Source organism: Balaenoptera physalus, assembly GCF_965194825.1.
Source record: "Balaenoptera physalus genome assembly, chromosome: 19".
Lineage (NCBI taxonomy): Eukaryota > Metazoa > Chordata > Mammalia > Artiodactyla > Balaenopteridae > Balaenoptera > Balaenoptera physalus.
In genome coordinates, this window is record NC_138900.1 from 9,168,953 (window position 1) to 9,375,958 (window position 207,006).

General features: G+C 52.0%; 12 protein-coding genes and 1 long non-coding RNA gene across 27 annotated transcripts in view; 7 read left to right on the forward strand and 6 right to left on the reverse strand.

Moving 5' to 3' along the window:
- SLC1A5 (solute carrier family 1 member 5) overlaps positions 1 to 8,949 on the forward strand; it is an 11,613-nt gene extending 2,664 nt beyond the window's left edge. Inside the window, exons 1-8 of one of the 2 annotated variants that reach the window (XM_082438254.1) lie at positions 747 to 866; positions 994 to 1,036; positions 1,479 to 1,526; positions 2,741 to 2,907; positions 4,765 to 4,998; positions 5,776 to 5,970; positions 6,117 to 6,251; positions 8,091 to 8,949. In XM_082438254.1, the coding sequence (XP_082294380.1) occupies positions 2,768 to 2,907; positions 4,765 to 4,998; positions 5,776 to 5,970; positions 6,117 to 6,251; positions 8,091 to 8,325 (939 nt within the window). In that variant the 5' untranslated portion in view covers positions 747 to 866; positions 994 to 1,036; positions 1,479 to 1,526; positions 2,741 to 2,767 and the 3' untranslated portion in view covers positions 8,326 to 8,949. Of the gene's footprint in view, positions 1 to 746; positions 867 to 993; positions 1,037 to 1,478; positions 1,527 to 2,740; positions 2,908 to 4,764; positions 4,999 to 5,775; positions 5,971 to 6,116; positions 6,252 to 8,090 lie in introns of those variants that run through there. The other variant, XM_082438253.1, reaches the window with a different exon arrangement.
- A 6,273-nt stretch (positions 8,950 to 15,222) lies between these two features.
- Positions 15,223 to 52,886, reverse strand: FKRP (fukutin related protein). 4 transcript variants are annotated; one of them, XM_082438255.1, is made up of 4 exons: positions 24,850 to 31,591; positions 24,053 to 24,111; positions 23,168 to 23,229; positions 18,350 to 19,040 (listed from the first exon to the last, which is right to left on the reverse strand). In XM_082438255.1, exons 1-4 carry the CDS (start codon positions 25,747 to 25,749, stop codon positions 18,487 to 18,489), a joined length of 1,575 nt encoding a protein of 524 aa, XP_082294381.1. In that variant the 5' UTR covers positions 25,750 to 31,591; the 3' UTR covers positions 18,350 to 18,486. The 4 variants fall into 4 exon arrangements, with proteins under 4 accessions (XP_082294384.1, XP_082294382.1, XP_082294383.1 ...); XM_082438258.1 differs by lacking the exons at positions 24,053 to 24,111; positions 24,850 to 31,591 and adding an exon at positions 52,876 to 52,886 and having other exon boundaries at positions 15,223 to 19,040; positions 23,168 to 23,224; XM_082438256.1 differs by lacking the exon at positions 24,053 to 24,111 and having other exon boundaries at positions 15,223 to 19,040; positions 24,850 to 24,878.
- STRN4 (striatin 4) lies at positions 24,434 to 49,979 on the forward strand. 2 transcript variants are annotated; one of them, XM_082438241.1, is made up of 18 exons: positions 24,434 to 24,771; positions 31,618 to 31,721; positions 32,218 to 32,291; positions 33,267 to 33,345; positions 35,240 to 35,437; positions 37,480 to 37,621; positions 40,922 to 41,081; positions 41,663 to 41,776; positions 42,129 to 42,223; positions 44,057 to 44,232; positions 44,337 to 44,384; positions 44,747 to 44,868; positions 46,073 to 46,243; positions 46,408 to 46,548; positions 47,002 to 47,100; positions 47,284 to 47,370; positions 48,706 to 48,941; positions 49,212 to 49,979. In XM_082438241.1, the coding sequence occupies exons 1-17, from the start codon at positions 24,490 to 24,492 to the stop codon at positions 48,873 to 48,875; spliced, it is 2,262 nt and encodes a 753-aa protein (XP_082294367.1). In that variant the 5' UTR covers positions 24,434 to 24,489; the 3' UTR covers positions 48,876 to 48,941; positions 49,212 to 49,979. The 2 variants fall into 2 exon arrangements, with proteins under 2 accessions (XP_082294367.1, XP_082294366.1); XM_082438240.1 differs by having other exon boundaries at positions 24,435 to 24,771; positions 42,108 to 42,223.
- PRKD2 (protein kinase D2) lies at positions 52,489 to 85,798 on the forward strand. 4 transcript variants are annotated; one of them, XM_082438238.1, is made up of 20 exons: positions 52,489 to 52,505; positions 52,696 to 53,067; positions 53,355 to 53,775; positions 55,976 to 56,114; positions 59,760 to 59,891; positions 62,964 to 63,118; positions 63,233 to 63,455; positions 64,604 to 64,681; positions 64,760 to 64,913; positions 67,474 to 67,591; positions 67,845 to 67,922; positions 69,348 to 69,606; positions 71,124 to 71,176; positions 71,328 to 71,400; positions 71,875 to 71,981; positions 72,881 to 73,042; positions 77,104 to 77,202; positions 81,659 to 81,926; positions 84,488 to 84,573; positions 84,908 to 85,798. In XM_082438238.1, the coding sequence occupies exons 3-20, from the start codon at positions 53,536 to 53,538 to the stop codon at positions 85,118 to 85,120; spliced, it is 2,637 nt and encodes an 878-aa protein (XP_082294364.1). In that variant the 5' UTR covers positions 52,489 to 52,505; positions 52,696 to 53,067; positions 53,355 to 53,535; the 3' UTR covers positions 85,121 to 85,798. The 4 variants fall into 4 exon arrangements, with proteins under 4 accessions (XP_082294364.1, XP_082294365.1, XP_082294362.1 ...); XM_082438239.1 differs by having other exon boundaries at positions 52,696 to 52,886; XM_082438236.1 differs by having other exon boundaries at positions 52,696 to 53,775.
- A 6,143-nt stretch (positions 85,799 to 91,941) lies between these two features.
- Positions 91,942 to 101,268, forward strand: DACT3 (dishevelled binding antagonist of beta catenin 3). Its single transcript, XM_082438247.1, has 4 exons — positions 91,942 to 92,268; positions 97,639 to 97,735; positions 97,903 to 98,055; positions 99,022 to 101,268. The coding sequence occupies exons 1-4, from the start codon at positions 92,020 to 92,022 to the stop codon at positions 100,407 to 100,409; spliced, it is 1,887 nt and encodes a 628-aa protein (XP_082294373.1). The 5' UTR covers positions 91,942 to 92,019; the 3' UTR covers positions 100,410 to 101,268.
- A 6,855-nt stretch (positions 101,269 to 108,123) lies between these two features.
- On the forward strand, positions 108,124 to 112,449 carry GNG8 (G protein subunit gamma 8). 5 transcript variants are annotated; one of them, XM_082438275.1, is made up of 3 exons: positions 108,124 to 108,155; positions 111,860 to 111,945; positions 112,260 to 112,449. In XM_082438275.1, the coding sequence occupies exons 1-3, from the start codon at positions 108,143 to 108,145 to the stop codon at positions 112,386 to 112,388; spliced, it is 228 nt and encodes a 75-aa protein (XP_082294401.1). In that variant the 5' UTR covers positions 108,124 to 108,142; the 3' UTR covers positions 112,389 to 112,449. The 5 variants fall into 5 exon arrangements, with proteins under 5 accessions (XP_082294401.1, XP_082294403.1, XP_082294405.1 ...); XM_082438277.1 differs by lacking the exon at positions 108,124 to 108,155 and adding an exon at positions 108,454 to 111,230; XM_082438279.1 differs by lacking the exon at positions 108,124 to 108,155 and adding an exon at positions 108,454 to 109,135.
- A 3,263-nt stretch (positions 112,450 to 115,712) lies between these two features.
- Positions 115,713 to 129,208, forward strand: PTGIR (prostaglandin I2 receptor). 3 transcript variants are annotated; one of them, XM_082438251.1, is made up of 3 exons: positions 115,713 to 116,219; positions 119,262 to 120,149; positions 122,132 to 129,208. In XM_082438251.1, exons 1-3 carry the CDS (start codon positions 115,779 to 115,781, stop codon positions 122,162 to 122,164), a joined length of 1,362 nt encoding a protein of 453 aa, XP_082294377.1. In that variant the 5' UTR covers positions 115,713 to 115,778; the 3' UTR covers positions 122,165 to 129,208. The 3 variants fall into 3 exon arrangements, 2 of the variants coding, with proteins under 2 accessions (XP_082294377.1, XP_082294376.1); XM_082438250.1 differs by lacking the exon at positions 115,713 to 116,219 and adding an exon at positions 118,644 to 118,906 and having other exon boundaries at positions 121,193 to 129,208; XR_014256874.1 differs by lacking the exon at positions 115,713 to 116,219 and having other exon boundaries at positions 121,193 to 122,229; positions 122,367 to 129,208.
- Positions 129,209 to 130,005: 797 nt separating this feature from the next.
- Positions 130,006 to 137,779, reverse strand: CALM3 (calmodulin 3). Its single transcript, XM_082438273.1, has 6 exons — positions 137,558 to 137,779; positions 132,831 to 132,861; positions 130,978 to 131,121; positions 130,729 to 130,835; positions 130,311 to 130,446; positions 130,006 to 130,179 (listed from the first exon to the last, which is right to left on the reverse strand). Exons 1-6 carry the CDS (start codon positions 137,558 to 137,560, stop codon positions 130,151 to 130,153), a joined length of 450 nt encoding a protein of 149 aa, XP_082294399.1. The 5' UTR covers positions 137,561 to 137,779; the 3' UTR covers positions 130,006 to 130,150.
- A 22,468-nt stretch (positions 137,780 to 160,247) lies between these two features.
- Positions 160,248 to 162,555, reverse strand: LOC309647963 (paraneoplastic antigen-like protein 8B; the record flags this gene model as incomplete). Its single annotated transcript, XM_082435856.1, is given in 5 exon segments — positions 160,248 to 160,349; positions 160,462 to 160,574; positions 160,577 to 160,870; positions 160,909 to 161,132; positions 161,461 to 162,555. Coding segments are annotated over 5 exon segments (1,194 nt in total). The 5' UTR covers positions 161,922 to 162,555.
- A 4,087-nt stretch (positions 162,556 to 166,642) lies between these two features.
- LOC309648649 lies at positions 166,643 to 168,173 on the reverse strand. The gene is made up of 2 exons (XR_014256742.1): positions 168,050 to 168,173; positions 166,643 to 167,243 (listed from the first exon to the last, which is right to left on the reverse strand). It is a non-coding gene; the product is annotated as an uncharacterized lncRNA (long non-coding RNA).
- A 1,133-nt stretch (positions 168,174 to 169,306) lies between these two features.
- Positions 169,307 to 173,833, forward strand: LOC309648648 (paraneoplastic antigen-like protein 8B; the record flags this gene model as incomplete). Its single annotated transcript, XM_082437509.1, is given in 7 exon segments — positions 169,307 to 169,739; positions 169,742 to 169,834; positions 170,037 to 170,066; positions 170,069 to 170,097; positions 170,101 to 170,236; positions 170,239 to 170,549; positions 170,551 to 173,833. Coding segments are annotated over 7 exon segments (1,845 nt in total). The 3' UTR covers positions 171,364 to 173,833.
- A 91-nt stretch (positions 173,834 to 173,924) lies between these two features.
- On the reverse strand, positions 173,925 to 177,042 carry CCDC8 (coiled-coil domain containing 8). Its single transcript, XM_082437508.1, has one exon. The coding sequence runs from the start codon at positions 175,964 to 175,966 to the stop codon at positions 174,509 to 174,511; it is 1,458 nt and encodes a 485-aa protein (XP_082293634.1). The 5' UTR covers positions 175,967 to 177,042; the 3' UTR covers positions 173,925 to 174,508.
- Positions 177,043 to 185,738: 8,696 nt separating this feature from the next.
- On the reverse strand, positions 185,739 to 190,725 carry PNMA8C (PNMA family member 8C). The gene is given in 2 exon segments (XM_082438269.1): positions 185,739 to 189,649; positions 189,651 to 190,725. Coding segments are annotated over 2 exon segments (612 nt in total). The 5' UTR covers positions 189,696 to 190,725; the 3' UTR covers positions 185,739 to 189,082.
- Between the last annotated feature and the right edge of the window lie 16,281 nt (positions 190,726 to 207,006).

Consider the following 207,006-nt stretch of genomic DNA (forward strand, 5'->3'; position numbering starts at 1 on the left):
GGATCCGAGGTTGCCGAGCGGTTCGGACTGTGGCACCAGCTGGCCGGTTTCAAATCCCAGTTTTGCCACTTCCTAACGGCAAGTTTCTTCACCTGTCAGTGCCTCAGCTTCCTTTTCTGTGAAATGGGGATAATAGTGCACGGCCCTGAGGACTGTCAGGAGAATTAAATGAGTTGATTTATATAAAGCACTTAGTACAGCATAGCTAGTTTCTTCACCTGTCAGTGCCTCAGCTTCCTTTTCTGTGAAATGGGGATAATAGTGCACGGCCCTGAGGGCTGTCAGGAGAATTAAATGAGTTGATTTATATAAAGCACTTAGTACAGCGCCCGTAGTCACCTTGGCTGTTATTTTTGTCTTGCCCTGAGGCACACGGGGCCACTGTCCGACTCCCTCACATGCTCAGTGGCGTTTAATGCACGCTGCTGCACACTTAATCACACCCAGACACCCTCACACAAGAGTGACTGCATAAACACAAAGGCGCATTCACAACAACACAGTCAATCCTTGTCACTTTCTCACCACCTCTTCCCTAACACACCCAGATCTTCCCCACAGCCTGCAACCCACCAGCCAGCCCCCAGGGCCAGCCCTTTCCTCAGCCCTCCCAGGCCTCCAGGAGGAAGTGGCTGATGCAAGATGGCCAGAGTATTGAGGGTGCTGAGTGTGGGGTGGAGCCAGGCCCCGTAACCCTGTCCCAGCCTGCCTTGGGAAGCTGGCATTCCTCACCCTCAATCCACATTCCCTCGGGGCTAGGACACCAGCCTCCTGGGCCCCAGGATTCCAGCTGAGACTCTGCACACCCTGGAAAGATGTGCAGGCCCAGGTCCATCTCTGCCTGGCTGAACCTGGCTGAGGCACGGGTGAGGACCACATTTGGGTACAGATGGGGCCTCCAAGGTTCCCCTCACCCCAAGAGGCCAACCCAGCCCCCCTGACCTCCTCCTGTGGTATCTAATACTCCCCCCCCCCCCATGTTTATCTCTGCAGAAATATCTTCCCCTCCAACCTGGTGTCCGCAGCCTTCCGCTCAGTGAGTGCTCTGGGGTGTTCCTCAGGGTTGGGGGGTGGGCAGGGAGGGAGACAGCCAGATCCAGCCCCTTGGTGCCTGATTTTGGGTGGTGCCTGGAAAAACACATGTGCCCACATATTTACAGGCCATATTGCCGGACTCCTGGGTGATTTCTGAATGAAACCCATCCACGCCCCTCATGAGAATATGGGTTCTGAGCCTCCTCTGGGTTCTAATTCTAGCTGTGTGACCCTGAGCAAGTGCCTTTACCTCTCTGAGCCTCAGTTTCCACCTCTGGAAAATGGGGGTATGAATAGTCCTACTGCAGCAGGGTTGCTGGTGGGATGGAATGAGATCACGTTTAAGGGAAGCTTAGGGCGGGCTTTGAGTATTGTCAGTGCCAGGACGGGGTGGGGGAGCCTCGATGACAATTGATGCTGACTCTTTCCAACCCCACCTGCAGTACGCTACCTCCTATAAGGAGAGATTGTTCAACGGAACCCAGGTGAAGGTAAGAGCTGGGAAGGCGGTGGGGGGTCCTGCACCTTGGTTTTTCCATTTTGTTCTTACCCTGCTCTCGTCTGCCCTCTGGGTCTTCTTTTTTATTTATTATTTTTATTTTTGGCTGCGCTGGGTCTTCGTTGCTGTGTGCGGGCTTTCTCTAGTTGCGGTGAGTGGGGGCTACTCTTTGTTGCGGTGCGCGGGCTTCTCATTGCGGTGGCTTCTCTTCTTGCGGAGCACGGGCTCTAGGTGCGCGGACTTCAGTAGTTGTGGCACGCGGGATCAGAAGTTGTGGCTCGCGGGCTCTAGAGCACAGGCTCAGTAGTTGTGGCGCACGGGCTTAGTGGCTCTGCAGCACGTGGGATCTTCCCGGACCAGGGCTCGAACCCGTGTCCCCTGCATTGGCAGGCGATTCTGAACCACTGCACCACCAGGGAAGTCCCCTGGGTCTTCTAACATTTGGGCGCAATCTGTTTTAAACTCTCCGAAGCCCCTCCCCAATTTCTGTCTTTTCTGCCTTTCTGGAATCTCCATTTTGCCCTCTCTTCTCCCTCCCCACAGCCACACTCAGGTCCAGGCTCCTCTTTTCCCCTCCCTTCCCACCCCCTCCCGCCCACCTTCAGCCTGGCAGCTGGAGTATTCTTTCCAAAGCGCAAACCTGACCCAGCCTCTCTCCTGCCTAAAGCCCTGTCATATTCCCTAGTGCCCTCGGAAGAAAGCCTAGGCTCCTCGCCGTAGTCCCCGGGGCCCCTGTGAGGTCCTGCCCCTTCCCATCCGCCCACCCAGCCTCATCCTGTGACTCTGCCTGGCCCATTCTGCTCCAGCCACAGTGAATTCCTTTCTGTTCTTTGAATGCCTAAGTTAGAGTCATTTCAAGGTTGTTGCATATTGCTAACTCTCTCTAGAAGAGGTAACAATACCCCTCCCCTACCTTTACCTTGTTCACTCCAGGTCTTAGCCCCTTCCTCCAGGAAGCCCTCCCTGATTCCCCTCCTCCAAGCTTGGCAGCACAACCTTCCTTGGTTCCCATACTCCCCTGGGTTCCCCCGTCCCAGCCCTGTCCACTCTGGGTGGTCCCTGGACCCGGACTGTGAGCCTTGGGAGGATGGGGCCTGGGGAATGGTCTTGTCTCTGCTGGGTCCCAGCAGTGCGCAGGACAGGCCCTCAGTCACTGGGCAGGTTGACTGAATGGCCCCGCCCATCCCCATGTGTTCTTGCCCAAAGGTGCCTGTGGGGGGTGAGGTGGAGGGTATGAACATCCTGGGCCTGGTGGTGTTTGCCATCGTCTTTGGCGTGGCCCTGCGGAAGCTGGGGCCTGAGGGAGAGCTGCTCATCCGCTTCTTCAACTCCTTCAATGATGCCACCATGGTGCTGGTCTCCTGGATCATGTGGTAAGTGGTGGGAGAGGGGGCTGGTGCGGCGGGGTGGGGCAATCCTCTGTCTGCTCCTTCGAACCAGACGGCCTAGATTCAAATCCAGCATCGACTATTCCCTGGCTATGTGACTTCAGGCAAGTGACTTACTCTCTCTGTGCCTCAGTTTCCTCGTCTATAAGGTGAGGACAGTGCTGTATGCCGTGAGAGCTAAGACTGATCCTGGAACCTTCTTGATCCTATTGGAAGGTGATAAAAAGACCGCCGAGCTGTGGCCGCAGCCTGGCTAACGCATCTCAGTTTCCGAGATTTCAGTGTCATCAAATGTTTGCCTTTGGATCAATAATGGAAAATAGTGCCTGCTTTATAGGGTTATAATGAAGATGAAATGAGGGACTGAGGTGTAAGTAAAGCACTTAGAAAGTGTTTTAAACGTCTAGCACCTACTGAGCATTCAGTTAATGTCAGCTACGATTATCACCATTATGTATGAGCTTTTGTGAAATGGCCTCAGATAATGAGGGAAAAAAACACGTGCAGAGGCCTTCGGCTTCACCCTTGCCACCTCCCCTGTCTCATCTCCACATGGTGTCACACTGATTCTCAGGACCCATCCTGGGTCAGAAGGTCAGAAATCAGGAGGTGGGTTAGGGCTGCTGCATTTTTACCAAATCTCCCCCCACTGCAACCCTGATTCCACGGTAGCTGACATCTAAGAAGCTGCTGTGTGGAACTAATAGAAACACTTGGTGTGTGGGTAAGAGCAGGCTGTGCAGCTGGGCAGCCTGAGTTCCTATCCCGGCGCTACTACTTCCCAGCTGTGTGCCCTACGACAAGTTACTTATCCCGCCGTGCCTCAGTTTCCCCATCTGGAAAACGGCGTTGATAGTACCAGGCACGAGTGAGTTAATACATGTAAAGTTCTTGGGACAGTGCCTGACCTATAGCGTGCCTACAGTAAACAAGCTTAGCTAATATTTGTCAAGTACTTGTATAATTTCTGGGCACATCTCACTGGCTAGAACTTGGGCATTTGGCCAAACCTAGGTGCACACGTGGCTGGGAAATGGTGCTTTTCTTCTGTAACTAAAGAGGAGAAGGGGTTTGGAGACAAGTAACCATAGCGATCAGGCAATCAAGGAAGTGATGTTGGGAGCCCTCCTGGCTGGGAGACATATGCAACCCCTGGGATCTTCCCTCCAGGAGAGGGTGATAATAAATCCCAGTGGAAGTCTATAGACTTCACTTATTGTGTACAAAAAGCTTTCAGCTAATTTCAACTGGCATCTCATTTCATCCTCCCAAGATTCCTATGAGGTTGGTAGCATTATGGCCCCTGTTTTACAGACCTATTTGATTTTAATTCAATGATAGCGGCAAGAGACTCAAAATAGGAGCTCCCTTGTGGGGTTGTGGTGAAGATTCAGTCCCGTTCAAGGGCTCGGCACATCATAAATGCTTCATACCTGGGAGTTGTCATTAAGACATGAGCCACGGTTTTTATTTTTCATGGTGAGAGAGTGTATTGGTTTATGTCATATTAGCTGCTGTAACAAACAAACCCAGAAAATATAAATGATATGCATGGTGGGTGTTTCTTTCCTGGTCATGTGTTAAGTCCAAATCTGGTGGGTGACTCTACTCCAAGTGGTCGATGGAACCACCCAAACTTCTTTTATCTCCCAGTGGCACTATGTTCAAGAGGAGAGAATGGAGGATGGCAGGGGAGGTGCCCGAACATCAGCCCACGTTGCTGTGGGCGCTTCCTGACTTTGAGGGAGGCTGGGAAATGTGGTCAGGCCATGTGCCCAGCACAATGCCTGGCCCTGGGTGGGCACATGGTCAGAGGTGGCAATCTGTCTCCTGGGTAATTAGGTATGCCCCTGTGGGCATCTTGTTCCTGGTGGCCGGCAAGATCGTGGAGATGGAGGACGTGGGGATGCTCTTCGCCAGTCTCGGCAAATACATCCTGTGCTGCCTGCTTGGCCACGCCATCCATGGGCTCCTGGTGCTGCCCCTCATCTACTTCTTCTTCACCCGCAAGAACCCCTACCGGTTCCTGTGGGGCATCATGACGCCGCTGGCCACTGCCTTCGGGACCTCCTCCAGGTGTGACCTTGGGGCAGACCAGGGCAGGGTTTTTAAGCTTAAGGGGCCTGGAGCAGGCATCAGATGTCTAAAGACCCCTGAAATTTTGTCTAGGGACATGGGATCTGGGTACAGGGAACCCCCCCACCCCAATTAGGAAACTACTGCCTTGGAGATTTATTCCTCCCTTCCTGAGAACCCCTCCCCACCCCAAGGCCTGGCCTTGGGGGACTCTAGTGCTTTACCCTGGATCCAACCTCTAAAAGCTCCTTCCACCTCTCCTGAGTAGTTTGTCCATCTCTGCTGGCCCTGTCCCCTCAGGATCCAACCCTCCCTATAACAGCATCCCCAAGAGTATAGTAATTCTTAGTCGAGGTCTGTTATTGGTAGAGATGGGGAAGGGGTGTGAGTCAGTGAGCGCTCAGACATTCTAGAATTTAGTTATGAATTTTTATGTGTATTTTAAGGAGTAGCCCTTGGTAATCTCCCAGGGGTCCAAGACTCCCTATATTTTGGAATGCTTCCATTCTGTGGGATCCCTAGTGCCTTCTGGCTCTGAGAAGAGAAGGGCATGGCGAGCCGGGGAGGGCTAAGGGGTGTGGGTGGAGGCCCGGGGTCGTTGGAAGCAGAGGTCTAGGCTGGTGGGCAGAGCTTGCGCCTGAGATGAGGTGCTGTGTGGGCGGGGCCTGGTCCGGGGGATGGTCAGGGGAGGTAGGGGGTGTGGCTTGGGCGGTGGGCGGGGCCCGGTCGGGCTGGCCGGGTGAGCTCGCGCTAACTCAGATCTGCTGTCCCTCGCAGCTCCGCCACGCTGCCGCTGATGATGAAGTGCGTGGAGGAGAAGAACGGCGTGGCCAAGCACATCAGCCGCTTCATTCTGCCCATCGGTGCCACTGTCAACATGGACGGTGCTGCGCTCTTCCAGTGTGTGGCTGCAGTGTTTATTGCACAGCTCAATCAGCGATCCTTGGACTTCGTGAAGATTATCACTATCCTGTGAGTGCGGGGGTGCTGCGACTAGGACCCCCAAGGCACCTGACCCCTCCCTTGAGAATGGACACGAGCTGGGAGGAGCAGCCCCACCCCCACAGCTTCTCCCATTACCGAGCGGCCTCTCCCTGACCTCTCCTCTCCTCCCCCAGGGTCACCGCCACAGCATCCAGTGTGGGCGCCGCGGGCATCCCCGCTGGAGGTGTCCTCACTCTGGCCATCATCCTCGAGGCGGTCAGCCTGCCGGTTCACGACATCTCCTTGATCTTGGCTGTGGACTGGCTAGTGTGAGTGTGGTTCGGGGGTTCAGGGGGCTCAGGGGTACTCCTGAGAAAGGGGATGAGCAAGAGGGTCATTGAGAGCCTCTGAGCAGAAGAGAGGAAGGAAGGGGTTCTAGAAGAAAGGGGAGGGGACCTTACCTTGAGTATTCCAATCAGAGGGAAGAAAGGGATCTTTGGGGTTCCAAGAGGAACCCCAGAAAGGTAGCATGTCCCAGTGGTTAATAGAGCAGACTCTTAGACCAGGCTCCCAGAGCCACTGTTGCTAGCTATAATGACCTTGGGCAAGTACTTAATCTCCCTGTGTCTCAGTTTCTCCATCTGTAAAATGGAGAGAATAGTTTCTCCTGGAGGATTAGATGACTTAATACACGCAGCTTTCTTAGAACAGCTACTTAGAACAGTAAGTAGAAAATGCTACGTAATTGTTAGCTATCATGATTAAACTGTTAAGAGCGTAAAAGATTAGAAGACAGTCTGGCTTCAAAAGTTAAATAGTTACCATGTGTCTTAGCAATACCACTCCTAGGTTTAAACCCAAGAGAATTGAAAACATGTCCACAAAAACTTGTACATGAATGTTCACAGCAGCACTTTTTTTTTTTTAATTCAACACCTTTTTAAAAAAATTAATTAATTTACTTATTTGGCTGAGTCAGGTCTTAGTTGTGGCACGCGGGCTCTCTAATGGTGCATGGGTTCTAGAGCACAGGCTCAGTAGTTGCGGCACATGGGCTTAGTTGCCCCGAGGCATGTGGGATCTTAGTTCCCTGACCAGGCATCGAACCTGCATCCCCTGCATTGGAAGGCAGAGTCTTAACCACTGGACCACCAGGGAAATCCCCATAGCAGCACTATTCATAGTAGCGAACAGGTGGAAACAACCCAAATACCTATCAATTGATGAATGGATAAACAAAGTGTCATATGTCCACACAATGGAATATTATTCAGCAATAAAATGGAATGAAGCAGTGATACAAACATACACACTACAACATATGACCCTTGAAAATATTATGCTACGTGAAAGAAGCCAGACAAAAAGGACCACATTGTATATGATTCCATTTATATGAACTGTTCAGAATAGGCAAATCTATAGACAGAAAGTAGATTAGTGGTTGCCTAGGCCTGGGGGATGGGAGGAAATGGGGGATAACTGCTTAATGGGTACGAGGGTTCCTTTCTGGAGTGATGAAAATATTCTGGAATTAAATAGTGGTGATTGTTGCACAACTCTGAATAAACTAAAAAGCACTGGATTGTATTCTTTTAAAGGGTGAATTTTATGGTATGTGAATTGTATCTCAAGTTTTTTAAATGGCACACACACCCACACAAAAAGTATATAAAGAGGAAGGGAAAAGATCCTGAGGATTCTAGGGAGGAGAAGGGCCTGAGGGAGAACTTAGTATTTCAGAAGAAGAAAGAGGCATTGATGGGTCTTCTGGGGCCCCAAGGAAAGGGAGGCATGATTTTTTGAGGTTCCAGAAGGAACAAATCTTGTATTTGATTGGAAGAAGGATCTTTGGGAATCCAGGGAGGATGGAGGAGATCTTTGGGGTTCTAAGGCAGAGAAAGCCTGATGGGACACTTGGGATTCTAGGGGAAGGAAGGTGGGTAGGAGGCTTCTGGGGTTCTAGAGGAAGAGATCTTTAAGGTTCTAGAGGAAGGGATATTTGGGATCCTGGGAGGATGGAGGGATGAGCTGCTAAGAGGAGTAGAACAGGGTTCTGGGAAGGAGGGCATGATGGGGACTTGAAGGTAACCAGCAGGGAGAGGGGAGAGAGTTGGGCCCTGACGCTTCCCCTCCCACTCACTTCCCCCTCACTGTTCCCCCTTCAGGGACCGGTCCTGTACTGTCCTCAACGTGGAAGGTGACGCCTTTGGGGCAGGACTCCTCCAAAGTTACGTGGATCGCACAGAGTCCCACAGTTCAGTGCCCGAGCTGATCCAGGTGAAGAGTGAGGTGCCCTTGGCCGCGCAGCCGGTCCTCACCGAGGAAGGGAGCCCTCTCCTCAAACGCTGTCCAGGACCTGCTGGGGCCGCTGACACCTGTGAGAAGGAATCAGTCATGTAAATCCCAGTAGGGACCTTCCCTGCCCCAGTGCGGGGGATGCTTTGGACATTGGAATCATGCGGCATGGATAAACGGACACACAGGGCCTCTTGGAGAGTCCCGCCCACACGCTCGGGGAGCCACAGGCCTCAGCTTCCCTCCCAGCCATGAGATCTGGGAGGCCTCGCTGCTGGGGTATATGCGTTTGCTTGTGTGTGTGTGACTGTCTGTCCCCAAATCTCCCCAGTCCTCAACTCCTGTCCCCACCCAAGGCTAGGAAACAGCAAGATGGAGAAGTAGCGGCCTCCACACCCCATCCTGGGAGCCTGCATGGCCTCGCGTCTCAGGGCACAGGGCACCATGGGAAATTCTTCCCTCTTCGAACAGAAGGATGTTCTGACAGGTTGCTGGCTCCTTTGATGGTTATTTTGGTGGCTGTACCTCTAGCTGTGCGTGTGTGTGTGCGCGTGTGTGTGTGTGTGTTTTCTGTGACTCTCCACGGTACAATCCCACCCTGTCCCCAGGCCCTCTCTTCCCTTCACAGTAACAGAAACACTCCCGGGAACCCTGAGGGGAGACTGAGGACACACACTGCTGTTACTCCAGAGGATGTTTTTCAGCAATAAAATTGTCAAGTATATCTAATCAGATGTTTTCAAGAATTTGACTAAAAGTGCTAGCCACACAGAAAACAACAAACAACAACAACAAAATGATAAATTGGACTTAAGTGAAATAAAATATCTGTTCATCAAAAAACACGCAGCCAAAAAATAAAAAAATATATATACACACACAACACTGTTGGAAACCACAGTGAGATACCACTGCACACACTTATTGGCATGGCAACAAACAAAAGCAATACCAAGTGCTGATGAGAACGTGGAACTGGACAGAGCCCATGCATTGCTGGTGGGAATGCAAAATGGTCCAGTCACTTTGGAAAATCACTGGGCAGTTGCTTATAAAAACTGGGCACTTTAATATCAAAGTGTATTTTAAAATATCTACTTACCATGGGGCTCATGAGTCCCACTCCTGGGTATTGACCCAAGAGAAATGAAAGCTCCTATTCACATGAAAGCTGGTACACAAATGTTATAGCTGCTCTCTATAATTGCCAAAATTTAGAAACAAATCAATTGGATTAGCTGGTACAATCATCATTCGATGGAAGCCTGCTGGGCAAAAAAAGTATTGATATACTCAACACGATGCATCTCACAGATAACAGTTTGAGTGAAAGGAACCAGAAATAGTACATGCCTTATAATTCCCTTTATAAATGAAGGTCTAGAACAGGCTAAACTGGTCTATGGTGAGAGAAATCAGAACAATGGTGACCTACGAGGATCTAAATATAGATCAGGAGAGGGCACAAGGGAGCTTTCTATGACACAGCAAACGTCCTATATCTTGATATGACTGATGCTTACACAGATGTACACATTTGGAAAAATAAACTAACCAGTACACTTAAGATGTGTGCATTATGTACCCTAGGTATGTGAGCTTCCAGTTAAAAATTTTGTACCACCTGTGGTAAATTCATTTCTGACTATAACCACCTCCATAGGAATGCAGTTACCCCTTGATAACTCTCAGTATCCTAATAGTCCCAATAATGACTCGCTCTTTTTTTTTTTATTTAAACCCCCAATTTGCTGTTTGAATCAAAAACCTGTTCTGCAACTGTTTTCAGTTCTATTTGAGTCCCGGATGCGGAAGACACCAGTCAAGACTCACCTCTTCTAACAGGATCCTGTCTTGTGCATTGTTTTTTGTTTGTTTGTTTGTTTAAATAGAAATCCATTTTTAATTAATTTATTTATTTATTTTTGGCTGTGTTGGGTCTTCGTTGCTGCACGCGGGCTTTCTCTAGTTGTGTCGAGCGGGGGCTACTCTTCGTTGCGGTGCGCGGGCTTCTCACTGCAGTGGCTTCTCTTGTTGCGGAGCATGGGCTCTAGGCGCATCGGCTTCAGTAGTTGTGGCTCGCAGGCTCAGTAGTTGTGGCTTGTGGGCTCTAGAGCGCAGGCTCAGTCGTTGTGGCGCACGGGCTTAGTTGCTCCGCGCCATGTGGGATCTTCCCGGACCAGGGCTCGAACCCGTGTCCCCTGCATTGGCAGGCGGATTCTTAACCACTGCGCCACCAGGGAAGCCCTTGTGCATTGTTGAAGCATGTTACTCGTGACTGATATTCTCTCCCCCTTCCTAGGTCCCTATGTAGACTTCTGCCAGGTGCCTGGAGGCACCACCAATTATAGATGTTACAGCTTTAGCACCTTTTTTGGGTTTATTTAGTTACTTCTCCTGATCATTGCTGTGTGGCAGGGAAATATCATTCATATCTGATTCTGTGCAAAATTGTGTATTGCACACAAGCATAGCCACTAATGAGTTCATTAAGTGTTGAATAAATTAAGTAATTGTTTTCAATGATTTCTATTATGCCAGAAGCCTTAGTGGGTTGTTACAGAAGTGTTTAATAAGAGTGTTAAATGACATTTGGGGAAATCAGTTGGGGTTTTTGGATGGTGCTAGGAGTGCATTATTTTCCTCACTTGAAATAGCTGTTTACTGCCCAATTTTCTATTTCATGCTTTTGGGAGAATGGATGAGATTTAGATGTTGAGGGATGCCTGTTTAAAGAGATACACACCTACATATGTAATATTTTGCATGTACAATCTATGTAGAAAATATATGTACATACAACTGGGCCATGTTCCACCAAACAGTACTTACCCTTTTTTTTTTTTAAAATTATTTATTTATTTATTTTTGGCTGTGTTGGGTCTTCGTTTCTGTGTGAGGGCTTTCTCTAGTTGCGGCAAGCGGGGGCCACTCTTCATCGCAGTGCGCGGGCCTCTCATTATCGCGGCCTCTCTTGTTGCGGAGAACAGGCTCCAGACGCGCAGGCTCAGTAATTGTGGCTCACGGGCCTAGTTGCTCCGCGGCATGTGGGATCTTCCCAGACCAGGGCTCGAACCCGTGTCCCCTGCATTGGCAGGCAGATTCTCAACCACTGCGCCACCAGGGAAGCCCCTTACCCATTTTTAAATTTTCTTAAAAATTTTTTTAATTAAAAAAATTTTTTTTTATTTTGGCCACGCTGTGCAGCTTGCAGGATCTTAGTTCCTCGACCAGGGATTGAACCCGGGCCATGGCAGTGAAAGTGCAGAGTCCGAACCACTGGACCGCCAGGGAATTCCCACTTACCAAATTTTTTCTATTCCATTTTTTAAAATTGAAGTATAGTTGATTTACAATGCTGTGTTAATTTCTGATGTACAGCAGAGTGATTCAGTTACACACACACACACACACACACACACATATATATATATACATTCTTTTTCATATTCTTTTCTATTATGGTTTATCACAGGATATTGAACATAATTCCCCATGCTGTACAGTAGGACCTTGTTTATCCATTCTATACATACCAGTTTGCATCTGCTAATCCCAAACTCCCACCCATCTCTCCCACGCCCCCTGCCCCTTTGGTAACCACAAGTCCGTTCTCTATGTTTGTGAGTGTGTTTCGTAGATAGGTTCATTTGTGTCATATTTTAGAAAAATATGGAACGCTTCACGAATTTGTGTGTCATCCCTGTGCAGGGGCCAAGCTAATCTCTGTATCATTCCAACTTTAGTGTATGTGCTGCCAAAGCAAGCACTCTATTCCATTTTTTAAAACTGCTGAGCACATGCCATTAGTTTGCCTAAAATGCTGATCTAGGGGCTTCCCTGGTGGCACAGTGGTTGAGAGTCTGCCTGCCAGTGCAGGGGACACGGGTTCGAGCCCTGGTCTGGGAAGATCCCACATGCCGCGGACCAACTAGGCCCGTGAGCCACAATTGCTGAGCCTGCGCGTCTGGAGCCTGTGCTCCGCAACAAGAGAGGCCGCGACAGTGAGAGACCCGCACACCGCGATGAAGAGTGGCCCCCGCTTGCCGCAACCAGAGAAAGCCCTCGCACAGAAACGAAGACCCAACACAGCCATAAATAAAATAAATAAATAAATAAATATTAAAAAAAAAAAAAATATATATATATTAAAAAAAAATGCTGATCTAGGCCATATAGAAAGACTGGAACCATCTCAAGCCTCCTCGGTATTGACAGGGCCTCAAGTGACTCCCAGACCCTGTCCCCACTAGGATGTGCACTCCAGGAGGGAGCCACTTTTGTCCTGCTCACAGCTGTATGTCCAGAGCACAGCAGAGGTCCTGGCACATAGTAGGTCTTCAATATTTGCAGAAGGAATGAGTTGGGCTCCAGCTACAGAGCCTCGTCGCTATAAGAGGCTGTTACCCTGGTGCAGATTCCGCTTCTGCTACCTACCAGCTATGTGACTTTGGGCAAGCACTGCCAGGTGTCACCATCTGGTGACAATGGCTCTGTTACACCTCACCCAAAGGCCGCTGATGAAGGTTACATAAGAGCAGAAGAAAAAAGCCCTTGAGGGCCACTCTCTGGAGCCTAGCCTCCATCTCTCTCCCCCTTTCTCCCCTGCCCCACCCACTCCTATTATTGGGACACCCCTCTTGCTTTTTCCCAAGGAGCCTGGCATGGGAGGAAGGGCTCGGGCTGGCCTTGGATTGGGCTTGGGCCCGGGTTCAAGCTCAGAGTGACAGTCTGGCGGGCAGGCAGCGACATGACTCAGCTTTGTCTTCTAGTGACAGATCAATGTTTCTAGACCATTTGGCCCCTCTCCGCCATCTGCTTTTTGGGGGTCAACATTTTTGAGGTATAATTTACATACAATAAATTGTATCCATCAAAGCAGACAACGGGGATGGGTTTTGACAGATACATACACGCTTGAAAAACCACCACCACAATCAAAACACACAGCATTCCTACCCGCCCCCAAACTTCCTCGTGCTTCTTTGTTGTCTTTCCCTCTATCCCCTCCCAGGCCCAGGCCACCACTGATCTGCTTTTGGTCCCTAAGGATTCGTTTTGACGCTTCTAGAATTTCACATTAGTGGAATCATATGGTATATGGCTTTTTGCATTGGCTTCTTTGACTCAGCATAATGCTTTTGAGAGTTAGTCATATTTTTACATGTATCCGTAGTTCATTCCTACCCTCTGTGGCCCTCCCAGCCCGTCTTAATCACTGAGTATTCCATTGTCTGGATGTACAGTTTGTCTCATGTGTTCACGGACATTGGGCAGTTTCCAGTTTGAGTTAACGTGCATAAAGGCGCATTTGTAAACATGTCTTTGAGTGCCATTCACTTATCAGAGCAAATATTTTGTAATGTTCAGGGGCGATACACGGAAGATTTGTTACTTGGTAAATGCGTTGGCTCATTCCACAGTCCCTGGGACCCTCTTTCCTCCCACTGTGCCTAGTGTTAACCCCTGGGCTGCTGGGTCAGGGGGAGACCCAGGGGGTCCCCAGGGAGAGCCAGGAGAGTAATAGTAGGGGACTCTTGGCAGTGACCATTTACCAATGGATTAATAACCCATAATTTAATGCTTTTGTGTTTAAACCACAGGCATGGCCATACCAGTGCATGTGCTGGCTTGAATGTCAGCTCTGGGAAAGTCCTCTTGGCTCTCCTGAAATGAAGTTCACGGATGATATAACCCACGGGCACGTGATATTAAAAATGATTCCAATAAACACAAGGTCCTACTGTACAGCACAGAGCACTAGATTCAATATCCTATGATAAACCGTAATGGAAAAGAATATAAAAGAAAAGAGTGTGTGTGTATATATATATATATATATATATATATATATATATATAACTGAATCACTTTGCTGTACAGCAGTAATTAACACAACATTGTAAATCAACTATATTTCAATAAAAAATAAAAATAAATAAAAATAAAACAAAAGCAAATACTTCACACACACAAAAAAAATGATCCCACTGCCCGAACTGTAAGAAAAAGGAGAAATAAAAGGATAGGAATTTAAAATATGCATTTCAATATGCAAATGTGCGGGGCCACCTTCCTAGAACCCGAGGAGGGAGACAAACATTTACACCTGAAACATAGGCAGCTCCTAACATGGCTGTAAACATGCGGTGTAGGTGTTGAATTACCAAGAACCAGGTGGAACGTGGTTTTCTGATATTGTTGACAATCCTTGGCCAAGTTTCGAACAAAACACGATACAAGCTTCCCTCATCTTACATGGTAGTTACACGTCCTGGAAAAGTCAGAACCTATGAAAACCATTCAAAAAGGACTTCGTGTTTGCCTAAGGAGAGTTAGGTTCTAGGCTCAGATAATTCTTAACCAGGTTTTTCCAAGTAAGGCTAAAATTTCGATAGTTTGCACTAGTATGGATGGGCTGGTTGTTAAAATATTGAAATAATTCTGGCTGGTGAATAGTATAAGAGTAAGTGAGAAATCGTAAAATTCAATAATATGTATTGCAATAAATTAGTTCAAGTTAGTTGTTGTGATGGGTTTTCTGTCATCCCATTAGTTAGTTGGTAATAAAGATATTGAATAGACAAAACTATTAGACAATATATATATATATATTTTAAATTAATTAATTAATTAATTTATTTTTGCCTGTGTTGGGTCTTCGTTTCTGTGCGAGAGCTTTCTCCAGTTGCGGCAAGTGGGGACCACTCTTCATCGCGGTGCGCGGGCCTCTCACTATCGCGGCCTCTCTTGTTGTGGAGCACAGGCTCCAGACGCGCAGGCTCAGTAGTTGTGGCTCACGGGCCCAGCTGCTCCGCGGCATGTGGGATCTTCCTGGACCGCGGAACGAACCCGTGTCCCCTGCGTTGGCAGGCGGATTCCCAACCACTGCGCCACCAGGGAAGCCCCAAGACAGTATTTTAAGGGCTAGAAAAGTTTCAGATGTAATTGCTGTTAGTTCAGGAACAGCAAAGAGAGGAGAAAAACACCAAAACACTGCAGTTGCTGCTAAGAGAAATTCTTTATCTATTGAGATCTCAAGTCCTAATGATTCTCAATTTAATGGGAAGTTGCTAATAGCATTTGATGTGGTTCCCTTATCAAACCACAGCTAAGACAAGGTTATTTTAAATATCCATATGTACATATATAACATGTTATTTTATGTATATACAGCTGTGCCAATCAAGAAATCACACCAACAATTTCTAAATGAAACAAAACCATTACAACAATTTAAGAGTGATTTGAGCTTCAACTTATGTTCTTGGCAACAACTTAAAGAAATATGTATATATAGATAGCTAATATTGATTATTTTGAGAATTAAAAAAATATTTTAAGATGTGATGCAGATATTGATTTATGTATTTATATTACCACACCAGTTGCAAAATATTTTTAACATCACCGTCCTTCATGAATGCCCAATGGGACATTTTAAAATAGTATGTGACAAGGGACCCTGCTTCACTGGGTGGAGGTGCCCTGCATATATTATAAGACATCTCCATCCCTGGGCCGTGCCTTCCAAGAGCCAAGAGCACGGTCCGATCACAGCAATAATCCAAATCATCCCCATATGTTTCCAGAATGCTCCCTGGGAACCTAACAGACTGCGAGCCATTGGCAGGTTCAGTGGTTAAAAACAGAGGCTGCGTTATAAGTCAGGCTTCGGATGTCTGAGCCTCAGGAATCTGGGCCAAATTGGCATTTATCTTCTCTTGCTGATCTGTGAAGCCTCCTCCTCCAAGGGCTTCACGCTTCTGCAATATCACCAATCCCCGCCACCCACTCAGTGAAGCAGTGACTTGCCTAAGGTCACAAAGAAAGTAAGTAGCCAAGCCAGGAGCCACACCCAGCCCTGACTCCCGACCCCTTTACCACCCAAGTGCCTCACAGCACTCCTGTGGGGTGAGGGTCACCATTACCCCTGTTTCCCAGGTGCAAAGCCAAGGTGAAGAGAGGCAGAGTCACTGGTAGCCCAAATTCACAGTGGGATTTAGATTTGAAGCACTTGGATTTGAACCCAGGCCTCTCCTACTTCAGAGCCTGTGGTCTCAAAGCCAGGTGCGTACACCCAAGGGGTGTGCAGGACAAGTCACCGGGATGAGGCTGGTAAACAAAACCCTCTCTATTTATTTTTAATTTTAAAATAGAATAATTTAAGCCTTATTACTAATATACAGAATGCTAGTAGTACCTGAATATAATTTATAAATAAATATACCTATTGGAGGTACATGCTCAAACAGTATCTCCTCTTAGGTGCACGACCACAAGAGGAAGGCTGCTGTCGCTTTACCTGCTAAGCCGTGTGGCTTCCCAAAGCCCCCCTTGGGTACTATCACCAGAGAGGGGCATAGCAGGCAACGGCAACGCAGGCTACAGACTGACAGCCTGGGTTCAAGTCCCCTCTCTGACACTTCCCAAGCTGTCTGACTTTGGACAAGTGGCTTTACCATTCTGGCCTCAGTTTCCTCATTTGTGAAATAAAAATAACAGCAGCTCTCACCTCAGAGGGTCAAGGTGAGGGATAAGTCAGTTACTCCGTGTGAAATACTGAGAACGATGCCTGATACACAGTAAGTGCTCAGTAAATGTGAGCTACGATTATTGTTTACCCCACCTTGCGAGTGGCTAACAGGTGCAGAGAGCTAAAATAATGAGGTAACAGTTAAATGGAGAGGGGCCAGGATCCAGAACCCGGTTCTTAACCACAGCCGCACCTCAGAGTCTGTTTTCTTCTCTGCAAGATGGGGTTAAGAGCAGCATGCACCTCACAGCGCTCTCCCAGGAGGGAAGGAGGTCGTTTTCTGAAAGAAGGGGATTTAATTATCCTGTCCCACCAGGCACAGGAGGCTAGAGGGAAGACCAAAAGCTCAAGAGACGTGAAAGCCGTGGAACAGAGGTCCCAGGCTTACATTCGCCTTGGCCCCAAGGTAGGACAAGGGCGCCCTCTAGTGGCTGAAGCAACCCCAACGGCCAAGTGTCCTGGGGCTCTTTGTGTGCTAGACCCTGAGGGCACACACTGGAGGAAACCGAGGCGCAGAGAAATTGGGACACAGCAGTCTGGCCCCAGAAACTACACTCTTTCTCCCTCTCTTTCCAAAACTCTGCCCCAGCCCTGGAAATTTGGGGCAGGGCACACCTTTGATGTCCCGGGCTGTGCTGGGCCCAGCAGGGTGGCTTGGCATCCCTGGCCCGCCCACCAAATGCCAGCAGCACCAAGACAAAGGACAATGCCCTGTGCCCGAATGTGCTCCTGACTCCAAGATCAGATGCTGGAGCTTCAGCTGCTTCCTGCCAAACTCAAGAGTGCTGGGTTGGGGTATTCGGGGCTCTCGATGACCCCGGGGCCGAACTTGAGCTCCAGGAAGCGGCGGTAGTTGTTAGGTGCCTGCGCCACGAAGCCGGCAAAGGGCAGGGGTACGAGAGGCTGCAGGAAGTGTTCGGGGAACTCGACATCCTGCCGGTGGTCCAGCCACGTGTCCTTGGTCATGACCCCGTTTCGAGGGTAGAAGGGCCACAGGTCCACATGCAGGTGGTTGCTCTCGCTGTACTGCACGCGGAAGAAGTCGCCCTCCACCGCCTTCTCCCACACGAAGCCGCGCTCATCCACCACCGAGCCCGCCTCGGCGCCCCGCAGCTGCTCGCAGTTGCCCACGTCCTCCAGGTAGATGCCCAGGTCCACGTCGTAGTCCCACGGGATGATGTCCCCGTGGCGGGCCGCCCCCAGCAGCGAGCCACCCTCCAGCCAGTAGCGCACGCCGGCCGCCTCTAGCACGCCCACCACGTAGCGGGCCGTCTCGCGCAGCGCACGCAGGCAGCATGGGGGTGTCCAGCGCTCCTCATACAGGTAGGCCGGCGTGTCGCCCACCACTGTCCCGAAGCAGCGCGGGGTCTCCTTGTTGCATCCGAACCACTCGAGCCGCCCGCCCTCCCAGCTCACCAGGCGGATGCCCAGCGCCCGCAGCAGCGCCGCCTGCCGCGCCCGCCCCTCGCGCTCCGCCTTCCAGCGCGCGTGGGCCGTGGTCAGCGGGGGCTGGCGAGCCCTGGCGAAGGGCAGGTCCAGCAGCTGCACCGTCCAGCCACGGAGGGCGGTCTGCAGGAAGAGGCCGGTGCCCACAGGCCGGGCCAGGGGCGCCGAGAGGTTGAAGAGGTCGCGGGCCCGCAGGAGAACCACGGCGTCCCCGTCCAGGGCGTCGCAGCGGGGTACGGAGGGTGCCGGGCCGTAGCGCGCCGTCCACTCCCGCAGGCTGACGTTCAGGGCCAGGCACCGGGCAGGGTTGGCCGAAGCAACGGGAGCGGCCACCAGGCGTGCGCCTCCCGCTCGCAACACCTCGGCCATGCGCTCCAGCTGGCCCGGTGCCTCGGCCCTCGCCCCGTCGGGCACCAGGGCCACGTACTCGGTGGCCACGTAGGTCTCGGGGCGCGAGGCTGCAGCGGGCCGGTCCAGGGCGGGCTGGAGCAGCGCCAGGCGAACGCTGGGGATGCGGGGCAGGGCGAGAGGCGGGTAGGGGAGCGTGTCGGCTGCCACCACCACCGGCTGGGCTGGGTCCTGCTGCAGGAAGGAGTCCACCAGCTCTGGCACAGCGTTGTCAAAGGCCTCGAACTCCCGCACCAAGATGGTGACCCGGGGGCCGGAGGCAGATCCACGGCGGGAGCCCCTGGCCGGGGAGAACCTGGGCTGGTGCTGCAGCCACGAGACATAGAACAGGACCAAGAGGTTGAGGGTGATGGCGGCTGCCAGAGCAGCCTGGCAGCGGGTGAGCCGCATGGGGCTGAAGTCAGGCCCTTAGCTGGGCTTCCCGGGTATCCTGGGGAGCAGGGATGAAAGGGGAGACTGGAGCTGGTTGTCAGAAACCCCCCCACCCATCCTCAGCCTTGTCTTCCTCTCCCAGCCTTTTCCTTATTTGGCTTCACTTCCGACATTTCCTCCTCCAGGAAGCCCTCCCTGATCCCAGGCTGGGTCATGCAACCCCCTCTGGGCTCCTTCAGTCCCCTGGGTTTCCCGACTCTAGCCTACCACTCTAATTCATTAGTGAGTAGGGACCAGTCTGTGTGAGGGCAGGTTCTGAGCCTGTCTTGGTCACTGTTGGGTCCCCAAGGCTACTCTACTCAGCACAGAGCCAGGTACACATTAGACGCTCAGCAAGTTTTCATCCAATGAATCACCTTCCCTTCTTCCTCGTTCAGTCCCACCCTTTTATTCATTGTCAACTTCTCATTCAGATTCGAGTTCAGTTATAAATGCCCAGACCCCATTCATTGCCTGCTCTCACCCCTGATCTCTTCTTCCCTTCCCCTCCCCCCCATCACACCCTGGCCCCGGGGTCAGAGCCTTGGCCACCAAGCCCCTCCCCTGCTGCCTCCTCCTCACTTCCTCAAATCCTCTGCCATCTGGCCATCTCTTTCCTGATGGTCAGCCAGATGTTTTTGGTTTTGCAAGGAAAGCTAGAAATGTTTTCTTAAATCATAGAATTATTCCAGCTTGTAATGTTGGCCACTAATTAATTTTTTTTTAATGGAATGGGTCAAACTCATAGAAACAGGAAGTAGATGGTGGTTGCCAGGGGCTGTGAGGAGGCAGAAACGGGGAGTTGTTGTTTAATGGGTATAGAGTTTCAGTTTTGCAAGATGAAAAAGTTCTGGAGATTGTTTGTACAATAATATGAATATACTTAACACTACTGAACTATACACTTGAAAACTGTTAAGATGACAAATTTTGTTTTGTGTGTTTTATCACAATTAAAAAATCATTTTTTTTTTTTTTTTTTGAAGTAGAGTGGGCTGCATCCAAAGAGGCTGTGCTCCCTCCATAGGGTACCTCCACCTCTATTCACGGGCCACATTCCTAAGGAACCCCCAGGCGGCGCTGTCTCCATGTCCCCATCACAACTTGAAGATTTGGCTGGTCTCCAGCACAGAAGGAATAACTAACTCTCTCTTCTGAGCAGATACTAAAGTTTCCCCATGAAGGATCTTCATAGGTTCTGCCCCTCCCGGAGAAGGGGACGTCAGAGACCCCGCTAATCTGCCTACCTCCTAAATACTTCTGACCCCCTCCTCCCCATTCCCACAGCTCTCCCTTCAACCCCGGTTCACCCAGATCCCCACCCAGCCTCCCACGGTCTCCTAAGTCCCCTCCTCGTGGCAGCCAGAGGGGTCTGCATGAAGCACAAATCTGACCTCTCCCTTTCTTGCTCAGAATCTGCCATGGCTCCCTAGTGCCCTGGGGAGAAAGTCTAAGTTTCTTACAAAGTCCCATCAGGCCTCGTATGACCTGGCCCTTGCCTGCCACCATTCCAGCCCCATCTCCTGCCATGCATCCTCGAACTCTGTGCCTAAGCCGTCTTGGACTTTTCTTCAAACAGATCTTATTTCTAAACCTTTGTGTATCCTGTTCCTCCTGCCTAGAAGAGTCTCCTCTCGAACACCCCTTCTCCCCGTGCCTCTTTTCTCCTGGAGAACTCACTTATGCTCAGGCTTTAGCTCAGATGGCCCCTCCTCCAGGAAGCCCTCCCTGAACCACAGGCTGAGTCAGAAGTCCCCTCTGGGCTCCCGGAACCCCTGGGCTGCCTGTTCTAGTTTGGCACTGTCTGGGGATGGCTCTGTCTGCCCCACTAGACTGTGAGCCCCAGGAGGGTACAGCCAGGACTGTCTCAATCACCACTGTGTTCCTCCCACACGACTGGGCACTGAAAATGCACTTGGTGAAAAGATGGTGACTGGGGGCAGGGTTTTTGTGTGTCTGTAAAGCCCACTCAGGTCCCCAGGGCCAAATTCTGCACTGCGGCCATGCACCTGGGGCCCTGCCCTGGTCTCCCTGTCTCCTCTCTCTTTCTCCCTCCAGAAACGCCCTCTCATCCCTCTTCATCCATCCCAGGCCTGCTTGCCCTTCTCTGACCCAACTCAGATGGCACTTAAGAATCTGAGTTGCACTTTCAGAGCGACTTATTATTCTTCAGAACCTTGGAACTGCCTTCTGGACCTTCGATCAATCCCTCCTTCCTTCCATCCTTCCAGGTTGGGGAACTCCTACAACATACCACGCACTGTCCTAGGCCCCGGGGACACAGCCGTGGACACATAACACACAGAGACAGACAATACCACTGAGCTTGGGCAACTCACATTACTGTGGGGGGGAGGAACCGTTGGAACCACAGAATCTTCGGGGTCTTAAAAATCTTAGAATTTTAGCGCTCAGGTACACAGAAACAGAGAGGAGACCCTTAGATGGTTTCAGAATCTTCTAACAATTCTAAAGAGACCTTCCTCCTGCTTCGGCCTTGTTCCCTATGGTCTGTGCTCCACTCAGAGCCCAGAAGGATCCTGTTCGGTCTACAATTAGATTCTGTCCTGCGTCTGCTCAAGCCTTCTGTGGCTCGAGACTCGCTCAAAGGAAAAGCCAAAGTCTTCGCTGGGACCCACAAGGCTCCACGTGATCCCCCACCCTCTCCCACGTGCCCGCTCAGCTGCAGCCACGTGGGCCACCAAACACCATTCTCCAAATACACCCAGGAGAGCCCAGCTGTGGCCCTGGCTATTCCCTCCGCCTGGATGCTCTTCCCCAGGTAGCAGCTGCATGCCTTCTCCCCTGGCTTTCAGGTCTTTGCTCAAATGTCACCTGTCCAGTGATCCCTTCCTTTGGCCACCCTACTTAAAAATGCCTCTCCCTATCACCCACATACTTCCTATGTCCCATCCCTGGGCTATTTTCCTCCCCTAGTAGTTCTCATGTAGATTTTACTTATCTTGTCTCTTGTTTTGTCTGTTTTGTTCCCTGCTGTACACCCAGAACACGGCTCAGTACCTGGCACACAGCAGGTGCTCAATAAATTTGTGTGGAATGAATGACTGACTCCTGTTATTCAGACGGGGAACCTGCGGCACAGAGACAGGAAGGCCAGAGGGAGCAGAACCCAGGTCTCCGCCTCCGGAACCTGGTTCTCACCACGCGCTATCTGGCTGACTCTGGGCCAGGAGGTGCCCAAAAGGGCAGAGGACAGAAGCCAGTTTCTCAGAGACCAGAGGTATGACAGCCAAATGAGGAGGTGAGGGAACCAGAGTAGTGAGAGAGAGGAATCATCTAGTACCCTGACAAGGTCAGTCTTGGCTTCTCCAACTGTAAGGCCTCAAAACTCCTTCACTAGGGCAAAGTAGATGAAACGATGATTTTGAAGGATCACAATAATATCAACAATTCTAGTTGCTCTTGATGTGCCAGTCCCTGTTCTAAGCATTTTACCGATCTTAACTTGTTTAATCTTCACATTATGATCACACTGAAAGATGAGGAAACTGAGGCACAGACAGGTGAAGTCACTTGCCCAAGGTCACACAGCTGGGAAGTGGTGGACCTGGGATTTGACCGGGAAGCTGGCTCCAGTGTTGTGATTTTAGCCAATAAACTCTGCTGTCTCTTTTGGGTCCACAAAGACAGTCCAACTTTCCAGCCCATCTTCAGTGAGATAACCCCTTTCCCTTGCCCTCACTTGATAGGTGCTTTCAAAGCTGAATATGGCACATTAATTAATTAATTCAACTCATTAACTCATTTATTGAGTGCCCTCTGTGTTCTGAGGACACGGGGTGAACCAGGCAGTGGTTGGGCAGGCCCTCCAGAGGTAGGAAGACAGACAAAATCCCTGCAAACAACTTACAGATAGAGCAGGAAACCAGCAGGGAGCATGAGAGAGAAAAGGTGGTCAGGGGAGGAGAGGACAGTTAAGCTGAGACTTTGTCTCTCCATTGCCCACAAAACAAGGTAAGTGGATGCACATTCACTTCAGGCTAGACTTCACCTGGCCTGAGCCTCAGTTGCTGCATCTGTAGAATGGGAATGTGATGGATAGAGAAAATGCGTGATGTGTGGAAAAACCTTTGGGGACAAGGGCAGTTCCCACGTGAATGCAGGTGACACTGAGGGGCTTCTTACCTCCTAGGTTGCAGGCTGAGGGAGCTCCAGGGGGGCGGTTCCAGCCCAGCTCAGCTGTATTGCTGAGGGAAGGAGAAACCAGAAAACCCCAAATCAGCCAAATTCACACAATAGAGCACAATTTCATTTTACCTACAAAAGTGGCAACGAGAAGGTCAAGGAATCATTTCTCTTTAAATCTCATAAGCTCAGGGACCACCTGAAGCATCCGTGAAGGGAAGGAGTGAAGGGAAGGATGTCATAGCAACCTATAACCATCCCTTCTTTCATAAATGTGTCCAGAAAGGTAAGGCTAGAAGTGACAGAAGGTGTTACCATGACAACCCCTTTCTTAGACACACTCCATCCTGAGAGACAATCCTAAAATGTCCTGTACCTTGGTGGGCCTGGTTCCTAGGGTCACTGGAAGGGGGACTGCCCCCATTACCATAGTAACCAGAACTTGGCTTTGCTTGTTTCTTACCTCCCTGGGGATGGTCCAGGCCTTGTAACCATAGCAACTACTCCTCAGCAGAGCATCTCCTCTAAATAAAAACACCTGGTTGGTTTGGTCCACAGACCACCCCCCCCCCCACTGATGGGAAAGGGGGAGATAGATGGTTACCATGGTAATGCCAACTGGGTGGCTGGGCGGAGGGGTTGGGAAAGAGATGTTTCCCTCAGCAGTGTCCTTGTGGCTGGGGTCCTTTCTACCTGAGTGCTAGGTGAGGTTGCCATAGTAACCAATGAGGGTAGGGGTATAAGGACCACCAGGGACTTGGGTTACCTTAGCAACCTCTTCCTGGTGCAGGGCCAGGACAGGTTTGGAGCTCCATAACCACAAAGGTGGAGGGGAGAGGAGGCTAAGGGTGTTCCCGACTGGGAAGAGTTACCATGACAACCGACCTGGGCCAGGAATCAGGATGGGGCCATTGCTGAAACCACCGTTGGTGGTCGCTCTGTCTCTGAAAGAGTGACAGTGATTGTCGAGAACGGTGTTTGGGTCTGGAGAGGACTAGAGTCTTTCTTTGGGGTGAAGCGTGAGGAGAGGGGCAAAAAGCGGCCCCTCCTTAAGTCCCGCGCTTCCCTAAGGCAACCCTCGCGCCGGGCCTGGGTCGCGTTTGCCCTCCTTCGGGCGCGCGCCCCGCCCCGCCCCGCCCCGCCCCCTTCCCCCCCACCGCAACGCGCGCGCCTTCGGGGTCGACCCGGGTGGGCGAGGCGCGCGTCCGACTTCGTTCCCGTCACCGGTCCCCCCGGCCCCCACCAAGCGCGCGCGCGACTGTTGGCGCGGCCGCGCAGGCGCGCGAGGCACAGCGGGCGCGCGGGCCGGCCCCGGGGCCTCCATGATGGAGGAGCGAGCGGCCGCCGCGGTCGCCGCCGCCGCCTCCTCCTGCCGCCCGCTCGGCTCCGGCGCGGGTCCCGGCCCGACGGGGGCGGCCCCGGTTTCTGCCCCCGCCCCCGGGCCCGGCCCGGCTGCTAAGGGAGGCGGCGGTGGAGGGAGCCCCGGCCCCACGGCGGGACCGGAGCCCCTGAGCCTGCCCGGGATCCTACACTTTATCCAGCACGAGTGGGCGCGCTTCGAAGCGGAGAAGGCCCGCTGGGAGGCCGAGCGCGCCGAGTTGCAGGTGAGTACCGCCCCGGGACCCCCGACCCCCCTCCCGGCCCGGCCCGGCCCGGCCCGGCCCGGCCCGGCCCGGCCTCACCCGCCGCCGCCGCCGCCGCCGCCGCCGCCGCCGCCGCCGCCATCTTGGAGCAATGGCCGCCGGGACGGCCGGGGGGGCGGGAGGGGACCGCGACCGGCCCCGAGACGGAGTGAGGGGCCGTCCGAGGGGGGTCCTAAGGGCACCCGGGCGGCTGGAGGCGGGAGTGGGGCCCAGGGCCGGGAGGGCCCGACCGCGGCCGCCGAGAGAAGGGGCGCAGGGGAGCAGAACCGGCTGGAAGTGGGAGTGGGAGTGAACGGACCGGCAGAAGGGTTCCTGAGAGAGTGGCCTCGGGGCCCCGAGGGGACCCCAAGAGAACTCAGCAAAGGGTGATGAGAGGGGATGGAGGAGTCTTGTATGCGAGTGAGCAAAAAGCTCCAAGGGTGCCGAGGGACTCCCACTCCGTCCCCGACCAGGTGCGCGTTGGAGGTGGAGCCCGCTGGGCCCCGGGTGGGAGAGAGGGGCGTCGGGGGAACTTGGGATCCGTTGGGGGCGAGAGCGGGTTGGGGCGGGTAACCCGGGTGAGTCGGAAGAGGAAGTCAGGGAGCTCGGGACGGGTGTGTTTCGGAGCGTTTGGACAGCAGCGACTGAAAGACGCTGTGTTGAGGACTCGGGGGATGAGAGCAAGGTGTCGGGGGGTCCCCGATGAAGATGTGTGCCCTCCCCTCTGAGGAGGAAACTTTGGGGAGCCCTGGCAGGTGTGGCTTCGGAGGGCAGGGGAGGGGGTCCCTGGGTCGGAAGCACGGACGGGGCCAGGATGTGCCCCAAGAACCTGTGTTGGAAGAGCCTGAGAGCTGGAACTCTTTGGGGGTGTGGAGGAGTGGGGGACTCCCGCCCTGAGATGGGAAGTGTGTAGGAAGTCGGATGGAGAACCCCGAACTGGAGTGGGGGAGGGTCAAACATGTCCAGCTGTGGAGATGGGAGGCGGGATGGAGAATGTGAGGAGGAATCCGGGGAACCTGAGGGATGGCAGGGGGAGCATTTTGTAGAGCAGGAATGCAGCCACAGGAAGCATCGCAGAAGGATCCTGGGGGGAGGTGTTTGTGGAAGTTTCTGGGAAAGGACCCTATGGTTTGTGGAGTAGCTTGGGGGAGGGATGTGCCCTCGGATGGTGATTGGAAGAGGCTGAGGCTGGACTGGGTTTTGTGACCTTGAGAAGTGTGGGTCGATTGGCAGAGTGTCATGAGGAGCCTGGGTATCAGAGTTGTGAGGATTTGAAGGGTCCCTGGGCTGGGGCCTTATTAGCAGAAGTCAGTACCTGCTTCTAGCAGCTCGTCTTTCCCCTTCCGATTTGCTGTTTCCTATCTAGTTGAGGTGGGAACCCAAGTAAATACCGGATTAGAATTTTGTCCTTAGGGTGAATAAAGAGAGCATCCCACAATTCTCCCACCCCAGTAGGGATCTTAGCTGTGTGGTGGCTGAGGCTTGGGGTTTGGGTGGGAGAGAAATCCTTATGTAAGTACCCCTTGCTTTGGTGTCCCATCTCTACTTCCAGAACCCTTTCCCAGGGTACATCTTATTAGATCTTCTCAGTACCCCATTATGGAGGCAGGGCCAATGGCATTGCCCTCACTTAGCAATCATGATAGCAGCTGCTGTTTGTTGAGCACATATTATGTGCCAGGCACTGTGTTAGGCACTTCAGATACATGGTATCATTTAATCCTTGCAACATTCTGGGAGGGTAAGTGATATTATTCCCCCTCCACCACCACCCCCTTTTTATTTTAAATAATCAGAAGAGGAAATGGAGGCTTTGAGAAGGTCAGTGATTTATCTAGGGTCACAGCCTGTGGGTGGCAGGGGTGGTCTGTGGGCTTTCAAGCCCATGTATTATTACCTCTCTGACGCCCAGGACAGATGAGAAGCCTGTTCCAAGGAAACCCAGTGGCCTCCCCAGGATCATCCAGCGCTCGTAACAGACCAGTGTACCCTACAGCACTCACCACCCCGCTTCCTCATCTTCGAGACAAACAAGAGAAAAGATGTGTCTGTTCCCGCACTTAGTGGTCCTTCTTGGCGTTTGAGAGGAAGTTGTGGATAGCACCCAGTTAGGCTCTTCTTTGTCTAGGCTCCAGCATCTCTTACTTTGTACTTTTATTTTCTTTTGTTCCGTTACATTAGTAAAAATTCAAAGATCTCAGAAGCGTCTGCGTGTATAGATGTGTACACACACACACACGCTAGTGTAAAGGGAAAGTCCCCCCCCCAACTGCTATTGCTATGAAAGTAATTCACCTCTATGTGTGTAATATATGAGATCATACTACATGCATCATTCGGTGACTTTTTTTTTCCACATACTCATGTGTCTTTGTGTTCCTTTCATATCAGCAGAGAGAGATCTTATTATTTTTGAAAACTCCATTCCACTGGTGTCTGTACCGCAGCTCATTTAGTTTGAGCCCTCTTGCTGAACTTTTAGGTTGTTTCCCGTTTCTGCCCGTTGGAAGTGGCTGCAGTGAATGTCCCTGGGTTCCCCGTGAGTATACAGCAGAATAGATGGGTGGAATGGTAGAATAGATGTGTTTATAAAGGAGTGATTAGTTGTGCCAAGTCGCCCCACGTTTACACTCCCAGCAGCAGCACCCCTTTTTATACGCTTCTACTTGAGCCCTTATCACTTAGGGAGGTGTGACTTCTCCTGTGAGACCCTTTAAGGCCTGGACTGCGTCAGATTTTTCTGATAAACTCTGAATACCTTTTCTCCAAGTAGCTGCGTGCAGCTGCTCCTGGCACAGGACCCACGTGCAGTCAGCGTGTGGGGAGCGGCAGAAAAGGCAGCCTCTCGTGAGGTCCTGCCAGGAGGCGCCCGAAGATGGGAGCAGGGAGGTGGTATCAACGTGGTCTGATAATAAGCAGGACTTTGCCAGGTAGGGGGATTCTCAGAAGGAGGTGATGCGGTTTCTGCCCTTCAGAAACTTCCAGGCTAATAGAGAAGGCTGGTTTGTGCAGGAGGTTACAGAGAACTGTACACACTGACGCAGTTGAGTCTTTGCTTACGTGGCTTTGCCCACGGTCTCTGGTACTTCTGCAAAGGGGAGCGAGCTCTTTGAGGACAAGAGGGACCTTGGGGGCGGGGCCTGAACTGGACATTCATGTAGGAGCAGCTGGTGGAGAAGGTATGGAGCTGGCCCATCTCCACTGCCAGCCTCACAAGGGGCTCTGGGGGATCCGTGGGGACTCAACCCTGCCAGGAGCCCCCAGACCCTGGGGAGGACGAGTGGAGTGCAGGAGATGCAGGGCCAGATGGGACTGAGTGGGGACGGGGAGCGGGCTGGGACAGAAAGGTTGGGGTGCAGAGAGTCATCAGCGGCCCCCGGGAGGACGGAGATGCTCAGGCCCCTCCGGAAGCTTTTTCCATGCCGCCTGGGTGGAGCGGGAACAGCCGGAGGAGAGGCGGCGGCCCTGTCTCCGAGTGGCAGTGGGTGGACGTGGTGGGTAGAAAACTTCCAGATCCCAGCCTTACCTGCCAACAGATCAGGCAGCCTCGGCTGCTGGTGTTTGCGGGGTGGGAGGGACTGGCCACCAGCACTTCCCCTCTCTGTGGTATTCCGCCAACTCGGGACACTTCAGCCACATGTTTCTGGTTCTCTTTTTTCCCTTCTTTGCCAGAGGAACTGGGAAGAGGACCACAGAGCAAAGTGAGATTTTTTTTGCACCGCACGGCATGCAGAATCTTAGTTCCCCGATCGATCAGGGATCAAACCCGTGTCCCATGCAGTGGAAGCGCGGAGTCCTAACCACTGGACTGCCAGGGAAGTCCCCCAGAGTGTGAGATTCTTGCATCATCATTAGGAGAAGGGAAATCAGGGCTTGCTGTGGGGCAAGGGGGTGCGGGAGGCTGAGCAGGTGTGAGGTCTGAGCGTGATTGTGGACCCTGCTTTCTGCCCCTCGACTCCACTTTCTTCCCCCACAGGTGAGGGTCACCTCCTTAATACCTTAAATCCACTCATTGCCCCCCTGCCTGATCCTAGTCTGGGCCCCCGTCATTTCTCCCTGGGATTCCTGGGATTGCCTCCTTCTGTGATTGGTCTCTTGGCCTTTAGCTTTGCCCTCCCCTTGCCCCCTGCAGCTATCATTTCTCCACTTTATAGCTTGTGGAATTACCTTTGTAAGATGCAAATCTGATTATATCTCTTCTCTGCTTGAAAAACCCTTCCATAGCTTCCCCTGTGCTCTTAGGATGAATTTCAGACTTGCTCACATGGCCTGCGATCCTTTGTCGGGCCTGCAAGCTTCTCTGATTTTCCTCACTAACCCTTTTACACATTCGAATGCAGCCATACTGGCCTTTATAGAGTTCCTTAAGCCGACCCTGCCACCCTCCTCTCTGGCCTCGGCCAGCTGCACGCTCCAGCCCCTGGCCGACTGCTAATCAGCCTTCAGGTCTTAGCTGAACTGTCACTTCTTCACTCCAGAAGTGGGTTGGGTGTCCCTCCCCTAACCTCTGCTCCCTCCCTGGGATCCTAGTCATGTCCTGTAGTTGTGGCTGCTCTTGTCTGTCGCCTGAGCCAGACTGAGGGCTCTGCGGGGACAGGAGGCACTCGTCTTCTCCATTCCTTCGCCAGCACCTCACATAGAACCTGGCCCGTCACAGGCGGTCACCAGTGTCAGATACTGAACGCGTGTGGGCTCAGCAGGCCACGCAGGCACTGGGAAACAGAAGCTCGTGGACGGAAGCCCAGAAGGGTGAGGGCACAGGCAGGCCGTGACCCCGGACTTGTATTTGCTGATCGACCTTTTCTTCTCCACCACTCCCCCACCTTCTAACAACTCATGGACAGAGTAGACCTCAGGGTGACTGAGAAGGTACACAAAGGACAGAAATTCAAACTTCCGAGACGTTGATCATGTATGAGTCCGCCTGTCTGGCCTTAGGTGTGTATGTACGTATATGCTGATTAAAGTGTAGAAAGAAAAAAGTATTGGGGGGAGTCCCTTTCTCTCAATGGACAGATGAGGTTTCTTTTCCATAGCATACCTGTGACGTGTATTTATTCGTTGTTTTTCCCACATCATCCTCTAAAATATAAACCTCATGTTGTTCAGTGCTGTATCCTCTGTCCACAACTGTATCTGATACATAGTTGGGACTCAATAAATATTTGTGGAGTGAATAAATGAATGAATGATACTTTTGCCATACATTAGTATACATATATGCCTTTTTATTTTTTCAGAAGGAAGCCTACCATTGCAATTATGCCTGTGGGGTAAATTCCTTAGAAGTGGAACTGCTAGGGCAAAAGGAATGTGCATTTAACAAGTTTGTGGATATAGCCAGATTGCCCTCCCGGAAGGGTTTGTCAATTTATGGCGCCACCAGAGGTGTCTGAGTGTGCCTGTTTCCCTGGCCCCCGGCCCTAGCCAGTGCTTGGCAATACTTAGCACACATTTGGTTCTTTGCTAACCTGCGGGAGAGGCCTGGTCCCTGGAGCAGGACAGGGGTGATAGGCAGCCTGTGGGCACAGGGCTGTGCTGTGCTGCAAGTGCTGGGGGCAGATAGGTCAGGGCCCTTTGAGCCCCAAGGCAAGGAAGAGGCATATTCATGGGCGTCTGAGAGGCCGCCAACAACGGACAGTCCTTGAGCGCGAGGCTTTGGGAATGTTCACCGCCTGGAAAAGGTGTCTGGGGCGACTGGGGGCTTCTGGGGGAGTTGTTGAAGTTCCTCAGTAAGCATTTGATGTGTGAGGATTGGCTCCAGGAAGGCTCAGCTGCCTGTGGGGCAAGAGGCCTATAAGCCACAGACAGCTCTGCTCGATGGGCCTCAGGTCTCAGAGGGATCCTAGCTCTCTTAAAGAACTGGGCCCATTTCAAGATTCTAGAAGAACGGACAGGGAGAATAAAAATAATAAGAGGTAGGAGCTGGCATTTGTTAGCCTTTCTTCTGTGCCAGGCTTTGGACTGAGAAGAATTTAACACGTGAGGGGAAACGGAGGCTCAGAGAGGGCCAATGACCTGCCTAAGATCATGCAGCGAGTAAGTGGCAGAGCCAAGCCTGGAGCAGAGGAGCCTTGGGGAGAAGCCAGGGAGGAGCCCTGCGCTCAGGGCTTTGGCACTGGGCTTCCGGAGCCTGGTCAAGGGCCAAGATCCTGCCTCAAAGGCCGTTGGCCCAATGTCTCCAAAAGACTTGTTGACAGACCAGAGCAGACTGGGGCAGCCCATGCCAGCAGACAGTGTGAAGTGGTTGGCAGGGGCCCTGGGTCGTGGCTGTGGCACATCTCCCTCACCCTGGGCAGACTCCAGTGGAAAGGTTGGTCCCCACCGTGGGGGTCGGGTGGGGAAGCTTTTGCGCTGCAGCGGGAGCTGAGCCGAGCCGCCCACTCTTATCCCTAAACGCCAGAAGTAGCTTCCCACGCCTCCCAGAGACAGATGCTCTGGTAGGAGTAGTGGCACGCCACCTCCACCAGCAGCCTTAGGGACAGCACCTGCCTGGGGAGGGGAGGAGGCGCCCAGGGCTGTTAATACCTCCCTGGCCCACCTCCTCCCCAGAGGTGGGGACCAAGTTAGGCCCAGGCTGTCCCTATTTAATTTCAGGGGTTAAGGGCTTTTCTTCAGTTGTTTCATTGCGGGTGACATGGAGACAGATCCAGCCACCCTTTCACCGCTCCGTGGAACCCTGGCTCAGGGTCTTCACGCCTGAAGAAGTGGCTGCTGGGTGTCGCTGTGGGGGCAGGGCTGGAGCTGATTGTCCCTGAGTGAGTGAGGGACACATGTCAGTGAGCCTGAGCCCTGCTGTCTTCCTGTCTCCTTCTCTGCCCCCCGCAGGCTCAGGTGGCCTTCCTCCAGGGAGAAAGGAAGGGGCAAGAGAATCTCAAGACAGACCTGGTGCGGCGGATCAAGATGTTAGAATATGCACTGAAGCAGGAAAGGTGAGCCCTGCTGTCCCCCGTCCTGCCTTCAGGGATCAAGCCTTTGGGATCAAGCGTTCTCTTCCCCGTCACCCAGTCCTGCATGGTTCCAGGAGAGGGGGACAGAACAGGAAATAGTGGGTGGGACTCAGGGTAAACAGCTGATAACAGTATTCGTAATGGTGGTGGCGCACTGCGTGCCAAACGCCATGTATTCATTGTCTCATTTATCCCTTCCAGTGGCCTAATGGGTACAGGTGAGGCTTCCGGAGGGTGAGGACTTCTTCAGGGACTCTGGAGCTGGGATAGCAACCCAGTTTGCCTGACTCCAAAGAGTGGGCTCTTCACAGTGCCATCCGTGATGCCCCCTCCGCCTGGGCTGCTTCCTAATCGGGCAGCTCAGCTTCAGAGGGAGGAGAGCTGATTAGAGAGAACCTGGGATTTGGGATTCCTGAGGTGGGGGCTGGCCCCGTCTACTCTTCCGTGTCTCTCACTGGTTAATCGCTTGATCTTTTAGGGCCAAATATCATAAATTGAAATTCGGGACAGACCTGAACCAAGGGGAGAAGAAACCAGAACTGTCGGAACAAGGTACCCACCCCCGATCCTCCCCTCTTGCCCCCTCCCAACAAAGCCGAATGTGACAGAGGAAAGCTGAGATGGGCCACGTCTCTCTCACCGTGCTCCACAGAAAGCAGGCTTGGCCGGGGTGGGGAGCGGTTGGGTCTCACTCTCAGCGTCCCTCCCCCATAGGCTGCTCTGCCAGGGCCTGTGCTGGGCGCTCGGGGGAGTGGGGGCAGGGGGTGAAGAAGGCTGGGAGTGCTGCCTGCTGTCCCTGTGTGAGATAGACAGACACACAAGGCCCGACAGTCTGCGCTGTGGAAGGAGGCATCAGTTCATCATCAGGGAAGTAGGGAAGGCACTCCAGGTAGAGGGAAGAGTGTGCTGGGGCACGGAGACGTGAAGGAGCGTGGTGTGTTCACGGGGTCAGGGCCTTCGAGCCAGGCTGGCGGTGATCGTTCTTCATGTCAGACTCCTCCGGCCAGAGTGTGAGTTCCACCAGGGCAGGAGGTTTTGTCCACTGATGTAGTCCAGGCACCTAGCCAGGCACATAGTGGGTGCCCGATAAATATTCGATGAATAAAACAGATTGTCTCATTTAATCCTCACAACAATCCGAAGAGGTAGGTGCTGAGATTATTTACTTTGTTTCTCAGAAGAGGAAACTGAGACTCAGGTAAACTAACCTGCTCAAGGCCACACAGCCGGGAAGCGGCAGAGCCAGGCTGGGACGCGGTCGAGTCTGCCCGTTCGCTCAGAACTGAGCCCATTTCTCGTGTGGGAAAATAACATAAGTAGAGTCTGAGGGTAGTCTGGGAATGGTTGGGGAAGTGACCCAGAGACTAGAGAGGAGGAGCACAGGGGCAGAGGGAGGCTTCAGACGCTCTCAGGAAGGGGCTCCCCAGTGACCGGTTTGGGTGTGAGGGTGAGGACGGTGGAGGAGGTGATGGGTGCGTGGTGGTGCCCTGACCAAGACAGCCCGCCTCCCTTCTCTCCACCCTGCAGTCTCCAATGGCCCGCTGGAGTCGGTCACCCTGGAGAACAGCCCGCTGGTGTGGAAAGAGGGGCGGCAGCTTCTCCGACAGTGAGTGTGTGGAGGGCAGGGTGGGGGCTGGGGGGGAGGAGGCATGTTTGGCTTGAGAGATGAGCCCGAAGACTCCACAGTCCTTCCTATCCCCACTGGGGACCCTGAGCTATCAGGATCCCTGCTGGCCACAGCTGAGCCGGCCCGTCACCCTGTCGGGGAGAGCAAGGGGAGACTCCCTGCAGGAGGCAGGTGTGGGGGGATCCCCACTCTTGGAAAGTGACCCCAAGTGCCTCTGTGCCTTTTTTCCCCAGGGGTAATGTTAAATTGTTTTTTATTAAAGAGATGTGTGCGTTTTAGAAAACTTGGGAAACATAGGGAAACAGAAAGAAAAGAATAAAAATCACTCGTAATTCCACCACCCAAGGAATTTCATGCCCCTGTAAACATTTTGGCACATATGCTTTCTCTTCCATGGATATGTATTTGTGTGTGTGTGTGTGTGTGTGTGTGTGTTTTATAAAAGTCGGGGCTCCCCCTTCACAGTGTTTCATAATGCATTGCTTTTGCTAAGTGTTGTGAACATTTTCCCACATAAATTAGTTATGTTGCATCATTTCAAGACCTGTATAGTAATCTGTCACGTGGATAATCATAACTTCCTATGGCCAGTCTCTTCTTGTGTATTTCGTTGAAGGTGTTTTTTCAGTAGACAGTGTGACAAACACCAGGAAGTTATTTGTCCATATCCTTGATTTCCTTAAGCTGAATATCTGGGAGTGCAATTGCTAGCTTAAAGGGTGTGCAAACAGTGACAACAGAAAGATCATCACAGGCGACGCTTGCCAGGTACCTGTTATGAGCCTGACACTGTGCTAAACGCTTTGCACACAAGGATTCCTCACATAAACCCCCGTGTGGTGTAACTGCTAGCATTCCCCTCGTTTTCACAGATGAAAAAACCAAGGGGCAGAGAGGGTATCTGTTCATGGAAGGTCACAGCTAATCAGCGGAGGGTCTGAGGTGTGATCTCGGGCAGCCTGTCCCCAGAGCCCAACTCCTTCCACACCACACTTTCCTGCCCCTCCACTGGTGGGGAGGGGGAGCGTTGGACACACACAGGCACCTGAGGTGAGACAGCAGGCCAGACAGCAGGCCAAGGCAGGCGCTGTCTGATGTTCCCAAAGGGGCAGGGGCAGGCTCAACAGAAGAGGCTCTGGAGGCGCCTCCTGAGGACCAGCATGGGACTCTCTGTCTCCAGTCTTTTGAAACCATAGATACTGATAGTTGATTTTTTTTCCCGTTTTTCAGCTTTTAGACCAGTCCCAGCTGGCTTCAGTTTTTGTAATTGCAGAAGTAATAAATGCTCATTCGTAGAAGTGAGTAGAGTAAATGCCAGAAGTTCCTATTAATATCCCCAATCTCGCTCTCCAGAGGTCACTGCTCTTAAGTTTAGTGTGTTTCTCTCTAGGCCTAGCGAGGGGCGTGATACAAATGTGTGTTTGTGTGTGGTCTATACTTATATGCACGTTCTTTTTTTCCCACAAACACTTGAATTGTAAGGAACACCTAACTTAGAGTTTTTGTTCCACTGTTAATCATGGCCCTCTTCCCTTGGCACTCTGCTCCGTTTATCTTGTGCGTAGTGTCCCAGCAGTCATTTGCTTCCACAGTCCTCAGCAGCGAACGTGTAGTTTGGCCCCTGCGTTTTGGCTCACCTGTATGTGCAGTGTCTCCATGAGCATCTGTAACAGCACTGTGCCCGTGTAGAAAGGCTTCCACTGGAAATAGTCTCAAAGGGGAAACGGCGGGGTCAGGGGTATGCTTCTTTGAAATTTTGATGTATAGTCTGAAGTTGCTCCTCCAAAAAGCCTGGCCCAATTTGCATCGGCCCCCCGCAGTGTATGAAGAAGCCACAAGGTCCCTGACCTGCTCTGGTTCTGCCTCCCCGCAGGTACCTGGAAGAGGTGGGCTACACCGACACCATCCTGGACATGCGGTCCAAGCGCGTGCGCTCTTTACTGGGCCGCTCGTTGGAGCTCAACGGGGCCATGGAGCCCAGCGAAGGCGGCCCCAGGGCCACGCCGGGCGCCGGGGGACTCAGCGGCGGCGAGTCGCTGCTGGTGAAACAGATCGAGGAGCAGATCAAGAGGTGAGCCCTTGGGTCTGGCGGGCGCATCCCTATGTGCCTTCTCTGTCCTGAGGAAGTCAGCCGTGCTCTGGGGGCCGCTTCCTTCCTGGAGTGTATCGTGGGCTCCTCTGTCCCTTCCTTGTGGGGTGTCCAGGTTCTGTCTTGGGTTCCCCTGGGTTCCCCTTGGTTCCCCTCCCCTGGCGTTGCCTTGGTGCTGGCGTGCACCACAGCTCCCGCTGGCCCAGCCCCCCCTGAGGCTCAGGCATGTGTGCTCCCCAGGAAACACCGAGCCCCTGCTGAAAGCAGACCCCGGGCCACATGCCAGGACCAGGGGGTGAGGGGGGCACAGCATGTGGTCTCCGCCCCCAGGGAGCTCTCATTTGTTCATTCTCTCATCAGTAATTGTAATTTGTCAAAATAAATAACTTAATGGGTGGTGACGTGAGGTGTTATATAAAACGCAGTGAGAAAGAATGATGGGAGAAGTAGTACTGCTTCGGATGGGGTGACATTTGGGCAGAGAACTGCATGGAGTGGAGGCTAACCCACCCAAGCAGCTGGAAGGAGAATGTTCTAGGCGGAGGGAACAGCAAGTGTAGAGGTTCCGGGACGGGAAGGGCCTGGAACGTTCGGGAGCGGGCAGAGGGGCCGGTGTGGCTGCAGTGGCGTGAGCACATGGGGGCTGTGGTCTGCGGTGCGCTGAAATCTCAGGAGTCAGATCACACGGGCCCTCACGGGCCAAGAGAAGGAGCTTGGAGTCTGGGGTTGTGGGAAGCCAATGGTTTCGAGCAGGGGTGTGACATCATCTGATATACTTGGTCTGCTTGGAGAAGGAGAGGCTGACGGAGGGTCGGGGTGGGAGCCGGGAGGCCAGGTAGGAGACTGCTGCAGACGTCCAGGTAAGAAATGATGGACATTAGCAGTGGAGGGGTGAGAAGGGGGCCGCTTCTCGGTGGGATTTTAGGGTGAGCCGACACTATTTAAAGGACTGCCTGTGGGGGGAGAGGAAAAGAAAGTAGGGGTGACTGAAGGGTGTGGTTTGAGCAGCTGGGAGCAGCGCTGACCCAGATGCAGGAGACGAAGGGTTGGGGGGCTTCAAGGGGCCCGTTGAGGATGAGTGGAGTTTGCGGTGCCTGTCTGGCCCCCAGCGCGAGGGGTGGGGGCGCTTGACTCCTAAATGCACCTCCAGTTCACCAGCACACAGGCGGGTTGGGAAGCCACAGGATGCGGCAGTCGCTGAGGCAGAGGGTGTCGATGGTGCCGAGAGGAGGTCCGAGGACCGAGCCGTGGGGCGGTCCAGCAGAGGAGGCCAGGCCGAGGCAGCTGGCGAGCGGGAGGAGAGCCTGGGCGCAGCGTCCCGGCGGAGTGGCAGCCGTCCACCCGGGCAGTTGACAAGAACTCTCTGGGGCATCAGCCCAGTGGCAGAAAAGGAGGATGTTGGCATTTATCTGAACGTCAAGTTCTACCCTCCTTTCTGCCCTGGAGTCAGGTTTGGAAAATAACCTGCTTCGCTAAAACTTGTCATCCCGATGGAGCCGTTAAACAGCGGGCCCGGGTTGGACAGGGGAGCACCGTCTGTCAGTGGGGAGAGTGCAGGCGTGAGGGGCCCGAGTGGTCGTGGAGTGACCGTGGAGTGACCGGGTCCTCTTGCTGGGCTTGTCCCCACCGCTTGCCTGCTCTGTGCTCGCGGTTTGAGCGGGCCGTGGGAACGGGGGCTGCTGAGTCAGTGGCGCTTTGCTGTCCAGCTCTCCTTCTGGCTCAGCATGTGCCAGGGCCGTGCCGTCAGGGTTGGGGGCTAGTCTGGAACTCAGGGAGGGTCAGAGCTCAATGAGGGGTCGGGCCTGGACTGTGGTCCCAGTGAGGGTTCCAGCTGGGGTGTGTCAGGCAGAGGCTGGGCTTGAAGCCCTGCGTGTGGTCAGAGTCAAGGTTCCTCTGGGGTCAGGGTGGGCTCGGTGCTCCTGGGAGCCGGGTCCAGGCTCTGGCCCCCGAGCCTCGGCGCTCTCCCATCTGAGCTTTGTCGCCTGGCAGGACTAATGCCCCCTCTGCCCCCCTGTCGTGGGCAGGAATGCGGCCGGCAAAGACGGCAAAGAGCGCTTGGGTGGCTCGGTGCTGGAGCAGATTCCCTTCCTGCAGAACTGCGAGGACGAGGACAGCGACGAGGACGATGAGCTGGACAGCGTGCAGCCCAAGAAGCAGCGCGTGAAGGTGAGCGCGTGAGCTCGGGGGCGCCCTCCCCCTTGCTGCGAGCGGACCCCTGCTGTGTGCAGAGCCAGTGCCTCTGTGAGTGCTCTGGGGCTGCCTCTAAGGACTGGTCCGTGTCCTGACCATGTCCCTTCCCTGGGTCCCCGTCTCCTGTCCCGCCGTGCCATTGCCTCAGGTACCTTGGGAGGCGCCTAGGTCTTTTCTATCAGGGCCGGCCCCTTCTCCACCTGCACCCCCGTCGTTCTCTCCATCCTCCCTCCTTGGGCTCAGATGTTCCCGAGAGGCCTTTCCTGAATCTCCAGGTTAGGCCAGCTCTGAGACGCCCTCTCACAGTGTGCTCTCCTTCCGGCTGGCCTGACCACAGTTGGACTTAGAAATGTTTTGGTGTGACTCTGCCTCTGTCTCCTGCAGTAGATTGTGAGCTCCACGAGGCGGGGACTGGGCGAGTCTTTTACTGTTCCCTCCCCAGCACCCTGAGGGAATGTGGCCGGGCCCAGGGCTCAGCCTGGAGCCAGGTCGGGGGACTCCAGGTGGGACTTTGTAGGATGTGAGTGTCCAGTCTGCTGTTGGTGGCAGGACCCAGGCCCAGGGACACTGCCCGCAAGGTAGAGCCCACATCTCCTCAGCTTGGCCTGGAGATACGGCTCCCACCGCATTTCCCCCCACTCCTTAACTGCCAGAGCCCCGTGCTCCCGCCATCCTGATGGCACCGTCCTTACGCGAGGCCGGGTCTCATCTGTCCAGTAAACGACCATGTGGGCCTCCATGGGCCCAGCTCTGTGCTGGCAGTGAGGACATGGAGACACCGAGGTCCGGTCCGGTCCCGGCGTGGAGGAGCTTGGGGCCAGTGCGGGCTTCTAGGTAGTCAGAGGCAGAGTGACGTGCCACAGTGGATGCAGGGACACGTGCCCGGGAAGGGGAGCCTGTGGGAGACGGCCTCAGGGGCTTTCCTTGACCCGGCCTTCCCACCCGAACTCCAGCCCTCCCTCCTCAGACTCACCTCAGATACCCCCCTCCTCCAGGAAGCCTTGTCTGACTCGCCCTTGCTCCCCTTCCCCCCACAGGGTCAGGAGGCTCCTGTGGGGTCCTGACTGGGACCATTCTGGGTCCTCCCTGTCTGGTGTCAGGTCTGTCCTGGCCTCAGCTCTGTGTCCAGTGTCCCCGGCGTGGCTCGGCGCAGGGTCCCGCGCAGGTCAGGCGCACAGTGAACGCACTGAGGGGAATGGAATGCACAGAGCCGGCATACTAGCACTGGGGTTGCAGGAAAAGCAGGGTGTCACTGAGTCCGGGGTCTCTAAACTTCTTCCCTGGTCCAGAACGCCTGGTCCCTCCTGCCCCCTGTTGGGATTCTCACTCCTTTTGCAGGTCTCGCCTCAGCCTCCTCTGGGAAACCTTCCCACTCCTCTCCGCTCCTCCCATCAGAAATGATCGCGTACTCCCTTCGGCCTTTGCGTCAGTCACCGCATCTGTCCCACATGCCCTGTCAGGTGGCTCGTTATGTAGGGGTCCCATGCTTCCCCAAGCCCTCTGTCTCCACACGCAGACCTTCAGTGACCAGACCCTGATTCAGAAGACCTGCCCATGACTCCCAGAGTGGCCGTGGCCTGGCTCTGTGACTGTGGGCACGTGATTCTCTTTGTCTTGGCTTCAGTCTCAGGGGCTAATAGTCCCTGTCTCTGGGTTGTTGAGGAATTAATTAAAATGAGTTCATGTGTACAAAGCCCTTGGCTGCACGGTGGCTGCCAGGCCAGGTGCTCGGCGGCAGCAGTATTAGCAGTGCTTGGCAGGGGCCTGGCACGAACAGTCCCAGGCAGTGATGGCAGGACGTAACCGCATAGGGCCCCTCTCGTGGACTGGGCCCTGCCATTATCTCTCTGGGCAGGCTGTCTGAACCTTGACCCTGGGTCTTCTCCCAGGAAGGAAGAGGAAGGCACTCACGTCCCATCCCCCTTCTCCCACACAGGCCAGAGGCTGGCCCTCCACGGTGCCTGAGCCTGAGCATAGCTGCTCCACATTCCTGCCCTCCAGGCCCAGCTCGGGATGCTGAGCCTCCGGGAGGAGGGGCATCAGCCATGCCCTCGAGGAGTTCACAGTCTGACTGGGGCTGGGCCCAGGCACGGAACACTTAGGAGGGAGAAGCCTTCCTGGAAGAGGTGGTGTTTGGAACCAGTGGTCTCCGAAGCACTTAAAGCAGAACTCGGATTCAAAACTGTATTTGAAAATTCTGAAACTCCCTTAAGCCATTTAAGTGCAGCCTTTGAAGTGCCAAGTACACAGCTCCCGGATGGCACTTTATGTAAAACACAGTGATGCTTACGCCACAAGAGGGTAAAGAATCATACGCAAGATGTCACTTCATGAGGCTGCATCTCAAAGGTGTCCGTGTGGGGAAACACAGGTGTGATGCTGCTCCTAAATTCACAAGCCTGGGATTTGGTCCAAGCTTGTGAATTGAGGAAAACGGGATGATTTGGTCCTTGCTCCTGGTTAAGACCGACAGTGGGAAATAGCAAACTCAGTATTCACTCGCCCAGCATTCTGTTTCTCAAAATGGAGGAATTGGGGTGTTTTCTCTCATTCTAAAAGTAGCTCCTGCTTGTTATGTAAGAAAACAAAAATTCAGCTAGTGTAGAAAGTTATAAGGAAGACTTGGAGAACCTCAGGTAATCTCACACCCTAGAGCCGTCTTAGTGTATAAGGAACGGCTTGGACCTCTCAGTCTCAGTTTTCCTTATCTGTAATATGGGGATAATAATTACAATAATGGTAATTATTCATGGGGTTATGAAATCATATATGTGAAGCTTACTCAGTGCACTGAATAACCCAGAGAGGCTGGCACAGTAAGTGTTCACTATTATTACTGTTGTACCCATGGATCTGTTCTCACTTTGATTGAGCGCCTCCTTCCACTCACACCCGTAGACACACACATATCTTCCCTCGCCCCCGAAACAGGCTGTCATGTTATCCGACATTTTTTCATGAGAAGTACTGTGCTGGGGGGCGGGGCATGGGGGAGCAGGAACAGCCTGAGCGAAAGCCAGGAGGAGGGCCCTGTGCGGGGATCACTGCTGGAGGCAGCAGGAGCGCAAGGGGTCTCCAGAGCGAGGCTGGGGGAGCAGCTCCTCCAGTGAGGAGCAGCCCTGAACGCTCCCAGCAGGGGGAGCACGGCATCAAAGTGTGGGGCTGGGGCGGACCCTGCGGGCCGAGGCCAGGAGCCTTGGTTTCTCTGTTCCTGGAGACTGGGTGGGCTTGGGCCCATGCAAGAGCCGCTGACCGCTGGTTGTCTCCACGCCCCAGCTTCCATCCAAGGCCCTGGTTCCTGAAATGGAGGACGAAGACGAGGAGGACGACTCAGAGGACGCCATCAACGAATTTGATTTCCTGGGCTCGGGAGAGGACGGAGAGGGCTCTGCAGACCCCCGGCGGTGCGCCGGAGAGGGGACCCACCATGAACTGGGTGAGTTGGGGGTTTTCTGGCCCACCTTCCTCACTGCGGGCACACACAGCCGCCTGCAGCTGCTTCCTGCCCCAGGGTCTCCACCGGACGGATACACTTCCTGAGAGGAGGGTGGCCAAGGAGAGCGGGAGGCCTGCACCACGATGGCCAGGCCTTCACTCCTTCCCTGGAAAACCCCTGTGGGGACACAGGCAGGCCCGGCTCTTCCTGAGGCAGGGCCTCCAGCCCTCCGCTCGAGCAGCCAGTTGTTGGCGACCTCGGAGGGGGCGGGGTGGACAGGATGCGGAGCTGGAGTTGGGGAGGCAGGCGGGGCAGAGCCGCCGCGTCCTGTCCTGTGACTCCAAGCTGCGAGGCCCTCGGGGTCATGGAGGATGGCTGGGGACTGAGGCCCCAGCAAGGGCGGCCCGTGGAGGGTCCCATCTCAGTCTGTCTCCTCTGCCTGTCCGCCATCCGCACCCAGAGCCCAGGGCTTCCCGGCCTCCCCGCAGCTGCAGGAGAGCTCTCGGAGGTGGGGAAGGCATCGCCTGCACGTGGCTGAGTGAACCAGTCAGTGACTCCTGCCCGGTGCCTTGTCCCTGCAGAAAGCCGGCGGGTCAAACTCCAGGGAATTCTGGCCGACCTTCGGGATGTGGATGGGCTGCCACCCAAAGTGACCGGCCCACCTCCCGGCACACCCCAGCCCCGGCCGCACGAAGGTAAGAGGCCCCTCCACCCTGGCCCAGTCCTGAGGGGCCCGCGGCAGAGGGAGGCTGCAGAGCTAAGCCCAGGGCTTCTGTGTCCTCAGGGTCGAGGCCCAGCCTCTAGTCTGCAGCCTCCCTGTCCCAAAAGTTCGTCTGTCTGTCTCTGTCTCCCTCTCTTTTTGTCTGTCCTGCCCTGTCTGTCTGTCTCTTTCTTTCCAGCTGTGATTCTTGATCTTGTCCTCTCCCTGTCTCTCTTTCTCACTCCTTACCTCTCTCTCTGCCTCTCTCTGTCTTTCTCTCTTTCTCCCTGCCCCTCTCTGCGCCCTCCCTCCCCTCCCCCTACCAGGTTCCTTTGGCTTCTCCTCAGACGTTTTCATCATGGACACTATCGGGGGCGGGGAGGTGAGCCTGGGGGACTTGGCAGATCTCACCGTCACCAACGACAACGACCTCAGCTGTGATGTAAGTTCTCAGGGTGCCCACCCCCCACAGGCCCCCATCAGGCGTCGGCGCAGTGCCGGGACTGGCTGAGCTCTGACCGTGTGCCCGGCCTGTGCCCAGCCCCTCACACACGAGGACGATGTGAGATCATTCGCCAGCTCACTGTTTCACAGAGGGTGCCGACACAGACAGGCGGTGGGTCTTGACTGCGGTCACCGAGGTGCCTGGCCTAAAAGGCTCTGGCGCCTGTGTTTTAATCATGCTGCCAGGCTCCTTCTCCCGGCGATGCTCCCTCCCACCCTGGGCTTCCATGCACCTCAAGTCCGGGACCCACCGCAGGCAGGAGGCAAGGGTGAAGGGGGTGCTGAGTCAAAATACAGCATCAGAGGAAGGGGGCCTTGGGCTGGCGGCAGTTCGGGTAAGAAAGTCTGTGCAGGAGGTGAGAATTGAGCTGACTTTGGAAGGGAAGGTGACTTTAAGCCACAAAACAAAAAATCAGGCCGATCTGGTATGTTGGGCTGGAATGAAGGGAGACCTTAGGGCCAGTGTCCTGAGATCCGTGGCCGGACCTCTGGCTATCTGGGCATCTCTGAAACCGGCACGTGTGGGCATGTTCCTGTAGCAGGACATTTACCACAGCTTCTAGCAAGATTTCAAGTGATCCCAGCAAGGGTAGGACACTGCTGTGGGGTGTTGGGAAGCGAGACTGGAGCGGAGGGTTTGAGCAGGGAGCATGCTGCAGAGCTCTGCTCTCCCCGAGGTGAGACCCACCCCCACGGGGCAGCGTGCATGGGATGGGGTAGACCCTCCGGCCTAAACCTCTGTGGCAGAAGTGGTGACCTTGGGGGACAGAGCCCAGATGAAGGGGTTCATCAGGGGTATACCTCATCTTGGGGCAGAGCACTGAGGCTTGACTGACAGTCTGCTCGTCTCCTTTCCCGAGCGGCCCTCCCCAGGTACCCCACCTGGAGAGCGACACCATCGTCCACCAGGACCTGTGGAGTGTCTCTGGGACTCTCCCTCAGAGGCCTATTGATTCGGCTTCCCAGTCTCTCCCCACTGTGTGCTTGTCCCCATCTCCACTCCGCAGCGTCTGGTCTGCCTCACCTCTCCCTGGGAGACTTCCCTCAGGACCTCTTCACCTCTCTCTCTACAGGCACTCTTGTCTTCCCCAGTCAAGCCCCCCCACAGGGCGGCCAGAAGAAGCTGTGTCATTTCCTTGCTCTAAACCCTTCTGGGGCTCCCCTGTCGCTTGGGATGAGCTGCACATTCCTGAGCGTGGGCCACTATTGTGGCTCTGGCCAGCCCTCCTGGCCTCATCTCCTGCCGCTCTCTCCCTTGCTTTCTGCATCCCAGGCCTCCTCTCAGGCTCAGGATCCACCCTTGCTGCCTCTGCCTCAGGGACTTTGCACATGCAGTTTCCATCCTCTGTCCCCTCCCCTTATCTGGTTACATCCTGGTGGTTTGTCAGTTCCTCAGGAAAGCCTTGTTGACCCCCCACGGAGGAGGACAGGCCGCCCCACACCTCCTCTCAGTGCATTTGTAATTCGTGGCACTGCTCGCAGGTCATAATCCTCTGCGCTGTGGAGACGATCTGATTGTCTCCCCCAGGCTCCCTCTGCACGGTGAGATCCCCAGGGTTTGGGCTCACCTTTGCCTCCCCAGAAGCCAGCCCAGTCCCTGCACACTGCAGGCACTTGCTGAGTGAGGGAGGGGACACTGCGGACAAGGAGGAAGTGGGAGAGGGCCGGGCTGGAGGCCAGTCTGTGAGGTGCCCCGTGTGGGGCTGGGAGTTGGTGTCTGCAGGACAGCTGGGGTGCACGAGCAGACACTGAGGCAGCTCCCCCACCCCAGCTGTCTGACAGCAAGGATGCCTTTAAGAAGACCTGGAACCCCAAATTCACCCTCCGCTCCCACTACGACGGCATCCGCTCCCTGGCTTTCCATCACAGCCAGTCGGCTTTGCTCACTGCTTCCGAGGACGGCACGCTCAAGCTCTGGAACCTGCAGAAGGCGGTCACGGCCAAGAAGTGAGAGCAGCAGCCCCAGGGTGGGGGGTGGGGAGGGCATCTGGGCGCAGGGGACGGGGTGATGAGGGGCCCGCAGCGACATCCAGCTCCTCTGTCTCCCCCAGGAATGCTGCGCTAGACGTGGAACCTATCCATGCCTTCCGGGCTCACAGGTAGGGAAGTGCCCCCAAAGGCAGCCTGCCCCTTGGCCCACTCACTGCCATCCTGGGGGCTGAGGCAGGGTGGCAGGAGGGCTCTGAGTCCCTGTGACCCTCTCCACACACCCCACCTCGCTCCTGGCGCTCTGCAGACTTTCAGTGCCCCCGTAGCTGGTTCTCAGCGCAGCCTTCGGAGGAGGAAACAGACGCGGGGAGTGGGACAGGCACCTTGCCTGGATGGCACCACCAGAGGTCCAGACGCTGGATTCCTTTTTGCCAGCCTTGAAAAATGCTAGTGGAGCACTTCAGGGTCCCGTGGGGAAGGGGGAGCCTGGAGTTTTTCGTCTCCCCGCTTCACCCAACTTGGTATCCTCCAGGGGCCCCGTGTTGGCAGTAGCCATGGGCAGCCACAGTGAATACTGTTACAGCGGTGGGGCAGATGCCCGCATTCATAGCTGGAAGATTCCAGACCTCAACATGGACCCCTACGACGGTTACGGTGAGGACAGCTCCCTCCCCTGCCTTCCTTTCCCCCACCCACCTGCCACCGGGGCCTCTTGGTTCCCGCAGCCCCCAGGCTTCACACTGGGTACTGGGGGTGTGCGTGCCAAGGGCTCCCGGTCTGGTGAAGCATGGGCCAAGGCGATTCAGCACGTGCCCGAGGGTGGGACAAGGCGAGGCAGCAGGGGGGCGGTGGGGGAGCGTGTCGCAGAGGAGCTGATTGGGGTTGAGCTTTGGGGCCAGGGACCAGCCCGGGCGAAGGTGTGGTGGGCCTTGGCAGCTCTCCGCTCAGCTCTGCTCGCGTCTGCATGGTCAGGCGGAGGGAGCCGGCAGGGAGCAGGTAGAGCAGGTGAGACGGAGACTCTAGCTGGGCCAGGCTGTAGGGAGTTTGGCTGTATCCTTGGGCCACCTTTCAGATTAAGTGGAGAAGTGACCAGACTGTCACATCTGTTCATTGTCCGTGTGCCTGCCCTCTGACGCCTCTTCTGATAACGCTTTTGATCACACACATGGCTCCGTACTACAGGCTGTCATGGCAGAGTTTAGAGGTCTGTGTCTCCTCTCAGAGAATGTATACTGTTTTCTGAAGAATAGTCTCACCCTTTCAAAGGTCAAGGGTCAGTCCCAGGCAGTATCTGCTCTAGACCAAGCAAGTTGTCACACGTCGGGTGTCAGCAGGACCCAGCCAGAGCACCTGTGTGGACTCGAGTGACCAGGGAGGCAATGGTGGGAACGACCAGAGGGCTTTGGAGAGACCGGGCAAGGCCGTGCTCTTGGGCAGAAAAGACCACAGGGACCGAGGGTGGGGCTGACCCACAGGGGCCAGGCTGCAAAGGGTCCCAGGGCCACAGAGCCACCCTTGTCCCTCGTCCCCTTAACTAAGTCCTAAAAGGTATGTCTCGAGCAGCGGCTTTGTGCCAGGCACTATCCCGGGCCTCTGGGGACGGCAGGGAACAAGGAAATCCCTACCTTCTGGAGCTCCCACTCTGGGGCGCCTTCAGAGCCCTAAAACCTTCACAGAACAGCTAGTGGTCAGAGCGGGAGCAGCTCTGAGGGCGTGAGGATTCGGGTACGAAGCCAGGCGAAAGGGCAGCTGGAGCTCAGTGCCTGCGTCTCGGCAGAACTGGTGCTCCGGGGCTGTCCCGGCTGGGACCGGGGCTGGCGGCCCTGACGCAGCCCTTCTCTCCCTCCGGCGGGTCCAGACCCGAGCGTGTTGAGCCACGTCCTGGAGGGCCACGGGGACGCAGTGTGGGGCCTGGCCTTCAGTCCCACCTCCCAGCGCCTGGCCTCCTGCTCTGCTGACGGCACCGTCCGCATCTGGGACCCCAGCGGCAGCAGCCCAACCTGCCTCTGTACCTTCCCCACAGCCAGCGGTGAGTGGGGGGGACATGGGGGCGTGCAGGACCCTGACAGGTGGCACAGGAGCCGTACAGAGCCGGAGGCCCCCAGAGGAGGGGCGCCTCCCGTGCCCCCCACACCCCCCGCACCCAGGGAGGAGCGGGGCCGTTAGGCAGCCTTCTCTCCCCTCCGCCTTCAGATCACGGGACCCCCACCTCAGTGGCCTTCACCAGCACCGAGCCTGCCCACATCGTGGCCTCCTTCCGCTCTGGCGACACCGTCCTGTACGACCTGGAGGCTGGCAGTGCCCTCCTCACACTGGACTCCCGGGGGAACAGCGGTAAGGAAGGGCCCCAGGAATGCCTCCAGGGCCCCAGTTTCTCCTGTGGCTTTGGTGACCTGCTGCCCAGTCAGCGGAAGGTGGCTGCCCTGCCCCCTTGGGGGTTCTGAGAGGGACGGAGATCAGGTCCCGGTCACTGCCATTATGGACGGCACAGGGTGCTCGGGAGGGCTGACTGGAGAGACATGACGAGGGACTCGCGCGTGGGCCACTTGGCGGAGCAGAAGGACCGTCTTCGTGTTTGTCATCCCTCCCGCTCGCCCCGGGGCCACACAGCGTCCACTGCGCGGATGAAGCACTGGGCCCAGGAGGGAGCGGCCGGCGTGCCCAGCCCTGCTCGACGTCTAAGCAGAGGACGGGCATGGGGTGGTGGTTCTCCTCTTTTCTTTGTCCCGGTCTCCCTGATGCCCTCCCACCCGTGGCCTCTTCCCCTCTCCCTCCTTTTCCTGTCAGGCCCAACCCAGATCAACCAGGTGGTGAGTCATCCAAGCCGGCCCCTCACCATCACCGCCCACGACGACAGAGGCATCCGCTTCCTGGACAACCGGACAGGTGAGGCCCAGCCTTCCTGGCCGCCCCTTCACATGTGCTCACGGGGAGCAGGAGTCAACCGGGCTCAGATGGCAGACCTCCTGGTGTCCACGTTGAAGGCTCAGTGTCCCTTCTAGCCCCTTCACCTTCCCAGGCAAGGCACAGAGTGGAAAGTAACCTGCTGCCCACCCTCTCTCCCTTCAGGGAAATCCGTGCACTCCATGGTTGCCCACCTGGATGCGGTCACCTGCCTAGCCGTGGACCCCAATGGCGTATTCCTGATGTCAGGAAGTAAGTCAGGAGCCTCCTGGCTCCTAAGGAGTGAGGGCGTGTGCCTTTCCCGGCAGGCTGGGGAGAGGAAGAGGAAGAGGAAGAGAGCCAGGCTCTGGTCCCGAGGGAGTACTCCGGGGGCTCCCTGAGGGTGGGGAGCTGGTGGGAGTGCTGTCCGAGCAGCGGCCTGGAGCCCCTCCGTGGCTGGAATGGCAGTGGTCACGAGGGTGGGGACAGCAAAGCACTGTGCCCCGGAGCCCACTGTAGGCCCTCTCCCGCATCATCTCATTGGATTTGAGTGAGGTTGGTACTGTTATTCCACTGCATGGATGTGGTGACTGGGGCTAGAGAAGTCACTTCACTTGGTCACAGCCCACTGGGTTGCAGGAATTGAAGTTCAGGTTTATCTGACTCTCAGTCCCCACGAGAAATTTTAGCATTTGGTGCACCTGCTGTGTACAGTGGATAAAGGCACTGAGCCCCAGTGAGTGTGGGGCTGCACCTCAACGGGATGGGCTGGGACTTGGGCGGATGGAGAAGGGGCTGAAGCTCCCCAGGGGGGGAAGGGTGTGCGCTGGCGATCACGGAGGCCTGACCAGACTGAGCCTGCCCCCGGGTGTGAGCGAGCGAGTGCACACACAGGCGTGAGCAGTGGCAGTGGAGGGCGAGGGTGGCCCGGGACGGTGCTACAGCTGTCTCCAGGGAGGACGCCGGTTGAGGGAACAGTCAGTGAGACCAGGCCCAGGCAGAATTTCAGTACAGGGCCCAGGTCCCCCCACCGCAGCCCGCCGGATCCCGGTAACGCCTAAGTCCGGTCGTCTCCCCGCAGTGGCTCATGGCCCCAAGGCCTGGCGCAGTCTACTCCCCCCCACCCCCCGCCTGCCTGCTCAGGCTGTCAGTCTTTAGGACCTGCCCCTGGCTGTCCCCGCTGCCGGGAAGGTTCTTCCCCCCTGCCCTACCCCCTGGGCCACACGGTCCTCACACTGACTGACTTGTGCTCACAGCACTTGTGACCACCTGGCCTCGTTTATCCTGTTCTCTTGTTTACTGTCTCTCGCACACTGGGACGCAGCACCACAGGGGCGGGGAGATTTGCCTGTTTTGTTCACCACGCCCCCAAGTGCAGGACACAGTAGGTGCTCAGTGAACACTCGGTGCCTAGATGGCTGGATGATAGGCTGGTCAGAAGGGCAGTCCTTCACACTGGGCATCTGGAGGCAACTGGGCAGAGGAGCGAGCCCCACCCAACTCCCAGGCCTTCAGACGAGGCCAGGTTCGGGGGGCGGGTCTGGGCAAGGAGGCGGGGGGACCCGGAGCTGCTGGGTGACGGCCCCTCCTGCTCCCACATGTGCACAGGCCACGACTGCTCCCTGCGTCTGTGGAGCCTGGACAGTAAGACGTGCGTTCAGGAGATCACGGCCCACCGCAAGAAGCACGAGGAGGCCATCCATGCTGTCGCCTGCCACCCCAGCAAGGCCCTCATCGCCAGCGCGGGCGCCGATGCCCTGGCCAAGGTCTTCGTATGATGCCCACCTGGCCCCGCCCAGGCCGCCACGCTGGCTGGGGAGCGGGGCTGGGCAGGTGGGACTGAGGTGAGGTGCCAGATGGGAGGTAGGCTTGGCTTGGGAGGGCAGAAGCCCCCTGCATCCTCACTCCCAATGGGGCCCTCACAAACACCCCTTCGCCTGGCATTTCTAGAGGGTGCCAAGACCCGAAATCCTAGTAGGGATGCCCTGTGAGAATTGCCAAGGTAGCCCCTGGGCATTCAGAGGAGGGGCTGGGGCCTAGAAGGGCTGGAGCTGCCTGGCCTCTTGCACCCTGGAGGTCATGGTCCATTCTCCCCTCCCTTCTGTCCCCCATAGGTGACTCCCAGCCTTGGTCTGGAGGCCCCAAGGCCTGGCTTCTTCCTGCCTGCCTTGGAGCCTGGTGGTGCTAACTGGCCCTTTCCCCAGGAGGCCCTCCCCTCGGCCCGTCCTTCCCCGGGCATCCCGCCGGGGCGTGGCCTCCTTCAGGAATCGCCCTCCAGGATGGTCTCTGGGAATTTTCTCTTCACCCTGACACCCACTCCAGGTCTCTGAGCTGCCTTCTCAGGGGCCGTACAGCCAGGGCTGGGTGTCCTTAGGGATTAGCTTTTCCAAGACGCCAGAAGGTGCCAGGTTCTGTCTTTGAACCCCTGACTCCTCCTTTCCACCTCCCTGGACCCGGGTGGGAGCTGTGCCGGGAGGAGCCCCTGATGCCCTTGCTCTGGGTCTGCCGGGGCCCTGGAGCCAGCTGCAGGCTGGGCTGTCCTCCGGGGAGGTGCGGGCCTGGCCCACCCCGGGAGCGCGCCCAGTAAACCCCCTCCCCTCCAGTTCCCTCAGCACAGCTTTCCAGACACTACCCAACGCCGCCAGGGCCAGTAACTGCCTGGGGAGCTGGTGATGCCCTCGGGGCAGGTGCCCGTCCCTACCTCCCCCCAACACTCCTCCAAGGGCAGCCCCCCCAAACCCCCGTGGGGTCACCCATGGGGAGAGATGGCCTTCTCTTGCCCCTCTGTGGCGCATGGAGGGTGGAGTGGGGTCCCCCGGGTCCCCCATAACTCCCTGTATATCTGTATAAATAAATGGGATTTTAATGGAGCCCCACCCCCACCCATGTTGTTATCACTGTGTGATAGTCTGTCCGTCTCCTCTCCTGACCCTCCACTCTCTTCCTCTATTTATTTCACTCTCGTTTTTGGGTTCCACCCCGTGCCCTCGGGCCCCCTTCCAGGTTCCTGTTTATAAGCCCCATCCCCTCTGCCCTGGACTTGCCTGTGAACCTTGTCTCAATAAACCCTTTGGAGTAAGATGGGCGGCGGTGCTGACTATTGAGGGGACGGGGGGACTCTTGGGGAGGAGTAACTGGCTCTGCTAGGGGTGGGTGGAGCTTGGCAAGGGGATGTGATGGGTTGGGGTTTCGTGGTAGGGCGGGGGTGCAGAGAGGGGCCCAGATCTTGGGTGGGGTGTGGGTGGAGGGACGGAAGTGAGGGCAAGGACCGAATCTCCCTGTGCCCCTCCTTTCTGTCCCTAAGCGCTCCCTCCCCAGGGGCTACAGCCGAGCCCTGACTAGCAGATGAAGCGATGTGACGGTTCAGCTCCTCATTCCCCCCGCCCCCCGTGTGATGGTTGGTAGTGAGGCCAAAGTGCTAACCCAGAGTACTGAACGCCCCCCTTCTCTCCCTGCCCCATGCCTGGGCCTACATGGAGTGGGAAGGAAGGGAGACCCTGGGACGTGCCCGCGCAGAACGCCTCTGCCCTGCTGGGAGCTGCCAGAGGAGGAGACGCAAGTGCCTGACCCCTCGCTGCAGGCGCCCGGAGGAGTCCATTCCCTTCTCCCTTCTCTGCGGTGGCTGAATCACAGTAGTCGGATGTGCCCTCAGAGCTCTTCACGTGCCATTTCACTAGGTCCCCACAACCTCAAAAAGTGGGGAGCGGAGCATTATGCACGCGTTAACACAGGACGAGAGATGGAGGCAAGGGCTCGAGGAGCTTGCTCAGGGCCCAGCAGGATACAAATCAGAATTTGTATCCAGTCCCTTGTGACTCCCTCTGCTTGCTATGAGGCCTCTTTGCCTACCAGCCAGGGGTCCTTGGGCAAGTCCTGGCACCTCCCTGGGCCTCAGCCTCCCCTGTAAAGTGAGCCTGTCAGTAATGCCCACCTCCTGGCTTATCAAGGGCTGTTCCCCAGTGCCCGGAACAGGGCCTGGCTCCTGTCAGGGCCCCATGAACACTTGAGGAAGGATGAAGGCCTGAGAAGTGCACACTCATGTTAGGATTTCACTGTGGTGGTCGTCCGCCGGTCTGGACAAAGGGCACAGGTGGGCAGATGGCCACCAGGTGAGGCTGACAGGAGCCCAGCTATGGGTGCCATGCGGCCTCATTGCCCCCTCATCCCTCTGGGCTCTGTGCAGCTTCCCCAGGTGGTGGTTTAGGGTTTCGCTCCAGCCTCAGACTTCCTTCCCCAGCCCCAGCCAGCCCCCGGATGTGGTGACAGATTCGCTACTGTGCCAACCTCAGCTACCCCCAACAGCCCTTTACCAGGAATGGGGGCTCATCGTGAGTTCCTCATCCCCACCCAGCCCTGCTGGTCGGGAGCCTAGGCGGCGGTGGCCCATCTCTATTGGGATGCCTCTGGGGCTCAGCCAGGCCTTGGCCCCTCAGTGAAGCCAGTGGGTGGTAGCTACTCGCATGGCAATCTTGGACAAGTTACGTTGCCTCTCTGAGGGTTCAGCTTCCTGTACGTAAACTAAATGGTAGCCACTCAATATTAGCTGGGGAGAAGAAATCAAGTCGGAATTGGTCCTGGAAGAGGTGTTTTATGACAGGCCTGGCACATAGTAGGGCCTCAATCCACACTTGCTGAATGACTTAAGTGAACAAACCCACCCACAAACACCTGAGTGCCTGAGATGCCCACCCCTTTATCTCAGCGCATTATAGCCACAGTCACCATTACTGAGCTTCTGCTGTGTTGTAGGCACCCTTAAACCATCTCATTAATCCCCACGAAGACCCTCTGGGGTCAGTCCTATTATTGTCCCATCTAAGAGACAGAGAAACAGGCTCAGAGGGGGGAGGTCACCAACCTAAAGTCACACAGAGACAGGCACGTGCACACTTCCCCAGGAGAACTATGTGCTCTCCATCTATGAAGTGGTGTGGATGTGTGGTCCTCCCTGGTCGCTATGGTCCTTCCAGGCACCCCCAGGCTTTTCTTTGGCTCTTCACCCTCCTAAACACTGGGGTGGAGTGGGGAGCTGATGGAAGGAAACTACACCCCTTCTCCACCTGCCCTGTGCCTGACTCTCTCCGCGCACGGGTAACCCAGCCCTGGCCCCTGCAGTTTGCTCCTGGCACTTTGGCCAAGGTCGCTGGAGACAGACCTGAGGCAAGGACCTCTGCCCATCTGGAGGTCTCGGTCTTCCCACCTGTGTAATGGGCTCGGGAGTGGGGGGAGGGGGCGGGCGTGGTGACGCCCTGGGAAGAGGCAGGCCCGGCCCGGAGAGCGGGCCAGACCTGACACCGCCTCCCACCCTTTCCCCAGCGGTGGGCGCCGGATGCAGGCCAGGCAGAAGGGCCCCCTTCCTTAAAGGGCCAGACGCCTCCTCAGCCCCGGCCTCGCGACCTGTTGTGGGGGTGAGGGTGGCTTGCCCCTCCCTCTCCAGCTCAGGGAAAAGTCAGCTTTCCAGACTTGGGTGTGAGGTGGGAAGGAATCAGTCTCGCCTCCCTTCCCCTCATCTCCCACCCCCGGGTCCCCAGACCCGGGAGCGGGAGGTGCCACCCCCAACTCAGAGGCGCTAAGCCCGCCCTCCTCTTCCGCCCGCAGGCCCTCACCAGGCTCCGCCCTCTCGACGTCACCGAAGCCGGCGCCGATTGGCCGACTGAACTGTCACTCCGGACACTTCCTCTTGGGCCGCAGCCGCCGAATTAAACTTTGGAGTGGGAAAAAGAGCCATCGGCGCCCGGCGCCGGACGACCCTCCCTTCCCTCCCACCCCCCGCCACCCCACTGCCGCCGGTAACACCCCCTTCTCCGCGGCCCCCGACCGAATTTTTCTCCAACTTCCGAGACCCGTGAGATTCCCGCCTTAGCACCCCAGCCCTCGGAATCCCTCTGCCCATTCCCAGGCCCGCCGTCGGATCCCTGGGATCCATTCGATCCCCGACTCAGAGACTCCTGCTCTCCACCCCAAGATCTGGTGAATCCCTCGAGCTCCCTTCTTATATGGATCCTCTTCTTAGAGCCACTGGATTCTTGGCTCCACCTGCTCCCTTTCCAATCCCTTCTTTCTCCAGGGAGCCTTTGGATCCTGCGCTCTTCTGATCCCTGTGACCCCGGCCTACTAGATTTTCTTTTTTGATTTCTTGGAATCTCCCAATCTCTGGGCCCCCCAAACCATTAGATTTCTCCTTTCTGATCGTCTGTGATCCCTTAATCCCCGGGCGGGCGTCTGATCCACTAGATTCCTTTTCTCTAACTTCCCAGGGTCCCACCATCCTCGAGTTCCCTCAACCTGCCAGGATTTTCTTCTCGGATCCCCGGGATCCCCGCGCTCCTACCACCAGCTAACAAGATACCTCGGATCCAGGGACCTGAGCCTCCCTGCTCAGGCTCCTGCAGCCGGATCCCGGGTGGGCGCCGGGCGGCGGGTCCCGGGCCTCGCCCTATGGCCGCCGTCCCCTCCCATCCCGCCGGGCTCCCGGGCTCTCCCGGGCCGGGGTCTCCTCCGCCCTCTGGCAGCTTGGAACTGCAGGCGCCGCCACCGCTGCTGCCCCATGTCCCGGCGCCGGGCTCGGGGGTGTCCTTCCACATCCAGATCGGGCTGACCCGCGAGTTCGTGCTGTTGCCCACCGCCTCCGAGCTGGCCCACGTGAAGCAGCTGGCTTGCTCCATCGTTGACCAGAAGGTGAGGGCACAGGGTTCCCCCCATCTAGCTTGAGGAGAGGTCTGGAAGAGGGTGGAGGCGCTGGCAGAGGCGATCTCCAGCCCAGTATAAGGAAGAGGGAGAGAAGGGGGATAAGCCTTGGGCGACTGAGGGGTGGGGGTGGGGCATTGGCCCCCAGTTGCCCCCTCACCCTACTACTCCTTTGAGAGAGGCCTGGTCAGAGGCCCCAGAGGCCTCCCCAAATTGCATGTCCCTGCGTATTGTTGTTTGCTGCAGACAGCATGGAGGAAGGGAGGGACCGGTGAGGTGTAGGAGCCGAGAGGAAGGGGCAGGTGGGAGCAACAGATGTCAGGGGACCTCCCTGTCCAGGCCTATCCCCGGCCTCCCATTTGGTGGAAACAGTAGAAATTGAAGCCAGGCTGGCCATGGCGATCAAGTGACATGTGTGGGGGCGGGTGCGGGTGCCTGCAGTAGCTGCCAGGGGCAAGTGAGGTCTCAGAGTCCAATCTCTGCCCTCCCCCAGGCTTGAGTGTGTGTGGAGGGGCAGGTGCGCCTCTTCACAATCCCCAGAGGCTCTGAGGTCTGTGTCCCCTCTCCTGATCAGTGTCTCCCCCCCCGCCCCCAGTTCTGATGCTAGTCTGTTAAAATGAACCTTCCCCAATCCCACCCCACTCTTCACTTTGGACACCAGGGTCACTGGGGTTGGGGCCTGGGGGAGCATGGCAAGGGGAAATCAGGTGGGACGCAATGCTTGGATTCTAGAATGTTAAAAGTTAGAATAAAAAAAAAATTGGAATAGTGGGCTACTCTATTGTTGGAATTTTGGACTGTAAAAGTGTTAAAATGTTAGAATTCTAAATTGTTGGAATATGCAACTGCTAGGTAACTGAACTCCTCTGATATTAAAGTGTTCAAACGTTAGAACCCGAGGTTGTTGAAATACTAAAACATTAAAATGTTGGAATATTTGATTCCATCGTTGTTAGACTCCTAGAGCATAAAAATGTTAGAATTCTGGAATGCTGGGTCGTTGAAATCCCTTCATGCTAAGATATTCAAATATTAGAATCCTAGTTTGGCAGATTCCTAGAACTTTAAAATATTAGACTACTACTAATCTAGGTTATTAAAATCCTAAAACTTATCATGATAATTTGTTGGAATCTAGAATGTATGATCCTATAATGTGAGCATGCTGGAATCCCAAAATACCCAAATTGTAGAATCTTCTTAGATTCCTGGGAATGAATTCTTTGGGCTGCAGACAAAACGTTAGGAACTGGGCCAACTCCCCCATTTTACAGACAAGGAAACTGAAGCTTTGAGAAAGACCTCCAAGGCAGTCAGGACCCTGGCAGTCCTGGCCACCTGTGGACCCTCTCCCAGCAACAAGAACAGATAGAGCTTCCTTTGCCACCTACCCCAAACCCCAAAACTAGCAGGCCCAGCTCGCACTCTGCCTGCTCCTTGGGAAAACAGGCTGGGGAGAGGGCAGATTGTCCCCTGGGTGAAATTCTTTATCCGATGCTCAAGTCCTCAGCCTACCCCCTCAGGCCTCACCGCAGTTTTATTTTCTGCCCCCCCCAACCCAGTCCAGGTGTGGTAGGGCCCCTTTCCTTCCTTCCAGTGGCTCCACCTGGGCGGTTTCACTTTCTGTTCTACCAGGTTTCATTTCCTGCCCCGCCTCCCCAAGCTGGGGACCGGGACACCTGGGTCCTTGAGGCATTGGGTGGGGAACACCGTGCCAGTTTCCAGCTCCCTTGAGCCCTAGCCTTTCCGCACCCCCCTCCCCCCCCCCAGACTAGGAGTCCTAAATCCCCTCCTTCCAGATCGCCCAGCCCCAGTGCTGGGCCTGGAGCCAGGTAACAGGGACAACAATAGATCCAGGAAGGAAGCTGGGGGTGAGGGGGAGCGGGAGGTGGTGGGGAGATAAGGGAAGGGGTGCTCACGCAGCCCTACCCCCCTCCATCTCCAGAAGATTCTAGGTGCCCACGCTCCCAGAGCCACTCTCCCAAACTCTGGCCAGCGCTCTCTTCCAGCACACCTGGGGCCCTGGCACCCTGCCCAGCTCAGCTCAATCTGGGTTTGGGAGGGAGCGGGCAGGAAGCGAGGGGCTGCGGGGTCTCTGAGTTTCCGGGGGAAACAGCCGGCCCTGCCCTGGGAGGGTTCCAGACCGCTGCTTTGAGCTTTTCCGTCACCACCTCCCTCTCCCGCCCCTCAGTTCCCCGAGTGTGGCTTCTATGGCCTTTACGACAAGATCCTGCTCTTCAAACATGACCCTACGTCGGCCAACCTCCTGCAGTTGGTGCGCTCCGCCGGAGACATCCAGGAGGGCGACCTGGTGGAGGTGGTACTGTCGGGTGAGAGGCCGAGGCAGGCCTAGGGGCGCAGCCTCGAGCGGGGGCGGGGCATCGGGAGGAGGGGGAGGGGAGGTGGGCCCAGAAACTTAGTTCTTAAAGTTAGGGACCAGCGGTTCTAAGCCTTGGCTGCAAATTAGAATCACCGCGGGAGCTTTTTACAAACTACCGCTATGGAGTGGGTAGGTGTGGTGCCTGCACATTGTGGAATTCGCACAGCACTGAACATAAACCATCCACGGCAACGCGGATGAATCTCACACACCTAATGCTGAGGGACAGAAGCTAGACATCAGACTACATATTGTATCATTCCATTTACGAAGCACAAAGACAATTACGCTATTTTGTTAGAAGCCAAGAGAGTGGGTACCTTTTTGGCAGCTGGAGTTGGGTGGGGAGGCACAATGGTTTAAACTTCCATTTATCCATCAGGATGCTGGTGACATGGGCATGTACAGTTTGACAATTCATTGAGCTGTGCATTTCTGATATGTCCTTTCCTAGACCTACGTTACACTTTGATGTAAAGTTAAAAATGTTTTGCTGCCTGTGCCTCCTCCCAGTGAAATGCTAAATTAAATCAGACTCTGCGGCGTGAGATGAAACCCGGGTACCTGTATTTTCAGCCAAAATCTAGTCCACCCACTGGCCATTCCCATTTGAAGGATGGGCAAGCTCTCAGCACTTAGAGGACTCTTTAGCCCTTGGTTCCTTCAGGAGGGTGGGGTAGGGGGGTGGGAGGTACCTTACTCATGGCTGTATGTCCTCCCCTGCCCCCCACCCCCACCCGGAGTACTGCAATGCTCTGTAAAATTTGTTGGATGGATGGATGGATGACAATTAGAAGTTTGGATTAATGGGACTTCCCTGGTGGCGCAGTGGTTAAGAATCCTCCTGCCAATGCAGGGGACACCGGTTCGATCCCTGGTCTGGGAAGATCCCACATGCCGCAGTGTGTCACAACTGCTGAGCCTGCACTCTAGAGCCTGCGAGCCACAACTACTGAGCCCACGTGCCGCAACTACTGAAACCTGGGCGCCTAGAGCCCATGCTCCACAACAAGGAAGCCACCGCAATGAGAAGCCCGCGCACCGCAACAAAGAGTAGCCCCCTCTCGCCTCAACTAGAGGAAGCCCACGCGCAGCAACGAAGACCCAACGCAGCCAAAAAATAAATTAAAAATAAATAAATAAATAAAGAGCATAAATCATTAACAAAAGAAGAAGAAGTTTGGATTTACGTCCCTCGTATAGGCTTGCCACCCTTGGATTTTTATCTTCATCCTTGTCTCTCCCCAAACCCAAGTCTTGTTCGTGCAGCTGTCTCCCTGACGCTTTTACTCGGCAGCTCCAGGCCTCTCAGATACAGCCTGTCCAAGACAGAAATCTTGATTTCGCCCTTCTAAACCTGCTCTTCCCACAGTCTTCTCCAGCTTGGTGAAGGGTATCACCATTCACCCAGGTGCTCATGCCCCAAACTTTGGGCCATGCCTGGCTCCTCTTTTTCTCTCACCCCTTCACTTGGTCCATCCTCAAATCTACTGGTCTCACCCATCCTGAATCTATTTCTTTACTCCCTCCACTGATCCAAGCCACCATCACCTCCTGCCTAGACTATTGCAGTAGCACCTAAGTCAGCTCATGACACTCCACTGCTCAGAATCCTCCCCTGACTCTGCATTACCCTCGGAACAAAATGCAAACTCCTCAACGTGGCCTCAAGGCTGTCCGTGACCTGGGCCCTGCCAGTTCCCCAAATTCATCTCTTAACACTGTCCTTCTTACTTTCTTTGTTCCAACCATCTTGTCTGCCTTCTGTCCCTTAAAGAAATCAAGCTCCCTCCCACCTCAGGGCCTTTGCACTTGCTGTCCTTCTCCCCCACCCCCGACCCTGTCCTGTCTTCTCATAGCTAGCACCTTCTTGTTATTTGGATCTCAGCTTAAATGCCATTTCCTCCACTGTCAGAAATGTCCTTGTTTGTTTATTTGTTTTATGTATCTTTTCCTTCTCCTCAAAAGAATGTCAGATCTCTGAGAGTGGTGAAACTCTCTTGTTCAGAGCTTTATCCTGTGCGTGTAAACAGTGCTTGGCACATAGAACAGAGTCCCCTCTCCATTGCATAATACTAAGAAAAATAGCTTAATATTAGACAGAAATTGGGGGTGGGGGGGATGGGGGTGGGGAGAGGAACAAGATTTAGTCCAAAAATGAAACTTTAAAATAATAGCTGGGCTTCCCTGGTGGCGCAGTGGTTGAGAATCTGCCTGCCAATGCAGGGGACACGGGTTCGAGCCCTGGTCTGGGAAGATCCCACATGCCGCGGAGCAACTAGGCCCGTGAGCCACAATTACTGAGCCTGCGCTTCTGGAGCCTGTGCTCCGCAACAAGGGAGGCCACGATATTGAGAGGCCCGCGCACCGTGATGAAGAGTGGACCCCACTCGCCGCGACTAGAGAAAGCCCTCGCACAGAAACGAAGACCCAACACAGCCATAAATAAATAAATAAAAATTAAAAAAAAAATAGCTAACATTTATTGAGCATTTTCTCTGAGCCAGGTACTGTTTTAAGAGCTTTCTGGGAAGTCCCTGGCGGTTCAGTGGTTAAGACTCTGTGCTCTCACTAATGAGGGCCCGGTTTCGATCCCTGGTAGGGAAACTAAAATCCCATAAGCCGCGTGGCACGGCCAAAAAAAAAGCTTTCCATATATTCATTTAACCCATAAAAAAGAACCATAGGGACTTCCTTGATGGTGCAGTGGTTAAGAATCCGCCTGCCAATGCAGGGGACACGGGTTCGAGCCCTGGTCCGGGAAGATCCCACATGCTGCAGAGCAACTGAGCCCTCGAGCCACAACTATTGAGCCCGCGGGCCTAAAGCCGGTGCTCTGCAAAAAGAGAAGTCACCGCAATGAGAAGCCCGCGCACTGCAACGAAGAGTAGCCCCCGCTCGCCGCAACTAGAGAAAGCCCGTGCGCAGCAATGAAGACCCAACGCAGCCAAAAATTAAAATAAATTAATTAATTTTAAAAAATAGAAATAAAAAAGTGTAAGCGGAACATTCATTAAAATAAATTTTTAAAAAAAGAACTATAAGGCGATACTATTATGATACTGGGCATGTTCTTCCCTAGATACCTGCATGGTCCAGACCCTTACCTTTTTCAGGTCTTTTGTCTTTTTTTTTGTTTTTTTTTTTGGCAGGCGGATTCTTAACCACTGTGCCACCAGAGAAGCCCTATCTGTTTTTTTAATTAAGTTTTTTTAAATTGTGATGAAATATATGCAACATAAAATTACCATCTTAACCATATTCTAAGTCTAGTGTTCAGTAGTGTTAATTACATTCACAATGTTGTGTAACCAACCTCCAGAACTGTTTTCATCTTGCAAAACTGGAACTCTGTGCCCATTAAACAATTCCCCATTCCCCCTCCCCGGTCCCTGGCATAGGCACATAGGTGTTTTGGCCAATGGTGGAGCTGGGATTTGAACCCAGGTCGAATGAAATGTAGGATTCGAGTAAATGATTGAAGGAAAGATCAAACATTGCAGTTGAGAGGACTGTGTGAAACCTGGGAATGCGGAGGCTGAAATGGCCACCGCTGGTCCCGACTCAATCATCCGCCCCTCCCTGCTGCCTGCAGCTTCGGCCACCTTCGAGGACTTCCAGATCCGCCCGCACGCCCTCACGGTGCACTCCTACCGAGCGCCTGCCTTCTGCGACCACTGCGGAGAGATGCTCTTCGGCCTGGTGCGCCAGGGCCTCAAGTGTGATGGTGAGAGGCGGAGGGGCTGGAGGCGGGGCCAAGAGGTAGGGTGTGGACGTGAGGGCGGGGCCGGGATGGAGCTCAGGGCCAGGAGGTGGGGCCTAAGAGGTGGGGTTCGGAGGGAGAGGTGAGCGCCCAGAGGCAGGGCTTGGGGGAGGAACTGGAGGTGGGAACAGGAGGCGGGGCTTGGGTGGAGGGAGGGGTCTGGGTGGGGCTCCGTTTGGGGGTGTGGACTGGGAGGTAGAGCTCCGAGGGAGTGGTAAGGGGCAGAGCTTTGGGGGAGAACAGGGGTGATGGGGAAGAAGGCGGAGCCTATATCAGTCAGGGATCAACAGGAGAAACGGAGCCTGTAGGGAGGCATATATTAAGGGATTTTTGGAAGGAATTGGCTTACAGGTTTGTGGGCGCTGGCCACTCTGAAATCCACGGGGCGGGTCGTCAGGGAGGGCAGGCAGGAGATGAAGCTGCTCTCCAACTGGGAAATCTCAGCTCGGCTCTTTCAGCCTTTCAACTGATTGAAACAGGCCCACCCAGATTAACTAGGGCGATCTCCGTCACTTAAAGTCAACTGATTGTGGACTTGAGTCACATCTCCAGATACCTTCGCAGCACCACGCAGATTATCGTTTGAGTAACTGGGGATGTGACACATCAAGCTGACTCTCAGAGTCCACCTCTTGGCAACTTGGCACTTCCGTCTGCTAGGGCTGTCCTAACAAAAGATCACGGGCTGGGTGGTGTAAACAAGATCTGGGTTCTGACAAGATATGGTTCCTGGTGAGGGCTCTCTTCCTAGCTTGCAGATGGCCACCATCTCCTCCTGTGCTCACATAGCACGTGGAGAGAGAGCGATTTTTCATGTCTCTTCCGTTTATAAGGACCCCAATCCCACTGATCAGGGCCCCATCCTTATGGCCTCATTTAACCTTAATTACCTCCTTAAAGGCCCCATCTCCAAATACAGTCACATTGAGGATTAGGGCTTCAACATATGAATTTGGGGAGAACACAAACATTCAGTCCATAACAGGCACCCATACACGTCTCCCTAAATCACACTTAAAAAAAATAAAGGAACACAGTGTGTTCCTTTGAGACAAGATGTCTCAAGGTTAAGCCCAAGTGTCAGGATCCGCAGGTTCACTGTTCCCGTCTTTGGTGCTTCTGAGGGGGAATGCTGAGATCATGCCTCCCCTGCAGAGGAAGGCCGCACACCCGCCTTGGCTCAGATCTACACACAGCGGATGAAGACCATCCATTATATGATGACGACCTGCATCTCTATTGGTGCTCAGTGTGCCCCACTGTTAAAGGCGTATTCTCAGATGTTCCATTGCCTAAGGATCTCCAGCTCTGTGGCTGTCATTCTCCTATAGAAATCCGGAGTCCCTGATACCTTGTGTTCCAGATGACCCACAGCATCAACTAGCGTTGTTATCATGCAGCCCTAAATATACTTGTGGAGGACTTCCCTGGTGGTCCAGCGGTTAAGACTTTGTGCTTCCACTGCAGGGGGCGCGGGTTCGATCCCTAGTCAGGGAACTAAGATCCCCACATGCCGCACGGCACGGAAAAAAAAAAGTTAAATACACTTGGGGCATTATTTAAGGACTCTAGGGATAATAGCTGTATCAGGCCTGCAAAAAACCAGTTTACTGCATTCAAAGCTGCTATCAATATTGCCATCGTCCACATGCCATATCCAACTCTTGAAGTCTTGGTTTATGTAACCGTTGTCATGGAGCAACCCTGGTATCACCAAGTTCTAATGGCCATTCTCCGAATGGACTTCATCGGCCCAGCATCACAGATGATGGTCCAAGTTCATAGGGTTCCAAAAGAGGCCCAGATGCCTGTACTTTATGCCATTGACACCTTCCTACGGGAGTTTGGTTCTACCTTGATACTCATAACAGGACCCATAGATGAGATTCTGAAATTCTGTGAAGCATGTGAGTGATTAAAGGCCAAAACTGGGACATGGTTCTTGTGCGCAATTTGCCATCCTGAAACTCTCCTCGTAGCACCAACAGCAATCCCCAGGCTTGCCTCTGCAGCGTGACATTGTGCATTTGAGACAGTGCCTATGATGAGGAATTACTGCGCAGGAAAGTCTCTAACAGGCCGGCTGCCAGAAGACAGGCTTCATAAAATGTCCGAAGGAAGCTTCCAAAGGCTGGAGGAACATTCTTTACTCCAGAAAGAGATCCTGGAATCATTTGGAATCACCAGAGATGTATGGAGAAGCGTTCAGGAAGTCCAGTAGGAAATGACAAGCTGAGCCTGACTCTTTCATGGTCAAGGATTAAAAATAGAAAAGAAAAGAAAGAACAAAGTCACACTTCCACATGATATGATACAACCATCCCGAGTACAACTGAAAATGCTCTCTTTCCCCATAAGACGATGTCCTTGTGTGATATTCCCTCTTCTCCTTTGACATTCCGTAACAAACATCACGGTATAAAGTTAATTATTATTAATATCTTATGTTAGATGATAAGGGGGTAGAAGAGGGAAGAAAACAAAAATATTTGGTGTACGCACATATTCATAACAAAGTAAGGAATAAATACTATGACTGTCCTCACGGCTGCAACTGGTCACGTGGCTGTGGCTGCCTTCTCTTCCTTCTCCACTGCCTGGTCCATATTCCCTTTGCCCTCAGCCAGCACCTCACCTGCTCATGGTGTTTTGTCTGTTGGGGTGGCCCAAAACTTTATTCCTTTTTTTTTTTTTTTTTTTTTGGCTTCACCAAGTGGCTTGTGGGATCTCAGTTCCCCGACCAGAGATTGAACCCGCGCCCTAGGCAGTGAAAGCGCGGAGTCCTAACCACTGGACCGCCAGGGAGTTCCCCAAACCTTTATTCCTGAAGGCTCTCAGCCATTAGCAGTTCTGCCTGAATTGGGTTTTGTAGTTTTCCGCTGATGTTAATTACACTAGGAAGAGGCATCCTGAGGGACCTGCTGTGTTACAGATCTTCAGAAAAGGAGAAGGTGGCGGGGGTGGGGGTGGGGAGCTGAGCTTTAGTGCCCACGTCAGGTGGAGGCTATGTCTCTGACCGTCGAGCGCCCCACACAGGCTGCGGACTGAACTACCACAAACGCTGCGCCTTCAGCATCCCCAACAACTGCAGTGGGGCCCGCAAGCGACGCCTGTCGTCCACGTCTCTGGCCAGTGGCCATTCGGTGCGCCTCGGCACCTCTGAGTCCCTGCTCAGCGTGGCTGATGAGCTGGTGAGCGGCTGGGGGAGTGGGGAGGGGTGGGGAGGGGTGGAGGTTGGGGGTTGATGAGGCCCAGGCGCAGGGGCGACGTGCTGAGGTGTCCCTTTCCACCTTGCCATCTGACAGAGCCGTAGCACCACCGAGCTCATCCCTCGCCGCCCCCCGTCCTCGTCCTCCTCATCTTCTGCCTCATCCTACACCGGTCGCCCGATCGAGCTGGACAAGATGCTGCTGTCCAAGGTCAAGGTGCCACACACCTTCCTCATCCACAGCTACACGCGGCCCACCGTCTGCCAGGCTTGCAAGAAACTGCTCAAGGGCCTCTTTCGCCAGGGCCTGCAGTGCAAAGGTCAGCGGGGGCCCCCCACGTTGGGAGTTGGTGAGGGACAGAGTCAGAACACCCCCCATCACACAGACACACTCAGAGGCTGGGCTTGTGGCAGGAAACAAAAATCTCTGTTCTGATCCTTAGAAGCACAGGGCCTTGGAAAGGGAGTGCCCTGAATCCTGAAGTTCTAGAACCTTTGGAATTCTGGAATCCTAGAACCTCAGTCATTAGAAACTTGGAATCCTAGCACCTAAGAAATCTAGAATCATATGATGCTTAGCATGGAATTCTAAAACCGTAGAACTTGAGAATTCTTGAATCAGAGAACCTTAGAAACATAAGTTTCAAGAATTCTAGATCATAGGGTTCAGCAAAAAGAATCATAGAACTTTAAACTCATAAATATTAGAACTATCAAATTATAGATTCTCAGAATGTTAAAACTTTAAAACCATAAGAATTGAGAAGAAACTTGGACATCAAACTCTGCAGTCTTAGAAATCTAGAATCATAAGGACCTTAGCAAAATAAGTTTTCATACAATTCCAGGATCTTTGATGTATAGCAGCCCAGAACCTCAGTCTTCAAACTTCTCAACCAAGCACTGGTTCTCAACCAAGGACAGTTTTGCCCAAGGGGGGATGTTTGGCAATGTCTGGAAACATTTTTGTTTGTCATGTGGGGCTGGTGCTACTGGCATCAGGTGGGTAGAGATCAGGGATGTTGCTAAAAATCCTATGATGTTCAGAACAGTCCGCCACAACAAGGAATTTTCCAGCCCAAAATGTTCATAGTGCCAAAGGTTGAGAAACCCCGCCCTCAAAAGCCTGAAGTCTAGAATCATAGAATGTTACATGCGATTACACTCTATAATTGTAGAAATCTAGGGTGATGGATATTTACACTGTTAGAACTTTAGACCCTTAGAGTACTAGGGCTATCAAGCCACAGACACTTCATCTGGCCCTCCTCTACTTAATCAAGCCTCTCCATAGTTGGGGACTGTGGCTTAAAGGAGGGATGACCAGGGAAGGGTCATTTAGCTTTCCTGCCCCAAAAAGCAATAGCAAATTCTTTTGAGACTGGGGGCTAGGGGTCAAGGGTCAACCCTTAGAGGTGACCTCTCTTCCCCCTCCCACCCGTCTCCATGTTCCCTGTCCTCCTACCAGATTGCAAGTTCAACTGTCACAAACGCTGCGCCACCCGAGTCCCTAATGACTGTTTGGGGGAGGCACTCATCAACGGAGGTAAGAGGCTGGGGGCTGAGCGGGAAAGGGCAGCAGGACTGGGTTCCGGAGGCCCCTCTGATGCCCCTGTCCTCCCAGATGTGCCGATGGAGGAGGCCACTGATTTCAGCGAGGCTGACAAGAGCTCCCTCATGGATGAGTCAGATGACTCGGGTTTCGTCCCGGGCTCCCACTCAGAAAATGCTCTCCATGCCAGCGAGGAGGAGGAAGGCGAGGGAGGCAAGGCCCAGAGGTACCCAGGGCCCTCTCCAGCGAAGGCCCTTCTCCGTCCCTACAATGGGTTGACATCACCCCGTTCTTATAAATTTCCCAGGTTCCTGAGGCGAACTTTCTCAAGCATCCAAACTTTATTTTTTTTAACCTAACCTTTTTTCCTGATTTACATTTTTAACAAGTTTTAATGGAAGCCTATTTTAACTTACATTGTTTTTCTTTTATTGAAACTGGTAATACAGTCACTCAAAACGTATATAGTCAACCCCTCCCACTTCCCTGCCTCTCAGCTGCCCAGCCCCTCTCCCCAGAGGATGACAGTGGGATTAGGTTCTGGTGGGTCCTTCCAGAAACAGTCCATATGGCAAAGTGACAGTACAAAGAGTGAGAATATGGACTCTGGAACCAGACTGCTGTATGGCCTTAGGCAAGAGATTAACCTCTCTGGGCCTCAGTTTTCTCATCAGTAAAATGGGGATAAAGTAGTACCTACTGTATAGGGTTGTTGCGAGAATGAAATGAATTAATGTAAATAAAGTATGTAAAACAGTACCTGGTATACAGTAAGTGTTAGTTTAACTCTTATCCCAGAGCCCTAAATCTTAAAAAGGAAGGGAAAATACCCATTTTCTTTCAACCATTTTGGCCTTGGATTGATTTGTATGGCCTTAAACAAGTTCCTTCTCCTTTTGGTGCCTCAGTCTTCCCGTCTGTAAAATGGGGAAAGGAAAATATCCCCAACAAACTGACAGGGAGTGGCTTTCTTCTGGCATGGAAGCTCTGAAAAATAATAACTTTTACTTAATTACACATTTTAAATTAGAAATGGAATTTATCTTCAGCTTCACTAGAATGTGAGTTCAAGTGCTCGAGGGCAAGGATATTTATCCGCCTCCCAAGTGCCTAGGACAAGGCCTGGCTTCCTCCATGGATGACTGTTTATCGAGGTGGCAGGAAAGCAGCAGGGCTAAAAGCACAGGGCACTGGAGGCTGAGAGATGGATCCCAGCTCCATCACTTAAACTGCTGGTCCTTTCTCTGCCTGCCTCGGTTTCCTCCTGGGGACTGAGGACATGCCTTACAGAGTGTGCAAATTCTATTTGATCATGCAGGGAAAGTGCTTGCCAGGTTATAAGTGCTCAGAAAATGGAAAAGGAGTTCTCCCTAGTATTTGAATCTTGAATCTCTAAAGTGGGAAGGGTGAGAGATGATCCATTTGGAGGTATGAGAAGAAAATATTTGCATTTCCATTTCTCTATTTTTAATCTCATCCTTTGAACCTTTTCACTTTTTTTCATATGTTTTAGAAAAAAATTTTTTAATTGAAGTATGGTTGATTTACAGTGTTGTGTTAGTTTCAAGTGTACAGCAAAGTGATTCAGTATATATATATATAGAGAGAGAGAGAGAGAGGGAAGAATATATGTATTCTTTTTCAGATTCTTTTCCATTTTAGGTTATTATAAGATACTGATAACTGCTATCAAAAATAAAATTAGAAAGGAAATGAGAGGGGATAGAAAATGGGGACAGGCTATCTTACTTAGGGTCGTTAAAGGAGCCCTCTGTGAGGAAATATTGTAGCTTTAAAGAGATCTGAGGGAGGGGAGGGAAGGAGTGGTGTGGAAGATATCTGGGGGAAGAGGCTACCAAGCAAAGGGAACAGCAAGTGCAAAGGCCCTGAGGTAGAACCAAGAATGTTGCAGGAGTAGCGAGGAACCTGGGATGGCTGAAGCAGGGAGAGTGATGGGAAGAGGATGGGAAGTGAGGCCAGAGGTGGGACGGGTATTCAGGTCACAGTGGTCACCAAGAGTTTCTTACTAGTGCCACCCGGCCCTAGCCACCTGGAACCTCAGAATCCCTTTCTCCCAGGTCTTTCCTGGGAGTGTTTAGTAATAGGCTATCAGAGTTGGACCTTGAAGGACTTGGGAGGGGAGGGCTGTTGGGAGAGGCAGCCTATTTCACAGATGAGGAAACCGAGTCTCAGAGAGGCAAAGAGAAGTGGCCAAGGCCTCTCAAGTCCAGGTCTAGCGCAGGGATCAAGAGGTTGTTGGTTCTGAAGTTGGGCAAGTCAATTTCTCTCAGCCTTCATTTCCTCACTGTCATAATAGCACGTGCACAGATGAGAGAAATGAGGCACAAGAGAGGCTGAGTCACTTGCCCAATGTCACACAGCTGGCTCCACAATCAATGGGCTCAGTACTAATTAGCACTTATTGGAGGCCCACTGTGTGCCAAGTACTGTGCTAAGCTCCTAAGAAAGGCTTCACTTCTCACAGCAACCCCTTTGGGTGGAGAAACTGAGGCACGAAGTGGTTGGGTAATTTGCCAGGCAGCCTGGCTTCGGAACGCAGCCTCTTAATGTGGGCCTCTCAAGAGTCCCCTTCCTCATTATGGGAAATCTGGAAACCACAAAGGAAAAAAGTGTGGCCAAAATACCCCCTGGCTGCCCAGAGATGCACCCGCCCCGTCCCCCCCCCACCCCGCCCGCACCGGCCCCTACCACCACCCGCCGCGGCCCCAGGCACTACGGCTATTTTCTGCTTGTAACCTCTCACCCTTCCTCTCCCCCACCCTCAGCTCCCTGGGGTACATCCCCCTAATGAGGGTGGTGCAGTCAGTGCGACACACAACACGGAAATCCAGCACGACGCTTCGTGAGGGTTGGGTGGTTCATTACAGCAACAAGGACACGCTGGTGAGTGGGTGGGGCGGGGTCAGGTGGGTGGGGCTAGAGTTGGGAGGGCGGGGTTTGAGGGGGCGGAGCTGGTTGGGGTTTGGAGTGGGCGGGGTCATGCTGAAGGCTGAGGTAGAATTAGAGGGGTGGCTATAGGGATGAAGGGGGAGGGACAGGATTTAGGGGAGGGGCGGGGGTTGGCTGGGATTAGAGTCAGAGCCCTAGCAGCATAGGGGGCAGACAACCTCAGTCTCTCAAGCACCTCTCCCAACAGAGGAAGCGACACTATTGGCGCCTGGATTGCAAGTGCATCACGCTCTTCCAGAACAACACGACCAACAGATACTACAAGGTGGGCCTTCTGGCTCCCAGATCCCCCAGACCTCTCCTCTTTGTCCGCTATCTTCTCCCCTCCTCTCCCAGTTGCTTCAGGCAAACACCTGCGAATCACACTCTCTGCCCACCCCCTGCTTGCCCGCTTCCATCCTATCAGCAAGTGTCGCCCACCTGGACGCCCTTCCCCGTGTTTGATCTCAGCTCCATCACTTTCCAGCTAGGGGATCCAGGCAAGTTACCTCACCTCTCTGCACCCCACGTGTCTCACCTGTAAAAGGCCTCAAAGAATAGTCCTCGCCTCAGGGCTGATGCCAGAATTCAAAGAGATAACCTACGTGGAGCAATTAGTTTAGGGCCAGGCGTATGTTAAGCTCCGTTAAACTCCCAGTAACTATAAGTGTGTTATCATTATAACTTTATAATTAATTTATTGAATTCTTTCTTTGTATTCATTCATCACCGCCTCCCATGCCAGCGCTGCACTCCAGCCAGTCTCCTCCCCGGTCCTTCTTCTGCCCTTGTCCTCAGTCTTTTCCCACGCAGCAGCCAGAGGAGTCCATTAAAACCATCACAACCTTCCAATGGCTCCCACTGCCCTTGGAATAAAACCCAGACACCTCGCTGTTTACCTGCTCTGGAGCATCTTCCTTACCCTTCCCACGGCTGCTTCCTTCTCATCCTTCCCGTCTTCCTCAAGCCACGCTGTCTAAAATACCATCCCCACCACAACGTCTCTGTCTCCTGGTTTTATTGGCTACATAAGTCTGTCTCTCCTTCTCACTCTTTCCTTCTTTTCTTCCTCCCTTCCTTTGTCTTTCAACATTTTTCAAAGCACACTCTTTTTCCTCCCCATAGACCCTGCACCCTCTCTCCTCCCAGGGCCCCCTCTGCCTCCTTCCTGGTCTCCTATGTCAGTCCCCTCCTCTCCCATCCACCCTCCACACACAGCCAGAGAGAACTGCTCCCCGCCTTGCCCTAAACCCTTCTGTGGCTCCCCAAGGCCCTGGAGACAAAGCTCAGGCTCCTCCCTGTGGCCCATGAGGCCCTGCAGGCCTGGCCCTAGCCTGATTTCATTCATTTATTTATTTATTTATTTTAGTTTTATCCTTTATTAATTCATCAAACATGGCTTCCCTACTGTGTGCCAGGCACCATCCATGTAATGGGGATATGGCATGTTCCTTGAACACAAGCCTTTTCTACCTCAGGGCCTTTGCACATGCTCCACCCCCTCCCCCACCCCATTCCTCCACCAGCTGGCCTCTTCTTACCTTTCCGATCTCTGCTTCAATGTAACTTCCACCAGGAGGCCTTTCCTGACCACTCCATGCAAACCAGCCCCTTCTGCAATGACACTGGGTTCTGTGTGCTCATCTGAGTAAGTGGAGAGCCCCAGGGTCAGCCTGGAGCCCTCACGGATGCTGGTTCTGTGTCCGGCCAGGAAATTCCACTGTCTGAAATCCTCGCCGTGGAGCCTGCCCAGAACTTCAGCCTTGTGCCACCAGGCACCAACCCACACTGCTTCGAGATTGTCACTGCCAACACCACCTACTTTGTGGGCGAAACCCCTGGCGGGGCCCCAGGGGGGCCCAGCGGGCAGGGGGCCGAGACTGCCCGGGGCTGGGAAACAGCCATCCGCCAGGCCCTGATGCCTGTCATCCTCCAGGATGCACCCAGTGCCCCAGGCCATGCGCCCCACAGTAAGTCCCCCGCCCCGGGTCCCTGGGAGGATAGGTCTTGGAGGGCTTGGGTGGGATCCTGGAGAAGGGAAGAGCCAGGGAATGTCAGAGTGGAGAATGTGGCTTCCGGACTCAGCAGGCCTGGGTCTAAATCATTAAGCCCTAGACCTAACGTACAGTCTTGGGCATGTTACTTTTCCTTTCTGAGTCTTTTCCCAGGGGTGCCAACTCCTCCAAACTGTGAGTTCAGACTTTTTAATTCATGCTCCTTTGTGCCTGGCCTGTGCTGGATAATGCTGGGGGCACCGTTATGACCAAGACAGCCCAGGACCTGCCTTCCTGGAGCTCATAGTCCAGTAAGGAAGACAGACCTGTTCCCAGACAGTGATGACTCAGAGTGGGCAGGGCTGGGATAGGGGAGCCAGAGGGCTGTGGCAGCTCAGAGTGGGTGACTAACCCAGCCTGGGTGTCCCGGAGGGCTTCCTGAAGGAGGCAACATCTGAGCTAAGACCTGGAAGTTGAAGAGGGGTGAAATGAAGGGAAAGGAAGTGGGAGATCCTTTCATGCAGAGGCAAAGGATGATCAGGGAGTCCCAGGTTCCCGCCTTAGGGAGCTCATAGTCCGGGGCGAGTAACAGACATTCATCAGATCATCCTGGATGAAAGACAAGTGGGACGTAGAACATGTGTTAAAGGAACCTGCCATGGCCCCAGGAGTAACATTTGAGCTGAGACTGAGAGATGAGGAGAATTTAACTAAGTCCACAATGAGGGAAAGAGCATTCCTGGCAGAGGAAACAGCAAATGCAAAGGCCCAGAGATAGGAGAGAACTTGCTGTATCGGAGGCCCAACATGCCGGGAATACACACAACAGGAAGGGAGGGGATGAAGTCAAAGAGGCAGAGGGACCAAACTCTGCTTGTTAGGCCATTTAAGGGCCGTGGCCTTCCTCCTCGGGGCACTGGGGGGCCATGGCAGGGTTTTGAGCAGGGGAAGGACGGAGTCAGGTTTGTGCTTCAGCAAGATCCCTCTGGCTTCCTTATGGAGGGCGAATAGGAGAGGGCGGAACGGGGCAGGGAGAGCAGGGAGGAGGCTGAGGGGCGAGAGCCGGATGTTCCTCAGGGAGGGGACAGATGTTCAAATGGCAGAAGGATCAAGACTTTGGAAATGTCTGACCTTGGTTGGATTAGTAGTGGGGCAAATGCAGGGGAAGATGCCGGAGTCAGTTTGGAGTTTCCCACTGAGCCTCAGTTTCCTCCTCTGTAAAATGGGATCATCACTTGGTGCTGAGATCACAGAGTGAAATGCTCCGTGAACTCATTCATGGCATCGCTTTTTGAGCTCCTGTCTCATTTCCTCCTCTCACTGGCCCTAGGAGAGAGGTCTTTTTATTGTTTCCATTCTTCCAGAGGAGGAAACTGAGGTTCTCAGTGGACAAGTCAGTCAGTAGCCTGACTACTGGCTCCAGAGGGTAGAGTTATGGGTGAACGTGATCTTGAGCCTGGGGTCCCCTCACCTCCGCCTCCCCCTCTCCCCAGGACAAGCTTCTCTGAGCATCTCTGTGTCTAACAGCCAGATCCAAGAGAATGTGGTGAGACCCTGCCCACATCCCACAGCCCCAAGGATGTGTTCCTCCTCCCCCTCCCCCTCCCAAACAGCCTCCCAGTTCTCCCACCCTCCTAGTCTCCTTGACCTCCCCATCTCCATTTGCACCCCTCACCCTCCCTGTCCCCACCCTGCAGGACATTGCCACTGTCTACCAGATCTTCCCGGATGAGGTGCTGGGCTCGGGCCAGTTTGGAGTGGTCTATGGCGGTAAGGATGCTTCAAGAGCTGACCCAGAAAGGGGTCTTGAGCCCAGACCTTCCCTTTGATTGCCTGCATGCTCACCACTTTTTCTAGTTGATTAGAAAGCTAGATCCTGGGGGCAGATGGTTGCAGGCTCACCTTTTCTCACTGGGAAATGCCAATGACTTTCTCCCTTTATTAATAGGGAAGGTAAATTCTACGCTGATTGGCCACAGAGCTAGATGCTAGATTCTGATTGGTTATAAATCTAGTTTCCCATGTTATAGATTCCCCTCCTCGGAGCTCTGTCTTTACTTTCCACCTTTATTCCCAGGGCCCCCCACCCCTCGCATCTCTCCTGGGGACCCCTCAGAGCCCCCATGATGGCCTTTCATCCACCTCTGCCCAACTCCGGCTGTGTCTCTCTGGTGGGGGCTTCCTCTTGCCAGGACTGGAAGGTCCTGCTCCCCTCATCCCCCATATCCCCTACCCCCTGCCCAGGAAAGCACCGGAAGACAGGCCGGGACGTGGCAGTAAAGGTCATCGACAAACTGCGTTTCCCCACCAAGCAGGAGAGCCAACTCCGGAACGAAGTGGCCATTCTGCAGGTGACCCCTGAGATCTGTGGTCCAGCTCTGCCCCCCTCCCCACCGAGGAAGGGCCTTCCCTTCCCACTTCCTCCTTTGTCCCCTTCCCACTTCCTCCTTTGCCCCCTTCCCACTTCCTCCAGTCTGGGGATAGTCAGGGAAGGCTTCCTAGCGGAGGCACCATGCATGTTGAGACTGAAGGGGTAGAGAAGGTATTCTGAGCAGAGGGACCAACCCGCGCAAAGGTCCAGAGGTGAGAGGGAACACGAAGTCTTCTAGGAACTTGAAGGAGTTCAAGGTTACTAGATGGTTTATGTGAAGAAAGGTGGTGGGTGGTGAGGTTAGTGGGGAGGCTGAGGGTCACACCCTATGGGCTTTCTCCCGAGGGTGCTGGGGAGCCATGGAAGGATTTTGAGCAAGGAAGGGACAGGGGCAGATGTGCACTTTCGAAAGATCCCTCTGGCTGCTATTGGAGGGTAGGGGGAAAGGGTGTGGGGCTGGAACCTGGACCCCAGGGAGGAGGCTGGGTGGGGACCTGGGTGGGAGAGATGGGGTTCAGCTAGGCAAGGGTTGGGGAAGGGAAGGAGGGCAGGGATTTAAAAAATACAGATGTACAAAGCTCCTTCCCATTTCTCCACGCTCCCCTTCTCTTGTTCCCGCAACCCTGGACCTTCACCAGACTTTCATGATGTAAAGATCCTTCTGGACACTTGGTGGCGCTGGAGGGGTGGTTCTCTCTGGGGCTGTGGAAGCCCTTTCCCCTCCCCCAATGGCACCCCCAGGGAAGGAACAGCCGACCCTCCGGGGATATCTGTCTTGTTTGTCGTCTGCCTGCTCCTATGGCTTGCCCTCTGGGGTCCCAAGATTGAGGGTGAACTGGGTTCTGACCCCCGCCCCACCCCCCACCCCACCCACCCCAGAGTCTGCGGCACCCGGGGATTGTCAACCTGGAGTGTATGTTCGAGACCCCGGAGAAGGTATTTGTGGTGATGGAGAAGCTGCACGGGGACATGCTGGAGATGATCCTCTCCAGCGAGAAGGGCCGGCTGCCTGAGCGCCTCACCAAGTTCCTCATCACCCAGGTGCGCCTGCCCCGCCCACTGCCCCGCCCAACGCCAGCCTCCCCGCCCCGGCTCCCCACCTGCCCTGCAAGACGCACATGTGCCCTGTGCCCCCAAAGGGCAGGCAGACCTTGGGTGGGAGTCATAACAGCGAGTAATAGAAAATGTAATAATAGAGTAATAATAACAATCATAGAAAAAGTATTAGAGTGATCATTTTAAAATTATAATAGATTATAATAGAACAGTTAATAGAATAATAATAGAGTAATAACAATAGAAACATAATAGGATAATAAGTAGAAAATAATAGAGTGGTAATAATAATAACTATTATTATAGAAAAGTAATAAATGATTATTATTTTATATTTTTTATTACTTTATATAATGAGTCAGGTTCACTGGTCCTGACTTTATTCATGAAGAAAAAAGGAAGGGGAGAGAGGCCTTTCTCTGAGGAGCTCATTCATTCATTCATTTATTAAGTGGTTCAACAAACACTGCCTGAACCCCTGTGCCTGGCCATACTGGGCGGTGTGAGGACACAGTGGTGACCAAAATAGCCCCAGCCCTGGAGAGTAATCACCCAGAGTGGGCAGGGCTGGGACGGGGGATGCTGATAATGAGGGTGATAAATAATGTGGTCACTAAACTTTATTGAGCACTTAATCTGTGCCAGGCACTGTTTTAGTTCATTTAATCTTTGTAGCAACCTATGTGGTAGTGGTTATTATTACTCCCATTTTACTGAGGCTCAGAGACTTTATAAGTAACTTGCCCAGGGTCACACAGCTGGTGGGATTTAAACCTAGGAGCTGTGCTTTTCCTGAGTAAAGTCAAACTAATCTGTGTTATTTGTGTGTGTGCGCACGTGCACAAGTGCATGCATTTTAATTGATTTCACATATATAACGCTACGTTGTTCTGCTTCTTACTTTCTTCACTTTAACAGTGCTTCTGGAAGACTGTTCTGTTTCAGTGTGTAGTTAGCAGAACTGCCTCTTTTTCTTAATTGCGTCCCATGACGGATATTACCAAATTCCCCCGTTACTGAGCATGTAGTTGGTTTCACTATTCCACTACTGCAAACAACATCCTGTGAACATTTGTCTACAAACATCGACAGGTTCTGGTGGCAGAATTTCAATAGAATACGTTTTGAAGAGTAGACTCCCGAGCCCAGGGAAATGTGATTTAAATTTTTAAAAAAGATGTTGCCCTGTTATTCTCTAAAACCTCTTTCTTTTTTTTTTTTTTTAATAAATTTATTTATTTTTGGCTGCGTTGGGTCTTCATTGCTGCGTGCAGGCTTCTCATTGCGGTGGCTTCTCTTGCTGCAGAGCTCTGGCTCTAGGCGCACGGGCTTCAGTAGTTGTGGTGCATGGGCTTAGTTGCACTGTGGCATGTAGGATCTTCCCGGACCAGGGATCGAACCCATGTCCCCTGCATTGGCAGGCAGATTCTTAACCACTGTGCCACCAGCGAAGTCCTCTAAAACCTCCTTCAATCTTTGTTCTCACCAACAAAGTTTGAGGGTGTCTATTTTCTCACTCCTTACTAACTCTGGGTAGTATAATCACCAGGTTTTTTGTTTGTTTGTTTGTTTGCCATGCTGCATGGCTTGCAGGATCTTAGTTCCCCAACCAGGGATTGAACCCAGGCCACAGCAGTAAAAACACCGAGTCCTAACCACTGGACAGCCAGGGAATTCCCAATATAATCACCAGTCTTTTTTTTTTTTAATTTTATTTATTTGTTTTTGGCTGCATTGGGTCTTCATTGCCGCGGGTGGGCTTTCTCTAGTTGTGGCGAGTGGGGGCTACTCTTCCTGGCGGTACGTGGGCTTATCATTGCAGTGGCTTCTCTTGTTGCTTAGCACGGGCTCTAGGTACGCAGGTATCAGTTGCTGTGGCACGTGAGCTCAGTAGTTGTGGCGAGTGGGCTCTAGAGTGCAGGCCCAGTAGTTGTGGTGCACTGGCTTAGTTGCTCTGCGGCATGTGGGATCTTCCTGGACCAGGGCTTGAACCCATGTCCCCTGCATTGGCAGGCAGACTCATAACCACTGTGCCACCAGGGAAGCCCAATCACCAGTTTTAAAGGTGGAAAAATAATACTTCATGTGGCTTCATTTGCTGGTTTAAAAATTATGGGTGAAGTTGAGCGTATTTTCACATGTTTATTGACCTGTGCTTTATGCACTCTTTGCCCATTTTTCAATTGGATTATTCTTATTGAATTGTAAGAGCTCTTTGTATATGAAGGACCCTGGATCTTTGCTGCTTGTGTTGTACCCGTCTCTAATCCCAGTATTTCTTTTCCTCTTTATTTTGTTCATGGTGTTTACTTTCATTTTCTGGGTTTCACAGCCTTCCTAGAAAGATCTTCCCACCTGGCTGGTTCCACACCTGATTCTGGGACATGTTCTCTGTTGGTTGCAAAGTCCCCTGTGCTGGCTTCCTTTCCCCAGGCCCAGCACTCTTGCTCTCCCAAGCTGTGTGCCTTTGTCAGGCTGGCTTGCAGGGTGGGGATAGAAACCCACTGAGGCAGGCTCATCCAGACTTCAGGTGGGGAGAGGAAACTGCCTGCCTTCAGCAACTGAGGCAGTTTCTCTTTCTGGTCTTTCATCTCTTCCTCTCTTTTTGCCTGTGCTCTTCTCTCTCTTTCTCTTTCCCTTTGCAGATTTCTGCTTTTTGCCTCTTGCCTGCCCCACCCCAAGTCCTGTGCTAAGCCCTATACCTCATGAACTTATAGGCTTCACAACCACCTTTGAGGTAGGTATTACTATAATCCACATCTTACAGATGAGGAAACTGAGGTGGAGGGAGGTTCCTAGGTCTTGCCCAGGGTCACACAGCTACAAGGTCACATCGCTAGGTAGCAATCTGGCCAAGGTTTGAACCTGGGTCTGTCTAGCTTCCAATCTGCCCTTTTTGTTCACCACATTTACTAGGGGTTGGAAAAATCAAAAAACTGAAGATCTGTAGAAGAGGATGTCCATATACATCTTTGGATCTCAGTCTCCCTGTCTGTAGAATGAGGAGCTTGAACCTCAGCAGTAGCTTTCAAATAGCATTTCCGTACTCGAAAATCATCCAGCAAAAACAATGAGAAAAGTACAAATACTTCAGTTCTAAGATATAGATTACAACTTCATGCTTATATCACTCTGTACGTCCAGTGTATTTGGCATTTTGTTTGGGTTACCTAGAATCAAGGAAAATCATGGCTCCCATAGATTAGTGGTAACAAATGGTAACAGTTTTTTGTTTTTGTTTTTTTTTAAGTCAGCTCACCTTGCCATCATAGAATACTCTTGAATTAATAGATACAGCAGGAAAAGTTTTATTTGAAACACTCACAGGAATATGTCTGCTAACAGACCACCACAAGAATAATAACTAAAAACAGCAACAATAATAATAGCTCACATGGAGTGCTTGCTCTGTGCCAGACACTGCCCTAAGCACTCTATATGCCTCAACTCACTTAAAGCTCACAGCAACCCATGAGGATGGGTACTGCTATTACCCCCATTTTACAGGTGAGAAAACTGAGACCCAGAGAGGTTAAGAAACTTGCCCTAGGCAACAGGCTAGTAAGTGTGGAGCCAGGTTTGCTACCTTAGTAGGCTGGCTCTACAATCCCCCCACCTCTTAAAGGTGTTACGTTTAGTTTATAACATGTCATATTGGTGTTGTTCGTATTGTTTCCATTTTTTTAATGGCTGAAAAATATTTTTTTAAAAATGGAATCACACAATAGTACCTCCTTGAAAGCCACTGCTTTATTCATAGCATTTTTTCATCATGATCCACATGCCAAAGTGTCTCAGGAGCTTCCCAAATCTCTGCTCCAGTTCAGCCTTCCTAGAATTATATGTCCAACTCCTATCTCTGACGGAAATGGTTCTGGAGCTCTGAAATTCTTCGTTGGTGCTCCAGTGCCTCCCCTAGTCCTGGGGGGCATCTTTAGGGGTACAGAGTGGGGCATGGATGGGGTTTGGAGGGCTGGCTGCTGAGGGCAGAATCTTGGGGCAGGGACCTTTCTAACTTTCTTACTGGCTCCATTGCCTCCCCTCAGATCCTGGTGGCTTTGAGACACCTTCACTTCAAGAATATCGTCCACTGTGACTTGAAACCGGAAAATGTGTTGCTGGCGTCAGCGGACCCATTTCCTCAGGTCAGACATGTCTCCTCCTGATTTGGGGAAGTCCATCCAATACTGGTGGTGGGTGGGGATTGTATTAATCAAGATAATTAATCAGACACTGAGACCCAAGATAATGGCCTAAATGAGATAGAGGCTTGTTTCTCACTCGTGTAGGGTCCAGCATAAGCATTTTGAGGGTGAAAAAGCAGTTCCATGGTGTTGGGACCACAGCTCCTGCTGTCTTGTTCTGGCCTCTCTATGGTGTTGCCTGGTCTTCATGGTCCATGATGTGCTGCTGCCGTGCCCCCAATTGTAAAAAGATAATGGGGGTGGAGGAAGGGAGGAAAGAAACAGGGTAGAAGAAATACAAGGGGATACACCCCTTACCCTCCCTAAGGCAATACTTTGAAGTTGCATGGGGCACTTCTCACATCCCATTGACTGGCACTTTATCACGTGGTCGTGGCTGGCTGCAAAGGGAACTGGGAAATGTAGTTTTCATTCTTGGTTGCCATGTGGCTCATTAAAAATTCAGGATTTTTATTAAGGGGAGAAGCAGAGAACAGATATCAGAGGGGGGCCACTGGTAATTTCTTCTGTGTGTCTCTTAGGAAAACAGTTTTTTTTTTGTTTGTTTTTTTTTGGTTTTTTTGTCTTTTAAGGCCCAAGAAATGTATTTATTTTGAAACCCAAATATAGTAATGCCTAATTAGCTTCTCAAGTTTAAAATCAGCTAAGCAAAGAAGATCTAGACAGATAAATAAGAAATATTTTAAAATTCTTACGTCCATTATTTGTATTCTTATAAATTCTGAGCTCCCCAAAACAGGTTCTTTTTTTTTTTTTTTTTAACATCTTTATTGGAGTATAATTGCTTTACAATGGTGTGTTAGTTTCTGCTTTATAACAAAGTGAATCAATTATACATATACATATGTTCCCATATCTCTTCCCTCTTGCGTCTCCCTCCCTCCCACCCTCCCTATCCCACCCCTCTAGGTGGTCACAAAGCACCGAGCTGATCTCCCCGTGCTATGCGGCTGCTTCCCACTAGCTATCTATTTTACGTTTGGTAGTGTATATATGTCCATGCCACTCTCTCGCTTTGTCCCAGTTTACCCTTCCCCCTCCCCAGGAAAACAGTTTTGATGAGCCTCTGACTAGTGGATGAGAACCCCCTTGGGGCAGAACCAGATTAAGCAGGAGTGATGATTATAACAGCTACAGTTGATTGTGTGCCTACTGTGTTTAAGGGCCTTTAGTTACAGGTTCTCATTTAGCCCTTCCACATCCCTGTGAAGCTTTTGCTTTATTATCTATGTTTTGTGATTATTTCATTTCATTTTAAAAGTTCATTTTGGTCACCAACTAAAAATTACTGTGTGCCTACTTTGTGCCAGGCTCCATGCTGGGGCATTAGGAACTGTGGTAAGTAGAGACAACCCCATCTCTATGCCCACTGGTTTACAGCGGGGGGGGGGTGATTTTGCCCCCCGGGGGACATTTGACAATGTTGGAGACAGTTTTGGTTGTCACAACTGTTTGGGGGGGGGCAGTTGCTACTGGCATCTAAACACCCTACCGTGCACAGGACAACCTCATAACAAAGGATTATCTTTCCCTAATGTCGATAGTGCAGTGAATGAGAAACTCTAACTTCGAGCAGTAATATCCACTAGAAATATAATGTGAATCATATGTGTAATTTTACATTTTCCAGTAGCCACATTTTAAACAGTGAAAAGAAACTGGTGAAATTAACTTTAATAATTATTCTAGTATATCGAAATATGACAATTTCAACATGTAATCAGCATAAACATTATTGAGGTTTTTTTAATTTAAAAAAATTTATTTATTTATTTATTTATTTATTGGTTTGTTTGGCTGCGCCGGGTCTTAGTTGCGGCATGCGGGATCTTTAGTTGCAGCATGTGAACTCTTGGTTGCAGCACGTGGGATCTAGTTCCCTGACCAGGGATCGAACCTATGCCCCCTGCACTGGGTGCATGGAGTCTTAGCCACTGGACCACCAGGGAAGTCCCAGCATAAACACTATTAATGAAATATTCTTTCTTTTCATACTGTCTTCCAAATCTGGTGTGTATTTTACACTTACAGCACATCTCAATTCAGATATTAAATTTTTATCAGAAATACTCGGTTTTGTACTTAGATTTCATAAAATTAACTGTTGGGAAAGTAGATTGACACACCCAAGTTGTTCCAAGCATATTTAAAAGTTTTCCAATAACAAAATCTAGAATCCCTTTTTATTTTTATTTTATTTTTTATTTTTGGCCGTACCGCACGGCACGTGAGATCTTAGTTCCCCAGCCAGGGATCAGACCCATGCCCCCTGCAGTGGAAGTGCGGATTCTTTTTTTTTTTTTCACACACACCGTATTTTATTTTTACAAGAGATAAATAGACTGACATCAAGCATTGTACATGAATGACCACAACAAAAGCAACAATGATTGCAATTACCAAACATGAAACACACTCATACTATGTCATAATATTGACATTCAGTCCAGTAATCCTCCACTGTAGCAGCTCCTTTACTTTGCAGTGAAAATTGATTTGTATATTCTTTGCCTCTGAGTCCTTGTGGGATTTTTTTTAAAATTCAAACAGAAAGTCACAAAAATTATACTCATCCTCATCAGTTCACTCAGTCCCATGTAATTAATTTTTTTTTCATCTTGATCTTTTGTTAGAAGTGCGGATTCTTAACCACTGGACTGCCAGGGAAGTCCCTAGGATCCCTTTTTAAATATAAATTAATTAAAATTAAATAGAAAGTAGTTCCTCAGTTGCACTTGCCACATTCAAGTGCTCAGCAGCCACATGTGGCCAGTGGCCACCATATTGGACAGCAAAGATCATAGAGGGAAGAGCAAATGTTGATCAAATTGTCACAAAGATGTAATTATATCTGTGCTGAGTTCCGTGACACAGTTCTATGAGCTCACATAACTGTATAGCCCAGTGGAGAGTCAGAGAAAACCTATCTGAAGAAAGAGTAGTTTTCTGGGGGGACAAGTGTTCTAGGCAGCTGGAACAGCCTGTGCAAAGGCCCTGTGGTGGAAAGATCTGTACTTTTGTTTCTTTAACAGCTTTATTGAGATATAATGCATATGCTATACAATTCACCCATTTAAAGTATACAATTCAGTGGCTTTTAATGTATTCAGAGTTGTGCAACCATCACCACGATCAATTTTGGAATATTTTCACCACCACAAAAGAAACCTCATACCTCTTAGCCAACATCCTTCAATCCCACCATCCCCCCAACCCACAACCACTAATCTGCTTTCCATGGATTTGTCTGTTCTGGGCATTGCATATAAATGGAATTAAATATATGGAATATACAATAATATAATATGTGGTCTTTGTGACTGGCTTCTTTCACTTAATGTTTTCAAGGTTCATTTATGTTGTAGCATGTGTCAGTACTTCACTTCTTTTTGTGGCCATATAATATTCCATTGTAAGATAGGTAGAAAAGGGTGGATCTGAGAAAAGGAAACGACTATAAGGTCTGTCAAAAGGGCAAAGGATCTTAGGAAAGGGTGGTATGGCTGTCACATTGAGATTTGGGTCAGGGGTTGTGGTGTGGCTGTTTTTGAAGGCAGCAGAGGCTCAGGGCAATAGTCAGCCAGAGAAGGGTTTTGAGTAGGGGAGGGACAGTATGTGAATAGAGGTAGCAGCTGCCCATGCACTGGTAAGCAGCAGACAGGACCTTGAACCCAGATCTTGCTGGCTCTAAAGCCTGTCCATGACCCTAGACTGCCCCCAACAAGGGCAAGGTAAGTTCTCACCTGTTTACCGTCTGGATACCATCGTCAGCGATTTACATGTTCGGTCCCATTTACTCCCCAGGGAAGCCTGAGCCGCAGCTGCTGTTAACATTCCCAATCCAGAGGACAAAACCCGGGCTGGGAGAAGTTAGGTCCCTCCGCTGAGATCACCGAGGCTCGCTCTATGCCTGCCGCTGCTCCTAACACTTTCCATATATTTCAGTTCATACACCCTACCCTTTAAGTAGGAACTGTTAGCATCTCCATTGTGCAAAAGAGGAAACAGAGGCACGAGGAGGTTGAGACCTGCTCGATGTGACAGAGGTATAGTGGCAGGCAGCCTTTATGGACCCCTCACTGCATGCCGGGCATTTATTGTCCTGTGAGCTTTAGATGGATGAACTCATGTGATCCTCACGACAGCCCTTTGATGTAGGCGTTGGTACGCTCCTCCTCCTCCTCCTCCTCCTCCTCCTCCTCCTCGTACAGATGAGGAAACTGAGGCACAGAGAGAGGAAGTCACTTGCCCAGGGTCACCCAGCCAGTGAACAGAGGAACCTGGATTCGAACCAGCGTTCGATTTTGTCTGGAATACCGTGGTGGGGTACACTTGCGGAGGGGCGGGAAGCGCCACCTCCACACACACTCAGACCCTCTACCCTTCGCCTCCGCAGGTGAAGCTGTGTGACTTCGGCTTCGCGCGCATCATCGGCGAGAAGTCGTTCCGGCGCTCGGTGGTGGGCACGCCGGCCTACCTGGCGCCCGAGGTGCTGCTCAACCAGGGCTACAACCGCTCGCTGGACATGTGGTCAGTGGGCGTGATCATGTACGTCAGCCTCAGTGGCACGTTTCCCTTCAACGAGGACGAGGACATCAAAGACCAGATTCAGAACGCTGCCTTCATGTACCCAGCCTGCCCTTGGAGCTGCATCTCAGCAGGAGGTGTGGGGCTCACTTGACTCCTGGGCGGAGCCGAGGGGCGACGCCCCCTGGTGGGGGCATGGTGGGAAGAATGGGTGGGGCCGCAGGAGGGTTGGGCCCTAAAAGAGCCTGGTGTCATGAGGGAGGAGCCTGGTGTCATGAGGGAGGGGCCTAGTGATGGGGCAAGGGCATGGGGAGGGCCGTCTCTTAAACAGGGAGGCACCAGGACCTGGGACTTTGGGGTAGGGACTCAAGCGGGTGTATGGAACCGGGGTCCCTAGACTCAGGCCTAGACTAGGTCATGTGATTTGGAAAGGAAGTGCCCTAGCAGCGCTAAGACAGACACTTGCCGCCTTGGGGGCTAAGACTTGGCTTGTCTAGGCTGGGACCAGGAGAGGGACTAGACCTGAGAAAGCCAAAGGGCTGGGGTGGCCAAGAGAAGGAACAGATCCTCCCAAGGCATTGGCTGGGGCCTGGAGTCTTTGGGGTTATGACCCCAAAAGGGTTAGTCCTGCAGAAGCGGTGGGACCATGAGGCAGGGTTGAGGAACAAGGGCTTGGATAATTTGCTGGGTATTGGGTCTGTGACTGGGATGGAGATGGGCCTGGGGCCATGGTGTTGGAGCCAGTGATGGAGGGAGCTGGTTTAGGGGCATGGCTGGAGGAGGGGCAGGGCCATGGAGGGTTTCTGAAGCTGTCCAGGAGAAGGACTGACCAGCCCTGAGACCAAAGTCACACCTGGAACCTGGGAGCAGGTGGAGGTCAGAGAAGCATGGGGCAGCAGGGGTTGGGGGCCAGGATGGAGGCAGATCTTGGGATCTCTGCATATAGGGGCTGTGGCATTGTGGCCTGGTAGTGTGATGGGCCTTGTGATACTCCTGCCGACTTCAAGACGGGCCTGGGAAAATTAAGTCCTGAGGCCGTGGCTTTGGGGCAAAGCCAAGTATGAGGGTGAGCCAAGGGCAGGGCTAAGACACTGGGGTGCATCAAGAAGCCTTATATAAGTTAGAACAAGGGGCAGGTCCTGAAGCCAGAAGCTCAGGAAGACAGAGGAAGTGTGGGAGGGAGGTTAGTTAAGAAGACAATCATTTGGGAGTTCCCTGGTGGTCTAGAGGTTAGGATTCCGTGCTTTCACTGCTGTGGCCCAGGCTCAATCCCTGGTCGGGGAACTGAGATCCTGCAAGCCACGGGGTGCGGCCAAAGAAAAAAAAAAAGGCAATCATTTACCCATAACAGTTTCTTCAACATGTATGTGCTGAGTGCCTACTTTGTGCCTGGTACTGACTGCCGAAGGTTCTGGGAATACCGGGATGAGTTGGAGAGAAGGGATCGAGACGGTTGTTGAGTGGTCTGTGAAGAGGAGGGGGAAGGGCCCTAGAAGGGTGTGACCTCATGCAGCAGGCAGAGAGGGGTTATGCAGTGCAGGAACAGGTGCTGGTGGCCTAAGAGAGGTAAGCACTGTGCAGTGGGGATGTGGATTGACTTGAGTCTTGGAGTAATGCTGGAGGTCCTCAGAGTGGTCTTTTGGGACCTGCATGGAAGTCCCCCAGTAAGTGTGTCATCGGCGTATGTGAGTGAATTTGAGGGTGGATGGGTGTGTGAGAGGGAGCCTGTGTAGACAAGGCCTGTACTCAGAGGGGTTTACACAGTGGTGTCTTCCAAGGTTTATGATCAAGAAGGGAGCCTCGGACGAGTGCTGGCTTGTCTTGAATGCCTGACACTCACTAATCCTCCTTTTCCTGAAGAGCAGGCCTCCGACTCTGGGCCTTCTGTAGGAAACCAGTGACTACCATCTTATAACGTTGTTTTCTTTTCATTTTATTTTTGTGGACATGGCAAGAGATCTTAGGGTTTCCACTGACCAGGGTGATGTAAAGTTTCCATTTTATATAATTTATATATATATATTTATACATTATATAAATATATAATATTTGTGGATTTTCACCTTAAAAAGTTGAAAAAAGTGAATTGATTTAAAACAAAATTCTATCTAGTTTTACATAAGTTATGTACATGGTTCAAATTTTTATATATACTAAAGGGTCTAAAGTGAAAATTCTCTCTTACTCTTTATCTTCCATTCTTCCCAAAGGCAATGGCTATTATGAGTCTCTTTATATATATATATGCAAGCAGATATGTGGACATATATTCTTTTTTTCCCTTTTTTACACAGATGGCAGCATACTATACACAATGTTTTCCAACTTGCTTTGTCCACAACCCAGCAATCTTGGGTAAATGAGTTGGCTTAAAGAAAAATACTAAGTGAAGAATAGTACAGATGTACCTGTATGTACTTGTGTATGACAAAACTTATGAAGGTGACATAGGAATGGGGAAACTGAGGTAGAGACTTGGAGAAGAGATGTAGGATCTAGTGTGTGTGCCTCATGAGGGGTGGGGATAAATGTGTAATTTAATGAGGAAATGGGTGGGTGAGTGATTAGTGCAGCTGAGGCTTTCATGCCGGTGCAGAAGGAAGGCCTGGATGGCAGGCGAGTAGGCTGGGATGCCTGTTGGAGGAGGGACAGCCCCTCACCCCGCAGGGCTTGAGCTGTCTCTCTCCTTCCGGTGCAGCCATCGACCTCATCAACAACCTGCTGCAGGTGAAGATGCGCAAGCGCTACAGCGTGGACAAGTCTCTCAGCCACCCCTGGTTACAGGTGATGCAGGGGCGGGGCTGAGAGCGAAGTGGGTGGGGCTGACCCATTGGCTGGGTTAGAGGAAGGGGTGGAGCCATATCTCTTATTGGCTGCTAAGGTAGTGAAGGAGGTAGGTACATTTTTCATGGACCTGGAACGTGGCTGAGGCTCCCATTGGCTGGGCTGTAGAAGGGGGTGGAGCTAATTGGCTGGGTAGGTTGTGAAGGGTGTGCCTTCACCTTCCCTCGTACCCGGCTTCTCACTGGCAGGGCAGATCATATGGGGGCGAAGCTCTGGCCGCTATTGCCTGCCCTTGGTGCAGCACCCAAACTAACCCTTGGTCTCCTCTGCCCAGGAGTACCAGACGTGGCTGGACCTCCGAGAGCTGGAGGGGAAGATGGGCGAACGGTACATCACGCACGAGAGTGACGATGCGCGTTGGGAGCAGTTTGTGGCAGAGCACCCACTGCCCGGGCCGGGGCTGCCAGCCGACGGGGAGCTCGGTGGGAGCCTCCCACCCCGGGACCACGAGATGCAGGGGCTGGCCGAGCGGATCAGTGTCCTCTGAGGCCTCGTGCTTCCGCCCTGGCTGCCTCGTGATGCTCTCCTCCTGCCTTCGGAGAGGGGCCCTCCACGCCTTCCCAGCGATGAACTGTTCTAGGGGAAGCAGCTTCCAGCCCAAACTGGACACGCCCCGGGGGAGGGGCATGGCGGGGCTGGGGGCAGGGGCCGGGGTTACTTACAAAGCTAATTCCCCAGCAATTAAAACGAACTCATCCCTGGCCCAATGGCCTTGATCTTTGGCCACACCGCACTCTCCTATCATTAGTTTGTTGTTCACCCAGATGGAGTTCACCTGGAAAGAAGATGGGATGGAGGAGGGATGGGGGAGGAGCAGTGAAGGGAGAGGAGTTTTGGAAGGAGCACTAACTGGGGTAAAAAATATACAGAGGGAGCACCGCCAGGAGGGAAGACTAGAAGGGGGAACAGTGTGGAGGAGCATAGAGAGGAGAGGGAAGAGTAATGGAGGAGAGATGGAAGGGATATGATCCGAGGGGGGAAGGATTTGTAGAAAAGCAAGTAATCTCATGGCTTAACGGTTTAATTTTTTATTTGGTGTTATTGCTACTAATCACAACTATTAATAACAATGCGGTTAGCACAAGTCTGGTCCATGGTAGAAAGCTGATACACAATAGTTGGTATTTTCTTTTAAACTGATGCGATGACTTGTCTACACACTGAATGTGCTCGTTCGTTGGTTCATCCATTTGTCACACTGTGCTGGATGATGCTGGGGACACGGTGGTGACTGAGACAGCCCAGGTCCTGCCTTCAGGGGGGTTCACCATCCAGTGGGGGAGACAGACCTGTTCCCTGTGAGTGATGACCCAGAGGGGGGAGGGCTGGAATGGGAGAGCCCAAGAGGGTGGGGCAGCCTAAAGGGAGCCTGGGGGTCTGTGGGGCAGCTCTTCTGAGCTGACTGTTGTTTTTTTTTTTAATACGTATTTATTTATTTTGGCTGCACCAGGTGTTAGTTGCGTTATGCGCGATCTTCGTTGCGGTATGCGGATCTTTAGTTGCGGCATGCGGGATCTAGTTCCCTGACCAGGGATTGAACCTGTACCCCCTGCATTGGGAGCGCGGAGTCTTAACCACTGGACCACCAGGGAAGTCCCTGAGCTGACTTCTTAAGGTTCACCTTGGCCCTGAGGTTGTAGACAGAGGGAACCTCTTTCCTCCTTTGACCCCTGCCCTTCAGCTCCGTAGCTCCCCATTGTCACTCAGATTTTTGGCCCTACAGCTGAAGGCAAGCGATCAGAGCATGCACTTAGACAAGTTCTCTTTACACCTTGGTCACGCTTGGAGTTACACGCCATAGTTAGAGATTTTCCTGAGCCCCGTAAAAACAGGGTGGTATTTAGCAGCCAGTTTAGGCTAGTACCCAGAGCTTCCGCTCCAAGTCTTCCCAATTTATATCAGTTAGTCCATCTGCTGGTCGGTTCCGGAGTTGCACCTCTTTAGTTTGAAAAAGCTAAATGAACTTCAGTCAACGAGGATCTCCAAATGAGTCAGAACACCTCCGAGGCATAATCCAAGCCAATACTATGGGGGAATGTCTCTTAGACTCCATCCTGAATGCTTCTCCTAAAACTGACTGGTCTAAAACCCAGGAGTGTAGACGACAGAGACCCAAATCCATCTGCAATGATAGAGCCAGTCCAGGAAGTGTATGGAAAGGCCTGGTCCTTGACAATCACACTGCTTCTATCGTGGCCACGAGTTTTGTCAACATTCTGAGACCAAAAATTAGAGACGTGATGAAAAACACCATGTTAGCTGGAGAAATGCCTTGATTCCAGAACTCCAAGAGAGCCCAACATGAGGATGCAGGGAAAAAAAAAATTAAAAATCCACACAATCCAGTTTAAGATCCTGCTACTTAAACAATGGGAGAAAAAAAAAAAAGGTCCATCCTTTCAGGGCCATCACAAAACACTAACCAAATCTTGATAGAGACAGCTACAGGTACTGTAAAGAAAAGGGACATTGGATTTGAGACTGTCCAGCTTTAAAATACAGAACGGAATTGGATTCAGTCTCCTCAGGGACTCCCAGCAGATTTTTTCCTCTGTGTCCATAAACACCCTTCAACCCACAGAGGGAAATGACCATTCTTATTAATGGACGTGCTAGCCCCGGCTTTGTAGATACAGGGGCCACCCCACCCCCTTAAGTATCTCATAGTCCCCCCCACCCCTTACCCTCCCGCGGTGCCCAGCAATGATTTTTAAATTTATTTATTTGATTTATTTATTCACGGCTGCGTTGGGTCTTCATTGCTTCTTAGTGGCTTGCTTCTTGGGGGCTACTCTTCGTTGCGGTGCGCGGGCTTCTCACTGCAGTGGCTTCTCTTGTTGCGGAGCACGGGCTCTAGGCACGCGGGCTTCAGTAGTTGTGGTGCACGGGCTTAACTGCTCCGCGGCATGTGGGATCTTCCCGGACCAGGGCTCGAACCCATGTCCCCTGCATTGGCAGGCAGATGCTTAACCACTGCGCCACCAGAGAAGCCCCCTGCCCAGCAATGATTGCCATGAGATGCCACAATTTGCCACACCGTTGTCTAAGCCACTCTCCATCTGTCTCGTTAGGCCCCTTACTACCCAGCACAGTTTCTTACTCAGATTATTCCAATAAGTCTTTCAGGAAGGGATATTTTATCAGTTGGGAACATTAACATTTCATGTTCACAAGAGAGCCTATTTTTCCCAGTCCCTGACTGCCACTGTCCATCTTAGATCACTAATCTCCCTCACCCCCCAGAAAAAAAACCATCAACCTCTCCCTGAGGCCCACAGAGTCAAGATATGCTGACCCCAACCCGTGATTCTCTTTGGGTCTCCAACTCAGCAAACATAGGGTGCATCTCAGAGGCTGAACCTCTTAAAGTGGAAATAGATTTTTTCATGTCCCTCTTGAAACCACCTTCACACGCTCTGACACACTCAACCCATCATTCAAGGTCTCCTCATACCCACCTCCAGCCCCTGCAACACTCCCATCTTGACTGTCAAGAACCCCAATGTTGGAAATTCCCTGGCGGTCCAGTGGTTAGGACTCTGCGCTTTTACTGCCGAGGGCCTGGGTTCAATCCCTGGTCGGGGAACCAAGAAGAACCCCAATGTTTCCATTGGGATACTGGCTAGTCCGAGACCTCTAGGCCATAAATAAAATAGTCAAACCTTGGTTCCCGATCCATACACCTTCCTGGCCAGCCTCTATTCCTTCCAACACCCCCCAATTCACAGTCTCTCTTTGTTTTCACCTGGGAACGTCAACAATATACACGGACAGGTATGTCTCAAGGACTCACTGAAGCTCCTACTTACTTTTCTCAGACGCTGAGTGTAAATTTGAAGGATTTGGTTTTCCCTTGCAGTTCCTCTCTAATCCAAAACGTGGACCATCTTCTCGTCTGTTCTGTTCATTTCAACAGCTCACCCACTGCCACTCAATATCTACCCCGTGCCCTTGCCCATAGGGACGCAAGATATCTGGGGACAAAGTACAACTATGTAAGCCACAAGTACACTATTTAGTACATGACCTTGCACCTGAAGGTAAAACCTTATCCACAGAACGCATTTATCCCATCATTAATTTCATCTTCACCCAAGACTGAAATGCAACTCCAGTGGTTTCTGGGTCTGTTACGGGTTGAATTGTGTCCCCCAAAATAAATGTGAAAGTCCTATCCCCCAGTATCGGAGAATGTGACCTGATTTGGAAAATAGGATCGTTGCAGATGGATTGAGCATTGTCCCACATACTCCCTTCCAAGACCCCTCCCAACTCAGTGCTCGATTGTTACAGGAAGTTCTCCCTGCCCCCACCATCTATGAATCAGGATTCATGTGCTCCTTTTATTCAATACAACTTCCCTAATGGCCCCTTCATGGGACTCAGTTTCTGTAATCACTGAACTTTAAATGACGCCATAACAACCATAATGGCAGGAACCACCTCCTCATTGAACTCGCCTGGGTTTTCCAGCTATCACAATATTACTAATCCCGAGTCAACTGATGTCACTGACAATGTCTCTTGGTGTCAGTGGTATCGCGCCTCTTGTGACTCATCTTATGGTCCCAGTTCTGTCCCTGCATCTTCTCCTTGGTTTTCCACCTTTAATCAACACTGTTTTCTGACCACTCAAATACATACGGCAATTATTTCCACGAGTCTTGGATTGCCCCCCAACGATTCGTAATTTACACGTGGCGACTTCGCAGCCCTTATCAGCGTTTCAATTTCCCTTCATTCTATCAATACCTCAGAATTCACTCTTTCTCCTGTCAAACCCCCAACTCCTCACAAACGTGAGAGATCCACCAAATCCTGTGGAGGCTGAAAATCATGCAGACACAAGATGCAGGATGTCTGTAATCTCCTTTTTCATCAGGACCCAAAGAAACCTTGGGATAAGAAACCAAATGCTTGGGAGTAAACTCCAAGGATTTCATCTGGCCTCTGACCATGTTTGGACAACTCTTCAGGGGTTTCCAGGGAAGGGACTTGTGTGCTGCGGTTGGAAGTAACCCCAGGAACTTCCTGGAACCAGGAAGTTCCAGGTTCATCCCCAGGAACTCTGCAGACATCATCGTCATCAACATCAAAAGGCCAACAAGGAAATCCACAAAATTGCTACTGCTGTTCTGACTCCACCAACCAAGGATCTCTCTTCACCTCCTTCTTGGAACCCTCTCAAATGGCTGCCCTCTGGTCTCAAGTCTTGGTTTTACTCCCTTATTCAACCATGAATAATTCTCTTTTTATTTGTCTTCCTAGGAATACCCATCTTCAAATGGCCAGAACCCTAAGTCAGCTCCAGATCCAACATTTTACACAGCAAATGGTTCAAATGGTCTTGCACAAACAGCAGAGATGAAAACCAATCCTGACATCACCCCAGATACTTACTACTAAGAAAATCTTGTTTGAGAGAGAGTTTTCCATATCCCCTTTCATCAGCCTGTTCATCTCCCCATTGTTGGTAAATTAAGGTAATGTAAGGACATTTGTCTTAAACAAGAGGCAGGGGGGACTTCCCTGGTGGTCCAGTGGGTAAGACTCCATTCTCCCAATGCAGGGGGCCCGGGTTCGATCCCTGGTCAAGGAACTAGATCCCTCATGCATGCCACGACTAAGATCCCGCGTGCGGCAACTAAGACCCGGCGCAGCCAAAATAAATAAGTAAATAATAATAATAATAATAAAACAAGAGGGGGATTAAATAAAATTTATCTCTACTAAAACCCAGACTCATTTTTTTCTCCTTGGGACTCACTAGATTATTTTTAACTTATTTATCAGACCCTTCTGTGGCTCTTTATACATGGAAGGCACTGCTCCAAGTACTTGACAAACATCTCCCTTAATCCTCATAACAACTCTATGAGGTAGACAGTATTACAACTCCGATTATACAGCTAAGGAAATTGAGGCACAGAGAGGTTAAGCACGTTTCCCAAGGTCACACAGCTAGAAAGTGGCAGAGCTAGGGCTCACCCCAGGCAGTCTGGTTCTGAAGTCTTTGCTCTCAGTCACCAACATTGTCTCTCCAGTTCAGGACCAGAAGGTAACCTGGGATCATAAAAGAGGGAGGGTCTTACATGATCTTCTGGGCCCTGGCTTTTAGGGAGTCAAAGTCTGTCTGAGAAATGGGTATGAATTTTGAAGCTAAATCTTGAAGGTTGTAGGGACGCACACTCGACGTAGTGACACTGGCTGGCCGCCTGAGGGGGCGCCAGCCCCGCTCGCGGAGCCAGGGGAGGGAGGAGGGAACCTTGGAAACGAACGTCAGGCACAGACTCTTATGAACCACAGAACGTTGAGAACAGAGCATCTTAGAAGGCTGAGAACAAAGCCTCTTAGAACGTAGAACAAAGGCCCCTGGAATCGTAGAATGGTGAGCGCAAAGCCTCACAGCATCTGGGAGACAAAAGACGCTTAGATTCTGTTCGGGTGGAATCATAGAATCTTACAGCCAGGGTCTTATAATTCCAGAATTTGGGACATGACCGATCTTAAACTCTTAGACGTAAGACTGGCTACCGAATTTGAAAGGCCCAGTGCAAAATGAAAATGCGGGCCCCTTTTCAAAAAAATAAGAATTTCAAGACAGTAACAGCAGAATATTAAACCAAGCTCGGGGCCCTTCTAAGCCGGTCGTATGCCCGTGAAGCCGGCCTCGCTTAGAAGCACAATTTTATGGGAGGATTACCAATTTTTAGTGGTCTGGCCCTCTAGTTTTACAGCTGAATGTCTGGGAAGGCTTCCTGGAAGAGCAGGCAAAATCAGCACTCGACTCTCAAACCCTTTCCGCCCCCACCCCGCTCAGCCTCAGAAGCTGAAGGTTACGAGGGGTGGGGGGAGAGGAGCAGCTGCCAAAATGTCACGGGGACAGATTCTCTATTTATAGATCACCCCTGCCCCTCTCGCGGGACAGTCCAATGGTAGCCAGACCTCTCCTGCAAGGGGGCGGAACCAGCTGCGGGGGAGACAAGGACCAATGACATCGGGGCAAGGGCAGACTTGTTTCATTGTGACGCGTGGGGGCATGGCCAGGGCCCAAAGGGAGGTGAGAAGGGGGGCGTGGCGAAGAGGCCAGTAAGCAGAGCGAGTAGGCAGCTGCGAGCATGCGTCGCGTTGGGGGGCGCGGGTGCAGAGCCGAGCATCTTCGTAAGGAAGGGTACCAGCCAATAAGCGATGGTTGCTCTGTCGCCGGGGGCGTGGCCATGCAGATAAGGCGCGGGTGGGCGGCCCAATGGGCGGGCGCCTATGCAGATGAGACGGTGACAGCCGGGCCAGCGGGCGGGCGGGCAGGCGGGCTCTTGGGGCGGGGAGGTGGGACCGGGAGAGGGGTGGCCGCGGGGCCCGGCCGGGCTGGGGCGGGGGGCCGCAGCCATGATCCGGGCCTTCTCCTTCCCGGTGAGCCCCGAGAGGGGTCGGCTGCGGGGCTGGCTGGAGGGCAGCCTGGCCGGGCTCTGCGAGTTACACTGGCTCCGGGAGAGGCAGGAGTACCGCGTGCAGCAGGCGCTGCGGCTGGCCCAGCCCGGAATGGGGGGCGCCGAGGCCGAGGACGAGGAGGACGCCGACGAGGACGAAGATGCGGCGGCGGCGCGCCGGGCCGCAGCGGCTCTGGAAGAGCAGCTGGTGAGGGGCCGCCTGTCCGTCCGTCCCTCTGCCCCCGTCTGTGTCTGTCTGTCCGCCTGTCTCGGTTGGATGCTCAGACACCCGTCCGGGTGGGGGAGGGAGGAGGGGGAAAGGAGAGGGGGGTGGGGCTGGAGGGTCGGGGCGGCGGGCGGGATCAGGCCTCCCCGCCCCCAAACTGGGGAAGGGGGCTGCATTGCCTCGGCCGGACCCTCAGGCCCATTCCCTACACCCCTTCCCCAAAGAAAATCCATCTGGGCACCAAGTATGTGTCAAGCCCAGGCTGGGTATTTGGCAGGCGTTGTCTTCTTGCAGCTTGGGGGACAGGGGGTGATAGTTCCCACTTCACAGAGAAAAAAAACCTGAGTCTCAGAGAAGGCAAACGACTCACCCAAGGTCACACGGCAGGATCCAAACATGCCTCTCTCCCGGCCTCCATACCGGGGCCCCGACTTCCCTACGTCCTGGTGTGCTTGGAGATCTCCGGAGGGGGCGGGGAGGGGGGAGGGGATCCTCGGGCCTCCTGAGGGAGGGATTGCTGCTGAGAGGAAGTTCACAGTCCCTTAGGATCCCACGGTGATCTTGACCCTCTGTGACACTCCCTCCTTTCCTACCTGGCCACAGCCCTGGTTAAGCCAAGAGGTGGCAGATTGAGGCAGCATGGGTGTCTGACTTCTAGATTCCCTGGGTGCTCTGATGGTGGAAGACGAGGCGGGGGTCTCCAGAATGACTTAAGAAACATCACCCCTCTTTCCCTCTCTATGCCACTTCTTAATTCTCCTGACCTCTTCCTGTGTTTCTTGCACTCTTTTCCCAACTGCCACATCTCTGTGACTTTGTGTCTATTTCTCCATCTTTCTCAATCCTCTGTCTCTCTATCTCTGTCTCCCTGGCCTTCCCTTCTCGCATTTCTGCACCTCTCTTTCTTTCTGCCCCACATCCTTGTCCCTCTGTCTCTTCCCCTCCCCCCAGCCCGCCAGGCCCCAGACCCGGGCTTCACTTGCTGATCCCATCCCCAAGCCTGTGTGTGGTCAGAGCTTCCCGTTTGGGGAAACCTGAGCCGAGGTAGTGGGGGGAGGGGGCTCTCCCTGCTACTGACCTCGACTGCCCCCTCCCCAGATGGAGAATGGGGAGGAATTCTGAAGCCAGACTCTGGGGCTGCAAGCCCAGTCCCTCCCCCCCAGCCCCCCCACCCCCGGCGGGGAGAGGGACCCTGCACATTCTTCTCTGGAAACAGAAACAGCTGTGGGAGGCCTCACCCCCTCCCAAAGTTAGAGACGCGTTGTAGGGGCCTTCACCAGCTCACCCCACCCCGAGCTGGCTGGGCTTGGGAAGGCACCTCCCACCCCTCCAAGGAGAGGGAGAAGGCATGCGGATGGGCCAGCTGTGTCCTGCCTCCCTGTCCCTCATCCTCTGCCTCTCTCTGCCTCAGTCTCCCCCTTCTCTGCCCCTCTGTCTACCCCCCAGCCCTCAGTATCTCCCCAACGAGGTGGTAGTGGAGGGGCCTCTTCCCCCCACAATCTCCAGGCAAAGCTCCGTCCCAGCGTCAGGGAGGAGGCGGTGGCAGGCAACGGGAAGGAGACAGCGCCACTGAGGGAGGAGCAGAGAAGCGCTAAATATAAACTCCTCTGGTGTTGGGGGTTCCTGGGTCCTTCCAAAGAGGGGGTGGGAGCCTCCTCTGATCCCTGAGTCTCTGTTGTGTGATGCTTACCCCTCCCCCTGCTCCACCCCCCTCCCAGGAATACACTCCCTTTGAAGCAAGAAAGACGGAAGCCAGAGTTGATTCGTTTCTAATAGGAATGATGGGGATGAAGGGAAAGATTAGGGGTATCTCAGAGAAAAGAGGCAAGAATCCTGACTGGGGGCAGGAGTCCTGTTCTCTCCCACCAAGGAAAATGGTCCCCTTCCAGCAAGAAGGATTAAAGTTAGACTTGCAGAAGGACTTCCTAACAGAGATAAAGGGAATTGGACACAGATTAGGGGCATGTGAGTGGGGGCAACCAAGGTCTGGGAAAGTTTGGGCAAAGGGGTCTCCAGGGGTCCGAACCACATTCGTGTTAAACCTGCCTGAGCTGGAGAGCCTCAGGCCCACTTGCTGAAGGGCTTGCAAAAAAAGGATAAGGGGCATTGTGGGTAGGCAGGGAGCCAGATTCAGGCCAAGGACCTTCTGGTCTTTTAAAGATTCATCCCTTTGCAGCTGGAAGAGATGAGGTCAGACTTACAAATGGGGGGGGGGTGTAGACTAGGGGGGTGCTTGGGGGGTCCAGGCACAGGGGAGGAGGAGGCCTCTGCTGTTTACCTTCCAAACTCCTACTCTTCCCTGCAGTGGAAGAACTGAAATTAGACCTGCAGAACTTACCGAAAAAAAAAAATCTTTTTTCACTTATTTCTAATTACACAAGTAAAACATGATTTTATATTTTCCTTGTTAGAAATTCATAGCTTTCATGTAATAATAAAAGCCAGCATTTATTAAGTGCCTAAAAGGAACTGCTGTTTAAGCTCATTTAATCCTCACAACAACCTCATAGGAGAGGGAGTCGAATGATGTCCATGTTACAGATGAGGAAACTAAGGCCCAGAGAGGTGAAGTAACCTGCTTAAGGTCACACAGCTGGAAAGTGGCAGAGCTGAATTTGAACCCTGGCAATTTGGCTCCCAGCCATGCCTCCATAAACACTTCATCCTACCATCCAGTCCCCTCATCCCTCCCTTGACCCCCTAAATGCACCCTCTCCCCTGTGATCACCACCATTGTCACCCTGGTGTGAGTTCTGCATCTATGCGCAGAAACAGCTTACATACCAAGAAACGTAGAGTTCGCTTTGCTTTTTTTCATGAGGTGTCAGAGACTATGGGCAGTGGTTCTCAAAGTGTGGCCCGCTGGACCACTAGCAGCATCACTGGGGAACTTGTTAGAAATGCAAATTCTCAGGCTTCTGCCTGGAATCAGAAGCTCTGGAGGTCGGACCCAGTAATTTAGGTTTTAACACGACCCCCAGGTAGTTCTGACTCACCCTTATACTATACATTCTGCATTTTTCTTTTTCCACTCCATGATAGGTCTTGGAGATGGTTCTATATAGAAATTGCCTCATTCCATTTTAACAGCTGTATAGTATTCTGTGGTATTCATTCATTCCTTCCCCAAACATTTCCTGAGCACCTACTTTGTGCCAGGAGCTGTTCTAGGCACTGGGACGGGTTGGGGGGTGCGTGTGGAGGGGGCGGAAGGCACAGCAGTATACAAAACAGACAAAAATCTCTGCCCTCCTGGGGCTGGGGCTGACAATCTAGTGAGAAAGACAATAAACAAATAGCCTGATATGTCACTTTAGGTCAGGAGGTCATTACTGCTATGTTGGAAGAAAGGCAGGGCAACTCAGGTGCAGAATGGTCAGGAGCTATTTTGGAAAGAGTGGTCAGAGAAGGGAGCATGTAGCAATCTGAATGAAGCAAGGGAGAGAGCCAGGAGGGTATGCTGGGGAAACACATCCCACCGAGGTAGGAGCATGTGTAATATGTTCAGGGAACAGCGAGGAGGCCAGTGTGGCTCCAGCAGAGTGAGCAAGGGCATGATTAGTGGGGGGCAGGTTATGGGGTATAGGGGCGGTCCTTGATGTTTTTTAGCCACCCCTGAGGCTGCACAATTCGGCTGCATTCCTGGCTTCTGCTCAAAGATGACACCACCCTGAGCATCTCTGTACACCCAGGGCAGGAGCCCAAAGTGGAACGATTTGTTGACTTTCCTCCCATAAACAAGCCCAGATGGGGGCTTCTGTTTAGGGGGGAGGGGTGGGGACTGGGGCCCAGGAGAGCAGCCAAAGGAGTAGGAAGCTGCGGGGCGGGGGCGGGGGGGGGGAGGGGGGGCGTTGTCTGCGGGGGAGCCGGCCAGTCTTTCTGCCCTAAATAGGCAAGGCTGGGCGTCTGCCCTCTCAGCCCCTCCTCCCTCCTTCCCTCCCTCCTGCCGCCTGCCGTCCAGACAAGCCGCTTTTGTCTGAGGGTCAACCGTCTGCCTGAGGCTGCCACCACCTCTGGCCTCACCCAGATCCGCGTGAGACTCTTCCTGGCTCTGGCCCTGTTTTCCAAAATGGGGTTAAGTCCTAGTGTCTTGGAGACCCCATCTGTGTTGCTTCAGCCCCTACCCCCACCGCGTCATAGTCACTCCCCTTTTAAAGGGTTTTCACCTTCATTTATCCACATCTGATAGGAAATGGTCTTTTCCTGCAGCAAGGATCCAGGGTAGACTTCATCGAAATTTCCCATGGGGATGCAGAGCTGTGGCAGACAATGGGGGCTTCTGGGTGGGAATGGAGCAAGGGCAGGAGGAGGATGTGGTCCCTGCTGGGGGCAAAGGAACCCGCTGGGGTTCACCGCTGTAGTACAATACCACTAAGGCTAGATTCACAGAAGGACTTTCCAGTAGGCATGGGGGGGATTCTTCATGAGAGGAGGAGCAAAGATTTATGAGTCATGGTCAGCCTATGTCATCCAAATGAGGGAAAGAGTCAGTTTGCAGCAGGGGAATTCCCTGGTGGTGCAGTGGTTAAGAATCCACCTGCCAATGCAGAGGACACGGGTTTGAGCCCTGGTCCAGGAAGATCCCACATGCCGCGGAGCAACTAAGCCCCTGCGCCACAACTACTGAGCCTACGCTCTAGAGCTCGCGTGCCACAACTGCTGAAGTCTGTGCGCCTAGAGCCCATGCTCTGCAATGAGAAGACCCCACTTGCCGCAACTAGAGAAAGCCCGTGCACAGCAACAAAGACCCAACTCAGCCAAAGATAAATAAATAAATTTATTTTTTAAAAAATCTGCAGCAGGAAGGACTTAAGGAAGACTTGCAGAAGGACCTTTCATTGGTGATAAGGAGCAGTGGGGGGAAGATAGGAGCATCTGAGAAAGGAGAGTCAAAGTCTGGGAGAAGGCAGATGAATGGATGGCTAAGAGATCTGCTAGGTCCTCAACACCAACTTTTAGCAGTGAACTGCCCTTACAGCAAGAAGACCTGAAGTTACACTCAAAGAGGGACATTCTAATAGGGGTTAAGAGGCCATGAGCACCAGATAGAGGGAAGAGCTGATAGGGAGGGGACAAGGGATGGGGACTTCTGAAGACTTATCACTCACACTTAAGAGGGAACGAGGTGACTGCAGCATGAGGGACTAGAGTTAGACAGCCAGAGAACTTTCTAATGGGATGAAGGGACAGAGATCTTGAGGGGGATCCTGGAACTTGGGTACTCTTTTACCTTTTCGAAATCACAGCCTCCCTGTCAAAGTGAAACTCTGCCCATGAGCTCCTAGAATAGGGGACCAGCTGGCAGAGGACTCGGGGGTACTTCTGACCATCTTGCTTTCCCCACCTCCTCAGGAGGCCTTGCCCGGGCTCATCTGGGACCTGGGCCAGCAGCTGGGAGACCTGAGCCTGGAGTCTGGGGGCCTGGAACAGGAGAGTGGGCGCAGCTCGGGTAAGCATGGCTAGAGGTAGTGGGGTCTGCCTGGGACACCCCACCCCGCTGTCTCCTGCTTCTCAGGCTCCCCACTCTATGCCTCTTGATCTCCTCCTTTCTTCCCCACCCCTGGTTTCCCCTTTCAGGCCCCCCTGATTGTCTCTCCCCTTCTTTTTGGAATCCAGGCTTCTATGAAGACCCCAGCTCCACAGGAGGTCCGGACTCACCACCCTCGACCTTCTGTGGGGACAGTGGCTTCTCTGGATCTGGCTCCTATGGACGCCTGGGTCCCTCTGAACCCCGGGGCATCTATGCCAGCGAGAGGCCCAAGTCCCTAGGTAAGGTGGGTGGGGTTGGGCTCCCCGAGAGCCAGGGAATGGACAATAAGAGGATGCTTTTAAGCACAAGCATCTGAGTCAGACCAACCTGGATTCGAATTCTGGCTGTGACAGTCCCTTTTTGTGTGATTTTGAGCATGTTGCTTCTTTCTGGCCCTCTGTTTCTCCATCTGTTGAAATGGGATTAATGACAGCACCTACTTCATAGGGAAGTTTTGACTATTCAGTGAGCCTCTGCCCTAAGACATTGAACTTGGCACATGGTAGCCATTAGGTAAACAAAAATTGCTGTTCATTTATTCAAGTAAGTTTCTGAGTCCCTACTATGTGCATTCCTAGCACATATCCTAGGGGTGAGGGATACAGCAGTAAAATCACTGTCTTCATGAAGCTGACATTCTAGTGGGAGAAGTAGATAATATACAAGATAAATAAGTAAAATATCTGGGATATTAGATATTGACATGTACCATGAAAAGAAAATTAGGGAAGGGGATGACGGCGTGTCCCTTGGAGTTGGGGAGGGAACTCCAATTTTAGAAAATATGGCCGGAGAGGACGTCATTGAGACTGTGACATTTGAGTGGCACCCTAAAGTAAGTGAGGGAGTGGGCCAAGCAGATACCCTGAGGGAGGAATAGTTCAGGCAGCAGGAACAGCAAGTACAAAGGCCCTGAGGCTGGAGCGTGACTGGCCCGTTCATCCAGGCCAGTGTAGCTGAAAACCTATAAATGTAGAGGAGTTGGAGGTCAGAGACACAGATGCAGGACAGAACATTCAAGGTCTTATAGGCCACTGTGAAGATTTTGTTATCAACCTAGTGTGCGAGAAGGGGTGAGAGCAGGTTGTGTGTGTGTTTTTAATGGGAGTGGGAGAGTAGGAGAGGCAGTGGGCAATTTGCCCCTCCTAGGCTCACTGGGAAAGGGCTTTGAGAGCCTCTCTTCCTTTTTTGCCTCCCTCCCCTAGGAGACGCCAGTCCCAGTGCACACGAGGCGGTGGGCGCTCGGGCAGCCGTGCCCCGGTCCTTCTCGGCGCCCTACCCGACGGCTGCGGTCCCGGAGGCCTGCTCCTCCGCGGAGCGACGAGCCCGCGCGGGGCCCTTCCTGACGCCCAGCCCCCTGCACGCCGTGGCGCTGCGCAGCCCGCGGCCGTGCAGCCGTCCTCCCCCGGACTCGCCAGACGCCGCGGGCTCCGGGCGGCCCCTGGACGGCTACATCTCGGCGCTCTTGCGCAGGCGCCGCCGCCGGGGGGCGGGCCAGCCCCGGACCAGTCCCGGGGGCGCGGACGGGGGCCCGCGGCGCCAGAACAGCGTGCGCCAGCGGCCGCCCGACGCGTCCCCGCCCCCCGGAGGCGCGCGGTCCGCGCCGGAGCCCCCGGTGGAGCGCGCGGTGGGCCGTTCCGCCAGCCCGGCCCCCTTGGGCCGCGGCTGGGCTTCGCCGTGGGAGTCGGAGGCGGCCCCCGAGCCCGCCGCACCGCCCGCTGCCCCCTCGCCCCCCGACAGCCCGGCCGAGGGCCGCCTGGTGAAGGCACAGTACATCCCAGGCGCGCAGGCCGCCAGCCGCGGCCTCCCCGGCCGCGCGGCGCGCCGCAAAGCGCCCCCACTGACCCGCGGCCGCAGCGTGGAGCAGTCCCCACCCCGGGAGCGTCCCCGGGCCGCGGGCCGCCGCGGACGCATGACCGAGGCTTCGGGCCGCCGGGGCTCGCCCAGGGCTCGCAAGGCCGCTCGCTCCCAGTCCGAGACCAGCCTTTTGGGCCGCGCCGCCGCGGTTCCTCCGGGTCCCCCCAAGTACCCTACAGCCGAAAGAGAAGAGCCTCGGCCGCCACGGCCCCGCCGTGGTCCAGCGCCCACTCTCGCGGCTCAGGCCGCGGGGTCCTGCCGCCGCTGGCGCTCCACGGCCGAGATCGACGCTGCCGATGGGCGCCGAGGCCGGCCCCGCGGTCCCGCTGCCCGAGGCCCGGGTCCTGGCCCATCCCCGTCAGCTCCTCAGCGCCGTTTGCTCTATGGCTGCGCGGGCAGCGACTCGGAGTGCTCGGCCGGGCGCCTGGGGCCCCTCGGACGCCGGGGCCCGACAGGCGGCGTCGGCGTCGGCTACGGGGAGAGTGAATCTAGCGCCAGCGAGGGGGAGTCGCCTGCCTTCAGCTCCGCATCCAGCGACTCCGATGGCAGCGGTGGCCTCGTGTGGCCGCAGCAGTTGGTGGCAGCCACCGCGGCCTCCGGGCCAGGGGCTGGTGCAGGTGGAGGGGCGCCCGCGGGCCCCGCCAAAGTCTTTGTGAAGATCAAGGCTTCCCACGCGCTCAAGAAGAAGATATTGCGTTTCCGTTCGGGTTCTCTCAAGGTCATGACTACAGTGTGAGTTTAGAGGTTTGCTTGGGCTCCCCCTTCATGGCCTCTGCACCACCACACCCCCAATCACTGACCCTTCTACACCTCCCTTCCAAAGACCACCATTTTCTCTGCTTCCAAAGACCCTTCCTCACTGCCCCATCCACTGCAGTCTTGGTTGAAAAGGCTCCCCCTCCACCACAGGGAGGAATGGGGGAGGAGCCCTGTTTGACCCAGTTCAGCTGCCCGCTCTGCAGCCCTTGGGCAAGAAAGTTCCCTTTCTGTGGGCCTCACTTTCTTCATCTGTACTATGGGTGTACTATGGTATGCAGCAGGGGTAATTCAGTTTGAATTTCCCCATTTTAGTTTAGACACTTAGTCCGTTTGTTCCCCTTCATTTCTCTCACTGAGCCGTCTTATTCCTCCTTTCCATGCCCAGATATGGCCCCCCCATTCACAAAGTGCCCCCCTCCATGTCCCTGGACCCTTAGGATACCCCCTTAGCACCCTGGTCAGAGACTCTGTGTCTGACCCAGACGGTGCCTGCAGAGTGCCCTGGGAAGGGAAGGAGCACTGACTTTGGGGTTTTGAGGGTCAAGTAGGAGTTGGTAACACCTGGAAAGAAAGACTCTTTCACCTCCCTCCCTGGACAGATATGGAGGATTGGGGGGTAGAAGAGGGGAAGGAAGATGGCTTCTATCTCGTGGCACCCTCTGTGAGAGGGAGTGGGGGGAGACCAGGATGACCCTCAGTTGTTCCGATCCAGTATTTTTTTTCTTTTTTTAAACTTACTGTATTTATTATGACGATGGTGACTCCCCAGTGCACAGGGGGGCCAGAATCTGTGTGTTTCTCTAACCTCTTTGTAAATAAATGCACAGTGTTACATACGTGGTGGTGGACTCTCCTTCTGTGGCTAAATGGGCTTTTCCTTTGGTCTAATATTTATTGAGCAACTACTGTTTGCTTTGGGTATGGTAGTGTCCAGAACCAGATGGCAGATCCCAGGGTAGGTCTCAATAACATTTTCTTACCATTGAATATTTTACTTCAATGACTCTGACCTTTGGTTGAGTTTTGTTTGGTCGTAAATATGGTTTCATAAAAATGGAAATAATAAATAAAAACCAAAAATGTTTTAAATGGAAATAATATAGGTAAAGGGACAGCCCCAAATGCCTTCTTTCAGAAGTCATCATAATCAGTTTTTTTTAAAATTTTATTTATTTATTTATTTATGGCTGTGTTGGGTCTTCCTTTCTGTGCGAGGGCGTTTTCTCTAGTTGCGGCGAGCGGGGGCCACTCTTCATCGCGGTGCGCGGCCTCACTATCGCGGCCTCTCTTGTTGCGGAGCACAGGCTCCAGACGCGCAGGCTCAGTAGGTGTGGCTCACGGGCCCAGTTGTTCCGCGGCATGTGGGATCCTCCCGGTCCAGGGCTTGAACCCGTGTCCCCTGCATTGGCAGGCAGACTCTCAACCACTGCGCCATCAGGGAAGCCCCATAATCAGTTTGATGTGCATCCTTGTATGTTTTCCTTTATGTGTTTGCATACATATATGAATCTTGTAGCTATATAAATATATGTAACTATATATATGCATATACATATAGTTACACTCTATATAGGTAAAACTATATATTTACATAAATTGAGCCATATGTATGCCTTGTTTATCAATTTTTTTTGTTATCTGTGCCTGGAGATTTCTATATGCGAAGGATTTTAATTAACTGAATCTCTGAAGGTTTAGTACTATTTAGCTTTTCTATTTATTTTATTTTATTTGTTTACGCTTTTCTATTTCTTCTTATGTCAGTTTTACTAAGTTGTATTCTAGGGATTTGTTTATTTCATCTAAATTTAGATGACATATTTTCCTATCACTGTAGTAGCTGCATACGATTCCATGGGGTTTGGGGTACCCATAATCTAACCCTGTTGTCAGCTCCTCAGTTCCTTTGCTATTTTGGACCTTGCTGCAGTTATGTCCTTGTACATGCCTCTTTTTTACATATATGTATTTCTGTAGGATCCACTCCTAGAAATAGACTTGCTTGGTCATTACAGTTCCATCATTTAAAAATTTTTAATTGACATGGTCACACTTCCTTCCTCTGAGACTGCCCTCAGTTGACATTTCCAACAGCAATTTCTGAGATGCCCATTTTTCCACTCCTTCACCAAACAAGAGATGCTATTAATCATTTTCATTTTGCCAATCTGGGGGGGGGGGGTGCGGAATGGTGTTCTGTTTTAATTAGCATGTCTCCCTACTTTCTTTTTTTTTTAATATTTATTTATTTATTTATTTGGGCTGTGCTGTGTCTCAGTTGTAGCATGCGGACTTCTTAGTTGTGGCACGCAGGCTTCTTAGTTGAGGCATGCAGGCTTCTTAGCTGCGACATGGGGGCTTCTTAGTTGCAGTATGCGGCCTCTTAGTCGCGGCTTGCAGGATCTTAGTTCCCCGACCGGGGATTGAACCAGGGTCACCGCAGTGAAAGTGCTGTGTCCTAACCACTGGACTGCCAAGGAACTCCCAAAGTTATTTTTTAAAGTTTGTGGGAAAAGTCATTGCTTCTCAAGCCCTTGGGAATATTTGCCCCATCTCTGTTTCATAAAAGGGGCAACTAAAGCCAAAAGGGGAAGGGACTTGTCTAAGGATACACAGGCCACACAGTGGTCAAGATGGTTGAAGTACAGATGGCTGACCTTTCTTCCTTTTTAAGATTTTAGTGCTTAATCGTAAAAAATAACAGCTGACACTCAATGAACACTTATTTTATATGCCAGACTCTAGTCTCAGTGACTCATTTAATCCTCACAATTTCATGGAGGTAGATATGATTATTATGCCCGTTTTACAGATGGAGAAACCGAGGCACAGATCTCTTGAGTAACTTACCTGAAACCAATAAGTAGCAAAGCCAGAATTTAAGTTCAGACTGTCTAAGAGTCCATGCTGTTAGCCGTTGCCCTATAAGCCTATTTCTATATGGATCACCTCTAGACGGATACACAAGGAACTGCTCACAGGGATAGGGGCTGGGGGGCAGGAGGGGATGTTAACATAATAAATATATAAATTCTATAATTTTTAAAGGTGATAAGGACTGGGGGGGGGAACTGAGCAGAGATATGACGGAATTGGGAGGGATGGGGGAGGAGAGGAGTTTGTGATTTTAAGTAGAGTGATGAGAGGTGGTCTAATTGAGAGGGTGACATTTGAACAGAGACCTGAAGGAGGTGGGGGAGTTAGGCTTGTGGATCTCTTGGGGAAGAACCTCCCAGGCAGAGGGGTCAGCCACTGCTGAAGCCAAAACAGTGCCTAGTATGTTGGCAAAATAGCCAGGAATCCAGCATGTCTGGAGCAGTGATTGAGGGGGAGAAGAGGGGAAGGCGAGGGCAAAGAATGATTGGGACCACTGCATCCTGTGGGGCCTCGTGGGCCATGGTAAGGAATTTGGCTTTTACTTCTCCGGAGATGGGAGCCATGGGAGAACTCAGAGAAGAAGAGCGACTTAGGTGTTTGGAGGGGAAGAGGGGGTTAACAGTTCTATGGAAATATAATTCACTACCATAAAATTCACCCATGTAAAAGGTAGAGCTCAATGGCTTTTGTTTCTTTATTTTCCTTTCCTTGTGATGAGAGCCTTTAAGATTGACTCTTAGCAACTCTCAAATGTTCAATACAGGATTATCAACTATAGTCACCATGTTGTACATTACATACCATGACATTTATTTTATAACTGGAAATTTGCTTTTGATCCCCTTCACCCATTTTGCCCATCCCTCCCACCCCTCTGACAACTATCGGTCTGTTCTCTGTACCTATGAACTTGGTTTTGTTTTTGTTTTTATTTATTTATTTATTTAGCTGAAGGACTGTATTTTATTTAACTATTTTTAGTTTTAGTTTTTATTGAAGTATAGTTGATTTACAATGTTGTGCCTGTTTTTGTTTTTAGATTCCATATATAAGCGAGACCATGTGATATTTGTCTTTCTCTGTCTGACTTATGTCACTTGTCGTCCATCCATGTTGTCGCAAAAGGCATGATTTCCTTCTTTTTTATGCCTGAATAATATTGCATTATATTCAAATTTTCTTTATTCAGGCACCCATCGATGAACACTTAGGTCGCTTCTATAATCTTGGCTATTGTAAGAAATGCTGCAATGAACACAGGGGTGCATATATCCTTTCAAATTAGTGTTTTCATTTTCTTCAGATAAATACTCAGAAGTGGAATTGCTGGATCATACAGTAGTTCTATTTTTAATTTTTTAGGAAACTCCATACTGATTTCCATAGTGGCTGCACCAATTTACATTCCTAACAATAGTGCAGGAGGGTTCCTTTTTCTCCACATCCACGAAAACATTTGTTATGGCTTGTCTTTTTGATGATGGCCGTTCTGACAGGGGTGAGGTGATATCTCATTGTGGCTTTGATTTGCATTTCCCTGGTGATTAGCGATGTTGAGCACCTTTTCATGTACCTGTTGGCCATCTGTATGTCTTCTTTGGAAAAATGTTTATTCAGATCCTCTGCCCATTTTTAAATCAGATTTTTTTTTTCTTTTGCTATTGAGTTGTATGAGTTCTTTATATATTTTGGATATTAATCCCTTATCCTGTGCATGGTTTGCAAATATTTTCTCCCTTTCTGTAGGTTGCCCTTTCATTTTGTTGATAATTTCCTTTGCTGTGTAGAAGCTTTTAATTTGATGTAGTCCCACTTGTTTATTTTTGCTTTTGTTGCCTTTGCTTTTAGTGTCAAATCCAAAAAATCATCTCCAAGACTGATGTCAAGGAGCTTACCGCCTATGTTTTCTTCCAGGACTTTTGTGGTTTCAGGTCTTAGTTTCAAGTATTTAATCCATTTGAGTTACTTTTTGTATATTCTTCTACATGTAGCTGTTCAGTTTTCAGAACACCATTTATTGAAGAGACTATCTTTTCTCTATTGTATATTCTTGGCTCCTTTGTTGTAAATTAATTGCCCATGTATGCATGGGTTTATTTCTGGGCTCTCTATTCTGGTCTATTGATCTATGTGTCTGTTTTTGTACCAGTACCATATTGGTTTTTTTTTTTTTTTAATTTTTATTGGCATATAGTTGCTTTACAATGTTGTGTTAGTTTCTACTGTACAGCAAAGTGAATCAGCTATACATATACATATATCCCCTCTTTTTTGGATTTTCTTCCCATTTAGGTCACCACAGAGCATCGAGTAGAGTTCCCTTTGCTATACAGTAGGTTCTCATTAGTTATCTATTTTATACATGGTATCAATAGTGTATATATGTCAATCCCAATCTCCCAATTCATCCCATCCCCCCCTTTCCCCCTTGGTACCCATACATTTGTTCTCTACATCTGTGTCTCTATTTCTGCTTTGTAAATAAGATCGTCTATACCAATTTTTTTTCAGATTCCACATATATGCGTTAATATACGGTATTTGTTTTTCTCTTTCTGACTTACTTCACTCTGTATGACAGTCTCTAGGTCCATCCACATCTCTACAAATGACCCGATTTCATTCCTTTTTATGACTGAGTAATATTCCACTGTATATATGTACCACATCTTCTTTATCCATGCCTCTGTTGATGAACATTTAGGTTGTTTCCGTGTCCTGGCTATTGTAAATAGTGCTTCAATGAACATTGGGGTGCATGAGTCTTTTTGAATTATGGTTTTCTCTGGGTATATGCCCAGTAGTGGGATTGCTGTGTCCATATTGTTTTAATTACTATACCTTTGTAATATAGTTTGAAACTAGGGTACATGATGCCTCCAGCTTTGTATTTCTTTATCAAGATTGCTTTAGCTATTCAGGGTCTTTTGTGATTTCATACACATTTGAGAATTGTTTGTTCTATTTCTGTGAAAAATGCCATTGGAAATTTGATAAAGATTGCATTGAATCTGTAGATTGCTTTAGGTAGTATGGACATTTTAACAATATTAATTCTTCCAATCCATGAACACGGGATGTCTTTCCATTTATTTATGTCTTCTTCAATGTCTTTTTATCAATGTCTTACCAATGGCTTTTATTCTAGTCACAGAGTTGTGCTATGACTATACTATCACCACAGTAAATTTCAGAAAATTTCCATCATCCCAAGTAGGAACTCTGCACCCCTTACTTGTCATCCTCCAGTCTCCCCAGCCCCTGGCAACCACTAATCTACTTTTGTCTCTGTAGAGTTGCCTGTTCTGGACATATAAATGTAATCCTGCAATATGCGGTCTTTTGTAACTGCGTCTTTCACTTAGCATAATGTTTTCAAAGTTCATGCATGTTGTAGCATGTGTCAGTACTTCATTTCTTTTTATTGTCAAATGATAGTCCACTGTTTGGATGTACCACATTTAGTTTATCCATTCATCAGTTGATGGATATTTGGGTTGTTTCCACTTTGGGGCTATTGTGGATAATGCTGCTATGAACATTCATGTACAAGTTTGTGTGTGAACATATGCTTTCATTTCTCTTAGGTAGATACCTAAGAATGGAATTGCTGGGTCATCTGGTAACTCTGTAATCTTTTGAGGAACTGCCAGACTGTTTTCTAAAATGGCAGCATCATTTTACATTCCCACCAGCAGTGTATGAGGGTTCCAGTTTCGCCATTCTCACTAACCCTTGCTATTATTATCTAGGGACTTTGTTAGGGTCCCTCTGGATGCTCTGTGAGGAACAGGCTGAGGGAGACAGAGTTAGAAGCTGGAAACCCAGTGAGCAGCGACTATAATAGTCCAAGCTGGAGGGCATGGTGCCTGGACCAGAGTGGGGGCAGCAGAGGAGGTGAGAAGTGACTGGATTGTGGACAGACTTTGAAGATGGAGTTAATTGGATCTGTTGCTAGATCAGTTGTGCGGTGTGAGAAGAGGAGGGGAGTCAAGATTGACCCCAAAGATTTACTATCAACTGAGATGGGTAAGACTGTGGTAGGAGTTTGGCGGGTGGAATTAGGAGCTCAGTTTTGGACAACTGAATTTGAGATAGTCTAGACATCCGGGTGACAGTGTTCAATAGGGATTGGGTATTCGATACTAGAATTACTGTTGGCGTTCACTGCACGTTTCTTTCTTTTCTTTTCATTTTTTAAAATATTTTTTTTGGCAGTGCCAGGCAGCGTGCGGGATACTAGTTCCCCGACCAGGGATCGAACCCCTGCCCCTTGCGTTGGAAGCGCTGGGTCTTAACCACTGGACGGCCAGGGAAGTCCCACTGCATGTTTCTTGAATAATTAAAGTCAGAACTGAATCCGAATCCAGGGTCTCAGTTTCTCCCTCCAGAAAATGGGGCCAGTAATACCATTGTCATGAGGCTGGGAAATTCCTGTGCAACACAGGGCAGGATTGCACATCTGGAAACTAAGGTTATGCGTAGGGTGGAAAGGTCCGCAACTGGGAAGAGAAATGGAGGTTACGCTCCGTTCAGTCAGTGTACCCCTGTCCGTCTCCCCCGCCCCCAGCCTCTGGCTGCCGTCGGAGAGAGGGAGGGGAGACTGGGTTGTCACCCTGTCTTTCCCCGCTCTAAGCTGCGTTTCCTCCTCGGGGGCTGCCCGGGCCAAAACTGCTGATGGAAACCAGCTGCGGAAGGCGCCGAGGTTCGGCGTACGCCCAGGCCCCTCCCCGGCGCCGGCCGACCCCGCTAAGGGAGGGGGACGGGGGCGCCCTAACTCCCCTCCGCTCTTCCGCAGCCGGGCCCGGGGCCCTGGCACGTCCGGCGCGCCTGATGCTTTCCAGATGTGAGCCTGGTTCCCCTCCCCCACCTGGCCCCGTTGCTCCCGCGGGGTAGAAGGGAGGGGAGCTAGAGTCCGATACCCCCCTATCAAATCGCTACCAGGGACCCCGGCCCGTATCCCCTCCCGGCAGGTCTCGTCTCCCTGTTCAAGCGGTAAAAACCGAATTGGGATGGGCTGAGTGCAGTAGAGACGAGGCTCTCCGCCACCTCCACCTCTTCCCCGGGCTCTGCCTCAGCCCCTCCCGCAGCCCACTCGGGGGACACGCCGCACCCAGGCCACGCCCCGACCGACCCGCCCCCCGAACACTCCCCTTATAAACCCCGCCCCGAACCACCACGCCCCTTTGGCTGCCCGGAGGTCTGGCCCCGAGGTCAGGTCCCTCGGCCGCGCCTCCGCCTTCAGGTCCCCTGCGGAGGGCGCGGTCTGAGTTGTCTGTCTCTCTACCCCGCTCTGTTTTGTGTCTCTGGGTGTCTGTGTTTCTCGGTCACTATTTCTGTCTCTGTACTTTTCTGTGTGTCTCTCTTGTACCCTGTACGTCTCTATGTCTGTCTCTCTCTGCAACCCTCTGCCTGTCTCTGTCTCTCTTAGCCCCTAGGTCTCTATCTCTCCAAATTTCCGTCTCTGTGTCCCTATCTCTCTCTGCCTCTGTCTCTCCCTGCGTCTCTCTCTCCCTCTCTGAATTTCTGTGTCCCAGTCCATCTTCAATGATCTCCCTCTAGCTCCCTCCACCTTTCTGTGTCTCTTTCCCACGTCTGCATGCCTAGCCGGACAGCGGGGGCGCCTTGCCCTCAGGGTTTCCACAGCCTCCTACGGCTTTGGCGCCGGCAGGGTGGGCAGCTCGACGGGCCGCGGGCGCCCCCGTGTGGCCCGCAGGGGGCTGTAAGGAGAGGACAGCAGCCCGCACGGGTGTGCCTGGTGCAGAACACTGTGGCCGCCCGTGGGTGACACCGGGAGGTAGTGTGTGACGCCAAGAGACTCACTGTGTGAGTGTGTACTACTTGAGATCGCGCGTGACGCCAGAGGTTGTGTGTGGCTGTGTGACCTTGTGAGATTTTCTGTGACAACCAGAAACAGGGTGTGACTGTGTGAAATCGTGTTACACCGAGACGTTGTGTGTGACAGTGTATGTGAGGTGACCGAGATGACCTATAGGTGACTGCGTGTGACACCGTGAGGTTGGGTGTCCCTGAGACACTATTTGGGGGATGTTTGTGACATCGAGAAACCATATGTGAGCAAGAGATCGTGTGTGACAGTGTGCAACATGGTGAGGACAGGAGAGTTGTGTGTGTCACACGGGCAGATGATGTGTGAGAGAGGGCGAGAATGAATGAGTGTGATCCACCAAGTAATGATGTGAGAAGCAATGTGAGAGGCCCCGGGGGTGGGGGAGCTGGATGTGAGAGAGTGACCATGTGAGTGTGAAACAGGATATGTCAGCCGCACTGATGACGTATGAGAAGCTGGGTAGGACTGTGTGTAACACAGATCGTGTGGGACACTGAGACTGGCCCAGTGTCCTGACAGTGCATTAGAGAGTGTTCAACCGTCCTGGGCACTCAGATGGGTGTACGAGAGAAACCTCGTGTGTGTAAGCGTACGTGTGTGACACCAGGAGATTGCGGTGTGAGGGCGACAGCTGTGTGTGACACATTGTGTAAGGCTCGGCATGACATCTTGAGAGATTGTGTGCGATCCTGTGCGGAGCTGTGTGTGTATACTTGACACTCTTGAGTTGTGTAACATGTCACCGGTGAGGATGGGCCAGACTCGGAGAGACTGTGGGGGACTGCGTGGCATTTTGAGAGGCTGTGTGACTGTGGCGCTCTGGGAGGTTGTGTGTTGAGCACAGCTGGTTCAGGAGACTGTGTGCAGCACCGTGTGACACAGCGAGATATTGTGCATCTCTCTGCCAGGGGCTGAGTCTGCTTGCTGAGAGGGGTCGTCTGGGATGGGGTGACACTGAGGTGGGGGATGTGACAGGGTGGCAGAGCATATGTAATGGAGTGAGAGGCTGTGTGGGACCCACAGGAGAGATTTGTGTGACTGTGGAATAAATGCAGCAGAGCGTGGGGCACATCTTGAGAGACTGTCTTTACCTGTGAGTGTGTGTATGTGTGTGCGTGTGTGTGTGTGTGAGAGAGAGAGAGGGACAGAGATAGAGTTTGAGAGGGGAGACTGCGAGAGAGATAGAGGGAGAGAGAGAGGCACAGAAACACAAAGACAAAGAGGGGGACGGACAGACATAATAAGAGGACCCAGAGAGACAGAGGCGAGGCAGCGAGGGCGAAGGGGATGGTGGTGGCAGTGGCAGGAGGAGGCGGGTCCTCAGGGACTGCCCCAGGAGAGGGGGCGGGGCTGAGGGGGGACCCAGACGCTGCTTCCCAGCCTCTGCCACCCGCCCGCCATCCCAGCCCTGAGCAGCAACAGGTAGGAGGCTCCGGTCTTGGCCCCGACAGCTAGTTCCTCTGCCTGGGAATGAATGGATGAGTGAGTGAATGAATGACTTTATACTTCTGCATCTCCATCAGCCTGTCTCTCCCTCTGTCCCTCCATGTGCCCGTCTCTGTCCCCCTTCGTCACTCCATCTCTCCTCCTGCCCTTCCACTTCCTTCTCTCTGTCCCCCTGCCCCTTCTCTCCTCTGTGCCTCTCTCTCCCCCTCCTCGCTGTCCCTCCCTCTACGGCTCCATTTGTCCCTCTCTATCCTCTCCCACTCCATCACTCCATCCCTCCCCAACCCTTCCATCTCCCCTTCTCTATCCTCCCTCTGTCCCTTCGTCCCCTGTGTGCTTCCCTCCCCCTGTATCACTCTGTCCCTTTCTTTACCCCTCTATTTGTCTCCCTCTCTCTCTGCTCCCTCCATCACTCCGTCCCTCCCCATCTCTCCATCTTTCTATCCCTCCTCAGTCCCTTTATTCCCCCCTGTGCCTCAGTCTCTGCCTCTGTCATTTTGTCTCTTCCTCTGCCCCTCTGTCTGTCCCTCTTTCCATCCTCTCTGCCCCTCTCCCAGTCATGGCTGGATTGCCCCCCTCTCCAGCCCTCTCCCTGGCTGCTAATGAGCAAGAGGAGCCTTTGAGGTGGCCAGAGCTGGGGTTGGGGGGGGCCCCCCGAGGAGGGCGGAGGGGGCAGCTGCTGCGAAGGCCCTAATGAGGCCCCCTCTGGGCCCCTCCCGCCGTGATCTTAATTCCTCCTTCTCCCTGGAGCCACCGCTAATTGGCCTGGGGAGGGCCCCCTCCTGGCTCATGCGCTATCCCCGGGAGGTGAAGACACCTGGATCCCTGGGTCTTGATCCAACACCTGTGGCCCTGTCCTTCTGTCCCTCCCTCCACCTGCCTCGCAGCCTCCCATCTGTGCTTCCCTCCCGGCTTCCCTCTCCTCTCTCTGTTCCTCCCTCCACCTGACTCTAGGCACCCCATCCGTGCACCCCTCCATCCCTCCACTTGTCCCTCTCCTCTCTGTTCATCTGTCCCTCTTTCGGCCGGCTTCTTGGTCCCCCATCTGCGCAGATCTTCATCTCTCCCCTTTTCTTCTGTTTTCCTGTCCCTTCCTCCACCTTCCTCTGGGCACCCCTTTCGTGCGCCCTTCCACGCACGCCCCTGTTACTGGGTCCCATCACCACCGCCATCCCTATCTGGGGACCCAGCTTTGCCCTAGCCTGCCCCTCCGCCCCGACTCCCGCCGGCTTTTAACCCTGTCCCCGCCGCAGCCATGTCCAACAACATGGCCAAGATAGCGGAGGCCCGGAAGACGGTGGAACAGCTGAAGCTGGAGGTGAACATCGACCGTATGAAGGTGCTGGGTCGGGGTGGGGAGGAAGGCGGGGGCTCCGGGGCTGGGGTTTGGACCGGTCAGTGTTGGGAGTGGGGCCAGGAGCCGTGGAGAGATCCCCTTCGGAACCGGACAGAACCCGGGGAGGGGGCCTAGACAAGGGGGCGGAGCCCAATAAGGGATGTGGCCAGAGCTAAGGCGGGGCCCAAGGGCGGGCCCGGGTAATGGGAGCGGTCCGGACAAGGGGGCGGGGTCTGATAAGGGGCGGGCCGGACCCGAGGAGGAGCCCAGGGAAAGGGCGGGGCGGGGCGTGAACATCTCCACCCTGGTGCCCGCAGGTGTCACAGGCGGCGGCCGAGCTCCTGGCCTTCTGCGAGACTCACGCCAAAGACGACCCGTTGGTGACGCCGGTACCCGCCGCAGAGAACCCCTTCCGCGACAAGCGCCTCTTTTGCGTCCTGCTCTGAGCCCTCCCGACAGCTTACCCTCCCCTGTCAAAGTATGAATCCAATAAACGTGGTGACTGTGGTGGTGCCTGTGCTTTCGGGGAAACTGAGGCACGCGCAGAGCTTGGGGCCACCGTAGGGGAGCCGGTGTCCCGTCTCACCCCTTCTGAGTGTGTGTGGAGTGTCTGGCGGGGCGTGAGGTTATGCGGGGTTTGTGGATGCGGAGGGGGTAGGGGAGGAAATGAGCGCTCCTGGCTCTGGCCTCCACAGAGTGTTCCGCGATCCTGAATTTATTTAATCGACCCAGCAGCCTCAGAAAGCAGCTGGCTACTTGTATGACACCCATTTTGCAGATGAGGAAACTGAGCCAAAGGTGGCTAGGAGATAATGGGGTGAAAATTGGACTCCAGCGCTCCCTGAACCTCTCAGCTGGCCTCTCTTCTCTCCTCCCTCCTGGGTTGGAGGTTCTTAGAATCCCCAGTGTCCGCCTTTCTCATCCCCTGAATGGTTCCACCCCCTTTTCCCACATCTGGTTAGTCCCTGACACAGGCCCCCCTCTCCTTAAGCACTGAACTTTTCTCTGTTCACTTATTCATTCTTCCAAACACTCCTGGCCCTGTGCTGGTTGAAACTGGGGACACGGCCATGACTGAGACAGTCCTGGCCCTGGGCTCCTGGGGCTCAGAATCCAGTGGGAGAGACAGACCTGTCCCCAGATAGTGATGATTCAGAGTGGGCAAGGCTGGGATGGGGGAATTCAGAGGGAATGCGTGACTCAGCTTGAAGGTCCGGGAGGGCTTCCTGGAGGAGGGAACATCTGCGCTGGGACATGGTGATAATAAAACTTGGGGACCCAGGGGACTTCCCTGGCGGTCCTGTGGTTAAGACTCTGTGCTTCCACTGCAGGGGTAACGGGTTCGATCCCTCGTCGGGGGAAATAAGATCCTGCATGCCGCGGGATGTGGCCAAAAAAAAAAACCCCAAAAAAACAAACACAAAAACTTGGGGACCCAGAGAAGAGAGATGTGTGGCTACGGGAGACAAATTAGTGTATGCATTCCTCCCGATTTCCTTTGTTCTGGGGACACAGGTGACTGTGACAGCCCTGGTTCCTGTCCTGTGTTTCCCACGTCACACGTTGGTGGTCTGCAGGACCTATATAGCCTGCAGTTAGATAGGAGTACTTCACATAAAAGTCCATATTTCTGGCTTCTTCCATTTGGAAGGGCTGGTGACCTCAGACCTGCACAACCCTGCAGGGTGACCAGAGGCTATGAGATGGACCCTGGGCCTTCTAGTTTGCCAAAGTCCCCACCATACCCTATTGTCTCCCAGTTAAGGAGGCTGAGAGTCAGTTACTATTTATCACAGAGCCTGTGCCGAGGGCTTCTTACAGAGGAATGAAGAGAAAGGTAAAATATCTTGAACCCATGTCTCTGTTGAAAATAAAGAAATGCAGACTGGACTTCCCTGGTGGCACAGTGGTTAAGAATCCGCCTGCCAGTGCAGGGGACATGCATTCCAGCCCTGGTCTGGGAAGATCCCACATGCCGCAGAGCAGCAACTAAGCCCATGCACCACAACTACTGACCCTGCGCTCTAGAGCCCGCGAGACACAACTACTGAGCCCGCAAGCCACAGCTACTGAATCCTGTGTGCCTAGAGCCTGTGCTCCACAACAAGAGGAGCCACTGCAATGAGAAGCCCGCGCACCGCAGCGAAGAGTAGCCCCCACCCGCCACAACTAGAGAAAGCCCGCGCGCAGCAACGAAGACCCAACGCAGCCAACAATACATAAATAAATTAAAAAAAAAAAAAAGAAATGCAGACTGGGTGACCTGTGGGTTTGGTTAATATTTTACCTGGTTGGTCCAAGGGCCACTGAGTTTGCAACCTCTCCCCTCTCCTCACTCTCTTGTCTTGAGACTGCACCCTGGATCTGGATGAAGATGGCTCACTGGGCCTCCCCTCCCCAGAGAGAGACTGTGCCTGCGTCTGGCAAGTGCTCCATTATTCACATTGGATTAGGGTCCCCTGGGTCCCAACTCTGAGCTTCCTGTTGAATTGAGGCAAGAGAAGCTGTAATTATATCTCCCTCCTGTCTTCTACCTCTCAGCTGGCTCCGGTCTGGTTGCATCATGTCTGTGGGAGCCCCGGGGGAGATGGGGGACAGAGAGAGCCAAGAATGAGCTCGGGGTGGGGAGTGGGGGGAGGACGGATGCTGGGAGGGAAGTTGCCAGAAGGATTCTGGAATTTCACAGACCCAGCATCCTTGCGTCTTAGAACCTGAACTGCAAAGGTATCTAGAATCCCAGGAACTTGGAGGCTGGAATTCTGGAGTCTTTGAACAGTGCGGGGCCAGGATGCTGGGGTCCAGCCCCCTTGTCAGGCTAGGATTCCGGAGCTTGGCACTTCAGGGGTGTAAAGATTTCTTGAGCCTGGACTGTTGGGATTTAGATCCTTTGAGCCCTGGGATCTTGGAGCTGGTCTCGGGGAATGGAAGCTGGGGAGAAGCAAGTGGGGCTGGCTGACCTGGTGGGGGGCAGGGAGTGGGAGGAAATGTCTGCCTGGAGAAGGAGGGGGGCTGGGTGAGCCTGCACCCAGACTGAGGCTGGGAGGGAGGAGAAGCCAGAAGGGAGAAGCCAGAGCAGGTCCTGGGTGACCAGCCTGCAAACCAGATAACCTCATTAGCGGGTATGACTGCGTAGCACCCGCTTCTGGTTACCCGCTGCTCTTTCCTGCCACCCCCAGCTCTGAAGTCAGCTCTGGGGTCCGGCCCAGGCTGGAGTCAGAGCCAGGCCAAGAGGCAGAGAGGTGGACGCCTGGGGTAGTGCTTGCGCCCAGCAGTTCTCTCCCACTTCACCCCAAACCCCAGGGCTGGGGGCTGCCCCACCCAGCTCTCCTCCCTCCACACCCCACCCATGTGCTTGGCACTGAGGGGCCGGGGGTAAGGGGTGGGGCAGCCCAGAGCCAGAAGGAGCCATAATCACGGCCATCACTTATTGGGAGTCCAGTTTCACAAGCCCTATCTCCCTTAATTCTCACGGTAGCCCCCAAAAGACTCTGTTTACCCCCATTTTACAGACATGGAAGACCGGCATGGAGAAGTGATGTCACCTGGTCAGCTGGGGCTTGAGGATGGAGTGGGAGGAGTCGATGGATGACTTCAGGAGGGGCTGGAGGGGTTCAAAGGGGGCCTTGAAGGACAGAAGTGAGGGGATCTCAGGTGAGGTGCACCGCCCAGGCAAAGGTGGGAAAGGAGCGACAGAGCAGGGACCCCAGGAGCCGGAGAGGGAACCAGCGGCCAGTAGGTAGGCAAGGGCCCATTGGTGGTGGAGAAAAGGGCGGTGGGCAGAGAAAACTGGCCCCTAGCTGGAGCGGCTGGGACCTGCTAAGGAAGGAAGGGTCAGGATGGACCCACAGCGGCATCTCACAGCGGTGAGTGGGCACAGGCGACAGGCGGGCCTGGCAGGCGTGAGCAGCTGGTGGCGCGTGTGCGGGGTACGAGGTGAGGTCAGCTTCCTCCCAGGGCAGGGCCAGAAGGACGGAAACCAGGGAGCCAGGAGAGGGTCGGGCGCAGGGCGGGCTGGCATCTTAGGTCAGGCAGGCCTGGGCAGGCAGCAGGAGGTGCTGGCGGCAGGTGTGGAAGGGCCCATCCCGGTCCCATTTCCTGCCCTGGTTGGTGCTTGCCCTCTTGAGGACACCCACCCAGATGGAATGACTCAGCTGAGGGCCTGCCCAGCCTCCAGCTATGACCTTCCTCTCCCGTCACTTGTCGCTTGCCGCTTGGGACCGCGCCCCCATCGGATGGTGCCCTCTGAGCCCCTCTGCGCCCCCAGCCCTTGGCACACGGTGAGTGGGTTAGGGTTTGCTGGATGAATAACAACACCAACGGTAGCTGTTTGAGGACTTCCTAGAGGCAGGCAGGGTGAATTCCGTCTCTGACCTTCCAACAACATCCCAAGGGCATGGCAGCCATTTGATGAAGAACATCGAGGCTTAGAGACCCACGTGGGCCAACACAGCCATAAAGAAACAGGTGGGCCCCAATAAACAGACACGCATGGACGCACCAGTAGACACAGATGCACAAAGAGACCTTAGAGGAAAGAATGCCCTCCACTGACACACACACACACACACACACACACACACACACACACACATCACACTCACTAGGCTGATACGATGCTCGCTTAGGTCACACAAACCCACACATGAAGTTCACACATCCACAGTCCCTAGCACACCCCCTCCCAGGTACCCGTTCTTCCCCCCCTCCCAGAGCTGTGTGTCCATTTCCAGTTGTCTCTGGGCTTCCTCTGTCTTCTGTGGCACTGCCCCAGGGTCCCTCTGGGGAGGCCTGACTCGTGGCAGGGGGAGGGCGCTGACTCACCCATCCAGAGCAGTTCCTTCCCACAGCTCTTCCCGCCCCCGGAAGCCACCCCATCCCCAGCCCAGCCCAGCGGGGGTGACCTCTCACCCCAGGGCACCCGGGTGGAAAGGGAACGCTTTGTGCCCTTGTCGTGGGGTGAGCGTGTCCAACACTGGCACGGACCCCAGGGACCCTTAGTCCCCTCCTTAGGAATGAGTTACAGTTACCACCTCTCCTGCCTGCTCTGGAGCCCAGAACTGATGCCAGGGTCGCCAGGGCTCCCGGCTCCCAGCGGCAAAGGTGGGGAAACTGAGGCCTGTGGGGGGGCCTGTCTGAGGCCCCGCTGGGCATGGGAGCAGCGTGGACTTTCTGAACGCTCAGCAGTGCCTGGTGGGGGCAGGAAGCCAGTGGGAGGGAAGTTCCAGGAACCAGAGCTCCACCCCCACCTCCTCCGGCACCCCTGCAACATCCCTGATGGAGACAGGACGCAAGCCTGCCAGGCATCACCCTTCATTAATGCGATAGAACTTCCTGAGCTCCCTCTGCTCTGCCTGGGATCGAAGAGAGTGAGGGCGGTACCACGTGGCCAGGAGGCCTGAGACACACACACACAGGCGCCCTCCGAGTGGGGCTGAGTGGTCATTCTCGGAGCCCCTGGTGTGGCTGGAGCTGGGGCATCCATCCTGGCGGAAGCTGGCGGTGCCAGCTGGGCCTGGGTGATAGGGAGATGGAGGAGGGGGAGGGGGGAGGGGATTGTGGTCACGGAGGCGGGGGTGGCATGGCGACGGAGAGGGGAAGTCTGTAGCTGCCCCACGTCCAGTCCTTGGGGTCGGGAGCACCCTTCCTGGCCTTGGATGGGATACAGTATGTACACAGGCTCTCTCCTTGTTACGAAGAGGGGTCTGGGATGGGCCACTGGCCATGGTCGGCCACCAGGCCCATGAAGCCCATTGTACAGATTAGGAAACTGAGGCCCACTGGCTTCCCATCCTGGCCTGGGACTATCACATAGCAAGGAGGTGGTCGAATTGGGACAGAAACTCCAGTCAAATGGAGTGAGACCTTGAATTTGTCATCTCTGCACTTAAACTGACTCCCTGAAAAATAAGAGGTGTCTGAGAAGGTCTCTGAGGTCCCATCTGGCCCTTATGGGTTGGGAGGCTGCATGGGAAGCCATGGGCTCAGTGGCAACAGGGACTGGTGACCGCTGTGCTGGCGTCTGGGACACACAGGCTGATCACACTGGCTGGAGGGTGGCGGCTCTGCGGCTGGTGATGTGTTTGTGGAGGAGTGGGAGAAATTAAGGAACGGCAGTGTTGGAGCCCTGGACGGCTGTCTGTGGCTAAAATATTATTCCTTGAAGTCAAGGTCACCAGAACTTGGCCTGAGGCCTGGGAGTGCTAGGGTGAGAGGCAAGAGGGCGGGAGGGTGGTCCCCTTTGATACTGAGCAGTGGAAATCCTGGCCGGGGTTGGGGGGGCGCTGGTCCCCTACCAGCAGATGCCAAGTCTCTCCTCCCCCCACACTCCCTCCCCAGGGCTCATGGAAGGAGTGAACTGTGTCCAGGGAAAAGAAAGCTCAGTAGTGCCTGGAAAACACCACATCAGGCAGGAATTTCCTGGTCATTTCTCAATCCTTGGGCAATGTTCTAACCCCGCGGGGCCTGAGCCCAGAATAGATGCCAGAAGCCACCCCAGACAGCCTTGCAGACTGGTCAACTGTGCCCCTCAGGTCCCGCCCGGGTCCCTGCTGGCAAGCTCCCAACTCCAGGGTGATGCTGACTCAGGTGATCCCCACCCGGGCCGACGCTGGGAAGGGAGGAAAGCTGGCAGAGTCCTGAGTGTGCGAGGTGGCAGGTGGCTCGGTGATGGGGACCGTGAGAGGACACAGGGAGGGGTGGGGGAGGCGGGAGATGGATGTCTTGGGGAGAGGGGATGGAGGGAGCGTGCCAGGGAAGGCGGGGACGGAGGCCACGGCCCTCTGGAGAAAGCAGGGGGCGGGAACGTGGGGCAGAGAGAGGAAATGAAAAAGCCGGGTGAGCAGGCAAGATGAGTAGGAAGGGAGGGAGGAGGGAGGGAAGTAGGGAGAAGCTGACACTCGGAGAGCGAGCAAGACCCCGGAGAAGGAGCGAGGGGACAGAGGAGGAGCTGAGAGAGACCGCAGAGGTGCAGTGAGGAGGGGCTGGGAAAGCAGAAACGCAGAGAAGGGAATAGACGGCTGTCGGGAGAGAGAGAGGGAGGGAGGGAGGGAGGGAGGCAGAGGGGGTGGACCAGGGAGGGGACAGAGACAGAGACACAGCAAGAGACAGAGACAGAGAAGGAAAGAACTAGGGGCTTGAAGAGGAAAAGACTAGACAGAGAAACAGATGTAGGGAAGGAAAGAAATAAGGAAAAGAGAGAGAGAGAGTACGGGAGCCTGGGGAAGACAGAGGGGAGAGAAATAGAAATAGACGGACGGTCGCACAACAAGAATTGCGGTGGGTTGACTGGGACCGTCCCTCCCCCCCACCTCCAACTGCAGCGAGGACCCCGGGGAGGGGAGCGCGGTGGTGGGCGTCGCAGGGGCGGACCCGGCTACCCCTCCGTCGCCACCTCCCACCGCGGGGACCCTTCCGGCCCGGGCGGCTGCGGGAGACCGGGGATGGCGGATTCGTGCCAGAACCTCACGTACGTGCGGGACTCGGTGGGCCCGGCCACCAGCGCCCTGATGTTCGTGGCGGGCGTGGTGGGCAACGGGCTGGCGCTGGGCATCTTGGGGGCGCGGCGACGGTCACGCCCCTCGGCCTTCGCGGTGCTGGTCACCGGGCTGGCGGTCACCGACCTGCTGGGCACGTGCTTCCTGAGTCCAGCGGTGTTCGCGGCCTACGCCCGCAACAGCTCGCTGCTGGGCCTGGCCCGGGGCCGCCCGGCGCTGTGCGATGCCTTCGCCTTCGCCATGACCTTCTTCGGCCTGGCCTCCACGCTCATCCTCTTCGCCATGGCCGTGGAGCGCTGCCTGGCGCTCAGTCACCCCTACCTCTACGCCCAGCTGGACGGGCCGCGCCGCGCCCGCCTGGCGCTGCCCGCCATCTACGCCTTCTGCACCGTCTTCTGCTCGCTGCCCCTGCTGGGCCTGGGCCAACACCAGCAGTACTGCCCGGGCAGCTGGTGCTTCATCCGTATGCGCTCGGCCGAGCTGGGCGGCTGCGCATTCTCGCTGGCCTACGCCAGCCTCGTGGCCCTGCTGGTGGCCGCCATCATCCTCTGCAACGGCTCGGTCACCTTCAGCCTCTGTCGCATGTACCGCCAGCAGAGGCGCCACCACGGCTCGCTGGTCCCCGGCCCCCGGGCGGGCGAAGATGAGGTTGACCACCTGATTCTGCTGGGCCTCATGACGGGCATCATGGCCGTGTGCTCCCTGCCTCTCACGGTGAGTCCCCTCGGCAGATCGGGGTGGGCGGTGGGGAGGAAGGCAGAGCCCAGCGCCATCCTCCATCGTTTGTACCCATTTCACAGATGGGGAAACTGAGACCCAAAGAGGTGAGAGGCTTTGTCCAGGGTCAAACAACTCCCAACTTGCTGGCGAAGTCTCCCCATTTGCTTCTGCCCCATTTGATTCCTTCTGACCCTTGTCTCCCCCTTCCACATCTCTAGCCCCCCAACCCTACCAATTCCACCCCCCACCAACCTTCTCCTACCCCTGCAATGATAATAAGATCTGCCATTCATTGCTCTGTGTCCACCCTGTGCTCAGTGGTTTAGAAATCCTTTCTCCGATAATCTCCAAAATGATCTTATGCATCTATTCCACAAGCATTTAGCAAGAAATGTGACGATGTCTCTGCCCTGTCACCCTTTTCACAGATGAGGGGTGATGATGTCTTTTGCCCATGATCACGCAGAGGCAGGTCTGCACCCTGGGCTCCTCTGATGCCAGAGTCTGATCTCCCCGCCACCATGCTCCCCACTTCCCCAGCCCCACCCATGGGTCTGCCCTTGGCATCTCCTGGCCTCGCCCCTTTCCTGCAGGAACTCCTGCCTTGCCCCTCCCAAATTGCAGCAGGGCCAACCCTGGTCCTGTGGCACCCAGTCATCCGGTCTATACTCTGGGCCTCGGTTTCTCTTTCTGTAAAACGCAAGGGCTGGGCTAGATCTGAGGGTCGTCAAACCTTTGGGGGGTTACAGAGGACTCAGAAACTGGACGCACACAGACATAGCCCTGGGACCCAGACCTACCGCCCCATCTCTCTCCCTCTAGGGCTTTGCTGGCTGTCTCCTGGGGCTTTCTCTCCCTCTGCTCCCCGGATGCACTTCTTTGTTAATTTTCATCTTATTTTATTTCCTTCCCCTTCCGACAGGCCACCCCTCCCTCATTTCTGCCAATGAGCAAGTGGGGGGAGGGGATCGAGGGTGGGGTGTGGGTGGGGGCAGAGGACTCGTGGGTGCTGCTTGACACCCTCACTCTGCCCTCAGATCCGCGGCTTCACCCAGGCCATCGCCCCGGACGGCAGTGAGATGGGGGACCTCCTCGCTTTCCGTTTCAATGCCTTCAACCCCATCCTGGACCCCTGGGTCTTCATCCTTTTCCGCAAGGCCGTCTTCCAGCAGCTCAAGCTCTGGTTCTGTTGCTTGTGCCCGAGGCCTGGCCAGGGCGACTTGCAGACGTCCCTCTCCCAGCCGGCCTCGGGGAGGAAGGGCTCAAGGGCCCCCACCGCTCTCGGGGGGAAGGAAGGGAGCTGGGTGCATTTGTCAGCCTGGGGCGAGGGGCAGGGGGCACCCTTGCCTGTCCCACAGCCATCCAGCAGCACCGTGGGAACACCGTCCAAAGTGGGGTCCGAGACAGCCTGCTCCCTCTGCTGACATCTGCCCCGTGATCTCCTGCCCTGTCTTCCGGGAGCAGGAGCCAGAAATTCAGGGACATGACCGATGGCTGCAGGTGGACAAGCCCAGAGATGAATCCTGGAGCCCAGCCGGCCAGAATGTTGACCCCCTGGATTCAAGGGGTGATCAGCTGCTATTCCTCCTCCTTCAGGGTGGCCACGATGGGCTGTGGGAGGAGGGAGAGAGGGAGAGGAAACAATTATCCTGGAGCATAAAAAGAGCAGTTCTCTCAAAATATCCGGTGGCCTGGGTGGCCTGGTCTGGCCCTCGCTTTGCCCATCCATCTCACTGTCCAAATATTTAGAAGGCAGAAGAGTTCCCAGCAGCTTCTGTGCACTCAGGTCTCATCTGGTTAGGCTTCTGGCTCTGATCCTCATTCATTCAGGGTGCCCTGGATACCCACGCCAAACCCCCGGCGAACAGCCCTGCCCTCTTCCAGTCCACTCCAAGAGCCACCCTCTCTCTGCCTCACGGGAGCCCAGGATTCTCCGACAAGCTCCCTGCTTCCCTTTACTTCTGATTCCCCATCAGACTTGGGAGGCCTGGTCCCCGCAGGGGAGGTGAAGAAGGGGAGACTGTTGCATTGTGGGTGACACCACTGGACAGGTGCCTGGAAACTGCATGGCTTGGTGAGTTGCAAGATGTGGATGGTGGGGCCCTGGGCTGGGGGAGAAGCTGGAGAATGAAGCGGTGGGAGGTATGGACCCCAGGGACAGCCCACGAACTCAGACCTAAGTCCTGTGCCTGTCCCTATGCCCCCTCGCAGAGCCTCACTTCATCGCCTGTGTCCTGGGAACTGCCACAAAAATGTCATTCATTCATTCATTCATTCATTCAACAAATAGTGGGCGCTGACTCTACCAGGTGCTGGGGACACAGAGCAGTCTCGGCCCCACCCTGGACTCCTCTGGGGTGATTTCCAGCCTTCAGTTCCCCTTCTGATTGCTGGGGTGATGTCCAGCCATCCACCCCTTCCCCCTTCTCGTTGCCATCCCCTGCCCTCAGGTACAGAATTCAAGGGTTTTCCAGGAGTGAGCATGAAAGGAAGTGGTACTGCTGGTGGTGAGAGGAGGTGAATGGGAAAGCCCCCAGACTCACCCCCAGCCCTGGGTTCCCCTTTCTCACTTGGCTTCAGGGTTAAAACAATAAATCTGCCCCTGAGGAGGGCTGGAGGAGTAGATGAGGCATGAGCTTCCTATAAAGACAATAGCGGTGGCTAAAGTGAGTCCTCCGCCTCGTGAATTGCACCCTCCCGCTCCAGGCTGCTATTATTAGAGCCGTTCTACACAGGCTGGAATCAAGGTCCGGAGAGGGCCATCACCAGCCCCAGGAGAAAGCTCAGCCTGCAGGTGGAGCTTGGTTTGTGAGGGTTCCAAGGTTGTTTTTTTTTGGCCGTGCCTCGCTGCTTGCGGGATCTTAGTTCCCTGACCAGCCATGGAAACCGCTCCCCCTGCAGTGGAAGCCCAGAGTCCTAACCACTGGACCACCAGGGAAGTCCCTGGTCTATCTTTTTATCTCCTTAGCTCAGATCACTGTTGGGCTGATGAGTTTGCTTTGGTTTTCTTTTGCGTAGAATGGTGATCATAATCTAATACTTAGCTTACAAGGCTGTGCTGAGGATTAAATGATTCCCCCGAAAAGCAATTTAGCACAGGGCCTGGAGTAAAGCCCACAATACGTGTTACTGTTACTGCCATTGTTGTTGTTGTGGCTATTGTAGTGGTCTTTGGCATCTGGGCAAATGCGGTTTGAAAACACTTTTCTCCATTGTTTTGACTTCTTCCCACCAGACATTATGTTTCATTTGAAGAGGTGTCTGTGAGAGTTAAAAATAGGTCAAACGACTGCTTAATGGGTATGGGGTTTCCTTTTGGGGTGATGAAAATGTCCTGGAACTAGATAGCGATGGTGGTTGTACAACATCGTGAATGTACTAAATGTCACTGAATTGTACTTTTTAAGATGGTTAAAATGGTACATTTTGTGTTATGGGTATTTTACCACAATAAAAGAAAACTGTAATACTGAAAAAAAAATTGAGGAAGTTTAGAAACTTTTATAGCAGTCTTGCCAGAGTAATATTGTATCGCTTGAATTTATTTTTCATTTATTTTGAAAATATTTTATTTTATTTTATTTTATTTATTTTTGGCTGCATAGGGTCTTCGTTGCTGCACGTGGGCTTTCTCTAGTTGTGGCGAGCGGGGGCTACTCTCCGTTGCAGTGCGCGGGCTTCTCATTGCGGTGGCTTCTCTTGTTGCGGAGCACGGGCTCTAGGCACGCGGGCTTCAGTAGTTGCGGCTCACGGGCTTAGTTGCTCTGCAGCATGTGGGATCTTCCCAGACTAGGGATTGAACCAGTGTCCCCCGCATTGGCAGGCGGATTCTTAACCACTGCGCCACCAGGGAAGTCCTATTGCTTGAATTTAATAGTTAAAATTTGACTTGTACCAAAACAAACCAAAAAACAGTTCAAGAAACATCAGGTGGGGTCTGGCCTTTGTTACCAATCCTGGCCCGGCCTCAGTGGGAACCAGCCCAGAGGTGCCCCTGGAGGACCGTGCAGAAGGGATGGGATGGAGGGGCTGCGTTTCAGGCAGGAGTCGAGGTGGGGCAGGGCTGCCTGTCCAGGCAAGACCCCGGGGGCGGGGGGCACGCTTGCCTCCTCTCTCTGCGCCGCCCCTGGAAGGTGGGTCGGTTCTGGCCTCAGCATTCGCTGAATGGCAGCGCAGGGCTGGGCTTTTGAACCCACAGCATCCTCACCCAAGGTGGATGCCATTATCAGTCCTATTTTTCGGATGTGGATTAAGGGGAGGAGAGGATTAAGTGTTGAAGCTGGTTTTCTGCTGGCTTTTACCCACCAGGCCTAACATCTCAGGAATCTGCCCCCTCCTCTGCATCCCACTGTTTATCTTAGACCCCCACCAGCTCTGGCCTGGATGTCTACACTGTCTGCCAGGGCGCGGGTTTTCAAACAACTCCCTCGGCCCCTCCAGGATGATTCGGAAGCTCCTCTCTTGGCTGGTTCCTGACCCCTGACTGCCCGGGGAAGCCTCTCCGCTGGCTGCCATGGTCCTGTCTGGAGGTCCTGTCTGAATGGTTCCTCCCCTGCCTGCCGAGCTCCAAGGACTCCCACTGCCCGGAGGCCAACTCCCACGCTCTCTGCTTGGCCGCAGCAGACAACTGAGGTTTCCCCAAAGAGCCCATGACCTTTGGGGCCTCCACCTCTTAGCTCACTGAGCTCACCCTTCCCGTGAGAGTGTTTCCCCTTCTGCGTCCGTCAAAAGCTCCCTTGCCCTTCAAGTTCCTGCTTAGGCTATTCTTCCTCCTTGAAGACTTAATCACTCCTCTCAGGCGCTCTCAGCGCATCTGGGGTTCCATAATGGTCCTCACTGCAGCCTGTTGTGGCACAGACGTTTGTTCATTCATTCAGCAGGCTCTGATTGAAGGCTTACTGTATGTCAGGTTTTGTCCATATGATGCTGGGGACATGGCAGGGACAGACAGCCTTGGCCCTGCTCTCCTGGAGCTCACGGTTCAGAGTGGGCAGGGCTGGATGTTGGGAAGGGTGGAGTCTTGGGGGACATCAGGGAGGGCTTCTTGGAGGAGGAGATGGCTGAGCCAGGACCTGAGGATTGGAAGAAAGTGAAGCAAGTGAAGAAGGGTGTTTCTGTTGTGCTCACAGTTCTGACTCTGGCCTCTGATGCCTCCTTTCTTTCGTCTCATTCATTCATTCAACACACATTCCCTTGAGCCAGCTCTGGACCCACAGCTGCTCTGTGCCTGCTGGGGAAATAGCAGTGACTGACACCACCTTGGCCCTACCTCGCTCATAATTCAGTGGTGGTGAGAATTTAATAATCACAGAAATATGTATTACAATAAGCCACAAAAATACAAATTTACAAGCTGTGGAATGTACCGGGAACACAGTGAAAGGGAGGCGCCCGCTCTGGTCTGGCGTTGGGGTCAAGAAATGACACGCTGGGAACAGGTCTGTCTCCCTCAAGGAGACTTTATGCACTTTTAACTTCATTTCTTGATTCATTTCTGACTTTCGAGCACAGATGGAACTTAAGCGTGCACACACATATACACCCTGGCCAGTCCCCAGGAGTTGCTGCTCTTGGGCCTTCTGTGGTCACTGCCCCACCTGCTGGCCACACTGGGAATGACACTTAGAAGTGGTTCCAGAGCCACTGCATTGGAGCTCCCCTCTGGGAGGTGAGGGGAACCTGGATTTCCCTCCTGTGGGCCCCAGTTGGGCACCTCCTGATGTGTCCCCCTGTGTAGTCACTGTCTCAGGACAGGTTTTGAGCTGGCCCAGAGGATCTGTGAGCCTGAGTTGGAAATGACTTCCACAGCAAGCATCAGCTGATGCTTGCCCCTCCCTGCCTGCCCATGTCATTAGCAGCGCAGAGTGCCATCTCTGTGTCTGTGATTAATAAAGAATGGGAAAGGGAAGTCATGACTTTTTAATAATGCAGGCCATATGGGAGTAAAAGTCAAAACACAGGGCCCAAGGGGGAAAATAAATGACGGGGCAGTAGAGAAGTGCAGGCAAAGCAATGCGGTGGTTAAAATCGTGGGCATTTGGGATGCGAATAATCTGGGGTTCAAGTCCCAGCTCACCCACTTCCAAAAAATGTGGTGCTAGAGGTTTTAGCTGCCCCCCTGACCCCCGCCTCCGTTCCTTTCAGCTCTTTTTTTTTTTTTTTCTGGCCACACTTCGCAGCGCAGAACTTCCCAACCAGGGATTGAACCCGCGTGCCTGCAGTGGAGGTGCAGAGTCTTAACCACTGGACCACCAGGGAAGCCCCCTCCTGTCAGCTCTTGATGATAACTTATCTTGTGCTCATATGTGCACTGGGGAGGATGCATGTCATAAATGCATACTAAATTTTATTAGGACTCAACCTGGCCTGGGTGAGAAGTAAATGAGACGATGTCTAAAAAGCGGCGCAATATTTTCTGATCCTCCTTTGAGAGACAATTACTATTCTCCATTTTGCAGACTGGTAAACTGAGGCTCAGAGAAGTGAAGTCACTGCTCCAAGGTTATCAGGTAGGAAGTGACAGAGGTGGGACCTGAGGCTTAGTGAGTATACAGACACTGCAGTGGTCACGCTGGGTTGGAGCCCAATTCTGTGAGTCACCAAAACCTATCTATCTTCTTCACAGCTATAAGACCAGAATTTTCCACAGGTATCCTGGCTGCTAAGAAGGCAGCTCTCATCTCAGACTCCACCGTTGTGACCCCAACCTCAGCCTAGCCTTCCCACTGGCTGTCTCTGGCCTACCTGAATTCATCTTAAAAAAAAAAAATAATGACCATTTACTCTAAAGCCAGGCAGCTGAGAGCATGGACTGCTCAGGTCACATCTGGTTCAGATTCCAGCTCTGTCACTTTCTGCTTAATCACCCTGGACTAGTTCCCTCACTTCTCTGGGCCTCAGTTTCCTAGTCTGCAAAATGGGGACTCACAGCACCCAGCCCAAATGGTTGCTTGAAGGATTCAACGAGATCACGGAGGCAGAGCTTAGAAGACAACCCGTGGAGTAGGAAGCACCCAACAGAGAGCAGCTCATGCCCCCTGGACACTCACTGTACCCCAGGCCTGGCTCCTGCAGGCTCACCAATCCTCGGCTGGCCCCGGTCAGTGGGTTTTTTTGGCCACATCACGTGGTATGCGGGATTTAGTTCCCTGACCAGGGATCGAACCCACGCCCCCTGCAGTGGAAGCATGGAGTCTGAACCACTGGACCGCCAGGGAAGTCCCAAGGTCAGTGTTATCACAGCCCCACTTTCCAGACAGGGGCAGAGAGCTGTCTACCCAAGGCCATGCACGCAGTTAAGTGCCGGACCCCGAGCTCTTACCCACAACACTCTACCATCTTTACTGCACCAATTTCGAGCCACAACCAGATGGCAGAAAAAGGGGGCAGAGAAACTGGGGCTTTGGAAAAAGGTGTCTCCTTTCTGCCACAGGAAGGGCCCTGAGTTTGAACGCTGCCAGGCTTCTCCGTCCTCCCAGGGCCGGGTAAAGGTGAGCAGAAGTCTTTTCACTCCACTGAGCGTCTCTGCTCGCCTCCTGCCCAGCCCCTGGTCGAGCGTGAGCAGCTCGGATGTTAGATGATGTCTACCGACTGGTGTTTGGTAGTTGGGGGCGGGGCCTCCCCTCCTTTCTTTTTCATATCCCCACTTACCTCAGGGAAGCTGAGGAGCTTTCTATGGTTTGCAGTTGTTTGGGGCTTTTTCTTTCAAAGCTTAGTCGTGTGCCCTCTCCAGGAGCTGACTGCAGCTGTGAGCTCAGGACCACGCCTCTTTTCTCCCCACCGCGTGTTTGAACTGGGCACTTAGGCTGCCCGCTTGACACTGGTCACCTCTTGGCCGGAGCACCCTGTCGAGACTCCCCCCACCCCGGCCTAGGCCCCCAGGGCCTGACCCTGCCTTCTTGTTCTCTGGGATGATGCCCTTCCTTCCCCCCGCACAGCCAGGTGACCACTCACCTTTCAGCTTGATGCTGCCCGCCGCCCTCACCCCCCAAACTGGGACGTTCTTGTGACGCGATGGACCTGCCTCAGGCCTTCTCAGGCCTCATCTTGCAGTCACTCGCGTGACTGATACAGGCCCCCACTAAGGCGGGCTCGGTCTGTCTCGCACACGCGTGCAGGTCCCAAGATGTCCAATGGCGAGCACTCAGAGCTGACGGCCTGCGCTGCCAGCACAGAATCCTGCCCTCAGCCAGCGGGCAGTCCGGTTGGGATCTGAACTCTGGCTGTGCAGTGCTGAGGCCAAGTCTTTTGAGCGAGCATGGAGGACAGGCTCTTCCGGGGAAGGGCTTCAGGCCCGTGCAGGCAGCAGGCCCAGAAACCAAGACAAGAGTAGAAGAGCAGAGTCAGGTAGTCACTGTATTTTATTGGAAAACATTGATATATATTTTTCTTCACAGCTTGAACTGAACACAATATTGCCCGGTTTTAAAAAAAACAAACCACAACACTCTGAAAGCATCCACAGCCTCACGCTTACCTGCCCTTACCCTCAGCTCTTGGCTGAGTCTCCCACTATGCCCCATCCCTCCCCGTCCCTCCCCCCCGAGGTTGGGTGCCCGAGGGTGGGGATGAGAAGAGATTCTCAAAGCTGGGCAGGTCCCAGGAAAAGCCATTTGATCAACCTGGGGCTGGGGAGGGGAGTGGAGGGCAGATGAAATGAACAGGGAAAAAAAAAAAAATCCAGATGACCAAACTGCCCACATTGACTGAACTGTCCCAGAGGCGAAAATCAGAAGCAAGGTCAGGGATCATGCTCTCTGCCAGGAGTGTGAGGGCAGGCAGGTGGGCGAGGGGAGAGGCGGGCACAGAGACAGCACAAAGGTCGGGGAGCCAGCCAAGTCACCACAGGGGAGCGGGAGGGGCCGGCGGAGCAGGAAGCAGAGCTGCCCGCAGCCGCTGGTCCTCCAGGGCAGCTGGCCGACGGGACTGTTTTATTGCAGGCATGTTCTCTTCAGAGTGTGGTGGGGCACATCTTCCCTCTCTCCATCCCTCAGCTAGCCCAGCATGGTGTTGGACAAAATTAAAGCTTTAAGGGGCATAAAGAAAAAAAAAAAGGCTAACCAGCATATTACAAAGCGGCCATCCCCACGTCCATTCTGACAAGGGGACCTCGATGCGGGTGGGCAGGGGCGTCACGAGGGAGTGGCATGGGATGTTAGCACCAGGTATTTACAGGACAGCTTGAGATCGCGTCAGCAGCACGGGCTGGACGACGTGCAGGAGGGCCCGGGGAGCAGCCCCGCTCAGCCCCACCTCAGGAAGCCAATCAGATGGTTTCAGAAGAGCAGCCGATGGGATCTGGGCCTTGTCCACTCTCTCCGGCCCCTTCTATGAGCCGGCCTCCTCAAGTGGTAAAAGAATGCCGGCTTCCAAGCCTCCCTCGCCCCTTGACCCCCTCCTGGGCCACACCCCGTCAACACCACAACTCTGGAACCTCCCCCCACCCTCAGTCCTTCTGGAATGCCTCTCTCGGCACCCCTGCCCCAACAGGCTGCTGGGATGGCACAGGGAATCACAGGGCTGGTCGCATGCAACAGCGAAAGGAAAGGCGTGCTCTCCTGCCCGGCCCTCCGAAGGGCCTCGGCCCCTCCCCAGCAGGTCCCGGGACAGGGCTGGCAGCCACCGGCACCCAAAATATAAGAGGACATGTGAAAAGAAACGAACCGAGACGGACGAGAGCCACCCGGGCTGGAGAAGGAGGGCAGGGGCCCCCCCTAAGGGGACCTGGGGGGCTCATCTTATGAATGCATCAGGCCTTGGAAGATGTGAATGGGAGGGGGAAGGGCAAAAGGAAGAGATGGCAGGGGCGTGGGAGGAGACTCGGGAGGAAGAGAAGGAGCAATCATGCAGCTTGGGACAAATCTTTTGTTGCTTTATCAGATTCTCAGTCAATCAACTGCTGTTTGCTAGAACCGGGATACGCAGGGGAGTGTTGAAGAGTGCGCGCGGGAAGAGAGAGATCGAGAGAACGGGCATCACCAGCTGCCCGGGGGCCTTCACTTTGCAGTCATCATCTGTACAAACTCTGTGGAGGGAAACAGACAGGGAGGAGGTCAGCCAGCGAGCGGGGCTCAGCCCCAAGCCGCGCCCCGCCCTGACCTGGGGGCTTGTTCCAGAAGCTCCTGCCGGCCCAGAGACGGGGCCTGGTCGGCTCACCTTCGTAATTGACCTGGCCGTCTCCGTCGATGTCAGCCTCTCTGATCATCTCATCCACTTCCTCGTCGGTCAGCTTCTCACCCAGGTTCGTCATGACGTGGCGCAGCTCTGCGGCGCTGATGTAGCCATTGCCATCCTGGGTGTCGGGGGACAGACAAAAGCTTTGAGCTCGAGGCACTCGCCTGGCTCTTCCCTGGGGGCAGCGGGAGAGAGGCCACAGTGCAGGAACTGTCGAGTCACCCACACTCAGCAGGGGCAGGGGGGCTTCCTGAGGTGGCAGAGCAAGTTGGCAGCGGGGTTGGCACTGGGACCCGGGCCTCCTGGAAGTGCTGACTCCAGTTACACAGGGCGTCCTGGGATGCCACCTGTTCCACTCTCTGCCGGAGTCCCAGAGCCACTCCGGGAAAGGCCTGCTCACCTTGTCAAAGACACGGAAGGCCTCTCGGATCTCCTCCTCGCTGTCTGTATCCTTCATCTTTCTGGCCATCATGGTCAGGAACTCCGGGAAGTCAATGGTCCCGTTCCCTGCAAGGTGGGGCAGGGAGCAGGGATGCTGTGGGCCTGGGCCCTGGGAGACGAGCCCGGCTCATCCATCACCGGAGGAAGGCTCCCCGCGGTCGTGAGGGTGACCGGGAGTGGGGCTGCCCACCCGCTCCACGGGGCTCACCATCCGCGTCCACCTCGTTGATCATGTCCTGCAGCTCGGCTTCAGTGGGGTTCTGTCCCAGGGATCTCATCACTGTGCCCAACTCCTTGGTGGTGATGGTGCCATCTCCATCCTTGTCAAAGAGGGAGAAGGCCTCCTTGAATTCTGGGAGAAGAAAGACAATGAGTCAGAGGCCGAGGACACAGGGAAGTCCTGACCTTGGGAGACAGGCCGAAAGAGGCCCACCTAAAGAAACCAGAACAAGACTTCAATTCCAGCGCAAGCCTCTCGCCTCTGTACTCAGGGCCGGACCCTTCCTTCTTTCAGTCAACACTTACTGAGCACCTGGCCTGTGCCAGGTAAAGCTGCCTGTTCTGTCAACCTAGCTCAGTGGGGACAGAGGGGAAAATGGGTGACAGTGGCCTTAGATCTTTCTACATTTCTCCTTGGTCCCTGGCTTCAGCCTCTCCCTCAAATGATGAAATGGACCAATGTCATGGAGGGGATGAGAGCCGAGGGAAGTCTCTATCTGAAGTATGCCAGCCAAGGTCAACTGGCTGGGAAAGGAAGGGAAGGAGAGGTGCAGGACGCCTTTGGTTGGCACGGCATCCCTCCTGACTGGTACCGCCAGCCCAGCTCCCTGGTTTCCAGAGGAGCCGAGCGCAGTGTATGGTGGAGTATGGGGGTGGCCGGCAGCAGAGCACGGCTGACGGACGACGCGTGGGGTAGGCAGGGGGAGGGAAGGAGAGGGGATGGCTGCCAAGCCAGGAGGATGAGGTGCTGGTGGCACTGAGTGGGCAGGCCACAGCTGGGGACGCATCAGGAGCAGGGAGAGAAGCACGCGGCTCCTGCCCTCCCACTGGGCCCACTTCGGCACCCGGTGCTCCCTACCCCCAAACCCTCAGAGAACAGATGCCTGGCAGCCTATTCCCGCAGGGCGTGGGCTGGGGTGAGGTGGTGGACAGTTTGCTAATGGGGATGGGGGGCGGGGGCCGGGGGCACGGAAACCTGCTCAACACACAGTACTTCCTGCAGCTGTGACTTTCTGGACTTTGGGGGACAGTGGGGCTACAAAAATGAATTAGATAGGATTCAAGGATTTCTTTTAGCTTACTGGGAGATATGTGATCATTCCTTTGTTCATTCATTTTAGTTATTTAGCCAACAAAAATTTACAGAGCACCTACTATGTTTTAGGCACCAAAGATACAGCAGGGACTGACACAAAGTCCCCAAATAAGGAACTCATCTAGTGACAGGAGATACAGCAGGTAAAGACATCATAAAATAATTTCAGATAGAGAGAAAGGCTGTGAAGGAAACAGAGTGACCTGATGGAGAGTAAAGGAAAGTTGTCTATTTGAGACAGGAGTCAGGGAAGTCCTTTCCAAGGTGACATTTGAGCCGAGACCCAAAGGATGAGAAGGAGCTGCCCGTCAGTGCAAACAGCTGGGGGAAGGCACTTCTGGCCCAGGAGAAAGCAAGTGCAAGTCCGTGCAAAGGCGAGTGCGGAGGTGGGAGTGTCGAGCCATCTCCTGGGCGGCTCCTCAAGTGGGCCAGGAGCTCTGCAGCCCCACAGTGAGGCAGGGAGCTCACCTTCTGAGCCTAAACGGCAGGAGTCGGGCTCACCCTGCAGCCACTGATTAAAAGACCCCGATGACCCACGGCCAGGAGAGGAACCAGCCCTGCCGTCTGGTGAGGGTCGGGCTCAGGACTGTGAGGTTTGGTGCTACTGGGGCAGTGGTGTGCTCTTATACACAGTAAGTTTATCTGTCAGACGCTCCTCCTGGCCCCTCCGGGCCGGAGTAAGATTTGGCTGGGGATGCAGAGGACTTCCCGCGGCAGGGGGAGGGGAGGGAGGGAGGCAAGCTCACCTGCGATCTGCTCCTCAGTCAGCTGGTCAGCCTGGAAAAGCAGGAAGGAGAAAGTCAGTCACAGGCTGGCACATCCACCTTGCTCAGCCCGGCCCCCTCTGGTGAGGCTGGTTCCACATGGCATCCACGTACCTGGGCAAGGGAGGTCATGCCAGAGCCAGGGCCTGGGATAAAGTCTGGTGGTTCGGGAAGCTGGGGACTAAGGTGGGCTGGAAACCCAGGCCAGCCTGACGCAGGGCCTGATTACACCGCCCAGATTCCAGGGTCTCCAATCCAACCCAGTGCTCTGGAGCCACGGTGGGCGGGAAGAAGTGCTGCCCCAGACCCAACCCAGCTGCACCAGCAGAGCACGGGAGCCCCAGGGGCTGAGTGAAGGGAGTAGTTGCCCTAGAGGCCTAATCAAGCAGCTCTAGAAGGCTCCAAACCAAAACAGGCCAGTCCTTGGGTAGGGCAGAGGGAAGATGTCTGGGGCTCTTTGCTAGTTTCTATGTCACCGATTTGGAGGCACTAGGTCCAAGCACAGTGGACCCAACTGGCAACAATTCTCCTAACTGGCGGCTCTGAGGCGCTCCAAGTGCCTAACATTCGAATCCTGCTCAGACGGGGGGCAGCCCCCCACTCTCTTGTGCACGGGGCACCATTCCGCTGTTTCTTTTGGGCAGGAAGGGTGAGTGTCGGGGAGGGGACTACAGCAGGCAGTGGTGGCAGAGGCTGGCGGACTAAAGTCAGCTTCCCCCGCTGCGCTGCAGGGTTTTTTTGTTTTTTTGTTTTTTAAATTAATTAATTAATTAATTAATATTTATTTTTGGCTGCGTTGGGTCTTTGTTGCTGCACGCGGGCTTTCCCTAGTTTCAGCGAGTGGGGGCTACTCTTGGTTGCGGTGCGCTGGCTTCTCATTGCAGTGGCTTCTCTTGTTGTGGAGCATGGGCTCTAGGCATGTGGGATTCAGTAGTTGTGGCACATGGGCTCAGTAGTTGTGGCTCGCGGGCTCTAGAGCGCAGGCTCAGTAGTTGTGGCGCACGGGCTTAGTTGCTCCGCGGCATGTGGGATCTTCCCGGACCAGGGCTCGAACCCGTGTCCCCTGCATTGGCAGGCGGATTCTTAACCACTGAGCCACCAGGGAAGCCCTGCGCTGCAGTTTTTAACTCTCTCTGGCCCTGGCCACTCCGGTCGGTCAGTGGCAGGCAGCCCTTACTGCATGTGGGGCTTGGGGGCGGGGCAGAGGAGAAGCAAAGGCTAGCTTGTCGCGCACTGGTGTGCTGGGAACTAGCCAGGCACAGGGATCCTCTGGGGGAGCAGCCACGACGGGGTCAAAATCCCAACATTTAACATTAAAAAAAGGAATTTTCCTTGTTTTTTGCGAATGCTTCCAAGAAGGCACAGTTCTCCCCAGACCACCGTCCCCTTCATTTCCTTCCACAATTAGGGGAAAGGGGCTCCACGTCTACAGCAGGCTTCTAGCGTTGGCTCTGAGAGCCCCCTAACCGATGCATGCCATTGTGTGTATTTGCATTAATCTCCATAAAGGTTCCAGAGCTAGCAACAACCCCCCAACCCTGTCCCAAATATGAAGACCGATCACATTAGAACAGGTCTCAAACGTCCTTTTTCTTTTTTTCTTTCTTTTTTCTTTTTTTTTTTTCAAATCTAAGGGAGGAGAAACTTAGGCCAAGCCCCAAATAGTCAGAATGGGAGGGGAAATCAAAGTGATGCTGACAGAGGGGAGATGGCTAAGGGAGGGGGAAGCAGGAAGGTAGAGAAGGGAAAACACCACACATGCACATTCTGGAAAAGTCCAAAGTCTAAAGGGAAGGTTAGGAGGCCAAATGGAGCTACTTCTGCATCGCTTTCAAAAAAGACCCAGGGCTGCTGGGCTCCTGAATGCCAGCCTGGCAGCCCCAGGCCCACAAGCCCCTTGCTCCTCCGCTTCCCCTGGCTTCTGCTTCCCCTGGCTTCTACGGATAAAGAAGCCCGAGCCGATCCCCTAGGTCCTGACACCCGAGGAAGCTGCTGGGGGAAAGTGAGAACAGAGGATGGGCTTCTGGTTACCAAGGCCAGGTGATGCCAGGGGAGGGGAAGAGGCAGAGGGGAGAGCAGCGTCTGGGGAGCAGGGCCACCGTTCCCTCTGCTTTCATCCTCTTCCCCTGGCCTGGATGGAAAAGGCTAGTGCAATCGGGGACCTCCGCGCCCCTACCACACCCCCTTCGGGCAGCACTGGCAGGGGCTGGGGGCAAGGCGGTTGAAACAGGCTGCAGGATGGCCCAGAGTGGCTCTGAAGGCCGGTGTCTGCCGCTCCCCACCGCCAAGCTGCAAGGTGCAGAGAGGCACGGCCGACCCTGGGCCACCCTCTTACAGGGTCGCTGCAAATAGGCGTGGCTCTGACTGCAGGGCCCATCGCACACTCTCTCCCTCCCTGTTAGGAGACCCTCTCCCCTGCCTGGGGAAGAAAAGGTCCCAGCTCCGAGCTAGAGATCTCAAAGCATGGCTGCTGCCCAGGAAACTGATCACCGCTGGGGAGCCCTTCTCAGGGCTTCTTCCCTTTCCAGAGCTGAAGATTTTCAGCTTTCACCAACAACTGTCTCCAAAATAACCCAGTTGGTCTCCTGCTTCCATGTCCCTCATCTTAGGCTCCAGCAAGGAGCTGGACAGGAAAAAAAATATAATCCTGGGGTGGGGGAGGGAAGAGGGTATTATTTCTCTGCCTTGCCCCAGCCGCCAGCCAGTGCCAGAGAGCAGTGTTAGATGAGATCAGAAACCAAGGCCAGGGCCCCTCACCCGGGCCAAGGAGGAGCCACAGAGTTCAGGCCAAAGTCCAAGGCCAGTTAGCAGTGACCTGTCCCACCCATCCATACCTTGCCGATTACAAATGGAAAGAGAAACTAGTAGGGCCAAAGCTCGGGTCCTATTTGGGAGGCGGGGGGCCTCCTGGCACCTGCCAGTGATTCGGTGCCCGTTTAGCAAGGTTCTGCTGGGGGAAAATGGGGTAGAGGCGAGAAGAGCCATCAGGCCTGTGTCAGCAAGTATGAGATCTGATACACAGCAGCGGCGGCCTGTTCTCCCCAGCCTTGCCAGGGAGGATGGCCGCACACGGTTCCGAGGCTGAGCCTGGGGGGCTAGGGGTGTTGTGGGTAGCAGGGACCGGGAAAGAACTAGTCTGCTGGTTTTCTCTCAAAGCCCCAGCTGTGTGAATTAACAGAAGCACTCAGTGAGGGCCCCGAACAGAATAAGCGGCCCTCGGGCTGATGAAGGGGTCCTTCTGGAGGTCTTCTCTAGTCAAGCTCTGCAGTCCCCACCCCGAGGCCACAGGAACAGGCGTCCGATTGTCACCGACGCCACACTGCACTGCACTGTCATTTGGCACAAGTGAGGAGATGCAGAGCGGTGCGTGGAGCTGGAGACCATGAGAAAACCAGCATTCCTGTTTGGAAAGAGCAGCTCTCTTGGTCTGAAAGGGACAGTGACCGGGTGAGGCTGAAGGCTGAAAAAGCTGGCTCGTTTGATGCATCCCAAACTTTCACCTCCCACCCCCATTTCCTACGGCTTCAGTGCGCCACAGGGGCCCGAACAACTCCGCCCACCTGCTCCCACTGCCCCATGCCTTCTGCCCAGCTCCATTCTTTCTGGGAACGGGACCCGAGAGCCACTCCCTCCGGCCTCTGCAGCCCACTCCCCATCCAGACTGAACAGTCTTTGTCCCAGCTTTGCCCTGGAAACTTCCAGGGAGCTACCCACATCCACCTCCAACCCGAGGTCCACCTCAGCTGCCATTCATTTTCTCCAACACGTCCCCAGATCTCCTTCCACCTCACCTCCCACCACCCAAGCCAAAGTCCTACTCCCACCCCTCATCTCGGAAAGCCACCTCCTCATGGACCCAAACGCAACACTCCGCGCTTCCAAACCCAACCTCCCTTCCTGGTTCAATAGCCTTAACCCACCAGGAACCGCAGAACCTTCTCTGGCTGCCCCCCCCACATTAACCACGAGGCCCCCTGTCCCCCCAGTACTGGCAAGCTCGCCATCCCCTTTTAACCACTTCCCCGACCCCAATCCTCTTCAGTCCCTGCAGGTTTCCGGAGCATCTCCTAACCTCGGCTGCCACCCACCCCAGGCCCTTCTTCCCCAAGCTTGCACCTCACCCTCCTCCTCCTTCCTCTGCACTGTCGGTCTTTGGAGAACCCCCTTCCCTCCCCTCAAGGGTCTGATCTGTAGAAGGGTCCCCCCCCGCCCCCCCAGGAGCACTCCCCCCGTCCAGGCCCAGCTACCCACGGCCCCCTCTCGGGGAGCTCCCCAGCAGCCCGGCTTCCCTCCGACCCCCCTTCCCTGCATCCTCTCAGGACCCAAAGCCTTTATCAGGGCACACATCACCCCCTTCCCTAGCCAATGTTTCTTACCTCGCCCCCCTGGAATCCAAACACCTCACCTTAGCGACCAAACGCTCCATCCTGGGTTCAAATACCCCCTTGGAGGGCTCAGGTGCCCGTTCTGGGGGCTAGAGAACCCATCTGGTGCTAAAAGTCGCTTTTGGAAGCCCCCAACCCCCTTTTGGGATCCAAACGTCCCGCTCTGGGTTCGAATGCCCTCGATAGGGGGGCAGAGAGGGGTCCAGAGGCGCTCTCCGGGGCCCAAACGCCCCCCATTCTGGGTCCACTCGAGCTCTCGGGGGTCCTGCCCCGCCGTGCCCGCCTCAGAGCCCCCAGACTCGGCGGCCCTACAGCCTCACTCACCATGGCGAGGCCCGGGGTGTCCGGAGCGCGGGGATCAAGGTTCCTCCGGCGGCGGCAGCAGCTGCAGCAGCTTGAGCTCCGCCGCGCGTCCGCGCCTCCACACTCACTGCCCGCAGCGCGCGCCGCCGCCGCCGCCGCCCGCCCCAACGGTCCCTCAACGACCGCCGCGCGCGCTCCGCCTCACCCGGCCCCGCCCCGCCCGGTCCGCGCGCCGCCGCACTGCGGCTCCCACGGATCCCTCCGCGCCTCTCTCCGCACTGCCGGGTTCGCGGATCTCTCGCTCCCACCCAGTTCGGAGCTGGGTTTGTGGCCGGCCGCGCGCGCGCGCACCCGCCGCGGGACTACTTTCCGTCGCCGCGCGCCCCGCCCCCTGTACCCACTCTACTTTTCTCCTCGGCGGAGGGGCACTTCTTGGCGGCGCGTGACGCGTTACTGTGTGAGCCGCGCCGCTATTGGGCCCGGGCGACGGCGGAAATGAGAGCGCGGTGCCGATTGGTCCGGCCTTCCCTGCAATGCGTCAAACTGGGGCGAGCCACTGCGTGGTGGTGGTGGGCAGCCTGAAATGTGTGGCTGTGTGAGCTGTGAGGCGTAATGAGGCGAAGGGGAAAATTGTGTGACTATTACAGAAGCAAATACATCATCTTCGTGGTCAGGGAGTGGTAAAGGGGTGGCGGAATATGCAGAAGCACTTTCTCGGCTCGCCCCTCTAACGGATGGAAGATGGTGCAATCCAAAATGCTGGCCTGGAAGCCCCGCCCCCAACTGGGCTCTAAGATGTGGCGGGGCCTTCAAGGTTCCTTTTTTCCCCTAAAAGTACTGCCCGTTGGGACAGGTGCGTGCACCCTGAGACACCCTCCACAGGTGTCCGGAACCCCTATCCCCGCTTCACTCCTGATTGGCTCAGGGTCTGTGAAAGTGGGGCCGTCGCAGGACAGCCTCTGGGAACAGGGCGTTAATTCAGTCATGCATTAAAAAAGACTGAATTGGGTGCCTGGTGTAATGTAGGGACCCGTGATTGTCTGGGCTGGGGAGACCAAACTTCCCAACCATTGTCCTGTTGTCTTGCAGACCACTTGACTCTTGCACTCCTTGTTCTAAGGTTCCAGCCATAAGAGGAAAAAGAGTGCGAAGGTTAGCTGAGACTGTTTACTGGAGCTCAGAAACGCTCCCCTTCTCTTGTTTAGAATGGGAGCTGCCATTCGATTACATGTCCCGTACCTGTCTCGGTGATTGGCTGAGGAATGGCGAGTGAGCCAATCATTATGTCCCACCTGGAACAGGTTGTAGGCTAATGAGAGTCCTTCCCTGGGTTTTTGGACCTAGAGTTTGGGGACAGGAAGCCTTTTCCTTTTGCATGGTGAGGCTGTGAAGAAATAGGCTGGCACTGTCTGTGGCCATTTTCCCACCCTGGAGGGGAGAATTAAAGTGATACCAGGGAGAAGCAAAGAAGAGATGGAGTGAGAGAGTCCTGTTGCCATTCACTTCCCTGGTTCCAGTACTCTTGAGGCCAGCTGCACAACCATCATGCCAGGATTTTGAATTATATGAGCTATTAAAATTTCTCATTTATCCCAAACTGGTTTGAGTTGAATTTCTGTCACTGGCATCCAAAGATTTTCTGATGGATGTGAGCTGGGCTAAACTCTGTGTTGGTCATCAGCATTGGCCCTGAAACAGAGAAGGCCAAGGACCCAGTCAACATTTGCTGAACAAATAAGCAAAATGAAGTCAGGCTCATGCTCTCTCTCCCTTTCTCTCTCCTCCCTGTCTCTGAGTCTTGATTTCTGCCAGGCAGACCTTAACTTCTGAATTACTTAGGCCTATGAAATAATACATATACTACTATTAACATGTTTGAGCACTTACTCTGTTCCATGCACCATTCCACTCGCTTTGCATCCATTAGTTTATTTAGTTCCTACAATATCCCTATGGGTTTGTTACTTCCATTTTCCACCTGATGAAACTACTTTATTGCCACTGGAATTAGATGAGACAAGAGAGGTATGAAAGCTTGACCAAAAACAGAGAAGTGAAGTAGCTTGCCCATGGTCACACAGTAGAAGGTAGAGTCAGGATTTGATCCCCAGCAGTTTGCCTGAAAACCCCACACTCTTAAACACCATTACACTACCAGTGGGAGAGATCATATTTGTCTTCTATTATCCATTTTCCCTGTCTTCCAGCATAATAGAAGTTTAGCTGGGCACATTGCCATCCTGAATAAAAACTACATTTCCCAACCTTCCTTGCAGTTATGAGTGGTCATTTGATTGAATTCTGGCCAAAAAGGACAGTGATATATGAAACTTCTGGGTATACCGTTAAAGGGGAGGACATGCCCTCCTTCTTCTCCTCTTGCCTGCTAGTAGAGCAGCCCTTGTAGGCATTAGATGAGAGACCAATGGTGACCATACTCACCTGGGATCTTGATGATTGCCTGGAGCAGAGCCCACCCTTCCATCCCCAGTGCCAAACTTTTATTTGAGAGAGAAATAAATTTCTGTATTGCTTAAGCCACTGTTATTTTGGATCACTTTGTTATAACAGCCAAACATATACATGTCTCCTTTTTGGTTACTGCCCTTGCTTTGGTGGAAGCTCTTATGCCTACATTAGTGAGGGGTCATGTGGTTCAGGCGTAAACCAATCAGCATGTCCTACTTCCATACCTCTGAGTGGTTCAGAGCTAATTGTATGACTCTTTATTTTTTTCCAGGCGTGGCATAATTTACATTCAATAAAATGCCACAGATCTTAAAGTGTTCAGTTCAATGAGTTTTGATCATTGTCTAAGCCATGTAACCACCACCCAAGACAAGCTGTAGAACATTTCCATCATCCCAGAAGTTAGCTCCCTTGTGGCTCTTCCCAGTCAATTCCTGTCCCCCTCAAGCAACCATTGTTCTGGCTTCTGTCATTATTAATTTTGCCTGTTCTAGAGTTTTGTAGAAATGGAATCATATAGCATGCATTTTTCTGGTCTTGGCTTCCTTTGCTCAATGTAATATTTTTGAGCAAAAGTTGCATGGAGCATACTTACACTAAAATGTATTTTTTGTTGTTGGTCTGGAATTTCAAGTTCAACTGGAGTCCTATTGCTAACTCTGATGATCCTAACCTCAAAGCACCTTCTTTCCATGGTTGGGAAATGATCTTAGTGACCTTACAGGGGACCACCTGAACTTCCAGGCCTCAGGTTGTCCTATGCTACAGCCAGGCAAGAATCTGGATAGTGGTTTCAAATCTTCTGAGCTTTAGGAATGATCAATAAACTAAGGCTCAACCCCATTATCATCAACATCCCAGTTCACATCCATCAGCTGGACAAACACCAAGTCCAATAATACTGTCTGTTGCTGGATCCACGCCACGATCTGGTGACCCTGTTATTTCTCTGACCTCACCTCCCTACACTCTTCTCTCACTCTCTTGGTTCCAGCCACACTGGCCTCTTTGCTGTTCTTTGAACACATTTGGCTGACTCCTGCCTCAGAGCCTTTGTATTATTTCCTCTTCTTCAAATGCTCTCCCCATGATAGTTATGTGGTTTGTCTCCTCCTTTGCTTTGTTCAAATGACACATCCTCAATGATGGCCTACCTTGACCATCCCATTTAAAATTGTAAACCAACACTCCCAATTGCCTTTACCTGGCCTTATTTTTTTTCATAGGTGGGACCACTTTCTCAAATATGATATACTTTTCTTATTTATTCTATTTAGAGTTTGATTCTCCCACTGAAATGTAAGTTCCATGAGGTCTGATCTTTCCATTTTGTTCACTGTTGTATCTTCAGTGCCAAAAGCAGAGCCAGGAATATAATAGGTGCTCAATAAATATTTTTTAAAAATAACTAGATAAATATGGGGAGATGGAAATTCTCCTACAGTGCTGGTGGGAGAATATATTGATACAAAGACTCTAGTGAGTGTCCCATTTAGGGTAGGCTAGGTTATAGTACAGTAACAGCTGCAAAAATCTCAGTTAACACAGTTAAAATTTCTTTCTCACTCACATAAAATCCACCCAAGGGTCTTGGCCTCTCTGCAGGACAGATGTCCTCCATGTGGTGACTTGGTGTCCCAGGCTCTTTTATCTCTCCTGAAGGTCTCTGTGTTGCCACAGCAGGAGAAGAGAGATTGGAGAATGTCCCAGGGAGTTTTCATTGTCTTAGTAGAAGTGACATCTGTCACTTCAGCTCACATTTCATTGTCCAGAACCAGCCACATGGTCCCATGTCACTGCTAAGGGATGGAGAAGTGTATTTTCTCCTGTGCCCCAGAAGAGGAAACAGGAAACAGAATTTGGTGACCATACCATGGTCTTGGTCACGGAGAGACATTTGACCATATCTGTTAAGTTGAACATGTACCTTTGCTAAAATCTAGCAGTTCTACTCTTAACTATATCCTTGATAAGTGGCTTTCAAATTATTTCGAATGAGCTTCACAGCAAGAACCACATTTTACATCATAACCCAGCCATATTTCATATATATATATTTTTTTTTCAGAAACTATATATTTAGTCTGAAACAAAAATTTCAGAAGCAGAACTTAGTCTTACTATAGGCAAGGCACTCTGATATTTTCTTTCCTATTCCATTTCATGTTTCAGAAATGATGCTCATTGTGACCTACTGATTCCACCAGCCTCATCGTGTGTGTGTGTGTGTGTGTGTGCGTGCATGCGTGTGTGTGTGTGTGTGTTTTAGCACTTCCTTACTTTCTGGCTACTACTTTATAGGATGTTCCAGACTCATCTTGTATATTTCTTGCTCCAGTCCTACAATCAGCCATTTCTCTAAGGAGCTCTGGCTCCTTTTATTGGAGAATGAGGTTAGAAACTAAGATCTGGGCTCTGAGTGTCCTTGTTGCTATTGATGATTGCTTTTCTTAACTCTACCTCTTTGCATTTTTATAGTGATTGCTCCAAGTATCCTTATATTGGTCACCTATCTGTGATTTTTTACCTCATTAAGTTTTCTTTTAAAAAATTATCTTATGTAATAGTCTGGAGGCAGGGTCAGATCAGGACTGGTTCAGTGGCTCAATGATGCAACCAAGGACCCAGACTTTTTTTCTCCTTCTGCTCTGGTATCTTCAATATTTTCTGTCTTTAGGCTCATTGCTTTATGGTGGCAAGGTGGCTGCCCCAGCTCCAGACGTTACTTCCCAAGCCAGTAACAGAAGTCAGGATGGAATGGAATAAGTTTCTTTTATTTTCCTTTATCAGAGAGAATAAACCTTTTCTCAAAACCCCTTCAAATTCTATTGGCACAAAATGAGTCACATGATCACTCCTAAATCAATCACTAGCAAACAGGAACAAGGTTTAGACCAAACAAGGTTCACCTTTTGGGGCAAGGCTCACCTTCTCTGAGCACATTGTTACCTCGTACCTGGACAAAACTGGGGTCGGGTTAGCAAGAAGGGTGGGTGGTGGGAAAAAGGTCCACCACATAAAAATGTCTTGGATTTTTCTTGGGAAATTCCTGGAAAAAAATAGGAAAGTTAAGTTGTCTATGACATGGGGAAACATTCTTAATTCCCTTCTTTACTCATTTCTATTTTGTCTCCAAAGCTTTTCTCCCAAAGCAGTTTCCTCAAACTCACTTTCTTCCTCCAAAAATCATCTCCTGCAGCTGATTCAGCCCCAGTATTACTACATGAGGTCATCCAGGGCTGGTGGGTTGGCCCTGCCATCATCCACATGTGGCTTCCACGAACGTACCTAAGGAGCTGCTACAGTTGCTGCCACTTCCCAATTAGCAGGAAGGTAAAAAACAGGCAAAGAAGGGCATTTCGTGTTGTCACTGAGAAGATGCAGTAGTTAGGGTAAGTAATCTGAGATGCTGTAACAAATAAGCTCCCAAGTCTCAGTGGCTTAACACAATAAAACTGTATATATCTCACTCACACAATGTCTAATGTGGGAGTTCCTTTTAGGCAGATGGTCTTCAGAGACCCAGTTCCTTTTCTTTTATGGCTCTGTTATCCACTGCATACTCAAAATTCTCTTCTGGATCCTCTGTCCAGCCAGAATTTGGGGAAAGAGAGAACACAGAGGATCATGTGGTGACTTGTCCTGGATGTAGCTCATGTATTTTGATTGCATTTCATTGGCCAGAACCCAGCCCCAGGCCAGACATAGCTGCAAGAGAGACTGGGAAGCCTATATGGCTGTTTGCCCAAGAAGAGGAAACAGGATTTGGTGGACACTGGCTATTCTTTGCCACAGGAGATGACCCACACTTTGCAAACATCACTTCTGCTCACATCCCATTGACCTAAATACTGTTCATGGCCACTTCTAGCTATAAGGGAAGCTGATATTGTGAAACTGGTATTTTATGGATTTTTAAAACTATAATTGTCTTAACTTACTTTAAGGATTAATTTGGGGAAGAATTGGCACATCCTCATTTAAATTTTCTTCATTTGATTCCTACTAACTTGGGGCAGGATTATTTCTAGATATTTTAAAGTTTTTGTTGACAGTCTGAATGGGATCCAATTTTCCACAATTTTCTAGCAGCCTGGTGTGTATTGACGTTATGACTTTTTATAAGTGATCTTGAATCCAGCCTCCTATTGAAGTTCGTTCTAATATTATATCAGCTTGTTCTCTAGGATTATTTCTAGGTAAATACAGATTCACTTTTTGCTCAGGGTCATTGCTACTCAAGATATCATTCTTTGTGCCATCACGAGGCAGCATTTGGTAAAGGGTGCTGTTTTTGTCTCCAGGATTTTCTTCCAAGCCATTGTCACCCATGCACAAGGTTAGATGTATGCAGAGAGCCAATGACATCTGCACGTGGAGTGCTGCCTGGCTGACATTTGTTGAAGAGGAAGCCTGCATTCAGACACGTTAAAATGAGCAACCGAGAATTGATTAAATATGGCATTATTATCCTTCCATACGTTTATGTATATATTTTCTGAATCATTTGAGAATAAGTTGCAGACTTCATGCCACATTATCTCCAAATGCTCAAATGTGAATTTCCTAAGAACAAAGACATTTGCCTGTGAAATTACAGTTACAATGATCAAAATCAGGAAATTCAGCAATGATACAATTATCTAATCTATGGAGCTTTATCAAAGTTTGTCAATTGTTCCAATTATGACCTTTATAGCAAAAAAAAAAAAAAAAAGTTTTTTTTTTTCCTTTACTTTACCCAGCCAGGATGACATATTCCATTAACTATCATACTGCTTTAGTTTGGAACAGTTCCTCAGTCTTTCTTTGTGTTTTATGACATTGACAGTTTTGAAATTTCATGTCAGTTATTTTGTAGAATGTCTATTTGAGTTGGTCTGATGTTTTTTCACGACCAGATTCAGGTTATATAGTTTTTAAAAAGAAAGACTGTCATAGAAGTCATTCTGTGTCCTCAGTGCATCTTATCTGGAGGCAGACGATGCATTTTGTCCCATTACTGGCAATGGTGATGTTTCTAGCTGTGAAGTTACTCTTTTTCCTTTTGTAATCAATAAGTAATCTGCAGGGAGATACTCCAATGCTGCGTAAATATCAGTGCTCATCGGACCTTCCCCTGCTTGCTTTAGATTACTTAATTTTTTCCACAGATTGCTACCCAAGAACCATCCAGTCTTGGACTTCCCTGGTGATGCAGTGGTTAAGAATCCGCCTGCCAATTCAGGGGACACGGGTTCGAGACCTGGTCTGGGAAGATCCCACATGCCGAGGGGCAACTGAGCCCGTGCACCATAACTACTGAGCCTGCACTCTAGAGCTCGCAAGCCACAACTACTGAGCCTGCGTGCCACAACTACTGAAGCCCGTGCGCCTAGAGCCCATGCTCCATAACAAGAGAAGGCACCACAATGAGAAGCCCACGCACGGCAGTGAAGAGTAGTCCCTGCTCGCCACAACTAGAGAAAACCTGCGCGCAGCAGCGAAGACCCAACGTAGCCAAAAAAAAAGAGCCATCAAGTCTAAACGATGGGGTCCCCAAATGATGTACAGAGCTCTTCAAAAGCAGGACTATAATTAGTGCTTTTCCGTCTTTATATAAATTGTAAACACTCATCATATCTTTTTTCACCCCAGATGTGCAGGACAGCCTAATCTCAATCCCTTCATTAACGCCCTCCCAGTACAGGAATGGCGAGGACCATATTCAGCAAAAATGCTCCCAGGGGTCCTCATTCACGTCTGTGACCATTAAATGGCAGTGAGTGGGACCATTTGCACAGATTTCTGCCACCCTCTTTTCTTCCCTGGCAAAAGTGTCACAGACATTAAATTTCTGGAGGGGATGACTTTGTACTCTGGAAGCTCATTGCATGTTTCACCTTGGGGCATCTGTCGTTGCGGGTTAAACTGATGTAGTTTATTCCATTCATATGGCGTACATCCCAGCTTGTGTGCAGTTCTGACGGGGATAGGGACTGTGAATCTGGATGACCCAGTTGTAGCAGCTTGTGCCCCTACAGGGGCAGGGAGCAGCTGTGGCACCGATGGAAATAGATGTTAGCCACGATGGGCCTGAAGCACCTGCCAGCAACACCAATACTGCTTCTTGCTCCAGATCCTGCTCTGATCCCTACACCTTGCACCTCAGTCTTCCTTGGACCCCCCCACTGGATATTCTTTTGATTAGGAAGTTAGGAAAGTGAGGTTGCAATGGACCAGAGATACACAGATAGTGGCAAAGCTGGGGTTTGGACACTGGTCCGCCTGGCCGCAAAGACTGGGATCTTGACCTTGGTGTTTCCAGAATTACCCACTGAGTTATCTGGAGGTCTTTGGTAAGCCATTCAATAACAGGCAGGTCCAGCCCATGGATCCTTAAATATCCCCACAAAGAGATATATTCTCCCCAAACGACACCTTTTGTCCTCAAAACAAGTCTTGGATTCTTAGGGTTCCAAGGCCAAGGCTAGGCAGGGTCTTCAGCCTCCCATCTTCCCCCAGTAAAACACCCCCTCCTCCCAGAAAGTGGGCAAAGTGAGGTCAAGTGGGAGATTTCCCTCTACCTTATGCTGCCTTCAGGAGTGTGGCAGATTTTATTTTCTGGAGATGGCCACAAAAATGTCTCACATCCCACATGCTCTTCTAGAACCTTGCCATTCCTGCGTCAAGAGTGGAGTCTGTGTCTCCTTCCCTGGAATCCGAGCGTGCCTTGACCAATAAAGTGGAAGTGATGTTACGTATATCCAAAGCTAGCTTGTAAAAATGCTACACACTTCTGAGTTGTTCTCTTGGGACGCTTGCTCTTGGAATCCAGCTGCCATACTGTAAGGAAGCTCAAGCAGCCAGAGGAAGGAACCATGTGGAGAGGAAATGAGGCCTCAAGCCCTCAGTTCCAGCTGAGCTCCCAGAAGACAGCTCACATGAGTGTGCCATTTTGAAAGCAGATTCTGATGCTCTCCAGGTGATACCATGTGGAGCAGAGTACTGTCACTGCCTTCGCCAAATTGCAGGTTTGTGAGCAAAATAAATAATTGTTGTTTTAAGCCACCAGGTTTTGGGGGTGATTTGTTATACAGCAATAGATAACCGAGACAAAAAAAGTAAGCAACTACCAGTTGTCTCTCAGTCTCCACAGGGGATTGGTTCCAGGAACCCCCCCCCCCCCACACACACTGCCATGGGTACCAAAATCCTGAGATGCTCAAGTCCCTTACATAACATGGCATAGTACATGCATATAACGTACACACATCCTCGCGTGTACTTTAAACTATCTCTAGATTACTCATAATACCTAATACAGTGTATTTGCTACGTAAATAGTTGCTGGAGCATAACAAATTCAAGTTTTGCTTTTTGGAAATTTCTGGAATTTTTTTCAAATATTTGTGATCCGAGGTTAGTTAACTCCGTGGATGGGGAACCCCTGGATACAGAAAGACTATAATCAGAAAATGTCACAGTTTCACCTAGGTCCAGAAAGCACTTTTTGCACTGGGTCAGGGCCACACTCAAATCCAAATCCTGTCTCTCTTCCTAAATAGCATAGTCCAGAAGAGCAGAACCTTTGGAGCCAGGCAGACATGCGTTCATAATCGTGATTCCAATACTTCCCAGTTGTGTAACCTTGGGCAATTTAATGGGCCTCTCTGAACCACAGTCTCCTATTCTATGAAATAGGCACAATAATTTTTCTCCCTAAATCTATCAGGAGGATTTAGTGAGACTATGTATCTCAAGTGCTTAGCCAAGAACATAGCACATAACAAGTGCTCAATAACTGTTAGCCACGATTTACCAGGACAATTATATGGTTGGATGTTGAAAGTCCCTTGCTGGATAATCTCTCTTGAAGGTAGATTGGGAGCCTTCTGGATCCCACCACACTTCCTCTGTGCTGAATTTCTCTGCCTAGAGTCAGAGAGACCTGGGTTTAAATAACTCATGGCTCCTCCAGTTTCTGGCTGTGTGACCTTGGTCAAGAGACTTAACCTCTCTGTTTTTGGAGTCCTCACCTGCAGAAAGTGGGAGGGTCATATTTCCTCCTTAAGGGGTTGCAATGAGGTTGGATAGTGTGGAAGGCATAACACAATACCTGGCACACAGTAGGTGTCCATAGCGTGCGCTGAGAGAGGGAGAGGCTATTCCTCCATCCTCTGCAGAATCTGCAGGGATCTCTGTCCTCGCTCTGTCCTCCATCGCGAGCCTGACCAGAGGGCTGGTGGTGGTGAGCGCTCCAAAGAGGAAGCGAGGGGAGGGGGGTGGGTCTCCTAGCAGGGCCAGACCTGTTGTTCTCTCATTTCCCACCAGCGGGCGCTCTGTTGAAGTTAGGATTGCAACTCACCGCCATCGCGGTGACCATAGCTACCGCCATTTGTGCACATAGGGGCTGAGCGCTTTGGTTCACTCAAATGAGTCAGGATTCTCAATGTTTTCCTTAAAAGTAAGAAATCTAGCGGAGTCACAGGCTTTTATTTCCATTATGTTTGTGGGAGAAAAGTACCAACGATCCTCTTCAGATTGAGACAGAGAGAGAAAACCGACATTTATTCCTTTTAACAATAGAGATGATGTTATCACTATGGCAACAAATGATCAAGGAAGACAACCAATCAGAATTGCAGATTTCTCTCGGAGGTTATTTTTCTCAAGATATGGCAACAATTTCAAGGAGACTCTCAAAGACTCTTTTGTTCAAATTATCCTTCAAGGACAGTCTTAAATGAACAGAACAGGTTGGTGACAGGAACTCAAGCCTCCAGATTGCACAGGAAAACCAGATGGGTGTTCTCAGTTTGTTTCCTTATGCGGCAGATTCTTTAGATGGGCTTTATTATGCAAAACAGTATCTCTGTGTGTAGCTGCAGGGAAGAGAGAACATCTTCACCTCTTTTACTTTTTACTTTTTTTTTTTTTGGCCGCGCGCATGTGTGATCATAATTCCTTGACCAGGGATTGAACCTGCGCCCCCTGCATTGAAAGCTCAGAGTCTTAACCACTGGACTGCCAGAGAAGTCCCTCTTTTTTACATTTTAAACATTATTTTTATTAAAAATTTAAAACCACTTTATCAAACTGCATTGGCTGATAGTTGAGAACTTGCATTTTAAGGAGCTGATTCTGAATATCCTTGGTTGACATCACAGGCAAAAAGCAGCATCTTGATCTTGGACTTCTCAGCCTCCAGAACTGTGAGAAAATATATGTCCGTTGTTAAAGCCACCCAATTGAGGGTATTTGTTATCAAAGCGTGAGCAGACTAAGACATTGAGCTCCCTTCTTCTGCCCATAGCCTCAGGGACCCACAGAGAAACACACACCTTTCCTCCAACCCCATCCCCTACACACCCCTGAACAAGGGTGTTTGTCCCAGATCAGCCTGAGTGGGTAGAGGTTGAAAAAAAGTTCTATTTTCCTAGAATTCTTCTTTAGTTGCGGCACTGTCATAATAATCACCCTTCATCTTGCTCCCTTTCCAGCTGTGCTCTGCCTGGAATAGAGATACACTCACAGAAATTGAGCTCTGTAGAGTTGTGGCTTCTCAACAGAAGCTACTCCAGGTGTTTCAAGCAGAGGAAATTTAATGCAGGGGATTTATTACAAGGGTGTCCAAAGGGCAAGAAAAGCAAGAGCCAGAAGGGGATGGTGGGGGGGAAAAAAAAGAAGTAGTGTGTATCAGTCCTTCATTCCTTTTTTATGACTGAATAATATTCCATTGTACAGATACACTGTACTTTGTTTATTCATTTATCTGTTGATGGCCATTTGGGCTGTCACTACCTTTTGGCTGTCGTGAATAATGCTGCTGAGAACATTGATGTACAAGTTTTTGTTTGAACACTTCAGGATTTCTGTTGCTGGGTGATGACAATTTTCTAAAATTGATGTGGCTGACGGCTGCACAGCTCAGGGAATATACCCCAAACCACTGACTAGTACACTTTAGAAGAGTGGATTTTTCTGGCATGTGAATTATATACCTATCAAGCTGTTACAAAAACCCTGAAACTGTTCGAACTTAATTTTACATTTACTCACATAAGCTTATGATAGGAGGCAAAGCACACAGATTCTTTTCATAACTCCAGGAGTTTCTCTGGCCTTTCTGCTCGAGGTGATTTAATTATAACTGGATTAGTGACGATGTCATGAAGGGTTAAATCTCAAACTTGAGGGATAAGTTCTATTTCCTGAACACACAATAATTAAACACACCTCCCAGTAGCAAACGTGTAAGCCAAGTTTGTGGTCATCTCAGCCTCAAGGTTAAAGATGAAATTCCAGAGATTTCCCTGGTGGTCCAGTGGTTAGGACTCCACTCTTTCACTGCTGTGGGCCCAGGTTCAGTCCCTGGTCCGGGAAGTAAGATCCCACAAGCGATGCTGCATGGCCAAAATTTAAAAAAAGAAAGAGAAATTACAGAATGAATGAACACAGGTGATGACGCAGAAAGGCACCTCTCAGTAGCAATCTCTTGGCTAAGAAACCAGCCAGGAAACACTCTTTTGTCACAAAACGGAAATCATTTGTATAGATCCAACCTTCTTTTTTTAAAATATTTTTATTGGTCTTCCCTGGTGGTGCAGCAGTTGAGAATCTGCCTGCCAATGCAGGGGACACGGGTTCGAGCCCTGGTCTTGGAAGATTCCACAAGCCACGGAGCAACTGGGCCCGTGAGCCGCAACTACTGAGCCTGCGCGTCTGGAGCCTGTGCTCCGCAACAAGAGAGGCCGCGATAGTGAGAGGCCCGCGCACGGCAATGAAGAGTGGCCCCTGCTCGCCACAACTAGAGGAAGCCCTCGCACAGAAACGAAGACCCAACACAGCCAAAAATAAATAAATAAATTTATAAAAAAATAAAATAAAATAATTTATTTATTTATTTATTTATTTTGGCTGCACTGTGTCTGAGTTGCGGCATGAGGGCTTCTTAGTTGCAGCATGCGAACTCTTAGTAGCCGCATGCGTGCGGGATCTAGTTCCCTGACCAGAGATCAAACCCGGGCCGCCAGCATTGGGAGCTCAGAGTCCTACCCACTGGACCACCAGGGAAGTCCCTAGATCTAACTTTCAATCATTCATTCCTTCGAGAAATATCTTTTGAGCAGCTACTGCATGCCAGGTGCTGTTCAAGGCTAGACTCTCTTGACACCAGATCTATTGACATTTGGGGCCTGTATTGGTTTCCTACGGTTTCTGTGACAGATGATCGCAAATTTACTGGCTTGAAACAACACACATTTATTCTTTAACAGTTCTAAAGGTCAGACGTCCAAAATGGGTCTTAATGAGCTAAAATCAAGGTGTCAGCAGGGCTGTGGTGGCGGGGCTTTAGTAGAGAATCTGTTATCTCTTTCCTTGCCTTTTCCATTTTCCAGAAACCACGTGCTTTCCTTGGCTTGTGGCCCCTTCTTCTACCCTCAAAGCCAGGAACATCAGGCCAGGTCCTTCTCATGCTGCCATCCCTCTGGTTCTCTCTTCTTATTTCCTCTTCCACTTTTAAGGATTCTTATGATTACCTTGGGTCCACCCAGATAATCCAGGATAATCTCCCCATTTTGTTTTATTTTTAATTCCTATGCAGTTGAATTTATTTATTTATTTATTTAGGCCACACTGCGTGGCTTGTGGGGATCTTAGTTCCCCGACCAGGGCTCAAACCTAGGCCCTTGGCAGTGAGAGCTGGGAGTCCTAACTACCGGACCGCCAGGGAATTCCCAATCTCCCTAATTTAGGTTGATTTAGCGGCCTTAATTTCATCTGCCACCCTAATTCTTCTTGGCCATGTATTCTAACATGTTCCTCGGTTCTGCGGATTAGGACACAGAGAGCTTTGGGAGGTCATTATTCTGTCTGCCATGGGCAGGATCATTCTTGCGGGGGGGGGTGTATGTGTGTGTGTTGAGGCGGCTCTCTTGTACACTGATGGGCATTTAGAATCCCTGCCCCACCTCCACTTCTGACTCCAGTTGTGGCAGACAAAAAAGTTTCACTGCCAGATGTCTCTTAGGGGGGCCCCCATCAAGAGCTGCTGTTCTAGGTCCTAGGAATCCAGAGGTGGACAAAACAGACAAGTTCTTGCTCTTTCGGATTTTACATTTTTCCAGTGGAACCGGCGCATTAACCACAACTCACCGGGAAACACTGTGTCTCCAGTCTCTCCATTCAAGGTTCCCATTTGTACCTTTGGAACTCGTCACCCATGGTTTCCATGTAATTGCAGCCAAGGCCCAATGGGACCTGGTGCTCCGGCGGCAGGGCTGGGTGCGAGAGCCGTATGGGGAAGACATCAGTACAGAGATGACGTGGGGACCATCCCTGAGAAGTGGGAGCTCCTCCCCGCCCCCGTCTACATGAATGACAGGCGTCAGCCCTGGGCTTCTGTCCTTTGCACTCTGATCATCTCTCTGATGGCTTCTTACCAGCCTCCCTCAGGGCCTCCCCTTCCCTGGTCTGTGCATGGTACATGGCTGACCCGTGCTCAGGCCCTCTCGGCATCTTCACCCTTTCACCCTGATCTTATTCGTCTCTATGTTTCTCTTTCTAATGACATTTCCTGCCTGCCTGCCTGCATCTTTGTCCTCAGCCCAGCCACATCAGTTTCCTGTTGCCGCTGTAACAAATCACCACAAATTTAGTGGCTTAAAATAACACGTACGAATTATCTTACAGTTCTGGAGCAGAGGTGATTGACGCGGGTTATATACGACTAAAATAAGGTGTCGGCAGGGCTGTGCCCCTTCTGGAAGCTCTGGAGACAATGCATTTCCTAAACTTTTTCCAGCTTCTAGAAGCCACCTGCCTTCCTTGGCTTGTGGTCTTGAGACAGGCTGGGACCTGGGACCCTTTGCTGCAGTGCTGCCATGCTTGCACCTGGGCACACGTCTCCTCCAGCAACAAAATACAAAGAAACTGTATGGGACTAAAAATAACTGCCTGCATGTGCACTTGGGGCAAATTCTGGACAAAAGATACAAAGAGACCAAAAAACCCAACTGCCACTTTTGAAGAGCCTGGAGCAAAAGCAGGGTACTGCGCATGCCCCCTGCACACAACACCACCTAAGGGGTGGGCAAAACACCTATGCCACCCCTCCTGCCCGACCCCTGGACACACCCCATGTAAGGAACAAGCTCGCCCCCCCTCCCCCGCCCCAGGGAGCAAGCCAGCAAGGGAACCTGTTGTTTGTTCGCGCTCCCCTCTGCTGCAGCAGGGGCCCAATAAAGCCTTGCCTGAATTTCTTGTCTGGTGTCTGATCAATTTCTATTGATTAAGGAGGCCAAGAACCCTGGTCAGTAACAGTCTCTTCTCCATCTGCAAAGCCAGCAGCAGAGAATCTTCCATTCTCTCCCTCTCTGACCTCTACCTCCATCATCACATCTTCTCTCTCTCTCTCTCTCTCTGGCATCCCTCTTTTCCTTACTGTATTAGTTTTCTAGAGCTACTGTAACAAAGTACCACAAATTGGGTGACTTGAAACAACAGAAATTTATTATCTCATGGTTTTGGTCCAGTGGTTAAGAATCCACCTTCCAAAGCAGGGGACGAAGTATCGATCCCTGGTCGGGAAAATAGGTTCCCACATGCCTCAGGGCAACTAAGCCCGTGCGATGTAACTACTGAGCCCGCGTGCTCTGGAGCCCCGGCGCCACAACTAGAGAGAAGCCCGTGCGTGGAAACGAAAGATCCCGCATGCTGCAACGAAGATCCCATGTGCCGTGACTAAGACCCGATGCAGCCAAATAAATAAATAAATATATTTTTTAAAAAACAACAAAGAAAATCAAGGTGTTGGCAGGGCCAAGCTCCCTCTGAAACCGGTAAGGGAATCCTTCCTTGCCTCTTCCAGCTTCTGCGGGTGGCCGGGGCATTCCTTGGCTTGCAGCTGCATCACTGCACTGTCTGCTTCCATCTTTACATGGCATCCTTCCCTCGCATCCTCACCTTGTCTTCTTATAAAGACGCCAGTTATATTGGATTAAGAACCCACCTTACTCCAGTCTGACCTCATTTTTTTTTTAATTTATTTAATTTATTTATTTTTGGCTGCGTGTGTCTTCGTTGCTGTGCACGGGCTTTCTCTAGTTGTGGCAAGCGGGAAGCTACTCTTCACTGCGGTGCGCAGGCTTCTCATTGCGATGGCTTCTCTCGTTGCGGAGCACGGGCTCTAGAGCGCAGGCTCAGTAGTTGTGGCGCACGGGCTTAGTTGCTCCAGGGCATGTAGGATCTTCCCGGATGAGGGACTGAACCCGTGTCCCCTGCATTGGCAGGCGGATTCTTAACCACTGCGCCACCAGGGAAGCCCAGACCTCATTTTAATTTAACTAATTACATCTGCAACAACCCTATTTCCTAATAAGGTCACATTCTGAGGTCCTGGGGGAGAGGACTTCAATATATATTTCGGGGGAACATTTTGAGGTCCTGGGGGAGAGGACTTCAACATATCTTTTTGGGGAACACAATTCAACTCCTAACACTTATCAAGACCATGGTGTTTACACTGGGCCCACCCAGGGAATCCAGGGTAACTCTTGATCTCAACAGCCTTTTTCTTTTTGGGGGGGCCACTCTGTGCAGCATGTGGAATCAGTTCCCCGACCAGGGATGGAACCCATCCGATGCCCTGCAGTGGAAGTGTGAAGTCTTAACCACTGGACCGCCAGGGAAGTCCCCCGATCTCAACAGCCTTAGTTTAATCACAACGGAACATTCCCTTTTGCTATGTAGCGTAATATTTTCACGGGTTCCGGGGATTCAGACGTGAACATCTTTGGGGGGCATTATTCTGCCGGCCACACCAGCCCTGTCTCTGAGTTCCGGGCTGGATAGCCACAGGCTCCATGGACGCCCCTCCCTTGGTGTTCAATGAGTTATTTTTTAGAATAAGTATGTACGGATCGTTGCATGGGACATACTTACACTAAAAAAGGTATTTGATGTTTTTCTGAGATTTAAGTTTAACCGGGTGTCCTGTGTTTTCTGTGTTTCATGGAGTCAGAATTGTTAAAACTCCCCAATTTGTCACATATTCTGTTGTTTACCAGCATTTCCCACCAGATGGAGCCGTGGTCATATTTATAATCACCTTAACTCATGTACTTGTGATAGGCAACCTCTAAGATGGTCTCCAACGATCCCGCCACCAGGCATTTACATCCTTCTGAGATTTATACCCCTTTGGGGGTAGGTCAGATGAAGTGACTGGCTTCTAACAAATACAATATGGCAAAAAAGATGGTATGTCGCTTCTGGGATTAGATCGCAAAGCCTCTGGAGGATGGAAGCTCAAGAAAGTGAGAAAAGAGAATCATCAGGACCAGGGGTAGCTGTGATGTAGAAGGACAGTGAGAGATACTAGAAGCCAAAGGAAAGTGGCTGTGGAGAAGAAGGAGGGTGTTTATACATTGAACGATCCAACAGACATGTATCAAGTACCTAGAAACTAGAGTTCACAATTTTGTGGGTCAGGAAGTCAGAAAGGCTTTGGTTGGATGTTCATCTCGGCTCTGCGTGGCATCAGTCGAGGCAGCTGGGGCTGGAGGATACATTTTCAAGATGGCTTCTTCACTCACAGGCCTGAGCTTCGATTCTCCTGGGCCTTCTCACTGCAGAATGCTCTTAGGGTAGTTGCAATTCTTACACGGCAGGTCAGGGCTCCAGGAGGTCACAATGGAAGCTGCTTGTCCCCTAAAGGCTGGGTCCAGGACTGGCATAATGTCACTTCTGTCATATTTTGTTGGTCAAAGCAGTCAGGTGTTCTGGCCCAATCAGTCTAAGACCACCAGAAACAAACCTGTTGTATTATTTGTTAGGGCTGCCGTAACAGTACAGATCGCAAACCGGGTACCTACTTGCGGTCAGTCCTGCTGTTCTCTCACCGACCACCAGATGGCGCGCTGGATTTGATATTAATACTTGCCATTAGCAGGAGAGTAGACGCTGTGCTAAACGCTTTTGTTAATTTAGTTGGGATGAGACTTTCGATTTCTTTGTTAAAAAGCAAGTCTAGAAAAGACTTGGACCTTTATTTCATAATGTTCGTGGAAGGATAGAAATAATTTTTCCTGATTTGGTAGAGAAGACCTATGGTTATTTATTCTTTAAAAAATAGACTATTTAATCTTGTTAACACCATGGCAACAAATATCAAGGAAGACAGCCAATCAGAAAAGTAGGCTTCTTTGGGAGGTTATTTTTCTTTGGAAATTGCAACAGTTTCTAAGAGAATCTCCCAGACTCTTGTTCAAATTCTCTTTCCAAGGACAGGATTAAATTGAACAGAGAACGGAAGAGGCTGGTAACAGGAAAATTCATTCAAGCCTCCTGGCTGTACAGGAAAACAAGATGGATGTTTGGGGATTATTCTCAATCTGCCACTTTATGGAAACTGATTTTTATTTTATTTTATTTTTTAATTTTAATTTTAATTTTTGTCTTTTGGCCACACCGTGCGGCTTACGGGGATCTTGGTTCCCCGACCAACGTCCTGGGCAGTGAAAGCGCAGAGTCCTAACCACTGGACAGCCAGGGAGTCCCCTCGAAGCTGATTCTTCAGAAGGATTTATGATACGAGGTAGTATCCCTCCCATTGAAGCTGCAGGAGAGAAGGGACAGCTTCATCTCTCTCTGTTTTAATGTTTAACAATTTTTTTGTGGGCTCCCCTGGTGTCGCAGTGGTTAAGAATCTGCCTGCCAGTGCAGGGGACACAGGTTTGAACCCTGGTCCAGGAAGATCTCACATGCCATGGAGCAACTAAGCCCATGCGCCACAACTACTGAGCCTGCGCTCTAGAGCCCGTGAGCCATAACTACTGAGCCTGCGAGCCACAAGTACTGAACCCTGCATGCCTAGAACCTGTGCTCTGCAACAAGAAAAGCCACTGCAATGAGAAGCCCGTGCCCTGCAATGAAGAGTAGCCCCCACTAGCCGCAACTAGAGAAAGCCCGTGTGCAGCAATGAAGACCCAATACAGCCAAAAATAAATAAATAAAATAAATAAGTTTATTTTAAAAAAACTATAAAAATTAATTTTTTGGTGAGCATGAGTTCACCTCAGTCGTTAATATGTTGATTGGCTAATCTAACAATCACTTCCAACCCCTTTCCCACATACTACTGTGATACTATAAAAGCTAAAAAAGCCAGCTCCCTTCTTTCCCAGACTCCCTTGCAGCTACTGGTATGCAGTGAGCCAGTCCTGGCCAATGAGTGTGCTGAGGGCTTTTGGGAAATATTTTTGCTGCTGGATAAAAGAGGAGAGGCATGAGAGGAAAGGACTCTCTCATCACCCCCACCTCCCTGCTTTTTGCTTGTTGTGTGAAAAGGTGATGCCTGGAGGTTGGCAGCCATTTTGTAACCATAAGGCAACAAGCTGGAAGGCAAAAGCTAATAAGTGGAGGAATAGAAAGATTCTAGGTTCTTGATAACATACTTGACTGATTAAACCCAGAAACCTCCTTCCTCCAAAATTTTAGTTAAAAAGCTAAGAAATATCCTTTTTGCTTATGTCTTCTGTCAGTTTGGTTATCTGTAACTTGTAGCCAAAACACCCCTTGCTGAGCCATGTTCCTTTCCAGATTGCACTAGAGCAGAGCTCCCAAACTCAGATATCCAGAGACCAGGTAGCTGATGTGAAAATGAAGCTGCTATAACTTTATTTTCCTTTTACTTACGTAAACTTATAAAAGGAGAAAAAGCACACGGATCCGTTTCTTAACTCCAGGAGGCCCTTCCCACTTTCTGGACAAGGTGAGTTAATTATAACAGGATTAGTGATGCTTTAGTCAGGGAGTTAAATATTTCCAGCTGGAGTGATGCATTCTATTTCTTGTTTTTTTAATGTACAATGAATAAAGTTTCTCACCACAAATATTTTTTTTTAATTAATTAATTTATTTATTTTTGGCTGCTTTGGGTCTTTGTTGCTGTGCGCGAGCGGGGGCTACTCTTCGTGGCGGTGCGCAGGCTTCTCATTGCAGTGGCTTCTCTTGTTGTGGATCATGGGCTCTAGGAGCGCAGGCTTCAATAGTTGTGGCATATGGGCTCAGTAGTTGTAGCTCACGGGCTCTAGAGCACAGTCTCAGTAGTTGTGGCGCATAGACTTAGTTGCTCCGCGGCATGTGGGATCTTTCCAGACCAGGGCTCGAATCTGTGTCCCTTGTATTGGCAGACGGATTCTTAACCACTGCACCACCAGGGAAGCCCCTATCACCACAAACATTTGAAACACGCTTTGTAGGAACTATGGCCTCAGGGTGAAGAGTTACATTCCAGAAGGTATCAACACAAAACCAGTGGGGTTAAAATGGCCTCTTATGGGCAAGCTTCTCATTCATTCATACATTCATTCATTCATTCATCGGACGTTTATTTTCTCCTCTGTGCCACACACAGTGCAGGGCATTGGGGATTCAGCAGTGAACAACCAGACACTGGTCCCTGTTTGTATGGATCTTACATTCTTGAAACTTAACCAGAACCTTCCCCCACCTGCCTGGAAGATGCTTGTGTCAACAGTCTCTCCAGGCCAGAGTTTCCTATTGTTATGGGCTGAATTGTGTCATTCTCCAAATTCATATGTTGAAGTCCTAACCCCCAGCACCTCCGAGTGTGACTTTATTTGGAGATAAGATGCTTAGAGAGGCAATTAAGTTAAATTAGCTTAAATTGGATTAAAAGGCACTAATCCAATAGGACTGGTGATATAAGGAGAGGAAATTAGGACACAGACACACACACAGGGCAGAGCTTGTGAGGACACAGGGAGAAGACAGTCACCTGTAAGGCAAGGAGAGAGGCCTCAGAAGAAACCAACCCTGCTGACACCTTGATCTCAGACTCCTGGCCTTCAGAATTGTGAGAAAATTAATTTCTGTTGTTTAAGCCACCAGGCTGTCGTGCTTTGTTATGGTAGCTCAAGCAAATACATACACCCATCAGCACCTTTGAAACTTGCAGCCGACAGCTTCAACCATAGTCCTAATCAATGCAGAATGTAAGTCCTTGAGAATTATTTTTTAAAATTTCCAAGAATTCCCTGGCGGTCCAGTGGTTAGGGCTCTGTGCTTCCACTGCAGGGGGCACAGGTTTGATTCCTGGTCAGGGAACTGAGATCCCACATGCTGCGTGCAGCCAGAAAAAAAAAAAGGATTAAAAAAAATTCCACCAGAAGATGAGTGATTCATCACCATGCATATATACCCAAGTTTCCTGTTGGAAAACAGGAAACTGTTCTACGAATCCAGTCCCAAAAGACTTCTGGATTTGCTCACTTTCCTGGGGGCATAGTAAGCCCAAATAGAAAATATGTAGTGTTTGATTCCCTCAGCCATTAGATCTAAATCTTCTGCTACAAAGGATCTGTTTTGGGTGGGGTTCTTTACCCTCCATCAAATGGTTTAGTGTAGTTTAGGGAACAAACTCTTAGTGCCTCAGCTGGAATTCTCAACTGCAGCGTCTACCCACAGCCTCTCCATGTGGCTCGGCCTTCCCAAAACTTGACAGCTGGGTCTTCCGACAGAGTTTCCCGAGAGCAAGTGTTCCAAAAGTCAGTAAGCAGAAGCTGGCAGCCTCAATGTGACTACCACTTCATTCTAATAAACTCCACCTCCAGATGGGAAGAAGGATAAAGAATTTGCACTTACCTTTAATTCATCACATTACTCTAGTAATTTTACACGCATTAACACCATCAGTCCTCAAGCAATCTCATGATGTTGGCATCATCGTTAGGCCATGGTTACAGATGAGGTTCTGAGATGCAGAGTGGTCCCCGGCCTGGGAAGCCCTGCTGTTACGTCTTCTTCCAGCAGAAGGCGCTCCAAACCCGGTCATCATCCCAGCCTCCGGCTCCCGACACCCTCAGAGCCAAGGCTTAGGTTTATCTCGTGCCCCGGGCTGTACTAAATGCTTTTCATGAACGATCACAGCCCAACTTCACAAGAACACCCGAGGCTGAATTTTACAGATGAGGACGTTGAGGCTCAGGGCAACGAGGGGCTCAGTTGAGGACAGTCTGATCCCCAAACTTGACGAGTGCACAGCCCAGTGCGGGAGACAAGAGCTCAAAAGCCCCACGGGAAGAGGTTTTGCCTTTGCTGTGTGACGGTGGAGGGTTAGATTATTCTACCGTTCCATTCGTTCACTGATCCTCTAAGGAGGGTACGCATTCCTGATTGTCGCCAAGTAGCTGGTGGTGCCTCGTGTGGGGAAATTATGCGCCTCGACTCCAAAGAATCAAGGCGGCTTGTGATTTGCCTTGGTCCGGTTGTGAGGGGATGCGCTGAGCGCCCGATGCCAGCAGAAGCTGTGACAGACGCTGCAGGTTTGGCCATTGACCTGTCAGCCTCAGAAGAAGACACCCAAATGAGGGCTGCCCCTTAGGCTTCTAGAATGGGGAATATCCACAGCCCACTGCACTGATGTGTAACAACACGCCTGAGAAACAAACCTTTGCTGCCGCGAGCCGCTCAACCACGTCCTGGGCATCCAGGAGCACCGCTAGCTCCAGGAGGCCGCCCTCATCTTCCTCGTCCTCGCCCCAGCCCGCCAGCGGGCACCGGGAGCCTTCTTACCCTTGGAGGGGGTTTGAGGCTTAGCCAGCAGGTGACCGCCGTCTTTGGCCTTCCTCAGGACCACGGCGTCCACCTGGCGGCCTGCCTCCTCCACCTTCACGTGGGTTCCGGAAGTGTCCTTGGCCATGACGGACAAGATCTCGGGAAGGGCAGCTTTCTTGTCTTTCTTTTCACTCCAGCCCAGCAACTCGATCACAGAAGCGATTTTCAACGTCTCCCTGCGGGTTTTGATGTCTGATGAAATCCTGTAGGCCATGATGTCTAGAACTCGGGGCTCTCCATGCCCTTCTGGGTGACCTGGTTGCCTCATTCCTCAGACTCACCTCCTGAAACATCACTGCCCTTGAGCATCTCATCAGGTATATCCCTCATGACCATGAGAGCCACCGTGTTGCAGATTCTGCTCCTGGCTTCTGTGATGCTCAAGCTGATCACATCAGGGGACTCTGTCTTTGTCACTTTCTTCTTGGCTTTGTCCAAAATGGTCACCAGGGCCAAGAACTCCATGGGGACTGTCTGCCTCATCCACGTCTCTCTGCAGTGCTTCCTTGCAGCCGTTTGGAGTGTTGCGTAGAGCGCACTGGCATGGTCATTTATCCCTGCCCAAGTCCTCCTCTTCCACCTCCGCGATCTCGATGCCCAGGCTCTGATGGAAGAATCCTTCAGCTCCTTTTTTGCAGAGGTAAATGGCGGTCCTCCTCGGCCCCTCTTTTTGTCTCTGGCTCTATTTCTGTGCCCGCCCCCCCGCCCTTGCTAGCCTTGATGGCTGCACCAGGAAGGGGACCTGGGTCTCTGAATTGGCAGATGAGTTCCTGGGGGCCCTGGCCACTGCGGCCTGTGGGAGCCTTTCATCCAGCAGCAAGCTGCCTCAGGACAGTTTCATCTGCCTCAGGACTCTCGTGTCCTTGCACAGAACCCTCCAGACGCCGTCCTTGCCCGGGATCTCCCTGGGGATGGCACCATGATTAATGTCCGCCACAAACTCCATGAAGGCGGCTTTGGCCTTCTCCCTCACGTCCCTCGTGTTCCTCAGCCTGAACGTGCCCTGGGGCAGGAAGGCTGGCTGCAGGACGGCTTCAATGGCTGCCTGTTCCAGGTCCTCTGGGATGCCGGTGACCAGCAGGGCCCTGTGCACGTCCTCAGCCAGCCCCCTGCACGAGTATGGGCCTCCTGGGTGACAGATCACTACTTCCCCGCCCACTCCACCCAAGTGTGACACAGCGCCCCTCCCCCTTCGTCCTGCCAGTTTTTTCTCATCTACATCAGAGTGGGCAGGAGGCTTTGGCTGTGGGGCACTGGCACCTCTCCTTCCCCCACTGGCTACTGCCGGTTCCATGACAACCGCTTTTAGGCTGTTGCCAGGGTCTGAGCATTTGTTTTGAGGAACCCAATGAAAATGAGAATATTCGCCTTGTGGTTTCACTGGGCAGGCCTCACGCAGAGAACTCAGTCCCACTCACTCGCGGATCAAGTCTCAGGAGGACCAGGCCTTAATGGGGGGTGACCAGGCCTCACTCGGGGTTACTCCGGGTCGGGGGTGAGTTTGATGGCTAGGGCCAGGAGGCGGGGTCTGGACTGAAGCTGAGGCTGGGGATGGGCGTGCAAGCGGCAGGTCTGTGTCCCGGTGGGGCTAAGGGCCCCGAGGTGGCTGGGTGAGACGGCGGCTGAGCCGGGCCCGAGCAGTGGGCCAGGCCTGGTTCAGGGGCACGACTGCTGTCTGGGTTTCACAGCCCTCTGGGCAGCCACAGCTACCAGGACCGCGGTGGGACCTTCTCTGTAGATCAGAGCAGGTGGGCTGCTCAGAGGGCAAGGCCTGCTCGTGGGATGGGCCTGCGGCCACTGCAAATCATCGTATCATAGTGACCCCCAGGGGGCCACTTGAATGATCTCTCAGTAACTGCCCCATTAACACCCCAAGCGCTGCCCCATTGTGATCCAGGGCTGCAGCCCATGACACCTCCAGAACTGCCCCTTCAAGCCCTAGGGCCTGTCCCTCCCCTCCCCCTCCCCTCTCCCTCCCCTCCCCCTCCCCTCTCCCTCCCCTCCCCCCTCCCCCTCCCCCTCCCTCCCACTTGGGACCTGGACACACTGTGGTGGTGACCCAGGCCCCAGGCTGCAGGATGAGCCCCAGGTAATGACATTCGTTCATTCCCTCCTTCCATCTGGGCAAACTATTAGAGATAAAATGAGAGATTCCTTTCTCCTCAGTCCATCTGATGGCTGAGCTGCCAGTCTGCGCAAGCGTGGGCCCATCCAGCAAACACTGACTGAGAACTTTCCTGCCATTGGGTCTTCTCCCAGGGCAGCAAGACCGCCTTTACTGGTTCCCTGTTGGCATGAGACCTGGGGCCCCAGGAATGAGGCAAAAAGCTTCAGGAACCTATGGCAGGTGACAGTGCCAGGTCTGAGAAGTCAGGAAGACCTTCTCCTTGTCCCCTCAAGTTCTGCTCCAGCACTTCGAGCCAGGGGTAATGTCTGGCAGGGTACTGAGAGGCCCCTGTACCCCTTCTTCTTGGGGGCTTGGAGAATGCTTTAGGGGGGGCAAATTACACAGGACACTTTGAGTTCCAAGTGCAGAAACCGAAGTTGTCCTGGATTAAGCAGAAAAGGGAATTCATTGGCTCATGTTACTATAAAGTCCAGGTTGTATTAGCTTCAGGCATGGCTGGTTCCAGGGCCCTTTCATTCATTTATTCAGCCAAAGACTCTGGACCAGCTCCCATTGGATCAGCTGGGTCATGTGCCTGGCCCTGCACCAATCACAGTGACTGGAGAGGGAGTGAGTGCTTTGATTGGCCAGGCTTTGGGGAGTGGTGGGGGAGGGTTAGTGATTCCCACAGGAACCACCTGGCTCCCTCCAGGTAAGGGAGGGGATGCCACACGGAGAAATGGAGGGAAATCACTTAGGAGACGGGGGTGGGAGGGTTGGGGGTGGATACTGGGCTGGAAAGCAGGAGATTCTGTCCCAGGGGATGAAGGGCAGTAGTGAGACTCACTGTACCTGGATAGGGGAGGGCCTGAAAGGGAGTATGGGGCCCTCTCCTTGTCTGGGGGTGTCTGTTGTCGAATCTCTGGAACACTGGTTGGGGAAGAGCATTCAGCCTTTCAGGTGCTCACTGAAGTCATTCCAGCCCAGAGACTTCATTCACTCATTCATTCCGTGTTTCTCTAGTGGCTGTCCTGGGACCCACCTGTGCAGGTCGCTGGGAGCAGTGATGACTGAGGCAGGCTCTGCCTCCTGGAGCTCAGAGCCTCGGTGGTCACATACGGAAGCGGAAGCGAGTGCTAGGAGGGAAACGCCTGCGTTCTCATGGGAGGTGGGTCGGAAGAGCTGGAGCTGATTCTGGATTGGGGCCAGCTTCCCGAAACAGGTGACACTGAGCTGAGTCTGAAGGGAGGAGGTGACCCTCTGTGAAGTAGGGAAAGGGAAGAAGTGTTTTCGAGGGGGTTGGTGTCTGAAGACTCCAGTGTCTGGATGGAGGACGGGAGACCTGAAGAGCTGAGGGGAATGAGGTGTGGCCGAGTGGGGGAAGAGGCAAGGCCAGGTCCACGGGGAATTGTGAGTTGGTTACACCAGGGATGTGGCCAAGGAGCAAAGGGCGATTGGGTCTCCAAGGCCAGAGCGGGAAGCTTCTCTGCAGTTTAGGCGCTGTGTGACGCTGGGAGAGTTAAACAACATCTCTGAGCCTCACTTTCCTCCTTTGCAAGATACTTTGAGTTGCTGTGCTGGCTTAGGCACGTGGAGGGTTTAGCACACGTCCTGGGGTGCAGTAGGGCTTTCAGTAGCGGTTATTGGTATTAATCCTCCGCAATATCGTAATTCCTTTTTGTACGAAGAGCGGGCTGAGTCGCTGCTTTAGGGATTTGCTGGGTCAGAGCGTCCTCTGGTGGGCACAGGGAGACGTGGCTCAGGGAAGAAAGATGGACCAAAGGTTTAAATTTTAAAGATCTTTCTTCCCTCTCTCCCTCCGTTCCGTTCTCCCTGTCGTCTTTCCTTCCTTCCACACACATCCCCCCAGGACCTGCTTCCGCCTATCTGGAGACCCAGCGGTGACTGCGACAGCCCAGGCCCTGCCCTCCCGGGATTCACAGCCTAGTGTGTGTGTGGGCGGAGGGGTGCCGGTCATAGGACACTCCTGAGTAGAGCTTAACACGGAAGCCGGATACTTCAGGCTGGAAAAAGACCTGGGAGGAGGGCGGGACCGCAGTATGCAGGGCCTCATAGGCCGAGGCAAGGAGCCTGTGCTTTCTCCCGAGGGCACTGGGGAGCCATAGAGAGGTTTAGAGGAGAGGAGAGACAGGGTCAAGTTTGTGATTTCACGTGGAGGATGAATGGGAAGGGCGGGAGTGGGGCTGGATCAGACTCTCGCCCTCCCTCGGAGTCTCCCCCAGTCTGGCAGTCTGATGGCAGCTCCCCGACACGCACCCACGGACCTGGCCCAAGTCGCCAGGCCAGTGTCCACACACAGAGCTCTGGGTGGCGGTGGCGCCCCCTCAGCCCGCAGGTCCAAGCTCCCTGCGCCCCAGGGCAGGTTCGCTTGGCCTTGGTGAGCCTGAAGGAGAATCTGGTGGGTCCCTCTGGGCGGGGTCTGTCCCTTCATGGGCAGAAGCAACCTTCCCGGCTCCAATAGCGGGGCGAGAGTGGGCGAGGGGTGAGGCGTCGCTTGGTCCCTGCATGCTCTCTGGGGGTCTCCTTGTGGAGTTGGTGGTTTTGTTCACGTGTTATAGATGAGGATGTGGGCGTTTCTGTTTCGGGCTGAGGCATATGTAGTGTATCTGTGTGTTTCATTTGTTAGGGCTGTGTGTGTCTCTCTGTGGATGTAGGTGGGGCGAGGCTCGGGGTGTCATTGAATGGGTTTCTGTGTATGTCTCTGGGTGTGTGCAAATTGTGTGTGTGTGTGTGTGTGTGTTTGTAGGAGGGAATAGAGTAGCTCAGTCCAAGTGTGTGTCAATGTCCCTTTGTGTGAATGCAAGTGAGTGTGTGTGAGCCAGTGTGTGTTTTGTGTGTGTTAGTGTGATTGTGGTACGGACTGACACGAGCCTGATGCCACACCGTGAATCTAGCAAACCTCCAACACCAGCCCCTTCAGTTTGGGGGGGGCGGGGCGGGGAGATAGATCTGATGCCCGGACCTGGGACCCCCTCCCTCAACACTCTCCCCCCTCTCAAGGATGTACCAGGTCCCAGAACCGCGGGGAGGGAATAGTGGGGGGCTCTGCGCGCAGTAGATGAAGTTCTGCAGCGCCCGCATTGACCACCAGGCGGCGCTCCAGGGCCGCTACTTAAAGACGCACCTGCGGAGGCGCTTCCCCAGCGCTCAAGTGCGCGGGCGAAATAATTTGCTTAAGTTGATTCAGCTCTGAAGTGGGGTGCTGGGGTTCAACACTAACAGCAAGAACAACAATCGCTATTATTTATATATCTCTTAATACATGCGCTTTGATGATTTAAACGCAAGTTTAGGTGCTCTTACTGTGCACATTTTACAGATTCAGAGAAGGCAGATGACTTGTCAGAGTCACACAGAGCTGGAATCTGAACCCAGGCGATCTGGCTTGACTCAAGTCACGTCCGTGTGACTCCAGAGTCTGTGAGCGGACCCCTTCCTTGCCGTCTCTGCAAACTCTGGGGGGAGGGGAAGGGAGGGGAAAACTGGGTGTGGAGGAGCGAGGGATGGGGAGAGGCCAGGGTGAGCTGGAGCAGACCATTAGGGACCCGAGGCACCGGGATGGGGACGGTACACGGTCTTGGGGCTCGCAGTGGTCTCTACGCAAGCTGCCCCCATTGCGGTCATGGTCAGCCGTGGGTGATCTGGAAGTGACCGGCCGCTGATTCATAACCTCAATAGGACTTGCTGAGTGCTGCAGGGGTTCGCTGGGCGCGAGCACGCCACAACATCTCCTATCTTCCTGACGACGCTAAGAGAAGGTGATCCCCATTTTCAGGGACGTAAATGGAGGCACGGAGAGGTTAGTTACCTGTCCAAAGCAGTAAGGATGGGATGGGTGTGTGCTGGTTATTTTTGCTGCATAACAAACCACCCTAAACTCACTGGCATAAAACAAAAATGTTTTATTATGTTCATGGAGTCTGTAGGTCAGCATAATGAAAGGGAGTAATGGGGAATGGCTTTTTTTCAGTTCCACAACGTCTGGTGCCTTAGCTGGGGTGACTCCAATGGCTAAGGTCTGGAATCATTTGGAAGCTTCATCAGTCATGTCTGGTGCCTGGTCTGGGATGACTTGAAAACTGGGCTTAGCTGGAGATGTTGACTTGAGCACCTCCATTGGTCTCTCCGTGTGAGTTGGGCTTCCTCACAGCATGGAGGTTAAGTTTCAAGCAGGAATGTCCTGGGAGGGAGGTCTCGAGAGCAAATATTCCAAGAGAAGTGGGCAAAAGGCTTTTATAACTGGCCTTGGGAGACACATAGCATCACTTCTGCCATACTTGTCGAGGCAGTCACAGCTTGTCCAGATTCAGATTCAAGAAAAGGGTATGTGGACGCCGCTTCCAGATGGCGGTCAAAGAACTTGTAGCCAGGACTTCCCTGGTGGTGCAGTGGTTAAGAATCTGCCTGCCAATGCAGTGGACACAGGTTCGAACCCTGGTCCGGGAAGATCCCACATACCGCAGAGCAACTAAGCCTGTGGCTCCGCAACTAGAGAAAGTCCGCACACAGCAACGAAGACCCAACACAGCCAAAAATAAGTAAAGAAACAAATTTATATAAAAAAGGAAATCTGTTCTTAAAATTCATTTCACCTGTTTTTTATTTATTGAAGGTGTACGTTAGCAAACTTAACATTTTGCATGTGGCTTGCCTTGGGGGCTTGCATTATATTTGTCGGACAACGCTGCTCTAGAGAGAAGGATAACATCCATTTGGGACCAGGAGGGCAAAAGGAAAAGAGGAAAGCAGGGAAAATAAGAGCTGCAGGGGCATGGGTAGGAGAGTGAATAAGCGGTTTGGTTTGCCCTAGGCCCAGTTGCCATGGTAACTTTGCAATAAACTCTTCCTACGTTAAAAAGAAAAAAAGGAAGTGTTTGGGTTCCTTCTTTATTTATATACTTATTTATTTAACAATTAAATTAACTTATATATTTATGTTAAATGATTATATCATGATAAGTTCTCAAGAAAGGAAGTCCCTTCCTTCTTGGAGCCATCTTTCATGGAGCACCAACTCTGAGCCAACCTCTGATCCAAGGGCTTTCATGGATCATCAACTCTAATCTCCCTTAGGATCCGATGAGGTAGGGTTAATGGTTATCGCCATTTCACAGAGGAGCAAACCGAGGCGTAGAGAAGCCCAGGCACCTTCCCAGAGTCACTGCGTGGGCAGCGAGCAGCAGTAGGAACTCAATAGCTGGGCCACAGCGCCTGATTTACATAGAGTTGCGGGTGGGGGAGGTTTATAAAGGATGGTGATGCAGATGTGTATTTAGAGTAGCTATGATATTCACCTGTCCCAGCCTGTGGACCCAGTCAGCAGAAATGCCTTCTTGCGGAATTCACGTCTGATCTCACTGAGGATCATACACGTACAGAAACTGTGTACAAAAACACACGGTGAATTGTACGTGCATCGTTATGGCTACAGAAACATCTGCAAGAGCGAGGCCTCATTGAACGAGGCCCGTACCCAATCAGTGAGGGCTGTGGACCCCAAATGATGACCGCACCTCACAGCTGAGGCCTGTGTACCCTTATTGAAGCCCGTCCCCACTGAGTGAGGCCCGAAAACTCTAAGCGAGTCCTGGTTCCACCGTGGGAGGCCATAGGCTTTTTTTTTTTTTTTTTTTTTGCCCACGCCACGCCGCTTGCGGGATCTTAGTTCCCAGACCAGGGATCGAACCCCTGACCCCTGCGGTGGAAGCGCGAAGTCCTAACCACTGGACCGCCAGGGAATTCCCCACCTCCCCCCACCACTTTTTTTCCCCCATAGCCCTTGATTTACGTCTCTGTATCCTGAACTCCACCTACACTGTGGAGGCGAATTACAGCCCTGCAGGAAGCCGGTCCTCTACCGAAAGGAGGCCTCTATCCCCTGAAGGAGCTCGGGTCCCCCTGATTGCTGTCTCACCCCCTGTGAATATGGCCTTTTGGGGCTCATCACTGATGGTGATCCCACCCCGAGTCTTCCATTCCTCAGGCTCGTCCAGAGCCGGCTCCTCAGACCCCAGCAACTCCGACCCCGGCTCCAGCCCGCAGTGTTGCCATGGAGATGGGGTGCGGCTGGGAGGCGGGGCTAGCCCGTGTGCGCAGGCGCAGAGCGGAGCAGCCCCGTCGCCCGGAACTGCTGAGATTGAGCAGAGGGTGCAAGGCCAGACCCTGCCACAGGCAGGCTAGGGTGGCGCCCCTCCCCGCGCCGCTCCGGGTGCCCACGGCGCCGCCCTCCCCAGCACCTGTCCCGGGCGCCGCGGTGTCACTTAGCCTCTGTCAGGAACAAAGGGCGGAGGGGCCGGGCCGGTGGCATCCCTGGGTTTGACTCGTAAGCTTCCTGCGGATGCTAGGACCCCTGTGGGGTGGGGCCTCGGGAAAGGACGCTGCGTCAGCCGCCCAGGGGCAGCTGGAGCCCGAGACTTGCCACATTCACCTGAACCTGAACTCCAAGCCCTGTGGCGCTGTTCCAGAGTGGCATTTGCACAGGGGACCGCAGCCCACGTCCGCCTCGGGCTCCCTCCTGCTCCGCGATCAGCGCCAGCGGCGGCACCGTGGCCATGAGCCTTTTGGGGGACCGGTGCAGGGGGCTGGCCGTGGACGTGCACAGGGCCCTGCTGGTCACCGGCATCCCGGAGGACCTGGAGCAGACAGCCATCGAAGCCGTCCTGAAGCCGGCCTTGCTGCCCCTGGGCAAGTTCAGGCTGCGGAACACGAGGGCCATGAGGGACGAGAAGGCCAAGGCCGCCCTGATGGAGTTTGTGAAGGGCATTAATCACGGTGCCGTCCCCAAGGAGATCCCGGGCAAGGACGGCGTCTGGAGGGTTCTGTGCAAGGACAGCGCGGAGGGCACGAGAGTCCTGAGGCAGATGAAACGCTTGCTGCTGGATAAAAGGCCCCCACAGGCCGCAGTGGCCAGGGCCCCCGGGGACACGCCCACCCCTCCCGCTTCGGAGACCCTGGCTCTGGGGTCGGGGCCGGGGGTAAGGGAGGCTGGCCCCCTCTTGGTGCAGCCAAAGATGCTAGGAGGGGCCGTCGGGGTCGCAGAAACAGAACCAGAGGCAGCAGGTTGACCAGAAGAGCAAGAAGTGGAGGGACTTCCCTGGTGGCGCAGTGGTTGGGACTCCGTGCTCCCAATGCAGGGGGCCTGGGTTCGATCCCTGGCTAGGGAACTAGATCCCACATGCATGCCGCAACTAAAAGCTCGCATGCCACAACTAAGGAGCTGGTGAGCCACAACTGAGACCTGGTGCCACCAAATAAATAAATAAACTTTAAAAAAAAAAAAAGAAGTGGGGCGTGGAGGGCGGCCATCCACGTCGGGGAGCGGGAGTCCCAAGACTCTTCCGACTAGAGCCTGGGTATCGTGATCGAGGAGGTGGACAAGGAAGACTTGAGAGGGGATGGCGAACAGAGCGCGCTGTACACCACCCTCCAGGCCGCCGCGAAGGAGCTCGTTAGGAAGTGGGCCCTCCAGAGGGAAGGAGATGATGGAACGGTCCCGGCGAGTTCTTGGCCCTGGCAACGGTGACGGACAAAGCCAAGAAGAGGGAGATGGAGAAAGATTTCCCTGGGGCTGAGTCGATCAGCCTGAACATCAAAGAAGACCGGAGCAAAATTCCAGACTTAGTGGCCCTACTCGCAGTGAGAGACGCGTCGGACGAGGAGACCATGGGCAGCGACGCCTCCCAAAGCGAGTCTCAGGAAAACGGGGATCAAGAAAGAGAGGGGGTGGACATTCCCGAGTTTGTGGCCATTGTGGCTTGTACAGACCCCGCGGACCACTCCGCCCGCGACGAGATGTTTGAAAATCGCTTCTGTGATCGAGTTGCTGGGCTGGAGCGACAAGGAAGCTGCCCTGCCCGAGGTCTTGTCCGTCATGGCCAAGGACACTTCCGGAACCCGAGTGAAGGTGGAGGAGGCAGGCCGCCAGGTGGACGCCGTGGTCCTGAGGAAGGCCAAAGACGGCGGTCACCTGCTGAGATGCACCTCCACCGTGGCTGAGCCTCAGACCCCCTCCAAGGGGAAGAAGGCTCCCGGTGGCCCGCTGGCGGGCTGGGGCGAGGACGAGGAAGATGAGGGCGGCCTCCTGGATCTAGTGGCGCTCCTGGCGGTCCAGGACGTGGCTGAGGTGACGGAGGAAGAAAAGGAAAAGGCCTGGCAGAGCGGGAGGTTCAGATGCGCTAAAGGCAACCTGGGGGAGGTCTTGGCGCTGCTGGCGGCCCGCAGGAACAGGGAGTCGGAGGAGACGTCGGAGGACGTGGAGAGCGAGGAGTCGGAGCCCGAGGACCGCGCGTCCAAGAAGCCCCGGGCCAAGCGGGCCCGCACGGCCTTTAGGGCTCTGGGTTGGGCGGGCTGGGCAGCGGCTCCTGCCCCGTCGGGGACCCGCGGGACCCGCAAAACCCGAGGGGGTGGCGGCGGCCCCGGCGGGCTGGGCATCCCTCCCGAGACGGAAGCCCAGGACGAGGCGGCAGGAAGCAAGAGCAGGAAGGGGCGCGCGGGCGCTGGGGCGCAGGCCAAGGGCGGCCAGCCCAGGGCTCGGCCGCCCGCCGGCTCCAAGTCCGCTCGTGGGAAGAAGGCTGGTCGGGGCAAGAGGCTGCCGCCCAAATGCCGCTAAGGCCACGGCGAGGCTGCGGCTGCCGGTGGGGCCCCAGCTCCGCCCCTCGGCCCTCCCCGCCGCGGCAGCCGCTGACCCGTGCGCTCTGAGCTCTAAAGTGCGCGCCCGCCCGCCGCTCGTTCCCCTGTCCTTTCAATCCCTCCTTTGCAGGTGGCGCGAGCGAGCCCAATGGAAGAAGGAAGAGTGTAACGGGCGCCCGCGGAGGCAGCAGCTCTAGGTGATGGGACGGGGTCTCAGGGACACCCCAGCGGGATTGTCTTTGGGTCTCCCGCGTTAGCACAGGGGTGAGCGTGTCCGTGGACACTGGGCACCGGGGGAGGCCAGCAGTGCCAGTGAGTTCTTTCTGGCTGTTCGTAGAGCCCCGATCCCTTCCAGACTCATGCTTCTGGCCAGCGTCTCTGTGCCCCTGTCCTCCGCCCCAATCTGATGGGGGCCGGACTCTGTGATGGAGGCTCGGCCACCCAGCTGCGCAGGGGGTGTCAGGATGTAGCTGAGCCTTCAGTCAGGAAGGCTGAACCTCCCTGCAGGGGGAGGAGATGATTCCAGGAAGAGAAGCCTGAGAGGCAGAGGGGTTGCTCCTGGGGGAGGGAAAAAGAGGTGGGGGAGGGAAAGGGAGGGGCGGGGCTCTGGTGACCAGGACCAAGGGAGGAAGGGAAGGAAGAGAGAGAGAGACCCACACCTGCCCTGCCCATCTGAAGTGTAGCTGGTAGAAATACACCAGCTCCTCAAGGCCAAAGCCACCTGCTGGTGCCCAGAAACTGAATCTGTCACTCAGCCTGCACGGTGTTTTCAAAAAGTGGGAATTATTTGCAACATTTTCAGTTTGGGACAATTCGTATACAGAGTGTTGGATTTTTTCTGCAGTGCCAGGCAGTGCTCCTTCCACGGGCCTGTGGCTCCCCCTGGACGTCCCACCAGGTCTCCTCCACCCCACCTCCCATGGGCTGACTCCCCTCAGCGCTGGAGGGGAGGGGTATGGCCGGCGGATACCCGAGGGAAGCGTTCTCAGGAGGCAGGAACAGCCCGTGCAAAAGCCCCGAGCCAGGGCTGTGGTGATTGGGGTTTATTCGTGTGTAACCCTTGACCGCTCAGGTGCCAGGATTCCCTGCTAAGCGTAGGGGAGACCGTGTCTCCAAAACAGGCCACCTGCCTTCACGGGGGTGGCTGTCTATTTGGATTCCACGTGACTGGAGTTTAGATTGTGAGCGTGCAGAGGTCCCTGGGGTCGGGGCGAGCAGACAGGCCGGGAGCATGCCCCGCTCCCCTTCCTGGGACCTCTAGGAGGAAGCTGTCCCACCCCTCGGTCTGCTCAAACGGAGACAGGGGCCCCCTGAGACTCCCGGGGATGTGCCCTGGTCCTAGAACGGCCTGGAGGGAGAAGCCAGGGCTCCAGGAACAGAAAACGAGAAGCCTTTCCCTCTATTCGGTTCCTCAAGCCTGTTGCCCACGAGGCCCCGCCTTCCTTATTGCAGGTCCCGCCCCAAGAAAGGACGCTCCGCCCCGCTACAACTAGGCCTGAGGAGGTAGCGTCAACTCAGGCGAGTTGCCGTGGCCCATTTATCCACCAGGTGGCGCTCCAAGACCGATGGTTAAAATCGCGTCGTGGTGGCTCTCAGGGTGCGCCCACTGTCCCAACCAGGAGGCGCTCTGGGACCGATGGTTAAAATCAAGGGGACGATGGCCATTCTTGAGCACTAAATGTGCGTGGGGCACTGGTCCACTGCCTTGAAACTTCAAAGCTCCGCCTGTTTTTTGAACGCCAGGCTGCCGAAAGTTGACTTTCCTGTAAGCCAGCAGTTCTCAAAATAAGGTCCTGAAACCAGCTGCAACCACGTCTCCTGGGGACTTCTTAGGAATGCGTATTCTCGTCCCCCCGCCCCCACCAGCCCTACAGCCCTACTGAGTCAGGTCTAAGAAGCTCAGGCCAGGACTGCAGCCTCAGGAGGACCCAGGTGGCCTTCAGACCTTCCTCCAAGAATTCCCTTTTCTCCTGCCTGTATCGAGGTTGGGGCATGGTCATTTGCCGTGTTTTTCCCCCAGTGAGGTTGGGTGAGGGGACACAAAACAACACAGAGAAATGTCCCACAGCTCCCATGGCATGTAGCAACCCGATGTCTCCCGATTATAAGGGCCAGTCACAGTATACTGCTCACTACCACACCGCAACCCACCTTTTGCCCTGTTCCTATCGCAATTAATTTTTTTCAATGTGTCCAGGAGCCAAGCTGCCCCAGGAGATGTTTGTGGGGCTTGATCAAACAGATTCCTGGGCCGCACAGCCCGCACCAGCAATTCACAGCTCTGGCACGAAGGGCTCCAGAACCCGCGTTTTGGCCACGTTTCCCAGATGATTATTCTGTATTTGGTAGCCAAGATGTGACGAAGCATGTAAACTGCAGGCCCTGGACCCACCAAGCCTGCAGAACCCAGGAGTATGGGGATGGCAAGCAAAGTGACTTAAACACAAGTCGCCATCACAGAGGGCGGGAGGGGAGGGGACACAAGGGTATGACAAAATCACCCTGGAGCATTCTTCAGTTGCCGAGTCCACAGCCGAGAAATAAGTTTGTAAACACTTTTATTTGCATGTTGACCTGCGCCCTCTTTTTAAGTTCCAGGAGGCAGTGAGTTTAAGTGTGCAGGCGAAAGGGCGAAGAAAAAGGAGAAGAGGAAGGAATTTCTCCCTCACCTCTCTCCCTTTTTCAAGCTGAGCACCTAGAATTGCATATGAAGAAGTTAAAATCATGGGTGATGAGAACCCGTTGTATGGGTTTATTTACATTCCTTGGGTTACTATAAAGAGTCTATATTTTAAAAATCAATGCATGGGGAATTCCCTGGCGGTCCAGTAGTTAGGATTTGGCACTTTCACTGCCGGGCCCAGGTTCAATCCCTGGTCCGGGAATTAAAATCCCACAAGCCACGTGAAAAAAAATTAAATCAATGCATGAGAGATACAATTTTAAAAAGAAAAGAAAAAGGGGTGTTAGATGGAGATGTGCGGGGCACTGCCAGGCCCTTGCTGTACCTCCATTTTCAAGTGTGGAGATAGCATCTCTGTCCAAGTGTCGGAGTTAGGGACGCACCCTGAGTGGCCCATACTGTGGCAGGTGGCGAGGTCCTCCGTGGCACCCCTGCCCTCACCTCACAGCTGGTCTTCCTGCTCTCCATGCTCCGCCTCTGCTCTGGCCTCAGCCCTCAGGACCCTGAGGCTCCTAGCCCCGCCTGCCCTGGGGACTCTCTTGGGCAGGGTGGGCAACCGGGGAGTGTGCCAGAAGGCTCTCCGGCGCTTTCGAAACCATGAAAAGCGTCCAGGGGTCTGGAACCTTACTGTCTTGACCTGTTTCCGGGTCCTAGATCCTGGGGTGACCCCTGGGGCCCTCCCAGCAGGTGAGGATTCAACTCCCTGGACAGCTGGGGTCTCTGCCCTCTGATTATTTGCAGCTTCTGCCCTCTGGTCAGATATGGCCTCTGCCCCATCAGATACAGCCTCTGCTCCCTGGACATCTGGTGCCTCTGCCCTCTGATTATCTGCATCCTCTACCCTCTGGACAGCTGGGGCCTCTGCCCTCTGATTGTCCAGAGCCTCTGCCCCCTGGACAGCTATGGCCTCTGCCCTCTGATTGTCCAGAGCCTCTGCCCCCTGGACAGCTATGGCCCCTGCTCTTTGATTATCTACAGCCTCCACCCTCTGATTATCTACAGCCTCCACTCTCTGCTCGTCTATAGCCTCTGCCCCCTGAGCTCTGGCTGCTGCTTCCTCCCTCCTGCGACGCCGGAATGAGGCCCAGTTGATCTTAGGCCTCCACCGTCTTGGGGGGCTCTCAGGCACCTGCCCATCTCCTGCATTTCCCACATTATCCCCCAGGCTGGCGCTGCGTGGCACTGATGCACCATCCCTCTCCAACCTGGTAGAGGCCTGCCAGGCTTCGCCCACCCCTGGGCTGGACCTCGGTGCCCAGCCCTTCACCCTCCGCTTCAGCTTCCCCCAGGACACCTGGCTGACATACTCCCGCCACCTGTCCGCTTTGGACAGCTGGGGCACCGGGTTGTCCTCAAACATGGGCACTGGCAGGTTCACCCGGCGGCGGGCTGGCGGCACGCTGGGCTTCTTCTCCCCTCGCCGGAGGAAGGCCTCCACCAGTTCCTCATCATCCTCGCTCTCCAGGTCGCTCCCAAGGAATTTGCTGCCCAGGTAACTGACAGGCATTTTGCGCACCTTCCTGCCACGCCCCGTGCCTTTGCGGCCCTTGTCACCCTTGTCTCTGGAGGTCTCGAAGTCGCTGAACTCGCTGTCACTGGCGTTGCTGCTGTCATAAGTGCCCACGACCAGCCGGGGAGGTGGGGTCACCATCTGCTGGACTCTCCTCATCCGGGGCCCCTTGGGTTTTTTGGGGGGTTGGGGTGGATGCGGGGTGCTCTTCTCAATGATGCGGGCCACATCCTCCAGGGTGCGGCCTTCTTCCTCCAGAAACTGGATCAGCCGCTCCCGAAATTCCGCCTCCTTCGTGGCGGGCTTGGAGATGACCCTCCAGACGCCTCCCGCCAGCCGGACTTCGCGGGGGATGAGCAAATAGTCCACGTCCTCCCCGATCTGCAGCATTCCCACTGTGGAGTCCTCCTCCCGGCGAAACACCTTGCCGATCTTCTTAAAGGTCCCCACGGGCTTCAAGGCTTCCACGAGGACGTCCAAATCCACATCTTTGCAGACGTCGGGAACGCTCCAGAGGATCAGGCAGTCGGGGGATGGGAGGAAGCCCCAGGGGAACCAGCCCCCCACATGGCTTTTCTCGAGGGTCTTTAAAATCTCCAGGGTGAAATCTGGGGTGGGGGCAATGCGCCCAAACTACTCGTAGACCCGAGTCTTGGGGGGTGAGGGTGGGGTCTCGGCAGCGCCTCCGGGAGAGTGTCACCTCCCAATTTCTCTGCCTGCAACGAGTCTGGTCTTGATCAAGTCCCGCTCCCCTCAAGGACTGGTGGGAATCAATTTCCAGGATGCTTACGTGAGCCGAGATGAGGTCAGTCCTGAGGCTCCAAGCCCACAGCAAGCTGCAAACGGGTGTCCCGCCTGCAGCTGCGATACAGGGGCTGCCCGGTGGCTCTTCCTGTTCCAGGGACGTGCCTGGAACTTGGGAGAGAACTTCGCAGACAAAGACGGCTCAGCCGTGGCTATTCAATATGGCCGAGGCGCTTGGAGGGCGCAGCCCAGCTCCCCAGGAGGGTCTCCCGCCCCTAGGCAGGCTGCCACCCCGGTCCAGGCTGACCTTGACGCACCTCCCGCCTCCCAGCCCGAGCGCTCAGTGCCGAGGAGCGCGCGCGCGCAGGAAGCTTCTCCTCGCCTTCCCCCAGGATGAGGCCCACCTTCCCCCTTCTCATCTTACACTCCGGGACTCGGGAAGACTGACAAGGGGGCTGTCCACTCCCTTCGGGACACCCTCGCTCCCCTCCCCCACAGGGGTGTGGCCGCGCCCCGGGCCTCTCAGGGGCCCTATCTTCCAAGCTGAACGCCCGCGCCGAAGCCCAAGCCCACGTCAGCACCTTTCCCCAAGAAAGGCAGCAGTTCCCAAACTAAACAGTTGCCATCCTAAACGTGCGGGTTCCAGCCAAGCCCTGAAGGTGGGCGTGCTAATGGGACAGTCCCTTTGAAAGCCATTGGCACTGTATATTACCGTTTTAAAATCGCGTGACTTTTGGTACCAGCAGTTCCTACCTATATACCGAGATGTGTGGGTGGAGAACTTGGTACCAGGGTCTTTCTGCACAAACCGCAGTGTGGGGCTTGGCACACAGTAGGTGCCCAAGAAATATTTTTGAGTGAATGAATGTGTTACCGACCAGGGTTCTTGACCCCTTAATCAATAGAAATTGATCAGAGGCCAGACAAGAAATTCAGGCAAGGCTTTACTGGGGCCCCTGCGGCAGCGGGGCGCGGGGTGGGGGGGAGCGAGAACACACAACAGGTTCCCTTGCTGGCTCGCTCCCTGGGGCCGGGGGGTTGGGGGGCGAGCTTGTTCCTTATATGGGGTGAGGGTAAGGGTGTGTCCAGGGGTCCGGCTGGAGCGGTGGCTTAGATGGTTTGCCCACCCCTTAGGTGATGTTGTGTGCAGGGGGCATGCGCAGTACCCTGCTTTTGCTCCCGACCCCCTGCTTTTGTTCCCGACCCCCTGCTTTTGCTCCCGACCCCCTGCTTTTGTTCCCGACCCCCTGCTTTTGTTCTGGGCTCTTCCAAAGTGGCAGTTGGACTTTTTGGTATCTTTTGTCCAGCATTTGCCCTAACTGCGCATGCATGCAGTTACTTTTAGTCCCATATAGTTTCCTTGTATTCTGTTGCTGGAGGAGACGTGTGTCCAGGTGCAAGCATGGCAGCACTGCAGCAAAGGGTCCCAGGCCCCAGCCTGTCTCAAATGAACCTAATTGTTCATTAGTAGGAATTGACTAAACTGTACAGCTCTGTTCTTATAGTGATATACTAGGCAGCTATGAAAAAAAAGAAGTGACTGAGAATAGTCACCTTTTATGGAGCACTTCCTATGTACTAGGCATCATTCTAAGTGCTCTCTACGAATTAACTCATGAAATTAACTCACCAAAACATTATGAGACAGGTAATATGATGATCATTCCCATTTTACAGCTGAGGAAATAAAATCACTTGCTCAAGGTCACATGGCCAGAAAGTATTGGAACCTGGATTTGAATCTGAAACAGTCTGACGTGTGTGTGAGCGTGTGCGCATGCGAAGGCCAAAGGGTCTAGGTGCGTATGTTTACTCATCACATATATAAGTACCGCCCCAAATGGCTGTGTCTGGGGAGGGGGACTAGGGACCCCCAGAGGTGGCAGAGACATGTACTTTTCACTCTATATCCTTTGGAATTCCTTAGATTTTTAGCAATCGAAAATGTTCATTAAGGGAATTCCCTGGAGGTCCAGTGGTTGAGACTCCGCGCTTTCACTGCCAAGGGCGCGGGTTCAATCCCTGGTCGGGGAACTAAAATCCCACAAACCCTGCGGCGGGGCCAGAAAAGAAAAGAAAAATGTTTATTAAAGTAAGTTAAATTAAATTGAAGGTCCTCAGACCTGGCCACAGACATAGTGGGTCAGGATCCCTGGGATGTGTTGACCAGGATTTGCAAAGCTTCCCAGGTAACTCTGAGGCCCACGAAGCCCTATTAAATCTCCCCACTTCCCTCTCTCTTCCTCTCCTCCTCACTCCACTCCAGCCACACCTGCCTCCTTACTTTTCATCCAACACACAGGCTTACTGCCACCTCAGGGCCTTTGCACTTGCTGTTCCCAACACCCAAAATGTTCTGCTCCCACCTCCTCTTGGCAATCTCCTACAGCTCAAAGGTCATCATTTTAGAAAGGTCATACTGCCCGCCACCCCTAAACTACTGGTTGGCCTCTACCCTCTTCTGGGCGCTCCAGTCCAGGAATCCTTAACCCTTTCTGTGCAATAGACCCTTTTCAGGATAGTTTTTCAATGCATAGAATTGCATCCATGGGATTACAAAGGAGACCAATTATAACGAAATAGAACTGTTAAAAGAAAAATAGCAACAAAACCTGTAAACTAATGACTTTAATATAAAGTATAAAAATGAACACGTGTAACTTTAACTCACCACGTGTGATTTTATTTCACTCTTGAAGGAACCAGGCAGATGTTTAGGGAAAGAAGGAAGGGAGAGAAAAGGAAGGGAAGGGAGAGAGGGAAAGAAGGAAGGAAGAAAGATGCTTGAGGGGCGGGGGACGGTTAAGGTCTCGCTGAGACCTTTTCACAGTTATTGGCTCATTCGGGTTGTTTTTGCTTTTGCAGAGCCGGGTGGTTAGGCTTCGCTGGATTTTCTCCTCCTCCTTCTCACAAGCTCTATCCCAGCCGCCGGGGTCAGCCCTTCACCGGGCCTCCCGCCACTGCGCCCCTCCCTTTTGCACAATTTCTCTCCCCGCCTCCCAGCGTTCTCCATGGCAACGAGGAGATGCACTCCTTCCCGAGGGTCCGCTCTGAGAGGGTGGGCGGAGGCGGAGGGTGGAGCAGGGCAGCCCCTCCTCTCAGCCTCTTATAACTTCCCTCGGCCTGATCCCACAAATCAGCTTCCCTGAGAAGCTGCTTTGTAGAGGTCAGAAACTAAAAATTTCTACGACACCTCTGGTTGAGGAATGTTGGCTTAAGAATCCAACTCTGAGATGTCAAGGCTTCCACGTGGGAATGGCCTCGCAGATGAGGCATTGGGTTTTGTAACTAGTAAAAATTGTGTTTGGGGGTGGGGGGGGGGAGGATTATCCTAGAAATAAAACCCTCAAATGTTAAACATTGTTACAAAAATTGCCAACCCCTGAGCAGTTCCGCTGTGGGTGATTTAGGTTACCCAGCTCTTTGGCCGGCGAGATTCTCCAGCCGCCCCAGAAGAAAACGATAATTATAGCTCCCACTTCTATACTTGTTTAAAAGAAATGAAAAATCCAAAAAGAATGGAGGAAGAAAACAAAACATGGCTCAACTCTCTCTACCCAGCTACACTTGGTTGCCACTTTAAAAAAAAATTAATAAAAGTGACACACACACTTAAGAAAATGCTGAAGTAACAGAAAGGTTAAAATGAAAAACAAGTCTCCCTCCCCAAGTCCCAAGCCTCCAGCCTCTCCCCTCAAAGTAACCACAGTTAAATGCCTCTGCACTTTTTTTTCTTAAAAAAAATGCTTGCATGGGTAATTTTAGAATTTAACCCATGAGGATTTTTAACATCATCCTGAATTATTTTCATTACATCATTTACCACTTCCTCGTATTTTCTTATTTATTTATTGCCTCACCCTATTAGAATACTAGCCCCATGAGAGCAGGGATATTTGTCTGGTTTGTTCGCTGCTGAATTTGCAGAATCTAGAACAGTGCTGATCGGAGCTCAAAATATTTGTTGAATGAGTAAATGAGGGGATTGGGCTAGATCTAATGCTATAAAACTTGCTTTTTTCACTTAATAGCATGTCTTGAAGTCTTTCCATATCAGTACAAGCAGATCAATGTCAGTTTTCTTTTTTCTCAACAGCTTCCATCTTTGCGTGAACCCTCAAGCCTGGAATGTAATAATACTGATAATAATTCATTTTTCTTGAGCACCTATTTTACCCCCAACCCTGTGCATTTTCGCTTTTAATCCCACAACCCCTCCTAAACAAGTATTATTCCCATTTTTCAGATGAGAAAAACTGAGGCCAAAGGCAGCCACACAGCTGAGAAGTGGCAGAACTTTGAATCACTCAGGATTCTTAGATTCCAGCCTCCTACTTCTTTTTTTTTTTTAAGTCTTTATTGAAATTGTTACAATATTGCTTCTGTTTTATGTTTTGGTTCCTTGGTTGCAGGCATGTGGGATCTCAGCTCCCCCACCAGGGATCGAATCCACATCCCCTGCATTGGAAGGGGAAGGCTTAACCACTGGACCACCAAGGAAGTCCCACCCCATACACTTTTTAAGTAATGTGGGATCTTAGTTCCCCAACCAAGAGTCGAACCTGTGCCCCCTGCAGTGGAAGTGCAGAATCTTAACCACTGGACCGCTAGGGAAGTCCCTCCAGCCCCATACTCTTAAGCCTCCTTTATTTGCCCTGTTGCCTGTGGTGGTTGGAGGTAGGGAACAAGGTTGGCAGGCAATCCCCGAAGACTTGTCTCCCAGGTGACATTTGTAACTCTGGCACAGTCACCAGATTTGTCCTAAATGTCCCGAAATCAGATCCCTATCTAGAATGAACAGGATATAAATTATCCACACTTTTGAACCAGATATCACTGGGCTAAGTGACAGCACATAGTAGGTCTTTAACACATACAGCAGGAAGCAGCCTTGTGGCCCACACTCTGACCACATAATTGTGTTGCCCTCCCCTCCCACCCTCCCCAATCCCAAATCTGAAGGCTTTTGGTGAGTACAGAAGCAAAGCTGGCAGTTAGAGCAGCCATATATTTAAAGAATCATTCATTCATTCATTTCTTCATGTGGCACATTTCTCTAAAGTAGTGAATCTCAAGTCTGGTTGCACATTAGAATCACTGGGAAGAGTTTTAGAAATCCCAGTTTCCTGAGTCCAACCTACTGGATCAGAATGTCTTAGGGTGGGGGTGGAGTACTGCATTTAAAAATCTTCCCAAATGACTCTGACAGAGGTGATGGCTGGTAAGGTTGGACAGAAGTAGGGGTGAGATGTGACAGGGTAAGAGAGTGTCATGGACATATATACACTACCAAATGTAAAATAGATAACTAGTGGGAAGCAGCCGCATAGCACAGGGAGATCAGCTCGGTGCTTTGTGACCATCTAGAGGGATGGGATGGGGAGGGTGGGAGGGAGGGAGATGCAAGAGGGAAGAGAAATGGGAACATATTGTATATGTATAACTGATTCACTTTGTTATAAAGCAGAAGCTAACACACCATTGTAAGGCAATTATACTTCAATAAAGATGTTAAAAAAAAAAAAAAAAAAAAAAAAAAGAAGTAGGTGAGGAACTGAATGTCCCCAGAGGAACCTGACCAACTGGAAGTACCACAATACCAGCGAAGAGCCAGATCGGCAATTACGGTTTGCCCAATTTTAGCAACATAGTGGAGCCCTTTAAAGGGCGCAGGGGGCTCTCAGGTTGAATAATATCTACCCAAAGATTTCAGATCCTCATCCCTGGAATTGGAAAATGGTGCTTTATTTGGAAAAAGGGTCTTTGCAGATGTAAGTAAAGATTTGAGATGAGATTGCCATGGATTATCTGGGTGGACCCAAAAACTGCCATCAGGAATGTCCTTATAAGAGAGAAGCAGAGGAAGCAGATGACAGAGACACAGAAAAGTGGTACAGAATCGGAGGAGGCCATGTGAAGATGGCGACAGAGACTGGAGTGATGGGGCCACAAGCCCAGGAACACCTGGAGTCATCGGAAGCTGGAAGAGACAAGGAAGTCTTCTTCCCTAGAGCCTCTGGAGGGAGCTCAGCCTTGCCAACACCTTGATGTTGGACTTCTCTTTGGCAGGACTGAAGAAAACTCCAAATTAAAGCATTCAAGTTTTATTCCTTGACCTTGTCTCTCAAGAATAACTATTCCTGAAGTGAAAGAATTCTTGTGCAGTGTCCTGATCTCCAGGAGTCAGTTTTGGGTGATGGGATCCTTGGAAATGTTTTAAAATGCCCCCCGCCCCAGCCTGCAGAGCTTCTGTCTGCTGCCTGCCCCTCGTCGCCAGCCTCACACCAGGGCGATCCAATGGTTAGACCTCTCTTCTCTCAGGAGTCTATGAAACTTTTGGCATTCACATATCTCACACTGAACTTTCCTGTAAAATCGCCTCCCCCTTACCGAGCACTTGATCTTCAGACAGCATCTTTTTGAGTCTTCAGGATCACCCTCAGCAATAGGTATGATTACTATCAACCCATTTCACAGATGAGGAAATTGAGGCACGAAAATGAAGGACTTTACCCAGGCAGCCCACCTCCAGACCGTCCCACTCTTTATTTCATTAAGTCAGTTTTATTGAAAGTATACTTTATATCTTATACAACGTACCCTTTTAAAATGTCCATTGTGGTAAGTTTTAGAGTCACCATCACCACCATCAAGATATAGAACCCTGGGCTTCCCTGGTGGCACAGTGGTTGAGAGTCTGCCTGCCAATGCAGGGGACGCGGGTTCAAGCCCTGGTTTGGGAAGATCCCACATGCCACAGAGCAACTAGGCCCGTGAGCCACAACTACTGAGCCTGTGCATCTGGAGCCTGTGCTCCGCAACAGGAGAGGCCACGATAGTGAGAGGCCCACGCACCGCGATGAAGAGTGGCCCCCACTTGCCACAACTAGAGAAAGCCCTCGCACAGAAACGAAGACCCAACACAACCAAAAATAAATAAATAAATAAGCCTACACCTTTAAAAAAAAAAAGAAAAAAAGATATAGAACCCTTCCATCAGCCCCAAAACTCCCCTTGTACCCTTTATGGCAGTCACCTCTGCCTACCCCCAACCACTGATCTGATTTCTGTCCTATAAGTGTTGCTTTTTTTAGAGTTTTATATCAAAAGAATCATACGATGTGTCCTTTTTGTTTGGCTTCTTTCACTCAACATCATGATTTGGGGATTCATCTGTGTTGCTGTATCTGTAGTTCATTCCTTTTAGTTGCTATGTAATCATTTATTGAGTGAACACTCCACAATTTATCCATTCGCTTCTCAGTGGAAATCTGGGTTCTAGCAGCTTTATGACTAAAGCTCCTATGAATATTTCAGAGCCTATGTTTTTCACTGCAAGCTGTATACTCTCTCTGTTGCAAAGAATCTGCAGCATGGGAAGCATTAGCCCCACTTTACAGATAAAGAAACTAAGGCCCAGAGAGGTGAAGTCGGCTCCCTGAAGACACACAGCTAAACAGGTAGCAGAGTCAAGAATTGAACCCAGGCCTGTGTAGCTCCAAATCCTTTGACACTCCTTCCATTGTGTGCCCTGTTGATGCCAGGGAACAGTGGGTACTGTCTTCCAAAGGTCATGACCTTGGTGGATTCACCAGTCTGCCCTTCGGCATCCCATTCTGAAGCAGCCTTTCGTCAGCACACAGAGAACACACAGTCTGCTGTGGGAGCTGGGTACACTTATCAAGTTCAGGAATCTGAGCTCTAAAACCAGACTGATATGTTCTTTGTCAACGCAAAACGCAACTGTCACTGGATCCAGGATCTCAGTGGCCAACACTTAACAGCTTCCCCCTCTCAGCCACTGTGCTAAGTCCTTTATATGTCTGAACAGATTTACTCCTCCCCCAAACCTGGTGAAATAGGTTACTACTAGCCCCATTTTACAGATAAGCAACCCAAGGCACAGGGGTTTAAGAGGCTTGCCCAGGCTCACGCTCTGGGAAGTGGAGGAGCCCGGACTTGTACCCAGGCCATCCGTCCAGCACTACTCCTCACCTCCAACCTCCATACACCAGACAGACGCTTCTGCTGCCTTAACTGGCAGGTTGCCTTGTGAGCAAGCTGATTAGAGGAATTTAGTTCCACTATGAACTTACAGAGATAGTTATCCATGTTGTATGTTTATCACTGTATTAACCATGTCTTTTATTTTCTGTACTCTGATGCTTTGACATCTGGGGGCTTGCTGACCCTTGAGGGACTGCCCTTCCCAGGGTTAGGCAATTCCTAGAGAAAGGGAACAATGCTTGTCCTTGAACGTGTTCTTCAAATGCAAACCAACCAACCAATCCAGAGCCCATGCCCCCAACTACCTTCTTTATTAAGCCCTCACACTCTGGGCCACCATCCACCTGCCCTATTCACTCCAGGGCCAGGTCCCAGACACCTAGGGACAACCCCTTTACCCCAGAGCCTGCTGAAATTATTCAGACTAGCCAATCCTGACCCTGCCTTCCCTGCCTCACCCATTCCTTCCCTGAAGAAACCACAATAAAATTCTTGTCCACAGTTCCCCCTCTCCCTCTCCCTCTGCCTCCTGACCAATCCTGGAGCTTCCTCGTGTGCCCCCCCCCCCTGTGGTGTGACATGTCCCCTTTTCTTGGGATCTGTGTTAGGGCACAGACTGTAGTCAGAAAGACCTGGGCTTCAATTTCTTTTGAGCTTTCCTGTGTGGCCTTAGGCAAGTCACTTAACCTTTCTGAGCATCGCTTTCTTCAGCCATAGAATGAGAAGACGATCATGATAAAAGTATAGTTCATAATCACTTAGCTCCTCTTCTGAAATCCAAAAAGCTCTGAAAGCTTTGCACCAAAAACTTTATCCAAAAAATGAAAAAAAATTGGAAGCAAAATCTAGACTGACATGAGGCTATTTACAGTTTTAATTTATTTCACTTAATGTCAATATTTCTCTACTCTTAGAATACTAATGGATATGATTATGGGAGCTGCCCAAATCCCCCGGAGGTGAATTACATAATATAAGATATAGTCTCTGTATCACTTTTCTAAAACCCAACACTCTGAATTCTGAACCACATCTGGCCCGAGGGTTTTGAATCGGGGTTGCGGACCTATAGTCCCATACCTCAAGGGATGGGAAGATGCAATGAATTAATGAATATGAAGGACTCTTCACAGTGCCTGGAACACAAGAGAGCTGTTATTGCTTTTATTCCAGATAAATTGTTTCATTTTTCCCATCAGCCACGGGAAGCCCGTGAGATAGAAGAAAGCTGTGTGTTTTGTGTTCTCTTGGCCATGAGATCTGATAACACCCCTTTTAAAAACAATGCAGCCCTGGAAAACTTCAGGCAACCCATGGAAGTGACTTTCAGAACATTTTTTTTAGCAACCAGATTGTTTTTCCAAATTAAATCTACCACGGATCCCCCAACATATCAAAGAGCATGCAATGATGGCCTTAGCATCTATTTATTTTATAAGTTCATATTTGTATGATATAGCACCAACCACATAGAACAATGAAGAGTTTTAATTGAACCTACGTTTGAAAATGGGGATTTACCAAGGCCACCTGCAGCCTTCCGTCAGCCAGCACATCCAATCTACTTGGAGTTTTCTGTGTACCAGCCATGTCTTGACCCACACAGATAAGTAGCTTCAAATGGTAACCACTTTATGCAAGTTTGCATTACAATCTCAGGAAACTCTTCAACTGGTCCAGAAAAACTGGAAAGAGAAGTGGTAGGAGATTTGGGTTTTATGGGCAGCCTTGAACAACCACTCACGTTGTGTATACAAACGTGAATGTTGTATGGGAAACACCCCAAACCCACAAGAAGCATAAATGCCATCTTAATACTGCAATACGATGATAAGAAATGTCACAATGTCCTTTGTTGCTATACAATGATTGTGCCTTAATGGGAGAAAAGCATATGCCATAAATGAATGTGCCTGAGGTTTTGTGTAGCCTTTATTTAAGCTCAGACTCTCAGGAAACAGAAACAAAATAGTACAATATTCTGTCAGTGAGTATGCCCAGGTTGGAAATTTGCAAGGAATACAAAGATCAGTAGAGAGCTACAAACTTCTAGACTATGGATGCATTTACAAGAAGTTCACATACATGTGTGGGGATGGCAGGAAAAGCTTTATCCCAACCATTGCACAAGACAAATGCTGTCAAGGCTGATGGTAGAAAGCCAGCTTGGGGAATGGACAGAAATCAGAGTCTTCAAGGTCTTAGGTCATGTCAAAGCAAGTAAACTCTAAAAATTCCTCTGTCTTGACACCTGCTGCGAATGCAAGGACCTAACGGAAGTCTCTAACTGCCTGAGGGTGGGAGGCCTGCCTACATCCTGGCTGCCAAGGTGGGGTGCAGAGAAAGAACTTCCACCTTTTGGCTCTGCGAGCGGGGCAAAATGGGGCAGCCTTGCAGAAATAAGAAAGGGGTTTGGATGCTGGAATTCACAGACATGACTGATGCCCACCATCGTAATACACTGGGGAGTCTCCACCACTACAGTTTGGTAGGTAAGAATCTTGAGCCTGTCTCTCTGTGTGTAAATTGCATTTTTAAAAAGAAGCTCAGGGCTTCCCTGGTGGCACAGTGGTTAAGAATCTGCCTGCCAATGCAGGGGACACGGGTTCAAGCCCTGGTCCGGGAGATCCCACGTGCCGCGGAGCAACTAAGCCCGTGCGCCGCAACTACTGAGCCTGCGCTCTAGAGCCCGCGAGCCACAACTACTTAGCCTGCGAGCCACGAATCTGAGGCCCGTGCACCTGGAGCCCAGGCTCCGCAACGAGAAGCCACTGAAATGAGAAGCCCGCGCACCGCAACAAAGAGAAACCTCCGCTCGTCGCAACTAGACAAAGCCCATGCACAGCAACAAAGACCCAATGCAGCCATAAATAAATAAATAATTTTTAAAAATAAATAAATAAAAAAGAAGTTCAGCTCAAACCTTTGCAAATCCCTGAACTAATGGAAGTTTGCAAACTCACTGGTCAGACATCCTGAGCAGGTGTGCTGTCTACCCACAGACACTTGGATTTTACTTGATTGTTTTTTTGTTGTGGTTTTTCCTCACCATTCTGGGGGACTCAGCTTATAGACTTGAGGACTATACGTTAAGTGTTGTATATTGATCATTGTTGAAGGTGACCTCTTAATTATTACCGCCTTTTGACCATTCCCTGGAAGTCTTGCCTTTTGTTCTTTAGAGAGCTGAGCACAAGTTAGAGCTTCTGAGATTTAATTTGGGGAGACTCATACCCTCACCCCAGGCACCAATCAGAGCAGAAATGTCCCATGTCTGACCTTTCCTGTAAGGGAGACCCAGCATGTAGAGAACAGTGACAGCTTTTTTCAGAGTCACACACAGAGCAGTGAGGTCCTCAGACGTGGCGAGGAGACAGCTCACTTTCTCAGTCATGGTTTCTGCTTGCCTCGTGCAAAAGAGTAGCCCACGCCAGACAAGTTTATGCCAGAGGCACATTCGAGGTACATCCTTATAAAAGACAAAAACAGGTCTAAACTTTGCGATGACAGGATTTCCAGCAGAGCCCAAAGGTGGAGGGGTCTGGGCCTCATCCCCGCAATACACACCCAGCAAGAGGGTTTGTCCCCAACATCAGGCCTCCGGGCATGGCGAAGGGGATAGTGGCCTTTCTCCCGAGCACGGAACAGATCTCCCTGACATGTTCTTCCTGCTTGGCTGTTCCTCAACTCTGGTAAGAGACCTTCTGCAAAACTTTGAAATTCCGAACCCTATTTCTCCTCTTCCACTTCCCGCAAACACGTGTTTACGCAGTCGCCGCAAGCGGCCCGCGGTCTCCATGGCAACAATCTGACTCGCTGCTCGGCTCCAACTGCGACTGCGCAGCTGGTCCCGCGGCGTTTCCGGGTTGTTAGGCTTTGTATGCGGATCTTTGAAACTCTTCCTCATTTAGAAGTTACCCTCACCCACTCAAATAATACCCACAAGCATACTCAGGTGTCACTCCCACACTCTTAAGTGTTGCGCACAGCTACTCAAATATTACCCACTTGAGCTTATATACTCAAGTGATGTGATGCTACCCACATATCAGATGGTACCCACGCTCACTCATATGTATTGAAGTATTCAAAAAATAACTGAGATGTTACCCGCACCTACTCAAATATTTAATATGAGTGCCGCGAGGGCAAGGTTTGGGTCCGTTTTGTTCTCTGCTGTATTCCCAGTGCCTGGAATAGCGTCTGGTACACTGCAGGTGCCCAGGAAATATTTGTTGAATGAATGAATGATCCATACTCAACCACATATTATCCACTCTGCTCAAATGGTACCTACTCGCACTCAGATGTACCCAAGTAACTCAAAAGCTACCCACTCACTCTGAGTGCCGTGAGGGCAGAAAGTTGCGTCGGATTTGCTCCGTTCTGTATCCCCAGCTCCTAGAACAGTGCCTGGGACATAGTAGGTGTGCAATGCACATCTGTAGAATGAATGAGTGAATGGATGAGTGACTCACACGCAACTAAGTCTTAACCACACCCACTCAGATGTCACCCGCAAGTTAACTCAGATAAAAATACCCACCTTCGCTCACACTAGTCAGATGTTACCCATTCTTACTGAAAAGTTACCCACTCCCTTGACTGGGTAACTCATCCTCACTCGCATTATTCACATTCACTCTCATCCCCCGAACTTACTCAGAGGGCACCCACCTTTCCAAGTCGCCACCCACACCCACTCAGCTGACGCCCACCCTCATTCAGCCGCGCCCAGGCCCACCCCAAGTCACCTCACAGCTTCTTGTCAGATGCATGGTGTCGTCGACGGTTTTTCTTGTGCTTCCGCTTGCCTTTCTTGCCATTTCCCTCCTTGCTCTCCTTCGTGGAGTCCAGAGGTGGCAACCCGTCCACCGCAGCAGTGGCCCCAGGCCCCTGTTTCTCCCCTGGCCCGGGCTCATAGCAGTTTCTGGCAGGAAGTTCTCTGGGGCCCGTCACTGTCGGGCACAGTTCCTGCCTTAGGACCTGGGCCACATCTTCCGCCGTCCTGCCCTGGCTCTGCAGGAAGAGGTTCAGCTTGGTCAGGAATTCAATATCCTGCTTCTGGGGTATGTAGATCACTCTCCACATGCCGCCCTTGCCCTTGATCTCCCTGGGGATCACGGCATAATTGATGTCCTCTGCCAGCCTAATGATAGCGGCCTTGGATCTCTCTTCTTCCACAAAGGCCTTCCCAGCCACTTCGAATTTACCCAGAGGTTTTAGGGAGGCCTGTATGATCTCTTCGAATTCCTCATGGTTGCAGTTTTCCGGGACACCCAGGATCATCAGAGACTTGTAACTGTCCAACTCAAGAGCCTTTGCACCCATGCTCCAACAATGCAATGTCCTTGACGCCGAAAAGCATCTTGCCCAGCTCTCTGAGGCAGCAGTATGCCCGACGGTGCACACCTGATCTGCCTCGGGAATCCAAAAAGTTATCCAGGATGTCACGACCCCTTCCCAAGGCAAAGAGAGAGGCCTCACGGGGCCTAGTTTGTCCACCTCAGCCAAAGATGCCCCAGGCCCTGCCCACAGGGCTGCACAGTGTCCAGCTTTCTGTAACCTTCCTTCCAGGGGGCTCTTGGGAATTCCTAGGGACTTACACAGTGTGAAGCAGGGGTGGGTGTCTGCCAGCTAGTTCGTGGATCCTGAGTCCTAGGCAAGGCCGCACCAGAGAGAATATGAAGATGCTGGTCCCTCTTTCTGGCGGTGGTCCTCAAAGGTCTCACAGGCCCTGTCAGTCTCAGCAGATCTTGGACGGCTGATCGCCCTGGGGCTGCTGCCACCGGGGTGTCCTGCGAGGGTGCCCGGCAGGCAGGGCGGCTCGTTCCTTGCCGCTGGCCCAGAGGCTACCCTCACTGCCCTGTGGCCTGGCTAAGACAAGGATGTGGCCGCTGCACTTGCTCCCACAATGACATCACCGCCTCCTTCTGCTCTGCAGCTCAGCGGTCTCCATGGCAACCGCTAGAGCATTGCCTGTGCCATTGGCCCGGCCCGGCCGCATTTAAATCAGAGTCTGAGGGGAGTCATTCAGGGGTGAGGGGTCAGCCGCCCGCCTTCAGAAGTACCCTCTCTTCTCCCTTGAGAAAATGGCTGATTCTAGGGGTGGGGGGACAGGGAAGATACAAGATGAGCCTGGAACATTTTTGGGGTCAGAAAGTAAGGAAATGCCCAAAGAATGATGAGAACAGGTGGAAGGGCATAGAGCCAGCTTGAAGGGCTCCCACTGGCCAAATCTGGGACATTTCGAGCATCAACATTAAAAATGAGTGCAACAGATCATAACCCCTTAAATAAAACAAGAATCCAAGAATCTATGAGGATATAAGTAAACAGATAAATGGAAAGTTTGGTGGAGGAATGTGGGCTATTATGTTGTCTCATATAAAATGTATGAATCAAAGGGAACAAAAGTATCTTTACCGTGGAATGTCCTTGTTTGTAGGACACACCCACTACAATATTCAGGGATGATAGGGCACCAGATTTGCAATTTACTCTCAAAACCGTTGGTGGGGGGGGGAAGTTCTTTGTACCATACATGCAACTTTCCTATAAGTTTGTGACTGTTTCAAATACATTTTTTTAAAGGAAAAAGAAATGTCCTGCACACGTGTTCACCTTCACAATGGCCATTTCTCCTCTTACCACCCCAGTAATAAAAGCCATAAGTTTGAATCAGACTGACACCCTCCAAACTCCCAGCTCCAGGGATGGGCACTGAAGGGTTTGAACTAATCAGCATAATCCCACCCCCTTGCCACAGTGATTGGTTCAGAAGTGGTCACCCAGGTAACCCAGGCCTAAGCCAATCAGTGCATTCTATCTCCCTGGTCACGGAGATTGGTTAAGGGCTGGATACATGGACTCAGTCCAATTAGAAAGACGCTCAGGAGTTTTGTGACTAGTTGTGAGGAAGAATACCCTCTCTTTCCCCCTAGATGGGAAAGAATAAATATGGGAGCTGCAGGAAGCCATCTGGGAACCACAAGAGAAGGCATCTTGAGGATGAATTCTACATCCAGAGGAAGGCAGAGCTGAGAGAATCACAGAGACCTCTCAGGGCAACCCCCTTCATGCTGTGGTTCAGTGATGCAGGCTGCTTTTTTATTTCCAAGTCATCGTGTGCTCCCGTGACTACCACAGCAAGGGAATAGAGAGCAGAGGGACTCATGCACCAGCATTTGAATACTTCCGCCAGGAAGCTACATGTGACTTTTGCTCATATTTCATTGGCCAAAGCAAGTCACATGACCACACCTAACTTCCGGGTGGTGGGGAAGTAGTCACCCATGCACCTAGAAGTGCAGGGGAATTGGAAATAACAGTGTACACAGTCATGCCTGCCACAAGCTCTCATAATGTGCCCGGCACCATGCTAAACTCTACACACGCATTTCATTTTACAACCACCCTATGAAGGGGTATTACTAATGTCCCCAATTTTATAGGCAAGAAAACTGGGGATCAGAGAGGTTAATTCAGTTACCTAAGGCCACACAGCTAATGAATGACAAAGCTAGACTTCCTTCCTCGGGCACCCTGACGCCTGGGCCTAAACATTTACCCTCATATAACACTATGCTGTTCCCTGAGAAGAAAGTGCTCTACTGTGTCACCTGGCTTGGTTCCTGTTCCATCATACAGTTGCTGTGTGACCTTGGGTAGGCTGCTCTCCCCCTCTGGGCTGTGTGGCAATTTAGTTCTGTCTAACTGAGCTAAGTTGGGCCTATGTATCCTAGAACACCTTTCCCCTGCTGGCTCTGGGTTAGAGTTGTCTAAAAGGAAATTTGCATGAGATTTAGATAACAGAAGTGACGCAATAGCTATTATGGTGGGAAGGTCTGCACAGGACCCAGGGGCCACAATGGGGCTCATGCCTCTTGTCACTGATCTGCTGGCTCACCTCGTGGGCTTGGGGCAGCATCGGACCTCAGCTCCACCTGCTCCCACCAGCTTTCCTTTTCCACCTTCTGTGAATTTGGGGCCAGGAGCCTGAGCAACTCAGCAGGGGAAAGGCACCAGCTTCTCCAGCAGGTCACACATGGAATTGAAGTTGGTAAGAGACGCTTGAGGCTTCCAGCTTATTCTCATGGGTTCCAGGTTCTAGTTTCCCAACCACGCAGCCAACTGACCTACAGGGACTTAAAACCCAATACTAGTTACAGAGGCACCGACCTTACATATACTTTTCCTCCAGCAACCCTCAGGCTCCCTAGTTATTAACATTTTTCGATGTTCCCACCACCCCTTCCTGGGTCTTCACCTCCCCCAGCTCTGTCTACAATTGCTTAAGATTCTATCCCATAATAAGTTCCTTACCCCGTGTCCTCATAGTGGACCTGCTTCTCTCTCTCTCTCTCTCTCTTTTTTTTTTTTTTTTGGTCGCATGGCTTGTGGGATCTTAGTTCCCCGACCAGAGATCAAACCCAGGCCCTCAGCAGTGAAAGCGTGGAGTCGTATCTGCTGGACTACCAAGGAAGTCCTGTGGACCTGCTTCTTTATTGAGTACTAACTGGTCATAACCAACCAGGACTCTTCCTTTATAAAACGACGGGACTAACACATTACTTTTCAAGTTTACCAGCAGAGAGAAGAAAATTGTCCCTTCTCATCTAGGGGTTTTAGGAACCACTTCTTTGATACAGACTTCTTTGAAGTCTTATTTTGGCATTAAAAATTCATATCCCACTCCATAACATAGTGTTATCCATTTTAATACAAAGGTGAGTTTTTCCTTCAAACGTTGAAGTGAAATTGGCCATCATAAATATTTGCCATGGGGAATGTAACTTGGTGCAGCTGCTATGAAAAACAGTGTGGAGGTTCCTCAGAAAATGAAAAACAGATCAACCGTATGATCCAACATTTCCACTTCTGGGTATTTATACGAAGGAAAGGAAAACACTAAAAGATATCTGCACACCCATGTTCACAGCAGCACTATATATAATAGCCAAGGTATGGAAACAACCTAAGTGCCCATCAATGAATGAATGGATAAAGAAAATGTCACACACACACACACAGGAATACCGTTCAGCCACTAAAAAGAAGGAAACCCTGCTATTTATGACAACATGGATGGACCTTGAGGATATAATGCTAAGTGAAATAAGTCAGATACAGAAAGACAAATACCATATCATCTCAAATATATGTGGAATCTTTAAAAAAAAACCCAGAAACCCAAACTCATATATACAGCAAACAGATTGGTGGTGGCCAGAGACAGGGGGTCAAGCGTGGAAAAAAAATGGGTGAAGGTGGTCAAAAGGTACAAACTTTGAGTAATAAAATAAATAATAGGGATGTAATGTACAATATGAGGAATTTAGCTAACACTGCTGCACAAGATATGGGAAAGTTGTTAAAAGAATACCAAGAGGGGCTTCCCTGGTGGCGCAGTGGTTAAGAATCTGCCTGCCAATGCAGGGGACACGGGTTCGAGCCCTGGTCCGGGAAGATCCCACATGCTGCAGAGCAACTAAGCCCCTGCGTGCCACAACTACTGAAGCCTGCGCGCCTACAGCCTGTGCTCTGCAACAAGAGAAGCCACCGCAATGAGAAGCCCGTGCACCACAGCAAAGAGTAGCCCCCGCTCACCTCAACTAGAGAAAGCCCACACCCAGCAATAAAAACCCAACGCAGCCTAAATAAATTAATTTAAAAAAAAAAGAATACCAAGAGTTCTTGGCAATGATGATTTTTAAACGTATTGTTCACCTGATAAATAAATATGAGAGTGTAAAAAAGAAAAAAAAAGAGTACTAAGAGTTCTCAACACAAGGAGAAAAAATGTTTCCTTTCCTTCTTTCTTTTCTTTTTATTGTATCTCTGAGAGAAGGTGGATATTGGCTGAACTTACTGTGGTAATCATTTCACAATATAGGTAAATCAAACCATGATGCCATATGCCTTAAACTTATACAGTGATGTATGTCAATTATTTTCCAATAAAACTAGGGAAAGAAGACTTGTAATAGAGATGTTTCTAACACGCTTCTTGCAAAAAAAAAAATTTGCCATGCATTTATGAATCCTCGGGGCACCATTGCATATCCCTGGGTTTATGCACATTCCATATTGAGAGGCAGGCGACAGAATGGTGCATTTATTGGATCCACCAAGATTGCTTGAGAAGTTTCCTTGTTCCAGGCTCTGCGTGACATGTTAGGCATACTTGAGTGAATGAAATAAGCTCTACTTTTAGGAGCTTAGAGTCCAGTGGTTACGACAGGCCAGGCCAGCCTGTTTACAGCCAGGGAGAAAAGCCCTATAATTATCATGAAAATGTGTTCTTATCCTTGGTGCGGGGCATAGAATACAGAGTATACTAATTGGGACATGTCTTGCTGAAGTTTAAAGAGAAAACTACATAAAGTGCTTTAGGGACCCTGAGCAACTGATCCTGTCTGGTCTTATCCGGGAGGGCTTCCTGGAGGAGGTGACGCTGGACGGGATCTTGAAGGATGCATATAATAACCACAACAATAATACTGTTTTTAAAAGGAGTCATCACTATCACTTACATAGGGCATGCTGTGTGCCAGACAACATTCTAAGCCCTGCATCTGTACTAAGTCATTTAATTTTTTTAAACCATTTTTAAAAAAATTGAAGTATAGTTGATTTACAATGTTGTGTTAGTTAGGTGTACAGCAAAGCAATTCGATTATATACATATACATATATATATACACATATGTATTCTTTTTCTATATATATATATTCTTTTTCAGTAAGTCATTTAATTTTTACCACAGTTTATGAGTTATATATTGTTTTACTGATTTAGTTGCTCATTTATTCAACAAGTATTTATTGAGCAGCTCCTGTATTTTATAGTCAGGGGAAAGATCAGAGAGGGTAAATCACTTACCTAGGGCCACACAGCTAGTTAATTTTTTAATTTTAATTTAATTTTTTCTCTAAATTTTCTGTTCATATCTTTACTCTTTTTTAAAAAGTTTGAGGTTTTTTGTTTTTTTGTTTTTTTTTTTTTTTGCTGAGGAGTAGGAAAGCTTTACAAATAAAGGAAATTAGTATATCATCTGCAACAGGTATGAGTTGGATTCTAGGCAGTGGGGATAGAGCAGTGAACAAGACAGACAAAATTCCCTGCCCTTTGAGAGCTGGCACTCTGTTGGGCAGATAGAGCAGAGACAAAATAAATAAGAAAGATACAGAATACGTTACAGGGTGATAATGAGTGGTTTTGGGAAAAAATAAAGCAGGAAAGAGGGATAAAGAGAAAAAGTGTGTGCGAGTGTAACACACATGTATGGGAGGGTTGTAATTTTTACAATGTGCTGAGGTGACGTTTGAGCCAAGACCTGAAGGAGATGAAGGAGTGAGCATGTGAATATTTGAGAGAATAGTGTTCCAAGCAGAAAGAGCAGCCAGTGCAAAGGCCCTGAGGCTGGAGCCTGCCTGGTGTGTTTGAGAAATAGCAAAGACACCAGTGTGACTGGGGCAGAGGGAACAAGGGAGAGTTAAGGAGAAAATTGGAGAAAAAAGCAGGTGGCAAGAGAGGGGAGGTGATGGCAGGACTTTGAGGATGGGGACTTGGGACTTTTTCTCTGGCTGGCAGCTAGGGAAGGGGAATAGAGGAAATGGTGTGTCTTGAGCATTTGTGGGGCTGGGCCATGAGTACACATGTTGGCCCATTTACTAAGTAGATAAATGTATATTTTTATAGTTCCCTCTTTTTTGGCTTTTAAAAAATTTGTGGTAAAATATACATAACACAACATTTACTACGTTAACCATTTAAAAAAATAGAATTCAGTGACATTAACTACATTCACAACGTTATGTACCCATCACAACTATTTCCAGAACTTTCTCATCATCCCAAACAAACTATACCTGTTGAACAAAAACTCCCCATTCTCTCCCTCCCCCAGCTCCTGGTAACCTTTATTCTACTTTCTGTTTCTATGCATTTGTTTCCTCATATAAGGGGAGTCACACGGTATTTGTCTGGCTTTTGTGTCTGGCTTTTTTCGTTTAGGATAATGTTTCCAAAGTTCATCCATGTTGTAGCATGTGTCAGTGCTGTATTCCTTTTTATGACTGAGTAATATTCCAGGTATGGATATATACCACATTTTGTTTGTCCATTCATCTGTTGATGGACACTTGGGTTGTTCTAACCTTTTGACTACTGTTAATAATGTTGGTATGAACATTGGTGTACATTGACTCTTTGAGTCTCTGCTTTCAATTATCTTGGGTATATACCTAAGAGTGGAATTGTTGGATCACATGGCAATTCTGCATTTAATTTTTCTGAGAAACCACCATATTGTTTTCCACAGCTGCTGCACCATTTTACATTCCCACCAGCAATGCACAAGGGTTCCAGTTTCTCCACATCCTTGCCAACAGTGTCATGTTGTTGTTCTTTTTTAAATAATAACCATCCTCGTGGATATTAAGTGGTATCTCATTGTGGTTTTGATTTGCATTTCCCTAATGACTAATGATGTTCAGCATCTTTTTATATGCTTGTTGCCATTTGTATATCTTCTTTGGAGAAATGTCTATTCAAGTCCTTTCCCCATTTTGAATTGCTTTGTGTTGTTTTTGCTGTTAAGTTGTATATAGTTAACTATTTAAATGTTATAAATCAAATTGATAAGCTGTTAAATAAAATATGTTGTAGCCTCCTACCTTGATCCATGTACCTTCATATAGTCCTGGATCCATCCATTGATGGATGGATGAATGGATAAATGAAGTGTGGTATAGCCATACAATGGAATATATTCAGCCACAGAAAGGAATGAAATTCTGATACATGCTACAACATCGATGAGCCTTGAGAACATTATGTTAAGTCAAAGAAGTCAGACACAAAACACCACATACTGTATGACTTCACTTATATAAAATCTCCCAAATAGGTAAAGCCGTAGGGATATAAAATTGATTCGTGGTTGCCAGGTATTGAGGGAGGGGGGAATGGGGAGTGACTGCTTAATGAGTATTGGATTTCCTTTGGGGGTGATGAAAATTCTTGGACTAGATAGAGGTGATGGTCGCACAACATTGTGAAGGTACTAAATGCCACTTGTGTACACTTTAAAATGGTTAATTTTATATTACATGAATTGCACCTCAATGAAAAAATTTTAATGACTCTATTTTTGGCTCAGATGTTTAGAGTGATGGTGGGTCTATTCACCATGATGGGGAAACTTTAGGGAGAAATGAGCTGGGAGATCAGGAATTCCTTTTGGGGAGGTCTTAAATGTGATATGCTTATCAGACATCAAAACAGAGTTAGACATACGAGCCTGGAGTTCAGGGGAGAGACGGGGTGGAGATATAAATATAGAAGTCATTGGCACATGGAGGTATTTTAAGCTGAGGGGCAGGATGAGATCATCTAGAGAGAGGGTGTGGAGAAAGGAGAGAAAATGGCCCTGGGGTGGGTCAATGTCAGGCAGAAGAGGAGGAATCAAGAAAAGGGATTGCAGGGCTGCCCTGGTGGCGCAGTGGTTGGGAATCCGCCTGCTAATGCAGGGGACACGGGTTCAAGGCCTGGTCTGGGAAGATCCCACATGCCACATCCCTAAGCCCGTGAGCCACAACTACTGAGCCTGCGCATCTGGAGCCTGTGCTCGGCAACAAGAGAGGCCGCGACAGTGAGAGGCCTGCGCACCGCGATGAAGAGCGGCCCCCGCTCTCCGCAACTGGAGAAAGCCCTCGCACAGCAACGAAGACCCAACACAGCGAAAAATAAATAAATAAATAATTTAAAAAAAAAAAAGAAAAGAAAAGGGATTGCGCAGGAGGGGAGGGGGCAGAAGAACCCCAAGAGTGTGTGCTTGAAGAGCAAAGAAGAAGAGCAAAATATTGGAATTGGCCCAAGTATCCGTTTATAGAGGGCTGTTTAGCAAATCATGGTGTATCCATATAATGGGACAATTGCACATTTAAAAGAAAAGCAGAAAGGAGTTCTCTCTGTGCAGGTATCAAAAGATTCCCTTTCTAGGAAACTGAAATTCTCAAGAGGTATTGCTTACAAAAAGAAGGGAGGTGTGTGTGTGTGTGTGTGTGTGTGTGTGTGTGTGTGTGTGTTTAAAGCAAAGAGAGGAGTTACAAAGGGAAAGGTAGTGATTCATGCCAGAGCAGCCTGGCAGACGCCACTTTAATCAAGTGATCAAAGCAAACATCCCCCGTGGTGGGACATACTGAAATCAGGCGCCCCCGCTATAATATACTGAGGAGGACACAGCATCCCTTCTGGGGAATTCCCACCAAAAGTGCATCCCTGAATCCAACCTCCAGGAGACACCAGACAAGCCCACATCAAGGGTCATTCCACAGAATAACTGGCCTGTACTCTTCAAAGTGTCAGGGTCACAAAAGTCAAGGAAGAATGGGAAACGGCTCCAGAGTGAAGGAGATGAGAAGGAGAAAACTGAATGCAACCTCTGATCTCACATTAAATTCCGGGCTGAAAAATACAGTTGCTGGAAAGGACATGATTGGGATGATTGATGAAATTGAATATGGACTTCGGGGTGAATAAATGTGTGGTGTTAGTGTTGAATTTCCTAATTTTGGTAACTACCGTGGTTGTGTGAGAGAAGGTCCTTCTTATTTTTAGGAAGTGAACACTGACATATTTAGAGGTAAAGAAGCATGATGTATGCAACTTACTCTCAAAACGTTCAGAAAAAAAAATATGCATATAGAGAGAAAGAGTGGAGGATGGTGTGTATCAGTTTCCTAGGGCTGCCATATCAAAATGTCACAATCAGGGTGGCTTCAAACAACAGAAATTTATTCACTCACTGTTCTGAGGCCGGAGGTCTGAAATCAATAGGGTCATGCTTCCTCTGCAATGTCTAGGGGGATCCATCCTTGTCTCCTTGCCTCTTCCTAGCTTCCGGTGGTTTGCTGACAAGCCTTGGCTTTCCTTGGCTTACAGCTGCACAACTCCCATTTCTGCCTCTGTCACGTGTCACGTCTCTGTGCCTCTGTCTTCATTCACGTGGCTGTCTTCTTAATGGGCACCAGTCACATGGGATTCGGAGCCCATTCTACTCTAGTAGGACCTCATCTTTACTGATTACGTCTTCAACCACCCTCTTTCCAAATAAGGTCACATTCTGAGCTACTGGGGGTTAAGACTTCAACATATCATTTTGGGGGGAGGGACACAGCTCATAACAGAGGGAGAAAGGGGGAGGGCTGGGGAGAAACAGAGAGAGAGATGGAATGATGACAAATACCTGCCAGAATGTTACAAGGGACGCAGGAGTTCTTGGTCCTAGTTTGCAACTCAGCTGTTAAGTTTGAAATTATTTCAGAATAAGAATTTAACAGCACAGAGAGGAGAGGGCTTCAGGGAAGGGGTAGCAGTCAGATGAGGGCAGAGAAGCGGCTGTTTTGTTGGCTTTACAAAACGGAGGCCCCTGTACTTTTTGAGAGGTGGGAACAGAAATCAAAGCACAGGGGGTTGGAAGAGTGAGTGGAAGGTGTGTCGGTCGAAACCCAAGGGTAGCAGTTCTTTCAAGGTGTTTTGCTATAAAGAGGAAAGGGGGGAATGGGGTGGTAGCTGGAGATGGGGTCAAAGAGGGCTTCTAAAAACCAAGAAATGATGCAAGAGAGACTGTGAAACAGGTTAGAGAGAGATGGAGACTTCCCCCAGTAAGGAAGGTGGGACCCCAGTGCAGAGAAGGGACTGGCTTTTGGTGGGAGCATGGCCATTTCCTCCAAGGACGGAAGAGAAAAGCAAGCATACGTTGGCAAAGGTGGATTTCACCGTAGGAAGCTAAAGAAGCAAATTTTAATTTTATTTTCTTTTTTAACAAAAACTTATATAGTGCTTACCTACCAGACCGTGTTCTGAGCACTTTGCAAATATAACTCGTTGGATCTGCATAAAAATCCTCAGAGGTAGGTACTGTTACGATTTCATCCCCATCTTACAGATGAGAACACTGAGGCCCACGGAGGGGAAGGGCCTTCCCCAAGGTCACACAGCTGGTAAGAGGCAAGTCTTTCTGAAGTTGGGCAGTTGGGCTGCTGAATCCAGACTCAAATTCTATCCCATAATACCTCTGCCTGTCTCGTCTCTGTTCTTAATAAAGGAAGATGCGCGATCAGCAGCTGGGGATTCAGGCTGGGTGGGGGCACTTGGAGGTTTGAGGAGAGAGGAGAATCGCCAGCCACAGGCTTGGTGAGGAAAACTTACTAGAAAAACAGGAGGGTTATGCATTTGAGGTTTGTGGTTCTGGGTTTTCTGTGAAGTCCGGGAGGCTGGATGTTTGAGTCTTCCCTGCATCATGGCAGGGCATGGTTTTTGCACGAAAAGTGGGCCCCTTCCCCAGCCCATCTGCAAGTCCTCCCTGTGCTCCAGGCCCAGAATCTGGCGCCGGCTGGCCCCTCGGTCCTTCCAACCCGCCTGAGCACATCTCCAGGCTGAGGGGGAGGGAAGGGCCTGGAAGGTTGTTCACAGGCCAAAGTCCAAAGGAAACAAGTTGCATTCCAGGAGCAGGAGCCCAGTGGCAGGGGGTGGGGAGCTGGGGGGACGGAGGGAACGCGGCGCACAGAGTTTGGAGGGCCTCCGAGGCAGCACGGGAAGCTTCTCTTTGTACCCCAGAGAAAGGTGGGGGGCTGTGACGGGTCTCCTTCCGCAGTCATGGCGAGTAGGATAGACCGGGGGCTCTGCGGTCAGCCAGATGCGAGTTTGAACCTCAGAGCTGTGGATTATTTTCTGAACGTAAGTATAGGAACTGTGATGGGCTGAATAATGTCTCCCAAGGACAGTTGCTGTGCTGACCCTGGGAACGTGTTGCCTCCTGCGGCAAAAGGGACTTCACAGATGTGATCAAGTTAAGGACCTTGAGATGGGGACGGTAACCTAGATCATCCAGGGGGGCCCAACGGAATCAAAAAGATCCTTATACAGGAAAGAGGGAAGCAGGAGGGTCAGAGTCAGAGGAGGAGGGAAGCAGAGTTCCGAGAGAGGCACGGAAGGGCCGTGAGCCAGGGAATGCAGGCAGCCTCTATACAATGGAAAAGGCAGGGAAAGGGATTCGTCCCTGGAGCCTCTGGAAGGAACACAGCCCTGCTGACCTGTTTAGATTTCTAATCTCCAGAATTTAAGACAATAAATGTGTATTGTTTTAAGCCACTAAGTTTGTGGTAATTTATTACTGTAGCAGAAACTTGGTAGAGCAGCTTTCTTCATCTCCCTGGGCCTCAATTTCTCAATCTGTAAATTGGGGATAATTGAATCCTCACAGCATTGTAATGAAGGCTTGGTGCATGGATACACTGGAGGCGCTTAGGGTGGTCGCTGGCACACAGTAGGTGCACAATCAACAGTAGCTCTCTTTATCTTCAAAATGGAGATCAACCATTCCTTTATCCAACTAATATTTATTGAGCATCTTCTACGTTTCAGGCACTGTTCTAAGTGCTGGAGATGCAGCATGAATGAGACAGGCAAACCCCCCAGCCCTTGGGGAGCTTCCACTCTACAGAAGGAGAAAAACAAAAGAAATGAATAAACTCTATGGGCAGTCAGATGGTGGTAAGTGCTAGGTAGCAAACAAATCAAGAATGAGGAACTGGGGCTTCCCTGGTGGCGCAGTGGTTGAGAATCTGCCTGTCAATGCAGGGGACACGGGTTCGAGGCCTGGTCTGGGGGGATCCCACATGCCACGGAGCAACTGGGCCCGTGAGCCACAATTACTGAGCCTGCGCGTCTGGAGCCTGTGCTCCGCAACAACAGAGGCCGCGATAGTGAGAGGCCCGCGCACCGCGATGAAGAGTGGCCCCCGCTTGCCGCAACTAGAGAAAGCCCTCGCACAGAAACGAAGACCCAACGCAGCCCAAAATAAATAAATAAATAATTAAAAAAAAAAAAAAAAAGAATGAGGAACTGACAGAGCTCGGGGACTGGGTCAGAGAGACCTTGGGGAGAAAGGGACATCTCAGTAGAGACCTGAAGGAGGCGAGGGCGCAAGTCCTGTGGAAATCGGGAAAGAACCTTAGCAGAAGAATTTAGCAAGTGCAAAGGTCCTGGGGCAGAAGCATGCCTAGAGCTTGCAAGAAAAAAGCAAGGAGGCTAGTGTGGCTGGCAGGGTGAGAAGTAGGGGGAAATGAGGTCAGAGAGATGACAGGTAGAGGGAGGGCAGATTGTCTGAGGCTTTTGGGGCCACGGCAAGGACTCTGGCTTTTACTGTGAGTGAGGGAGGAGCCATGGGAGGGCTCTGAGCTAAGGAGAGACATAATCTGACTGCAGTTTTAAAGGTTCCCTCTGGCTGCTGAGTGGGGAACTCACCGTGGGGAATAAGAGTGAAGCTGTGAGCCCAGTGAGGATATAATCATAGGAGTAATCATAGGGTTTGTTGGAGCAATAAATGAGTCTGTGTCTGTAGAGCAGGTGCCTGGCCCATATGTTAGTTGCTAATTATTACTGTTGCATCATTATTGTTGTTTCTGTTACTTCTCCCTTGTCACAGAAGATTCCAGAGTCACAACTGACCATGGATTGTCCCCCAGCTGTAAATTACACCCCCCATGGAAAGGAATCATCCTCACCCGCCATAAGAACTTCTGTTTCCTCCTTGTCTCAGACTCTTCCTTATTCATCACATTCATGACACTGAACTCCAGTGGTTCCTATGGTAACCCAAAGATCATTCCCAGCCCCCTTCTTCACTACCCACCACTGTTTTCGAGGCTGAAAGCCAGAGACTCATTTTCCCAGCATCCTTGACTACTACTCACAGTCATGTGACACCATCATGGCCAAGGAGATGAAAGCAGAAGTCAGCTGGGAGGCTTCTGGTAAACCTTTGTGTCCCTGATAATAAGGGTCAGAAAGGGCTTTCCCCTTATTCCTACCTTGATTGTGGATGTGATGGTCAGAGTTGTAGCAGCCATCCTGTGGTCATGAAGCAACAGGCACAAACATGAAAGTCAACACTCTAAGGATGGTGAGGCAGAGAGACAAAGAACCTGGGACATCAGATGTCATTGAACCAATACCTTCAATACCATTGAACCAATACCAAACCACATTCTTCCGGATTTTTTGTTATGTGAGAAAAATAAGTACATATTTATTTATATCATCGTTTTCTATTACTTTCAGTCAAACACATTCTTTACTGACTGACTTACAGAAGAGAAACTGGGCCCAGAGAGCCGTGGGGTGATACTCAGCATTACACAGACAGTTGTTGGAGATGCCAGGACAGGATTGCAGGAGGGGACAGGTGGGCTTTCAGACCTTAAGACCAGAGACAGCCTCAATTCTTCTTTGGAAAAATGAGAATTTGGGGAATGTGAGCTTAGAATGTGTCAGGAGCTTCTCCTGAAAAAAAAAGGTGGTCTCAGATTCAAAAGATAAAGCCAACAGGCAGAGACATGCAGAGAAGACAGACTCAGAGAGACAGCCATTTATATTCCCAATTGTTGTAAAGGTGTCCAAACAAACAAACAAACAATACAACCCACTCTGCTCTGCCCACACTGTATTTCCAAGAGCCAATTCAGCTTTTTTAAAACAGAAGCCTGAGCTTCTGTAGCTTAAAAGTAAAATAGCCTAATAAATACAGCCTCTTAAGTTGATGTGATCAATACCTAGGGAAGGTGGTTGCTATCAGTCCTCCCTGGAAAGACACTCCATGAATTTTACACCAGAACCTGCCTTTGACTACTAGGTCCAGAGCTGGGAAAGGAATACGTATCTCTCTATCAACTAGACTTCACCTGGGGAAACTATAAACTTCATTTCTCCTGTTGTCTTAGTCAGGGTAACATTAGCTGCTGTAACAAACACACCCCCAAAAAATGTCTAATGGCTCAAACAATGATAGGAGTTTATTCTTGCTCATGTAAAGTCATGGTTGTTCTTGATTGCAGATGCTTTTCCTCAAGGTGTGATCCAGGAACCCGAGTTCCTTCCACCTAATAGCTCCTCCATGTTCAACTTTCGGCTTCTGAGGTGGTTCCGGGAGTCTTCTCTGTTCCAGTTGGTTTCAACAAGGAACGAGTAGAGAGAATCATGGGCAGGAGGTTTAAATTCCCTTCCACTCAGGTCCCGTTGCTTAGAACTCAGTCACGTGGTCAAAGGAGGCTGGGAAGTGTCTTACAGAGGTGTGCACAGCAAAAGAAGGAAACAGGGGCTTCCCTGGTGGTGCAGTGGTTAAGAATCTGCCTGCCAATGCAGGGGACACGGGTTCGAGCCCTGGTCCGGGAAGATCCCATGCCGCGGAGCAACTAAGCCCGTGCACCACAACTACTGAGCCTGTGCTCTAGAGCCTGTGAGCCACAACTACTGAGCCCGCGTGCCACAACTACTGAAGCCCGCGCACCTAGAGCCCGTGCTCCACAACAAGAGAAGCCACTGCAATGAGAAGCCCACGCACCCCAAGAAAGAGTAGCCCCCGCTCGCCACAACTAGAGAAAGCCCGCACGCAGCAACAAAGACCCAACGCAGCCAAAATTAAATGATAATAAATAAAATAAATATTTTTAAAAATCTTAAAAAGAAAAGAAGGAAACAGTTTTGTGGAACTACTAGCAGTCTGTGTTGTGCTGCACAATCCTGAAATAGTAACACAAAACACAATTACAGATAATAAATATAATAATAATGATGATGTGGTGAAATGTGGTGTTGGTCTAGCTAGCATCCCTTCTTCTAGAAACACTACCTTCACGTTCCTCAGGAAATCATGCCTCTCTCCATCTCCTCCATGTGATTCCCATGGCACAGACTCTATCTCTGGTCCCAGGGTCAGCACACGACCCACTCACAGTCAAGCACAGCTCAACCTGGGACTTTTCCTAGAATGACTGGGGGTGGGGGGAGCTCTCTTTCCTCTTTACACTGGATGAATCTGGGAGGACAGGAGCCCAGAGTTGCTGGAAGCCTGCCTGTGAATAGAGCTAACACACAAAAAAGTCTAGAGACAGAGGGAGAACGATTCTCTGAGGACATCACTCAGTACAACTGGATTCAGCCATGCCTGAAGCCAAACCATTGCTGAATTACGTTAGCCAATAAAATCCCTTTTTAAGAAAATTTTATTTTATGTAAGCCAATTCGAACTGTGGTTCTATTATTTGCAACTGAATGATGCCCAATTAATAACACTGTTGGCATTCCCAATACTACTACTGATTATAATAATAAAAAATTATATAATGCTTACTATACACAAGCTACTAGACCTGCATTAATTCATTTAGTCTCCACAACAACTCTATGAGGGTCTTGCCATTATCCCCAATTTACAGCAGAGGATACTGAAGCTCAGAGAGATTAAGAAAAACTGGTCACACAGCTAGTAAGCAGACAACTTGAATCTGAACCCAAGTAGTCTTGGCTCCATTTATTAATTACACACACACACCCTCAAAATATTTATTGAACTTCATGCCAGGCACTGTTCTAGGTGCTTAGGATACTGCAGTAAACCAAACCAACCAACCAAACAAACAAAAGAGTGACTTCCCTGGTGGCGCAGTGGTTAAGAATCCGCCTGCCAGTGCAGGCAACATGGGTTTGAGCCCTGGTCCAGGAAGATCCCACATGACGCAGAGCAACTAAGCCCATGTACCACAACTACTGAGCCTGTGCTCTAGAGCCCGTGAGCCACAACTACTGAGCCCGCGCGCCTAGAGCCTGTGCTCCGCAATAAGAGAAGCCACTGCAATGAGAAGCCCACGCACCGCAAAGAAGAGTAGCCCCCACTCACCGCAACTAGAGAAAGCTCACACACAGCAACTAAGACCCAACGCAGCCAAAAAGAAAGAAAGAAAAAAAGAAAATTCCTGCCCTCATGGAGCTTATATTCTAGTAGGAGGAGACAAATAATAGATAAATAAATAAATAAACAAACAAATAAATAAATAAAACAGTAAGTGAGGAAGTGATAAGTTCTAAAGATAGGAGAGCTGGGGAGGAGGGAGGCACTTTTTGGTAGAGTGGTCAGAGCGTGTGTCATTGAAAAGATGCCATTTGAACAAAGACTTAAAGGAAATGAGAGAGTAAGTCATGGAACTATCTGGAGCAACAGCAGTTCAGGCAGACGGAACAGCCAGTGCAAAGGCCCCGAGGCAGGACTATGCGTATTGTGATCAAGGAATAGCAGGGTAGCTGTGTTACCGACCAGGGTTCTTGGCCTCCTTAATCAATAGAAATTGATCAGAGGCCAGACAAGAAATTCAGGCAATGCTTTATTGGGGCCCCTGCAGCAGCAGGGGGGAGCGAGAACAAACAACAGGTTCCCTTGCTGGCTTGCTCCCTGGGGCCGGGGGGGTTGAGGGGCGAGCTTGTTCCTTACATGGGGTGAGGGTAAGGGTGTGTCTCAGGATCTGGCTGGAGCGGTGGCTTAGGTGGTTTGCCCACCCCTTAGGTGGTGTTGTGTGCAGGGGGCGAGCGCAGCACCGTGTTTTTTTGCTCCTGACCTCCCCCCGCCTTTTGCTACAGGGTCTTCAAAAGTGGCAGTTAAGTTTTTTGGTCTCTTTGTATCTTTTGTCCAGAATTTGCCCCAAGTGCACATGCAGGCAGTTATTTTTAGTCCCATACAGTTTCTTTGTATTCTGTTGCTGGAGGAGAGGTGCGTCCAGGTGCAAGCCTGGCAGCACTGCAGCAAAGGGTCCCAGGTCCCAGCCTGTCTCTCAGCTGG

Coding starts and splice junctions, on each gene's coding strand:
- CALM3 (XM_082438273.1), bottom strand. Junction 130,447..130,728: donor CCTTCCGTGTCTTTGACAAG/GTGAGCAGGCCT, acceptor CCCGACACCCAG/GATGGCAATGGCTACATCAG. Junction 130,180..130,310: donor CGGCCAGGTCAATTACGAAG/GTGAGCCGACCA, acceptor TTCCCTCCACAG/AGTTTGTACAGATGATGACT.
- DACT3 (XM_082438247.1), top strand. CDS start 92,020: ATGATCCGGGCCTTCTCCTTCCCGGTGAGCCCCGAGAGGGGTCGGCTG. Junction 92,269..97,638: donor CGGCTCTGGAAGAGCAGCTG/GTGAGGGGCCGC, acceptor CCACCTCCTCAG/GAGGCCTTGCCCGGGCTCAT. Junction 97,736..97,902: donor GGAGAGTGGGCGCAGCTCGG/GTAAGCATGGCT, acceptor TTTGGAATCCAG/GCTTCTATGAAGACCCCAGC.
- CCDC8 (XM_082437508.1), bottom strand. CDS start 175,966: ATGCTGCAGATCGGGGAGGACGTGGACTATTTGCTCATCCCCCGCGAA.
- STRN4 (XM_082438240.1), top strand. CDS start 24,490: ATGATGGAGGAGCGAGCGGCCGCCGCGGTCGCCGCCGCCGCCTCCTCC. Junction 24,772..31,617: donor CCGAGCGCGCCGAGTTGCAG/GTGAGTACCGCC, acceptor TGCCCCCCGCAG/GCTCAGGTGGCCTTCCTCCA. Junction 47,371..48,705: donor CGTATTCCTGATGTCAGGAA/GTAAGTCAGGAG, acceptor ACATGTGCACAG/GCCACGACTGCTCCCTGCGT.
- PRKD2 (XM_082438236.1), top strand. CDS start 53,536: ATGGCCGCCGTCCCCTCCCATCCCGCCGGGCTCCCGGGCTCTCCCGGG. Junction 67,592..67,844: donor ACAGCAACAAGGACACGCTG/GTGAGTGGGTGG, acceptor CTCTCCCAACAG/AGGAAGCGACACTATTGGCG. Junction 67,923..69,347: donor CGACCAACAGATACTACAAG/GTGGGCCTTCTG, acceptor GTGTCCGGCCAG/GAAATTCCACTGTCTGAAAT.
- GNG8 (XM_082438276.1), top strand. CDS start 109,716: ATGGGTGTACGAGAGAAACCTCGTGTGT. Junction 109,744..111,859: donor ACGAGAGAAACCTCGTGTGT/GTAAGCGTACGT, acceptor TCCCCGCCGCAG/CCATGTCCAACAACATGGCC. Junction 111,946..112,259: donor TGAACATCGACCGTATGAAG/GTGCTGGGTCGG, acceptor TGGTGCCCGCAG/GTGTCACAGGCGGCGGCCGA.
- PTGIR (XM_082438250.1), top strand. CDS start 118,790: ATGAGTAGGAAGGGAGGGAGGAGGGAGGGAAGTAGGGAGAAGCTGACA. Junction 118,907..119,261: donor AGCTGAGAGAGACCGCAGAG/GTGCAGTGAGGA, acceptor CTCCAACTGCAG/CGAGGACCCCGGGGAGGGGA. Junction 120,150..121,192: donor TGTGCTCCCTGCCTCTCACG/GTGAGTCCCCTC, acceptor CTCTGCCCTCAG/ATCCGCGGCTTCACCCAGGC.
- FKRP (XM_082438255.1), bottom strand. CDS start 25,749: ATGTTTGACCCTCCCCCACTCCAGTTCGGGGTTCTCCATCCGACTTCC. Junction 24,112..24,849: donor GGCGGCGGCGGCGGCGGCGG/GTGAGGCCGGGC, acceptor TCACTCTTTCAG/AGACAGAGCGACCACCAACG. Junction 19,041..23,167: donor CTCAGCCTGCAACCTAGGAG/GTAAGAAGCCCC, acceptor CCTGCTCCCCAG/GATACCCGGGAAGCCCAGCT.